At 43.9% G+C, this 288,358-nt stretch overlaps 3 protein-coding genes and 1 long non-coding RNA gene across 6 annotated transcripts; 2 read left to right on the top strand and 2 right to left on the bottom strand.

Annotated features, from left to right (window-relative positions):
* Nucleotides 1-82,861: 82,861 nt before the first annotated feature.
* On the bottom strand, nucleotides 82,862-109,460 carry LOC147100038 (uncharacterized). Its single transcript, XR_015073818.1, has 3 exons — nucleotides 109,375-109,460; nucleotides 88,987-89,054; nucleotides 82,862-84,458 (listed from the first exon to the last, which is right to left on the bottom strand). It is a non-coding gene; the product is annotated as an uncharacterized LOC147100038 (long non-coding RNA).
* A 176-nt stretch (nucleotides 109,461-109,636) lies between these two features.
* On the top strand, nucleotides 109,637-171,267 carry lysmd2 (LysM, putative peptidoglycan-binding, domain containing 2). Its single transcript, XM_085968642.1, has 3 exons — nucleotides 109,637-109,840; nucleotides 143,140-143,483; nucleotides 165,981-171,267. Exons 1-3 carry the CDS (start codon nucleotides 109,637-109,639, stop codon nucleotides 166,042-166,044), a joined length of 612 nt encoding a protein of 203 aa, XP_085824768.1. The 3' UTR covers nucleotides 166,045-171,267.
* A 6,233-nt stretch (nucleotides 171,268-177,500) lies between these two features.
* scg3 (secretogranin III) lies at nucleotides 177,501-208,890 on the bottom strand. The gene is made up of 12 exons (XM_085968641.1): nucleotides 208,523-208,890; nucleotides 207,481-207,533; nucleotides 207,097-207,136; nucleotides 206,759-206,977; nucleotides 206,419-206,561; nucleotides 202,949-203,110; nucleotides 199,465-199,648; nucleotides 198,101-198,217; nucleotides 187,695-187,778; nucleotides 187,463-187,576; nucleotides 179,640-179,726; nucleotides 177,501-178,859 (listed from the first exon to the last, which is right to left on the bottom strand). Exons 1-12 carry the CDS (start codon nucleotides 208,617-208,619, stop codon nucleotides 178,741-178,743), a joined length of 1,419 nt encoding a protein of 472 aa, XP_085824767.1. The 5' UTR covers nucleotides 208,620-208,890; the 3' UTR covers nucleotides 177,501-178,740.
* A 5,629-nt stretch (nucleotides 208,891-214,519) lies between these two features.
* Nucleotides 214,520-276,920, top strand: ap4e1 (adaptor related protein complex 4 subunit epsilon 1). Of its 3 annotated transcripts, XM_085968640.1 has the most exons (21): nucleotides 214,520-214,727; nucleotides 221,231-221,302; nucleotides 223,350-223,473; nucleotides 224,696-224,769; nucleotides 231,868-231,989; nucleotides 233,997-234,156; nucleotides 235,235-235,401; nucleotides 238,676-238,749; nucleotides 241,066-241,188; nucleotides 241,281-241,390; nucleotides 241,732-241,871; nucleotides 243,587-243,699; nucleotides 244,146-244,264; nucleotides 246,258-246,560; nucleotides 247,914-248,028; nucleotides 255,791-255,926; nucleotides 258,462-258,699; nucleotides 264,141-264,734; nucleotides 265,845-266,035; nucleotides 272,412-272,572; nucleotides 275,486-276,920. In XM_085968640.1, exons 1-21 carry the CDS (start codon nucleotides 214,611-214,613, stop codon nucleotides 275,644-275,646), a joined length of 3,414 nt encoding a protein of 1,137 aa, XP_085824766.1. In that variant the 5' UTR covers nucleotides 214,520-214,610; the 3' UTR covers nucleotides 275,647-276,920. The 3 variants fall into 3 exon arrangements, with proteins under 3 accessions (XP_085824766.1, XP_085824764.1, XP_085824765.1); XM_085968638.1 differs by lacking the exon at nucleotides 243,587-243,699 and having other exon boundaries at nucleotides 241,732-241,909; XM_085968639.1 differs by lacking the exons at nucleotides 214,520-214,727; nucleotides 223,350-223,473; nucleotides 243,587-243,699 and having other exon boundaries at nucleotides 241,732-241,909.
* The last annotated feature ends 11,438 nt before the right edge of the window (nucleotides 276,921-288,358 follow it).

Genomic DNA, 288,358 nt, shown 5'->3' with positions numbered 1-288,358 from the left:
CGTTGGGAGGGCGCCATGGGCGCATCGCCGATATCGCGTCTCTTCGGTGCTCAAACCGAAAGTCTACCCTGGCATCGTTTGGTGTCTGCTGAAGATCAGTCTTTTGTACCCCGCACCCTCGGCGATCTCTCAAACATGAATGGATGCGTCGGGGGTCACACATCACATGCGATGATCTTCCAACCCAAATTCCTCAATTTGCACCCCTGACGCACAACCAGCTCCTCACTGGAGATGCTCAACTTTAGCATTTACCCCATTGTTTCTTTGCCTCTGATGTGGCTTTCCCCATTTGTTTTTGGTTACTTTTCCTCACTCTTCCGCACACTCTCTGAATCTATTTTATGAAGAAACAAACTGCTGATAAGGCACCAAGGCTAGTTGATAAATTATATGGATAGTTTTATAGATCTGAGAATTGAAACATGATCAGATAGAGACATAGAATCTTGCAGTACAGAAGGAGGCCATTCGGCCCATCGTGCCGAATGGCCTCCTTCCTACGTGATTAGGAATGATCTTCCTTGGAAAGGAGCAGTCGCCTGCAAGAAAGTTATGGAATTCTGAAGGTGATGGTGAGTCTTCAGTAGCATTGTGGTTAGCGTTCTGTGCAGTGCAGAGTGCTGGAACAATCTGAAAAGTTCAGCAGAAATTTTAAAAGTTCGACAGCAAATGTATGAGCAGATTAAAGGACACCCTCAAAGCCTCCTTTGGGGAAAAAGTGCAACATCCCCACTGACACCTGGGAATCCCTGGCCCAAGACTGCACAAAGTGGAGGAGAAGCATCCGGGAAGGCGCCGAACGCCTAGAGTCTCTTCACCGGGAGCAAGCGGAAGCCAAGCGCAAACAGCAGAAGCAGCGCAGGTCAACCCAAGAACCCCACCCACCGTCTGCCCCACCTGTGACAGAGACTGCAGGTCCCGCATTGGACTCATCCGTCACCTAAGAACTCCTTTTTAGTGTGGAAGGAAGTCATCCTCTGTTCCGAGGGACTGCCCAAGAAGAAAAGAGCAGAGCCAATGGTAATGACAAGTGACTGAGAAGTAGGTTAAGATAACCAAGTAAACTGCTTTGTGTGATGGAGATGATGAGACGCTGTTGACGGTAATTGGTCATGAATTCAAAAGCATAGGATTTAACTTAAACAAGTGTTGGTCTGACAGCCCCAGGGAAGAAAGCACTTTGATAGACTGAGTTATGTGGCACAGCTAAAACATTGACGTATGCAATCATGATCTCCATGCAAATGCGATGCCAAGAAAAGCCCAGGATAGAAATTATGTCACTCCATTGCTTTTTTTAAATAAATGAGGCCCAGGAAAAATGTAATTGTTTTCTCTCACTCCCTTGGGTCTCGCCATGCCACATCATTACACCCCTCACCCCACACAGAATATGGACAAACAACCACTTTCAGGCCTCTTCCATCAAGGCTTTGAATAACCATTAAAAGTTGTATCATTGCAGCTTGGGAGATGCAGCCTCTGTCTTTTCCTCCTTGTGTTGACGTACCCTCCACTTGGCACACTCGCCCTCGCCTTCTGTTTCCACCCCCACCAGCTAAGATTAAGATCAAATACTGGTAATGGGCACCAAAGTATTCTGGCAATGCAGTATATTTTTTTTTTCAGTTATTTGTAGAGAAAATAATTGAAACCAGAAGGAATCCATATATCCTTGAGATGCCATGAAGCAAAGATGCTCTGTAATATCTCCTACCCGTTCTCTACTGACTACATTGAGACCTGTCGACCAATCATGATAGATTTGACTTGGATACAGACCAGACTGCAGCGAAGGATGATGTGAATTTACTTTAGTATTCACAATCACACAGAAACCCCACAGTGCAGATAGAGGCCATTTCGGCCCATCGAGCCTGCACCGACACATATCCCACCCGATCCCCGTAACCCCTACATCAACACATATCCCACCCTATCCCCGTAACACTAAGGGTCAATTTTTATCATAGCCAATCAACCTAACCCCGCACATCTTTGGACTGAGAGCCAATCCCATGCCATAACTCTCTTATTGACAGATCGCCATTTAAATTATGGTAAACTTTACATCACAATTGCTAAAATAATCAATTACAAACTGATTAGGGTTTCAGATGCAACCTCCAAATCAAAAATGGTACATTTTAAAGGAACTATGTTGTGACTAATTTTAAAGTTGAAGTGTAATCAATAGGTTTTATTTGCAGTATTTTAAAGACCGCATTCTAAAGACTATATGGAATTAGTGAAACAATCTGAAGAGCTCACTCAAATGTTCATCCACTTCTTTGTTTGTAATTTGCTGTTCAGCTGGGGGTAGGAGGCAGTGCGGAAGTGTTAGTCTTGTGTGCATTGCCCAAATTTATGGTTTACAAACTGGGGTCCCCAGGGAGTCTGGGAGGGGATTTCAGTGATATACATTCCAACTGCCGAACTTGACAACTGTACACAGCAAAAGTTTCTTTAAAACGACTACTTTTACTTTGGCCATCCCACTTGGAAGCCCTCCCTAAAATAATCCTAATCGGCTTGAAGTTTTGATTATTTTAGTTATTGTGCTGTAATTTTCCCTGACAGATCTCCACGAAGATCTTTTTATTGCAATCAGTTAATGGGGTTATGACATGCAAACAGGCTGCAGTTATTCTTTGACCTTCCTCCCCATCAACATAAACAAACAGGCTTTCCATCATCCATTGCTGGAGTTTGGTCTGTGTCCAAAATCATCAGATTTCTATCCGTTTTATCAGATTTCTGGATTTGCTGACTTACTGGCATTATTTGTGTTGATGTAGTGCTAATGAAAAATTTTCTTTTGATTGCAATGATCACACTGTTTTCCTTGGGTACTGAAAGTTAGGATGGGGGTCTCCAGGAATGTGTTAGTGTGTCTGTGGGTTGGGGGGGGGGGGGGGGTGGAGAGAAAGAGCAGATAACCTGGCCAATTTTTCTCTTCCCTAACCCGGTGATGCTGCAGCTCAGTCTAGTACGTAGGCACTTCCCTGACTGAGATCAGTTAGCTCAGCAAAGATGATAGTTGATTTTTGCAATCTGTTTTGCCCCATATTCTTCCCTACTTAAATTTCAGTTACTCTTGGCCCCCACGATTGTTTTCAACCTGCGTTTAACTCCCTTCTATCATCATTCCATGATCTAAATACATTCAATTTATATTACTGGATCACTGAAGGCAGAAAAGACCTTACCTGTTTAGGTGTCCATCCTTACTGTACCACAGCACCACCTTCAGGATCATGTTACCTACACCCACCTGACACTGCAATATTTCATCCTGACAGTTTCCCTCCTAGACATCTGTATTAAAAGAAGACTTGCATTTATATAGCGCCTTTCAAAACCTGAGGACATCCCAAAGTCCTTGACAGCCAAAGAAGTATGTTTGAAGTGTAGTCACTGTTGTAATGTAGACAATGATGTAATGTATTGAAGCTATAGGTGTCATATCGCAAGTAAAATGTGATTTGTTTTTCCACTGTCCAATTATGGAAAAATTTGCAGTATTTGAAATTCTGAATGTACACTGAATAATTTTACTAGTAGAGGAAAGTCATGTCATTGGTTTCGCTATTGTCCCATCCTTCAAGGATATTTGCTGAATTGGCTTTGCAGAGGTAAGCACTGCAGATGAGAGTGCTGGAGTGCGACTACTAATGTGTGCTGGCTGCATTGTGTGTGTTGAATTCTATTAGCTTCTAGGCTGTGTAAAGAAAGAACTTGCAATTATCTATTAGGACATCCCAAAGTGCTTTGCAGCCAATTAAGTACTTTTACAGTGTGGTCACTGTTGTAATGTGGGAACCGTGGCAGCCAATTTGCACACAGCAGGATCCCACAAACAGCAATGAGATAATGACCAGATAACCTGTTTTACTGATGGTTGAGGAATAAATGTTGGCCAAGACAGAGAGAGAACTCCCTCTGCTCTTCAAAATAGTGCCATGGGATCTTTAACGGCCACCCGAGAGGCAGAGGGGGCCTCGATTTAACATCTCATCTGAAAGACAACACTGCTGAGACTGCAGCACTCTCAGTACTGCACTGAAATGTCTGCCTAGATTTTTGTGCTCAAGTCTCTGGAGTGAGACCTGATCCCACGACCTTCTGACTCAGGCGGGAGTGCTGCCACTGAGCCAGGACTGACACTCCGCACCGAATGAATTAACCTGTCTTTTGGTGTTTGTAGTTTTTAGAATTTGTTCTCGGAATGAGGGCGATGCTGGCTAGGTCTTGTATGCTGATGTTTAAACCTTTATCCAGATAACGTTAGTGGGTTTATAAATTGAGATTGGGGGGGAGTGAACAATACAACCAAAGATGAAAGCATCCCTCCTCCTCAAATTCTCCTTAAACCTCTGACCTCTCTCCCCTCCTGTAAGATGCTCCTTAAAACCTCTGACCAAGCTTTTAGTCACCTGTCCTAATATCTCCTTTCACGTTGCCTATTTGTCTGATTATGCTCCTGTGCAGCGCCTTGGGACGTTATACTACGGTATAGGTGCTATATAAATGCAAGTTGATGTTTAAACCCATCTCTCTGACCCAGTTTTTGGTCACCCATCTAATACTTCCTTTGGCTCGGCATCCATTTTTTGATTGTCTCTAAAGCACTTTGGATGTTTTTCTGCATTAAATGTGCTATAGAAATGCAATTTGTTGATGATCTTTGTGGGTTAGTACTACACTGGGAAGTATCCATACCCATTAGGCCATGGGACTAAGGACATATCACAAACCCCAAGAAGCCTTTGCTCGAGCTGTGCTATAAAAGGGGTTTCAGTATTGGACTGTTTTTATACAGAGTAGATGTGTCTGATTGTCTAACAGATTGGGTGTGGGGGTGGAGAGAAATTATATGTATTTATTGCCTCTGTTGCCAGAAGTAATATGACTCTTCATAAAACCATTTTTGAATTGATTGCCACAAGCAGCAGTGAAAATTCCATATTCTATCTGGATATCATCTCTGGAGAGGAGCTTCATTTGCTTTTGGAGCTGATCTTACCCCATGTGGAGCCTCCTTGCACAGGAATTCTCTAACTTCCCAACATTTACTGCAGAACTGCTACCCTCATTAGTTACTCTGCAGTGGGCTTTTGCAGAATAGCTGAATTTGTTCAAATAGCAAAACTATTGCCAACTCTCAAAGTACTTTTGCTTGTTCAGGTAATTAGCTGTAATACAGTAGATTTACGTACATTTTCACAGTGCCATCTTACGCTGGGAAAATAAAAACTTCAGATTCCATGCACTTTGTGAGCAGAGAGAATATAAGCTTATCCCCATGCACGCACATTTTGTTTGAATTCTTTAGACAACATAATACCATTTGTGGATTTTGGATCTCCCATGACACTGCTTGCAGTTTTCCGTGTAAAACACAGTGTATTGTTCTGCTGCTGCTAAAGTGTCTCTTGTGGGCTACAAATTCTAATTGATAAGCAAACACTGGGTTAGTTCATTCAAAGGTTAATTGGGCTTCAGACTGGAGAAAGAACCCTGGCTTTATGTGTGGAAAGGTCATTGAGGAGCTTGTAGACATTGTGGCTCCAGCATGTTCTGTTCCGCCAGAGTTTTCTTCAAATGAAATAAAAACAGAAAATGCTGGAAATACTCAGGTCAGGCAGCGTCTGTGGAGAGAGAAACAGAGTTAACGTTTCAGGTCGATGACCCTTCGTCAGTCATTTCTTCAAATGACTGCCTTTAATTCGTTATACTTTTTTTAAAGTGTGACGAAATTTGCATTAGGCAATGTTTGACTTAGAATGCATGCTTGAGACCCAAACTGTGACAGACATGAAGTATTGCATACCTAAAACTTTTTATATTCTAGATACAGCATGTTCAATACCACCTACATGAGAATTGTAATTTATTTGAAGAGGTGAATATGGCGCTTTACATTTTTGAACCTCCAGAGGGCAACCTAGTACAGAATATGGTAATATTCGATGCTGCAGATGAATCCTTCATACTGTAGAACACGTGGCACAAAATCCTAGTCTTGATAGTTTACATTTTATTCCCACTTAAGTTTAAAAACTGCAAAATATCCAAAAATTCAGCTGAGGAGGACTGGAACACTTGGACTAATTCTCTTGCCTAAGCTCCCCATGAGAATGACTCCCTGCTGGGTGCAATATGTTCCCAGCAGGGAGTCATGCTCACGGGGAGCTTAGGCAAGAGAATCGGGGCTATAATGTCATAGCCCTATCTTTGCCCTGTGCTCCCTGGAATGTGGTTTCCATGTATACATCCTGGAACTTCCTTGCTGTGACATTTCCATGGTCCTTGCAGCTGATAAACCATCATGTTCTACAGACTAACAACAGAAAATGCTAGAAAAACTCAGCAGGCCAGGCAACATCCGTGGAGAGAAAATAGTCGACATTTCGGGTCTAACCCTTTTTCAAAACTGGAAAGGAAATGAAATAGATCGAAAGGCAGGGCTGGGAGAGAACAAAAGAAGTGAAGAGACATTAAGAGGTATTCAAAACGAGACGAGATGGTGATAGGACAAGTGGAGACAAAAGACGGCTCCAGATTAGGTGTGAAATGCTCTGGCAGAATGGGAGACAGTTGCCATGTGGGAGAGGAAAAAAAAGAGGGGGGGTGGGGGAAAGGGCCAAAACAAAGATGTGGATAAAATATAAGCAAAAATGTAATGGCCGAGGTTATGATTTGAAATTGTTGAACTCGGTATTGAGTCCGGAAGGCTGTAAAGTGCCTAATCGGAAGATGAGGTGCTGTTCCTCGAGTTTACGTTGACCCTCCGTGGAACATTGCAAGAGCCCGAGTACAGTGAGGTCTGAGTGGGAATGGGGCGGTGAATTAAAGTGACAGGCGACCGGACTGAACAGAGGTGTTCGCAAAGCGGTCACCCAATCTGCGTTCTACAGACTATTCGGTTATTTGTACAGTTTTTACTTCTCAGATTACATAGGATATACAGCACAGAAACAGGCCATTCGGCCCAACCAGTCCATGCCGGCATTTATGCTCCACTCGAGCCTCCTCCCGTCTTTCCTCATCTAAATTTATCAGCATAACCCTCCATTCCCTTCTCCCTCATATACTTGTCTAGCCTCCGCTTAAATGCATCTACACTCTTCGCTTCAACCACTCCCTGTGGTAGTGAGTTCCACATTCTCACCATTGTTTAGGTAAAGAAGTTTCTTCTAAATTCCCTATTTGATTTCTTGGTGACTATCTTATATTGATGGCCTCTAGTTTTGCTCTTCCCCACAAGTGGAAATATCCTCTCTCTATCCACTCTATCAAAACCTTTCATAATTTTAAAGACCCAGCCTGTTCATCCTTTCCTGATATGTATACCCTCGCATTTCTGGTATCATCCTTGTAAATCTTCTCTGCACCCTCTCCAGTGCCTCTATCCTTTTAATAATATGGCGACCAGGACTGTACGCAGTACTCTGTGTGGTCTAACCAAGGTTTGATACAGGTTTAGCATAACTTCCCTACTTTTCAATTCTATCCTCTAGAAATAAACCCTAGTGCTTGGTTTGCTTTTTTATGGCCTTGCTAACCTGTCACAACTTTGTGGTTTGTGTATTTGTATTCTGAAATCCCTTTATTCCTCTACCCCACCTAGACTCTCACCCTCCAAGTAATAAGTAACCTCCCTATTATTCCTACCAAAATGTAATACCTCATGTTTATCTGTATTGAACTTCATTTGCCAATTATATGCCCATTCTGCAAGTTTATTAATGTCCTTCTGTAATTTGTTGCAGTCCCCTTCAGTGTTGACTGTCCCCCCCCCCCCCCCAAAATTTGGTGTCGTCTGCAAATTTAGAAATAGTTTTTGATTCCAAAATCTAAATCATTAATATAAATTGTGAACAGCAGTGGTCCCAGCACTAATCCTTGTGGAACACCACTACCCGCCTTCTGCCACTGTGACTAGCTACGGTACCTTTTACCCCTACTCTCTGCTTTGTCTTGAAGCCAGCTAGCTATCCAGCCTGCTACTTGTCCCCTGACTCCGCATTCTCTGACCTTGTTCATCAGTCTATTATGGGGTTCCTTATAGAAGGCCTTTTGAAATTCTAGATAATGATGATGCTTAATTCTTCTTTTTGCCTGTGACTTTGAAAGCACCAAGCACAGTGCTTGGATCATTAAAATAATGTAAGCTGGTAAGGTATTTTTATTGGCGCTACATATCCTCTCCACCTTGTTGAGTTCCAATGTGGAGCACATGAGCAAAATGCATAGAACAAATTTTCCATGAAACCTGACACCCAAATCCATTGCAAAGTTAACACATGAAATAAAGTTCCACATTTTTGTTGGGAGTTTAATGTCAAGTGATAATTAAAAGAATGGAAGATAACTGCAAGGACTTAAATAAGGATTTAACACCAAAACCCATAAATTAGAGGACAAATATTCTTGTGAAAAATAATTCAGCTAATTGAGACATAGGATGTAATTCAATGTGGCATCTTATAGCCGGGGGGGGGGTTGGAGGTGGGTGGGGGGTTGGGGGCAATGGTAGTCGGAGGGATCTTTTATCCCTGCCAGGATTATGGAATGGTCTCTGTCTCTCGCTCTCTCTTAGGCAGTCCCTCGGAACCGAGGATGACTTGCTTCCACACTAAAAATGAGTTCTCAGGTGACTGATGAGACCAATGCGGGACCTACAGTCTCTGTAGCAGTACGCCATTCCGGTCTGTCGCTGTTGGGGTTGTCCGAGGGTCCTGACGTTCCAGGTCCCGAACTTCATTTTAAGGAGTGGAAGATGCCTGTGCGTGAATTCTTTTAACGTGGGGTGGCTGTTGCCCATCAGCTACCACATGGGCTTGACAGAGCAAGGTCTTGGTCCAATGGCAAGGGGATCCAAGACGATTGGAGACCAGGCTCTGCTACAACAGCTGAGCATACACTCCCAGGGCAGGTCCCTTCCAATCTGCTAACTATACAATGCTCCGTCTAGTCTGGGGTAGCTCAGCAGTCAAATAAGAGACTGCAAAAGAACATCTCTCATTTCTGTTTCTGCCATTTGGAGTGGTCTACAAAACCTGCAACACTAGAGAGACGAGAATACTACCCTGGGTCCGTGCTAACTGTGTTGTGCTTACATGTTCCATTTCTAAGTAAAACACAAAACAAGCAGATGCAAAGCCAGCAGATTAATTTTCATGCACGGCTGCCAAAATGTCATTAGAAAACTGGATATCATTATAGTGAACAGGAATAGAGGATGACTCAGGGCAGTGGGTGGTGTTGCCATGACAACCATGGCACTAATAGCATTATTTTATAGTTTCATATACTTCAGTAATCATTTCTTAATTTCAAAATAGGTTTAAATTGTTTGCCCCCTCTAAAACAACGAATCTCTGCTTTAAGAATGCAGCTATTTAAGACCCAAAGTAAAAACCTCTATCTCGCTGCGTGAGCAACAAAACCATAACAGCATTTCTATTTTATACAGGTCACTGGATGCTGAAGCCAATTGTAGTGTAGATGAGATCTGCTGACCAAACTTGAATTTTCTGTACTGTATAGCTACTGAATAAATTTGTTGAGGCATCAGGGGCACTTCTGTTTTGTACTGTGCATAGTAAATATTCAAAAAATGGAGCTTGTTTGCTAGGCATTAATTTAAGGTTTCCATTAGCACCTCTCATAACTGTGTGGTGCATAGAGATAAAGTTCGCCCTTAATGCTTTACCTTTGTTGGCTAATGTTAGATAAATGTCAACCCAATGATTCACTACCTGCATAATATTTGGATGAATGTGATTAATTAGGCCCGACGTCTTCAGTGGATTCGGAAGAGCCAAAAAGGGAGCTGCTTAAATACATGGTAAAGTAAAGTATTTCAACAGAGCTGCCCAATGGGGCATAATGCAAGCACTTTGAACAAAATGAGGTAAAAATTCCACAGGGATTCTCCCCATGTCCCAGCCGTTTAAGCCATTTCTCTGGGATTTCTGCTGATCTACGGCCACCATTAGTGATGAGATCAGGAGTGGCCAGTGGAAATTGTACTCGGTCCCTTTTTTCTGGGGCCTTGGTTAAAATCTAGCCTTAAGTTGACGGCATAAATTAGTCACCTTAACATAAGTGATGCTGTCGTTTAAGTCCGTGAATTTTGTGTCATAATTAACGCAAGTGACTATTGACATCATATAGTAATTTCTGGAACTTGTTGCATGAAAATTCATTCACAGCAAATGTTCAAACCATAAACATGCTCAATCCGCATCATGCAGCAATGGCTTAATCAGTATTCGCAATGACGCCAACTGAAACAAAAGCACAACACATTACAGCGCACAATTAAACCTATTTCTTTCCTATTTGCTTGCCTAATTAATTTTACCTAATTGATTTTAAGTTATGGATCCGATCAACCCACAGGAGGTGGTTTGTATCTCATTTGTGGTAGTGGGAATAACTTGATTATGATTGTCATCCATGAACTCTCAAGCTAGCCACGTGTGGAATATAAAGCGATAGCAAAATACTGCGGATGCTGGAAATCTGAAATAACAGAAAACGCTGGAAAAACTCAGCAGGCCAGGCAACATCCGTAGAGAGAAACGGGGTCAACGTTTCGGGTCGAAACCAGCTCTGTTTCTCTCTACGGATGTTGCCTGGCCTGCTGAGTTTTTCCAGCGTTTTCTGTTGTGGAATTTAAAGCATAGCTCAGAAGTCTTTATCACATGCCATTTTCTCTTTCTGATGTCTGGCTGTAAGGGTCCACGGTGAAATGAGTTTGGTCAGTCTCCACTTCGTTGTCCAATGGGTTTGAGTCCACCACGCAAAACAGTTCATTATTCAACACACTTCTCTTCCATTTCTCAGTCATGAGGCCTCTGGTTGTTATCCCATTGACTCCAAGTTGATATTCTGTACACATCATCTGCAATATTTATAATGTTTCCACTGTGATTTATTCCAACATAAGCAAAAGAGGACCAGCTTTCGTAGCTAGTCATCATTCACATAGGAAATATTTCCCTAACATTTGTAATGGTTAGGAATTACTCTGTTACATGTACCTCATAAGCAAAGGCATGGTGAGTATTTGCCCCTATGATTAATGTAAACATGGATGCATTTCTAGCTATAAATGCCTTATTTTTAATCTTACATTATGATAATTGGATACTGAAGGAAAATGCAACACTAACAAAATAAGGGTATCATACAGTTGGACCTTAGTCTTACGGGTAATGTTGCTTGCCTGTAATTTGTACAATTTAGCAAAGGTTGTTATTACAAGCCCATGATACCATGTCAGGTATGTAACGAAATTAGCAGTCCCACTGTGACCACATTGATGATTCACATAAATAATGGAACTGGCACACTGGTGAGTGTGGAATGCTGTTCTGCGGTCTCATTGTTGGGACTGTTAAATGAGCTTAACCCTGCAATAATAGTACTATACCTAACTAGGAGCGCTTCACACTAAGGGGGAAAAATTCAGTTGCTTTGCGCCTCCCGTTAGTGCCCCTGAGGCGCAAAACAACTAGCGCTCGGGCGCGGTGCCACTAATGCCTCCTGCGAAATTCAGCAAGAGGCCGGTAGTGCCCCACAGTGCTGCGCCTCCGGGGATGACGGTGCAGCGCCCCGGCCGCAAACTTGGCTCGTGCCCCCTGACCTACCGCCAGACGCTATGTCTGATGGTCAGGGATGTGTTTTTTGCGGCCGGGGCGGCGATAATTAGAGGGCAGGGGCCAGGTGGCCATTTTTTTTGGGCCGCCTGCCAGCACCTGCTCCCTCTGGCCTCCTCAGGCGGGGTGCCGGCTGCAATCGGTCAGCCCGGCACTCCCCTTGAGCGCTGGGCTCTTTTGCCAGCACCCCGCTCCCCGGTGCTCCAGCAGGGCCCCGGTGTGCGCTGCGCTAGGCCCCTCCCCTTTAATCAAGGGACGGAGGCCTGCAGTACCGCGGCACTATGTGCCGGTGGGCGTGGCGCTGCTGCTGCAAGTAGCGCCGTGTAATTCAATGGGAGCGCCCCAAGAGGGAGTGGGAGAGCTTCCAGTCGTGCCCCGCCTCCTGCTTGGGGCGCTACCATTGAATTTCGGGCATGGGGGTGCTAACTTTTTCGGGGCACTAAAAGTAGAGCCCTGGCGAAGTTATCGCCCTAAAGGGGGCACAAGCCAATTTTCCACCCTAAGACTTCATAGTTCCATTTTGAATTGCCTCAACTCTGACTAAAACTCACCAAAATATTTAATAAAGTTTTCTTAGTTGAAAGAAATCTGCATTCAATCTTTTGAGTTGGAATAGGAATACTATATTTTTTTACAAGGACTTCAGTATAAATGAATCTTTATGCCATTATAATAAATAATACTCATTTATATAGCACATTTTCAGGTTAAAACATTTCAAAAGTGCAGTGCCACTAGTTAGGTTCTGACAGAGTACGTGCATTATTTAATGGTAGGTTATGGAAAGTAAACAATTTAGTGGTTAGGCTGCTGTTTATTCAGCCACATCAACTATACATGTATATAGAGTGCCAGTTTCAAACTGAATGAATGGGAGTAAATCAATATTCTTAAATTAATTTCCCTAAATAAGAGAAGCGAATGGCATCAGAGGGCCGGTAGATGATTAATGTTTAAAGTGCTTGGCAGTGTGACCAACTGGTGCTAATCAACCATGACTGATTAACAAATAAGGATTTGATAGCCAGAATGTTCTATCTCTACGATCACTCTAAGTGGATTCTGCTGTACCCCGCATCTTGATGCCTTTCATTTAAGGACTGTGCTCTGGCTTGTCTTGCTCCTGTTACTCGGATAAAGCTCTTTTTTTACGTTGGAGAATTGCAGGTACCATCAGCTGCACTCCTAAGTATAAGTAGGCAGATCTGTAGGGCAACAATGGCATTGTAGACACACGTACGTGGGCCTATAAATTTTCCATTCGATCAAGGCTCCTCCTGCAGCATGCTTAACGTGGCAAGACAGTTCTGGTCATTTGCACTTGATCTGCAATCGGGTCTCTCTCTCGCATCAGTATCCAGCCAATATACAGACTAAAATGTTAAATGGAGGCGGGGTACACGTCCTGAAACAGAAGCATCTTTTTTTTTAAGTAAATTAAACATGCCTGTATATATAGTAAACTGAGAACAAGTTACAGGGGAGCTTGAGCATAGAGACTTGCAGATACTAAATCTATTAAAGAATCCTTCAGAAACATTATGAAATTTAATCTAGTTCCATGTGCAGTCTGTGGCGGCAAAGACATTAATTCCCTTAAAGGCTTAGTTTGATATCTGACGAGACAGTGGTGAAAATATAACTGACAATTCAGTGATGAAATTGCATCATTTCACATTATCACCTGTCAGCGAAGTACAATGAAATACAACGGTAATAGATAAAGAAGATGATCATTTGTTGCAGCAACACTACAGGTCCCAAAGCAGTCTTGCAGTTAGTTATGTTTCTAATATGTACCTTCTTCCATCCCTCCTCTCCAAGGTCTTTCCTCCCGCTGGGACGTGATTGCATCTGCTTTGTCAAAGTGGTCATTCTGCCTGTGTGAGCCGAGATATAGTTAGTGTTAGTGGCCTATTCATCGATGAGGCTATCGCCTCCAGTCTTGGTGATTCTAATACTCTCTCGGCTGGCCTCCCATTCTCCGACCTCTAACCTTCAGCTCATCCAAAAACGCTGCTGCCTGTATCCTGTCCCGTTCATCCACCATCCCTGTCCTTGGTTACCTGCATTGACTCCCAATCCCCAAACCCCTCCAATCTAAAATTCCCTCCCTATGTTTAAATCCCTTCATTGCACAGTATTTTGGGGGAGAGTGTTCTAGGTTTCCACTACCCTTTGTGTTAAAAGCTTCCTGATTTCACTCCTGAATTACCTATTTCTAATTGTAAGATAGATCAGACCAGAGGAAATAATTCCTCTGATTTACCCTATCAAATTCCTTTATCATTTTAAACACCTTGATTCGATCACCCAACAACCTTCTAAACTCAAGTGAATACAAACCAAGGTTAGGCAACCTGGCATCATTTAACCCTTTAAGCCCCAGTATCATTCTAGTGATGTTGAGCTGCACCTGCTTCAAGGCCACTGTACCCCTCCTGAGGCGCAGTGTCCACACCGAACGCAGTACTCCAGTTGGGGTCTGACCAATGTTCTGTACAACTGAAGCATCACTTCCTCACTTGCATTCCAATTCCTTTGACATAAAAACCAATGTTCCATTCGCTCTATTTCTTCACTTTTTTTTAACCTTTGTACTAGCTTTTTGTGATTTGGCTACCTGGACATCCAAAATCATTTTGCTCCTCCACAGTTCCTAGTCTACTCTCATTAAGAAAATATTCCAATTTAGTCTTTATTGGATCCAAAATGGATGACCTCACACTTGCCCACATTGAACTCCATCCGGCCCCTCGATCCTACTCCGCCATTCAGTAAGATCTTCTGCTGGCAGTGTCAAGTCAGATAGGAGTGAGGTAGCCTTTTAGGTTAGGGTCTCAAATCATTTGGCTTCATTCTCTTGTATATCAGATCAGGACCTAACACTTTGTGCATTGATAAAGGTTAGTTTGGCTCAGTTGATTGCACTCTCAACTCTAAATCAGAAGGTTGTGGGGTCAACGCCAGTTCCAGGACTTGAGCATATAATCTAGGCAACTGAAGTATAAGAAACAAAAAATGGCTGAGACCATTTAGATGTATCCGAGTGTTACCAAGAATTTGTTTATATCAGGCCTGTGGACTATGGATTTGACTGTCCATGTGTAGGAAGTCGGCTTAGCTTTATCTATTATTTATTTCCCTTTTCCATTTTTCTCCCTTCCACATTTCAGGTCACTGACTGATGTTGAATTATAGTTCCATTTTGATATTTTACCCAAGGGGCCAATCTTTATATGTGATCCCAGACAGTGCGCATCAGGAGGCCATTTAACTAAACCGATGAGGTCATGCTACTCGAGCCAGATCCTGCTTTCACCCAATGTTCACACCTTTACACTTTCCAGCAGGGTACACTTTATAGCAACCAAGATTCGAAAGCCTGGCTGGTTATTTGTGCTATCCCAGCCCAGTGCACTGGGCCTGCTGACCACTGCTCTGCCTAATGTAATGCTGATGGGCGACTGAACCTGGGACCTCCCTCATTTGTGTGTCTCAGTTCAACACGAGGCAGTGCCATTACCAACAGAACAAACATGGAGATTGCTGTCATTTCTTTAACCTGCTTTTACTGTAGTCGATATACTCCTGTATAATCCAGAAATAAGCTCAAATATTTCAAGAACAAAATAAACATTCAATGTCTGTGGAGAAATAGTAAAATCATTTGGTAAATTTCATCTCATCTACCAGTCCCAAAGAAAGACTTGCATTTATATAGCGCCTTTCACAACCACCGGATGTCTCAAAGCGCTTTACAGCCAATGAAGTACTTTTGAAGTGTAGTCACTGTTGTAATGTGGGAAACACGGCAGCCAATTTGTGCACAGCAAGCTCCCACAAACAGCAATGTGATAATGACCAGATAATCTGTTTTTGTTGTGTTGATTGAGGGATAAATATTGACCAGGACACTGGGGATAACTCCCCTGCTCTTCAGAATAGTGCCATGGGATCTATTACGTCCACCTGAGAGAGCAGACAAGGCCTCGGTTTAACATCTCATGTGAAAGACGGCACCTCCAACAGTGCAGCACTCCCTCAGCACTGCAGTGTCAGCCTATCTTTATGTGCTCAAGTCTCTGGAGTGGGACTTGAACCCACAACCTTCTGACTCCGAGGCGAGTGCGCTACCCACTGAGCCACAACTGACACTGTAAAACCAAATGAGAGTGTCAATCTCATTACCAAGTTAATCTTGAGAACATACAAGTTTAATGGCACTTTCAAATGGCATTTTCTCCCTCTATCCACTTTCAATTTGAGAGTCTGGTTATTTTTGCCTTGTGGGTGACAATGATAGGTGGACATTAGTTACAGATCTGTAGCCAGCAATGGGGTGACAGCAGGAGGAAGGTTCAAATCATCAAAGGTTCTTCAGAAGAGATTAGTGTTGTCAGGTGCTTGGTGTGAAGTTGCAGTTTGACAGATGGAAGGCTGAGTGACGAAGGGAAATGTTTTTGCTAAGTGCTCTTTTGTTGAATTTCAAATCAAAAAAGGTGCCTCCAGTATTGTTACTTATTCCATTTTACAGCAAAGGCTCCTGGGCAGCTTGTCTTGTTTGGAATGCAAAGTCCATCATTTTCCAGTCTGCTTCACAGCTGCTTTTTCTCCCCTGTACTCAAAAGTCATTAAATGCCATTTTATTAAATGTCATCGGAAACATTTGACACTTCTAACATACAGGTGCTTCTTTGTTCATCAATAAGTGTGCTCAGGTACATGGTGTCCAGGAGATTGGCTGAAAGATGACGGCTGGAAAGATTGTGTTTAAAAAGGAAGACTGGTTGAACTGGATCTGTTGTACGCAGGAAGATGTTACCTGATCATTATTATATCAATTAGACATCCACAAACTGGATGTCTCGACAATGTGGATATGACATCATCAGTATAGCATGCCATGTACGTGTCATTTTTGCCCAAAACAGGGGAGCTTAACTGTACTTAAAAAATTGTAATTAATAAGATTTTGCATTTACATCAGAAGTTTAGTGTTGGTGAAAAGCAATTGCAGCTCTGTACCAATGCTAAACTGGCGGTGTAAACCACAGACGGCAGTCTCTCACCATTTTGATGCAACACCACTTGTGGGTAAATTTTGCCTTCACTGCTTGGGAGGTAAACTGAGGGAGCGAATCGCCTGCCAGTTATAGAGCTTGCCCGATTTTCATTTCCACGATGGAAATAGGGGTTCTATAATAGGCGGGCGATCGGCTCCACCAGTTTACTGCCAAATCAATGGTGAAAATGACCCCTCCTTGCAGTTTATATCCAATGTAGTGTCAAAACCTCGCAGCAAAGTGCTCGAGGAGTCCATGGAACGCCCCCCCGGACACTGTGTAAACCTACCTGACCCTAATTTAAACAATTAGAGCAGTGATTCTCTCCTCCGCCCCTCTAACCGTTTAACCTTCTCACAGTTTGGCGTGAGCCCTGCGTACACTCGCATATGCAGAGCTCTCCCCTACACAGGATAGATAAAGGTCCAAAATAACGACAGAAAACGCTGGAAAAACTCAGCAGGCCAGGCAACATCCGGGGAGAGAGAAACAGAGTTAACGTTTCAGGTCAAAGACCCTTCGTCAGAACTGGGGAAAAAAAACAGAAAAGGGGATCGATTTTAAAGCAAGTAGATAAAGGTCCAGTCAGTCAGGAGCCAAGCAGTGGGGACTGATCTGCCTCGCTAGAACCCAAACATCTTTTGGTTTATACATTGCAATCACTCTGTTACCTTTCCTGTGGATTTGAAGATTAATTTTTAATTAAGTAAATTATATTTTTGCAACTGTTTTATAATAACCAGTGATGTATCGGCCTAGAGAACAATCCCAGTAGTCTCTGAAGTTCAGGCGCTGCATACCCTAAGAAATGGGATTTTCTATTTTACTACCTGCTACAAATTAAAATAAAGATTTAACGAAAGAATGAATCAACTTGGAAATTGAATGATGGTATTTGAGATGGAGGAGGCTTGGAGCTTATTAATATTCCAAACCATAAAATCATATATATTGAAACTGCTTTTGGAAAAATTCAAGGCAGATTTTATGATTGTCATAATGCCAAGTACTTTGGTTCACTGGGCATTCTGCTTTGCAAGCTTTTTTTTTTGACGATAATCCAGTTTTTTTTTAAAGGTATTTAGCTGTGGATTGGAGAGGAGGTAAAGGGGATTGAATTTGAAGTTAGCATCATAATACAGATTCCAGATATCTCCCCAGCTGCCACCTTAAATTAAGCCTAACTGCTGCACTATTTAAGCTTGAGTTCAGTTTCCTCCTGCAGGTCCTGATCCAGCACTAAAATTGTTTTCATTTAGTCCTGCACCATCGCCCACCTCTCCCCTCCGCTATTGGACCTTAGTCCCTGCTTATAACACCTCATGGATAGATTTCACGAAAGCTCTGTGTGATGAAATATATTCCATTCATCACTGCCTGTTTTCTGTGTCTTTTCCCTTCCCCCAGTCCTCATGTATTATGTATTGGAATGTGCTGGAACTGGTTGTGTGCAGGGCTCCGCCCATACCTGGCTCCTTGGTAATCTAAGTTCAGTCAGGCAGCAGCCTCCTGAAGGAAGACATCTCTCTATTTTACGTGTTATGTTCTGAGTTAATAAAAGCCTTACTTTTGTTCTGCTAACTTCGAGTCTCGGAATAATTGAGGCACATCAATTTTATTAACTCAATTTTCAACACTATGGATCAACTCCTGAAACCCGAACGTTTGGATTTGGATCAACATGCTCCGGACGCATCAGCACGCTTCGGACACTGGCTTGACTGTATGGAATTCTTCCTGGACAATTCCGCAGCCGTCAAAGACGCTACGGACACTGCGAAGATGAGACTCGGAATGCTACGGAATTGGGTAAGCCACCGGGTTTACCCCCTCATCCAAGACGCCGATACGTACCTGGCCGCCTGCAACACCTTAAAGGCGCATTACCAGCAGCCTACGAATGAGGTGTATGCTAGGCATCTACTCGCTACTCGCGCACAGCGACCTGGGGAATCGGTGGAGGAGTTCCTAAGCATCCTGAAAAAGCTTGGCAAGGACTGTAAGTGCCGAGATGTAAAAGCCGCAGTGTACACCGACGAGCTTGTTCGCGATGCCTTTATCACAGGCCTCAGCTCCACTCACATCCGGCAAAGACTGCTGGAAAAAACGGAGTTGGTCCTGAAACAGGCTGCGGACACCGCGCGGTCCCTGGAGATGGCCCAGAGAAACTCGGGCGCCTACTCTTCAGCCCGCGCCGCCCACGCCGCCACGTGTGCGCCGAGGGCGCCGCCATCTTGGAAGGCATCTTCCCCGCCCGGCAGCCCGACACCGTCGGGGCCCCGCTCTCCCCCCAGAAGCCCTACGACAGCCGCGACGCGTCAAGGACCCAACTGCTACTGCTGCGGGCAGCCAAAGCACACCAGAAACCTGTGCCCGGCGAAAGGCACCACCTGCTTTAAGTGCGGTAAGAAGGGGCACTTCGGGAAGGTGTGCAGAGGGAACCCCGCCGGAAAACCAACCGCCGGAAAACCCGCCACCGCCGCGTGTGCGCCATGGGAGCGGCCATCTTGGACGCCATCTTGCCCGACCTCGTGGGGTCCGCCATCTTATGAGCAGACAGCGTGGACGCCATCTTGTCTCGATCAGGGCCCTACAGTGGCATCGGTCACAGTGGACCAGACCAGGCCGCATCCGCTATCCAAATCAATGGTGGACATCGAGGTAAACGGGTGCCGGGTTAAATGCTTAATTGACAGTGGAAGCACGGAGAGTTTTATCCACCCTGAACTGGCACAACAACTCTCCCTAAAGGTGGTCCCTGCTCAGGGTACCATCTCTATGGCCGATAAAACCCAGACATCGACCATTCTGGGTTACTGCACGGTACAATTGTGCGTTAACGGAACTGTGTATGATAATTTTAAAGTATTAATCATGAAGAACCTATGTGCGAGCGTGATCTTGGGTTTGGATTTCCAGTGCAACCACCAAAGCATCACGCTCAAGTACGGTGGGTCCCAGCCGCCCCTCACAGTGTGCGGTCTGGCTACCCTGAAGGTAAAGCCGCCTTCGCTATTCGCGAACCTTACCCCTAACTGCCGGCCAATAGCGACCAAAAGCAGGAGGTACAGCTGGGAGGACAGGCGGTTTATCGCGACCGAGGTAGACAGGCTCCTGAAAGAGCGCATTATTGAACACAGCAACAGCCCGTGGCGCGCCCAAGTGGTAGTGGTAAGGGGTAGCGAGAAGAAACGGATGGTGATCGACTATAGTCAAACGATCAACAGGTACACCCTACTAGACGCCTACCCGCTACCCCGCATATCAGAAATGGTGAACCAAATCGCCCAATACCGGGTGTTCTCCACCATCGACCTCAAGTCAGCATACCACCAGCTCCCTATCAGACCAGAGGACCGCCCGTACACCGCCTTCGAGGCGAACAGACGCCTCTACCAATTCCTCAGAGTCCCCTTTGGGGTGACAAACGGGGTCTCGGTCTTTCAGAGGGAGATGGATCGCATGGTCGATGACCACCACTTGCAGGCAACCTTCCCCTACCTCGACAACGTCACCATCTGCGGTCACAACCAGCAGGATCACGACTCGAACCTCGAGAGGTTCCTGAAAACCGCACAAAAGCTCAACCTCACCTATAACGAGGACAAGTGCGTTTTCAACACCACGCGCCTCTGCATACTGGGCAGCGTGGTGGAGAATGGGGAAATCGGACCAGACCCCGACCGATTGCGCCCCCTACGGGAGCTGCCCCTGCCCAACACTCCCAAAGCCCTGAAAAGGTGCCTGGGGTTATTTTCTTACTATTCCCAATGGGTCCCCAACTACTCCGACAAAGCCCGCCCCCTCTTGAAAGCATCCTCTTTTCCGCTCTCTGCTGAGGCCCACGCCGCCTTCAAAAGCATTAAGCAGGATATTGAGCGGGCCACGCTACAGGCAGTGGATGAGAACACTCCATTTCAAGTGGAAAGTGATGCGTCCGACTTCGCCTTGGCGGCCACCCTCAACCAGGCGGGGCGGCCCGTAGCTTTCTTCTCGAGGACCCTCCAAGGCCCCGAGATCAGACACTCCTCCGTGGAAAAGGAGGCCCAAGCCATCGTGGAGGCAGTGCGCCACTGGCGCCACTACCTAGCCGGCAAACGCTTCACCCTACTTACCGACCAGCGGTCGGTAGCGTTTATGTTCAACAATAAACAGAGGGGGAAGATTAAAAATGATAAGATTCTTAGGTGGTGGATCGAGCTCTCCACCTTCGAGTACGACATCATTTACCGGCCAGGGGCCCTTAACGAATCCCCTGACACCCTCTCACGAGGGATGTGTGCCAGCGCCACCGAGGATCGGCTACAGACCCTCCACAACGACCTCTGCCACCCAGGGGTCACGCGGCTGTTCCACTTCATAAAGTCCCGTAACTTACCCTACTCGATTGAGGAAGTTCGGTTTCTGACCAGGAACTGCCGCACTTGCGCTGAGTGCAAGCCTCGGTTCTACCGCCCAGATAGAGCCCACTTAATCAAAGCTACACGGCCCTTCGAGCGGCTCAGCTTAGATTTCAAGGGCCCCCTCCCGTCCGTCGACCGCAATGTTTACTTCCTGAACATTGTGGACGAATACTCCCGTTTCCCATTCGCCTTCCCCTGCCCAGACATGACCAGCGCCATGGTCATTAAATGCCTCAACAGCCTGTTCTGCCTGTTCGGTATGCCGAGCTATATCCACACGGATAGGGGGGCGTCCTTCATGAGTGAAGAGCTACGCCAGTACATGCTGTCCAAGGGGATCGCCACGAGCCGTACCACCAGCTACAACCCCCGGGGTAACGGCCAGGTGGAGCGAGAGAATGGGACAGTGTGGAAAGCAGTCACTCTAGCTCTAAGGACCAAGGGCCTCCCTATCTCCCGCTGGCAGGAAGTCCTCTCGGATGTGCTCCATTCGATACGGTCGCTATTGTGTACGGCCACTAATGCCACGCCTCATGAACGAATGTTTGTCTTTCCTCGGAAATCCACCTCAGGCGTATCCATGCCGTCATGGCTCTCCACCCCAGGTCCGGTACTCGTGCGAAGGCATGTGAGGGGCCACAAGACGGACCCTCTCGTGGAGCCAGTACACCTACTCCACGCCAACCCCCAATACGCATATGTCCGGCACGCCGACGGAAGGGAGGACACCGTGTCCATAAAAGACGTCGCCCCAGCCGGCATCGACAACAACCACGGCAATAGCAGCGACGACGATCACAGCAACCCTTACCCACCCAATATTCTTTCATCACCCCCGGAAGAACATCGACCAACGGCACCCCCACCAACTACCCCTTCAACAACCCCGGCGGCACCCCCGGCAGAGACCCAGGAGGCTACCGGGGACACCCAGCCGACACCCGCGGCACCACAACAGCCACGTCGGTCGCAGAGGACTATCAAACCCCCGAACAGACTAAATCTATAGAAGGGGTGAATGTGATGAAATATATTCCATTCATCACTGCCTGTTTTCTGTGTCTTTTCCCTTCCCCCAGTCCTCATGTATTATGTATTGGAATGTGCTGGAACTGGTTGTGTGCAGGGCTCCGCCCATACCTGGCTCCTTGGTAATCTAAGTTCAGTCAGGCAGCAGCCTCCTGAAGGAAGACATCTCTCTATTTTACGTGTTATGTTCTGAGTTAATAAAAGCCTTACTTTTGTTCTGCTAACTTCGAGTCTCGGAATAATTGAGGCACATCACTCTGCTTGCCGGCCTTCCTGCTTCCACCATCCATCAACTAGAAGTCATCTCGAATGCCACTGTCTCTGTTCCCGCCCCCATACCCTTCACTGCTGTTTTCACCAAGCCTTCCACCTTTTGAGGCCACCACAAATCCTTTAAACCCCACAGCCATAAAAAAAAGCAGGCAATGCATCTGCTGAATGGTTGAATACAATCTATTACAATACAAGGACTTGGCAGGATGTCAGAATGCTGTAATGATGGCAAGAAGAGTGCCAAGGACATGATCATTCAAGTACTCGGCTTGCGAAGCTGCATTAGAAAATCATGATTCGTAATTCCATTCTTCAAATCTACACAGATGATTTAGCTACATTACAAACAATAGTTGAATCCTTGAATGAAGACCTGTTGTCTTGTCTGAAGAGTAAGAGGAGTCATAAGTCTTGGAAAAAGATGGTAATGAAATCTGTCAGCTTGCAGATTCAATGTCTGAGCAAGTATGTAGAGGGTATCACCAACCCTTGATTTTCCACAGAGATACCTCAAATGATGTCATCTAAAGAGTCACCCACATCCCATGAAGTGGCACATAGCTACACAGGTCAGGAGTTCCCTTAACTACTTGTACCTTGAGTCACCAAGAAATAAGTGCCCTAATATAAATGTAAGTTCTTTAAGAACCCAGGGCACTGCAAACATTAGTTATTGTGTAATCTGCCTGACAACAGCTGTACAATGACATCACAATATGCAAATATTTGGGCACAGTTATGTGAGCAGACCAGCTCCTTAGCAAATTTGTCAGCTGCATTGGTGCAAAGCTCCAGATGTTATCACTCAGACCTCCTTGCGGTCTCTTGATAACCAACATGACAGGATTGAGGAGACAGCCTCGTGCCATTGTGGCTGAGGTCACTGTGGCCACTTCACTTTGAGGCTGGTTCTGTGATAGTTCCTGATGATGTAGAAGTTTTACAGCCTTCCTCTTCGGCCAGCTGCTTGTTGTCAAGTTCAGCTGGACTGCTGCATACAGATGGAGAAAGCAAAAGCAGTTTATTGTGACAATCAGTTCAGCCAGGCTGCATAGAATACTGGGAGCATTCGTGACAATGTGCGTAATTAGTCCTGTTTCAGCAGGATGCAAAATGCATCCAGTAAACACTTCTGTTTCAGGAACTGTAACACGATAGGAACTATACATTAACAAAAGCATTGAAGAAGCTTCACTGAGAAGGAAATGGTGAAGGACTGACAGTTCTATGTGGGAGAAAAACTTTTCAAAACCTACATCTGATCAGTACAGGAAACTAGGATGGCTGACAGTGAATTATAACAATAGTTCAACGAGGCTCCAATAATGTTCCAAACAGTGAGAGCCAAGTCCAACTGGGTTAAGCTTAACTCATTGGGCTATTCATCAGCTGAATACAATAGTTGGATTGCTGCTTCCAATCCTTTATAATATAAGCAATTCATTCTTTTTTAAATGGTGGATGTTTTCTCCTATTGCAGATTAGGGTCAAGTAATGTAAGATATCACAGTATATTGCACTATATCAGGTTATTTTAGATATTGAGTCACCTAAAAAATGATCATCCTACTTATTTATGCAACACTCCAAATAATCAGTAAAACAAATGTACACATACAAGGGCCACCTTTCAGGACACCAACAATCAATCTACTCTAACGCTCTCACTAATTCTCGCTACCTCCTCAGCCAGATTCACCACTAGCCATGTGAGGGAAAAAAATTTCCTTTTAAAATCCAGTGTCTTGGGCTTCTTTGTAGGGGAGACCCGCCCACAAGAGCTGTCAATTTATATTTGCATAGGCCATGCCCCTGAATTTTTTTAACTCTTCAGAGCCCAACGCCACTGAAAATAGCTGTTTATCGCAATGGTAAGTTCTTTCTTTATAGTTTTTAAAAAACTTTTGTAAACTTTTAAAGACTTTTACATGGATTTGAAGAATTTTAAATCGTTTTAAAGAGATTTAAAGCAAGTTAGAGTTTTAAAAGCCTTGAAAAAATGTTCATTAATTTTAATTAAACAGCAAAGTGAAATGGAAGGAGCAAGCACAGTTGTGGTGATGAAGAGAGCTCAGAATTTCACTGACGATGACATCAGCACACTCCTCAATGAGGTTAAGTCCAGGGCGCCGCACGAATGACAGCTTGGACAGAAGTTGCGGTGGCTGTTGGCGCTAACTCCACCATTCCACGGACAGTGGAACAATGCTGTAAAAAATTTAATGAGTTGATGCGATCTGCCAAGGTTTGTACAGTTATTGGAAATGTCAACTGTAATATTTGTTTAAATTTAACTGAACTATTTTAAAACATGTTTAGTTGCATGGCTGTTGTGAAGTGACTTCATTATCCAGGCATCTGAGCTAGTCATAAAATTTTATGGCTTTGGAGCAACTCAGGGTCATCTGTGCTGTCACACTGTGCTTGTAAACATTTTTTCCGTACTCCACAGATTTGAGTTGTGAAATTTCAATTAGTGAACAATATCCTGTCTCCAAATCAGCATGTGGTCCTGTTGCAAAAGCAGGTGGGTGGCTGTGTGGTCTCCGCAGGAAAAACTGAAGTTTCATTTTCATTTCTGTTTTCAGTAAAATGGTACATAACACCAGAAAGCGTGCCCTGACAGGCAGTAGTGTTGCCACTCTGAGGGAGTTATCGGAGCAAGAGGAAAGGGTCACGCACTTGCTTGGAATCAGTGGTGGCAGTTCAGTGTCTGGTGCCCAATCAGACATTGGGGTAAGGAAAGGTGAGTTGGTCTGTCCAGCTGTATGATAAATGGCAGTTAGAAAAATTACCTGTAAACATCTGACATTATTCTCTGACTATATAAGCTGTGTTTTTATGCATCTCTCCACTTCACCTGACGAAGGAGCAGCGCTCCGAAAGCTTGTGATTTCAAATAAAGCTGTTGGACTATAACCTGGTGTTGTGTGATTTCTTACATTTGTTTAAAACTGTAAGGTGTGCATTGAATATCAGCTTCTGTGATGTGGCAGATCATGCTTCACCTTTGTAAATGTTTACTGTTTAGAACATAAGAACATAAGAAATAGGAGCAGGAGTAGGCCAATCGGCCCTCGAGCCTGCTCCGCCATTCAATAAGATCATGGCTGATCTGATCCTAACCGCCAATCTACTATCACAGAACCATCTCCTGAATCTAACAGAATTAGACACATGAAATAGGAGCAGGATCAGGCTACACGGCCCCTGGGCCCGCTCCGCTACCCACAAGGCCATGACCGATCCGAACCTAGACTCATGTCCAAATTCCTGCCCGCTCCCCGTAACCCTTAATTCCCTTTACTTCTAGGAAACTGTCTATTTCTGTTTCCTTCCCACAGGTGGACAACTGTCTTCTCACACATGGGAGGAACAGTGCGTTGAATCTGCGGCTGTAGAGGGCATTGGGGAAAGGGTTACAGATGCAGTGGGAGCAGTAAGTGAGGTGGAGGAGGAGGAATTTGCGCTGTGTCAGCTAGTGGAAGGGGAGGGTATGGACCCTGGGTGGCTGCACACCACCTCTCCAATTCAATTCAATTCAAATTGCTTTATTGGCATGGCAAGATACATCTTATGTTGCCAAAGCACCGAAAAAACATTTATGGTTGAACACATAAACACAGATCTGTCCATACAGTGTATAAACAGATATATCCCTGTGTGTATAAATATACACTCATATAATATGTATATAATCTTTTCTTAGGTTTAATGGTTGTCCCTCTGCTTATGGCAAGCTGTAACATAGTTTGCCGCTAAAGTTACGCAATTTCTCTGTTCCCCTAATAGGTATGGGAGTTTTTGGTCGTCATTCAAATTTTTGAATTCAGGGCATATTTTTATGAATTTTGGGTAGAAATTCCCCCTTATGCCCTGATAGTTTCCACAAGCTGTGAGGAAGTGCATCTCTGTCTCCACCACTCCCTGACTGCAGTGATAGCATATCCTGTCCTCTCTTGGCAGACAGGTCTGTCTGTGTCTGCCTTTTTCGATGGCCAGGCTATGCTCACGAAGTCTGTACATAGTCAAGGTTTTTCTCAATTTGCTATCTTTTACCATGGTCAGGTATTCAGCTATGATGTCACTGTCCTGGGGCTGGTTATTATTAGTAGTGTTAGTAGTTACTTCACTGAGTCCCAGGACTAGTTGACTGAGGGGACTCTTCTTTATGATCCTCTCTTGGCATTTCAGGGCTTCGTAATGATAGCAGTGGGGGTTGCTCATTTTTATGTGTTTCCAAAATTTGGTGGCTCTTTTTTGGATATTAATTAGTAGTGGATATTGGCCTAGTTCTGCCCTGCATGCATTGTTTGTGGTTTTCCTCTGAGTCCGGAGGATACTTTTACAGAATTCTGCATGTAGGATCTCAATTGGGTGTTTGTCCCATTTTGCAAATTCTTGTTGTGTTAGCGGACCCCACACCTCACTACCATAGAGTGCAATTGGTTCAATTACTGATTTAAAAATTTTGAGCCAAATGCCAATTGGGATTTCTATTTGGATTGACTTTTTAATGGCATAGAAAGCCCTTCTTGCTTTCTCTTTCAGTTCATTCACAGCCAGATGAAAATTTCCCGTAGAACTGATTTTTAAGCCTAAGTATGTGTAGTTTGTAGTTTGTTCAATTTTAGTTGTTCCTAGTGTGAAATTTATTCTGGGTCCCTGATGTCTGGATCTTTGCTGGAACACAAGAACTTTGGTTTTTTGGGGGTTTATTGTCAGGGCCCAGGTCTGACAGAACGACTCTAGCAGATCCAGGTTCTGCTGTAGACCCTCCTCAGTTGGTGAGAGCAGAACCAGGTCATCTACATAGAGGAGAAATTTAACCTTGGAATCATATAGGGCGAGGCCGGGTGCTGTGGGTTGTTCAAGTAGTTTTGCCAATTCATTTATGTAAATATTAAAGAGTGTCGGTGAGATGGGCGAGCCCTGCGCCACACCACGCCCCTGTGAGAAGTATTTTGTTTGTTTGTCTCCAATTTTAACTGCACATTTATTGTTTGTATACATTGATTTAATTACATCATATGTTTTTCCCCCTACACCACTTTCAAGAAGTTTCAAGAATAGACCGTCGTGCCAAATGGAATCGAAAGCCTTCTGGAAATCTATAAAGCAGGCAAAAATTTGGCTTTTGTTTTGGTGAACATGTTTGTCAATTAGGGTGTGTATGGTGAAGATATGATCCGATGTTCTATAATTCAGTAAGAATCCAATTTGGCTTTTACTCAAGACATTGTGCTCCTCAAGGAAGCCCCTCTGGCTCTGTGCTAGACACAGTTGACTGTCGTTCCACAGCCAGACACCAACCTGATACTGCACAGCAGGTGGGAGAAGCAGCAAGACGTTTAATGCAACAAAATGCCATAGAAACTCAGGTACAACAGGTTGATGGGTTGAGGCAAGATATGTTTACTCTTCATGGGAAGAAACTTGACTCTCTTGCCTCTATCAGGCAGGGGATTGATGTTGTTGGTAAAGAACTCACCCTTGTTACTATGGCGCTTAATCAGATGAATGAGTCTCTTGTTCAACTATTGCAGTTGCAAAAAGCAGGTCATGTTACTATGGCGCTTAACCAGATAAACAAGTCTCTCGTTCGACTATTGCAGTTGCAAAAAGCAGGTTCTGCTGCCATTAAGTTGACACCCGCAGAACCGCCCTTGCCTGCTCCCAGCGCAGACACAGTGCAGGCCCACGAGACAGCAGCTCTGCCAATTATGATGGAAGCAAATGTTGCCTTTCAGCAGCAGCAGCAGCAACCCAGTCACGAGCCAACTGCTGAAGGGAAGGGCAAGAGATGGTACACAGGGGCCTTTCACTGGGCAGCAGAGGGCTCCGGTCACGGGAAAAGGGAAAGTGCAGGAGACAGTAGGGTGTCACCTTTTGCACAATTAACCTCCTTCGACCCTCAGACACAGATGCAAGTGGGCATATCTGTCATTTCTTTAATGTTTAGTATTATTTAAACGTTGGCATATTATTTGTTGAAATTTATATTTGTGACTCATAGTGTATTTAACCATTTAATTTCAATGTATAGCCTGTAGTCACTTTAAAATGTTTTTCAACTTTTTTTTATTAACAACCAATTCAACATTACAACTGTTTAAAAAGTAGAAAATAGCTAGTTTGCATCGTGAATTTCTTTATTGCACTAAGAAACTGGAAAAGTCACTTTAAACCGTTTTACAATTTTTATCAAAAAATTTATCTTTGCAAGTGTTTACAAAGTAGAAAATAGCTAGGTAACAATTAAAAGTTAAAGACTAAGAACATCAACAGTCGCAATAAAAGTTCACTGTTTCACTTTAAATTGTGTTCTTTTCTTTGCCTTGCTGGGGTAGGGGGAGGTACAAGGCGACACTATCATCACCTCGTGAAGGTGTTGGCTACTAGCAGTTCCCGAGCAGCCTTACTTTCGGCAGCACTTGGCTCCTCCGTGTCAGGCCTGGCCTCAGGCACATTGGCATCGTCCACGTCCTCCATTTCAGCAGGGAGCTCCTCTGCAGGGTTAAGGGTCAGTCCTTCCTGCAGGGCAAAGTTATGCAAAGCACAACAGGCCACCACAATCCTTGACACTTTCAGAGGAGAGTACTGCAAAGTCCCCCTGACCTGTCCAGACACCGGAAGCGTGATTTCAGAACCCTGATTGTCCTCTCCACTGTCTTGTTTTGCACACTTTGTACAAAACTAATATATTGCAGGGCAACGGAGTATTACAGTTTAACTCTTTTATTAAAGCAATAGGTCTGTGAACTTACTCATACAGCACAGTGGGGATCAGCTAGGAGTTAGGACCCCTAGCCTGGGTCTTCTAAACAATAGTAGTCCTTACAGATGCCTGCAGGCCAATGACAACTCAGCATGTGATCACATGTGAATATAATAGGTATTCCTTACAGATGCCTGCAGGTCAATGATAATTCAATATGCAAATGTTACATCCACCACTTGCCGTGTGGACACGTGTGCCTGGTTGTATCTCTCCTGAGCCTCATTATTGGTCCTGCAGTATGGTGTCATAGCCACGGTTTTGAAGGGTAGCCCTTGTTGCACAATATCCATGCGGATCCTGGAGGCAATGTGCTGAGGGTGTCATATAAGTACAAGTGACGGAGGACGAAGGAATCTGCATTCATGTTTAGGATCCTGAGTTGCGCATCACAGATGATCATAACATTTAATGAATGATGCCCCTTCCTGTTGATGTATGTCACAGGTGCATCCAGTGGTGCCTTCAATGCAACATCGATTCCATTGATGGCTCCAATCACTTTGGGGAAGCCAGCAATCCTATAAAATGCAAGGGTCCTCTCCCCTTGCTGCCGAGGGGACAAGTCGAAGTCTATGAACTCAGAAGCCCTGCAGAATAAGGCATCTGGGGCCTGGTGAATGCAGCCCTCACAGCGCTCTGGGTGATGTTTGAAATGCCTGACTGAAATGACCCGCATGCAAAGAAGTTCAATGCTGTGGTTACCTTCATGGACACTGACAAAGGCAGTGCGGGTCTTCGAGCGTGTTTGAAGGTCGTCCTTTAACATGTCACACAGTCGGCCGATTGCCTCTTTACTGAAGCGCAACCTCCTCACACAGAACTCCTCCGACAGCATCTTGACAGCCAGCCGCTCCCTGTACACTCTCTGGGGTGGGTAGTAGTTCCTCCTGATCAGGCGACGGTGATGGTTCCTCGGCCTTCTTTGTTGTTCCCTGGCGGTTTGCGATTCCATGTGCCAGAATCACACCGTGGATCTGGGCAACATCGCCAAGAGGCATGTTTCTCCCTCGCAGGCTTCCTCTTTAAACAGATGAAGTACATGTAGGGAAAAAGTGGAAAGAGTTGCAAAAGTCATTTTAATAAAGTGAGTGGGTAGGAATTCAGGTCGGGCTGTGGTGGGAAACGTGCGGTATCGGATCGGGCACACGTCATACCCGCCTGATGAATATCACCGCCCCAGATGAATTTCTAAGAACTTTAACATTTTCACAAAAGTCATACATAAAATTTTTAAAGAGCATAAAAAAGTTAACATTTAAATAATTCATATATTCTGGCAATTATTTAAAACATTAGTAAATGTGAAATAAATCATTTTTAAACAGTCATTTTCAAATTTAAAAAATGAAATCTAATTCAATAGAATGCTTACTGATGTAAGAAAACTACTAGGCACTTGGTCTAAGCGTTAAACAAAGCTTTAATCAACTGTTTTACAACATGGAGGTCTAGTTGTGTCCTTCACTTCCTGTTAAGAATGTCCTGCGCAAGCTGGGCCCGTGACCGAGTATTTATACTCTCCCTGGACAGCGCCACCCGCAGGCCGCTCAGTTGATTCATGTCACTTACCTTGCCCATATGCTTCCACGCACTCTGCGCCCCTGGGATCCATCGACCATTACCCTGCCCTCTAGTACACAGCATCAGAGAGCAAGTTTGCAAAGGAGGGTCCCCATCAGGTAAGTGCGCATTCTATTGGGATGCCGTAGGCGCCACCCACCGCAAAATCCAGGCCAATGTCACGTTTCAAATAACATGTTTACAAAGCACTCAAACTTCACATTCTGTTGTTTGATCACGGTCTCTGGTGTCATCTGTATCCAAAGAATGTTGCACCATTGCAACAGGTTCCTGTGCCTGTACCGTTCTATGTTTAAAGAGGAATCATCACCTTCCTTAGTTGGGAATCCTGGTATCATATGATGAGCGTCGCTGAATCATTGTTGATTTATAAAGGAATGCTGCTTAAGACTTTGCTGCTCTTGTACCAAATTTATGTAAAGGAACAATCTGTGATTTTGTTGCAAATATACTGCTGGCTCTCAGCTCATACCATCAGATTGACCAATGGAGAATAGGGTACAGTTATTTATGGATAACAATCCATAACCTTTTTGTGTGATTGTACGTGTGCCAGTGAGGCTGATAAATTGCCTACATTTTGATAAGTACATTTATTACTGTTCTCTTAGGAATCCCACTATTCATCATACAATACACACCAGCTGTTCTGAATAATAATTGCAATGTGAATGTTAATGCTGTCTGTGTCTTGCAGATAGTTTACATTAGTGCCTGGTTTTCAATTGCTGAATGAAAGGTAAAGGGATTGAAGAGCTGCTTATGAAAGAAATGGCCGAGGATGGGAATGATAGTCCAAATCTGATTAATGCAAATGGTGCACACGCCTGTCATGAAGTGTCATGTTCACTTTTTTATATCGTGCAACTATTTTTGTTTAAAGATTTATTAAACAAAACTTTGATTTGTCAGATACTGTTTAAAATGACAGTTACTCCTTTAAATTTTGGGACTGAATCATAGGAACATGATCCCCAGTTCCTTCTCTTCATAATGTTTTTTTCCCTCTTGCGTGTCAGCTGTGGCTCAGTGGGTAGCACACTCGCCTCTGAGTCAGAAGGTTATGGGTTCAAGTCCCACTCCAGGAACTTGAGCACAAAAATCTAGGCTGACACTCCAGTGCAGTGCTGAGGGAGTGCTGCACTGTCGGTGATGCCATCTTTTGGGTGAAACATTAAACCGAGGCCCCATCTGCCCTCTCAGGTGGACGTAAAAGACCCCATGGCACTATTTCGAAGAAGAGCAGGGGAGTTATCCCCGGTGTCCTGGCCAATATTTATCCCTTAACCAACATAACAAAAGCAAATTATCTGGTCATTATCACATTGCTGTTTGTGGGAGCTTGCTGTGTGCAAATTGGCTGCTGCGTTTCCCATATTACAACAGTGACTCCACTTCAAAAGTATTCCATTGGCTGTAAAGTGCTTTGAAACGTCCGGTGGTCGTGAAAGGTGCTATATAAATGCAAGTCTTTTTTTCCTATCTTATTTGGCAGTTTTCTCCCCTTCCAATCTCTCCTGGAGGTGTTTTGACCCCTTTACAAGCACTGGTGACCTGGAGGCTGTAAAGACAGTTCCCCACAAAAGAACAATTACCACAAAGACTCATGAAGACCTAACTGGCAGCAGAAAGAAAAATGAGATAGAAATGGCCTTTAAACAAATTTGTTGAATGGTGCCTTTAAAATGAACTTCTGTATACAGCTGGCAGCCCTAGATGTCCATTGTACATAGGCATGAGTTGCACTGAGCGTCCCGCATGTACAAGCATCACATGTTTCTATGTTTCTAAAACAGCATGCAGGATAAAATGATGTCACCCCCACTAATTTTAATAATATGAAATAGGTGGAAACTTCCTGCTTATGATGCACACATTTGGAGATCTGGAGACATGAATCTCTGCTAGATTTTCCCCGCCGATCGACCCCGGGTGCACCCAGTTAATGGAGACATCATTTGGTCCTGTAGTGTCGATTGTCACTGTAGCTTTGCTTGGAATTTTTTTTTTTAAATGATTAAATCTGACTGAACATGCAAGACTGACCTGAGATGCAGACTCTTGTCCAGCAGGTGTTATTCATGGGCCCCATCTGTTGCCACAGAGTTTGGGTTAATACGAATAGTGGTGCTGGTGTTGTGGAACCGGGGGCGGGCGGGGGGAGGCTGTGCTGGTGAGATGCATATGTTGTGGAACTGCCTGATGTAGTCCAGTTGCAGAGAAAGCACAAGGCAGGAACGTCCTCAAATTGGGCGATTGTCCCACTTGACAGAGAGCCAGAAGCATTGACGAGTAAATAGATATAAAGATAGCAGAACCTAATGGGAAAGGTTCGGAGGACGAACAAGTGAACAAGCGGGCTACAGGTTGCCCTTATACCTGTAATAAAGCTATAATTTAGATACTGTGTGATTTTCAAACCCTGTGAATATCATTTTAATATTATTTAAGTGTGTATTCCAAGTGAAAGTACATGCTGTATTAGAATGCCCATCTGCTCCTGTGTACTTGTACAATATGCGTATTAAATAAAGTGTTAGTAAGATGCAAATTCGACACAGAATGCTTTTGTGAAGGCAGTTTCTCTTCCTTGAGTGCCCTTGTGTTAATACTGACTTAATGCAGGAGGGCTATAATACAAAACCTGGCCCATTTAGCTGCATGAATGCCAGATGTTCCTTCGTAGAAATGAGCTAGTTCCTATTGAATTATCTTAACTCGGTACCATTGCCTCTGCTGTAGTAAAATTGTCAGGAATTATGGACGTCAAATTTTTATACATAAATTAATCTGTGCAAGCACAGTATTCCCTTGTAGCTTCCTTTTCAAAAATGAACTCCAATCATATCACTTCTCTTCATCCAAATCTAACACAATCAGGTACAAATCTGCAATGAAGAATGCCTCGAATTCAAGGGAATTGAATAGAGGATTTAGATAGAAGGGTAAAATCATCTGCTCAAACTTGTTATCTCCATTCATTCACCTGATGTGTGGTACTGGGAAGTTCTTTATTGTTCTACTATCACAATTTAAGCCAGAATATACGTAAAATGAACAGCTTAGATCTTGTATAAAGGCAAAACACTGCGGGTGCTGGAAATCTGAAATATAGACAGAAAATCCTGGAAATACTCAGCAGGTCTGTGGAGAGAGAAACAGAGTTAACGTTTCAGGTCTGTGACCTTTCACCAGAATGGTCATTGACCTGCAACGTTAATCTGTTTCCCTCTCCACTCTGCCTGACCGGCTGAGTATTTCCAGCATTTTCTCTTTACATTTCAGCTTGCATCTTATGCTGAGCATGAACAAATACAAAATAAATATTATAGCTACAAATGTGCCATGCAAAACCTAGGGCTGGATTTTCTCAGCTCCGAGGAGGCGGGTATGCAGGCGGGACTGCCGGGAAAATTGCAGAATTTGGGGGCGGGTGGCTAATCCTTGGAGGCGGGAAGGGATTAAAGCCAATTAACTGCCTGTTAACAGGTAGTTAACAGGCAGAAAATAGGATTATCCCCATTTTTCGTGCTGAAGTGCGGGCTTCCTGACCTGGGGGAACCCCGCTGGGGTGCAGGAGGTGAGTAGGAGGTCTGCGGGGGTCAGAAGGGTCTGAAATTGCGATGCAGAGGTGAGTGATGGGTGCAAGTGTGGAGTGGTAAGTATGTGAGGTGAGTGTAAAGTGTTAGAAAATGTTAACCTACCTTTGTTTCTACCTACAGCCTTCAGCTGCTGTGGAGCCGGAGTCCCCGACATTTCCATTGTAGAGATCACAGACTGGCTGTTGCATCCTCTGATCCATCAGCCAGCTGATTTCTGCAAAGTAGAAAGGTTTGATGAGTCCTGAACACAAGGACTCATCAAACTACACAGAATGTCAGTGTTTGACAGCTTCACAGAGCTGTCAAACGATGACATTTCTTCTTTCAAAGGTTCTTGACAGATGACACGTGATACGTTGATGTGCTCTGTCACTGACTTCCCCCTAATTGTCCTGCTGAGCCCACTAGGCGGGCTTAACAAGGTCAATCAGGGGAAATTCCCGCTGGTTGGCCAGAAGCTGATGGAGGCGGGATTGAAACCCTGCAAGCAACAGGCCCGCCTCCAAAAGCTTCCCATTCAAAAAATCCAGCCCCTAATCTCCAAATTCACCCAAGTCTTCAAATTGATTTTTCCTTATTATAGCTGCACTCAAAGCATATGCGTGGGCCAATTTCCCAAGACTGTGACACTGAGAAACTGCCGAGGAATAATATTCTGTCCTATTAGCGTCTCAACACTTTAATACACTCGCATAAAATTACTTTGTTATTTTAGCAGAGGCAATAGAAGGAACAAGTGCTCTTTTCTGGCACTAGGAACTTAAAGGTACTTCAGTAAACCGTCTGGGCTTCCTTCTAAGCATATCTTAAAGTTGGTTTCACAATGCTTGTAGTTCTACTATGTCAAGTGTGAAGCTCAAACTACTTTGCTATTTTAATAGGTTAACATCTCTGTTAAGATCTAGGAGTCAGGCACAAATACACAGACCACTGCTTGTCTCACCAGTGAAACCTGAGCAGTATAACACAGTGCAGTTGGTTTGCACTGCTCGAAAAACAGATACTGATGTCAAAATGGTGCCTGCAATATATTAAAGCAAAATACTGCGGATGCTGGAGATCTGAAATAAAAACAGAAAGTGCTGGAAATACACAGCAGGTCAGTCTAACTTTGCTTCTCTCTCCACAGATGTTGCCTGACCATCATTTTCTGTTTCTATATCCACAATAGTTAGCTATCAATTCGGTTGGACCTCTGTAACTGACGTGCACTGTTTAAAATCATGTCATATTTCATAGGATTACATCGGATATACGGCACAGAAACAGGCCATTCGGCCCAACCAGTCCATGCCGGCGTTTATGCTCCACTCGAGCCTCCTCCTGTCTTTCCTCATCTAACTCTATCAGTGTAACCCTCTATTCCCTTCTCCCTCATATGCCTGTCTAGCCTCCCCTTAAATGCATCTATACTATTCGCTTCAGCCACTCCCTGTGGTAGCGAGTTCCACATTTCCTTCTTCAGAAGTAACTTAAAGAGCAGCTGCTCATAGTCAAACTAGACCATGGCATTTTCCTTCATATCCTTTCATTCTCTCATTGACCACAAGCTAATTACCTCTCCCATTCTGCATCCCATTGGCTGTTAACATTCCTGAAGCATTATGTGCTCTTGATAACCGACTGTTACCTTTTCTCACATGAGTGACTACTAGCCCTCAGTATTCAATGGTATTCACTTTAGATTCAGACACAAACAATGAATCTTCATAACATTGTACATCTCCTTTAATGATTTACTACCAAGTCTTGGCCATGACATTAAACTTCTCAGGAACTCTAAGGTTGTTCCAGCTATATTAATATTAAACCAAATAAATGCCAACAGAATGTTGTCAGCAATTCTGTGTATAGTGAATGTGGTCCATTTATTTAATACTTCCCACTCCAGAATTGATCACCTACCCAATATGACACTTCAGTGCAGTACCGAGGGAGTGCTGCATATTGTGGAAGTGCTTTTGAATGAGATGATAAACTGAGGCCCTGTCAGCCTGTCCATGTGGACATTAAAGATCCCATGACACTATCTCTAGATAGCAGGGAGTTCTCCCGCTGTCTTGGCTACAATCCTCTCTCAACCCACTCCACCAAAAGTACATTAACTGAGCATTCATCTCAGTACTGTTCATGGGATCTTGCTGTACACAATTTGGCTGTCACATTTGTCTTCTATAACAAAAGTCACTACACTTTAAATGTACTTCAACGGTTCTGAAGCTCTTTGAGATGTTTGGGGGATGTGATCAGGTTCCATATAAATTAAGTTGCTCTTTCTTTCTGAACTTTTTGAACTCGCTACCACAGGGAGTGGTTGAGGCAGATAGTATAGATGCATTTAAGGGGAGGCAAGATAAACATATGAGGGACAAGGGACTAGAGGGTTATGCTGAGAGAGTTAGATAAGGAAAGACGGGAGGAGGCTCGAGTTGAGCATAAACACCGGCATGGACTGTTTGGGCCGAATGGCCTGTTTCTGTGCTCTATATTCTGTGTAATTCTATGTAAGTTCCACTGTAGTATTCACATCCCACACCCCAGCCCTCTGTGGCTGTATAGAAGTTTTTATAATGTTACGTCCCAGTTGGCCAAATGCAGAGTAATATAGTGATGTGTACACGTGAGCCAGAAAATAACTTTGTGTAACAGTGCAAAGATGAAATGGAGATTTGTTTAATCCTGGAAGGATTTTGTTTGAACTCAGTAAACAGATTAAATGTTTTCTTAGTGGGTTTTTACATTTGCCATTATCAAACTATTTAATTTGCTTACTTCCTATCTAAACAATGGCTATTCAGAAGCTTTCGACCTTTTGGAGTAATTCAATTTTGCTTTGTAAAGGTCAACAAAGTAAACCATGTGCTTTTATTGGATCAACTTTCAAGCTAAATTCGCCCTTTCCAATGATCACATGAACTCATATGTTAGTCCAATAATGATCTAACCTGTCTTTCTGTGATGGTGACAAAAATTGAAAATATTACCCAATATGGTTTACAATAAGATAAACCACAATATTATATAAAATATAAAATGGCAGTCAGGTTTTCTCTGTCGAGGGAACATAAAAGACCAATTGTCATCCACATTGTGCTGAATGTCAAATGACAGATATGTGCTTTACTGCTGCAGGTGGCTGATGCCATCTTTGTATTGTTACATAGTCACTCATTCAGGTGTCACTTCATTGTATTTTTTAAAAGTTTCATATCCTGCTAAAACTTGCTGTGCCTGGAGATTTGTAAACATTTGGGGATTCCAAAACTGGTATTACATTTTGATTTTGATCTATTGTCTGTCACAGTTCCTCATTAGCATTGTATTGTGTTTTCTGAGGAAAATAGGAACAGGAGTAGGCCATTTAGCCCCTCGAGCCTGTTCTGCCATTCAATGAGATCATGGCTGATCTGTGACCTAACTCCATATACTGTACCCGCCTTTGCCCCAGGCCCCTTAATACCTTTGGTTATTTGTAAACTTATATGTAATATTGTATCTTCGCCAATTGTGTCCTGGAATTAACATTGACACATTTTGTCTGTTCGACCCATCTTGTTATTGGGTGTACGAATGTTGCTATAGTCACTGCTTGTCTGGAAGCTAATCTTCATAAGAAGAGATATGTGGTGTATAGGATGGAAGATTTTACAGCTGGAACGGGATCAGCTGAGAACGTCACTTCAGAGGAAATGCAGACAGAAGGCTCGGCAGTTCATTGGACGAGTTATGATTAAAACGGACAAGAAGACAGTTCTCCAAGTTTAGCAGACACGTGCCTGTGGTGCGGGTACAGTAACCCCTGTGGTCTCTATAAACAATAGTTAGGAATCATACTTTGCCGTATTTGCCTAATTCTGATCTTCATTTGGTTTGAATTTTAAATAAACATGAATTAATTTTCAGCACCTCAGTGTTGAGTTTTATAGTCTTCATCATAATTGAGAATCAAACTTCAAGCTGTTTCGAGTTATTAGAAATCCAGGCACCAAACTCTCCTGTCCTGCGATTCGCCACCGGAAGTGTGATGGGATGGGACCTCCGCTTGTCTATGGCCCCAATGCCTGAATCTGGAGGTTCAACTCAGTTCAATATCACTGGGCAGGGCAAATATGAAAGTCCTGCCAGCAATTGGTTAGTTACGTCTAGGAGGCCTGTAGAAGTTAGCAGGAGGTGAGGCGGCAGATGACTTTGCTAAGGCCCAGCATTTAACGTTTCATACTAACCAAAAGTATTCAGGGATATGGGGCAAAGGCGTGTATATGGAGTTAGGTTGCAGATCAGCCATGATCTCATTGAATGGTGGAACAGGCTCGAGGGGCTAAATGGCCTGCTCCTGTTCCTATGTTCCTATTATCCATAGTCCTTTGCAAAAGTGATTCCAGTTGGTTCCAGGAGCAGTCTTATTTAAACAATGTGGGAGGGATCTGTTACGCTCTCAGGGGGTGAGTTTCGGCGAGGAATTGTCCAAAGTGCAGGTCGGTAAATTGTTAGGAAATGACAAGTGTTGGCATGCTGGGAATCTCATGGATCGCCCCAGAAAAATCCCAACAGCGTCTGTGCATTGAAATGGCTGAGTTAAGCTTACAGTTTTGCTGCGTAAACAAGTTATTAGACATTCTAACAAAACTACACTGAGAGTGTAAAACCCATTCAGCCTGGTTCTTCGGTTGCAGCATTGCAAAAAAAATCACTGTCTTATTTTTAGGTTTGCCATTTAGGTAAGAACTAGAAGTTACACCAGCATAAAGTCACTTCCCTTTATCTGATTATATGGCATTGTAGTTTAATAGGTTTTGATGTATAATCTAGTCTTTGGTCTTCATATAACTACAGTCACATTCACACCTGGCTGCATCGCCGTGTTGTTTTTCCATAGAGATGTTTGCATTTTTTCGATAGTGAAGTTGATCTCTTTAAAACCTGGCATTTCACAATATGACTATAGCAAAGTGATGATTGCGTTGCACATTTTGAATTATATTTTCATTTACCTGCAGTCCCCAATGCCCTAGGAAAGATCAGCTGTCGGTGTTGATATATTGCAGCCCTCACACCAACTGAGACAGTCTCTGACCTGATTTACCAACTGAAATCATATTCAGGATTTTGAAATGGGTTCAAGCTGCCTCTTCTTCTTCTTCTGATAAGTTTGCTCCAGGGCATTAGTTGCCACGGAAACCTAATTATGCTATTAAGCATGAGGCAGGAAGGTTCTTTCTATTCTACTTTGGAGACCACATATATAAGGCTGGTGATTAGTGTCAAAAACATTCTTCATTAATCAAACAAAACAAAAGGCATCTAAAGGCCCAAGACATGAGCTCCCATTTTAACCCTGCCCGCCCCATTGGAATGGGACAGGCGGCTGGTTAAAATAGCGGTAGGGTACTTACCACAATGTTCCTGTCATACTCCCGTTCGACACCATTTTAAGCGTCCACTTTTTGGAGGTGGCTGAGACCTCCTAAATATAATAAAATCAGAGTCCAATCATGCAATTAGGACTCTGACGCCATTTTAACTCAAATTCACTGCAGTCCCGCCCAGTGCCGGACCTGCCAGTAATTCTGGGCGACAAATAGATCTTGTGGAGGCCAAGAAAATTAAGTAATTTTTCATTTTTTTTTTTGTTTCCTTATGGGCCAAGGAAATCTCGGGCCTCCCCCTGCCCTGGGCTTCACTCCCCATCCCCCGACCGCGATGCTCTCCGAACTCCCCATCTAAGCACTTATCCGACTGCAGGGGAACATTCCTTCGGGTCCACGCCCGAAGCCTCCTGCTGCTCGCAATCGTTCTCCCGTCTGCTGGCCAGCTTGCCCTTCCCGCTGGGTTCGGGTGGGAGAGTCAGGGGACCCACACAGATGAGGCCCGAGAGTTTTAAATCTTGCAGGCCTCGTGTTGCAGAGGGCTTGATTGATTTAGCATTCATTTCGTGTAGGTATTGTCTTCGTGTTTATAAACCACGGCATAAAATGAAAGCACGTTTGTATCTTTAACACAAATAGTTTCAAAAGATTTCTGAGAGACTCCTTTGATGATTAAGTGGGTCCGAGTTTAACTCCACCTGCGTGGCGGAAACGGGGTGGGGGAGGCAGTTAAGATGAGGGCAGTCACTTACACCCTCTGATCCTGCTGCCTTCCCGCCGTGTCCCGATGTTAACTTGCTCTTATGAGCAGGCGAGCGGGACATCAGCATGAAGGAAGCGGGATCCTCTTTAAATATGCAGCTTGGGGCCCGATGATAACATTGGGACCCAATCTGCAATTTTAGTTGGAGGCTCGAGCTGGGGAGCAATGACAAATTCCCCATCAGGCCAAACCTGCTGGGAGGTGGATCGTGCATCAGTAGAGCAGTAAGTAATTAAATTTAATTTTAGGGTTCCTTGTGGGTAGGAGTTACCACCTTCGAGCCTCACAGTGAAGCCTTGGGCCTCCCTTGTGCGGTTTCTTAATTTGCGGAGGAACGGTTGAATGGTTTGAGATGGTTTATAGAGGCTATTTTATTGTCAACGAGTAAAAGATCAATACATGTAAATATTTAAGCGGTAGTTAACAGAATAGGGCAAGAATTGAAATAACAAAAGCAAAATGCCGCAGATACTGGAAATCTGAAATAAAAACAGAAAATGCTGGAAATGCTCAGCAGGTCAGGCAGCATCTGTGGAGAGAGAAACAGAGTTAATGTTTCAGGTCGATGACTCTTCGTCAGAACTGGAAAAAGCTGGAGATGGAACAGGTTTTAAGCAAGTGCAGAGACAGGGAAAGGAGGGAGGAGGAAAGAACAAAAGGGAAGGTCTGTGATTGGATGGAAGGCAGGAGAGATTAAGGGGAAAAATTCGGTTGGTTAGCGCCTCCCGTTAGCGCCTCCGGGGGGGCGGTAACGACTTACTGCCCGTGCATGCCGATATTAGCGCCTCCCGCAAAATTCAACTGACGGTTTGCAATGGTGCTAAACACTACCGCCACAATCTCCTGCGCCCGGAGATCGTGACGTCATCCAAGCGCACATCACCCCGGTAGCGCCCCGGACTGGAAATTGATTCTCGCCCCCTGCTTCAGCGCCTGCCGCTAGGAACGACAGGTAGAGGGGAACGGTTTGCAGTCGGCTGGGAGCTGGGGGAGCGCTATTTAAAGGCGTGCACTTTGTGGTGTATGTAACCTGTTCCACCTTAAGAGAACTTAAGCCTGTTCCACCTTAAGAGATGTACTACTTTCTCTGGCTGCTGTATACGTAATACCGGTGGTGACCACCGGTATATAAGTACTGTGTAGTGATATTGTATTTAGTATAGTCCTGACCTCCAACTAGTAAAGACCTGTTGAACTTTATTCTTGTAGTCTGTGTCAGTAATTAATCTTAATACAACTGGAACACACAGACTTAACAGTGGCGACGAGTCCGATTCTTACCCTGCGGCAGTTTATATCCACGGCGGCTTCGTCCACAGAACGGGCGTCGAAGAGAGGCATCCACCCTCATCACCCTGCTGGAAGACACGTCGCGCGGCAGGCATCGAGAACCCGGAGTGCAGAAGACATCCTGAACTCGAAGCCTCCATCAGCGGCAGTCAGCTATCTTCTTTCTACCTCGGTAGTGGGTAAGCCGGTCAGCGACGCGAGCAGAAAGTCGGCCGCGTTGGCTGTACAGACGGGGGGAGGAAGACGGAGGAATAAGGGCGGTGAGATCGATCGCGACCGGAGATAAGGACCGGGCCGCATTCGGGCCGAAAGGCGCAGCGCGGGGACATCGATCACGGCTGGTGCTAAGGGCTGGGCCGCTTTCGGGCCAAAAAGGCGCAGCGTCTGGGGCGACTGAAGGCGCGAGAGCCGCGGTGAAGGCGAACACAGCCGGTGCTAATAACCGGGCTGCAAGAAGGGCTGCGAGGCGCGACATCGGGGAAGCGCGAATGCCTGAGGGAGCCACGGTGAAGCGGAGACAGCGTCGGGGGAGTTACTAACCGCTGGGAAAGGGGAGCAGCAGCGGCACGCCAAACGCCATTGCAGCCAGTGGGTGAAGACCGCCAAGCGCGGGAAAACCGCCATTTTGTAGGCGGAGGACGAAGACAAGAGCGGGAAGCCGCCATCTTGGGATAAAATAAATTGCAACGATGCCTAAACATGGGAACATTGATACCTTTGATGGCGACATCGAAGATTGGGCCATGTATGTAGAACGCATACAAAATTATTGTAAAGCAAATAAAATCCCAGATGCAGAGAAAGCACTAACGTTATTGAACTTAATGGGTGCGAAGACATACGGGCAATTGAAACATCTTTTATCACCAGATGAACCGGCGGATAAGACGTTCGAGGAGATTGTTACTGTCCTGAAAAATCATCTAAACCCCACGCCGCTGATGCTAGCGGAACGATTTAAATTTTACAGCAGAAGGCAGCTGAAGGATGAAAGCAATGCTGAATATTTAATGGAATTGCGTAAGCTAGCAAAGTACTGTCAGTTTGGAACGGGACTAACAGACGCGCTAAGAGATAAATTTGTGTGTGGATTATTAAAAGAAGATACACAAAAGCGACTGCTCGAGGAGAATGAGCTGACGCTTGAGAAAGCGGTCACTATGGCGGCAGCACACGAAGCCGCAGCGAGAGGCACGGCAGTAATGCAGCTACGGTCACCGGAACACAGTACAAATAAATTGGGTTTGAGTACTGTAAAATGTTATCGTTGTGGAAAGACAACACACAATCAGAACCAGTGTTGGTTTAAAAACCAAGAATGCAGAACGTGTGGCAGGCTTGGCCACATAGCTAAAGTATGCCGGTCAGGAAAGAAGACCAGCAACAAAAAGTCACCGCAAGGAAAATACATAAAGGTGCACAAGGTGACAAAGACCAGTTCGAACGAACAGAAGTCAGATTCAGACGCTAGCAGTAATGAACTGGGTAGCTTAAGAGTACACAACGTTGGTAAGGATGCAGATCTCCAGACAATTTGGGTCACTCTTCAGATAGCAGGAGTCCAAGTAAAGATGGAATTGGACACTGGATCGGCATTGACGGTCATGAATGAGAAAGATTACAAAAGGTTATTCCAACATATTCCCCTACGGGATACGGAGATTATATTGAAAACATACACGGGGCAAAGAGTGTACCCCATCGGAAAGATAGAGGTAAAAGTGGTCCACAAGGGCGAAGAAAGCCAAGTAATAGACTTATATGTGCTACCTGAAGGAGGTCCACCACTACTGGGACGGGAGTGGATTAGGAAAATGAATATGGACTGGCACTCCTTAAAAGCACTAACGGTAGATTCCGGGGAAACAGATGTCAAACCTAAACGATTGTCCAAAATATTGGATGATGCTAAAGAGGTGTTCCAGCAAGGACTGGGAACACTGAAAGGAATTACGGCAAACATCAAGATTGATGAACATGCACAACCAAAATTTTTCAAAGCCAGACCGGTACCCTATGCAATACGACCTGCTGTAGAAGCAGAACTGGAAGCGCTAGAACGTTCAGGTGTACTGTCTAAGGTAGATTGGAGTGAGTGGGCTACGCCCATTGTTCCCGTTATGAAACGTCCTTCGAGCAACAAGCCAGGAGAACCAGGGAAGGTTCGCATCTGTGGAGATTTCAAGATCACCGTTAATCCGGTGCTTCACACGGTGCAGTATCCGCTTCCGCGGATTGAGGATATTTTTGCTTCGTTGTCTGGCGGGAAACACTTCACCAAGATAGACCTGGCGCAGGCGTACTTGCAGATGGAGGTTGATGAAGAGTCACGCCAATACCTCACGATCAACACGCATAGAGGTTTGTACCGGTATAATAGGCTGGTTTTTGGAGTGGCATCGGCTCCGGCAATTTGGCAGAGGGCCATGGAGCAGGTATTACAGGGAATTCCAGGCACACAATGTTACCTGGACGATATTCTGATTACAGGTGATGGTGATGAAGAACACCTCGCAAACTTGGAACTGGTGCTCAACAGACTGAAAGAGTATGGACTTAGAGTTAATCGGCAGAAATGTGAGTTCTTTCAGAAGCGGATCTCGTACTGTGGTCATATCATTGACCGGGAGGGGCTTCATAAGTCTCCTGACAAGATAGAGGCAGTTGTAAAGGCTCCCGCTCCGGATAATGTCTTTCAGTTGAGGTCGTTTCTGGGATTGATTAACTATTACCATAAGTTTCTACCGAATCTATCCACGGTACTGCACCCGCTGAACACTCTTTTACAGAAGGGGGTACCATGGGAATGGAGCGAAAACTGTAAGAAGGCATTTCGCAAAAGCAAAGAATTAATCACCTCAGAGGAAGTGTTGGCTCACTTCAACCCGACACTGCCTATTCGGTTGGCTTGTGATGCTTCTCCATATGGTATTGGGGCAGTACTCTCACACAAGTTGCCAAATGGCACGGAAAGGCCAGTCGCGTTTGCATCCAGATCATTGACCTCCGCTGAGCGCAACTATGCGCAGATCGATAGGGAGGCTCTCAGCCTTGTATGGGGAGTGAAGAAGTTTAATCATTACCTGCAGGGCCAAAAATTCACACTTCTGACAGACCATCAGCCGTTGGTATCCATTTTTAACCCTAAGAAGGGTGTTTCGGTGATGACAGCACAGCGACTCCAGAGATGGTCCCTTTTCCTAGGGGCACATCAATATCAAATAGAATTCAAAGGTACAAAGCAGCATGGCAATGCTGATGGGCTGTCGCGCCTGCCACTACCTGAAGCAGAAGAGACGACGAAAGTTGACCCTGTTGAGTTATTTCATTCGACCATCATCGCGTGTTTACCAGTCACCAATGCAAGTATTGAAAGAGAAACCAGGAACGACCCGACACTGTCCCGAGTTTACGAGGTGACAGTGAAGGGATGGCCAACACATGGTGATCCTCTGTTACCGGCATTCTCGGCAAGGCGAGACCAGCTGTCCGTCTGCCATGGTACTTTGATGTACGGGACAAGAGTGATTATTCCTCCCAAGTTACGGGAAAGAGTTCTAAAGGAACTGCATGAAGGTCATCTGGGGGGAGTTAAGATGAAAAGTCTTGCTAGGGCTTATGTATGGTGGCCGGGCATTGACCAACAGATAGAGGAGTTGACAAAAAGCTGCGCTGGGTGCCAAAAAGTGCAAAATACACCTCCGATCGCACCGCTACACCCATGGGAATGGCCTTCAGCCCCATGGCAACGCGTACATATTGACTTTGCTGGTCCATTCATGGACTCCATGTTCCTAATTGCGGTGGACGCACATTCCAAATGGCCAGAAGTGATCAAGATGAATACCACTACTTCAGAAAAGACAATTGCGGTGTTAAGAACAATATTCGCAAGGAACGGATTGCCAGAACAGATATGTTCGGACAACGGACCACAGTTCGTGTCAGAAGAATTCCAAAAATTCTTAAAGAAGAATGGGGTGAAACATTATACCTCTGCCCCATATCATCCGGCGACAAACGGGTTGGCCGAGAGATTTGTCCAAACATTCAAAACGGCAATAAAGGCCATGAACGATGATCAGATTCCGTTACAACACAAGGTGGACAATTTCCTAATGGCATATCGAAACGCCGCTCATGCAGTGACTAACCAAAGTCCTGCCATGATGTTTTATAACAGGAGGTTGCGGTCCAGGTTGGACTTGTTAAAACCAAATGTGCGGAGAGAAGTGGAAAACAAACAGTTCCGGCATATTAATAACAAGTCCACTCGAAGTTTCGACGTAGGACAACCAGTGTTGGCAAGGGGCTATGGAAACGAAAAATGGCAGTCCGGAACAATTCGGGCCAGACAAGGACCTCTGATGTACACAGTAGATATTGGTAACAATGTGATAAGGCGTCATGCGGATCAACTGGTAGAATCAAGAGCAAGGGCCGAACCCATGGTTGCAACAGAGACAACTGTGGAAGACGTTAATGAACCTGAAGCATCTACCTCGGCAGGGACTGTACCTGATGATGACGTCCAATACATAGGAAACCAACAAGAAGAGTCACCTCAGCAACAAGAATCAGAGACCACTGAAAGGCGTTATCCAAACCGAATCAGAAGGCCTCCTGAGAGACTGAACCTTTGAACTGTTTATACCTGAAGTTATATATGTATATATGTTATGATGTTATGTTAAATGGGGATATGACTGTTAAGCTAAAAAGGGAGGATTGTGGTGTATGTAACCTGTTCCACCTTAAGAGAACTTAAGCCTGTTCCACCTTAAGAGATGTACTACTTTCTCTGGCTGCTGTATACGTAATACCGGTGGTGACCACCGGTATATAAGTACTGTGTAATGCTATTGTATTTAGTATAGTCCTGACCTCCAACTAGTAAAGACCTGTTGAACTTTATTCTTGTAGTCTGTGTCAGTAATTAATCTTAATACAACTGGAACACACAGACTTAACACACTTCCTGTTTGTTCCTGTCGGCAAACAATGCTGCCTTCACACGTTGACAGAAGCAGAGAGGCGTTTGGAGAGATTTGACGGTTTCCTACTCGAAGGCGTTTGGCTCGTCAGCAAAACTTACCAGATTGCATTTCACTTACCTTTGGTACTGCAACATTTACAAGAGTTAATGGAGGCTGTACGGGCACGGGGCCGCGGAGGTGGAGGAGGATGAAGAGGAGGAGGAGCAGCACCAACGTAGGAGGAAGCCGCTCAATGTTGCTTCTGCAAGGGCCATTCGTGAACACCTCATTACTCAGCGCTTCCGATGAATGAGAGAGCAGATGGCATTTGGGATCAACAACCACATCATTACAGCCAGCTCGCAGCCCCTATGACCGGCCAAAGTTCCAATGAGAAACATGACCAAATTTGAAACGTTGAATCAAACACAACAATTTATGGACAAACAGAACTGGTTCTTAGCACATGGAAATACTTCTTACCAAACTGAACAATATATTTACAAACACATCCAACTTTGGTACACACACTCCCCCCATTTACTCTAAAAATGTTATTTACTGGGCCCTCCTCAATGATCTCCCTCCCCTTTGCACTTCTCCCCCCCTCCCAACCCTACTGCTCCTCTGTAATGTGGCCCCAGTGGCTGCAGCAAGGCTGGTGCAAGGCTGCTGAGTCTGGGAGCCAGAGACTGCAGATGGCCTTGCAGGACGCCCTCGACCAGCTCTGGGCCTGGAGGGCCCGGCTGCAGACTGCACCAACTCTGCTTGGGCGGCAGCAGACTGCACCAACTCTGCTTGGGCGGCAGCAGTCTCGGATGGCTGGGTTACAGGCTGCGGCAAGTGCAATGGCAGAGTGGCAATGGTAGGAGCAGGAATGCTGTCACCCTAAGAGAAGACAGCACCTTCCTGCTCGACCGACACACTGCCACTCCCCCAGGGCAGAACCTCAGCATCCGGAGCAATCTGCTCGAGCAGAGATTGCTGGCCTGCTGCGGCACCGTCAGATCCCCGGTGGACACTGATCAACCTAGCTACGATGGCAGCAGTCAGTGCTTGCGTGGCATCAATCTGAGCCTGCAGCAGAGCAGTCTAAGACTGGATGGCACCAACCAATGACTCGATTCCAGCACTAAGCCGTTGCGTTGCCTCGGCCTGTGCTGCAATAGATGCTGCCACCTCACCCATTACACGCGGCATGGGGTCTGTGTCCCCACGGTCTCTGCAATTCAACCATCCTCTGCAACGAGGTAAAGATAGGTTCGAGGGTTTGCGCACAGATGACAGCTGTGCTGGCGGCGGACTCCTCCACGCTCCTAGCCAGTGCATCCACGCTGTCGGGCACCCTTGCCATTGCACCCATGAGCTCAGTATGCATGCTCATCGCCTGTGTGTTCATCGCTGTGATATCGAGGTCCTCATTCAAGTCCTGTGCAGCAGAACTCGTGCGCGCACTCACCCTCTGGGGAGATGGCCCCGAGCTTCCTTTCCCCATGGCATTGCTGCAGCCCGCTGGGTCCCGGAGCTTCACCCACATCAGAGCCAATTCCTCTGCTCCCCTCCAGTGAACGCGTGGCCCCAGTATCTGATGTGTCGCCCTCGGGAGACACAGATGGTGAGGCTCTGGCTTGGTGTTCCTCCTCCTCTCCCGCGTCGCTGCCACTGGGAGGCTGAGGGACAGGCTGGTCAGATGGTGGCTCACTATCTGAAAGGAGGAAGGTACAAAAGTGGCTTTAACGTGAGGGGAGGGGGGCAGGAAGGGAGCAAGGAACATAACATAAGAACATAAGAAATAGGAGCAGGAGTAGGCCATTTGGCCCCTCAAGCCTACCCCGCCATTCAATAAGATCATGGCTGATCTGATCTTGGCCTCAACTCCATTTCCCTGCTCGCTCCCCATAACCCTTTATTCCCTTATTGTTCAAAAATCTGTCTAACTCCACCTTAAATATATTCAATGACCCAGCCTCCATAGCTCTCTGGGGTAGAGAACTCCACAGATTCACGAAACTCTGAGAGAAGAAATTCCTCATCTCTGCTTTAAATGGGCGACCCCTTATTTTGAAACTATGCACCCTAGTTCTAGATTCCCCCATGAGGGGAAACATCCTCCCTGCATCTACCTTGTCAATCCCCCTCATTACCTTATATGTTTCAATAAGATCACCTCTCATTCTTCTAAACTCAAATGAGTATAGGCCCAACCCGCTCAACCTTTCTTCATAAGACAACCCCTTCATCTCAGGAATCAACCTAGTGAACCTTTTCTGAACTGCCTCCAATGCAAATATATCCCTCCTTAAATAAGGAGACCAAAACTACACACAGTACTCCAGGTGTGGTCTCACCAATACCCTGTACAGTTGTAGCAAGACTTCCCTACTTTTATACTCCATCCCCCATGCAATAAAGGCCAACTTTCCATTTGCCTTCCTAATTACTTGCTGTACCTGCATGCTAACTTTTTGTGTTTCATGTACAAAGACCCCCAGATCCATCTGTACTGCAACATTTTGTAATATCTCTCCATTTAAATAGTAATTTGCTTTTTTAGTTTTCCTACCAAAGTGGATAACCTCACATTTTCCCACATTACACTCCATCTGGCAAATTTTTGCCCACTTACTTAACCTGTCTATATCCCTTTGCAGATTCTTTGTGTCCTCTTCACAACTTGCTTTCCAACCTATCTTAGTATCATCTGCAAATTTGGCTACATTACACTCGGTCCCTTCATCCAAGTTATTAATATAGATTGTAAATAGTTGAGGCCCCAGCACTGATCCCTGTGGCACCCCACTAGTTACAGTTTGCCAACCGGAAAATGACCCATTTATCCCGACTCTCTGTTTTCTGTTAGTTAGCCAATCCTCTATCAATGCTAATATATTACCCCCAACCCCGTGAGCTCTTATCTTGTGCAGTAACCTTTTATGTGGCACCTTATCGAATGCCTTCTGGAAATCCAAATACACTGCATCTACTGGTTCCCCTTTATCCACTCTACTCGTAACATCCTCAAAGAACTCCTGCAAATTTGTCAAACATGATTTCCCTTTCATAAAACCATGCTGACTCTGCTTGACTGTATTATGATTTTCTAAATGCCCTGCTACTACTTCCTTAATAATGGACTCCAGCATTTTCCCAATGACAGATGTTAGGCTAACTGGCCTATAGTTTCCTGCTTTCTGTCTGCCTCCTTTTTTAAATAGGGGTGTTACATTTGCGGTTTTCCAATCTGCTGGGACCACTCCAGAATCCAGGGAATTTTGGTAGATTACAACCAATGCATCCACTATCTCTGCAGCCACATCTTTTAAGACCCTTGGATGCAGGCCATCAGGTCCAGGGGACTTGTCCACCTTTAGTCCCATTATTTTACTGAGTACTTTTTCTCTAGTGATAGTGATTGTTTTAAGTTCGCCCCTCCCTATAGCCCCTTGATTATCTATTATTGGGATGCTTGTAGTGTCTTCCACTGTGAAGACGTGCCTACCATAGTTGAATAGCCATTAATGTCTGCAAGGTGCGAGATGTGGATGTGACTTTTAGTAGATGGGCATAGTTGGTGGGTGAGTGTTGGGAATTTGGCAGTTTATACCATCTGTGCACAGAGTGAGGTTGAGATGGTGGGATGTAGAGGTAGTTTATACATCTACTCACCCTGACCACCCGAGTGAGGTCGTTGAACTTCTTGCGACACTGCGTTTGAGTCCTGTGGACCAGGCTCCTGGATGAGACGTACTGGGCCACCTCCCTCCACATCCTTGTGAACTCCCGGGGCAATGGCCTCCTGCCAGTGTCTGGGAACAGCACTGCCCATCGGCGTTCCACAGCCACAACCAGAGCCTCCAATGCCTGGTCGCTGAACCGGTGAGCTCTCTCCCTGGGCCTCTGAGCAGCCATGAGATTCCTGGTTGAAGAATTGCCCCTCCTCGCAGACTCAGGTCAAAAGCAGCAGTGATCAGGGTGAGGCTGTGCAACATGATGGACCCTCCCCTTTAAGAACTGGAAGGCGCCAGGGGCGCTGGAGATGAATTTCGCGGTTGCCGGCACTAATTTGCGCCGGGTGCTAAGGTTTGCGGTCGGCTGATGTTAGCGCCCCAAAATGGTTGATACCGAATTTTTCCCCCTAAAAGACAAAAGGGATGATGGTGCAAGGCAAAAGGAGATGCTAATGAGACAAGTTAAGAAACAAAATATGACTCCAGATGAGGTGTGAATGGCACTGGCAGAGTGATCGACAGCTGCCATGTGAGAGAAGAAAAATATAATAATCATAATCAACTTTATTGTCATTGTTAGTGCACAAGTGCAGTACAACGAAATGTAGGCTTGCGGCTCCCGAGAGTGTACATTTAGATTAAGACATTTAAACATTCAACATACATTTGGCTTGTAATACATTAACATAAACATAACCATAATAAAGTGCATTGGCAGATGTGCAGGCTTTAGAGTTTATTTGTGGAGTTCAGTAGGATGACAGCCCTGGGAAAGAAGCTGTTCCTAAATCTGGTCGTACGGGTGCGAATGCATCTGTAGCGTCTCCCAGATGGCAGGAGGGCGAACAGACTGTGGCTGGGGTGGGTAGGGTCTTTGATGATGGTCCGTGACCTCCATAAACAGCGTTTCTGGTATATCAAATCAAATCAAATCAAATCAACTTTATTGTCATTGTTAGTGCACAAGTGCAGTACAACGAAATGTAGGCTTGCGGCTCCCGAGAGTGTACAATTTGGATTAGGACACTTAAACATTTCAACATACATTTGTACATATATATTAGCATAAATATGACCATAATAAAGTGCATCGGCAGATGTGCAGGCTTTAGTGTTTATTTGTGGAGTTCAGTAGGATGACAGCCCTGGGAAAGAAGCTGTTCCTAAATCTGGTCGTACGGGTGCGAATGCATCTGTAGCGTCTTCCATATGTGCTCTATGGTCGGTAGCCGGGTGCCGGTAATGCGTTGGGCAGTTTTGACTACCCGCTGCAGGGCTTTCCAGTCATAGTAGCTACAGCTGCCATACCATACTGTGATACAGTTCGTCAGGATGCTCTCTATTGTGCAGCGGTAAAAGTTAGAGAGGATCAGGGGTGACAGGTTACATCCCTTCAGCCTCCTTAGGAAATATAGGCGCTGCTGGGCCTTCTTCACCAGAGAGGAGGTATTGAGGGACCAGGAGAGGTCTTCCGTGATGTGGACTCCAAGGAACTTAAAGCTGTCCACCCTTTCCACCATAGGGGTTGAGGTTACGTTCTGAAATTGTTGAACCCGCGTTGAGGCTATAAAGTGACTAATTGAAAGATGAGGTGCTGTTCCTCGCGCTTACTTTGAGCTTCGTTGGAACAGTGGACGGAGAGATCAGAGTGGGAGTGGAGTGGAGAAGTAAAGTGACAGGTGACCGGAAGCTCGGGGTCACGCTTACGGACTGAAGGGAGGTGTTCTGCAAAGCAGTCACCCAATCTGGAGAGAGCTGTAGACTGCATTCTTGTCCCCCTGGAGAGTCAAGTACATCCATCAATACCTCTATCCCATTTCCTGAACCATCACAATTGTAGTTAGCACCTCTGTCCAACAAATAATGGCCATGCTGTTTGTTTGACTACTGCTCAACTTAAACTGTAGTTTTGTGCCTGGCACTTCAAAGGAACATGAAATCACTTTCAAATCGACTTAGATGGTTAATGTAATTTTGCAGCTAGTCTACATGTTAGATTCGGTATCGCCATTATTCTGGTCAATCTGATATTAACACCTCACATGGGATGTTGCCGCCCTGTCTGTTTGTTCCTGCTTCCCCATTGTCCCTACTAATCTCCAATATTAGCATATCTTAATCGGGACAATGACCCCATGGCGTGATCAGCTTCTGAGCTGTGTCAGCTGTCTGTGGTTTTAAACAATATCACTTTAGATGATTTGCAATGCAGGAAGAATTATTGCCGAGCAAATGATGTTCATTTTGCTTCTATTGTCCAATATTCTTATACTTGCCCTGGGCTCCCACCTCCCCCCCCGCCCCCCACCCCCTATTCCTCCGATCATGCCCAGAGCCCCTCACTGCTTACCTGGGTTCCTGGCTGAGACCACCCGCCACCAAATTCCCGCTCCTGCCTGCCGGTCAGGTAATGAATCTGGGCGTATTCGGGCAGTTCAGCGAAAATATTTATGGTAATGAGGCCCGGTTGTTAAGATTGGCCAGGCCTCCACAGGAGCGTTATCAAACAAAACCAGACACTGAGCCACATAAGGAGATATTAGGGCAGGTGATCAAAAGCTTGGTCAAAGAGGTAGGTTTTAAGGAGCGTCTTAAAGGAGGAGAGAGAGGTAGAGAGGTAGAAAAGTTTAGGGAGGGAATTCCAGAGCTTAGGGCCCAGGCAGCTGAAGGTACGGCCGCCAAAAGCTTACCTAGATCTCAAGGGCAAGCATGGAACTCTCAACGGTATAGTGAGTTCCAGTTGGAGTCTGTTACCTCATGTTTGATTTAAAAAAAATCAAAGAACAGTTATGGGATGTGTGGTGTCCCTACCATCATTTTGTTGGTGGTATCACTCATATAAAGGGAGAGATGATGTGCACTTTCGATAGTCTCTCAGTTATTCCTTTGTTACCATGTTTTAAGCTTTAAACTGCTGGTTAAATGCAGGTTCAGAAGACAAAGGCATGCGGCTACAAAAGCAACACGGCTGTTTCTGTTATTTGTATTTAAATATCAATATGGACCTGAAAGCACTGGAGGGTGTATTGATCCAAATCGGTTTCAATAGCTTGTGACTTCATACTTGTTTTACTACCGGGGTAAAAGTCGCAGTGTCTGGGGACAATTCCTCAGTTTGGTTGTGACTTCAACAAAAGCCATTAAAGTGTGTAAGAAAAATCAAGGATGAGAAAATGCCATAGAGGGAGTGCAGCGAAGGTTCACCAGACTGATTCCTGGGATGGCAGGACTGTCATATGAGGAGAGATTGGGTCAACCAGGCCTGTATTCACTAGAGTTTAGAAGAATGAGAGGGGATCTCATTGAAACGTATAAAATTTTGACAGGGCTAGACAGACTGGATGCAGGATGTTTCCCCTAGCTGGGGGGTCTAGAACGAGGGGTCACAGTCTGAGGATAGGGGGTAGGACATTTAGGACTGAGATGAGGAGAAATTTCTTCACTCAGAGGGTGGTGAACCTGTGGAATTCTCTACCACAGAAGGCTGTGGAGGCCAAGTCACTGAATATATTTAAGAAGGAGATAGATATATTTCTAGACACAAAAGGCATCAAGGGGTATGGGGAGAGAGCGGGAATATAGTATTGAGATAGAGGATCAGCCATGATCATATTGAATGGCGGAGCAGGCTTGAAGGGCCGGTTTATCTCCAACCATCTCTTCTCCCTTCATTATCCTTGAGATCTAAGAATAGAAATCTCTGACAAGCACATTTATGACTTCTACTCCAATCCATAAAGGAATTGGCAAGGGCTCATTTCACGGCTGTTTATTCTCCCCTCAGCACCTTTAGAATTGGGCTGGCACTGCATTCCTTTGCTTATTGATTGAATCAAAAACAGGCTAGAACAAAATGATGAGGTCACGTATCCCTGCAAAATTCAACATAATGGTATAAGAAATGGTTTTGGATGTCATTGCACACTCCAGTGTTGCTGAAGTGTTTCTTTAATTAAACAATTGGATAACAAACCCCTGCTTTTCTCTCTCATTTCTTCCCTCCCCCCCCTTCCTTTGCTGAGGGTGTTGACTCCCTCACTGGGATACGGTTCCACAGGTGGAGGTTGCCCTTTGGTACTTGGCCCAAATAGCCATTATCCATGTGCGAGTGTTGGCAGTGAGGGCTGGCGGGTGTTCAACTGTGGGGGGCATCACAGCTAAGTCTGGCCCTCCCCTCGCTGGTGTCTGCACACGCACAATCTGTAAGGGCCATGGCATTACACTAACTAAAACAGACCAGCAGCTTCCATTAAGCTAACACAGCCCTGAAAAAACTGACAACTGGAGATCAGCCCTGATTATAAGTCTAGGACTTATGAAAGCAAGTCGTACATGAACATGTAACTTAAACTGTGGGTATAGCCAACATTCTTTCACTCAGAGTGGAGGAAAAATAAACATAAGAGTTTGAAGGGGAAATACAATTGTTGAAGGCACAAAACGTATTTTCCAGGGAAGAGTCTTTCCCAGAAAAGTTTGATACAGGAAACTTTCGATTAACCGGCCCCTAAATAACTGGAAATGTCGGTAAACCGGCAAAATTCAGGAGTAGGTTCAGGTAACTTTTATTACTTTTTTTTACTCCATTTGTTGCTGTGCAAGGGTGTGGCTGCAGCTGTTGCTAAGCTACAGAGACGCTTGCAACTTGTGCCGATTGTTCTGAAGACAGGGTTTGTTGCTTTATACGGAGCTCTCAGCTTCGTATCTTTTACTATAGCGTTCGGTTATCCGGAATTTTTGATGAACCGGCACCACGTCGGTCCCGTCCATGCCGGATACCAGAAAGTTTCCTGTATCTGATACTTTATTTATTGTATTTCCACTATTTTGGAATCTATGATGAACATGGACAATATTATTTTTTCATCGAAGTCAAGGGAAATAAAAACCGAGAGAGATAAAATGGACAGCCGAATCGCCATCACCCATTTTACACTATCGCACAAACCAAGCTCTATCCCATAGACCTTGGCCTATCAGCCACTCCATCAGCACTAGCTTGTCCTTATTTGTACCAATACAATTGTCGAAGGACATATTTTACAATGACTTTGCAGTTATGCATTTTTGCAAATTCCAGCCCCGAGGGATGGATTCTAGGATCCATCACAAATATACTGATCTGTAACATGACCAGTAAGATGGTGTTGTTGGCAATGTTGGCTGCTGAGACACATATTGCGGTAGGTTTGATATGTGAAACGACTCCCACTCAGGTGTAGTCCGAGAACTCACGTTTCGATGGCATGAAGGGGAAAAGCCCCACAAGTCAGTGTGTGAGGAAATTACAGTCAACTCGTAATAATTTAAAGTCAGTTTTCAAGCAAAAAAAAAATCAATTATCAGACAATTTGAATAAAGCAACTTTGAATTAAGACTGCAAAAAAGGTTCTAACTGATATAGGAAGACTTTGAAAAATGCTGGGACTGTTTTGAATAGAAATGTCCGTAGAACAATTATATAGAACAGTGATGAGGAACTTTAAATGGGGTAGTGGTCGGGGGTGGAACACACTGTGGCAAGGAGTTTGGTCAGTTTTGTTCTTGCTGATTGTTCCCTGTTTGGTAACCTTACTGGCATTTATTATTGATGCAATATCCGATAAGGAGTTCTTCCAGCAAAGAAAAACTCAAAATGTTTTTTACTATTTCTTCACTCCTACTATTTTCAAAATTGGTGTCATGCATTGTGTTTTTTTTTAATTTGTTCTGGGATGTGGGCGTCACTGGCAAGGCCAGCATTTATTGCCCATCCCTAATTGCCCTTGAGAAGGTGATGGCAAGCCGACTTCTTGAACCGCTGCAGTCAGTGTATTGAAGGTACTCCCACGGGGAGTTAGGGAGGGAGTTCCAGGATTTTGACCCAGCGACGATGAAGGAACAGCGGAATATTTCCAAGTCAGGATGGTATGTAACTTGGCAGGGAACTTGCAGGTGGTGATGTTCCCATGCGTCTGCTGCCCTTACCATTCTAGGTGGAAGAGGTCGCGGGTTTGGGAGGTGCTGTCGAAGAAGCCTTGGCGAGTTGCTGCAGTGCATCTTGTAGATGGTACACACTGTAGCTACAGTGCGCCAGCGGTGGAGGGAGTAAATGTTTAAGGTGGTGGATGAGGTGACAATCAAGCGGGCTGCTTTGTCCTGGATGGTGTCAAGCTTCTTGAGTGCTGTTGGAACTGCACTCATCCAGGCAAGTGGGGAGTATTCCATCACACTCCTGACTTGTGCCTTGTAGATGGTGGAAAGGCTTTGGGGAGTCAGGAGGTGAGACATTCGCCGCAGAATACCTAGCCTCTGGCCTGCTCTTGTTGCCACAGTATTTATGTGGCTGGTCCAGTTAAGTTTCTGGTCAATGGTAACCCCCAGGATGTCGATGGTGGGGGATTCGGCAATGGTAATGCAGTTGAATGTCAAGGGGAGGTGGTTAGACACTCGCTTGTTGGAGATAGTCATTGCCTGGCACTTGTATGGCGCAAATGTTACCTGCCACTTATCAGCCCAAGTCTGAACGTCGTCCAGGTCTTGCTGCATGCAGGCTTGGACTGCTTTATTTTCTGAGGATTTTCGAAGGGAACTGAACTCTGTGCAATCTTCAACAAACATTCTCACTTCTGACCTAATGATGGAGGGAAGGTCATAGAAACATAGAAGCTAGGAGCAGGAGTAGGCCATTTGGCCCCTCGAGCCTGCTCCGCCATTCAATGCGATCGTGGCTGATCATCCAAATTCAGTACCCGGTCCCTGCTTTCTCCCCATACCCCTTGATCCCTTTAGCCTTAAGAAATATATCCAACTCCTTCTTGAATATATTTAATGTATTGGCCTCTACTGCCTTCTGTGGTAGAGAATTCCACAGGTTCACCACTCTCTGGGTGAAGAAATTCCTCCTCATTTCTGTCCTAAATGGCCTACCCCTTATCCTTAGACTGGGACCCCTGGTTCTGGACTCCCCGACCATCAGGAACATCCTTCCTGCATCTAGTCTGTCCAGTCCTGTCAGAATTTTATAAGTTTCAATGAGATCCCCTCTCATTCTTCTAAACTCCAGCGAGTACAAGCCCAATCGACCCAATCTCTCCTCATACGTCATTCCTGCCATCCCAGGTATCAGCCTGGTGAATCTTCGCTGAACTCCTTCCATGGCAAGAACATCCTTCCTCAGATAAGGCATTGATGAAGCAGCTGAAGATTCTTGGGCCTAGGACACTGCCCTGAGGAACTCCTGCAGCGATATCCTGGGGCTGAGATGATTGACCTCCAACAACCACAACTATCTTCCTTTGTGCTAGGTATGACTCCAGCCAATGGAGAGTTTTCCCCCTGATTCCAAGTGACTACAATTTTTTCTAGGGCTTCTTGATGCCACACTCGGTCAAATGCTGCATTGATGTCAAGGGCAGTCACTCTCACCTCACCTCTGGAATTCAGCTCTTTTGTCCATGTTTGGACCAAGGCTGTAATGAGGTCTGGAGCAGAGTGGTCCTGGCGGAACCCAAACTGAGCATCGGAGTGGAGGTTATTGGTGAGTAAGTGCCACTTGATAGCACTGTCGATGATACCTTCCATCACTCTGCTGATGATTGAGAGTAGACTGATTGGGCAGTAATTGGCTGGATAGGATTTGTCCTGCTTTTTGTGGACAGGACATACCTGGCGAGTTTTCCACATTGTCGGGTAGATGCCAGTTTTGAAGCTGTACTAGAACAGCTTGGCTAGAGGCACGACTCGTTCTGGAGCACAAGTCTTCAGCACAACAGCCAGGGTGTTGTCAGGGCCCACAGCCTTTGCTGTGTCCAGTGCGCTCAGCCATTTCTTGATATCACGTGGAGGGAATTGAATTGGCTGAAGATTGGCTTCTGTGGTGGTGGGGACCTCGGGAGTAGGCCGATATGGATCATCCACTCGGCACTTCTGGCTGAAGATGGTTGCAATGCTTCAGCCTTGTCTTTTGCACTCACGTGCTGGGCTCCAACATCATTGAGGATGGGGAGATTCATGGAGCCTCTTCGTCCCGTTAGTTGTTTAATTATTCACCACCATTCACGACTGGATGTAGCAGGACTGCAGAGCTTTGATCTGATCCATTGATTATGGGATCGCTTAGCTCTGTCCCCTTGTTGGTAATGGTAGAGTGAGGTATATGCCGGGCCATGAGGTTATAGATTGTGGGGGAATACAATTCTGCTGCTGATGGCCCACAGCACTTCATGGATGCCCAGTTTTGAGCTGCTAGATCTGTTCTGAATCTATCCCATTTAGCACGGTGGTAGTGCCACACAACACAATGGAGGGTGTCCTCAGTGTAAAGACGGGACTTTGTCTCTACAAGGACTGTGCGGTGGTCACTACCAATGCTGTCATGGACAGATGCATCTGCGACAGGTAGATTGGTGAGGACGTGGTCAAGTAGGTTTTTCCCTCATGTTGGTTCTCTCACCACCTGCCTTGGTTCCAGTCTGGCAACTATGTCCTCCAGTACTCAGCCAGCTCGGTCATTAGTGGTGCTGCCGAGCCACTCTTCGTGATGGACATCGAAGTCCCCCACCCAGAGTACATTCTGTGCTCTTGCTACCCTCAGCGCTTTATCCAAGTGGTGTTTCAACATGGAGAAGTACCGATTCATCAGCTGAGGGAGGTAATCAGCATGGGTTTCCTTGCCCATGCTTGATCTGAAGCCATGAGACTTCATGGGGTCCAGAAGCAATGTTGAGGACTCCCAGGGCCACTCCCTCCCGACTGTATACCACTGTGCCCCCACCTCTGGTGTGTCTGTCCTGCTGTTGGGACAGGACATACCCAGGGATGGTGATGGAGGAGCCTGGCTGAAAGGTATGTTTCTGTGAGTATGACTATGTCAGGCTGTTGCTTGACTAGTCTGTGGGACAGCTCTCCCAATTTTGGCACAAGTCCCCAGATGTTAGTAAGGAGGACTTTGTAGGGTCGATTGGGCTGTGTGTGTGCCATTGTCATGTCTGAAGCTGGTACCTAGGCTGATGCCAAGGGTCTGTCCGGTTTTATTCTTATTTCTCATCATGGTTTGTTACAACTGAGTGGCTTGCTAGGCTATTTCAGAGGGCACTTAAGAGTCAACCACATTGCTGTGGGTCTCGAGTCACATATAGGCCAGACCAGGTAAGGACGGCAGATTTCCTTCCCTAAAGGACATTAATGAACCAGATGGATTTTTACGACAATCCGATAGTTTCATGGTACTAGCTTTTTATTTCCAGATTTATATTTTTAATGAACTGAATTTAAGCTGCCGTGGTGGGACTTGAACTCATGTCACCAGATTATTAGTCAAGGCCTCTGGATTACTAGTACGATAGCAAAATACTGCAGATGCTGGAAATCCGAGACACCCGAGTCCACTCCTCTATCACCCCCAACAGCCCTTCCCCTTCCCCTGGCACCTTCCCGTGCAAGCGCAGGAGATGCAACACCTGCCCCTATACCTCCCCCCTTCCCACTGTCCAGGGCCCCAAAGACCCCTTCCAGGTGAAACAACAATTTACTTGTACTTCTTGCAATCTAGTATACTGTATTCGCTGCTCACGATGCGGTCTCCTCTACATTGGGGAGACCAAACGCAGATTGGGTGACCGCTTTATGGAACACCTCCGTTCAGTCCGTAAGGGTGACCCCGAGCTTCCGGTCACCTGTCATTTTAATTCACCGCTCCATTCCCACTCGGACCTCACCATCCTTGGCCTCTTGCATTGTTCCACGGAAGCTCAACGTAAACTCGAGGAACAGCACCTCATCTTCCGATTAGGCACTTTGCAGCCTTCCGGACTCAATATCGAGTTCAACAATTTCAGATCATAACCTTGGCCCCTATTACTTTTTTACTTTTATTTTTTTCCACCCCTTTGTTTTGGGTCCTCCTTCCCCCCCCCCCTTTCCTTTTTTTTCTCTCTCCCACCTGGCAGCTGTCTCTTATCCTGCCAGTACACTTGACACCTAATCTTAGCTGTCTTTTGTCTCCACTGGCCTACTGCCATCTCGTCTGGTTTTGAAAACCTTTTAATGTCTCTTTTACTTCTTTTGTTCGATCACAGCCCTGCCTTCGATCTATTTTATTTCCTTTCCAGTTTTGAAAAAGGGTTTCGACCCGAAACGTCAACTCAAATTTCTCTCCACGGATGTTGCCTGACCTGCTGAGTTTTTCCAGCATTTTCTGTTGTTACCTCTGGATTACTAGTCCAGTAACATAGCCACTATGCTACCATTCCTTCTGTGCCTTGACCATTTACCTAGCTTTCACAAAAAGACAAGAACTACTTGTGAAAAGGAGTTACTAATTACACTGGAAACCCACACCCTCTCCCTCCCTTATTTTGCAATTTATTTTTTAAAGCTTTCACTCTTTAGCCTGGTTCTTGGTGATGTCACTGAAACTCTGGTCTCAGGACTGACATTTGAGCGTGAACCAGACAAAACATCCAAGATGGAGGTCCGGGACGAAGGAAGAGTGTCTCTCCCCTCCCCCGCACCCCTCCCCCCCCCCCCCCCCCCCCCCCAGCCAAGGCTTTCATGAGATATTACTCTTTGGTCTGTTTATGCTCTGCAATGTCTCTGATCAAAGTAGAGCGGGGGGGGGGGGGGGCGGGGGAGAAAGTGCTCCATCTCTTCAGAGAATGGAACAATTCTGGCAGATTAAAAATTGATTTACCAAGATAAATTAAACATTTCATTAAGGGGTTTAGTAGCATCTTAACACTTGTGCTTTCCTTTTTCTGACGAGGAGAATTCATTAGCATGTAGAAAATGGAGGCAAAGTACAGTTAAATGGATGTGCTAATGAAATGTTAGGCAACAATTTATAATCCATTTAAGTTAGATGTTGTCTGACAGGTTCAGGCCTGGTAATAGAACAGCACAATTGCTTTGAGCTGACTTCCAACACTCTGAACAGTTTAACTGCTGGATGTATTGTGCCTGTCACATACTGTATGTTTCTGTGAAAATCATTTAATTGACTTAGTATTTGCCTTTGACATTCAGGAATACATCTAGTTTTGCTTGCATTTAAGGAGAAGCTAGATAAGCATATGAGGGAGAAGTGATTAAAGGATTATGCTGATAGAGATAGATGTGGAAGGATGGGAGGAGGCTCACGTGGAGGATAAATGCCGGCATGGACTGGTTGGGCCGAATGGTCTGTTTCAACAACAACAACAATTTGTATTTATATAGCGCCTTTAATGTAGTAAAATGTCCCAAGGTGTGTAGGTTTTAAGGAGCGTCTTAAAGGAGGAAAGAGGGGTAGCGAGGCGGAGAGCTTTAGGCAAGGAATTTCAGAACTTAAGGCCTAGTCAACAGAAGGCACGGCCACCAATGGTTGAGTGATTATAATCAGGGATGCGCAAGAGGGCAGAATTAGAGGAGCTCAGATATCTCAGGGGGTTGTGGGGCTGGAGGAGATTACAGCGATAGGGAGGGGCGAGGCCATGGAGGGATTTGAAAAAAGGATGAGAATTTTGAAATTGAGGCGTTGCTTAACCGGGAGACAATGTAGGTCAGCGAGCACAGGGGGTGATGGGCGAACGGGACTTGGTGCGAGTTAGGACACGGGCAGCTGAGTTTTGGATGGCCTTAGGTTTACATAGGGTAGAACGTGGGAGGCCAGCCAGGAGTGCATTGGAATAGTGAAGTCTAGAGGTAACAAAGGCATGGATGAGGGTTTCAGCAGCAGATGAGCTGAGGCAAGGGCGGAGACGGGCGATGTTATGGAGGTGGAAATAGGGGTCTTAGTTATGCTGCGGACATGTGGTCGGAAGCTCATTTCAGGGTCAAATACGACATCAAGGGCTGGATTTGACCTTAGATCCGGAGGTCGAGGCGGGACTGCTGGTTTTCGGGTTTCAGTCCTGCCCCCAGCGACGTCTGACAAACAGACGCTATTTTCCCTTGATTAGCCTTGTTAAGCCCGCCATGCAGGCTTGCCGGCCAATTAAGAGAAAGCCAGTGTCAGATGACGTCAGTGCATGACGCTTCATCTGCCGGTTTTGTTAAAGTGGCAGGCACCATAATTTTCTGACAGATGAGTTGTCAGTGGTTGATATCATTGAGGTGCTGTTAAACACTGACAATCACTGTCCAAAGGTGAGCCCTTGCACTCAGGCTCTCCAATGACTCTCTCCTTAGGATGGAACAGATGGCAGCTGCATGTGAGATTGCAGAAGCCATCTGTCACTTCTCCCGATGAGATGAGGCTGCACAAACACATCACAGCTTGTCACCTGCGGAAGCATCAAATCACAGTAAAAAAAAATTCCCCAACATTCTCTCACCTGTCATACTTACCAGTGTCCCATTGTAGCCTTCACATTACCTCTGCAGCTGTCATTTCTACAGTTACAGTACAACAGACCCACAGCTCACCTCACTTACCCTGGTGGGGTTTCCCGACGTCGGGAAACCCGCAGTAGTCAGCGCAAAATGGGAAAAAGCCTCTTAACTGCCTGTTAATTGGCAATTAATTGGCTCGAATCCCCTTCCCGTCACTAGGGGACAGGTCCCTGCGTGAATCCGGGACCCGCCTCCTGGGAAGATCATTTGGAGGCGGGTTGGGAGCGGGTTCGGGACCCACTCCCCAAGTTTGTGAACAGTGTGGTTCAGCCTCAGACAGATGTTAGGGAGAGGAGGGATGGAGTCAGTGGCTTGGGAACGGAGTTTGAGGCGGGGAATGAAAACAATGGCTTCGGTCTTCCCAATATTTAATTGGGGAAAATTTCTGCTCATCCAGAACTGGATGCCGGACAAGCAGTCTGACAATTTAGAGACCGTGGAGGGGTCGAGAAAAATGGTGTTGAGGTAAAGCTGGGTGTCATCAGCATACATGTGGAAACTGATGCTGTGCTTTCAGATGATGTCGCCAAGGGGCAATGTTGATGAGAAATAGGAGGGGGCCAAGGATAGGTCCTTGGGGGACCCCAGAGGTAATGATGCGGGAGCGGGAAGAGAATCATTGCAGGTGATTCTCTGGCTATGATTAGATAGATAAGAATGGAACCAGGTGAGTGCAGTCCCACCCAGCTGGTCAACGGTGGAGAGGCATTGGAGAAGGATGGAGTGGTCAACTGTGTGTCAAAGACTGCAGACAAGTCAAGAAGGACGAGGAGGGATAATTTACCTTTGTCACGGTCACAAAGTATGTCATCTGTGACTTTGATGAGAGCTGTTTCGGCACTGTGGCAGGGACAGAAACCAGATTGGAGGGATTCAAACATGGAGTTGCGGGAAAGATGGGCATGGTTTCTGTGCTGTATATTCTATGTAATTCTATGCATTTTCCCCACAGTGCATACCAGATGCTGTCACCTTAGGAATGTATATATCCATCCTGTTGTGTATATGTATTTGTAGACAGGGCTCCCAATATAAAGGGAAGAACTGAGTCCAAGTCTGAGTTGAATGCTAGGGCTGGGGGGAGGGCCTGGGTTGAAACAAATGGAATATCTCTGTTGCCTTCCCTCCCACGAAAAAATCAAGCACACACAAAATGTCCTCTCCATTGAGAGAAAATGGGGAAAAATAGGAAAGAAAATAAATGAATATGGAGTTAAGGATGAACCAAGGTATGAAAACGACGGTGAAAAAAGACCATCCGGTCCATCCCATCCAGACAGGGGGCAACTGCGAATATTATAGACCCATCCCATAACCATCTGATCTCCTGGGAAAGGCAAAAAAAGAGAAGAAAAACCTGAAGCCAATTCAGGGAAAATGTTAGGAAATTCCTTTCTGACTCTAGTTGGCCATCTCTTCACTGGCATTTTAAAACAGCAAAAGTGAAATGTTTGTCTGTTATCCCAGTGTTATGGGTCTTCACCAGTGTCTCACTTCCAGCCATGTTCACACTGGGTAGAACATTGTCCTACCTTTTGGTATCAACAGTGAATGGCAGTACCATTCAGAGAGAAATCGAGGCCTCAATATTTAATGCCACATTAATTATACACAGCAAATAATAGTTGCATTTCTGTCGCATCTTACCACAGCCACACAATGATTGACTTTTGAAATGCAGTGCGACTGTTATGTGGGCGACACATTCCTTACCATTTTCAAACTGCAATGAAGGAGAAGTACACCTGTGCTTGTGGCAGTCCAACATCTCCATTCATGTAAATATTTTATATTATTTGCCAAACAATATTAACTGACAATGATAAAGACAATGTGCAACATTCAACAGCTCCATTGACATGTTTGCTAATATCTGTTGTTTCAATAATGAGATTCAGTATTTGAGGATTTTCAACCTTTTTTCTCTCATCTTTATATGTCAAAGCATTTTTTTTGCAAAATAATTTGAAATCATCAGATTCTCGGCAAATAATGTGACATGACGGATGGCAAATGTGTCAATTAGCTAGAAATATTTATTTTTAAAATGATTCCCCCTATGGAGTATTATGAAATTACAGCATGTTAAGTCAGCACCTTTGCAGATTTAATGACTAAAATATTGTATTACAGTATTAAAAATGTATCAATGCCTTTTTCATCAAATACATAATTAGTCAAAAGTAGAACTTAATTTATTTTCAATCTGCTCAAATAATTTCACATTAAGCAAAGCACTTAGCAGACAAATTTCCTCTGTCTTAGAGGCAGCAAAGGTACATGAGCAGCAGCAAATATGCTGTAAGTTGATGCTTGTTCTTCATGGAGTGCTCGCAATACACAGACCTTAATGCAATCAAGTATTCCCTGACTGTTCAAGGGTGAAAGCTGAATGAAAGGTTGGCTCTTTGGAGAATGGATGATCCACTCCAAAGAGGGTCATTTTAACTTTGGGCGATGGTGTAAAATGAGCGATATCAAATTAGCCGTCCATTATACACCATGTCCGAATTTCCTTTCCATTCAAGTCAATGGAAATTTACACTACTGCCAACAATTAAAATTAGCCCTCAAGTGTGGCTGATGCCACCTGCGAAGAATGCCTATACCTCTTGAGTAAGGACTGCAATGATATGCATCAGTAAGGCAAAAATGTTGGCCCCGAATTTTCAATCGGTATGACAGTGTACTCTGAATACGCCATCAAACCGCCTTTGAAATTGACCGTAGGTTTGGGATTTCCGCATGTGCTAAATCCCGAACTTGCGATCTGTCAAGTTTCAACTCCGCATCAGCCTCACTGCACGTTTCACCTACCCATTGAAATCAACATGCTGGCGAAAAGTTGGCCGCCTACTGTGCATTAATTACGCTAGAAATTTTTACAGCTGGTGCAAACAGGCGCAGGAGCCTGTTTGCACAGTGTAAGGGGAGGGGGAGATGAGCTCTTGTATAGGTGTTAATTATTTTGAAATTAAATTAACAATGCCTTCTCAGTTTACATCATCTCTTTTGTCAAAACCCATTAGAATAAGTATTAAGATGCAATGCTGACTTGAATGACCTTACCATCGGCAAGTTCGCTTATCATTCCTTTTGTCTTTTATCGATTTTTTTAAACGGACACGTCCATTATACTAATGCTGTACGCTATTTGAAATATTCATCAGGATATAAAATTATGAATCGAACATGGTATAAATCTGTCGCTGTTCACATAACTTTATTTTAACAATCCTTTAATAGTTTCCAGTATCATTTTGCTTTTGTTTTGTGTATGTTAAATATTTAAAAACCAATAACATCCTCTTTATAGTAGGTCTTTACAAGTGAATGCTATGCAAAAAACTGGGAACATCTACAACCACCAACAATAGCAATCTTCTCTGTTTCCTGATTGGGTAAGAGTCAGGAAGTGAAAAGAGCACCGCCCAAGTACGCTTACGCACAACGGTGGCGCCCCTGGGATCCGTGGGCCACTACGCTGCGCATAACTCCGCGGTGAAACAACGCAAGTTCTCGAAGGGGGCTTCGCACCAAGTAAGTGTGGATTTCCTACAGATGTCAGCAGTGTACTACTTAGCTACGCCGCTGACCGCAAATTCAGGGCCAACCAGAGCAGACCATCTAGGCTCTTAAAGCAATGATTCCAATGTTTGGACTGCACCAAGCATGTCCTATAGTGAGTCAGCACAATAGTTGTAGCATATTACATGCTGCACAGTATTGCAATTGGAAGAGGCATATGGATACTTGTAAAAAAAGGAACAGCAACAAGCCATCTCCCAGGTTTTGAGTCTTTAAGTTAAATTGGCTGAAAATATCTTAATATGAAATAACGTCACAAATGTGCCTAATTTTCAAATCTCGAGCATTCTGTACTTTCCTCAGAATTTTATGGTTTCTTAGAAGTTGATGTAATCTGAAAATGTAGATATTCTATTTACATACTCTCACCAAGATCAAAGAAATATTATAAGCAACAGAGGTCCAGGATACATGATGTATTTCAATAGTCATAATTGAGTTACTATCAGTTTAATATCTACTCTTTGTTATAATCTAATAATTTAATTATCCTGCTTATATCTTTTTTCTCTTTTTTTACTTTAGCCATGAGCCTGTTTCAGAAAGTTAAGATGCATAACATCAATCAGACTAGCATCACTCAGCACTTCCAGCATATGCTTAAGGAATTCTAATACGTTTGTTAGTTGCGTTTTGCCAGTCATAAATCCATGCTTCCCCACATGAAAGGTTGGAAAGTAAAATGTTTTGGAATGCATGAGGTTAGCTCAGGGCCAATTTGATTTTTTGGTCATTTCAAACAGAGAAGCCTGTGATTGTTGTACTGTACTTCTCCTTGATGCAATGATGACCGCCCTCCCCCTTCCCTCACTGAAAGCCTGTTGTAATGTATTATCACATGGTTTATCACATGGCTTAGTGTGAGCATGCTCAGTTTGCTCTGGCCTAGTAAAGCAAGCACATGGACTAACAACTCATTGTGTCTCTATCCTTCATTTGTTCTACCCACATATATTACATTTTTGGCGACGAGGATGGGATCCCAAAGCCATTTTTAGGGATCATGGAAGGACGCAGTGTTCAACCTTCGAGTGGAAAAGTTTAAGGTGAATTTGTGACACCTAAACTGAACCTTTGCGATGTTTTACTGTTAATGCTGATGCAGGATCGTCTGTGCTTTGCCTTCATGTGTATGTACACACAGCAACAGTGGCGTTGATTCTCATAGGTACATGGGTAACGTGCTGAGTCACTGTTCAACGGGATCGGGACAATCATGGCCGCACCTACGGGATTCATCGGAAGCCTCGGCCTGTATGACCGAGCTCGCGAACCATTCAGTTCTTACATTGAGTGGATGGAGATGTTTTTAGGGCCAATAACGTTATTGAGACCGAAGGTACTGATGAGAATGTTCAAGCTCAAAATAAAGTAATTCGAGAATGTAAAAAAGCAATTTTTCCAACGGAGATCGGATCAGATGTCTACAGAACTTTGACAAACCTACTCGCGCCAGGGAAAGCGAAGGATGCGCCGTTTGAAGACATTGTCGAGAAACTCGAAGACTATTTCGACCCAAAGCCGTTAGAAATAGCAGAGAGCTAGAAGTTTGGTACCAGAAATCAAAAACAAAGTGAAACCATCAGTGAGGACATTGTAGCTCTTAAGAACCTGTCTTTGCATTGTAGCTTCAGCACACTTTTGGATCGTGCGTTGTGAGATAAGTTTGTGTGTGGACTGGTGGATGAGCGCACACAATCCAAGTTACTGAACACTCCAAACCTAATGTTTGACATAGCATGCACAATTGCCCTATCTATGGAGATGATGTCTAAGAATGCTAGGGAGCTCCGTCCAACTCAAGTGACTAGTGCAGCTGAGGTCTACAGTCACAAAGCCACCGCCAAACCTAAAGCTACGAGACCGAGTCAAAAGCATGTCGTTGAGAGCAGTTCAGTGAATTGTTATCGCTGCAATGGAAATCACTCACCACAGTTCTGCCATTACAGAAATGCGAAGTGTTTTCACTGCCAGAAGAAAGGCCATATTTCAACAGCTTGCAGAGCTTAGATCTGAAGCAGGAAGTAAGAACCATGTTAGTGGCAATGCAAAGCAGCAACAACAAAAGGGAGGAATTCACAGTATTGAAATGAACACATCTGATGTTGAAGAATTAGGCATCTACAGTATCTATGCCATTAGTGGCAACACCAGCAGTTGTGAGAAAGACTTCCGTACAAAACTTTTGATCAACGAGCAATATATTGATATGTATATCGACATGGCGGCAGACTGTTCTATCATGAGTAAGGACACATATGAGAGTAAGTTTAATCAAATACTACTTACAAAGAGTACGGTAGAGTTAAAAACTTACTCCTGAGAAATCTTAGAGACATGTGAACAAATGGAATGTACAGTTCAGCACAATGGCCAGTCAGTAAAGCTGCCTATTATTGTAGCGAGCTACAACAACAGGCCAACCCTCATGGGCAGAGACTGGCTGAGAAAGTTAAAACTAGACTGGAAAAATATCTTCAGTGTAGATGCTTCAAAGAAGCGACTCAACACAATGCTGAACAAGTACAAAAGCATATTCACAGACAGTTATGAGGGCATCACTGGGTAAGACGCGCATACCCACATCAAGTCCAACGTGAAGCCTGTCTATTGTAAGGCAAGGCCGGTCCCCTATGCACTTAAAAGTCAAGTGAGGGAAGAGCTAGCGAAGCTAAGAAAACTCGGAGTGCTAGTAAAAACTGACAAAAGTGAATGGGCTACCCCGATTGTGGTAGTGCCCAAAGCAGACAAAACTGTACACTTGTGTGGTGACTACAAAGTTACTATCAACCAAGCAGTTGACAATGAGCAGTACCCATTACCTACATCGCAAGATTTGTATGCAGCACGCTCTGGGTCAAAGGTTTTCTCCAAACTTGATCTGTCACATGCTTACGCTCAGCTGAATGTTGACAAAGAGAGTCAACAGTATCTCACTATCAACACACACAAGGGACTGTACTCCTACACCAAGCTGCCGTATGGTGTAAAGTCCTCCCCCAAAATCTTCCAGGCTACGATGGATAAGATTTTGCAAGGAGTTCCAAAATGCTTATGCAATCAAGACAAGGTTGTGTCTGACTAACTTGATTGAATTCTTTGCGGAGGTAAGAAGGAGGGTCGATGAGGGCAGTGCGTTTGATGTAGTCTACATGGATTTTAGCAAGGCTTTTGACAAGGTCCCACATGGCAGGCTGTTCAAAAAAGTAAAAGCCCATGGGATCCAAGGGAGAGTGGCAAATTGGCTCAGTGGCAGGAAGCAAAGGGTAATGGTTGAAGGGAGGTTTTGCGACTTCAAGGCTGTTTCCAGTGGGGTTCCACAGGGCTCAGTACTCGGTCCCTTACTTTTTAATGGTATTAATGATTTGGACTTAAATGTAGGGGGCATGAGAAAGAAATTTGCAGATGATACAAAAATTGGCCGTGTGGTTGGCAGCGAGGAGGAAAGCTTTAGATTGCAGGAAGATATCGATGAACTGGGCAGTTGGGCAGAAAAGTGGCAAATGGAATTCAATCCGGAAAAGTGTGAGGTAATGCATTTGAGGAGGGGCAACAAGGCAAGGGAATACACAATTAATGGGAGGCTACTGAGAGGTGTGGAGGAACAGAGGGACCTTGGAGTGTATGTCCACAGATCCTTAAAGGTAGCAGGACAGGTCGATAAAGCAGTTAAAAAGGCGTACGGAATGCTTTCCTTTATTAGCTGAGGCATAGAATATAAGAGCAGGAAAGTTATGTTAGAATTGTATACAACACTGGTTAGGCCACAGCTTGAGTACTGCGTGCAGTTCTGGTCATCACATTACAGGAAGGATGTGATTGCACTGGAGAGGGTGCAGAGGAGATTTACGAGGATGTTGCCAGGACTGGAAAACTTTAGCTATGAGGAAAGATTGGATAGGCTGGGGTTGTTTTCCTTGGAACAGAGGAGGCTGAGGGGAGATTTAATTGAAATGTATAAAATTATGAGGGGCTTAGATAGAGTGGATAGGAAGAACCTATTTCCCTTAGCAGAAGGGTCAAGAACCAGGGGGCATAGATTTAAAGTAGTTGGTAGAAGGATTAGAGGGGAAATGAGGAAAAATGTTTTCACCCAGAGGGTGGTGGGAGTCTGGAACTCACTACCCGAAAGGGTGGTAGAGGCAGAAACCCTCATCACATTTAAAAAGTACTTGGATGTGCACTTGAAGAGCTGTAACCTGCAGGGCTACGGACCGAGTGCTGGAAAGTGGGATTAGGCTGGGTAGCTCTTTTCCGACCGGCACAGACGTGATGGGCCGAATGGCCTCCTTCTGTGTCGTAATTTTCTATGATTCTATGCTGATTGCAACAAGCAACAAGGAAGAAAATCTAGAAGTGTTAGATTTAATGCTTCAATGGTTGAATTCCCATAATGTCAAATTGAAAAGGAGCAAATGTGCTTTTGTGCAGCCCGAGGTTGTGTACATTGGTCTGAAAGTTGATGTAAATGGCTTGCAACCAGTGAAGGAAAAGGTTGATGCTGTCATCAATGTTCCAAAGCCACAGAATGTATCTGAGTTAAGATCTTTCCTTGGAATGGTCCAGTACTACACACGTTTCTTACCTGAGTTAGTGACCATGTTAGCTCTATTGCACAAGCTCCTCAAGAAGGATGTCCAGTAGAAGTGGACGAACGCGCAACAGGAAGCTTACGATGCTTGTAAGAGAAGTCTCTCTAGTGATGCTCTACTTGTGCACTACGACACAGAGCATGAGCTTAAGTTAGCGTGCGATGCTTCCAGCTACGGTGTGGGAGCTGTCATAAACCACGGAATGGATGACGGCCAAGAGAAACCAATCGCGTTTGCATCGCGAACCGTCATAAAGAGCGAAAGAAACTACACGCAAATTGAAAGGGAAGCATTCGCCATAGTGTTTGGAATCAAGATATTTCAACAGTTCCTGATCGGCAGAAAGTTTACCCTGATAACCGATCGCAAACCACTCCTAGCAATATTGGGGCCCAAATCTGCCATCCCAGCAATGGCCGCATCAAGAATGCAACGTTGGGCAGTGTTGTTGTCACAATATGACTACACGATTGAATATCGCACTTCAAAGCAAAACGCAATCGCAGATGCCTTGTCCAGGTTGCCACATGAGGACTCGTGTTGGGAGTGAAGGTGAGATTTTCACGCTAGGTGCAGTTGACAAAGACTTTCCCGTGAATGCAACTGAGATTGCAAATGAGACTCAAAAGGACTCAGTACTGAAAAGAGTGCATGAAAACACCTTGAATGGATGGACTGATCAGTGTCTGGACACAGAACTGAAACCATTCCATGACCATCGTATTGAATTGTCTTGTGAGCAAGGTTGGATCAAGTGGGGAAACTGTAGGGGTACCTACTTCTTTGAGTTCCGAACCAAAACAAAACAGCCCGAAAATTGGTTCAACACCGAAACCTTTTGTAAGGAGATCAGGAAGGCTCCACAAACCTGTTATTAAACTGGATTTGTAGTTCATTTAAAAGAAAAAAAGCCAGGAGCTTTTGTTATGTGGTACATGTAATGCTGGGAAAGGTGGGACCATAGTTTTGCTGTATTTGAGAGGGGAATATGTACTTTTCTTTAAGGAGAAAGCAGTGCAATGTATTATCACACAGTTTATCACATGGCTTAGTCTGAGCATGCTCAGCTTGCTCTGGCCGAGTAAAGCAAGCACATGGACTAACAACTCATCCTGTCTCTTTCCTTAATTTGTTCTACCCACATATATTATACCTGTCATGTGGAGAATCATGGTCACAATGCATATCCTATGATGCCATGACTCAGCAGACTGGAGCACCTAATCTACTGTCTCAGTGTGATAAAATTCTCTACAAATGTTTAATGCAGGATTCCTGTGCCACCAACATAGCCATTATAAACATTAGAAAACATGTACCTTTCCAGCAAAATATAATCCTCCATGGATCTCATTGAAACGTATACAATTCTGACAGGGCTAGACAGACTGGATGCAGGGAGGATGTTTCCCCTGGCTGAGGGGTCTAGAACGAGGGGTCACAGTCTCAGGATACAGGGTAGGACATTTAGGACTGAGATGAGGAGAAATTTCTTCACTCAGAGGGTGGTGAACCTGTGCAATTCTCGACCACAGAAGGCTGTGGAGGCCAAGTCACTGAATATATTTAAGAAGGAGGTACCTGTAGATAGATTTCTAGACAAAAAAGGCATCAAGGGTTATGGGGAGAGAGCGGGAATATGGTATTGAGATAGAGGATCAGCCATGATCATATTGAATGGCAGAGCAGGCTCAAAGGGCCGAATGGCCTACTCCTGCTCCTATTTTTCTATAAAACCAGGTTACACCCTGACCCAAAGCCTGCTGGATTAATGAAATCAGTGAATAGTTCACAAGGTTCCTTCAGTATTGCTTCCTGCTGCTGCATTATTGGATTAGGTTTCTAAGAATACCAAGATCATACTATTTGTTGGAGGGGCATTTTCATACGGTGAAGTCTGCTGCCATCAAATTGTCAAAGCAACTGGAAAAGGTTGATATATCATACAAGACCTCTACTGTAAATGTCAGCGTCCAAGGCAGATATAGGTTCTGCCATGGTGTAAACCAGCCTGTGGATGGGATGGTGGCATTGAATTGGAATTTTCAGAGCAGGCTGTACCTGGAACTAAGCTGCCCAGGAAACCTTAAAGTCGGTCAACAACACTTCAACACATACTTAATCGAATAAATCAACAGAGATGTACAATGGCATTAGATTTGCCTCTACCATTGTATGTTTAATTAGAATGAGTTCAAATTATCTGCCATTTTGTGTTTAAATCTTTGTCCCTTGTAACAGAAAAGCTGTTAAAAATAACTTTGAATTACACTCAGAAATTACGTTTACCGTAGAATGCAAGATATTTTTACCCCATATTCTATCACTTGACCCAAGTTATGTTCATAGGATGCCTTAATTTGGTATTGTTGGCAATTACATTTTTAATATTGTAATTATTGTTAACCTGGCAATTAGAAGTAAAGTTTTAATTGAATACAAGATAAGGACTAAGTGAAATGTAGCTGAAATCCTGCTGAACTGCAGTCTGACCCCTTCTCCCAGGCAGCATGCTGTACAAGGCAGGTATGACAGGCTCATTATCGCTGTGTTGTCATATGAGATCCAGAGACAGGTTCGGGGAGGCAGGATGGACTGGGTTGAAGTTGCAGCTAGTGAAGCAATTTACAAAAATTGTTTAAAAAAATTCTTGGGAAGGATGAGAGAACATATTTCTTTTTAACAACATAAAAATTTCCAGGAACAGGAAAAAACCAGTTGGTTCAACAGGCCTATTGGTGTTTCGTAGATTAATTCCACCTACCCACTTCCTCACTATTCCTTTCATTCTCTAGAAATGCATGCCCCTTGAATACTATCTGCTCGAATGTCCTTTAACTGGTCGTTTATTCTACAAGTCTCTTACCTTTGGGCGAAAAACAATTCATTGGTCCCGATTTTAAATCTTTCCCCCTCAGCATCCCCCCCCCCTCTCCCCCGGCTGACAGAAGCCGAGTTGGAAGGCAATTAAAATAAGGGCAGTGACTTACCCGCTGTAATCCCGCTGCCAGATCACGATAATAACAGGACACCTGCTCAAAAGATCAGGTTATTACTAAGTACTGGAGTAAGGAAGTCTTACTCCAATTATGTAGGGCCTTGGTGAGACCACACCTGGAGTACTGTGTACAATTTTGGTCTCCTTACCTAAGGAAGGATATACTTGCCATAGAGGGGGTGCAACGAAGGTTCACGAGATTGATTCCTGGGATGGCGGGACTGATGTATGAGAAGAGATTGAGTAAACTAAGCCTGTATTCTCTTGAATTCAGAAGAATGAGAGGGGATCTCATTGAAGCATACAAAATTATTACAGGGCTTGATAGAGTGGATGCTGGGAGAATGTTTCCCTTGGCTGGGGAGTCTAGAACCAGGGGCCACAGCCTCAGGATAAAGGGTAGGCCATTCAGGGCTGAGATGAGAAGAAATTTCTTTACACTGAGGGTGGTGAATCTTTGGAATTCTCTACCCCAGAGGGCTGTGGAGGCTCAATCATTGGGTATATTCAAAACAGAAGTCGATAGATTTCTGACTAGTAAGGGCATCAAGGGATATGGTGATAGGGCCGGTGAATGGAGTTGAGGCAGAAGATCAGCCATGATCTCATTGAATGGTGGAGCAGGCTCGAAGGACCGAATGGCCTGCTCCTGCTCCTATTTCTTATGTTCTTATGTTATGTAGGAAGGCAGCGGTGTCCTGATGTCACCAGGACCTGACTGTAATTTTACTCCAAGGCCTGAGCAGTGGCGGCCTCCAAACCTGGCAGGAGGCGGATTGTGGGCCAGAAGAGGCCAAACCAGGTAAGTTAAAACATTTCATGTTAGGTTAACTTGAGAGCCAGGAGGAGCAGGAGTGTTGCTGCATCCCCACAAGGATATCTTGGAACTCCCTTGCCTGGGCTGCCCCCTCCCTCTCCCAATCATCCTCCGTGCCCTCCCCGACCACTTACATGACTGCTGGGGACCATTCCCGGGGGTTCTCACTCCTCTGCGACGGCTTCTTGCCGCCTGAATTCCCGCTCCTGCCCACCCAGGTAGTGGATCTTGTTAGATCCGTGGTTCAGTGGATAAATAATTACACGGATGCTGTACATAAACAAATAACAGGTCTTTACTGGAGGAGGGTAATTTCTAGGCTGGGGTACAGAGACATGCGCACAGCTTATATACCGGTGTGGTTACTGCCGGTACTACAGTATACAGGAGCTGTAAAAAGTAGTTCTGACTTAAAGCACATACACTACAATTCCTCCCTTTTTAGATTAATAATACCCCCTTAATATTCAAATAACAATTACATTTTTACATGTACATTCAATAACAAAAGTCCATTTATAGATTCAGTCTTTGGGGCGGCTTCCTGACCCTTTCGGGATAGCGCCTTTCCGGAGGTTCTTGTTCTTGGTGCAGAGGCGATTCTGACCCCTTTTCATCGGGTAGTTCATCGGGTTCCACTGCTACTGGGTCTGAAGTAGATGCTACCGGTATGTCGGGTTCATCCCCAGGTACTCGAGACATGGGGTTGACGCCTTCCTGTGACGCTAAGATCTGATCGACGTGGCGTCTCACAATGTTCTCCCCGACATCCACTGTGTACATTAATGGCCCCTGCCTTGTACATATCATTCCGGGTTGCCACTTCTCTGTTCGATAGTCACGGGCCAAGACTGGTTGCACTACATTGAAGCTCCTTGTCGGCTTCTCGTTGATGTGCTGGAATTGTTTGTCCTCAACATTTCTTCGCACATTTGGTCTGAGCAAGTCCAGACGAGATCTCAACCTTCGATTAAAGAACATCATGGCCGGGGTCTGGTTGGTAACTGCATGTGTCGCGTTTCAGTAGGCTAATAAGAAATTGTCCATCTTATGCTGTAGTGGAATTTCCTCATCGCACATGGCCTTTATCGCCTTCTTAAAGGTTTGTACGAACCTCTCAGCCAATCCATTGGTGGCTGGATGAGACGGGGCAGATGTGTAATGCCTTACCCCATTCCTTTTCGTGAATTTTTGGAACTCGTCAGACACAAACTGTGGTCCATTATCAGAGCAGATCTGCTCTGGCAAACCGTTTCTGGCAAATATGGTCCGTAGGACTGCAATTGTTTTCTCTGTAGTGGTTGAAGACATCTTTATCACCTCAGGCCACTTTGAATGAGCATCCACTGCTATTAAGAACATTGAGTCCATGAATGGACCAGCGAAATCAATGTGCACCCGTTGCCATGGAGAGGAGGGCCACTCCCATGGGTGTAGAGGGGCATGTGGTGGTGCATTTTGGACCTTCTGGCATCCTAAGCAGCTCTTAGTTAGGTCTTTGATTTGTTGATCGATTCCCGGCCACCACACATAAGCCCTAGCAAGGCTTTTCATTTTCACTCCCCCCAGATGACCTTCATGTAGCTCATTTAGCACTCTCTCCCTTAACTTGGGTGGAATCACCACTCTGGATCCACACATCACTGTCCCCTGGCATACTGACAGCTGTTCTCTTCTGGATGAGAATGCTGGCAACAGTGAGTCGCTATGTGTTGGCCATCCCCTCACCGTCAATTCATATACCCGTGACAGCGTCGGATCATTGTGGGTCTCCTTCTCTATATCCGCGTTTGTTACTGGCAATCGTTCAATTATCGACGAATAAAATATCTCGATAGGGTCCACTGCTGGTACTTCCTCCACCATAGATAGTGGCAGGCGCCATAGCCCATCAGCGTTCCCATGCTGTTTCGTGCCTTTATATTCTATTTCATATTGATTCGCCCCTAGAAACAGGGACCATCTTTGTAACCGCTGTGCAGTCATTACTGGCACGCCCTTCTTAGGATTAAAGATGGAGACAAGTGGTTGGTGGTCAGTCAGCAAGGTGAACTTCTGCCCATGCAGATAATGGTTGAATTTTTTTACTCCCCATACTAGGCTGCGGGCCTCCCTGTCAATCTGGGCGTAGTTGCGCTCGGCTGAGGTTAGTGACCGAGATGCAAAGGCTACTGGCCTCTCCAACCCATCTGGGAATTTTTGCGACAGCACCGCTCCAATGCCGTAGGGTGATGCACCACATGCCAAACGAATTGGTAGTGCTGGGTTGAAATGGGCCAACACCTCTTTTGATGTGATCAATTCTTTACACTTCTGGAAAGCTCGTCTACGTTCGTCATCCCACTTCCATGGTACCCCTGTTTGCAGTAGGGTGTTCAGCGGGTGTAATACCGTAGACAAATTTGGTAAGAACTTGTGGTAATAGTTTACCAGCCCGAGGAACGACCTCAGTTGTGACACATTTTCCGGTGCTGGAGCCTTGACTATTGCCTCAATCTTGTCAGGGGGCTTATGTAACCCCTCTTCATCGATGACGTGGCCGCAATACGAGATCTGTTTCTGGAAAAACTCGCACTTGTGGCGATTAGCTCGTAGCCCATATTCCTTTAATCTGGCGAGCACCTTCTCCAAGTTAGCGAGGTGATCACCGTCATTTTTGCCCGTGACCAAGATGTCGTCCAAATAACACTGGGTCCCTGGAATCCCTTGCAGGACCTGATCCATTGCCCTTTGCCAGATAGCCGGAGCCGAGGCTACTCCAAACACCAGCCGGTTGTATTGATAGAGACCTTTATGGGTGTTGATCGTAAGGTAATGTTTCGAAGATTCTTCTACCTCCATTTGCAAGTATGCCTGGGCTAGATCAATTTTGGTGAAGCGTTTACCACCAGATAGCGAGGCGAAAATATCCTCAATTCGTGGAAGCGGATATTGCACCGTGTGAAGGACTGGGTTCACTGTCACCTTAAAATCCCCACAGATGCGGACCTTCTTTGGTTCCCCAGGCGTATTACTCAACGACCTCTTCATTACAGGAACGATGGGTGTAGCCCACTCGCTCCAGTCCACTTTGGACAGTACTCCTGAATGTTCCAACCCTTCCAGCTCTGCTTCAACCGCTGGTCTGATCGCATAAGGCACTGGTCTGGCCTTCAGAAACTTTGGGCTTGCATTATCCTCTATTTTAATTGTTGCTGTTATTCCTTTTAGTGTTCCTAGTCCCTCCTGGAACACTTCTTTTGCGTCAGTTAGCATTTTTGACAGTCGTCCAGGTGTGACGTCATCATCCTTTTTGGCCTCCACCTTCAGTGCCTGTATGGAATGCCAATCTAAATGTATCTTCTGGATCCATTCACGTCCTAGCAGTGGTGGTCCTTCATTTGGCAATACATATATATCCATTTTAGGTATTTCCTGACCTTTATATGTCACTTTCACCCTTATTTTTCCTTTTGGGTAGACTTTTTGCCCCGTATACGTCTTCAAGACAATCTCTGTAGCTTTCAAGGGTATGTGTGAAAATAGCCGCTTGTAGTCTCTTTGATTTATGACTGTTAGAGCTGACCCTGTGTCCAATTCCATTTCCACTTGGACTCCGTCTATCTTGAGTGCAACCCAGATAGTCTGGTGATCCTCCATTTCGGTTACATTATGTAGTTTCAGACAACCCAGCTCCTTGCTTCCGGAGTCTGTGTCACTTTTCTGTTCATCTGAACCACTGTCCATCACCTGGTGTACCTTTTTGTACTTCTCCTGTGGAGATTTCTTACTGTTGGTTTTCTTCCCAGACCTGCAGACTCTTGCTATGTGTCCTGCTTTCCCACACTGTCTGCACACTTGGTCCTTGAACCAACAATCTTTCTGGTCATGTGTTGTTCTGCCGCAGCGATAGCACTTCCCTGTTCCATAGGTCATTTCGTTGGTGCCGTATTCTTGCGGTCTCCGTTGTATCTCTGCAGCGCCCCTTGCGGCTGCTTCATGTGATACTGCCATATTGAAAGCTTTGTCCAGCGTAAGGTCCTTTTCTGATAGAAGCCGTTTCTGGGATCCTTCACTTTGTAGCCCACACACAAACTTGTCCCTTAACGTGTCTGCTAGTCCTGCTCCAAACTGGCAGTATTTCGATAGCTTGCGCAGTTCCGTTAGGTACTCAGCATTGCTTTCGTCTTTGTGTTGGTTCATTTTATGGAACTTAAATTGTTCTGCTATCAGCAGCGGTGTGGGGTTTAAGTGGTCCTGTAGGATTTCTACTATGCTTTCAAAATTCTTGTTTACCGGCTTCTCTGGGGTTATTAGATTTCGCAGTAACCCATAAGTTTTTGCACCCATGGAATTTAACAGAACCAGTGCTTTATTAGCATCTGGCACTTCATTCGCCCTGCAGTACACCTCAATACGTTCCACATATGTCGCCCAATCTTCGACTTCATTGTCGAACATAGAGATACTGCCACTCTTCGGCATCCTTGGTTGTGCGTTAACTATCCCCAATGGCGCCTCCCGCGCTTCCCCTTCTTCTCCGCTGGCACAAAATGGCGTCTCCTGCGCTTTCCTTCCTTCCCGCGCTCGCCCGTCTTCTCCGCTGCGGCTTCGCAAAATGGCGTCTCCCGTGCTCTTCCTTCTTCTCCGCGGCTCAATGGCGTCTCCCCTTGCTTCGCCCCGCGGACCCTGATCAGCCCGTGATCCCTGGCTGTGCTCTGCGGGTTCTTCTCTTGATATTTGTCGACGCCGCTCAGTCTAGAACCCGACTGTTTCTTACCCTCTCTCTCTCCGGTTTGCAGTATTTTTCCTCGACGCCGCTCGGTGATCAACCCCCGGCTGCGCCCTGCTCTCTTCACCCTCTTTCTTACCCCGTCGACGCTGCCCGGCTCTCTCTCTCTGCCGTCGGTCGGCTCCAGCCGCCGCTGCTCGGGAAGGGTCTGCTCTGGACCTGTCGTCGGTCTCTTACTGCTCATTGTGGCTGGGGAACCAAGCCCGGCTCTCCACAGCCTCCCCAGCGAAGTTGGATCTCTGCCTGACTGCTGGGCGGTTGCTCGCGGTCGACGCCCGTGTTCCTGGACTCGACTATTTTTTTTTTATGTTGCAGCTAGATTCGCATCAACACTCGCCGCCACTGTTAGATCCATGGTTCAGTGGATAAATAATTACACGGATGCTGTACATAAACAAATAACAGGTCTTTACTGGAGGAGGGTAATTTCTAGACTGGGGTACAGAGGCATGCGCACAGCTTATATACCGGTGTGGTTACTGCCGGTACTACAGTATACAGGAGCTGTAAAAAGTAGTTCTGACTTAAAGCACATACACTACAGATCTGACAGGGTTCGGGCGGAAGGGGGCGAAACTTATGGAAATGGGGTGCTGCTGTTAAAATCGGCCGGGCCTCGATGTCTCCGATGATTCTGGGTGTGCTGCTCGCTTCGGGGCTTGCGCGCACTGTTCCAGCAAATCAGGAAAATTGGGAAAGATGCATAATGGGCAGCTGATCCGATATCGCTCAAGGTCAAAATGACCCCAAATGCTATTTAATGACAATGCACTCATCAAGATAATCCTTTGCCAATTCTTCAGGATATTAACATAGACTTCCAATTTTATTTCTTTAGCGAAGAGCTAACTTCGTGCGAAACAGGTTTTCTAGGAAAATATACTAAATTAAATAAAATGCCAGATGCTTTGTTCTTGTATGTAAATTCACAGCCTGAAATTCAGAGTAACAGTCACATGTACAGTGTCTATCTCTGAGGATCAGTTCTCTGATGCAGAATTATCTGGATAGCAAACATCAAAGTAAACTGAAGCAATTTACTGAAGTAACTGCTGTTGTGCTGCTAACCTTCATTGGCAATGTCTGGCAATGTCTCCAATTTCAAATTCTCATCCTTGTGTTCAAAACCCTCCATGGATTCGTGCCCCCTCCCCCCCCCCCCATCTCTAACCTTCTCCAGCCCTACAACTTTCCGGGAGTTCTTGCATCTTTGGTCTCAGTGTGAGCTGGCATTTGCAGTGTGGTACGCTCAGTGAGATGAGGTTTACTAGCCTACTGGAGGGCGTGCGGGGGTGGGGTTCAGGCACGCTAAGTGGGCCAAAGTGGCCAAAAAATAATTTCTCTTGTGGGATGGCGAGCGCCCCCTCCCACCAGACAGCAGCAGTCACCAGATGTTTTGCCACATGTGGGCTGGTGGACATCCGAAATGTGCCCCTAGTGGTGCAGTTGCTCACCATCCTCATGCCAATTAGGTGTTCTTGCTCTGACCCTGCACACACTGGCGGGCACGATTCTGGCGCAACTGTGGGATCGTGTTTCTGAGCAATTTCGGAGCCATTAGGATTTCTGCATCATGTTCTCAGATAATTTGGTAGTGTTATGTTCTGTTTCAGCAGTCATTTAAATCTCTCACAATCACTGGAAGCACTTTCAAACACCTCGGGGGAAAAATTTGGTTGGTTGTGCCACCCATTAGCGCCTAAAGAGGTCGAGAAGTGGGGCGCTAACCAACTAGCGCCCGGGCGCAGCGAACCCTGCGCCTCTTCCCATATTGAGCGGACATTTAGCGCTGGCGCTAAACTGTAGCGCCCGCTCACCGGCGCACGCAGATCATGACGTCATTTCAGTGTGCAATGCCCTTGGGGCGCCCCGGACCGGAAATTCAGTGGCGCCCCCCTCCGTTCCGCTAACAAGGACAGGTTACTTGGAACGTTTCCCAGTCGCTGTCGGGCTGGGGGGGCGCTATTTAAAGGGGATTGTTCTGGATTATTAGTGGTAGCCATTTTTGGGCCACAACTTCTTAGAGAGAGAGAGAGTTGCTCAGCTGCACACGGAGAGCCATTTCTGCAGTGAGCCAGCACTGGCTGAGGAACTTTAGCCTTCTGAACATCACTTTGCAGTTGGTGAGCTTCTCAAACGGCATAACTTTCAGTGCGCACTTACTATGGGGGCTGCATTGGATGGGAACGTTGTGCTTCTCAATCATATTGACAGGGCACAGAGACGCAGGGATAGAGTGGCAGGCATGGCCAGACGGAGGAGGGCCTACAGACGTCGCCACACGAGACCTTACGCTGCCAGGGTTTTCCGCCAACAGTTTTCGTATATCAACATGTCGGAGGAGCAGTGTTTCCGAAGGCTGCGCTTCAGTAAGGAGGTGGTCACTGAGCTCTGCCACCTGTTTCAGCCAGATCTGCAGCCTCAACTAAGGTGCAGGACATCTCTGTCGGTGACTGTGAGGATCACTGTGGCTCTAAACTTCTATGCCAGCGGCTCCTTTCAGGCCGCTACTGGGGACATTGCCAACATCTCACAGTTTGCGGTGCATTGCTGCATCCATCAAGTGACTAATGCCCTCTTTAAAAGGAGACGGCAATGACCTTCCCAATGACCCCGGACAAGCAGCGAGAGCGCGCAGAGGGCTTCGCAAGGATAGCCAGCTTCCCCATGGTGCAGGGCGCCATTGACTGCACACATGTGGCTTTGCAGGCGCCTCTAGAGAACCGAAAGGGGTTCCATTCTTTGAATGCGCAGCTGGTCTGTGACCACCGACAGCTGATACTGGCTGTGAATGCCCACTTTCCAGGCAGCAGCCACGACGCTTTCATCCTGCGCCAGACTTCTGTGGCAGACCTTTTCGAGGCCCCGGCTCACCCAGGAGGCTGGCTTCTCGGGGACAAGGGCTATCCTCTGTGCCCCTGGCTGATGACCCCGCTCCGTTCGCCCAGCACCCCTGCTGAAGAACGTTACAATGAGAGCCATCAAGCGACCAGGAACATCATTGAGCACACAATCGGCGTGCTGAAGCAACGGTTCCGCTGTCTGGACCATTCCGGAGGAGCCCTTCAGTACTCACCTGAGCGAGTCTCCCACTTCGTGGTTGTGTGTTGCATGCTGCATAACCTGGCAATCCTCAGGACCCAGCCAATGCCACCAGACATTGAAGCACCAGCAGAAGATGTCGAAGTCTCGACTTCCGAGTAAGACTCTTTAAACACAAAGTATCATCAAAGGAAGACTTTATTAGTTCTTGTATACAAGGGAAGCGGACATGTAGACAATGGCTACGCTGACCACTTCTAAGATCATAGGCAAAAGGTAACATATTTATAGTTAAAGCAAGCCTTCAGAATCACATGATCGAAGTCTGAGATCATAATTAGTAACAAGAAAAATATAGTGTTAGTCAAACTGTAATCAAGGATAAAAAGGACTGGAACAAAAAGGAATGCCTACAGATAGGGTTATCTAATCTATAAGTTCTGTTCTTCTCTGACTCCCCATCCTGGTTTATACATGGCTCAAGGACTCTCTTCATCTAGCTATGAGAAAGAGATAGGGAGGCTAGCAGTATGTACCTTTGAAGGTCTTTGTTCTAATTAACAGTTGAGGTCATTTTGTTAATTGGAGAGTTCTGCTTTTTCAGCAGAACTAGCAATTACTAATCTATGGAAGCCATTTTGTGTTTTCTATTCTGTACATTGGGAAGCCATTTTGTAATATAAAAGTACACTTCCTCATTCCCCCCTTTTGTCCTTACTAGGACAATCCAATCCTAAGGATTTTACTTTATTCACTGTGCTCTATTCAATTGCTGGGGCTCTTGATATATATCTGCTTGGTACTCCTGCAGCTTATGTTAGCCTGCAGGTTTTATTCTCTTTTCTGCAGCTTATGTTAGCCTGCAGATTACAGTCTATGTCCTGCAGCTTATGTTAGCCTGCAGGTTGGGCGTGACTAAACACCTTCTAAGGAGATAGGGAACAAACAGCTTATAGAGGAGGACTAAAAATATGGTGGTGACCTGCACAGTTTATGCCTGACCTGTGGGGTCTTCATGAGCTCAAGTGCTCCTGGAGTCCTCTTTTTTTTCCCTAGCCTGTTGTTCCCAATCTAGCCCCTAAATGTTTATCCTATTCAATCATTTCATTTCTTCCCCTAGGGGACCATTCTTCTCTTCTTCATTTACTTCCCTCTGCATCATCATACTTCCTCCTGGTATAGCTGCCTCACCTAGCCTATTGCAACAGCATTTAATCACTGTGAAAAATAGAAAAATACATACAATCACTGCTATCACTACTACTAATCCATGCAATAACGTTTGTCCTATTGATCCCAGCCATCCCCCCACTACCCAGTCAAACCATCCTTGGTTCTTTGGGTTTTCATACTGACTCACTGCATCTCTAATATGTTTAACGATGTTGGTTATATGTACAAAAAAGTATTCACGTGTAATTCTCGTTTCTTTCGGGATCTTTCCCCATCTCCCTGGTATATTAGACTCAGTAGTCCGATTAGTATACAAAATATAAGTAACATCTTCATTGTTTAAGTCTTTCAAGATTCAATTGTCTCTATTCGGTGCCTTCTTGCAGTGGGATGCGTGAATCCAGGAAGATCTTTCCTTGACTTTTATGGCTGTGTTTGTTGTTAAGAGCACTTGATACGGTCCTTCAAAGCGTGGCTGCAGACCGTTCTTTCTTTTGAAAACTTTTACGTAGACGTCATCTCCAGGTTCCAAGTTATGGCACTTTCCTTCTGTTGGTTCCGTTTGAGCTTCCTTTACCTGTTGGTGGAAGCTAGAAATACATCTAGTTAATGCAATGCAATAGTTTAGCATACTTTCGTCCATTTTATGAATGTCCATTTGTTTAACCGTAAATGGTGCTGAGAATGGCAGTCTTTGGGGTCTCCCCATGACGATCTCGTGTGGCGACAGTCCAGTTGTCCTGTTAGTTGCTGCTCGCATTATCATCAATGCTAAGGGTAATAGTTCGACCCATTTAAGTCCAGTTTCATTGCAAAGTTTAGAAAGTTTATTCTTCAGCACTCCATTATGTCTTTCTACCAGTCCTGAAGATTGCGGATGATGACTGCAGTGAAAATGCTGATTAATCTGCAAAGCTTTACATAGTTCCTTTACAATTATTCCAATGAAGTGCGATCCCCTATCGCTTGAAAGCTGCATAGGTATTCCAAACCTTGGTATGATTTCTTTTAACAAACACTTTGCTACTGTTACAGCATCGTTCTTTTTACATGGAAAGGCTTCGACCCATCTTGAAAACATATCTATAATTACCAATACATACTTAAATCCTAGACATGGAGGTAAATCAATAAAATCCATTTGTAAATTTACAAAAGGGCCTGATGGATTCGGGTGGGAGGCAGACTGTACTTTCTCTGCTTTACCTGGATTCATTTCCTGGCATGTGGTGCACCTTTCACTGATTTGTTTTGCAATTGCCGAAATACCTGGTGCATACCATGTTTGATTAATATAGTCTGCCATCCCCCCTTTGCCCGCATGCGTGAACACATGAACGCATCGGGCAATCCATGGGAGTAAAGATTTAGGAGCCACCATGCAGCCGTCATGGTGAACCCATACCCCTTCAGGCGTTTTAAAGCAAGAATCCCTTGCCCAACTTAACACTTCGTCCGAGTTAGCCTGTGACTGAAAGGCTAAAACATCAGTGGGTCATTGTCTGATTTCTGTTGACGCAGAACAAAGGTTGAAACTTGTGGCCCTGTATCAGACAAAGCTGCTGACTTAGCAGCTCTGTCTGCTCGTTCGTTACCCACTGATATCTGATCCTGACTACCTGTATGAGCCTGACATTTAATAACTGAAATCTTGGTGGGACACATGAGGGCCTTTAAAAGATTATTGATTTGTTCAGCATTCTTAATGGTTGAACCTGAGGAAGTGAGAAATCCCCTTAATTTCCAGATCTGTCCGTAATCGTGGGCAACCCCAAAAGCATACCTGGAGTCGGTATAAATATTAACGGTTTGATCAGTAGCCAGTATGCAAGCTCTTGTAAGAGCGAAGTGTTCTGCTTGTTGCGCTGAAAAGGACTGAGGTAGTGAGAGCGCCTCCACAATCGAATGATCATCTGATATGGCATATCCAGCCCTAGGTGATCCCTTGTCATCCCTAAGGGCTGACCCGTCTACGTAGTACGCTAAGTCACTATTGGAAATAGGAGTTTCTGATAAATCTGTTCGGGGCTTGGTCACCAATTGGGTGATCATTTCGCAGCAAAAACGGAGGACCATTGGCCCTAGATCTCTTGGGTGACGGCCGTTTGCGACAGCGAGAGTGCAGTGTGGTTTAGAGTCCTTGACTTGAAACAGATCCCATGCTTCTGGAGTTAACGTTACGGCAGCTGCTATTCCTTCGGGTCCAATAAAGATTGTCCGAATTTTAAACAGGAAGTTCCGGCCCAAAAACAGTCTTTTATAGTTTTGTTCTTTCCCGTGTCGTCATAAAAGGCAGTGCAATGCAGGTTCATGTGCCAGCTGTCTAATTTCAAATCCTTCTGGTACTCTGAGGCTGTGCTTGAGACACATTGCACTGCTCCTACAATCATCATTAATGTGTGGCTTAATTCTTGGTTTTTGTTTGTCCACTGGTAGACGATGGGAGGGGAGCAATTTTGTAAAGGGCACATAGTACATCTATCGGTAGGGATGTGCACCTGCAGTCCTTTTTCTGAACAAATTATTGTTGCCTGCATTTTGCACAGCAAATCTCTCCCTAAAAGGTTCATGGGGGCTTCATCTGATAGAAGAAAGGCATGCTGGCCAGAGAAATTGTCTGCTTGTATTTCTGATGGTTGTGACCACGTCATAGTCTGTGAGACGTCGGAAAGTCCTACACATGTGACATTCTTTTCAGTACACGGAGTTCCCCTAGCGTATTGCTTTGTTAATAGTGAGGTTGTGGCTCCTGTGTCAACGAGAAAAGGGACTCTCTGTCCCTGCATTTTTATGGATAAATATGGCTCATCGCTAGAATTTAGTGAGACTAAAGGTAACTGAAGAATATGGGTAACGTTCGGGGCTGTTTCTCCGCGTCATGCTGAATAATTTTGCCCTGGGTATCCGAATTGTCCTTCCGTATTTTGACCTCTCCACGGATTCCCTGTAGTAAAACCTGCCTGCGGACGAGTGTGAACCTGGGCTTGGGTATTTACATTGTTTGGGGCACTTCCCCATCCTTGATTCTGCTGCTTGGGGAACGGGCAGTCGGACTTCCAGTGTCCGATCTGACCACAGTTAAAACACGGAGAGTTTGCGCCTCTTCCGTTCCACTGGCCTCTGCCAGTCCCTCCTCTACTATTTCCTCTAAATCTGCCTCTGTTATACCCTCTGCCTCGTCCTCTGTAGTGGCCCTGATAATAAATGGTAGTCTGGGCAGTCGGAGCTGCGGGAGCTGTCTGCTCCATTAAGAGGGAAACCTTACTCTTTTGGTCTCTATGTCTCTCCTGAACTCCTTTCAGAATTTGTGTTAATTCAGGAGTTGTTTTATGTCTCCAATCCAGGCAGACTAAAGTCAATGGTTCTTTAAGTTCTGTTCTGAGACCATTTACAAGGGCATTAATTAAAGGGATCTGGTAATTTTCCTTGGTCATTCCAGAATGTTGCCCCATAATTGCTTCTATTCTTTCTATATAATCCTCAACGTCTTTGTCCTTTTTCTGAGTGGTCTCAATTTTTTTTGTCCAATTAGTTCTTTTTGGGAATTTAGCATGCATTGTTGTATATAAGTTGGTCCAGAATGCATCGTTTGGTAGTATTTCAGGATTCCATTGCTGATGTATTCTATGGTCGTTAATATGGTTGAAACTACCTGGACCATCTGTTAAAAGGTGGTATTTGGAATCTTTTAACCAAGCTCTGAGTAGCTGGTCGACGTCCACAATAGTGGGCTGATGGCAAATAACGATGCTTTTGAGCTCATTAATTGCTTTTTCTAAGTCCTCTGAGGGGTCCGGCAACTCATGGACTATTGTCCGTAGTTCGGAAGCTGTCCATGGGCGATGAACGACAACCAGATCTCCGTTTTGGTTGTGGACGTTGGGGAAACGTCTGAGTGGATACATAGTATTTTCTTGGGCCGGTTTTGACTGGGATCTGGTACAAGGGCCTGGACCGTTTTTATTGGTGGGGTGTTCTGGGTCGGGATTATTCCCTGCGGCCCCGTTAGCTTGGTCTGGCTCCTGATTCTCAATGGGGGGGGCTACGTATGCAGGAGGCGGTCTTCTGTATCATCCTGCATCATCGTCATCACTTGAGTGAGACGTGGATAAAGGTGGGTGAATAGAGCGAGGAGCGGTAGGCTTCAGGGATGCTAATTGTATTGAAGCCATTTGGGTCAGTATTTCATCTTGTTTAGTCTTTTTACTTACTAAGTCCTTTCTCTTATTTCTGGTATCAGATGTACTGGCTTGTATACTGCGGTCCTTACGCTTTTCTGCTTCCTTTTTCCAGTCTGAAAAGGCAGACCAATTTACTGACTTTTTACCTTTTCTATGTGGGTCTCTGTCTGTAAGACAGTTCTCTAGACACGTGATTCTGTCTAGATTAAATGTTCCATCTATGAGGAACGGGTGTTTGTCTTTCTTGGTCCATTTAGACCATTTAGATAAATCATTTGTGGACATTTGACCATAGTTGTTAAAGATGTAAAAAGCGGGAGTCCCTTTTTCTGGGATCTTACTCTGTGAAGCTCCCATCTTAGTAAAGTTTTAGTTCTTAATTTATACTAGGCACTCTTCTACTAGATTGCAAGTTTCACCCTTTACCCCCTTACGACTATTACTGACTGTCCAAAGGACCATAAGTGATGAACAATAACAATAACAACACTCAAAGAAATGACAAGTAATGCAGCCGCCCAAACAGGCAAACAGACCAAATACTCAGACATTTATCTTATACTCTAAACTAAACAAATAGTCAATTCTCAGTTGCGTTGTACGCCACTACAAGCTGAGTCCTTAACATTTAACTTATACTTTATGTGAAAGTCTTCTGTCTTAATGTTGTCAACAACAAACAAAACGGAAAACAATGGTTGCGATAATTCTTAACCTCTATGTTCATATAAAATCCTTATGCTTTAATGCGAGGGGCTTGAACCCTCGTAGAAGGTATCTCAACGGAGAATAGTCCTGAGCCTGGTAATACAGGTCTTTAAAACACAGTGACAATCCTCAAACGATACTTTCTGCCGCGGGACTTTAACCCCGGCTCAAGGGACCCACCCTTGATACTGCAGTTTTAATTTTAGCGCTCTCTTTCGCAACCTGGTACCTTTATTAGTCCGGGACGTGTCTCCCTTGCCCGATAGTTTTGAGACCTGAGTCGTCAGTATCCTCCTCCTTTTAACGTTAAAAATAAAAGAAGCAAAAGTTACAGGATTCACTCAAATCTAAAACACGAGTCTTAACTTGATCGCAGTACTCCCGTCGGAAGAAACAGACTACACCAATTCAGTATCTAATGAGAAATCCTTATTATGTGATAAAACATCACTGTGGCCATTCAGGATCTGTCACTAGAAATTCATGATGTCTTTGTCCGTGACTTACCGAAAGGCAGCAAGTGATCTCGGTGGAACCTCCAAGTAAGACTGTCGAAGTCTCGACTTCCGAGTAAGACTCTTTAAACACAAAGTATCATCAAAGGAAGACTTTATTAGTTCTTGTATACAAGGGAAGCGGACATGTAGACAATGGCTACGCTGACCACTTCTAAGATCATAGGCAAAAGGTAACATATTTATAGTTAAAGCAAGCCTTCAGAATCACATGATCGAAGTCTGAGATCATAATTAGTAACAAGAAAAATATAGTGTTAGTCAAACTGTAATCAAGGATAAAAAGGACTGGAACAAAAAGGAATGCCTACAGATAGGGTTATCTAATCTATAAGTTCTGTTCTTCTCTGACTCCCCATCCTGGTTTATACATGACTCAAGGACTCTCTTCACCTAGCTATGAGAAAGAGATAGGGAGGCTAGCAGTATGTACCTTTGAAGGTCTTTGTTCTAATTAACAGTTGAGGTCATTTTGTTAATTGGAGAGTTCTGCTTTTTCAGCAGAACTAGCAATTACTAATCTATGGAGGCCATTTTGTGTTTTCTATTCTGTACCTTGGGAAGCCATTTTGTAATATAAAAGTACACTTCCTCAAAGAGGAGGAGGAGCAGCACCAAGACGGGAGGGAGGCACAAACTGCAAGGGCTGTCCGTCAGAGGCTTATAGCAAGTCACTTCTAGTCCCTCTCGGAATGCTTGCTGCCATTCCAAGAACATGAATGGAACCGTTCTGCTACCCCTAAGCCGGTCAAGGGCAAAATTTGTGTAAAGAACAGACATGACCATTGTGAATAAAGAAAGTTGTTTATTTAACAAAATGTGTTTCCTTCCTGCATGACAAAGCAATGGCAACAAAAAGCAAAACAAACAGACTGCCACATAAGTGACTCTCACACCCGGGAGACTGTCCAAAACATAAGTGGCTCTCACACCCGGGAGACTGTCCAAAACATAACTAACATTCAGACCAGCATCCTCGGCCTTGAATGAAACAAATAACAGGAATCAGCAGCACCTTCAACTTTTTCCCCCTTGTGGTGATTATTCTTTATGTTTAGTAAGAAGTATTGTGATTGGTTGTTTGTTTCCTGCCTTGGGATATATGCTGTAATCTCATTGGTAGTTGATGTCATGTGATTTGTGGTGGCCATCTTAAATTCAGTTCTTTCCAGCCTTTAGTTGGGACTGGGTGTTGAAAGATGTGCTACAGGATTTTTAAGTTAATAAAGCCTAGATTAGAAAGGCAAATCTATTCTTCATTTCAATTTATTAACTTTATGTCAGAATGGAGCGATATCTTCAACCGGAGCGATATCTTCAACCAGAACGATTCAATGCTGACCCTAATTCTGCAGGAGTGGATGATAAATGGAAACACTGGTATTGTACATTTAAAAACTTTTTGGGCGTGTTGGATCAAGAGTCTCTAAATAAGCTGAATATGCTGATCAACTACATTGCTCCGGATGTGTATAAGTATATTTTGGACTGTAAAACTTACGAAGTGGCTATTTCTACATTGGAAAAGATTTTTTTTAAACCAAAGAATGAGGTATTTGCACGTCACCGTCTATCTGCCCGTAGGCAGCAGGTGGGAGAATCTTTGGATACTTATTTACAAGCACTTCGGTGCCTTAGTGTTAACTGTAATTATAAGGCCGTGACGGCTGAAGAATATAAGGAAGAATCGGTACGGGATGCTTTTATTAATGGATTACTGTCTAGATCAATTCGTCAGCGGTTGTTAGAAAATTAGACTTTGGATCTTAAGAGTGCTTTTGAGCAAGCTTCTACATTGGATGTGGCTCAGAGAAGTTCGGATTCTTATGCTCTTTTTAATCGGCCTGTGACTGTGGTTTCGGCAGTTCCGGATGAAAAGGAATTATGTGGACTTAATAGGAGTGGTTTACTAGATTCTGAAACAGTTTCTACTTCAGCGGCTGTTGCCTCTAGGATTCAGAAGTGTTATTTTTGTGGAAACGTCCGGCACCCTCGTCTGAAGTGTCCTGCTCGGGAGGCTGTGTGTAGTAAATGCGGCAAGAGAGGTCATTACGCACGTGTGTGTAAATCATCAGGTTCAATTACCTCCTCTGTGACTATTCAGCCTTTAGATAGGGCGTTTATTGCATCAATTTCTGCTGCATTTGCTCATGGCCTAAACAAAGCTATAGTTACGGCCCAAGTTAATGGGTTGGAAGTGAAGGCCCTTATAAAACTCTCGGTACTGCCCGTATCTATAAGTCTTCAGTTTGCAAAGGAGAAGCATTTGAAAATTTCGCCTGTTTCCTATCAGGTGTGTATGGCTCAGACGACTCTCACTTCACAAGTAGCTGGTTGTTGCCTTGTGAAATTGATTCTTCTAGGTAATACGTATACTGATATACGCCTATCTGTTTTGCCTAATCTCTGTGCGGATATTTTGATTGGTCATGATGTGCTTCAGTTACACGAGTCTCTCAGTCTTTCATTTGGAGGGACTAAGCCACCTTTATCTATTTGTGGATTAACCTCTTTATCCATTTCTCCATTATCACTTTTTTCCAATTTGATGCCGGATTGTAAGCCAATTGCTACCAAGTCAAGAAGGTATAGCAGTCAGGATAGAGAATTTATTAATTCTGAAGTTCAACGTCTCTTATTGGAAGGAATCATTGAACCTAGTTGTTCGCCTTGGCGGGCACAGGTAGTTGTCACGACTAACGAGAGACATAAGAAACGAATGGTGATAGACTATTCCCAAACTATTAATAGGTATACTCAATTAGATGCGTACCCTTTGCCTAAGATTGATGAGCTTATCAATAAAGTATCTCAGTATAAGGTTTTTAGCACTATTGACCTAAAGAGTGCTTATCATCAGATTCCTATTGTTAAGAAGGATCAACCATATACGGCTTTTGAGGCTGGTGGAAAGCTGTATCAGTTTTGCCGAATACCATTTGGTGTTACTAATGGTGTTGCTTGTTTTCAACGGGCAATGGATGCTTTTATAAGTGATAACTCTCTCTCTGACACTTTTTCATACTTAGATGACATCACGGTGTGTGGCAAATCAAGGGTGGAGCATGATTCTAATTTAGAAAGATTCCTTCAAGCTGCGGAAAAAGTTGGTTTAACTTTCAATAAAGAGAAGTGTACCTTTTCGACCACTGAGGTAAATCTACTGGGGTACATTATCTCGGGAAACAAGATTAAACCAGACCCAGAACGTCTGCGACCATTGATTGATTTACCTTGTCCTACTAATTCTAAGGCTTTGCAACGAGTTGTTGGACTGTTTTCTTACTATTCTAATTGGATTGCAAATTTTTCACAGAAGATCCGGCCTCTTATTCGGGTTACGACATATCCTCCATCATGGGAGGCCAGGACGTGTTTTGATAATTTAAAAAAGGATATCCTTGGAGCAGTTGTGCATTCTATTGATGAGCAGGTTCCTTTTGTGATTGAGACGGACGCTTCTGATTTTGCAATTGGGGCTACTCTGAACCAAAATGGAAGACCTGTGGCCTTTTTCTCACGTACCTTGAACAATAGTGAAAAAAGGCATTCTTCAATAGAGAAAGAGGCGTATGCAATAGTAGAAGCACTGCGTAAATGGAGACATTATTTATCGGGGCGACATTTTACGTTGGTAACTAGTCAAAAGTCTGTGTCCTTTATGTTTGATGTCAAACATTTTGGAAAGATTAAGAATGATAAAATAAGGAGGTGGAGGATTGAGTTGGCATGTTACCATTTTGATATAGTTTATCGTCCGGGGAAGGATAATGTTGCTGCTGATGCGCTGTCGAGGGCTTATTGTTCTGTGATTCACGGAGATACGCTTATTAATCTTCACAATGCCTTATGCCATCCTGGGGTTATGAGGATGATACACTTCGTACGCAGTAAGAATTTGCCCTTTTCAGTTGAAGACGTCAAGCGGATGACTTCATCATGTTCTATCTGTGCTCGGTGTAAACCGAATTTCTTTAAGCCTCAACGAGCTCATCTTATAAAGGCTACTTCTCCTTTTGAACGTTTGAGCGTCGATTTTAAGGGGCCTCTTCCTTCAACTACTCAAAACCGATATATATTTACTGTTGTGGATGAGTTTTCAAGGTTCCCTTTTGCTTTTCCTTGCGCAGATGTATCAGCTGCTACAGTTATCAAATGTCTGACTCAACTTTTTGTCATCTTTGGGATGCCTGCGTATATCCATTCGGATCAGGGAAGTTCTTTTATGTCTTCCCAGTTGAAGGAATACCTTCAGAGTCGGGGAATTTCTACTAGCAGAACTACCCCGTATAATCCCCAGGGTAATGGACAGTGCGAACGATACAATGGGGTGATCTGGAAGGCAGTTATGTTGGCTTTGACATCCCGGAACCTTAAGAATACACAGTGGGAAATGGTACTGCCTGATGCCCTGCATTCCATTAGATCATTGCTTTCAACGGCTACTAATGTGACCCCCCATGAAAGGCTCTTTAACTATCCGCGGAGATCTACTACAGGATATTCGGTACCTTCATGGCTTACTATGCAGGGACCTGTGCTGCTTCGACGCCATGTTAGATTGTCAAAATATGATCCTTTAGTGAAGGAGGTGGAGCTGTTGGAGGCAAATTCCCAATATGCTCATATTCGATTCCAAGATGGGAAAGAAAGTACCGTTTCAATTAAAGACTTGGCTCCTTGTGGTGGCCAGCCCTCTTCTGAGAATATTAACAATAGTCATGATTCAGATAATGTGGATGCTGTTACAGATACTACGAATATTTCCAATTCGACTGCAGATAATTATACTTCTATTAGTCAGCCCTCGATGGATGTTCATGACCGTCCCAGTTTACCTCCTGATGGGATTTCTAATCCGGAAACCGTTGAAAATCGGGATTATGGATAGCCTTCCTGCAGAAGATACTTCTGTGTCTCCTGGTGTGGGAGGGCAAGGAATTTCACCAAGGTTAAGAAGGTCGACACGAACAAGATATCCGGTCGACCGATTGAAAATGGACTTTTAAATTGATAGTAATGTTTTAAAATTGTTGAAATATTATATTATATTGTTTTAGTTGAGAGATACTTAATACTTATGTGCAATGTTACTATTTGTTGTTGCTCACTTAGTATTGTGTCATGTTGAATAGTTTTATTTTGTCTGTGCATAGTTTTAGTTGTAAATAATTAATTATAAATTGTAAAGGTTATTTAGGTTGGAGTATATTTTAAAAGGAGGGGTGAATGTGGTGATTATTCTTTATGTTTAGTAAGAAGTATTGTGATTGGTTGTTTGTTTCCTGCCTTGGGATATATGCTGTAATCTCATTGGTAGTTGATGTCATGTGATTTGTGGTGGCCATCTTAAATTCAGTTCTTTCCAGCCTTTAGTTGGGACTGGGTGTTGAAAGATGTGCTACAGGATTTTTAAGTTAATAAAGCCTAGATTAGAAAGGCAAATCTATTCTTCATTTCACCCCTCGATGGTGATCTGCTTCCCTTTCGGCATTGGCCCCTTCCCGCCCTGCAGTTCCTCCGTAATGGGACCCCAGTGGCTGCAGCAAGGCTGGGGGAGGCCTGCTGACTGTCCGAAACCGCAGATGCCCCTGAGGGACAGCCTGGACGAGCTCTGGGCCTGGAGGGCCCGGCTGCTGACTGCTCCAACTCTGCATGGGCGGCAGCAGTCTGTCCTACAGGTGGTGGCAGCTGCAATGGAGAAGTGCCAGTGGTGGCATCAGGAATGCTGTCATCCTAAGAGCAGACAGCAGCTCCCTAGTCGGCCGACACACTGGCACTCTGACGGGGCAGCACCGTAGCATGCGCAGCAATCGGCTGGTGCACAGATTGCTGGCCTGCTGTGGTGCGGCGAGGGCCCCGGGGAATCCTGCCCGATCCAGTGAGGGTGGCAGCAGTCAGTGCTCACGTGGCCTCAATCTGCATCTGCATGAGACCAGCGAGTGACTGCGTGTCAGCACTCAGCACTTGCTTGCAGGTGCCATTGCTTCGCTGAAGCCCTGGACAATCCTTGCCAGTGCTGTGCCGAAGTCCTGCACACTCCTTGCCTGTGCTGTGCCGAAGTCTTGCACACTCCTTGCCAGTGTCTCAATGGATTCGGGCATCCTTCCCACTGCAGCCATGAGCTCAGTGTGCCTCAGCCCAGCCTGGGCGCTCATTTCAGCGAGGGCACGCACCTCTTCTGCGGTCTGTGCAGCAGCACTCACGGCCCAACTCGCCCTCTGGGGAGACGGCCCCCAAGCTTCCCTACCCCCCTCGCGTTGCTGCAGGCCGCTGGGTCCTGGAGCTGGATCCTCCTCAGACCATTCTCCCCCGCTCCCCTCCAGGGAAGGAGTCTCCTCAGTCTGGAGATGGGCTGGCTCGCCTGAGGGTTGAACGGATGGTCCAGCTGCCTCCTCCTCATCGCCTCCGGAGTCAGTCGCAGTGGCAGCTTGAGGGCCTGCCTCCCGAGCTGGTGATGCAGCATCTGAAAGCAGGGAGGTTCAAGAGTGGCTTTAGCGAAAGGACAGGGTGGCAGCAAGGGATGCATGAGTGCTGCAATGCTCTGAATTGGGTCGAGAGTGAAAAAGCATGCTGGTGTGGGGAACAAGTGGAAGGAGAGAGGTCAAAAAGGTGATGACCTTACCATCGCTGTCCACAATGGGGTCGGCATCTCCAGAGGCGATGGGGCCACTCATCCGGCTTGCGATGATCCGGTGGACTCGCTCCTCCAGGTCTTTAATGGTCTGCAGGTGGTGCCGGCCTCCTCCGGTCCGAAGCTGTTGCCTGCGGTTACTCGCCTGCTTGGACTGCAAGAGAAAGGACGGGGTGTGATGAAACATGTAGCCCTGATCTGGCATCACATGCCTCCCATGGTTGAATAGCCCTTATATTATGCTGCCCTGATCTGGCATCACATGCCTCCCATGGTCGAATAGCCCTTACATTACGCACTGAGCTGAATGTGCGTGTGTGTTTCCAGAAAGGGCCATGGGTCCTGGATGACAGCTGGCCATTGGGGCTTTGCACACCCTCTGGCCATAAAGTGAGGTGCAGATGGAGGGATGAAGATGATTCTGAAAAAGGCACTCACCCTGACGACCCGAGTGAGGTCGTTGAACTTCTTCCTGCATTGCACAGGAGTCCTTGGAACCATGCTGGTGGAGGTGACTCTTTGGGAAACCTCCCTCCAAGCTCTGCGGTATTCGGTGTGTTGAGGCCTCCTGCCATTCTCCGGGTACAGCACAGATCGCCGGCGCTCCACTGCGCCAACCAGAGCATCCAATGCCCCCTCGCTGAAGCGCTGCGCTCTCTCCCTGGCCCTCTCCATGTGGTTGAAGTTTTGCCCGCCACAGGTAGGTTGCCGTCGAGTTTGAGGCCTACAAGGCGCAGAGTGTGGCTGCAGATGATAATCGATCCGCCCCTTTAAGAGCTGGCCAGCGCCAGCGTGTCTGGATGAAATCGATAATTGACAGCACCTGCGCTGCGCCCGCGGAGAAATTACGTCGCGCCGCCGGGTTAGCGCCTTAAGACTATCGTGCAGCGCCTGATTTAGCGCCGCAATCACCTTCAGGGGCGCAGCTACCCAATATCGCTCAAGGTGGCGATAAATTGCGCCTGGCGCTAAACGTTGCGCACCGCCAATACTAGCGCCCCAAACGGGGCGAATCCGAATTTCTCCCCCCTCATCTTAAACAAACTTAAACCACTAGCTGAATCGTGGCTGTTGAGGGCTTTACAGTTCAGAACTGAAAAGTGATCAGAACATCTTAAAGTCAGACATAAAGTTCTATTATGTCAAAACCATCCATTAGTCTAGAATCATCTTGGAAAAGAAAGACTTGCATTTACTGTATATAGTGCCTTTCATGACCACTGGATGTCCCAAAGCGCTTTACAGCCAATGGAGTGCTTTTTGAAGTGTAGTCACTGTTGTAATGTAGGAAACGCAGCAGCCGATGATTTACGCACAGCAAGCTCCCACAAATGTGGCAATGACCAGATAATTTGTTTTAGGGATGTTGATTGATGGATAAATATTGGCCAGGACATCGGGGATAACTCCCCTGCTCTTCTTCAAAATAGTGCCGTAGGATATTTTACGTCCACCTGAGAGGGTAGACGGAGCCTCGGTTTAACTTCTCATCTGAAAGACGGAAGAAAATAAAGATAACCCACAGCTTCTTTTCTCCACTACCAATCATTTCCTTAATCCCCATTCCCCTGCCCCCTCCACTCACCCTCAACCCTAACAACAAGTGCGAGGAGCTCATGTCACCAAGATAGAGATCAGCCGTTCAGCTACCTTTACTTCTTCCCTTCCCCCCTTTCCTACCAAACCAAACCTCCCCTCAGCATCCACCCCGCTATGCCCTAGCCCTGAACTCCCATGTCTTCTAGTTTCTCTCGCATCTTCCTCCATGCCTTCTCCGAGTTCATCTCGTCCATCAGACCACCCTCTGCTCCCTCAATGCCCTTTCTTCGGAGACTGTCCCCCTCCCTTTCAAAACTACTGTCATCACTGCCCTCCTTAAAAACCCACCCTTAACCTCTCTGTCCTTGAAAACTGTCCAACTCCAACCTCTCTTTCCTTTCCAAAGTCCTTGAACATATTGTTGCTGCTCAAATCTGTGCCCATCTCTCCTGCAACGCCACGTTTGAATCTCTCCAATGAGGTTTACAGCCCTGCAGCAGCACCAAAACCACCTTAATCAAAGTCACAAACAACATACTCTGTGACTATGACTGTGACCAAGGTGTATTATTCTCCTCAACCTCTCTACTGCCATTGACACAGTCGACTACTCCATCCTCCACCAATGGCCTTCCTCCGCTGTCCAGCTCAGTGGGGCTGAATTTATTTGGTTTCACTCATATCTATCCAATCATAGACTGAGCAATGTTTTCTCTTCCAGACTTTGCACTGTTAGCTCTGGAGTCCCCCAAGGATTTATCCTTGACCTCCACCTCATATAGATGCTGCCCCTTGGTAACCTCATCTGCAGACATGGGATCAGCATCCACATGTGCATTGACAATACCCAGCTCTACACTGCCACCACCTTTTTCAACCCGTCCACTGCCTCTGTGCTGTCAGACTATTTGTCTGACATCCAGTCTTGGATGAACTGCACATCCCTCCAGCTAAACATTGGAAAGAAAAGAAAGACTTGCATTTAGTCATAGAGTCATGACGGCACAGAAGGAGGCCATTCGGCCCATCGAGTCCGTGCCGGCTCTCTGTAGTGTTATGACCACCGGACATCCCAAAGCGCTTTACAGCCAATGAAGTACTTTTTTTTTTGAAGTGTAGACACTGTTGTAATGTAGGAAATGCGGCAGTCAATTTGCACACAGCAAGCCAGGACACCAGGGATAACTCCCCTGCTCTTCTTCAGAATAGTGCCATAGGATCTTTTACGTCTACCTGAGAGGGCAGACGGGGCCTCAGTTTAACGTCTCATCCGAAAGACGGCACCTCCGACAGTGCAGCACTCCCTCAGTAATGCATGGAGTGTCAGCCTAGATTTTTGTGCTCAAGTCCCTGGAGTGAGACTTGAACCCACAACCTTCTGACTCAGAGCCACGGGTGAAATACTGAAGGCATTATCTTTGGCCCCTGCCACAAATCGTTCTCACAAACACAAACCACAGCCCCTTATCAATGACTCCAACCGCTCTCCAGCCACTATCTTAGGCTGAACTAGACTGCATCGAAGTGTTCCAAAGCAATCAATATCATCAAGCCATGTGCATGCAAACATATGAGAAAGTGCCAAACATTTCCTGCAAGGACAGAGCCCCTTTAAGTGATAATATATTACTGCAACTTCAAAATTAACATTAATGCTCTTGAAATAAATAGAAAATTATGCAAAGAACGTATTATGATTGTATGCATTCATGCATGATGTAATAATTTCACAAGGAGTCTGCAATCATATATGCGTGGCTTCTTAAAAATTGTCCAATTAGCATATTCATTACAAAACCATTTGAATTAAGATTTGAATGTCTTTTTTGGGGTGGAGGGGAGAAGAAGACACAACAAAACATTATTAGTCTAAATGTTGTCCTTAAATAGTATTTTGTTTAGGTCAAGCAGATGCTATATAACGGAGGTGACTTTGCAATGTTAATTGGATGACAACACAGGAGCAATTTGTTTCCGTTTTGAAAAATTTACCTTATCGGCTAAAATAGTTTTAAAAGGGAAGGTAATTTCTCTTTGACATCGTGGTGGCAGAAAGGGACCAGCCAGCTAAGTAGCTGAATATCACAAACATTTTCCAGACCTTTGACTACCTGTAAGTAAAAGCGGAGAGGCTTAGCTCGCATTTGAAAACTTATGCATGGCGTGCATAACAGAAGTGGGCTGCTATTAAACATGCATTAAACAGGAATATTTCTGCAGCTTCTCTATATATTAAAGACATTTGCTGTATAATCCACCTCCTACAGCATACAGTTATGTATTGGCCATCTCCTACCAAGCAGCGTGCATGTTTCTTCACAGAGGAGGGTACCCTAGGAGGTCAAAGGCGGCAAACCATTGCTGCATTTCATCCAAAAGAACCTGCAAATTTCCATCAGTTGATGGAGCTGACTTGCTCCTTTCTGCAACCATTTCTACTCTGTGGCTAGCAAAAGTTAACCAGTCCTTTTGAACAGCAGCGGCAGCCTTTAAGAGCTGCTTCCGGGTGCTACTTCCCACCCCTGATGTCAGCAAGCTCCCAGCACCAGGCCCAAGTCAGGCCAGGAGCTCACCTAGGCCAGATGTTGGGAAATACTTTCCATTGCTACAATCCTTTTTTTTCCCCTTCTTTCTACCCCACTGTACTTTAAATTCATTTCTTCTTCCATAATAGGTTCCCTCATTAAACACAAATATTTTCCTCCATTCATCAATATTAGTAAAAAAAATGCTGAGTATAAAGCAGCCTTCAGCGTGACTTTTTTTTGCTAACAATAGTAAATGGAGGAAAATATACTTCAATATTCCCTGTTCCCAATCTTCTGCCAAAGCTGCTTTTTTTGAATTTGTTGCTAGGAGATTCAGAAGATAAGTATTGTTTGACTCTGTTATCAATTTCTTTCCCTTTCTCCCCTGTGGAAAAGTCATTACCACCACTCAGCAAATCTGATAAATCATCGGAAAAGCCCATGCCCCATCACACCACAGGCAAGTGCATTAGTGCTTCTATGCATGATGTCACCCGTCCACCTATAAGTCACCATTCTTAGTCAACTTCACTATCATTTGCATGTTCAAGGTCTTTTTCAGTTCATTATTTTCCTTTGTCTTTGAGGTAGTGCCCCCTTCTTTGTTCCATGATTTAGATGCAATTGCGTTGATTGCTGCTGCAATAAAATTCAATAAATGACACTTGTTCAGTTTGGGCTTTTTAACCAAGTCTCATTTTTTTTAGTCAACTGGTTGTCTGACTCACGTGGAAAAACTGGAAACCCATCACCGTGTTTAAGAGTCTCCAAATCAAGCTACTGAGAAATCCACACCCACCTGTAAGGTTTTTGTTTGCCTGATATGGAGTGCGCGCTCTCAGTAAGGATACACCTCACTTATCCAAATTCAGAAAGCTAAGGCAAAGGTTGGCAGGGCCAAGGATTGGGTACCCCTCCTCCCAGTGCATGCAGGGATACCACTGGCGTTTAACTAACTGAAACCATGGAGCTTACCAGAGCAACTTCCCGCTGCTTGTTCAGTTAGAACCACCGCCCTACTTGTTGGGACCTTGGCTTGTGGGGTCACTTTGAGCCAGGTAGGATGAATCCCAGCCTGCACTGACAGATCTAACCCTCCAGGTTCCACTAGTGAGCTAGTTGGCTGGTCAGTGATTAACAATGAAGTATTGTGGACAGCACCTCATCTTCCAATTAGGCACTTTACAGCCTTCCGGACTCAATATCGAGTTCAACAATTTCAGATCATAACCTCGGCCCCTATTATATTTTTATATATTTTTTATCCACACCTTTGGTTTGTGCCTTTTCCTTTTTTTCTCTCCCACATGGCAGCTGTCTCTCATTCTGCCAGCGCATTTCACACTTCATCTCGAGCCATCTTTTGTCTCTTTACCTGTCCTATTACCATCCCGTCTCGTCTTGAATATCTCTTAATGTCTCTTCACCTCCCTTTTGTTCTTTCATCCCCCATTTCCCAGCCCCCAAACTGGCCTTTTAATCTGTTTCATTTCCTGCTTTTTTCTCAGTTCTGAAGAAGGGTTTCGACCTGAAACGTTAACTCTGTTCCTCTCTCCATGGATGTTGCCTGGCCTGCTGAGTTTTTCCAGTGTTTTCTGTTGTTATTTCGGATTTCCAGCATCCGCAGTATTTTGCTATCGTATTGTGGGCCAGCTTGGTTCAGGTATCAGATTACAGTGTCTGCCACAGAGGGTTGATTTGGCTCCAACCTTCCATCACCAGATGTATCATCTGATGAGCCACCTCTAACCCAAAGAGATCCTGCTTACCTCCCCTTCAAGGAGGATGGTCACTTGGTAGTCATCAGACAACCGGCAAGAATTACTTTTGAGTCCTTGCTAAATTGGGGCTATATATATGTACTAGCTGGGGAGCCCCGCGTTGCGAGGGCAATTTTGGGGTGCTTGGTCTCCCTGCCCCTGTGTGTCCCCCCTCTCCCTGTCATGTCCTCTCCCTGTCCTATCCCTCCCTCCCCTCCCCTCTCTCCCTCCCCTCCTCTCCCTCCCGTCCCCTCCTCTCCCTCCCTCCCCTCCCCTGTCTCCCTCCCTCCCTCCCCTGTCTCCCTCCCTCCCCTCCCGTCTCCCTCCCTCCCCTCCCCTGTCTCTCTCCCTCCCCTCCCCCACCCCCACACCTACCCTCCCCCACCCCCTCCCCTCCCCCACTCCCCTCTGTCCCTCTCTCCGGCCCCTCCCCCTGCCTAGCGCCTGAGGTCCGGTTCTGAGGCCGGGACGGACCGGAGTTGAGGTCCCCCGCGTATGGCGCGGCTGATGGACGACCGCTGCGGGCGGGCGGTGCATGCGCGGTCGGCGCATGCGCGGTCGGTGCGGGCGGCGCGAGGCGGCCCGCGGGGAGCAGGCAAGGGTGGCTTGGCGGCCGTTAGCGAGCGGGAAACTTCGGGCGGCCTGCCCGCGCTCCGTCCGCGACACCGTGAAACCTGAGAGGGGGAAGTAGAGAGAGACAGAGAGGGAAGAGGAGAAGGAGAGGGAAGAGGAGAGAGGGAAGAGGAGAAGGAGAGAGAGGGAAGAGGAGAAGGAGAGAGAGAGAGGGAAGAAAGAGAGAGAGAGAGAGAAATGTTTTGAGCTTCAGGCCCCGAGACCCCCTGCGCGAGGGTGAGGAGGAGGGGGGGGGGTTGCTAAACACAATATAAAACTCAAATAAATTGTTAATTAATTCCCTAACACATAATTCAAATATTTACCTTACTTCCCTAACACACTGAAAGTGTGGGGAAAAAATTGTGAAAAATCAAGATGGCAGCCACTCACCTCGGTTCAGAAGGATAAGGCCCGCCCACACACGCACCGATTGGTCGACCGGTCAGGCCACCGAAGCGTAGGATTGGTCAATCGTCGAGTCACTCGACACTCAACTGCAGGAAGGAACCCGCCGTCCGATTGGTCGGCCTCGACGTCACACGGTCGCTAATGAGATGCTAATGAGCGGAAGGCTGAACGTTTTTCGGATACCGCGGGCGGGATTTTTGTGCGGCCGAAACGTAAATACGCCTATGACCGGTCCGGAATCGCAAGCTTTCTTTTGAGGCGATGCGCGCGTCGGTACGCTCTGTAACTTTCAAACGTATAGAGAACGGACAGACAGACAGACATCGGGACAGACAGAAGAGCTCTTTTATATATATAGATAGATATATACAAGCCCAACAAGAGAAACATTCTAATTCTGTCACAACACCTGTTACAACTTTCTCTTGTTAAATCTCATTGATGTTCAGCAGATTAACACATAATTCCAGTCTAGAGCTGCTCTATAAGTATGCTGTTAAAGTGCGTGACCTATGTTCTGTTCCTGTCTTCCGCCATCACCAGCAGGTTTCATTTTCATCAGTAAATCCAGATTTTCTGCCTCCTGTTCCGCTTACAAGCCGTACTCTTTTCAGATCACCATTCCTTGCTACTTGACCCATACTTTTAACTTTCCAATCCATTTTTGTTGCCTGCTGTTTCTCACCCTTCTTTGTTATTTTCTTTTTCTTATTCATCCATGAATCTTACCAACTGTTGCTTCAATTGTCTTTTTGTCTTTATTGTTACAGCACTGTTTACTTATTGCATAATGTTTGTATTTTTTTTGGCTTGACCAACTTTCTCCTTGGAATAGGAACATTAAACAAAGGTGACCTTATCACTGTCCATTGACAACATCTGTCATTGCTTTGGCAAGTTCATGCTACACATTCTTCATCCATTTATCTTAGTACATATAATGGATTTCTACAGAATAATACATATTCTTTTGCTCATACTATCCAATATCCTTGTTAAACTGTGATCTTAAAATTTAGCTAAGATCCTAGCAATATATTCAGTTGGAATTATAACTAAGATCAGATATATAGTTTATATGCGGAAACACTAAGAGAACAAGTTGTTGAATATTTGTCAGCATACCAATGGACTCTTAGACGTTGTCACTAGTGCTCTTCCTTTGACCAAGTAGAGTGGGAATTCCTCATGGAACAGAGAAATGTTTACTTTGTGCAAATTGTATATTCTAATAGCAGCGGAAGGGTGTTAACCGAACAGCACTGGATTGTCCTAATTTAACAATCATGAAAGCAGTAAATAAAGATGGGCTTCTCATTGTTACTGTTTTCTGTGGCAACCAAATCAATGGCAGCTTTCAGTAATGTATTTTTAATAATGTAATTTGATGTATTAACCTGAGCTGTTCCCAGAGTGAGACAAGCTGATGGATCGGAAACATCTGACTTTAGGAAGATCAAAGCATATTTTCAGTAATTGTACCAATACCAATATACCTGGAATTCCAAAGCTGCACAGAACATATTTGGGGTTGGGTAGGAGGTGGGGATTTCAAACTTCCCATTTCTCTATATAAATATGATGCCTTGTTCTACCCCATTCATTCCTAATACTTGTAGCTGGTAACACAGCCAAATGTACAAATACTCTGATAGGCCTTGTAAGAACACTGTATTTAGGTATCCTAAAATATATACCAAGGAACCAGATGAATCTGTAACCCCCATCTCATTTTAACTGCTCATTAAGAAATCGTCTGGGGTTCACTGACCAGCTGTGGTGTCGAAGTGAATGATACCAAAATTGGCTCGCCGAACTGCCTTATGTCACCCAGTTTGGATTCATTTTGAGTTCATCTTACTACCCTACATTAGCTACTGAGTGAATAAATTATTTGAATAACACATGTTAACAAGATAAATAACAAGCTGTAAAGGCAACTCAGTGTATCATTCTACCTCAGCTTTTCTGAATCACTGACTATTTAACTACAGTTGAGATCAGTGCTGGAGACCACTGCATATGGGTGAATTCCTTTAGGAGTAAACTCCTTCGATAGTTGACAAGTTAACATCAATAGCTAGCCAGTCTATTGAATAGAATTGTGCTGGTGGTTAGCAATGTTTCCAGAGCTTCTACGATCTTGTCATAGTCAAGTTAATCTTCTTTCCCTGGGGCGGCGGCGTTAGCTTCTGGAACATCGAGGTGATGAGCTCCTTTGGTGACTGGGCTATCTGTTCTACTTGGGTCCTCTTTTTCAGCTGAATCCACCGTACACACGAGTGACGGTATCTGCTAACTGGCTTAACTCTCATATTCCTTAATTTCAGATAACTTGTAGGAACATAGGCCTTTTGCAGGTTTGGCCGAAGTCGCCATCAGCAGAAGTAGGCCTCCATCCTCTGTAAATCACTGGTCAGGGTCTGCTCGGTGATGGACAGATTCATGTTTTGCGTGGCCAAGGCAATGTCATCAGCGTATACAAACTTGTTGGACTCTGTTTTGGGCAGCGGATGGAGGCCTACTTCCGTCGATGGCGACTTTGGCCAAACCCACAAAAGACCGTCACCTTGGCATTCCACCTCAACACCCATCAAGCAAACCAAGCTTTGAAAGTCTCCTTTTGCGGTGCATAGGTAAACCATGCCAAAAAACCCTCCTATTTAGAAATCGCGCTTGATTGCTCCCTGTCATATAGGCAGCATCTCCAGAACCTTGGGAAGAAACTAAAGAGTAGGGTCAACTTGATCCAGAAACTCGCCGGATCCACATGGGGAGCAGAGGCTCAAACCCTCTGTACGTCAGCAGTCGCCCTGGTGTACTCTACAGCGGAGTACTGCTCTCCGGCATGGCTATCAAGTCCGCATGTCAAATCCGTTGATGTCCAGCTGAATTATACTAGGAGAATTATCACCAGTACGCTTTTATCGACACCAACACCTTGGCTGCCCATGCTTGCAAACATCGCACCCCCACACCTACGCCATGAATACGCAGTCTCCAGAGAATACAACTGCTACACCAGCAAAGACTTGCCGATCCAGGCTGACTTGAACAACCTACCACCAACCCGTCTCAAATCTAGAAGGCCATTTTGGACCGTCGCCAAAGCCCTTCAGCAATCTCCCCTCAGCCTTGATGACTGATGGCGAAATGCTTGGAAGAACTGAGACATACAGAATGGATTCCTTATAGAGGACCCCACAGTACAACCTGAAGGATCAAACCTTCCTCGCAAACAGTGGACAACCATCAACCGCCTCAGAACCAGTCATGGTAGATGCTGCCACCTTCTCCATAGATGGAAGATTAAAGCATCCCCATCATGCGACTGTGGAGCTCCTAATCAGACCCTGGAGCACATCATTGAGCATTGCCCTCAGAGGAAATTCGCAGGCAGCCTATAAGATATCCACGCAATTACATCAGAAGCTTTGGCCTGGATATCTGACTTAGATATTGACATTTGATTTGCTACTACCATACGAAAGAAGAAGATAGGAACATAGGAACAGGAGGAGGCCATTTAGCCCCTCGAGCCTGTTCTGCTATTCAATGAGATCATGGCTCACTTCTGCCTTCTGCCTGTATGCTAGTATAACCATACAATTTGACTTGATGTGCTCTTACTCTCTGTCCTGAATATACTTTGTACTTGTAAAGGTACCTTCCACATCTGCTAGGTAAAGATTACTACAGAAGAAGAGAAGACAAACAGAATCTCCTTTAACTAACGAAGAGATACTACATCTAATCAAAACTAGGAGAATTTAAGAGAATCTAACAAAGACAAAGAGAATCTGACGAGGGGTGTGCCAAGCACCCCTTGATACATTGTAAGTTCAAAGAAAATCCCCTTTCCATACAATCGATCAATCTGGGTGACACGTGTCTGAAGGGTTCACCTCTTTTGATGTCAATCACTTCTAACAGTTATGTACAAGTTCTGGAAGATGTCAAAGTTAATGAGGCACAGATACCTAGGCATGCCAAGTTCTACTTGATACTAACAACAGAAAATGCTGGAAAAACTCAGCAGGCCAGGCAACTTCCGTGGAGAGAAATTAGAGTTGACGTTCCGGGTCAAAAACCCTTTATCAAGACTAAAGAGGCACAGGGAATGAAATAGATTAAGAGGCCAGGCTGGGAGAGAACAAAAGAGAAGAGACATTAAGAGGTATTCAAAACGAGACGAGATGGTGATAGGACTAGTGGAGACAAAAGACAGCTCTAGATTAGGTGTGAAGTGCGCTGGCTGAATGGGAGACAGTATTTCTTTAGCATAGAGTTCTACACATGATCAGATAGGACATGACATGTTTATGTCCCACTAATGAGCTATTCTTGAGCTCAGTGCTCACTGTTTTATTGCTGGTATGGAATGCCCTGCTTAAATAAACATCTCAGGGTTTTAACGAGTTTCAATTTCCCAGCTATTTCCTAGCAATCAGTTTAACTAGTGACTTCATATTGTGTGGCTAACTCCATTTTGAGAACACAATTCAAACAATTTACAGGGCATTTTTCTACAACCTCATACCTACATATGCTGTGGTCATTCTGTGTATTAACATCTATGTATTTGTAAATGAAGAAAAAAAAATAAACATCATATATTAAAGGCAATGTTACAAGTACAAATATCACCTCCTTAAATTAAATATATATACTTTCTAAAATCTCGTATTGGGTAAAGACTTCTTCTCCACAAACCTTACTTTTTTGTCAACATTTACCATTGTACATGACCATTTACAACTTTTCCCAATCATTGTTGCTAGGTCAAATGTCACTAGGTAGTTGTAGGCTCGGGCCATTAGGTGGTTCTGTGGGGCCAGTTCCTGAAGTCTCTCTCCTAACTCCATCGCCTTCTTGTACATTAAAAAAACCATTATCTTCAACAAACTCTGGGCAATACCTCAGGCAATTTACTAGTATATGAATGTTTTTACGACCCACTCCTTATTAATCAGACACAAGAGCCGAGGTTTTCTACTTCTGCACTTGCCAGGCCTTTGATTTTGCACATATTGGCGTGAGTGGACAAGAAAATTGGGAGTCTGTGGAGCGCAGAAGAAGCAAACCCTGGCCCACAGTTCTTAAAGACATATATAGGGGTAATGTTAATCTAACTCGTCCAGCAGGAAGCAGGTGGCTTCAGGTAGGGTGCCATTTACACGCGCTGCCCATTTTACTCTACGGAGGGTAAAATCGGGCAAGGGTGTAAAGCGGGCGACCGACCCGTACCCGCCTTTTCCCCACCGGTCGGTTTAGGTTAAAATTGCCCTTAAAGCGTTTAACACATACGTACCCTGCCCTCCTGTGATGCCCTTGCCTGTTCAAAGGCCCTGATTTTAACTCATTCTTGAGTTAAAATTACAGTCGGGTCTTAACGATGTTATTGGGCCGCAACGTGCAAACGTAAAAAAAAAGAAAGACTTGCATTTATATAGCGCCTTTCATAACCACTGGACGTCTCAAAGCGCTTTTGGAGTGCTTTTGGAGTACTTTTGGAGTGTAGACACTGTTGTAATGTGGGAAACGTGGCATCCAATATGCGCACAGCAAGCTCCCACAAACAGCAATGTGATAATGACCAGATAATCTGTTTTTGTAATGGTGATTGAGGGATAAATATTGGCCAGGACACTGGGGATAACTCCCCTGCTCTTCTTCGAAATGGTGGCCATGGGGTCCTTTACGTCCACCTGAGAGAGCTGACAGGGCCTCGGTTTAATGTCTCATCTGAAAGACGGCACCTCCGACAGTGCAGCACTCCCTCGGCACTACACTGGAGTGTCAGCCTAGACTTTTGTGCTCAAGTCTCTGGAGTGGGACTTGAACCCACAACCTTCTGACTCAGAGGCGAGGGTGCTGCCCACTGAGCCACAGCTGACATTTTAAAGAAGGACCCCGTTGGCTCCGGGAACGCGTGTCCTTGCCGTCTGTTCAGGAGAGCAGGTTAAAATTGTAGATCATGGCGGTTTTCGGACAGGTTAAGAGCCAGCGCGATTTTAACAAAAACTTGTATTTATATAGCGTCTTTAACGTAGTAAAACGTCCCAAGGTGCTTCACAGGAGTGTTATAAGACAAAAAAAAATGTTGACACTGAGCCACAGGAGAAATTAGGGCAGATGACCAAAGGGTTGGTCAAAGAGGTAGGTTTTAAGTAGCGCCTTAAAGAAGGAAAGAGAGGTTTAGGGAGGGAATGCCAGAGCTTAGCGCCTTGGCAGCTGAAGGCACGGCCAGCAATGGTGGAGCGATTAAAATCGGGGATGCTGAAGAGGGCAGAGTTAGAGGAGCGCCGATATCTCGGAGGGTCATAGGGCTGGAGGAGGCTATAGAGCTAGGGAGAGGTGCGAGGGCCACGGAGGGATTTGAAAACAAGGATGAGAATTAAAATGAGATTTTTGAAAATTGAGACGTTGCTTGACCGGCAGCCAGTGCAGGTCAACGCGCGCAGAGGGGGCGATTAACTGGCCCAACCCGCCGGGTTTTCGCTGGGCCAGTAAGGGTTAAAATCGCCTCCTTAAATACACAGGAATCACATTGAATGTACAGCACAGAAACAGGCCATTCGGCCCAACAGGTCCATGCTGGCCCCCCGTTGATCTCACCTCACACTATGAACAAATCCTATTGCTTTTTTCCTCCCGGTAAATCAGTGATGAGTTTGTGCGGGAGCTCTGGGCTTTGGTGCTGAGGGGAGGGGGTGGCTTGGCTTGGCTTGGCTGCGGCCGCCGGGAGGCTCCTCCTGTCATTCGGCGGCTGGTGCTGAGGGAGCCGCAGCCCAAGCTCGCCTGCTCCTGGCCCGGCCGCTTCTCCCCTGCCTCGACCCCCGGACTGGGCCTTTCCCTGCCGGACTCCCTCCCCCGCGGGATGATGGCCGAGGCGCCGCCGGCCGGTGCGGGAGGTGACGAGTCCGAGTCGGAGGCCGAGCTGTCGCAGAGCTTGGCCCGCACCAAGACGCGCTCGTACGGCAGCACGGCCAGCGTGTCGGCCCCGCTGGCCGAGAAATACATCCAGCACCGGGTCAGCCCCAGCGACAGCCTGCGAGGCCTCGCCCTGCGCTACGGAGTCTCGGTAAGTCCGGTGGCCGCGTGTGGGAGGCGGGGGAGCGTGGGCCCTGGGCCAGGGGTCGACTGAGGGCCTGGGCGGCCTCCCCAACCCCACCCTGACCCATCCCCTGACCCAGACCCTAACCTCACCCCATCCCCACCCCAGGCACCCTCACCCCAGGGTAACCCACCCCACCCTGACCCTAGGGTAACCCACCCCACCCTGACCCCAGGGTAACCCACCCAACCCTGATCCTAACCCTAGGGTATCCCCACCCTGACCCAGACCCCAGGGTAACCCACCCCACCCTGACCCAGACCCTAACCCCAGGGTAACCCACCCCACCCTGACCCAGACCCTAACCCCAGGGTAACCCACCCCACCCTGACCCAGACCCTAACCCCAGGGTAACCCACCCCACCCTGACCCAGACCCCCAACCCCACCCTGACCCAGACCCCCAAACCCACCCTGACCCCCCCCCCCCAAACCCACCCTGACCCCCCCCCAAACCCACCCTGACCCCCCCCCCCCAAACCCACCCTGACCCAACCTGACCCCACCCCCCCCAACCCAACCTGACCCCCCCCCAACCCAACCTGACCCCCCCCCCAACCCAACCCAACCTGACCCCCCCCCCAACCCAACCTGACCCCCCCCCCACCCAACCTGACCCCCCCCCCAACCCAACCCCCCCCAACCCAACCGACCCCCCCCAACCCAACCTGACCCCCCCCCCAACCCGACCCCCCCCCGACCCAACCTGACCCCCCCACCTGACCCCCCCACCTGACCCCCCCCCCAACCCAACCTGACCCCCCCCCCAACCCAACCTGACCCCCCCCCCAACCCAACCTGACCCCCCCCCCAACCCAACCTGACCCCCCCCACCCCAACCTGACCCTGACCCAACCCCAACCCCAACCTGACCCAACCCAACCTGACCCCCCCCCCAACCCAACCTGACCCCCCCCCAACCCAACCTGACCCCCCCCCAACCCAACCTGACCCCCCCCAACCCAATCTGACCCCCCCAACCCAACCTGACCCCCCCCAACCCAACCCAACCTGACCCCCCCCCAAACCCAACCTGACACCCACCCTGACCCCCCCCACCCTGCCCCTCCCAACCCCCCCCAAACCCCCAACCCCCCCTCCCACCCCCCCCACCCTGCCCCCTCCCACCCAACCCCCCCACCCTGCCCCCTCCCACCCAACCCCCCCACCCTGCCCCCTCCCACCCAACCCCCCCACCCAGCCCCCTCCCACCCAACCCCCCCCAACCCCCCTTGACCCCCCCCCAACCCCCCTTGACCCCCCCCCAACCCTGACCCTAACCCCAGGGTAACCCACCCCACCATAACTCTGACCCCACGACATCCCCACTCTGACCCTGACACCAGGGTATCCCCACCCCCACCCTTCCCATAACTCCCACCCTGACCCCAGGACATCCCCACCCTGACTCCCGGGGACACTCCCACCATCATCCCCATCCCCACCCTGACCTTGACCCAGGGCATCCCTGATCATCATCCCCACCGACGCCCCTGGAGCATCACCACTCTCATCCAGGGCATCCTTCCTCACCCTTACTCCTTGGGGCATCCTTCACCCTGACCCCACAATATCCCCGCCCTGACCTAGGGCATCCCTGACCATCTTCCCCACCCTGATGCTCCCAGGGCATCCTTCCCGACCCTCGAACTCCTGGGGCATCCCCACTCTGACCCGGAGGCATTCTTCACCACCCTGACCACCTCGGGGTACTCCCACCCGACCCCCTGGGGCATCCCCACTCTTACTCCGAGGCATCCTTTCCCACCCTGACCCCCTCCGGGACATTTTCCCCTGACCCTGATCCCCCTCCGAGGCTTTTTTCCCTGACCCCCCTCCAGGGCATTTTTCCCTGAGCCTGACCCCCCGGGGCATCCCCACCCTGACCCCGAGTCCCTGGGGCACCCCCACCCAGAGCTCCTGGGGTATCCCCAGCCTGACCCTACGCCAGCGGGTGCAACCCCGCCCCCCGTGCATGCCCTCCAGCTTCTGGCAGTTCCTTGTCAATTGTCCTTGTCAATGTTGTTCCACCAGTGCACTATTGGAGGAGTTAAGTGAGTAAGGCATGATGAGATAACCTTTTCAATCATGTTTTCAAATGTGTTGCGGAATCAAACTTGGTGTCTAGCTATTGATTTTGGTTCCATTGAAGTTTTTCTCTTTAATGCCCTTTGTCTGAAGATGTTGTTGATGTGCTGGCGGACAGTTCTAAAGGCATCGAAAGCCTCACCAAGATATAATAACTAGACAATGACTATTGGCACGATATTTGAGATGAGGAGGGGGTGGGGGTGGCATCGCAGTTAAGACTAGCCTTGTTCTCACTGGACGTCCACATATGCACATTTTCTGGCAGAGATCACTGATTCGGAGGGTGGTCCTAGCTAACTTCTCATCTTCCTCCCCTCTCCCAAGCAAAAGTTTACTGAGGCCAGTTGTAGCACCTGTACCCTAACCTGAGATAAACTAACACAGGATAGATTAGAAATTGGACCTGAACCAAGGAACAATGACAGTACCTGTAGTACATTTGAATTATTATATGGTTACCGTAGATCTAGGCTGAGATGACATTCTGGGGCCAGCTGCCTTGAGGATTAGAATATTTTTCTGTGCGGAGTTCTTCATTGAGTGGAGGTTCTTAACACGAGAGCCAATGCGACTTAAAATGAACAAAAATGGCATATCGCGAGAGATAAAATTAATTACTGCTGCCGTTTCTCCTGACAAATTGGTTATTGGCATTAAAACCCCTTAGGTTCAAGGTTAATTGTTGAGCGAAAGAGGCTGAGTTGAACTCTGAGCCCAGTCTATTAGCTAAAACAAAATGGTTCTTCGCAGGAAGAACTGTAAAGTGTTGAGGCAGCTAAGTCATCTTTTGCTTTCATGAAATGAAAAAGTTTGTTCTGTGTTGCCCATTCCAGTGTGTGTGGTTTTTTTTTGGGGTTGGGGGGACTGGGATACAAAAAGTCAGATTGCTTTCACTGATGGATAATTCACTCAAGTTCTCCCCGGTGTCCTGGCCAATATTTATCCCTCAACCAACATCACTAAAACAGATGATCTGGTGGTTTTCGCATTACTGTTTGAGGGAGCTTGCTGTGCGCAAGTTGGCTGCTGCGTTTCCCACATTACAACAGTGACTACACTTCAAAAAGTACTTAATTGGCACGTCCTGAGGTGGTGAAAGGCGCTATATAAATGCAAGTCTTTCTTTCTTTCCATGACAGCACTGGCTGTGGCGGGAGCACAGTTGCACGGGCGCTGTCTGCCTTCTGGTATCGTGTGCAAGTAACATGTATGAGCCTAGGTAGTGAGTGTCGATCGGCTTTTCAACTGAGCCCAATCCGGTTCTTACCTGAGGTCTACACATGTGCCGGTGTTCATGCTCCTCACGAGCAAATTCCCATTGTTACCAAATAAACCATGACTTTTGTTGGCTGCATTTAACATGGATCATTTTAATGCCTATTTTATGTTGCTAATGAGTAGCCCTCGGCCCATAAACCCTGACTTAAAGAGTTCAAGTGGTATATAACCATCATCATTGACTAAATTACTACCTTAAATCAACTCTTGTCATAAATAATTTGAAAGCTTTAAACGGAGTTTTATTTTGTGTTTGGACTTTTGTTTGTGCTAGGTTTTGTGTGTGGGCTCCCTTCACTGGATTCATGATAACATTTCACACAAGAGGATTAATAATTAGTGTCTTGTTGCTGCAGTTCTATTTCGAGATAGTCTGCAGCTGATTATCAGGGGCCAGAGTGTATTATGGATAATGGGGAGCAACTGATCTCTGGGTTCAGTTAACTATTATAACTGTCGCCTGGACCCAGAGATGTAATTACCGTTGAGTATTAATAGTTAAAAAATATTTATATCTAAAAAGGTCTAGTTTGAGGGAATGGGGTTTGGTAGCGTTTTGCCTTTTCTTGGTTGGTGTCCTGCCTGACATCAACCAATGAGTTCTGTGCATTTGCTGCATGGAATTTCTTCTCTGAGGGTCCCTACCCCAGAGAGCTGTGGAGGCGGAGTCATTGAATATATGCAAGGAGGAGATTGACAGACATTTGAACTGCAAGGGAGCTGAGGGGTATGGGGAGAGAGCGGGAAAGTGGAGTTGAGGCCAAGATTGGATCAGCCATGATCTTATTGAATGGCGGAGCAGGCTCGAGGGGCCGATTGGCCTTCTCCCGCTCCTAATTCTTATGTTGGCATGTAGACAGAGCCTCCTTGAGGTAATGTAATCGCAGCAGATTTAAGTGATAATGCATGGATTACCTGAAAGCAACTTAGCCAATATAATCATTAAGTAACTACAATCTACTTCTCTTAATTCAAAGTCGCTAAGCACTAAATTCCTTCTTTCCAATGTCATTGGATAATTCGATATTGTTTTAGCACAAGAAATGACTTTGAATTATCAGGAGCGGACTGTATAACAATAACACCATTGGAAATAACTCGGTAGGTCAGGCAGCATCTGGGGAGAAAGATTCCTTGCTCCTCGATTTTAAATTAGCAAATGTTGTGTTTCTCTCTCCACAGCTGCTGACTGACCTGCTGAGTATTTCCAGCATTTTCTGTTTTTAGTTCAGATTTCCAGCATTCGCAGTACATTGCTTTTGTAATAATACCATTGGGACCTGCCAGTAAGCCAACTTGTCGTGGACGGCATATTACAAAGAGGATGTTGTTGTTGTTTTAAATGCATTCCTAATTTTAAAAGGCCCAATTATATCAGGGAATGCTCACGTTGGGGTTTATACTTAAGCATTGTGCGGCTGAAAATACTGCTAACTTATAGAATTGCAAAATACTGCGGATGCTGGAAATCTGAAATAACAACAGAAAATGCTGGAAACACTCAGCAGGCCAGGCAGCATCCGTGAAGAGAGAAACAGAGTTAACGTTTCAGGTCTGGGACCCTTCATCAGAACTGGAAAAAGCTGGCGATGTAACCGATATTAAGCCGGGGGGGTGGTGGGGTGGTAGAAAGCACATCCTGTACTTTTGTAAGAGGCAGGAAAGATAAAATGTTGCAAATGGGAATTACAAAAATCATACTGCATGAAAAATGGGGGCAGGGATAATTATCTGAAATTGTTGAACTCAATGTTGAGTCCGGCAGACTGCAAAGTGCCCAATCGAAAGAGGAGGTGCTGTTCCTCGAGCTTACGTTGAGCTTCATTGGAACAATGCAATAGCCCGAGGACAGAGAGATCAGAGTGGGAGTGAAGCGGTGAATTAAAGTTAGCTGGCTCAATTAAATGTGTAGTTTAAATCATATTTTTGGTGGGGCATGCTTCCCTTCCTGCGATTCCTTACTTCTCGATTAAATTATCAAATGTTTTTAGTTATTTACCCAATAAAAGCCACTCTGCGACTGGTGTGATACCAGGACTCTCAGCCCCAGCAATGTGTTAAAGTAGCGCAGCGCACCAGACCTATCATTACCAGAGTCTGCTGGGCGCTGTTCCACACTGACTGAAGGTGCGCTCAGTAAAAGGTAGATCTTCTAAGGAATGAGATTGCTGCTCTTTCTCAGTCCTCGTGTTCTATAAAATGAGATGGACTCAAGTCTGCGTATGACACCAAATTTATACAACTCGTGGAGCTGACGAGCGCAATCAGTAAGTTAATTGGTCAGCCAATAAAAGCTGAGTCTTTGAGTTAATGGCTGCACTGCTCAAACGCCTGTCCGGCCTGTATAAACAGGCCAGTGTGTGGCCTGTATAAACAGGCCAGTGTGTGGCCTGCTGTTGAAGGGTGACCCAACCATCCCGAGTGTTCTAGCCCCTGTAATTTTGCAGTTAAATCATCACAATCAGGAGTTTGTCACTCCTGTAATAAAAACAGAAAATGCTGCAAACACTCAGTAGGTCAGGCAGCATCTGTGGAGGGAGAAACTGAGTTCTTTGGGAATTTGCCACTCGTGTGTTGTGCCATTTGGTTTGTTCATTATATAAAATTCTCTTTCCTTTGAATAATTGGGAATAGCTGTACTCATTCTCGAGTTTTTTAAACTTTTTTTTGTAACACGGGGGTCATCAATATACGATTGTCACTAATAAATCCAATAGGGAACACGGGAGCAACTTCTTTACTCGGAGAGTGGTGAGAATGTGGAACTCGCTACCACAGGGAGTGGTTGAGGCGAATAGCACAGATGCATTTAAGGGGAAGCTTGATAAGTACATGAGGGAGAAAGGAATAGAAGGTTATGTTGATGGGGTTAGATGAAGAGGGGTGGGAGGAGGTTCGTGTGGAGCATAAACACTGGCATGGACCTGTTGGGCCGCATGGCCTGTTTCTGTAAATATTATGTTGTGGCGGTACCACCGGTTGTCCCTTACATTGAGATACATAATTCCCTTTAACTTACCTTACTGTATGTATAACTTACCTGTTTGGGCCGTTGCCCCTTTAAGACGCGCCCTAGCGCGCTGATGTCACGTCACATACCACGTGACGTACGTGCGGCGGCGGCCGGCTGACTTGGCGACGGCCGCCGGCACAGCCCGGCCAGCCGACGGGAGCGACACGATCTTCCACTCCCGCGGCAAGCACCGGCTCAGCCTGGCCTCCAGCTCCCGCGCTCGTGACTTTGGCCTCAATGGCCAGCGACGCAACGACGCGCATCACGTGACGCCCTAAGCACGGGAAACGTGAACAACGTGATGATGTCACAACACAAACGCGATGACGTCATCACGCTCTCCACAGGACTGTGAACTCAGTCCTCGTGGCGTCCCCGCTGGGGAAAGACCTACACCACGGTGCTCCTACAGTCAGCCATCTTACCTGCTACCTTGCCTGTTGTATTTAACCTGTTCCTGTAAATAAACAACTTATTTATAGTTCCTCAAAGTCAAACTCAATTATTTAGTGGCGATGCACACGAATCGCTACAGTATAATACATAGAAAAAACTATTTGATGCTTTATACGAATGTGAAAAAAGACGTGAAAAACCAGCTGGTCCATCGTGCCTGTCCTATATTGCCATAGTGTAACTTCTGCACCCCAGCCACCTCCCCTCCCGCCACCTATCAACCATGCAATCCCCTGTGAAAGGCATTAAAAAAAAAACTTGGAAAAATCCGAGATCAACTGAGAAATTCCTCTACGACCTCTGAAGGAATCAGTCAGAGGGGAGAGGAGGAGAATTTGTTTTTACACAGCGTGTTGCTGTGATCTGGAATGCGCTGCCTGAAAGGGTGGAGGAAGCAGTTTCAGTAGTAACTTTCAAAGGGGAATTGGAGATATACTTGGAAAGGAAACATTTGCAGGGCCGTGGGGAAGAGTGGGACTAATTGGATAGGTCTATCAAAGAGCCGGCACAGGCATGATGGGCTGATGATTCTATGATCTAGTTCTAAACGACCGCAGTGGCTGAGTGACTCATCCCACAGTCACCCAGCTATGTTCTCTATACAGTTATGTTGGCCAATCTCAGGAACTCCTTCAGCTCTGTTTTGAATGCTCAGATTATGAGAACACTGTGAGCTGACATTTTGTTTTGGGTGAAAAAACTATCATGCTGTTTTGTACAAACCATCGAATATTTCAGCATCACCGTGTAGTAAACTGCAGTTACAATTGACCAATTTTACAAACTTTAGTAGTTTCCCCTCCCATAATATTTTTGCCTTTCTATCTTGGGGCGCGATCTTGCCAGCCCTGGGGAGGCAGGACTGCCGGGAAAATGGCAGAATCTGGGGGTGGGTGCCCATCCCGCCCCCAACCCGCCTCTGTGCCATCTTCCCAGGAGGCGGGTAGCCGACCCGTGCCGAGTCCCGTCTCCTGGAGGCGGTAAGGAGATTACAGCCACTTAACTGCCTGTTAACAGATAGTTAACAGGCAGTTAAGAGGATTATCCCCATTTTTCCAGTTGAGGCACGGGCTCCCCAATGTCGGGAAACCCCGCCAGGGTCACCGAGGTGAGCAGAGGGTCTGCGGGGTGCAAAAGTGCGCTGTGGAGGGAAGTGATGGGTGCAAGTGTGGAGAGGTGAGTATGTGAGATGAGTGAAAAGTAATAGAAAATGTTTACTTACCTTTGTTTCTTCCTGCAGGCTTCAACAGTTGGGGATGCGGAGACTCCGGCATCTCAATGGCAGAGATGACAGATGGCGGCTACATTCTCCAATGCAACAACCATCTAATTTCTGCTCACAAGAGGTTTGATGAGTCTTGAATACAAGGACTCATCAAACAACATAGAATGTCAGTGTTTGACAGCTTCTGTCGTACGCTGACGTTCTCTATAACCGGCTTCCCCTTAATTGGCCTGCTAAGCCCGCTGGGCAGGCTTAACAAGGTCAATCAAGGGAAAATAGCGTGGGCTGGCCAGAAGTCGATGGAGGCGGGACTAAAACCCGACAAGCAGCAGTCCCGCCTCCAACACGGCCCCATTGCCAAAATCGCCCCCTTAGTGTTCCTGCCGTTCCCCTCCTCTCTCTTTTTAACCCATCCCTCCATAGTTATTTAAAATGGTGCTCTTATTCTGCAGCTTGGTACCGGCTTAGGGTAATGTTGAGATGGCAGTGCTGAGTTATACTGCTGGTTGAGCATTAACTTTTTAGGCAAGCAAGCTATTCACAGATGTTAAAAGACTGGTTAAAGTTTAACATTTGCAAAGAGCTGATGCGGAAGGTTGGAAAAGTTTTTTTTTAACCCTTTGCCTTGCATGAGCGACAGTTATGCTTTGATGTGACCTATTTCACTCGCAAGTTACATTATACAGTTTGCTTCAATGCAAAGCTAAAACCAGCTTGGGCACAAGCTTATGTAGTGTAACTGATCTAAAGGCGATATTGTCGCTAATTATGTTTACACAAATATCTAAAATGTCTGCCATCTACAGTGAAGCCTGCTACATATTCTCTTGCAGCAGATCAATAGAATCTAGCTGTGCTAAAGAACAGGACAGATGGCAGTGCAATGACATCATGGCATCTTGTGTTACTGGAGTCGTGTGTCTCCAGTTCGGTGGTTTTCACTGCTGTGGTGCTGAAATTGTACTGATATAACGCCAGTGACATGGATAACCATGCTGGATTTGCATGGTAAATATTCTGACTATCTTCCAAATGGAGATGTAGTCTCACTAACAAAAGTAGTTACAAGGGTTTTATAAACTGACATATTCAGTTATGCTCCTTTTTTTGCAGTTAGAATATATTGGCGCTTTTATCTTTTTTTAATTCATTGATGGGATGTGGGCATCGCTGGCTAGGCCTGCATTTAGTGCCCATCCCTAATTGTCCTTGCGAAGATGGTGGTGAGCCGCCGCCTTGAACTGCTGCAGTCCATATGGTGTAGGTACACCCACAATGCTGTTAGGAAGGGAGTTCCAGGATTTTGGCCCAGCGACAGTGAAGGAACGGCGATACAGGTCCAAGTCAGGATGGTGTGTGGCTTGGAGGGGAACTTGTAGGTGGTGATGTTCCCATGCGTCTGCTGCCCTTGTCCTTCTAAGTGGTAGAGGTCGCGGGTTTGGAAGGTGCTGTTGAAGGAGCTTTGGCGAGTTGCTGCAGTGCATCTTGCAGCCACAGTGCGCCGGTGGTGGAGGGAGTGAATGTTGAAGGTGGTGGATGGAGTGCCAATCAAGCAGGCTGCTTTATCCTGAATGGTGTCGAGCTTCTTGAGTGTTGTTGGAGCTGCACTCATCCAGGCAAGTGGAGAGTATTCCATCACACTCCTGATTTGTGCCTTGTAGATGGTGGAAAGGCTTTGGGGAGTCAGGAGATGAGACATTCGCCGCAGAATTCCCAGCCTCTGGCCTGCTCGTGTAGCCACAGTATTTATATGGCTGGTCCAGTTCAGTTTCTGATCAATGGTAACCCCCAGGATGTTGATAGTGGGGGATTCAGCGATGGTAATGCCATCGAATGTCATGGGGAGATGGTTAGAGCCTCGCTTGTTGGAGATGGTCATTCCCTGGCACTTGTGTGGTGCGAATGTTACTTGCCACTTGTCAGCCCAAGTCTGAATGTTGTCCAGGTCTTGCTGCATATGGACACGGACTGCGTCAGTATCTGACAAGTCTCGAATGGTGCTGAACAGTGTGCAATCATCAGTGAACATCCCCACTTCTGACCCTATGATGGAGGGAAGGTCATTGATGAAACAGCTGAAGATGGTTGGGCCTAGGACACTGCCCTGAGGAACTCCTGCAGTGATGCCATGTGATTGAGATGAATGACCTCCAACAACCACAGCCAACTTCCTTTGTGCTAGGTATGATTCCAACCAATGGAGCGTTTTCCCCTTGATTCTCATTGACTTCAGTTTTGCTAGGGCTCCTTGATGCCACACTTTGTGATTTTCCTTTAAGTTGCAATGATATTTTTGACTTAAAATGAATTAGAGAGCACTTTGTACTGTTAAATTGGGTACTTAAGAGTGAAATATTTAATATTCATTTTAATTGGCATCTGTTTTTAGAAATGAGGTAGTGTATTGTTTTTGAAACTGACTTGACACAAGTTGTTGTTTGAAAGTTATTTTAAAACTGTTGATTTTGTAAACTTTGGAATACGTTCTCATAGAAACATAGAAGATAGGAGTAGGCCATTCGGCCCCTCGAGCCTGCTCCGCCATTCAATGAGATCATGGCTGATCATCCAAATTCAGTACCCTGTCCCTGCCTTCTCTCCATATCCCTTGATCCCTTTAGCCTTAAGAAATATATCCAACTCCTTCTTGAATATATTTAATGAATTGGCCTCTACTGCCGCCTTTGGCAGAGAATTCCACAGGTCACCACTCTCTGGGTGAAGAAATTCCTCCTCATCTCAGTCCTAAATGGCTTACCCCTTATCCTTAGACTGTGACCCCTGGTTCTGGACTCCCCGACCATCGGGAACATCCTTCCAGCATCTAGTCTGTCCAGTCCTGTTAGAATTTTATAAGTTTCGATGAGATCCCCTCTCATTCTTCTAAACTCCAGCGAGTACAAGCCCAATTGACCCAATCTCTCCTCATACGTCATTCCTGCCATCCCAGGTATCAGTCTGGTGAATCTTCGCTGCACTCCTTCCATGGCAAGAACATCCTTCCTCAGATAAGGCGACCAAAACTGCACACAATACTCAAGGTGTGGTCTCACCAAGGCCCTGTACAACTGAAGCAAGACATCCTTGTTCCTGTACTCAAACCCTCTCGCTACGAAGGCCAACATACCATTTGCCTTCTTAACCGCCTGCTGCACCTGCATGCTTACTTTCAGTGACTGGTGCACAAGGACACCCAGGTCTCGTTGTACTTCCCCTTCTACCAATCTATCGCCATTCAGATAATCTACCTTCCTGTTTTTGACACAAAAGTGGATAACCTCGCACTTATCCACGTTCTATTGCATCTGCCATGTTTCTGCCCAATCACCCAACCTGTCCAAATCATACTGGAGTTTCTCGGCATCCTCCTCACAGCACACACGCCCACCCAGCTTTGTGTCGTCTGCAAACTTGGAGATATTACATCTAGTTCCTTCGTCCAGATCATTAATATATATTGTGAATAGCTGGGGTCTAAGGACCGATCCCTGCGGTACCCCACTAGTCACTGCCTGCCACTCGGAAAAAGAGCCGTTTATTCCAACTCTTTGCTTCCTGTCTGCCAGCCAGTTCTCTATCCAAGTCAATACCTTGCCCCCAATCCCATGTGCCTTAATTTTACACGCTAATCTCTTATGCGGGACCTTATCGAAAGCCTTTTGAAAGTCCAAATACACCACATCCACTGGTTCTCCCTTATCTATTTTACCAGTTACATCTTCAAAAAATTCTCAAATTTATCGATGTGGTCGCACAGCTCCCTCACATTGCAGCCACTTCACTGATCCCTTCGAGTTCTTGGGAAGGTGGCAGTCCAGAGACTTTGCTTTCAGATTGATGCAGTCTGACTGTTGTAGACAGTGCTGACACCATTATCTTTTCTGTGGTGCTCCTCCTCAGCAATGAAGGCTAACTGTACTACAGTGGTACACTTTGAAACAAAATGAAGTTCCCCGTAAACCATTGAGAATAATCGACAAATAGCTAACTCTAAAAGTGAGTTGATGAGCTCTGTTTTTTCATCAGTGCTGTCATTTGTACTTGGGCATCATTGCAGAGGTTTTACCATCTTTGTTTAATGGCAGTTTCACCCTTGAAATGGCATCAATCATGGCTGTAGCATTCAGTTTCCTTTCTATTTCACAAGTGGATGTGCCCTGGTGTTGTTGATCTAGTCAATCAACTTTAATTCAAAGTTTTTTTTATACAAAAGCGTAATCAGTCAAAAATGGATACCGAGCCAAAACAGGAGATATTAGAGGCGAGCAAAGGCTTGGTCAACGAGGCGGGTCTTAAAGGAGGAGAGGTGAGGAGATTTAGGAAGAGAATTTCAGAGCGTCGAGCCTAAGACAGCTGAAGGCACAACCACCATTGGTGGAATCGGGGGGTCAGGGGGGTGTGGGGGTTGCGCCAGAGTTCTGTGGGGAAGGGTTGTAGGGCTGATGAAGGTTACAGTGATGGGGAGGGTGAGGCCATGAAGAGCTTTAAGCGTAAGGATGAGAATTTTTAATTTGATGCATTGGAGTACTGGTGGGAGTACCATTCGCGATATCTTGAAATCAAAGCTCATTGCACTCATTTCACTCCAACTCTTCTTATCCTATACCTCAAAACTGGAACACCTTGCATCTCCGTGTCTACCTTCTATAATCTATAAGCTTTACAATCGCAAACTTGCCATCATCATGGGAACCATCACCTACAAGTTCCCCTCCAAGTCACACATCATCCTGACTTGGACATGTATCGCCGTTCATCCATCAGTACTTCACCTAGGTTTCATAATTTGGAAAAGATATAAAGAAATAAAGGCTCTGGAAGATGAAGAGACCACCATTTTGCCTTTACTTGAACTTTTTACAGGAAACTCTTGTTTAAACGGCACCTAAATATCCGGAATTCTCTATTAACCGGCAAAATTCTCACTCCGAAAACAACACCTCAATAACCGGAAATGTTGCCGAGCCCGAGTCTCCCGCGGTGGCCACGTTAGTCAGTGGGGGTAGTTCTCCAAACTGCCACTACTCGGCTTCTTGGCGCTGTCGGAAGTTCGAACACCTCAATAACAGGAGTCTGACTCTCCCGCGCTGCCGGGAGTACCCAATTACTGTATACTGCACATTCCTTGATCTTTAAATTTTTGTTTGTTAAAAATAGCCTCGGTAGATAACCCTCTCCGTCAATCGGAATTTTTAATCAACCGGCACCATCCCGGTGCCGGATACCAAAGAGTTTCCTGTACAATGCTTGAGACCTCAACTGGACCCGGGCTCCTGATACACAGTTTTTTTTTCATGGCTGACTACAAGCAAAATGTAACATTTCTGGGACTCATTTAAAACTGTCTGCCAGGAAGACCCATTTGTAGCGTACAATTGAGCACGTGACTGTACCTGCCCAGGAAATGCAAGATGTTTGTTTTATTACACAGCCGATTGTGTGCTCAAAAAAGGTCACGCAGTTGAAGCAATTGTGAAAGTAGAACATTTCAGTGTTTGCTTGTATGTGTTGAATGGCATTCAACCAACTGTTCTATAGCATTTCAAATGTTGTGATTCAGCAAAAGAAATATCTAAGCTCTTATTACTGATCCAGTTACAGAAATAGATATTTCAGTATCCCTTAAAGAACCTAGAAACTAAGCATTTCTGAACTAGAAGTTATGACATTCAGGGTCTAAGAGTTAGACATCTGTTTAGCTAACTTCGCCCTTTTCCTTAATGGTTCTATGGGTCGGTGCATTATGTGATGAAGCACCGAGTCGTCTAGACTAGGAAGAACTCCGGTTTTGATCCCTGCTGGGCACAGATTTGGGCAATCTCAGCCTGGACATCTTTGGGAGTGCTTCAGTTGGGTTTCAGGGTTCTGGAGCTGCAGAGAAAAGAATCGAGCACCACATGTTCACATTCCCGTCATTGTCCATGTATCCCTTGCTAGGAAAATCAGTGTGCGCACGTCAAATGGAGAAAGGGCTCAATTCAGCCTGATTACATAGAAGATAGGAGCAGGAGTCGGCCATTTGGCCCCTCGAGCCTGTTCCGCCATTTAATGAGATCATGGCTGATCAATTGAATAGATCGTGGCTGATTGCTCGATTGAATAGGCCTATCACGTTCTTGCATGAATAATGACCGTAGTTTGTAGCTGCAGCAACTGGTTACAATTAAACCTAATGTTGTGTAGAGGTTCCATAAGAACCTTTAGGATCAAAGGCCAAGAAGCTTGCTCTTTCTGATTGATCTCAACCCCACTTACTCGCACCCTTTCCAGAAACGTATCTAGTTGCCTCTTGAATCTTTCTTCAATGGCCTTTCTTGGTAACCTATTCAACAAGTCCATTACCCTGGTTTTTTAAAGCTCTGCTTGATTTCCCTTTTTTACTTGTGATGCCCTTGGTGTTGAGCAATTCGTCTGGATCATCTTTGCGAATTCTCTTCATAATCTTGAAAACCTCAGTTGAGTCACCCTGGAGTCGCTCATTTTCCAAAAAGAGGGCAAGGCTGACTTGCGTAACCTTTCCTCATCTGTCCCTGAGAGCTGGAAGCATTTTTGTGGCTTACCTCTGTGCCATCTCGAGGGCAATAATGTCCTTCCTATGATTAGGTAACAAGAACTGCACAGAGTGCTACAGATGGAGGGTTGGACCAACGCTTTATATAGCAACAATATAACCTTTCTTGATTTGTACTGTAGCTGGCTGCCCATGCAACCCAATACAGGAAACTTTGTGCTATCCGGCACCGACGGGACCGAGCTGTTGCCGTTCCCTCAAAACTGCCAGACACACCAACGCTAATGTTGAAACATACGGAGATTTTGAGCTCCGTATCTGGCAACAAACCCTGTTGTTTAACAGCTTCTAAACAGTCGGCCGTACCTTGCAAGTGTCTCTGTAGCTTAGCAACAGCTTCAGCGAGACCTTGCAGCGCTTGACTGTTGAGAAAAAAGCAATGAAAAGAAAAAAAACCTAACGAAACGGCTCCTGATTTTTGCCGGTGGTTTGAGCATTCCGGACAGTTAACCTCCGGATAATCCAAAGTTTCCTGTACTTGACTTGCCTTTTTTATGTTTCCCGCAAGCAGAGACATAACTGCGCAATGAGCTAATGCAGAAATAAAAGGATACCTATTCAGATTTCACCAGTAATCTTGTATTTCTTTTTAACGTATTTTTGTTGTCAATAGAACCACTGCCTTTCCCTGTCTCTCTAGTACTTGTAAGGATCTGCTGCATTTCCTTTATCTTCAGTTAGCAAAATGCTCTAAAATCGAATGGAAGGTACTTGTACTTGCTGAGATTTTGTTGAGTTGGTCCACTTCATTCTTAGGGGTATTTAAAGGATTGCTATTGTGCCATTTACAATCACTACCCCTATATTATAGCTTTGGAAATACAGCATTGACTTAATTATAAAGGTATCAAGTATCAAATTATTTTCTTAAATGTTAAGAGCAGGTCCCTGTTGCCACCATTTCATTTGATGACCACTGTAGTCATGACACCTGTAATGGGGAAACAAGTGTGAAGCTTTCCTGCTGGTGTTCAGGGGCCAAACAATTTTTTTTTCGTTCATGGGATGTGGGCATCGCTGGCAAGGCCAGCATTTATTGCCCATCCCTAGTTGCCCTTGAGAAGGTGTTGGTGAACCGCTGCAGTCTGTGTGGTGAAGGTCCTCCCACAGTGCTGTTAGGGAGGGAGTTCCAGGATTTTGACCCAGCGACGATGAAGGATCGGCGATATACTTCTAAGTCAGGATTGTGTGTGCCTTGGAGGGGAACAATGTGGTAGAGACAGCTGTTTGTCAACGCCACTTTAGCCCCTTGAAAGGAGGTTTTAAATCCCTATCCCCATAATGGCCGTTGTTACCATGCCATTAAATTTTAAAAAATAATTATGGGGTAATTATTTATAATTGTGTTTATTAAAGGTACAAAGACTAACTATAAGGGGCATATTTATGTGGGAAAGTGGTTGTTTCCCATGACGCCTTTTTCCTTGAAGAAATGGTAGACCTGGGGGCAGATTTTCCTGTGCTTGCACTGAGTGCTATTGGATCACCTGGGTGAAGTGAATCAAGTTGGGAAGAGCATAAGGCTGTAAGCAAACTTGTCTGATTTTCCATCTGTTTAAATTAATAAACGGAAAATTGAAACCTCCTTTTCCTCTCCAAAGTTCTTGAACGTATTGTCACACCTGAAATCCGTGCCTATCTTTACTGCAACTCCATGCTTGAATATCTCCAATGAGGTTTCTGGCTCTGCCACAGCATTGAAACAACCCTAATTAAAGTCACAAATGGCGTCCTCTGTGACTGGAACACTATCCTTCCTTGACCTCTTTGCAGCCTTTAACACATAGAATCAAAGAATGGATACAGCACAGTAGGAGGCCATTAGGCCCGTCGAGCCCGTGCCGGCTCTCTGCAAGAGCACTTCAGCTAGTTCCACTTCCCTGCCCTTTTCCCGTAGCCCTGCAAAAGATTTTCCTTCAGGTTTTGAAAGCCGTGATTGAATCTGTCTCCACCACCCTTTCAGGCAGTGCATTCCAGAGCCTAACCACTCGCTGCGTAAAAAAGTTTTTCCTCATGTCGCCTTTGGATCTTCTGACAATCTGTGTCCTCTGGTTCTTGACCCTTCCTGCAATGGGAACAGTTTCTCTCTATCTACTCTGTTTAGACCCCTCATGATTTTGAACCCCTATCAAATCTCCTCTCAATCTTCTCTGCTCTAAGGAGAACAGCCCTAGCTTCTCCAATCTATCCACGTAACTGTAATTCCTCATCCCTCGAACCATTCTTGTAAATCTTTTCTGCACCCTCGCTAAAGCTTTCACATCCCTCCTAAAGTGCGGTGCCCAGAATTGGACATAATACTCCAGTTGTGGCTGAACCAGTATTTTTTGAAGGTTCATCATAACTTCCTTGCTTTTGTACTCTATGCCTCTATTTATGAAGCCCAGGATCCTGTGTGCTTTTTTAACCGCTTTCTCAACCTGCCCTGCCACCTTCAACGATTTCTGCACATATATCCCCAGGTCTCTCTGTTCCTGCACTCCGTTTAGAATTGTACCCTCTCCTCATTCTTTCTACCAAAACGTACACTTCCACTTTTCTGTGTTAAATTTCATCTGCCACGTGTCCACCCATTCCACCAGCCTGTCTATGTCCTCTTGAAGTCTATCCCTATCTTCCTCACTATTCACTATACAGGAAACTCTTTATTATCCGGCACCAACGGGACCGGCGTGGTGCCGGTTTATCAAAAAGTCCGGATTACAGAGAGGTATAGTTTAAAAGGTACGAGAACTCCGTACACAGCAACAAATCCAGGCTTCCCTGTTGCTTAGCAACATGTGCAGGAACTCCGGCCACAGACCAAGCGTCCCTGTTGCTTAGCAACAACTGCACGAACCCCAGTTACACAGCCACAGATCCAGGAACTGCCACTAATATGAAGTGAAACTTACCTGAACCTACTCCTGAATTTTGCCGGTTAACAGAGATTTCTGGTTATTTAGGTGCCGGTAAATCGAGAGTTTCCTGTACTTCCAAGTTTTGAGTCACCTGCAAATTTTGAAATAGTGCCCTGTACACCCAAGTCCAAGTCATTAATATATATCAAGAAAAACAGTGGTCCTCGTACCGACCCCTGGGGAACACCACTTTTTACCTTCCTCCAGTCCGAAAAACAACTGTTCACCACTACTGTCTGTTTCCTGTCACTTAGCCAATTTTGTATCCATGCTGCCACTGTCCCTTTTATTCCATGGGCTTCAACTTTGTTGACAAGTCTATTATGTGGCACTTTATCAAACGCCTTTTGGAAGTCCATATACACCACACATCAACCGCATTGCCCTCATCAACCCTCTGTTACCTCATCAATAAATTAAATCAAGTTAGTTAAACACGATTTGCCTTTAACAAATCCGTGCTGGCTTTCCTTAATTAATCCACACTTGTCTAAGTGACTGTTAATTTTATCTCGGATTATCGTTTCTAAAAGCTTCTCCACTACCGAGGTTAAACTGACTGGCCTTAGTTGCTGGGTTTATCCTCACATCTTTTTTTGAACAAGGGTGTAACGTTTACAATTCTCCAGTCCTCTGGCACCACCCCACCGTATCCAAGGAGGATAGGAAGATTATGGCCAGTACCTCCGCAATTTCCACCTTTACTTCCCTCAGCAGCCTAGGATGCATCCAATCCGTTCCTGGTGACGTATCTACTTTAAGTACAGCCAGCCTTTCTAGTACCTCCTTTATCAATTTTTAGCCCATCCAGTATCTCAACTACCTCCTCTTTCACTGACTTTGGCAGCATCTTCTCCCTTGGTAAAGACAGATGCAAAGTACTCATTTAGTACCTCAGCCATGCCCTCTGCCTCCATGTGTAGGTCTTTTTGATCCCTAATCAGTCCCACCCCTCCTCTTGCTACCCATTTAATGGCCCAGAAATTTGGGTAGGGGGCTTCCCGCGGGTGCAAGCCCCCGATCTGCACTTACCTAGCGTGCCGGCCGTTGAGCTGTGGGCTCCCATGGAATTCCAATCCGGGGCCTGGTCCAGCTGCCGGTGCGCAGTGCTTGCATATCCCAGGGGCGCAGTTAGTTCGATGCATCCCCTGGGATCACGTGGGCCATGGGCAGCCAATCGGAGCAGGGAATGCTCCATTCATAAGTCTGACAGGAAGTGCTGTCAAGACTTATAAATACTACGGCCCCAAAATAGCACTAAACCTTCAAATAATTTTTTTTTAAATCACTTTTTAAATAAACTATAAATTACATTAAATAACTGTTTTAAACAATAATTTAAATTTTTGAAAAAAATAATTTTATATTCTAACGGGGCTAAAAATAAACTTACCTTGCTTTAAAGTATTTAAAAATAATAAGCCTGTGGAAAAAATGTTTTAATTTTAATTAATTCACCACTTACCTTGTAAAAAGCAGGCCTGACGCCTGCTTTTTATATTTCTAAATTCTGCAGGCATACCCTCCCGGGAAAGCCTGTATAAAAAAACAAAACAAAAAAAAACCCGAAGTTTGATGCGCACACGCAGCCTCCCCCGCGCACGCGTTCGACCTCTGAACCTCTTTGTTCAGAGGAACGGAAGTGCCGGTTTCCCGCGCATGCGCAGTGCATGCAGGAAACCGGCACTTCCATCGGGCCTACGGGTGAGTACCCTGTGCGTACTCGCCCGTGGAGACCCGAATTTCTGGGCCAATATTTTGAAGACTTTTGGATTATATTTTATGTTAGCTGCCAGTCTATTCTCATACTCTATCTTTGCCCCTCTTATTTCCTTTTTCACTTCTCCTCTGAACTTTCTATATTCAGCCTGGTTCTCACTTGTATTCTCAACCTGACCTCTGTGATAAGCCCCTTACGGTCGACTACACCATTCTCCTCTTGTCCAGCTCAGTGGGACTGCCCTCGCTTGTTTCCATTCTTGCCTATTGAATCCTAGTCAAAGCGTCTCAAGCAATGGCTTCTCTAGGGTGCATGTGCTCCTCCCTGCTTGATTTGCCTATATTTTCTGCACCCAGGCAATCCAACAGCCCCGTGCTCAGGAACAGGAAAATCGGCCCCATTTTCTTTTCATTTCGTTTTGACTTTCTGTTGGTTATTATTGAGAAGTGGGCTTTGTATAAAATATAGACCCAAGCTATAATTTAGTTTTGCATCACTTGTGTGTTTGTTGAGCTTGTGGAAGTTGAGTCCTATGCTCCAATTATTGGTTAAGTAACATTGAGGTACATCATGTAGTGAAGTTAGGATACAGACCATGAATGATGATCTAGTTTCTTGTTCAAATCTCTTGGAAATATTATAGCATTACCGTCGCAAAACAATTTATTAGATTATGATTCTGGTCGAATGATTACAACTGATATGTTCTGTTGTGTGACTGTTATTCAAAATTCACAGGATTATTTTTGCCAGCAGTGCATTGCTTCCTCACTAATAGGATGTACAAGAACTCATAATGTGCAGTAATTGTTTACATAGGATTACATAGGCTATACGGTACAGAAACAGGCCATTCGGCCCAACCAGTTCATGCTGGCATTTATGCTCCACTCGAGCCTCCTCCCGTCTTTCCTCATCTAACTCTATCAGCAGAACCCTCTATTCCCTTCTCCCTCATATGCTTGTCTAGCCTCCCCTTAAATGCATCTATACTTTTCGCCTCAACCACTCCCTGTGGTAGCGAGTTCCACATTCTCACCGCTCTCTGGGTAAAGAGGTTTCTTCTGAATTCCCTATTGGATTTCTTGGTGACCATCTTATATTGATGGCCTCTAGTTTTGCTCTTCCCCACAAGTGGAAATATTCTCTCTCTATCCACTCTATCAAAACCTTTCATAATTTTAAAGACCTCTATTAGGTCACCCCTCAGCCTTTTTTCCAAGAGAATAGAGACCCAGCCTGTTCATCCTTTCCTGATATGTATACCCTCGTATTTCTGGCATCATCTTTGTAAATCTTCTCTGCCCCCTCTCCAGTACCTCTACATCCTTTTTATAATATGGCGACCAGAATTGCATGCAGTTCTCTAAGTGTGGTCTAACCAAGGTCCGATACAGGTTTAGCATAACTTCCCTACTTTTCAATTCTATCCCTCTAGAAATAAACCCTAGTGCTTGGTTTGCTTTTTTTAAGGCCTTGCTAACCTGTGTTGCAACTTCTAGTGATTTGTGTATTTGTACTTGTTGCTACTTCATGCCATATTGTGGCCTCTTTTCTTCTCTGCTGTTTGTATCCTGCCCCTTTCCAAGTCCTGCTCACCCATCACTCCATTGCTTGTTGACCTACATTGGCTCCCGGTCCCCCATGCCGCAAATTTAAAATTCTCACGCTCGTATTTACATCCCTTCATGGCCTCCCTAACTCTGTAACCTTCTGCAACCCACCAAAATCTCTGCTTCTCCAACTCTGGGCTGTTGTGCATCCCTCACTCCCTTTGCCCCACCATTGGTGGCCATGCCTTCAGCCACCTCGGCCCTACACTCTGGAGTTCCCTCCTTCAACGTCCTCTTTAGAACCCACCTCCTTTGGCTTGGCATCCATTTCTCTGATTACGCCTCTGTAAAACGATTTGCACGTTCAAGTTGCTATATAAATGTAAGTTGTTTTTCTGAACTGTACCTGCTGTGAATCAGTGTACCAGGAAACTCATTTAAACGGCACCTAAATATCCGGAATTCTCTATTAACCGGCAAAATTCATACTCCGAAAACACCTCAATAACCGGAAATGTTGCCGAGCCCGAGTCTCCCGCGGTGGCCGAGTTAGTCAGTGGGGGTAGTTCTCCAAACTGCCACTACTCGGCTTCTTGGCGCTGTCGGAAGTCCGAACACCTCAATAACAGGAGTCTGACTCTTTGTTAAAAATAGCCTCAGTAGACAACCCTCTCCGTCATCCGGAATTTTTAATCAACCGGCACCATCCTGGTCCCGTCGGTGCCGGATACCAGAGAGTTTCCTGTATTTAGGAAAATAAGGGTAAAAAGGGAATGGGGGAAGGAAGAAAAATAATTCCAAGAGGAGAGGATAGTTTAGTGTTAATATAATTGGGAGTATATTGTTCAATCTGCTGACTTCTAAATGGTTAAATTTGGAGCAGGCCAGTAATCCCACGGCCTTCCCACCCTGTGGGTCCCCCCCCCCCCACCACTGCCGTTCACTAGCCTAGAGGTTCTTTGCTTTAACAAAACACATCATTAACTTAATTGCAGTGGCTCAGAGTTTGACCGAGACACGAGAAAAACAGAGCTGCGCGTGCACTAAAGGCGTATTTTTGTCATTGATTGCCCTTTGTGAACACAAAATACTGGGATTTTTTTTTTGCCATACATTATTAATGACTCCCTTTTCTCAGGCATTTCCTCTCTCCCATTCCAAACCAATGCTATCACTTCCTTCTCAAAAAACACAGCCCTGACTCGTAAGTCCTTTCCAAATACCACCTCATCTCTTCAGGTCTCTCCCACATCTAACCAATCACTTACCTCCCTTTCCTCGCTGAGGTACATGTTGCTGTGCCCCAGCTTCAAGCCTATCGTTCCCAGAACTGCCTGTTAGAATCTCTCTGAGCAAGCTTCCATCCTACGGCATGTTATCTCTTGATCGCCTAAACCTCTGCGCAGCGTTTGATTGCTCATACCATACGTCTCCATCGCCTGTCCTCTGTCCAGATCTGTGGGATTGCCCTTCCACGCCTACCTGTCCTAATGCAGCCAGTGCACCTCCACTGGCTGCTTCTCTTCTCACCTCTGCACAGTCACCTTCGGAGGAACATGTGTAGGACGGCATATTTTGCACCTTGGAAAACAAGACGGGAAAGTTCAAAGGAGCGTTGGCTATAGCAATGCCAATAAAATGACTATCAGATGACGTGTTTTCTTGTGACCTGTCCAAGTGTGAGGGAGGTATTGGGAGAGGCTCCCAAAATGCAGTGTTCAAGTCTTGGGTAAAGTTGGCCTTTCTACAGAGGTATCAGTTGTTGGGGTGGGGGGGGGGGAAACCAAGTGTTTAGCACAAAAGAGAAGTTGAGTCTCTTGGAGGCAGCTTTAGCAATCGAAGAGATGTGGGTCTTCCATTTGAGGTCGGAGGAGATAATGTGGTCAAGAATATCTGCTAGGGGAACAAGGATTGACGATGGAGCCATTAAAAGTAAGTGATTGGTTAGATGTGGGAGAGACCTGAAGAAATTTGTGTCTTAAAGAATTGAAAGAAACAAAATTCACAAATGTGTCATTGAAGTGAATATAGGAGATGAATCAATGATTCAAATTTTGCACTGCAAAAGGATTGGCTCTGAGGGCCTGGAGTAATCAGTAAAAGAGGGATAGGGTTGGATAATTAGCGGAGGAGTTCATTAATGTGGGAGATGATAAATCTGAGCATGAGCCATCAACATTGAGAACAGTCTGGGAGGAAACTAGAATGCCATGAACATAGCTCTAGTTGGAGTCCATATGACAGTACATTGTTTAGAAGTGCAAGGTGCCAGCTACTTAGTTACTTGCACTTATCTTTAATGTAACAAAACATCGAAAGCCGCTTTACATAGGATCGAGCGGCCACTGAGGAGGTGTAGAAGTGTTAGGAGAGCTGACTGAACACACGGTTGCAAAGGAGGCTTTTAAACATGGAAAGAGAGGTAGCTAGGCAATGAGATTTAGGCGGGGAATCAATAGCGTAGGACTGAGATGGTTGCAGGCTCTGCTGGGGCCATGGATGCACAGCAGGCTAGACAGAGCATCATAGGCCAGGGGCTAGGATGTAGCTCTGGATGAGGTTGCAGAAATAGGGAGGGAAGAGTTCTACGAGGGATTTGTAAGCGAGAACAAGGGTGAGGTCAGGAATAATGGGTGGCAGGTCTTATTGCGGGACAAGTTGTGGCCTAAGGTGTGTAGGATAAATTGCAGTTTGTGTTGGGTAGAGTTCATGATGCTGTAATTGAAGCAGTCAAGTCCTGAGGTAATAAAAGCATGGATAATCATTTCAGCTATGGTGAGGGTGAAGTAAGAGAGATTGTGGTCCCATCGTAGTTAAACCTCGTGGCATGAGGATAGTGTGGGACCTGGGACCCAATTTCTGGCTAAGAAAAGTGTTGCAGTGTAAGAGTTGGGACTGGAGGTGAGAAAAAGGTCTAGGAGATTAATTGAATGATCAAACTGATCATGGATAGGCATAGGATGATTGATGAGTTCATTCAAGGTCATTCAGGATAGCAGAGGACTTGGCATTGGTACAGACCTGATCTGCAGAAGTGGAAAGCAGAACCATTGCTGGTAGTGAATATTTAATTCCGCAAGAATGGTGATTTCACCACAAGTCAATCCATTTGATTTTGCTTGGTAAACAGTTGAAACACTCTGGAAATTATTTAAGGTTAGAATGATAAATTTAATGAGGGCTGGATGAGTCACAGGAGATGTGGATTCGAGCAATCAGAAGTACTAATTTCTGTGGGCAAAATTGCTCCATTTATAATGGACTGTAATTCCAAAAGCTGGAAGAGTAAAATGGCAGCTGACAGCTGCCTGCCTAATACTTATTGGTTTTAATGACTTCTTTGCCTGGATCGACCTCCTTTGCACAATGGCATTTGATGCAAGAATAATCTTGATTAGTTAAGACGCATCTCATGGGAGCATTGCTATTGACTGCTCCCACTCAAGGTGATCTTGGTGCAGCCGTTCTCGGCACAGCTCACAGACTTGGAGCGATGCAGATTCCAGCGTGCAGTCTGCTGTGCTATAAGGTCTTCCAGGAATTTAAATTGATTCCTCCCAAATTCTGGCTCTGACTCTCTCCTAGAAATGTTCACCACAGCATCGATTTCTGTAACCTTATGGTTCCGATTAAGATTTTAAGACCTTCCACAATTGCGACTGTCCCGTTAAGGTCGGCAATTTTAAATTTTAAATTCTGAGAAACTCAAGATTAATGAAGAAAACCGTCACGCATAATGATTGGACAGCTGGCACTGTTCCATTTTGATTATTGCACCTTTGCTGAATACTTTGCAGATCAATATAATTATGCCTGGAGATTGTTTCTGAATTTAGAATTTTACCAGTATAACCCTTTTTTCGATTTGTGATGATTTAGAAAGCTCTCGTGCAATGCTTCTGAAAACGATTGCAGTCTGAACAGTATTTTCATTTTATATCATTGGAATATAGTGAATATATATATATATATGCGACATTTTCTGAGTTCCCTCCGCCCCCCCCCCCCCCACCACCCTGTCATCAACAATACCTGAAGTCATTTTGAATTCCACCACAATTTCTATAAGCAATTTAGTTGTCAAGTTTATTAACTCTGTTTCCATTTTTGCCCAGTATTATGGTTTTTTGCCAAACTAATCAAAACAGTTGGGGGCGATGGCCTTATTGAATGCTGTTTCCCTTTAAGTACAGATAATGTTGCAAATTAAACAATCGAAGGTATACTCTAGTGTCAAACCCGCTTAATCAGAACACCCCGATGGCAAGTACAATATTGTTATCTTCTGCAACTGCATATAATTGGTTTTATGAAAAATTAATCAGCCGCAGTGCCGAAAGGTTGGGGACTTTCTTTAATTATTTTAAAGAGGCGCTCGCTGCATGCCTGGGATGTGGGAGAAGAGAGCGCGCTGTAGACCGGTGGGAGTCATTTTTGGCATGATATACCTACACAGCAAGGTACATTTTGTGATGTGATGATTCAGAAAAACATTACATTTGAATTGTTGCATCAAAGTATTTGCCAAGCTGTTCAGTAAAGCAGTGCCCCTTGCAAAAGAGCTCAGTTTAGATTTACAAATGCTAATCTGATCATAAATCATTGTAGGATCATTGTGATCTACATAAATGATTTGGATGAGAATGTAAAAGGTATGATCAGCAAGTTCGCAGATGACATGAAAATTGGTGGGGTGGTCAATTGCGAGGAGGAAAGCCTCAGGCTACAGGACGATATAAACGGGTTGGTCAGATGGGCGGAAAAGTGGCAAATGGAATTTAACCCTGAAAAGTGCGAGGTGATGCATTTTGGACGGACAAATAAGGCAAGGGAATACACAATGAGTGGTAGGACCCTAGGAAGTACAGAGGGTCAGAGGGACCTTGGTGTACATGTACATAGATCCCTGAAGGCAGCGGAACAGGTAGATAAGGTGGTTAAAAAGGCATATGGGATACTTGCCTTCATTAGCCGAGGCATAGAATATAAGAGCAGGGAGGTTATGATGGAGCTGTACAAAACGCTGGTGAGGCCACAGCTGGAGTACTGTGTGCAGTTCTGGTCGTCTCACTATAGGAAGGATGTGATTGCTTTGGAGAGGGTGCAGAGAAGATTCACCAGGATGTTACCTGGGATGGAGCGCCTCAGCTATGAAGAAAGACTAAACAAGCTGGGGTTGTTTTCCTTGGAGCAAAGAAGGCTGAGGGGGGACCTGATTGAGGTGTACAAAATGATGAGGGGCATAGATAGGGTAGACAAAGAGGAACTTTTCCCCTGAGTAGGGGGGTCAATAACAAGGGGGCATAGATTCAGGGTAAGGGGCAGGAGATTTAGAGGGGATTTGAGGAGGAACTTTTTCACCCAGAGGGTGGTTGGAATGTGGAACTCAATGCCCAAAAGGGTGGTAGAGGCAGGATCCCTCACAACATTCAAGGAGCATTTGGATGAGCACTTGGAATGCCAATGCATACAAGGCTATGGACCAAATGCTGGAAAATGGGATTAGACTGGACAGGGATGGATGGGCGGCGCAGACACGATGGGCCGAAGGGCCTCTTTCTGTGCTGTAAAACTCTATGACTCTATGACATGTAAAAGAATCCCAATGTCATCTGTTCTGTGGACTGTAAATTATATTTGTTTAAACCTATGTATACTTCCTCAAGTATTGCACTCCCATTGAGAGTGTGTGTTTATAATAGTTTTATGACATTAAATAGCACTCAAGATTGATGCTGTATCAGCAGAAAGGCACACAAGGCACGTGAAGAAAATTTGCATTTGTAAATTGATGTGGCCGCAGAGAGGGAGATGACATTCCTACTGGCTAGATCAAATCTCACTTTGAATGCACAAGAAACCACTTCATTTCCTCTTTTTAAAATCTGGGATACAGTCTCACCAGAACTGGCAGCCATTCCAGTCGCTGTCATTCTACACGTGAGAGTCTGGGCAGTGAGATCTAGATTTTCCGATTTGTTACGTCGACAGTAACCCATTCAATTTAATTAGGTTACCGTTCCAATTAGAAAATCTAGGCCCGATTCTCTGTAGGATGTTCAACTGGGGTGGGAATGCTGAAGGGTGACTCTAGGCTAGAGAAGGGTGGGGGTGGGGGTCTTTAAGATTATGAAAGGGTTTTGATAGGGTAGACACAGAGAAAATGTTTCCACGTGGAGGAGTCCAAAACTAGAGTCAGAACTATAAGATAGTCACGAATAAATCCAATAAGGGAATTCAGGAGAAACTTCTTTACCCAGTGAGTGATTAGAATGTGGACATGCTACCACGGTGAGTGTTTGAGGCGTATAGCAGAGATGTATATAAGGAGAAGCTAGATAAGCACGAGGGAGAAAGGAATAGATGGATATGCTGTTAGGGTTAGAGGTGGAAGGAGGCTGGTGTGGAGCATAAACGCCGGCATAGATCAGTTGGGCCTAATGGCTTGTTTCTGTGCTGTAGGCTCTATGTAACAAAGCAATCGGGAGCAGAATCGCTGGTTAATTTTTTTTTATACCCCCCTTCTCTTTCCCTGTGCAGCCTGGGGACATCGGCCAATTGCAATGTGCTCCACCACTGCTTTGGCTGGCGTGAAGAGCAGGAACTGAAACTGGGACCTTCCTACTCTGTGGTTTAGTACTGATTTACCATTGAGCCACTGGTGAAGCCATCTATATATATTTTCGTAAAATCTTTGTCCTGTGCAGTATCTTTGCAAGGTAACAGAAAATATTAGGTTCCTGAGGTGCGAGAGTCAGTACATAACGCTCCGTTCACATTTTCCTACAATGTTGCATATCTAATGCATCAACTGATATATTTCTTAAGGCTAAAGGGATCAAGGGATATGGGGAGAAAGCAGGGACAGGGTACTGAATTTGGATGATCAGCCATGATCTCAGAAAATGGCGGAGCAGGCTCGAGGGGCCGTATGGCCTACTCCTATCTTCTATGTTTCTATCATCAGTTTTTCCCCATTTCAAAAAAGTCATTAATTGTCTCTCTATTCCCCGCATGAATTTCTTCTGCTCCAGTCCTGGAGACTCGTGCTTGGGGTATGGTGCCCCAGGCAGAAGCCACCGTCCAGTAGCTTGTCCAAATGACCATTCCATGATCATGACCATCGTGTGTGAGCCTGGAAAGTGAATGCCAGCAGTCTGCTCAACCATGGGAGCATCATAGCTGAGCCTGCCCCTACGCCTGCATGCGGGTTATCCAGCAGGAGTCGCTGGATAGCTGTCGAGGAGAGGGGCGTTAAGACCGTTGTGTTAGGATCGGCGCACTAAGCACAGACCGGGGAATTGAACCTGGACCCAGTAGATCTGGATGGCTTCTTGACACCATTTGCACTGCATTTGTCAACTGAGCCATTGAAGCAGCTCAGCCTTAGTTTCTCGAAGGAAACTAAATGTCAAAAATGTGTGGACTGTTGTACAAAGTAAAATATGTTAGATAAAAAGCTTAAGAGAAGCTCAAGCTCTACAAAAGAAAATAACTTGCATTTATATAGCACCTTTTATGACCTCAGGATGACCCACCCAAAGCACTTTACAGCCAATGAAGCACTTTTGAAGTGTAATCACTGCGATAATGTAGTAAACGCAGCAGCCAATTTGCGCACAGTAAGCTCCCACAAAAAAGCAATGTGAAAATGACCAGATAATCTGTCTAGACTACAGTCTAGAAAGAAGGTGGTTAAGGATGGACCTCATTTTAAGATACATAAAATATCACATTTTATATAGATACGGTTAATTTAAAAGTAAATGTGAAGTAGATGTTGAGAAGAACTTCTTTACTCGGAGTGATAAATAACCTGCTAGGCAGGGCAGTGGCGGTAAAAACATTAATGTTATTTAAAGTACAATTGACTGTTCGGGTGAGAAGGTTAGGGATGAGCTTTAATGGACTGAATGACCATTTCATGTCCAGGACTTTTCTTACTTTCGAATGAATGGTGAATTTATGTGGGGCCTCAGTTTGAGGACTGTATATGCGCTCATTCTTGTACCATTCCAAAGATAATAGTGTCTTAAGACTAACTTGGCACTACATGTAACATTGTAATGTATTATGTCCATTGATTACTCCATATATCTTCACTGCAGTGGAATGATGTCTTTTTACATACTGTGTTACCGATGAAGGCTTGGCGTTCTGGAGGCTTTTTTAAAGTCGGTGCTCTTTTTAGGAAAGGACGGAAGTAGCTGGGGAATCAAAATTGAAATCTGAAGTGGATACTCCGCAAATGTACGTGAATTGTGGGAGCGTCCAGGCACAGAGTTCTGACTGAGATGACTGTCCTCTTTCAGAGATGGGATGAGGAGCCTGGCAGCTTTTTAAAAAAGGCATCTCAAAGCAGATTATATAGAATTACTTTGGAACAGAGGAGGCTGAGGGGAGATCTAATTGAGGTGTATAAAATTATGAGGGGCCTAGATAGAGTGGATAAGAAGCACCTATTTCTCTTAGCAGAGAGGTTGATAACCAGGGGGCTTCGATTTAAAGTAATTAGTAGATGGATTAGAGAGGAGCTGAGGAGAAATCTTTTCACCCAGAGGGTGGTGCGGGTCTGGAACTCCCTGCCTGAAAGGGTGGTAGAGGCAGAAACCCTCATCACATTTAAAAAGTACTTGGATATACACTTGAAGTGCCGTAACCTGCAGGGCTACGGACCAAGAGCTGGAAAGTGGGATTAAGCTGGATAGCTCTTTTTCTGCCGGCACAGACACGGTGGGGCGAATGGTCTCCTTCTGTGCCGTAAATTTCTGTAATTCTATGAATTATGTAGAATGTACAGCACAGAATCAGGCATTTATGCTCCACACTAGCCTCCTCCCACTCTATTTACTTCATCTAACCCCATCAACATATCCTTCTATTCCTTTCTCCCTCCTGTGTTTATCTAGCTTCCCCTTTAAATGCATCTCTACTATTCACCTCAACTACTCCATGAACACAAAATGAAACTCTTGCTTCCCTCATTTCTCCTGAATTGTTTTAACCGAGATGCTCAGATTTTATGTTTTCGACATTCTTAGAAATTCTTGTTTACTTTCACGGTTGTAATACAGAACATCCAATTCAATAGAAGCTGCAGGTTGTGATTAATGAACATATTGCGAATAATGGATGCCCTGGAGTGACTACATAGAGGATATTGCATGAGTGAGGATGGATTGCCAGGCAGCAGCTTTGTTAAGTGTTTACTTGTTAGATTGCTGCTGTCTTATTTGATATCACTCATCTATTTTTTTTTTAAATGTGTGTTGTCTCTCAGTTACAAAATATTAGCAAGATTTTGTTGGGTAGATCATGGTTTTTGGGGAAATAAACACAGCTATGAGGAAATTAGATTAGTCTAAAGTGAATTGGGGCTTTTGAGAATATCAGCCTGTAACATAGGCCTATACAGGATACAGAGATGGTTTGAATCTGAATTACATAAGAGAAAAAGAAAGACTTGCATTTATATAGCGCTTTTCAAGACCACCGGATGTCCCAAAGTGCTTCACAGCCAAAGAAGTACTTTTTGAAGTATAGTCACTGTTGTAATCATAGAGTCATAACGATACAGAAGGAGGTCATTTGGCCCATCGAGTCCATGCCGGCTCTCTGTAGAGCAATCCAATCAGTCCCATTCCTCCGCTCTATCCCCGTAGCCCTGCAAGTTTATTTCCCTCAAGTGCCTATCCAGTCTCCCCTTGAAAACATTGAGTGTCTCCGCTTCACCACTTCTGTTGGCAGCGAGTTCCAGGTCCTCACCACTCGCTGTAATGCAAGAACAAGGCCAAAAACTCCAAAGGCCTGTCAAGCCAGCTCCTTTAGAGTCCATGTATGATTGTTCTATCATGGACTTGTTCCTCTTCCCTCTCAGCTACCATCTGTTGACCCCCTAATAAAGAGCCCCCCCCCCCATGGAAAATTAAAAAAAATCAAGCAGTGCTGTATAATCCTCAATCCCCTTCTCAAAGCAATCGATTCAGTTCCTTTTAATGCTGTCATCTGACCTCAGATCGACTACCTTCTTCCACAGAAGAATATAAGGCAGTAATCTCATTGCGGCGTTTGGATGATCTAGTCCCTTAGAATAGCGATTGAGTACAGTATTTCAAAACTGTCTCTTGCACCCAGAGATGCAATTGCAGCCCAATTGTTCTCACATATTTGCTGTTTTTTTAATATAAAATAGAACAGGAGTAGGCCATTCAGCCCCTCGAGCCATTCAATTAGATCATGGCTGATTTGTACCTCAACTCTGTAGATTTGTGATGCAGTTTTGCCTAATCATTGGTCATTTTTAAAATTGCTCTTGCTGTAGGATCATGACCAATGTACTTAGTGTAGCTGATGTGTAATGACCCTCGTATCCAAGAATTAACAATTATTAATTTGCTGTAGGTAAATTGAAAGAAGACTTGCATTTCTATAGCGCCTTTCATGACCACTGGACGTCCCAAAGCGCTTTACAGCCAATGAAGTACTTTGTTGAAGTGTAGTCACTGTTGTAATGTAGGAAACGCGGCAGCCAAATTGTGCACAGCAAGCTCCCACAAACAGCAATGTAATAATGACCAGATAATCTGTTTTAGTGATGTTGATTGAGGGATAAATTTTTTTTTAATTTGAGGGATAAATATTGGCCAGGATACCGGGGATAACTCCCCCTGCTCCTCTTCGAAATAGTGCCATGGGATCTTTTACGTCCACCTGAGAGAGCAGACGGGGCCTCGGTTTAATGCCTCATCCGAAAGAAGGCACCTCTGACAGTGCAGCACTCCCTCAGCACTGCACTGGAGTGTCCGCCTAGGAGTGGGACTTGAACCCGCAACCTTCTGACTCGGAGACGAGGGTGCTACCAACTGTGCCACGGCTGACGCACATGATAATCTACATTTGAAATAATAGTAAAGGCTTACTGTTATTTTCATAGCAGTTCTTGCTTTAATAATTAAACTTTAAAAAACTATCTGGGTATCGCTGTGGGCTGTGGATGCATGCAGGAGAATTGGTTCTTAAATTTGCCACTGCTATCTGCTGCTGCTGAGCACTGAAGAGAGATGAAGGGCTCGAGCTGGCAAGCAGTCAGGATCCATTTACATTACTGTCTTCAGCATACTGATATGAATGCTGCAACAGTTTATAGCAAGCTATTCATAGTACCAAATTGGTTTTACCGTGACTGTGACATGGACTTGAATCTGCAGCAAACCTGGTGATATAGAACCCCTACCCCACCCATCCTCTCCACTCGTGTACTCACAACCACATCCTCGCCATCTATGAGCAGTCACTCCCCTGACTGACTGTGGGTTTTGTACTGTAAGTGAATGCATGAGGTCCTGCTGGAAGAAGATTTGGGGGAGTTTGCATCTGATGGTGGTGCAAAGGGATTACCAATGCAGGAATAAACATCTTGGGACTAATGGGGTATCCAGAACTCTCAAATGGCTGCAATTCTGTAGCACCTGCAAATGTTTCTGTAACGCAACCTGCTTTTTAGGTACAGTAATGTCTGAGAATGGAAAAAATAGGCTTCCACCCAAGCTCACAACTAGTGCGGAGCTGTGGGTTAACTGGTATGTTCTGTCAAATAAAATAGAATACATTACGGTAGAGCTAATGAGCTGAAAAACATGGTTGTGGTGACACATTATAGTACACACAGTTACAGCCCCTCAAAATTAGGGACCAGCATAATTCTATGGTGCTGTAACTGAGATTGTACTATAATGTCCACACTTCCTGTCTGTGTTTAGAAAGTCTGAGATCTGTGGTGCCACAAACGTAGCCTGTTTCACAGAGTGACTCGACCACACTCCCTCTACGTACCAGTGTAAATGTGGAGCGAGGGCTGATTTTTGTGTGGTCATCAAGGTAAAGGATGTTGGTGCTGGAGGATTGAAGACTTTGCATTTTAGGTGTGCAGTATTCCATGGGAGGTCAGGTATAGCACAGCCAGATACTGAGCAAGGTTCCCTCCACTCTGCTCCAACAATATGCCTCAGACCCAGTAATGTGACCTATGATCACCCTCACAAGAGCACCCTCTACTGCAGCAGTGTGGCATTTTTCCCATTTCCCACACCAACGATCCTTGGGACTGTCGACCATTCCCTACTAGGAACTGGATTGACACTGTTCAAACTCAACTCGCCAAGAAACGTGTTAGCCAAATGGCCAAGAAGGTTGCATCCCATCAGTCTGGATTTGAGTCTAGGTCCCAGAGGTGAAAAGCCAGTGTCTAACACACCGCATCGCCTAGTTTCCCTTGGAGGGTCTTTGTACTAATTTAGTGCACATGGAATACCTGCTAGATTCACTCCACAGTGTAATTTAGGCCAAAATTTACACTCTCAACTCAGGCCAAAATTTACTCTGTGAACTCCGCAGGACAGGTGCAATATTGTAAAACAAACCTGTTGTCAAGATGTTAACATTTGTCATGATTCTGTTCTAGATGGAGCAAATAAAAAGAACAAATAAACTCTTCACAAGCGATTGCATATTCCTGAGGAAAACCCTCATTATTCCAGTCATATCTGAGAAGGGTTTACTGTTTAATGGACTGAATTCATTGGACTCTCCTGAGAATGAATCCAGGGAGACGTACACGCTCAGTGATGAAAGGCCGCTGAATATAGAAGAAGAAAGCTCTTCATCATCTTCGAGTCCAGAAGACCCTGACAACAGGCCCACTCAGCCTGAGGAACTGTCCGCAAAAGACTTCTTGCAGAGACTGGACTTGCAGATTAAATTGTCAACACAAGCAGCCGCTAAGACAATACAGGAGGACGATAAGGGGTAATTATATTCTAAATAATAGTCCAGTATATGTGAGTAACTACACCTGCAGATGGTATATTTAGTGTTATTCAGTGTATACGTCTTAGAAATAAGCAGCAAAATATTTGGTGAATGTGCATTTTGTAGGTGCTAAATTAGAGAAAATTCTTCAAAATCTTTGGCGGGTGTGTATTGTGCTACTAGGATAATCCTGTGACTGATTGTTACAAGTAATGGGTTGAATACTGGACCAAGTTTTTATAGAGTGGATGTTGTTGAAATGAGTTTTTCTTTCAGTTAATTTTTAACTTTTTTAATCTATCAAAGCCATTTAATGCTGTATGTTGCAAGTGAATCTGTCCTAGATCTATCTGGAAAGGATGAACAGACTGGGTACTTTTCTCTTGGAAAGAGAAGGCTGAAGGGTGACCTAATAGAGGTCTTTAAAATCATGGAAGGTTTTGATAGAGCGGACAGAGAGAGTGTTTCCACTTGTGGGGAAGAGCATAACTAGAGGCCATTAGTATAAGATAGTCACCAAAAAATCAAACAGGGAATTCAGAAGAAACTTCTTTACCCAAAGAGTGGTGAGAATGTGGAACTCGCTACCACAGGGAGTGGTTGAAGCGAATAGTATAGATGCATTTAAGGGGCGGTTAGATAAGCATATGAGGGAGAAGGGATTAGAAGGTTATGCTGATAGTTAGATGAGGAAAGACGGGAGGAGGATCGAGTGGAACATAAATACTGGCATAGACTGGTTGGGCCGAATGGCCTGTTTCTGTGCTGTATATCCTATGTAATCCTCAATATGAGTAAAGTTTAGTACTTTCAAATCTTTGGTTAAATAAGGTAGTTGTTTAGATTGCAGTCCAGTACAAAATAAGTCAATAGTGACAATTTGAAGATAGAGTGAACTTTTCACCTGTAGGGTACACCAATAGAGTTAATTAACCAATTTAATCTTCCCTCGCTATGCGGGAGAGTTTTACGCACCTTGGATCTGATCCACCAACTCTCGCACATGCACGCTTACAGTCTATTGATGGGTAAAAGCTGACCTTTCCCCAATATCTATTATTATGCAGCTTGTACCTTGGTTATACAGCTCTTGTTATTCCTTTATTATTCATTATTGAGTTACTAGGAGCCCAGCAGTGTTTAATTTGTTGTATGGCACTAACTTTCTCATGAAAAGATGCAGTTTAATAGACCTCATGTGAACCCTGATTTTTTTCTTAAGCTTTTATTTGTAATTCTTTCTCGCTTGCCCTTCGTGTTAGGATGTTAATATTTCAATAATATTATTGAATATAATATTAATTGCATTTAAGTAACTTGTTTAGAAGCATAATTAATCTTTGGCGCGATATTATTATGTTGTGGAGATGAGGGTATTAGTGCTGGAGAATTGAGTATTTTGGACTTGCGTCAGGTACAGATGGAAAGTAAAGCTCCTTTTGCTGTGCCTTACGATGTGTCCCTGCCTTTATCTCGGAGGCGTAACTGCCCACTACAGCATTGTGCGTTTTTCCATCTCTCACCAACCATCCATGTGGCCTGACTGAGAATCCCAGTGTATTAAATTACAGTTAATTCCGTAGGGCCATGCCCTCTTAAGAACTGGGGCGACTGTAGATTTGTATATATGGATCAACTAACATAGGCTGAATAACCTCCCACATTTGTACTTAGCTCTTGACCTGGGTTCAAACTAGTTAATTTTATGTAGGATTCTTACAGCTAACAGCAAGAAGAGACTTTGATCCATCAGCCTGACAGCTCTCCGAGTTGGAAGGGCAGCGTGCTAACCTGATGTGCCAGCCAGATCTGGAACAGCAATTCACATTGTACCGTTTCCCCATTTTGCACATTGTGTACTCAGAAGTATCAGGTGAGAAAAAAACTAAACTGCCAGGAGCTCCCTTCGACTGCACGTTAATGCTGCATCACCTCCCATTTATTCACCTTTCTGTAGACAACACTACTTTGTAGGTTTTACAGAGTTCTAATTTTTTCTGGTACAGAAAATACTTGCGGAGGATCAATCATTCAAGCTGAAGTAAGAACTTCCCATTGCCTGGGCGGAAGTGTTCATTGCCTCAGTTTCCTTTCTGCTGTGCAGGGCTGAGGCCATAACAATTCTGTTTGAGAGAAGATTGTAAACATGCATGTGTGATAGTTGGTGGATTGGGGGCCTAAGCTGCTCAAAACCTTTCAAAGTCAGTTAGTTAACCCTTTGGCCCACATGACAAATGCAAATAAAATGTTCTGCTTGGTGTTCTTGTTTAAAGCGAGCCTTGAAATTATCGGTGCCTAATGTTGACTCAATAGGATGTCAGCTGTGGGCTCACTGGGTAGCACCCTCGCCTCGGAGTCAGGAGGTTGTGGGTTCAAGTCCCACTCCAGAGACTTGAGCACAAAAATCTAGGCTGACACTCCTCCAGTGCTGTGCTGTCGGAGGTGCCATCTTTCGGATGAGACGTTAAACCGAGGCCCCGCCTGCTCTCTCGGGTGGATGTAAAAGATCCCGCGGCACTATTTCGAAGAAGAGCTGGGGAGTTATCCCCGGTGTCCTGGCCAATATTTATCCCTCAATCAACATCACTAAAACAGATTATCTGGTCATTATCACATTGCTGTTTGTGGGAGCTTGCTGTGCACAAATTGGCTGCTGCATTTCCCACATTACAAAAGTACTTCATTGGCTGTAAAGTGCTTTGGGACATTTGGTGGTCGTGAAAGGCGCTATATAAATGTAAGTCTTTTTTTAAAGGTCCCTTTGTCAAATTCCATGTGGATGAAATTCTTTTTTAATGAATTAGGCCAATGTTTGCAAATAAACAAATCAAATCACACGCAAAATGCAAACGCGCACGTTCCCACTGTTTCATTTGGTCATTAATTATGGAGGCGATGGGCATTCTCTCTTTTTCCATTTAATAGAGGCATTTCAGGCCTCAAGTTCCTAGTTTCTGGGCGAAATGTGTATCATACCTTCATACTGAAAATATAGTGATTGCTGTGAATTAATTTTAGTTATGGCATGTCTACCGGTGGGTGAAGAAGGCATGGACCAAAGAGTCCAGGGACAGTCAGCCACAGCTTTCCGCAGGGTGATTCACATGCATTTTCAGTTTGTCAGCTGTCAGTCCTTTGTAGATTCACAATGACCAACCTACTAGCTCTAATCGAAGAGTGAGGTGCTCGAAAGCAAGGGATTTGGTTCTGAATTTCGGTCTCGACTCGGTTTGAAATTGGCTACTCCCAATAGTTCAGCCTCGCGCGTTCTTGAGCTGAAGGAAGAATCAGTAGCTGGATCTCACCTGGCCTTTGGCACCTGCCTCATGCTCGCTGTTAGGAAGTGGGACCAATAGCATATGGCCATGGAGAAGTGGCACTGAGCTGTGGTTCAGACCAGCTGTTGACTATGGAGATAGGAAAGCAACAAAAATAGAAACATTAAGGGGCGCATTATTAAAGGCGCTGGAGACAAACTTTTTTTTAATTACATGCCAGATACTGCATCGCAATAATGATATAACAAGTGGGTATTTTGTTTAGGTCTCCTTTATTTCCTTTGTACTACTTGGTTCATTTGATAGTCTCTTGTCTTGGCACAGATTAATTTCATAGCCTACCCTGTTTTCTAGCTTTCATCAATTTTCACCTTGCATATTACATGCTGGGCTTCATTACCACTTCTCTAATCCTTGCTATGCAATGCGCTTGGTATTGACTTTGAAGTCCTACTTCATATTTGCAAAATAATGCTGTGGTGTCATTAATGTCCATGTGCAGCATCTGTAAGGTGGGAACATGTTGCTTTGAAATGGAGCCAAGAAACCGATGCACTTTTCATTCGTTTCAAACCCTGTTGAGCTGAAATGTTGAACTTGCCACTGAATGAGTCATTTTTATTTTTCCTGAATCATCTGCTGCTTTGGTTACACGAGGCCATGCAGCACTCCTTTTTTTAGATCCCTATCTAAAAGCACAGATTTTAACCGTGAGTATTTCTCCTTTATGGCATATTTAGTTTGTAAAACCCAAAATTGGGTTCGTTGGTGGACTCACCTGGTGTTCAGAACCAGCAAAGGGATATTTTGTTCCGTTGCTGTGAAAGTAAATTTTGCAGCAGGATTTCCTCTTGTTGCGGTCTCGGTTGTGAATGTGAGAATTATCAACATCGAGAGGAGCTTTTATTTTGGGGTCAGCGCAAAAGCATTTCTGTAACATGTAAGTAAAATATCCTGTTACTCCATCACTTGCTGCAGTTATGAAGTCTGCAGTTATGTTGCAAAGGAAGGGGAGCGGAAACATTATTAATGAGAGGACTGTAGTGTCCACATTGGCCTTCTGATGAGCTTCATACTCCATTTACTTTACCACTTTGCTGTAAATGGCGCTCCCACGGCAATAAAAAGTCGCCACTTTCTACAGCACCGAGAGCTGCATCAGGCACTCCAGAATCGCTTCCTGTGGCAATATAAATGCAGTGTTCGATGGTACAGCTGCCTCAGTCACTACAACACTCAGTGCTCTGCTTCCCAGTGCAAATGGCACAAAGCAATCCGACTTTACAAAGGAAAGCTTCTAAATGCTTGACTCCAGTGGATTGGGCGTTCCCTATAGTTTCAATACCTTTTTTTTAAAACAAAAACAACTTGCATTTATATAGCGCCTTTAGCGTAGAATAACATCCGAAGGCGCTTCAGAAGCTTAATCAAAAAAAGGATGCCAAACCAAAGAACGAAGTATTTGGAGAGGTGACCAAAGAGGGGGGTTTCAAGGAGGGTCTTAAATGAGGAAGGGAGGTAAAGTGGTTTAGGGATGGAATTCCAGGGGGTGGAGTTTAGGTGACTGAAGGTATGGCTGCCAGTTTCAGGGCGAAGGGAGAGGGTGACATAGAAACATAGAAGATAGGAGCAGGAGTAGGCCATTCGGCCCCTTGAGCCTGCTCCGCCATTCAATGCAATCATGGCTGATCATCCAAATTCAGTACCCTGTCCCTGCCTTCTCCCCATATCCCTTGATCCCCTTAGCCTTAAGAAATATATCTAACTCCTTCTTGAATATATTTAATGAATTGGCCTCAACTGTCTTCTGTGGTAGAGAATTCCACAGGTTCACCACTCTCTGGGTGAAGGAATTCCTCCTCATCTCAGTCCTAAATGGCTTACCCCTTATCCTTAGACTGTGACCCCTGATTCTGGACTCCCCCGCCATCGGGAACACCCTTCCTGCATCTAGTCTGTCTAGTCCTGTTAGAATTTTATAAGTTTCAATGAGCCCTCTCATTCTTCTAAACTCTAGCGAATATAAGCCTAATCGACCCAATCTCTCTCCATCCGTCATTCCTGCCATTCCAGGTATCAGTCTGGTGAATCTTCGCTGCACTCTCTCCATGGCAAGAACATCCTTCCTCAGATAAGGCGACCAAAACTGCACACAATACTCAAGGTGTGGTCTCACCAAGGCCCTGTACAACTGCAGCAAGACATCCTTGCTCCTGTACTCGAATCCTGCTGCACCTGCATGCTTACCTTCAGCGACTGGTGCACAAGGACACCCAGGTCTTGTTGCACTTCCCCTTTTCCCAATCTATTGCCGTTCAGATAATCTGCCTTCCTGTTTTTGCCACCAAAGTGGATAACCTCGCATTTATCCACATTATACTGCATCTGCCCAATCGCCCAACCTGTCCAAATCGTACTGGAGTTTCTCTGCATCCTCTTCACAGCACACACGCCCACCCAGCTTTGCGTCGTCTGCAAACTTGACGCACCAAAGGCCGGAGTCACTGGAGCAGTGAATTTTTTGGGGGGTGGGGTGCGGGGTAGGGCTGTAGGAGATTAGAGATACATGAGGGGGTTTAAGCACAAGAATGAGAATTTTTGATTTGATGCGTTGGGAGGCCAGGAGCCAATGTAGGTCAATGGTCTGAGCTAGGATACAGGCAACAGAGTTTTGGAAGAGGTCAAGTTTATAGAAGCTAGATGATGGGAGGCTAGCCAGTCGAGCATTTGAATAATCAAGTATGGAAGTGTCGAGGGCATGGATGAGGGTTTCAGCAGCAAATGGGCTGAGGTAGGGTTGGAGGCGGGAGATGTTATGGAGGTGGAAGCAGCTGGTCTTTGGATGGAAGGGATATGGGATCAGAAGCTCAGCCTGGGATCGTATAGGATGCTGGGGTTTGGAACAGTTTGTTTCAAACTGAGACAGTGGTGGGGAGGGATATGGAATTTATAGCAAAGGGTATTTTAGGTTGGGGGAAGCTGAACACGATTGTTTTGGCCTTTCCATTGTTTAACTGGAGGAAACTGTGGCTCAGCCATGACTAGATATCGGGCAATTGCAGGCCTATGGGCAAAGAGCAGGGGAGTGGGACTAATTGGATAGCTCTTTCAAAGAGTCAGCACAGACAGGATAGGCCGAATGACAACCTTTTGTGCTGTATGATTCAGTGAGTACAGAGGCAGTGGAAGGGTTGAGAGTGATGGTAGAGCAGTAGAGCTGGGTATCATCAGCATACTTGTAGAAGCTGACCCCATGTCTACTGGTGATGCTGCCAAGGGTCAGCACTTTGCTGAGGTGGGGGTTGACGGGGAGGCAACTTTAGGTCTTTGGGAAAACTCTTGAGAGTAACATTGCAGTAGTGGGAAGAGAAGCCATTTCTGGAAAAGTTCTGGCTGCAATCAGATAGGCAAGGGTGGAACCATGTGAGGGCAGTCTCAACTCTGCTAGCCAGCTGAGGAGAGGCATTGGAAAAGGTTCTTGTAGTCAATAGTGTCAAAGGCTGCAGAGAGATTGAGGAGGTATGAGGAGATCATGGCCACAGTCACCAAGTACGTCATTTGTAATTTTGATTAAGGTTGTTTGGTTGCTGTGCAGGGGTGGAAAGCTGATTGGAGAGATTCGAACATGGAGATGCAGAAAAGATGGGAGTATTTTCGAACTCTGGCCAGATGTATAGGAGTGATCTTCTCATTCCTTTACATTCCTATGGTAGCCTGGCCAGTGACATGCTTTTTTAAAATAAAATCTGAATTGCGCGATTACAGAAAAAAAGGAATGTTTTGTTTCCTTTTAAACTCGTCTCGAACTCTGAAATGTTTGGTCTTGTCTAAGGGTTTTTAAAAAATAAATTTATTGCGTAGATTTTCTTCTGACAAGCTGGTTTGAGTTCTTCCCGCTGCACTCATCACTCAGACAGTCAACTGAAACCTTACTGGACACTTGTTTAAATTAGGTGTCTCCACTTTTGCGGGGGGGGGGTGGGTGGAGGGAAATGTAACCCTGGTCACATTGATTTTTTTTTAAATGTCCGATACACGGAAGAAAATTCGTTTTCAGAAACATGCCTGATTCTCAAATACAAAGACTTCATTTGGACTTGAATCAAATCAGTTTAATGTTGCTGAATGGCTGCTGAGACTGGATGTTTACTTTTGCAAGCACACAAGGGTAAATTTTACATGGCACCGTTCCCACTGAGGTCAGTAAACCATAATTTGTGGCACTCCCAATTAATTTAATAATTTGGCAAGCTGATTGTCTGATCTGCTCTCGCTTTGAGTGCAGCTCCCTACTGGGAGGAGAGCCTTTCAAGATTTACTTTGTTTTCAATTTCAATGTTATTTGTCACATAACCAAATACAACAAGTGAAATCCAGTCAGTGAAATGCTTTTTTCTTAACGAGCCGAGCGCACCAAGCAGCAAAGGACACTTAGCTGCCTGGTACGCACGGAGCCCGCAAGGACTCTTTGTGGTCTCTGGAACATGTGAACTGCTAGATGAAAAAAGATCACGGTCCATCTCGTTCACCTTCTGCCATCCTGGTAATTGCATGAGAAGTTCCTTTGTCACACCCTCAAAGAAAGCCAGTAAAATAAAGTGGCAAGATTTCCCCTTCATGAACCCATATTGGTTATCTTTTTTTAAAATTCATTGATGGGATGTGGACGTCGCTAGCTAGGCCTGCATTTAGTGCCCATCCCTAATTGCCCTTGAGAAGATGGTGGTGAACCGCCTTCTTGAACCGCTGCAGTCCATATGGTGTAGGTACACCCACAATGCTGTTAGGAAGGGAGTTCCAGGATTTTGGCCCAGCGACAGTGAAGGAACGGCGATACAGGTCCAAGTCAGGATGGTGTGTGGCTTGGAGGGGAACTTGTAGGTGGTGATGTTCCCATGCGTCTGCTGCCCTTGTCCTTCTAAGTGGTAGAGGTCGCGGGTTTGGAAGGTGCTGTTGAAGGAGCTTTGGCGAGTTGCTGCAGTGCATCTTGTAGATGGTACACACTGCAACCACAGTGCGCCGGTGGTGGAGGGAGTGAATGTTGAAGGTGGTGGATGGAGTGCCAATCAAGCGGGCTGCTGTATCCTGAATGGTGTCGAGCTTCTTGAGTGTTGTTGGAGCTGCACTCATCCAGGCAAGTGGAGAGTATTCCATCACACTCCTGACTTGTGCCTTGTAGATGGTGGAAAGGCTTTGGGGAGTCAGGAGGTGAGACACTCGCCGCAGAATTCCCAGCCTCTGGCCTGCTCTTGTAGCCACAGTATTTATATGGCTGGTCCAGTTCAGTTTGTAACCCCCAGGATGTTGATAGTGGGGGATTCAGCGATGGTTAGAGTCTCGCTTGTTTTACGATTTTATTTCGATTCAGATGCTCCATGATTTTGTTTTTGATAACTTTACCCACTATCAACGTTCTCCGATCTGTAGATTCCTGGGTCGCTCATGCTACTTGGTTCTTACTAATGGGAGAAACATCTGCTTTTCTCCAGTCCCCAGTATTCAGTGATTTCTGGAAGATTTGTGCCAGAGTTCTTACAGTTTCTTCAAGGATCCTCGGATGCATCTTGTGCAGCCCTTGAGATTTGATTACCTCAAGTAAGCGGTTTGGCAACAGTGCTGGTAGGAATGTGAATAGTGTCACAACTTGCCACTGCAACATCCTGCAGTTCCCTTTCCAGATCAGCCAAGTTCCCTGTCTCCTTTTTGGTAAAAATAGAGGCAGAAAAAACATATATTTAGTTTTTTTGATGCCTATGTAGCATCACTTTTTGGAAGAGTTGACATTCTTCACCTGAAGCAGGAATTTTGCAGTTAGGGCTGTGGATGAGTTGACTACTAAAATGGAATTGGTCAGGACTCAATAATATGGGTTCCATGGCTGGCGTTTCACTCAATTTGGAAACTAGGGAGAAATTCCACTTGATGATTTTATATTTGATTCAAGAGGTTGAATATATATTGATATAGAACGGGGCTTGATGGACTGCATGACCTTTTCTCATTTCATACTTTATTACAAAATTATTTTTCGTATTTCAAGATGGCAGTGTGGAACTATCAACATTATTTACAATTAATATTTATATCTAATTTGTTTTTATTCACTTACCTAATGTGTAGTATAAACTCGTGCATCAAAGAGCATGGGGTATGAGTCACTGCTTATTCTGCTCGTTGCAGTGTTTCATAACTCTATTGCTTTTGAGATACCTGGTTAGCCAACTTGAGGATATAAATCGTTTCAAATATAAGCTTTGCCACTCTCCTATGTACTGTCTATGATTAAGGTTTCTATGGGTCTGGTCCATGTTGTCCCTATCTTGGGAGTAATTAATGATGTGTGGACCAACATCCCACTTTTGAATGGAAAAACTGAATCAAAAATTAATTTCAGTGTAGGCTTTGTAAATAACAGAAATTAAAATCCAAGATGCCTGGAATACACAGTAGGTTCATTAGCATCTGAAAAGAGAAAATCTTGACCCTTTGTCAGAATGGTTCTCCGTTTCCCCTGTGTTCTTCATTCCTGGCAAAGAATGAACATGCTGCTAAATTAAATCAGAGCTGTGGATAGGAAAGGATTAGAAGCTAAACTAGTTATTAAAGTTCCCTAAAAGACTTGCATGTTATCGCTTATGACTTAATTTTTTTCCCCCTGGAAATTGAAATGCTTAAGGGAAAAAGCGACTTATTGCTGTTTCCAAAGTGACACTTCTTTATGGGAAATGCCACATGCTTTATGGAAACTGCTTTTCATCATTAACGTGATCGATAAACTTAGTGCATCTCATCGACTGACGGCCTAAAAATTTGTTCTTGAGTTTATTCAGCTTATTTGGAGGAAGATCATCTTTGTGCTCAAATCCTTCCATCTTCTCGCTTTTCCCTGTCTGTGTAACTTCCTCCCGCCTTACAACCCTCTGAGAGCGCTGTGTTCCTCCAACTCTGGCCTCTTGTGCATTCCCCATTCCTTCATCCCGCCATTGGCGCAGTGCCTTCAGCCGTCTAGGCCCAAAGCTCTAGAATTCCTTCTCCATCCCTCTTTCCTCCTTTTAAGATGCTTCCCAAAACCTATCTCTTTGACCAAGCTTTTGGTCACCTGTCCTAGTGTGGTATCAATTTATGTCTGATTACGCTCCTGTGACGTGCCTTGGGATGTTTCACCACGTTAAAGGCACTGTATACAGAGGACAGACGGGGGCCTCGGTTTAACATCTCATCTGAACGATGGTACCTCCAACAGTGCAGCGCACCCTCAGCACTGCACTGAAGTGTTGGCCTAGATTCTGTGCTTCTCTTAAGCGCTGGTGTTTTATTAATACTAGCACAGTCTGTTTTCTTTAAATGGTTTTCATCTTTCCACTTCTCTGGCAGTCTTGTACACATTCTGATTTTGTGCAACAAGGGGTGGTTTTTGTGGCTCAGTTTTGAAACACGGAAAGCTGCAGGGCTTTTTCTTTTGCTTCCTTTTAAATTGAGTTTGATGGTATCAAGATTGTATCCCATTGGCTCTTCACCATTCTTTCAAAGTCAATTAAGGATATGCCGATAACATTGGCAGTGCCTGGACTGTGCTGATCTCAGCCTGAGGTGAAACCAGTATCCTTTTAAAGACGAGCATAGGGCCAACTTCATCACAGGACTTAATTCCTGAGGTATTTGAAGATAAGATGAATAACGATATGTCAGACCTGTGGCTTTAGCCTCTTATTCTGACCTGGCCTCCATATTCTGATAGAGTAGTAATATGTATTGAGGCATGTTAAGGTGGAAGTTTATATATTGCATTACCATTACTTTTTTTTTACTTAATATACACGTTGGCTGAATCTTAGTTACAGTAATGCAGTGATGATGCTGACTTCTGTGGTTCAAGCCAGACTGATGTTGGAGTTCTCTGTGTACTGTCTAGTACAGATGGCTAAAAAAGCTTATTCTATTTGCAGACCCATTGCTGGTTAAATGGGCCAGTTCGCTATTACTCCAGCCTCGTGTCTCTCAAAATCTGGTGATGTGAATATCACAAAATGGATGCTGTCTTCATCGACAAAACTGTAGGATCCAGTCAAATATCGTACTGGAGTCCTATCTCCGTATAGGATCAGTTGATATTTGATAATATCTGTTGCATCCACAATGTGAAGATTTATCTACACCCAAAACGTTAACCTAACTTTCCAATTTTCAGATGCCAATTGATCTGCTGTGTATTTACCAGAACCATCTGTTTTTATTTCATTTCAGCATTTGTATTTTTTTTCTTTTTTATAAATACTTTCTTTTAGTTTATTTTCCCCCCATTATCCTTACTTTATGTAGCCACGACAACCAGGTGAGCGTTCCCAATCCCTCCTCTTCTTTTATTGCAACCATAAGGTGAAATGGTTGAAATATTACAGTCTGCCTGACGGCCTTACTGAAGTGGATGAAAATATCTCACAAGCCAAGGCAGCATTAGGGGATAAGTGCCGGGCATGAATGAAATGAAAGGAGACCCAAAACAAATTCTGTGAACAAGTGGAGGAACGGTGCACACCAAGTCCTTGTTTGAGGGTTGGTCAAATGGACCTGCAGCTACATAAGGTGGGTGTGGGGAGGGTTGCTCAATTTGTCACTTCAAGGCATTGTTGGGTGGAACAATGGCAGGTACTATTTAGTATAAAAGTGTGAGCTAGTGTACTTTGGATGCAAGATTGGCAGAAGGGATTGCAGTCTAAATAGGGAAGCACTTGGAAGTATAGATGAACAGACTGATTTAGGAATCCATAAATCATTAAGTAAGTCATTAAAAGCTACCTCACAGGTGTAAAAAGCAATCAAAAAGTCTAATTGGATGCTGGGCTTCACATGAGACATAGAATATTAATGCAAAGAAGTACGACTACAGTTAGAGAGAGGGCTGCTCAGCCCTTATTTGAAGTATTGTGTACAGTTTTGGGCATTGCACCATAGGAAGGATGTACTGGCCTTGGAGAGGTTCTAGCAAATGGTATACCAGGTTGATGCCATGGGGAAATTGGCTGTGATGAAAGACTAGGTAAACTTGGGTTGTATACCCCAGAGATGAGCAGGTTAACGGTTGATCTCATGGAAGCGTTTAAATAAATGAAGGGAATTGGCAAGGTAGGAGAATCTAGAACAAGAGGATGTAATCTTAAAATTAGGATTGTGACTCCAGGAAAGATTTCTTCACACAATGGGTTGTAAGGATGTGGATTGCTCTGTCCCAGGAGGACAGAGATACAGATCAATTGAAGTGCTTAAAAGGGAGATAAGAACATAAGAATAGGAGCAGGAGTAGGCCATTTGGCCCTTCGAGCCTGTGCCGCCATTCAATGAGATCATGGCTGATCTTCTACCTCAACTCCACTTTCCTGCACTATCCCCACATCCCTTGATTCCCTTAACATCCAAAAATCTATCGATCTCTGCCTTGAATATACTCAACAACTGAGCCTCCTCAGCCCCCTGGGGTAGAGAATTCCAAAGATTCACCACCCTCAGTGAAGAAATGTCTCCTCATCTCAGTCCTAAATGGCCGACCCCTTATTCTGAGACTGTGACCCCTGGTTCTAGATTCCCCAGCCAGGGGAAACATCCTCCCTGCATCTACCCTGTCAAGCCCTGTAAGAATTTTGTATGTTTCAATCAGATCACCTCTCATTCTTCTAAACTCCAGAGAATATAGGCCTAGTCTACTCAATCTCTCCTCATAGGACAATCCCCCCATCCCAGGAATCAGTCTGGTGAACCTTCGTTGCACTCCCTCTATGGCAAGTATATCCTTCCTTAGTAAGGAGACCAAAACTGTACACAATACTCCAGGTGTGGTCTCACCAGAGTCCTATATAATTGCAGTAAGACGTCTTTACTCTTATACTCAAATCCTCTTGTAATAAAGGCCAACATACCATTTGCTTTCCTAATTGCTTGCTGTACCTGCATGTTAACTTTCAGTGATTCATGTACAAGGACACCCGGGTCCATCTGAACACCAACGTTTCCCAATCTCTCTCCATTTAAAAAAAATACTCTGCTTTTCTATTTTTCCTACCAGGTGGATAACTTCACATTTCTCCACATTATATCCCATTTGTCATGTTCTTGCCTACTCACTTAACCTGTCTGTATCCCCTTGAAGCCTCTTTGCATCCTTCTCACAACTTTCATTCCCACCCAGCTTTGTATCATCAGCAAACTTGGATATATTACATTTGGTCCCATCCAAATCATTGATGTAGAGACTTACTTGGGAAATAAGGATGGTAAAGGATAGGGCAGGGCAGAAAATTGGGAGTAAAGATATGGAGCTGCCATAGCAAAGCCAGCTCCATGGAGGAATGGCTGTTGTTGTTCCCATATTCCTATGTACAGGGGCTGTTGTTGCAAATGTTTTTAAAAGGAGCAATTTAAGAGGATCGCACAGCATTAAAGTGTATTCACTCACGTTTCCTGAAGTATATTGGTGCCAATAAGCTGAATAAGTTGAGTGACAACATTGGGAATTTGAAACCTTGCTATTTTGACATGATTATCTGCTGTATTGTGTAGTTGAGAAACTTTCCATGGTAGCTGTTGTCAAGGCCTCAGTGTAAAATAGGTGTAGCAGTATTATAATTGGATTATACAGGACAGCTTCATGATTAGAATGCAAAGGGTATCTAAGCGCTTGGCATTCCATTGATGCAAAATATGAAAACAAATCCAAAAATCTGCAGATGTTGGAAATCTGAAACAAAGGCTGAAAATGCCCAGGTCAGCCGAGCCAGCATCTGTGGCGAGAACAAACAAGTTAACCTTTCAGGTGTAGAGCCTTTGTCAGAAACACCAATTCCTCTGTCCTCTCCACAGAGTGATTCCATTGTTTTCTGTTTTGGTGTGTGACAACTTGTATATTGTTTAAAAGGAGTTTTTATACTTTTTTTTTGTTCGTTAAGCTCATATTCATCCTCCGAGATGAGCGTGAATGGAAGCAATGATCTAAATCAAATGAACAGAAACAGATTCCAGAAGTCTTTCAAATAGTGGTCTTGTCAGGAATGTGGAAAGGAGTTTGGTGGGATTAGGTGATGCTCTCTTCACTAAGAGGAGTTTCTGCTGGTTGATGGGAGAGTGGCGGGATATGTTAGGGTCTAATGCGATGAGCAAATTTGGCAGAGGTGTGATTTCTGGATAATTTTGACTGGTGTATGCAAATAGTCATTTAAAACCACTTGTGTCCTCGGAGCCCACCTGAATCCACCCTGATGAAGCCTTCCGTGGCCCCCTGGAGTCCTTTATTGCCCTCTAACTGAAAAAGATTTTACTATTTCTACTGCAGTGATCCATAACCTTCTCCATTGACCTTTTGCTGTTCTGATAGCAGCTTTGTTGCCTTTAATTATTTTCTATTAATCTGTTTTAAAAAAAAAAAAAAAAAAAAAAAAAATTCTGCTTACTTCTGATGAGTCCGTGTACATGACCAGTTCGCCACCTTGGCTTTGTTCTGCCATGTGCCCTTCTTTTGACTCCAGTGACGTACGTGGTGCTGATTTGGTTCCTTGAGAAAATCTGGCATTTCTTACGTATCAGCTCTTTTCTTATCTGTCTGTTCTTTACTGTTGCATTGCTGTTGTTTGGCCGTTTTCCTGCTTCCTATGCGACCTTTAGTATTGTTTTGCATTCCCCTCGAGCACTTGCCGTCCTCCCCTCTTCAATTCTTTACATAGGAACAGGAGTAGGCCATTCAGAACCCTCAAGCCTGTTCCGCCATTCAGTTAGATCATGGCAGATCAGTACATTTATTCTTGTTCTTTTCCCCTATCCCTTTTCTCTGCTAATCTGTTTTTTTTTCTGTCCTTCCTCTGCTATGTTTTCTCCATGTCGACAATTAACTGTTTTCTCTGTCTCAACCCATTGTCCCACCATCTGTGTTAATGCTCTACTTCTGCTCCTTTTCATGTATCCTCAACCGTGAATCTTCAATTTGCTTCCCTCAATTTGTTCTAATTAACCTGTCTGAAAAGAAATATTTCAGGCGTGCCTCTTGGAATTCATTAGGAGAACCCAAGAACTTCAAGCAGGATGCTATCAGTTCCCTGTACAGCTGAACACACCCCACCCTAAGGATTCCATGTGGTGTCTTCAAAGCAGTTGCAGGAAGATTTAGTATGTTTGCCGTCAAAGTGCTGGGGTCCACGTATCTTTTTTTTATTCATTCACGGGATGTGGGCGTCACTGGAAAGGCTACCATTTATTGACCGTCCCTAATTGCCCTTGAGGTGACATCCTTTGTGACTGTGGTAAAGGTAAACTATCCCTCCTCGTCCTTCTTGTCTGCAGCCTTTGACACCGTTGACCACTCCATCCTTCTCCAACGTCTCGCCATCGTCGTCCAGCTGGGTGGGACGGCACTCGCCTCGTTCCATTCTTATCTATCTAATCGTAGCCAGAGAATCACCTGCAACGGCTTCTCTTCCTGCTCCGGCATCGTTACCTCTCGTGGATCTATCCTTCACCCCCTCCTATTTCTCATCTACATGCTGCCCCTTGGCGACATCATCCGAAAACACAGCATCAGTTTCCACATGTGTGCTGACGACACCCAGCTCTACCTCACCACCACTTCTCTCGACCCCCTCCACGGTCTCTAAATTGTCAGACTGCTTGTCCGACATACAGTCCTGGATGAGCAGAAATTTTCGCCAATTAAATATTGGGAAGACCAAAGCCATTGTTTTTGGTCCCCACCACAAACTCGGTTCCCTAGCCACTGACTCCATCCCGCTCCCTAACATTTGTCTGAGGCTGAACCACACTGTTCGCAACCTTGGTGTCATATTTGACCCTGAAATGAGTTTCCGACCACACATCCACAGCATAACTAAGACCGCCTACTTCCACCTCTGTAACATCGCCTGTCTCCGCCCTTGCCGCAGCTCATCCGCTGCTGAAACCCTCATCCATGCCTTTGTTACCTCTAGACTGACTATTCCAACGCACTCCTGGCTGGCCTCCCGCATTCCACCCTACGTAAACTTGCGGTGATCCAAAACTCGGCTGCCCGTGTCCTAACTCGCACCAAGTCCCGTTCACCCATCACCCCTGTGCTCGCTGACCTACATTGGCTCCCGGTTAAGCAACGCCTCGATTTCAAAATTGTTTGCAAATCCCTCCATGGCCTCGCCCCTCTCTATCTCTGTAATCTCCTTCAGCCCCACACCCCCCCTGAGATATCTGCGCTCCTCTAATTCTGCCCTCTTGAGCATCCCTGATTTTAATCGCTCAACCATTGGTGGCCGTGCCTTCTGTTGCCTAGGCCCTAACCTCTGGAATTCCCTGCCTAAACCTCTGCATCGCTACCTCTCTTTCCTCTTCTAAGACGCTCCTTAAAACCTACCTCTTTGACCAAGCTTTTGGTCACCTGCCCTAATTGGCTCGGTGTCAAAACTTTTTTTTTTCTTATGATACTCCTGTGAAGCGGCTTGGGACGTTTTACTACGTTAAAGGCGCTATATAAATGCAAGTTGTTGTTGTGAGCCGTCAGAGGGCAGTTAAGAGTCAACCACATTGCTGTGGGTCTGGAATCACATATCGGCCAGACCAGGTAAGGACAGCAGATTTCCTTAAGGCACATTAGTGAACCAGACGGGTTTTTACGACAATCCAGTCACCATTACTGATACTAGCTTTTTATTCCAGTCTGCCGTGGTGAGACTTGAACTCCTGTCCAGGCCTCTGGATTACTCGTCCAGTAACGACCACTACGCTACCATGCCCTGCTCTCAGTGACCAATGGCAGGTGGCACCAGGCTGACGGGTAGCGACATCTGAAATGAAGCCGCAGTTTAATCTCTGCCTCGGGAGATCTGATGAAAGATCCCATTTGAAGTGTTCACCTTCCGTTCTCTTTCAGTGGCTGACTGACCTGTGTAGTCCACGCATTTTCTGTTTTGATATCCGATTTCCAGCATTCGTGCTTTTTTGTTTGCTTTTTTTTTTAATCTACGGCAGAAGCCCTTCTTACATTATTTTTAGAAACAAAATCAAAAACTCTGTGACCGAGTAGTTAAATCCCCTGCCCTGAGATCTGTGAAGCAGCTTACATTATGCTACAAATGCGTCAATTGCTGAGGATTTCTGTTTGCAGAGATGGTGTGTTTTTTTTTAAGTGATGTGAATGTGGGAGAAAATCCAAGTAAAATATTACCTCAAGCCAAGAGCTAATGGAGCTGTTCGTGGTATTCTGTTTTACTGGTTTTCGGTGCGGCAGTTTGATTGCACTGATCCAATCTCCTCATTACAATCTATTCAGTCATGAGTTGTAGACTTGCATATTTGCATTTTATTTGAAGTTCGCAGACGCTGGATTAATTCCATCTAATGATCATCAAGTTGTCTGTTAAGGAAGAAATTGCTTCTAAATTGCTCACTTATTTTGGAGAGCTGTTGCCTCAAATGGTTTTTCTACACCGATCCCCAGCCCTGCTGCTGTTTAAAACCATTCTGTTTATATTACAGTGTAGCTACACTGCAGCTGAAACAGTGAGACAACATGGCTGCCATTAGACTGACTGGGGGGGGGAAATTCGGTTGCTTTGCGACTCCCGTTAGCGGGGCGCTAACGAGGCGCAAAGCAACTAGTGCCGGGGCACGGCGCCACCAACGCCTCTCGCAAAATTCAGCGGGAGGTTAGCGGCGGCGGTAGTCGTTGGCGTGGCGCCGCCGGCGATTCTGTCATCGCCGTGCGCAGCGCCCCGCTCGCACCACAGCCGCGATCTTCGGTAGCACCCCCTGACTTACCACCGGACGCTATGTCCAACGGGGTGGGGGGGGGGTGCCTACCTGCGGCTGAGGCGGCGCTAATTAAAGGCAAGGCCCCCCCCCCCGGCGGAGTGCCGGCTGTGCTCCGTGAGCCTGGCACTTCTCTTGAGTGCCGGGCTCTTTTGCCGGCACTCGGATCCCTGGTGGCCCATCTGGGCCCCGGGTCGCGCTGCACAAAACCCCTCCCCTTTAAGAAGGGGAGGAAGGCCTGCAGTACTGAGGCGTGACGTGTGGTGCTGTGTCATGTCACGCCGCGGTATTTCCTCGCAGCGCCCCAAGAGGAAGGCGGGGCGCTTCCAGTAGCGCCCCACCTCCCTCTCGGGGCGCTACCTGGGAAAATCGGCCGCGGGGGCGCTAAAAGCAGTGCCCCGGCGAAGTTGGCGCCCCAAAGGGGGCACGACTCCATTTTTCCCCCATATCTCAGTAAAAGTGCAGTAAACTCTTTTAAAGAACTTAAAGCTGGGAAATAGAGGTGGAGGTCAGCGGGTGGGAGGGGTGTTGGTGGTCGGGGGGGGCGGGGGCTGGGGTCGGCGGGTGGGGGGAGACGGGGATCGGAGGGGCGATGGGGGTCGGCGGGTGGGGGGTATGTGGTCGGCGGGTGAGGGGGCGATGGGGTCGGCGGGTGAGGGGCTGGATGGGGGGAGATGGGGTTCGGAGAGGGGATGGGGTCGGCGGGTGAGAGGGGGGATGGGGTCGGCGGGTGAGAGGGGGGGTGGGGTCGGCGGTTGAGAGGGAGGATGGGGTCGGCGGGTGAGGGGGGATGGGGTCGGCGGTTGAGAGGGGGGATGGGGTCGGCGGGTGAGAGGGGGGATGGGGTCGGTGGGTGAGAGGGGGGATGGGGTCGGCGGGTGAGAGGGGGGATGGGGTCGGCGGTTGAGAGGGGGGATGGGGTCGGCGGGTGAGAGGGGGGATGGGGTCGGCGGGTGAGAGGGGGGATGGGGTCGGCGGGTGAGAGGGGGGATGGGGTCGGCGGGTGAGAGGGGGGATGGGGTCGGCGGGTGAGAGGGGGGATGGGGTCGGCGGGTGAGAGGGGGATGGGGTCGGCGGGTGGGGGTGTTGGGGATCAGAGGGCACTAATTCATGTTGAGTCCAGAAAGAGGCTAGACTTTGCTCTCATTCTGAGTGTGTGTCAATGAAAACTTATGGCTGAATTTTCTGGGGTGGTAGCGGGTGAGATTGGTGGCGGGTCAGGTAGGAAAGTTGTTATTTTTGACAGTGGTTCAGGAACCCGCTGTCAACTCGCTCCCACGCGCCTTTCTCCCAGAGCCGACCTGACTGACAGCGGCGATGGACCCAATTGAGATGATTATCAGGTTGTTTACAGGCACTTAAGAGCCTTTTTCACTTACTTTTTAAATTTCCCTGCATGGCCATGGGATTCACACAGCTCGGGAAGCACGTCTGTCAACCTGAGGCGGGAGTTCCATGGCCATTGTTCCAGCGGATTACTTGACAGCATGAAAAACAAACCAAAATAAAAACATGTTGATTACATCAGCTAACAGATTGATGGAGATTCTGTTATACTTGAAAAGCTACTGGTAAATGTTAATTCTGAAATTCCTGAAGGGATGTAAGCGCTGAAGGCTCCCCTACTACCCTGGATGGTGAGGGAAATACATTTTTCATTGGCCATTCTCGGCTGTTGCCTTCCAACTCAACGGTAATTGCAGTGAATTGATCTGCACTATAAAAAATGACACATACCATTTAAATACATTTTTGTGTTGTTTCTGGTCAGGTTTTTCTCACAGTATACTGTGATTGTCCAGTTACACATTAAATCAAGTCATCAACCGTAAACATTTCATTCTCATCGCTCATTCCACTGGTTCAATTTGCTTTCAGTCCCTGAATACGACTAATTTAATTTTTCAGTCTGAGACTTTGGGGGTGAATTTCTGCAGAGGTTCCCTCACTTGTCCATTGTTAACTTCAACAGAAGAGCTGCAGAAATCCCAGAAACACATTGTAAGCACCACTTACACTGTTTGTCAGGGTTTCCGCAGCTCTTCCACTGAACTTCCATAAGATTGTAAATCCACCCCTTTACAATTACATTTAAAATCTGCTTAATTTTATGTATTACCTATACACACACACCTTTTATTTGTACCAGTTACTGATGCAAAAGTCTATAGATTTGTGACTAAAGCACCAATAACTCCCCAATTAATGTACTATTTAAATTATGTTTGTGATTGTATTTGTAGATGGCGTCATATTACATAATGATATTTAAATATTTCTTTATCACTCATATATAACTTATTATTGTAGAGTAAAGATTCAACATCCACTTTGTTAGACTACACTTCAAATGTAATGTGGCCGTGGTCCCTTTAAGGATCCCGGCTGAAAACGCGTCATGAATGACATCACCAGACCCGCTCCATCTCATTGGGCCGGGCAACGCGCTGGGCGGGCTTACTAGGCCCCATTAAGGTAAGTTCATTCTGTACAGCGGGATGGAGCCAGCAGCGGGGTCGCGACCCGACATGGCCACCGCCCACACCCAACCCGACAAGGTAAAGAAAATTCCGGCCTTAATTTTTGTAGCTGAAAAGTTACTAATTTGTTCACAAGGCCAAGAGGCAGCAGCAACAACAGTGCCTCTATGACAATGTTGTAACATGTTATAATGTAAGGGAATTTTTCACACACACATTTAAATACTCTTAAAATAATATAATAAAAGTTATATATGAGTGACAAAGAAATATTTAAATAATGTCATTAAGTAATATGACGCCATCTAACTTAAAATTCACCTGTAGAGAATCAACTAATATTTAATTCAGTGTAATAATGCACAAGGAGCCTGAAATTCACTTACAAATGTTTGTGATGGTCTAACACTTCATCAAAGGTAAGTTGTGTTGGTTGATCGATATTGACTATTTCCAGCCTACGGTATTTAAATACCATGACTGGCACAATGTATATTAGTGAGTTCCGACAGACCATAGTGAACTGATGCAGAAAATCTCACTTAACTATGGCCTGTAAGAACTCACGAGTACAATGTGCTAGTCCATAGGGAGGTTTACTCAGTTTGATCTGAGTAATGGTGTCCTACAATGTCCTAAGTGGTTTGTAGGTTTGGTGGTTACTCATTCCTTATTCTCTTTGCTCTATCATTAGTGACTAGCTGCGCTTTGTTCTGTGCGGCCTGTTTCTTTTAATGCGCGGCCCCTTTAAATTTCTGCGCATGTGCGGTATTTACAGTGTAAAAGCCGGTGAGCGACCTGCGCGGGACCTTTCCGGTTACTGCACAGCCATGTGCGCACCTTAACGGGAACATTGCTAACTACTCTTCTACCCATCTTGCCAACCCCCCCCCACCCCCACGAATCCCTCCCAAAATTCCTACTCGTCTGAGCCTCTCTGCTTTCAAAAGTCTGCTAAAGACATTTCCTTTCAACTGCATTTTTCTCTCTGCCGCTTAAATCGGTTTCAATTACTCTTCTCCTTCCCACGCTGTGTTCGTATTCTCTGCAGTGTTAAAACCGTTACATAAATGCAAATCATTATCGGCAGCAGATTAAAATTCTAAAGCGTAGTGTCTTTTCAGTTTTGAATAGTTCATGATTACTGTAATATTTTCTTGGCGTTACAACTGTAGGATTTCCCATTTTGTTTGTGTCAATTTATCAATTGCCTGTGGAAATTTCAACCCCCCTCTCCCCAGCCTCTGCTCAGTGTCTCTCATGACGCGACTGAGATTGGCAACTCAAGGGAATGGGCAGAGTTTTTTCTCTGCATATTCTCCTCACTATGCTGGCAAAAAAATAGAAACCCGCAGAATATAAATCCCTGATCTGCCGCTATCTGTCACCTAGTATGGCGTTTTAATTCTGAAGCGTCCAAAGAGTTTCTACCAAGTGTCATCTTGGCTCGGGTTTCAGTTTAGCTCAGTTGGTAGCGCTCTCTCGCCTTTGAGTCCGAAGGTTGTAGCTCCAAGCTCACACGGCAGACTTGAGTGCGTAAGCTCAGCTGAGCGAGTGCTGCATTGTCGGAGGTGCCTGTTTAGAGGAAAGCGTCCGGCACAGTTGATGTAAAGGATTACATGGCACTATTTGAAGAGCAGGGAGTTCTCCCGTTCCCTAACCAACGGCAAACCAAGAACAAATGATCTGGTCATTCATTTCATGTACTGTTGGACGTGTGTACAAACTGGCTGCTGCATTCACCTACGTTGCCGTGACTGTAATTCATTGATTAGAAATGGGAAGTCCTGAGGATGTGACAAGGCACTATATTAATACAAGTTCTTACTTTACTCTCTTTTTCGAGCTTTGCTTCTAAATGTTGTGATCTAATCAGATGTTTGAATAGAAATAGAAAAATAAAAGGATTGTTTTTAAAAATTACAAAACTGCAGGGTAATAATCAAGTTCTTTACTTTCCACAGAGCTGGTGATGCAGGAGGCAAAGATAATCCCTATGCAGCATCCTCCTACCAGAGTCTCCATTAAATACAGAGAGGAATCCAGACCTACAGGATGGCTTAAGATAACAGTGTTTTTCCAAATAAGTTATAGGAGACGGAGAATATGGATTCTGAGGCACAGACTGTGACATTTGTTTGTGTCTGAGGTTTATTTTTGTTTAAATCTATGCTATTGCATTGTATACTCTGGCGTGCCAGGGTGCTGGAGTACGATAAAAGGAAAAGGCAGCATTTTAACTTGAACATCTTCGGTGTGAAGTGTGAGCTGCTGTTACTTTTGTCTTTCCTTGTGCTTTCTCTACCCCCCCCCCCCCCCCCGTTTTATATTACAACAGCAAAGTTACTGTTGGTTTGCAGTGTGTGCTTATTTGATGCCGTCCTAGTCCACAGGAAATACTCTTGATGCTGGATTGAAGTTAGGTGTGAAGCAATGTAAACTACCTGATTTCAAATCCATTTTACATCTTGCATGCGTTGGCTGCTGTGCTTTCCTACTGTCTGGCACATGAGTGGGTCTGGGGCAGAGGTGAGTGTAATTGCTCGGAGACTGAGCTCAGTTGGAATTAATTAAATTCTCACTAAATATGACCTTCGCTTATGATTTTGTGGAAAATGAGACTGAATGGGGAGAGATCTCACCTTTAGCTAATTGCCTGGAAATCCTGTTTGCATACTGATGAGGCTGGGTAGTTTTATACATATTGACTGGGTTGAAGAGGCCATTTGTTCAAAATCTTCGAGTTAAAACCAAAGTTAATACAGAGTAGCTTCAGTTCTAGTGTTAATTTAGGATGAAGATAGTGGGATAATCACAGGACTTTATTCCTTTACGAAGCGGAAGGACATCACTTGCATGAAGCAGAACCCAATGTGCAGGCACGAAAGCCACACTAAGCCAAATTTAAGCATTTGCTTGCAAGGTGATCAATTGCAAAGTGTCTAAATATGGCAAATACTGTTTCAATAATGCAGCTAGCTTATTGCTCTGCTAGGGTGCTGTGCGGGCAAAATCATACAACCATGGACCAAATTGCCTTTAGTTACAGGGGGATTGTGGTCATCTTGAACGTGGAGTTGGATGGTGGAGTAAATGCAATTTGAGCTAAACCTAAATTGTTGAGCTTCTAGAAGCTAATCGATAGATAGTCTGAACACTGCAGTTCCGAGAGTGATGTGTTTTCACATTGTCAGTTTGTGCCACCATTTCAGTATTTCGGTGAGTAATACAACTGTTGCTCTAATTCTGTACAGCGATTGCCATTTTCAGTCACTCCATTAAGTCTGAGTGTGGACTAACTTCGACTCAGCGTCTCCCCAGAAGATGAGGCTTGTCACCATCTTCCCATACACAAGCACAGCGTGCTGTGTCCCAGGCTTCCTTCTGTCTCCACACTCGTGCATTTATTTTTTTGGCTGAAAATTGCTTTGCTGATCTGATTATTGAACTATTCTCCATTAGGAGAGGAGAGGGCAGTTTTGTTTTTCCTTCCTGTATTAGTGGCTGAGCTCTAAGACTAAATCACCAAAACTAGGGCCAGAGCTTGGCACTAGGGAATGTAGTTTGTCACTGCAGAAGAAAATTGTATGGGGCATTGGTCCTACATTTTAGCTTACCAGCTCTTTCAAACACCTGTGCACTGAGTGCAGGTACATTACTTTTTAAATAAAGCCAATTGGATTTTGCAGCCACTAAACTGGAACTGATGAGGCTGGCTAGTTTTATACATTCTGACTGGGTTGAATAGTGCAAGCCCACACTGTCTCAGACACTGTAACATCTGTTCAGAATCTGATTGTACCAAACCGGTTGAGTACCTGGAGGAGGTTGTGGCAATATGCCTAACATTAGAAGTTTTCTAATGAAAATTAGCTGGATATTGTGATGGATTACTCGCCGATACAATTCCATAATGTATCTAGTTACACCTTACAAGCGGTTTTAAGGCCACAATGCCCCTTTTAAGAGCTCATCCACGTAAGCTTTTATTACCTCCTTGTTTTATGATTGATCTAATTTCCAGTTGCCTTATTTACCTCCTACATGCAACTGGTTAGTGCTTGGTTTACAAGGTAATCGGCACATGACCATCAAGTCAACATGTGCCAAGAAAATGGGGAAGCGAGCAGGCCTTGGCATATTTCAAACTTGGCAGCAGCTGCACATAGGGGGCACAATGGGAGGTAGTTTTAGGATAGGCAATCTGCAGGGAGCGCTAGTGGTTGTCATCAAACTGTGAGCAATTGCGTAGATTTGCTAAGGTCCCTTCATACCCAATTTGTTTGCTCTGATTGATTGATTAGTCTCTGAGTGGGGGAGCTGTTTGCTGTGCTCTTCTCCGCGGGAGATTTGTAGTTACTATTGAATGCAGAGTGGGAAACATTACTCAGGATCTGTCTTGAATGCATTTAGTCAGCTGAGCCTTGCCATGGTAATTTCAGTTCTGAGTATTTGTCTTGTATAACTTCATACATAAATATAACAATGTTTTGATGACAGTTCAGATGTTAAAATGGAGAGATTGCACACATTCTATGAGGGGTATCCACAGTAGCTCAGTTTGTTTTGTGTTTTAAACACTTCACTGAACCATATCTAGCCAATTTCTGTGTTCTGTAAAAGGGAGGCAATTTACTTTTTTCAGGTAATTTTAAGCATAGGTTATAGATACGGGGGCAGTGTCAAATACCTGCTATCAACAGAAAATAGTAATAAAAAAGGAAACTCTCAAATGCTGGAAATCAAAACAGAAATTATTGGAAATGCACAACTGGATCTGAGGGAGCGAGGCTAACATTTCAGGTGGGGGCCATTCATCAGCAGCAACAACAACAACTTGTATTATATAGCGCCGTTAACGTAGTAAAAAGTCCCAAGGCGCTGCACAGGAGTATTAAAAGACACAAAATTTGACACCGAGCCACATAAGGAGAAATGAGGGTAGGTGACCTGAAGCTTGGTCAAAGAGGTAGGTTTTAAAGGAGGAAAGAGAGGTGGAGAGGTTTAGGCAGGGAATTCCAGAGCTTAGTGCCTAGGCAACAGAAGGCACAGCCACCAAAGGTTGAGCAATTATAATCAGGGATGCTCGAGAGCAGAATTGGAGGAGCGCAGATATCGTGGGGGGGGTGGTTGTGGGGCTGAAGGAGGTTACAGAGATCGGGAAGGGCAAGGCCATGGAGGGATTTGAAAACAAGGATGAGAATTTTGAAATTTAGGCGCTGCTTAACCGGGAGCCAATGTAGGTCAGCGAGCACAGGGGCGATGGGCGAACGGGGCTTGGTGCGAGTTAGGACATGTTTTGAACGACCTCAAGTTTACGTAGGGTAGAATGTGGGAGGCCAGCCAGGAGTGCATTGGAATAGTCAAGTCTAGAGGTAACAAAGGCATGGATGAGCTGAGGCAGGGGCGGAGATGGGCAATGTTACGGAGGTGGCAGTAGGCGGTCTTCGTTCTGCTGCAACTATGTGGTCGGAAGTTCATTTCTGAGTCAAATATGACACCAAGGTTGCGAGCAGTGCGATTCAGCCTCAGACAGATGTTAGGGAGAGGGATGGAGTCAGTGGCTAGGGAACAGAGTTAGTGGCGGGGACCGAAAACAATGGCTTCGGTCTTCCCAATATTTAATTGGCGAAAATTTCTGCTCATCCAGAACTGGATGGTCGGACAAGCAGTCTGACAATTTAGAGACTGTGGAGGAGCAGAAAGTATGTTGCGCACCTACTGAATACAAAATAATTTTGCTGATGAGACTTTGAATTGAGTTATTATATTTCCAAGTGGTATTGCATTGCACATCAATTCTATTATTGGCTGTATTTTTCCTTGATTTTCAGATACTTAAACATGTAACTATTGGCTTATTGCTTTTTTTTCTGCCAGGTGCATTTGCTATTTGGTACAAAATTGGTATGAATCCGATTTTCCTTTTGCAAATAAAATCTTTTTTAAAGATGCTGTGAATAAAAAAATATATATATTTCAGCAGGAGAATTAAGGGGCTGCATTTGAAATTATTGTAGTTACCCAACTGCTGGGCAACATCAGTCTTGCTGTATTAAAAATGTCATATTTTAATCTATAATTTTATCTAAGAATGATTTATGGCCACAGATCTCGCCTTTCCATTATTTTTAACGGTATAATGCCACAATACTGTAAAATTACTGATGGCTATTTTAAACTCGGGCTCGAGAGCTCATCGTTAATGTAATACAAATCGGAATTCATTAAATTAAAGAATGCAAGCTAGTTTGAACACAATATCTGACATTATCAGGTTTCTTAAGCTTATTAACAAGAAATTTCTCACACAGATGAAAAACCTACCTCAACTGGGGAGCTCTGAGTTGACGTGGATTCTTAAATTTTATTTTCCTCAATTCTCCTCTTCTCTCCCCCCGACACTTTTCTCTCCTCCTTCCCCCCCCCCCTCCCCCAACAAAAAATAAATGGATAGATCTTCAGCTTGCTGCCCAGGTAGGAACTGACATTGCACATTTACAATCCATCATAGAAACTGCTTGATTTTCATTCCCATTCATTGCAATGGACCTGCAGCTCCAGTGTTAATGCCCAGGCAGCAGGTTGTAAATCTACCCCACTGTCTCTATTTGGGGTATGAGTTTAATGGGTGTCCTGGGTTGGATCACTTCTGATAGTAAACACAGTACTGTATGTTGCACATGCTTAACTGCAGTCCTCCGCTTATTTCGTTTTGTTTTTGATTCATACAGAGGGGACTGAATGTAGGCCGAGTGAATTGCTAAAATATGTTTTGAGCATCTGAAAATCTGACATTGTTGCAAAACAGGGGTTAAGCACTGTAATGGTTATCACGTTTGTTTATGCTCTCTTTTTGGGGGGTGGATGGATAAGAGAGAAATCCATTTATGCCTTTGATTTGTGTGAAAACGTTGTGCTTTTAAAACTAGATTAATTAGTATTTCTTTTTCTTGCCTTCTCTTACTATTCATAAATTGTGTGAAGGTTGTTTTGCTCCAGGAACTATATTGGGCAAACGTGATTCGGAAGAATACAGTTACAGATGATGATTCTGAACATGTGGAGAAATGTGACTTCTGAAGAGTCAAGTGGAATAACTGATGCAGTGAACTTTAAATGCATGAACTGTTTGTGTTGCTATGTTGTGGCCTTAGATTTTTTATTTAAATGTACTGGCAATGAGGACTTGTTCTCTGGTTAATATTTCATTTGACAATCTGCAATAAATGGATTTTGTTACAACTTCAATCTGAAGTGATGTGCTGCTTATATTTTACAGTGTGAAGAATTTAATATTTATTGTAATTTTGCCTCTTTGAACACGTGCCATTTTGCCCAAGTTGAGCTTCATACATACAAAGGTTTTTGAGAGTTAGGGAAAGGTACATTATATGTAAGTGGTGTACGAAGTGCTGTTTGCAAAAATAAAAATACCCAGCCCAGTATCAGTTGGTGACAAAGTGTTGAACTTTTGTTATCTTTTGAGGAAATTACATTGGCCATTACTAAAATCATGTGAATAATTCTGTGTGCCCCTAGGGTGAAAGACATATGAATGCATATTAAAAAAAATTCAGACTGTCTTTTTAATTTGTTAGAATATTGAATGGCTGGAATTGATTTCTAAACTCCCTTTTTAAAAATACAGTTCAACTAACATGAAAACTCTGGATTAGAAGTAATTGTTTACAAGAGAAACCACTTGGATAAGGGTCACCGGATCGCCTGTCTGAAGGTGATCTTACCATCTTTCTAAAACTACGTTTTCAGCTGAAGTGTCCCATTCAATACCGCTTTCAAAAATCAAACCTCTTTTAGGTTGGGTGTGGGGAATTTCACTTGAGGATCTGACTTGGGAAAATTATGAAGCCAGCAACGTGCCGACCTAATTCAGCTGTGAGCGATGATTATGAACCCGAGCACTGGTCTAACTTTCACCATGCTCATTCCCCACATCATGCTGGGATCAGTAAGAACCCCCAACCTTCAAACAGCTCTACCAATGTCATCAGCATTTGTGCTTTGAACAAAAGTGCCAGGGAGGGAAAGAAAAAGGTAAACACAAAGATTTCAAGGGTAAGGATAATTTAAAAAAAAAAAGTAATATTGATGGTGGCGCATTGGAGGACTCCAGAGGTAATGGTGCGGAATCAGGAAGTGAAGCCATTGCAGGTGATTCTATGGCTACGACGCGACAGTTAAGAATGGGATCGGGCGAGGGCAGTCCCACCCAACTGCACGACAGAGGACAGGCATTGGAGGATGGTGTTGTCAACCATGTCAAAGGCTGCAGACAAGTCGAGAAGTAAAAAGTAACATCCAACACGGTTTCCGCTTTCTAATCCGTGTCCATCTTTCCCGCAACTCCATGTTTGAATCCCTCCAATCAGTCCCGGCCGACTGGAAAACTGCTAATGTAACGCCCTTATTTAAAAAGGGCAGTAGACAGAAGGCTGGAAACTATAGACCGGTTAGCCTAACATCTGTGGTAGGTAAAATATTGGAGTCCATTATTAAGGAGACAGTAACAGGACATTTGGATAATCATAATTTAATAGGACAAAGTCAGCATGGTTTTATGAAGGGGAAGTCATGTTTGACAAATTTGCTGGAGTTCTTTGAGGAAGTAACATATAGGGTGGATAAAGGGGAACCAGTGGACGTAGTGTATTTAGACTTCCAAAAGGCATTTGACAAGGTGCCACAAAAGATTATTGCTTAAGATAAAAAATCACGGGATTGGGGGTAATATTCTGGCATGGATAGAGGATTGGCTATCTAACAGAAAGCAGAGAGTTGGGATAAATGGTTCATTCTCAGACTGGCAATCAGTAACTAGTGGTGTTCCGCAGGGGTCAGTGCTGGGTCCCCAACTCTTTACAATCTATATTAACGATTTGGAGGAGGGGACCGAGTGTAACATATCAAAGTTTGCAGATGATACTAAGATGGGAGGGAAAGTAGTGAGTGAGGAGGACATAAAAAACCTACAAGGGGACATAGACAGGCTAAGTAAGTGGGCAGAGATTTGGCAGATGGAATACAATACTGGAAAGTGTGAGGTTATGCACTTTGGCAGGAAAAATCGTGGAGCAAGTTATTATCTTAATGGCAAGAAACTGGAAAGTACTGAAGTACAAAGGGATCTGGGGGTCCTGGTGCACGAAACTCAAAAGGTTAGTATGCAGGTGCAGCAAGTGATTAAGAAGGCCAATGGAATGTTGGCTTTCATTGCTAGGGGGATAGAATATAAAAATAGGGAGGTACTGCTTCAGTTGTACAAGGTATTGGTGAGACCGCACCTGGAATACTGCATACAGTTTTGGTGTCCATACTTAAGAAAAGACATACTTGCTCTCGAGTCAGTACAAAGAAGGTTCACTCAGTTAATCGAGGGGATGGACATATAAGGAGAGGTTGAGCAGATTGGGACTCTACTCATTGGAGTTCAGAAGAATGAGAAGCGATCTTATTGAAACATATAAGATTGTGAAGGGGTTGGATCGGGTGGATGCGGGGAGGATGTTCCCGATGATGGGTGAAACTAGAACTAGGGGGCATAGTCTTAGAATAAGGGGCTGCTCTTTCAAAACTGAGATGAGGAGGAACTACTTCACTCAGAGGGTGGTAGGTCCATGGAACATGCTGCCCCAAAAAGCTGTAGAAGCTACATCATTACATAAATTTAAAACAGAAATAGACAGTTTCCTAGAAGTAAAGGGAATTAAGGGTTACGGGGAGCGGGCAGGAATTTGGACATGAGTCTAGGTTCGGATCGGTCATGGCCCTGTGGGTAGCGGAGCGGGCCCAGGGGCCGTGTAGCCCGATCCTGCTCCTATTTCGTGTGTCTAATTCTGTTAGATTCAGGAGATGGTTCTGTGATAGTAGATTGGTGGTTAGGATCAGATCAGCCATGATCTTATTGAATGGCGGAGCAGGCTCGAGGGGCCGATTGGCCTACTCCTGCTCCTATTTCTTATGTTCTTATGTTTAAGCCCCTGCCACTGTACTGAAACGACCCTTGTCCGAGTCACAGATGACATCCTATGTGGCTTTGACCGTGGTAAACTATTCTTCTCGTCCCGTCTGCAGCCTTTGACACGGTTGACCACTCCATCCATCTCCAACGCTTCTCCATTGTCCAGCTGGGTGGACTGCCCTTGCCCGGTTCCATTCTTATCTATCAAGTCGTAACCATAGTATCACCTGCAGTGGCTTCTCTTCCCACTTCTGCACTGTTACCTTTGGAGCCCCCCCCCAAGGATCTATCCTCGGCCCCCTCCTATTTCTCATCTACATGCTGCCCCTCGGCGGCATCATCCGAAAACACGTCAGGTACCACATGTACACTGATAATACCCAGCTCCACCTCACCACCACTTCTCAACTCCTTGTCCAACATCCAGTCCTGGATGAGCAGAAATTTCCTCCAACTAAATATTGGGAAGACTGAAGCCATTGTATTCAGTCCACACCACAAGCTCCATTCCCTAGCCACTGACTCCATCCCTCTTCCTGCCAACTATACGGCGGAACCAGACCTTTCGCAACCTTGGTGTCGTATTTGATCCCGAGATGAGCTTCCGACCACATATCAGATCCATCACCAAGATCGCCTACTTCCACCTCTAACATCGCCGAACTGCCCCTGCCTGAGCTCATCTGCTGCTGAAACCCTGATCCCTGCCTATGTTACCTCTAGACTTGACTATTCCACCGCACTCCTGGCCGGCGTCCCATCTTCCACCCTACATAAACTTGAGCTCATCCAAAACTCTGCTGCCTGTGTCCTAACTCGCACAAAGCCCCGTTCACCCATCACCCCTGTGCTCGCTGACCTACATTGTTTCCTGGTCTGGCAATGCCTCAATTTTAAAATTCTCACCCTTGTTTTCAAATCCCTCCATGACCTTGCCCCTCCCTATGTCTGTAACCTCCTCTAGCCCTACAACCCTCTGAAGAGATCTCTCTGCTCCTCCAATTTTGGCCTCTTGCACATCCCTGATTTTAATCGGGCCACCATTGGCAGCCGTGCCTTCAGTACCTTGGCCCTAAGCTCTGGAATTCCCTACCCAAACCTCTCCACCTCTCTTTCCCTCTTTAAGACACTCCTTAAAACCTACCTCTTTGACCAAACTTTTGATCATCTGTCCTAATATGCTCCCTCTAATGTTCCTGATTTAAATATAAACAAAAGTTTTCTTTTAAAATTAAAAGTAACTTTTGTGACTTTAAATACTACAGCTTTTGTAATAAAACTACTGGTTCTTCCATTTAACTTCAGTATCTCAACTACTGCTCCCTGCAACTAGTATCTGAAGGACATGATAGATTTTTAAAATTACCAATCTGTCTTTTTTTATATAACTTTTTATGCTTAAAAATGTCTATTGATTATGTGAATGCAATTTTTTTTCAATTTTTTTCTTTAAAAACAAATAAACATGATTTGCGTGGAGTTGGGATTACTTTCAGCATACTCTCGGGTTCTATTTAAAATCTGAAATCTTACGTTGTTTTTAGTGAATGTTGTGCTCTGAGAGATAATCATGATGGGGAATGGAACACTTTTCATTTTGAGTATCCATTGTATGAGGCACACCCTGGTAACTCGCACCAAGTCCCGTTCACCCATCACCTCTGCGCTCGCTGACCTACATTGGCTCCCGGTTAAGCAACGCCTTGATTTCAAAATTCTCATCCTTGTTTTCAAATCCTTCCATAGCTTCGCCCCTCCCTATCTCTGTAATCTCCTCCAGCCCTACAACCCTCCGAAGAGATCTCTGTGCTCCTCCAATTCTGGCCTCTTGAGCATCCCCGATTTTAATTGCTCCACCATTGGTGGCCGTGCCTTCAGCTCTTTAAAACCCACCTCTTTGATCAAGCTTTTGGTCACCTGTCCTAATTTCTCCTTGTGTGGCTCGGTGTCAAATTTTGTTTTATAACACTCCTGTGTAGCGCCTTGGGACATTTTACTACGTTAAAGGCACTATATAAAAAAAACAAGTTGTTGTTCGGTATAATAGATGCAAAGAAAATTTCCCTCTTTGCAGTAATAATATGCTTTGGAGTCAACTTCACAAGAGCATCTCTAATACACCCCTTAGGTACATTATCCATTTCCCACCAAGTCATCCTGCAGACTCCTCCGAGTACAATTGCCAATTTGGACCTATTTGAAGATAACTTTGTGTGCTGTGAACTTGTGCCAAACTTGAGACATGTCAGACTAATTTCATTTAAAGCCCTTACAGCCTGCGAAAACAGGAGCCTGGAGCTGGATAAACATGTCTCCATCCAGGATGCTCCAAAAAAAAATTGCTACAGTTAATTTGATTTGTACTGTTGCATTATTATGTAATTGTAATAGAAACATAGAAGATAGGAGCAGGAGTAGGCCATTCGGCCCCTCGAGCCTGCTCCGCCATTCAATGCGATCATGGCTGATCATCCAAATTCAGTACCCGGTCCCTGCTTTCTCCCCATACCCCTTGATCCCTTTAGCCTTAAGAAATATATCCAACTCCTTCTTAAATATATTTAATGAATTGGCCTCTACTGCCTTCTGTGATAGAGAATTCCATAGGTTCACCACTCTCTGGGTGAAGAAATTCCTCCTCATTTCTGTCCTAAATGGCTTACCCCTTATTCTTAGACTGTGACCCCTGGTTCTGGACTCCCCGACCATCGGGAACATCCTTCCAGCATCTAGTCTGTCTAGTCCTGTCAGAATTTTATAAGATTCGATGAGATCCCCTCTCATTCTTCTAAACTCCAGCGAGTACAAGCCCAATCGACCCAATCTCTCCTCGTATATCATTCCTGCCATCCCAGGTACCAGCCTGGTGAATCTTCGCTGAACTCCTTCGTAATACATATTTGTTGACCATTATGAAAAGAAATTAGACCATTAGTGATTTGGAAGTCTCTTTTCCCCCCCCCCCCCTTGTTTTTTAAAATTATTTATTTGTTCATGAAATGTGGGCATCATTGGCAAGGCCAGCATTTATTGCCCATCCCTACTTGCCCTTGAGAAGGTGGTGGTGAGCCACCTTCTTGAACCGCTGCAGTCCTTGTGAAGGTACTCCCCACAGTGCTGACTTTGTCTTAGCAGTTTGGTACAACGGAGTGGCTTGCTGGGCCATTTCAGAGGGCAGTTAAGCGTCAACCACATTGCTGTCGGTCTGGAGTCACATTTAGGTCGGACCAGGTAAGGACACTAGATTTCCTTCCCTAAAGGACATTAGTGACAATCTGGTAGTTTTATGGTCACCATTACTGATGCTAGCTTTTTAATTCCAAATTTTTATTTAATTAACTGAATTTTTAAATTCCTAGCTGCCAGTAGATGGGATTTGAATGCACGTCTCTGGATTACTAATCCAGTAACATAAGCACTATGCTACCTGTGTGTGAACTGGGGAACCCATCTCAAATGCACAGTGAGGATCACTCTTGTTCCAGGATAACTTAACTGTAAGTTTGTAAAGAAAACTCAAACAGTTTAATTGATTTTTTACACGAGTTTGAAAATTTAACAAATATTTACACTTGAACAAAATACGTTTTGCGCTTTACTGACGACACGTGAATGGGAGCCATTTACATGCACAAAGGACACAAAATTTCGCACACAAGCCATTCAGATATCAACTCCACTATTGCTCATTCAGATAAGTGATACATTACTGGACTTTGTCTGTCCCCCTCCCCCCATTCTCTACACAGATTATTTTAGAGGAGCAGATATTATGATTTAACGATGGAGACACAAGTACATAAGAATTAGTTTGCAAACTCACAGTTCAAGCAGTGGAGAGTGATGTTTCCACTCGTGTGACTCTAGTACTCTGTTACAGTAACCATTTTTTTGGCAGAAAAAGTCAGCATAGTTTTCTGAACTAACATACACTAACCAAACTATCCGGTACAATCCATTTACTGGCATGGAACGGAAACAGAAATAAAACATCAGGAGTCTATTACAACTAAAGACACTTCTAGCAACTCTTCGTATCTTTTATAAATCTACTGCAATTCGCTAAAAATGCCTAATTAAAAGAGACTTCTTCAAGGTATGATTTAAAATTCACCAGATGAATTGTCGTTGCAAGTGATTGTTTTCAGGAACACATCGAGTCCACAAATAAATTTAGAACTGGGAAGGAAAACCAGAATGCACAAATCTAATTTTCTGTAAATCTACCAGGACTTGCATTTATGTGACCAAACTTTGACATGCATCAGAGGTTGTGGATTTTCCTTTAAAGATTATTAGTAGATTGAACACTTGATTTGTTGTCATAAACTTTTTTGGGGGCCTCTATTCACGACTACAGTCCTACGTTTTGAAGATGGATGATAAGATTTGAAAGCTTTACTGCTTGCAATGGCCATGTCGCCCATCCAGCAGTTTCTATTCCGAAATAGGGGGAAGTTAAATTGGCTTCATTGCTCCTGGGAACCTGTGCTTCCAGCTATCTCAGAACATTCCTGCCTGTCAGCACTGGGAATGTGCAATCATTCCTTTTTGCCTCCTATTTCTATTAGCTCTCTGTCCCCCTATTCTAGTTTACAGCCTGCTTGACACTGGAGAATAGCCAAGAAAAAAAATCTATTACACACAGCCTAATATGAACTAGAAGTAAGTAAAGTTGCAGTGCCGGCCATTGTTGAAGGATCTTGACAACCAGGACACTTCCCTCTTACAATTGGAGAGTTTCACAGGCTATTGTAAATACGTTTAATGACATCCCCTTCTCCCTTCTCCAGGATTCCTTTCTGCACGTAGGTGTCAACTTGTTGATCAATGATGTCGCGCAGCTTCTGAAGGTCATACTCTGCAACAAATTATAGAACACCTATTTCAGCACTGAACTCACACAATGATCTAGATAATGGATAGACAGTATTTGGAAAGTGACGAATTAATACACACCCTCACTAAGTAATAGTATTTAGACCCAGAAGGAAAAATTGACTGCATCCTCAACAGTTGGTTCCAAATATTACTAATTGGTAATTAAGTGTGACTTACTTGAAATGTAATTATCAAATGTTGTAACTGATTGTTTCTTTTGCTGAGAAGACTCTTGTGGTCAAACTAACAGAAGTTGGCCACCCACGACAACACTTGTATAGAACACAATAAGAGAATGTCATGCAGATTATGATTGAAAGTGTCTTAGAGGGAGAAGAGCTTTTTGAGTTTTTCTGGTTATAAGACTTAATTTTTCCACGATGTATGATATATAGTTTAACTGAAAGAATGAAACTCACTACACGCAAAGAAGAGTATGATGCTCTGATCATTCAGAATTTGATTATTTTGTTTCTAATAAGGATGCAAATGAATTTATTTTTGCATGCACAGTACATCACATCTGGTACAAAAGGAGTTGTGATCCTATTTTTCCATAGATTGAAATAAACACAGTAGAATGGAGTCCTTTCCATCAATGAGTCCTAAAAAATAATCTAATTTACAAAGCTGGCTTTAAACCACAATATCTCTTTACTGTTTATGCATAGATCAAATAAACATTGAGTATATTGCAATTTTTTTAATGGGAAGCTAGTCATTTTCCTTTACTGCTGATCCCTAATACTGCTGAGCGTACCTTCCCCATTTCCCTGCTTATTGTGTTTCTTCAGCCATTCAATATTCTTTCTGATTGCTGACAGGTAAGACTCTGTTTTGTCAAAATCTGTTGACCGAAGGGGAAAAAAAGAGCCATTAGCTGTTGGGTAATTAGGACGGTGTGTCATTACTAGTGTTTAAAGGGTCACCGTCTTACGTAAGAGGTTTGTGTGTTTGTGAAACGTTATGACGCAATTCATGTAAAACAATATTATTGCCAACACTGCACCTCATGCAAGTAATGTAAATGACACAGTGCTGCTTCAGCAGTGTTTTCACCCCACTGACCAATAAATGGTGTTTCTAGCTAAACATTACAGTGCTCAGTGATGACAAAATATATTACAGGGCTCTAACTAATAGCAAGATGGAACTGGTTGCAACAAGTTTCATTTCAAGCCAGTGTTTCACTAACATCCAAAAGTATTACCTTTCTTCAACACTCCAAAATAAGGCACCTGCTTTCAAATATATTACCATGGCACTTTACAGATACAGAGGAAAAATCACTGCAAATACTATAGTTTTAATAGTCTCGCTTGCAGTATGGATACAGGATAACCTTACTTTATAATAGACTAGGCAACAGAAAAAAAGGGAACAGCAGTTTATCTCAGGTTTGGCATCATCCCACAGTGAAGTGGGTCGAGAATGGAGGCATAGACACACGGAGCCATAGGCGAATGGAATGAAGTGGTCTTTTTGTCACTAGGGACTGAGTTGCGACTGACCCAAGTTCATTTCATGTAGGACCCTTCTGGTCAGTAGAGAGCAGATTCTTATCCCATCAATATGTACTAGGTTCAAACCCAGGTCCACATTGTGCTAATGAACAGTAAGCTGTGAGGAGAACACAAAGAATCTGCAAAGGGATATACTGTAGATAGACTAAGTGAGTGGGCAGTAAGGTGGCAGATGGAGTTTAATGTTAGGGAAATGTGAGGTTATTCACTTTGGTAGGAAGAATAGAAAAACAATATTTTTTAATTGGTGAGAAACATTCAAATGTTGGTGTTCAGAGAGATCTAGGTGTCCTCGTGCAAGAAACACAGAAAGCTAGCATGCAGGTACAGCAAGCAATAAGGAAGGCAAATGGCATGTTGGCCTTTATTGCAAGGGGGTTGGAGTATAAGAGTAAGGAAGTCTTGCTACAATTGTACAGGGCCTTGGTGAGACCACACCTGGAGTACTGTGCACAGTTTTGGTCTCCTTATCTAAGGAAGGATATACTTGCCTTGGAGGCGGTGCAACGAAGGTTCACTAGATTGATTCCTGGGATGAGAGGGCTGTCCTATGATGAGAGATTGTGTAGAATGGGCCTATACTCTCTGGAGTTTAGAAGAATGAGAGGTGATCTCATTGAAACATACAAGATTCTGAAGGGGATTGACAGGGTAGATGCTGAGAGGTTGTTTCCCCTGGCTGGAGTGTCTAGAACTAGGGGGCATAGTCTCAGGATATGGGGTAGGCCATTTAAGACTAAGATGAGGAGGAATTTCTTCACTCAGAGGGTTGTGAATCTTTGGAATACTCTGCCCCAGAGGGCTGTGAATGCTGAGTCTTTTTGAGTATATTCAAGGCTGAAATAGATAGATTTTTGGACTCTAGGGGAATCAAGGGATATGGAGATCGGGCGGGAAAGTGGAGTTGAGGTCGATGATCAGCCATGATTTTATTGAATGGCAGAGCAGGCTCGAGGGGCTGTATGGCCTACTCCTGCTCTTATTTCTTATGTTCTTAATGAAAGTGTCTCCTATATGTGTTTGATTTATAAAACATTTGTGCAAATCAAAGGGGCTACCTATATCACAGTGCCTTATACACTCGACCTGTTCTGTTGAAGGATATGCAGTCTTCTAATGTAGCTTCGGTTCTACAAATATGCTACCCCCTTCTCGCCCACACCCCAACACCCTTGTTGTTGTTTGTTTAGTGCTTCACTTAGTGTCTTCAGATATGAAAAATCTTATGATTGTAAGAACTGAAATGTATAAAATAAGAAAGTCTTGCATTTATATAGCGCCTTTCACGATCACCGGATATCCCAAAGCGCTTTACAGGCAATTAAGTACTTTTTGAAGTGTAGTCACTGTAATGTAGGAAATGTGGCAGCCAATTTGCACATAGCAAGCTCCCACTAACAGCAATGTGATAATGTAGGGCACATTATTAAATATCATCTAACGTCATTAAAGATTGACAAACCAATGCAAGATGTAACAGTTGGTCCCATTATTAAAAAGTAATCTTTAGGCTTTTACTATCGATCCCTTTTACATAGGTTAGTGCTATGAGCATGCCATAGTAGTCTTTTGCGATACAACTTTACTGAGTATTTAAATGACATTAAACTTTAATTATCCTGTGGAGGTGGCAGCCTTCTTTGTCAAACAAAATACTTTAGCTTGAATATAATTTTGGTGGGAGGTTTATTCAAGTAGTACAAAAGTTCCTTTACAGGCTTTATCCGTTGAATCAGTGGTAGCGCTCTCACCTCTGTGCCAGAAGGTTGTGTGTTCAAGGACCACTCTAGAACTTGAGTGCATAACCTAGACTTGGCACTTCACTGCAGTACTGAGTATGTGAGGGAGTGCTGTATCGTTGAAGATGATTGACATGAATCAGTCATTCATGAAAGAAAGACTTAGGAAATAATACCGAGCGGCCTGCGGGTGGCGCTGTCCAGGCAGAGTATAAATACTCGGGCATGGGCCCAGCTTGCGCAGGACATTCTTAACAGGGATTAGTGAAGGACACAACTAGACCTCCATGTTGTAAAACAGTTGATTAAAGCTTTGTTTAACGCTTAGACCAAGTGCCTAGTAGTTTTCTTATGTCAGTGATGTTTTTAGATGAGTCATTAAGCTGAGGCTCGTCTGCCTCTTCAGGTGGTTGTAATAGGGCCCCAAGGCACTATTTGAAGCAGAGCAGGGGAGTTCTCCTAGTGTACTGCCCATCATTTATTTTTCAATCTATACCACCAATACAAATTAACTGATTATCTATCTTGTTTGCTGTTTGTGGGATCTTGCTATGTGCAAACTGGCTGTTACTTTTGCCTACATAACACTGACTACACTGTGAAAACAAATCATTGCTTGTGCAGCACTTTGGGATGTTCTTTGGATGATATAAATGCAAGTTCGTTCTTTAACTTAATTTGTATTGACAGTCTAGGTAGAATAGAATTGTGGGGATAAAAAACTAATTTAGCAGAACCTATATTTTTCTTTCAGCTGCCGATTGACCGGCTAGAATATTTCCCACATTTTCTGTTTTGATTTTAGAATAGATTACTATTCAGTAAAATTAAGTATGGAATGTAAGATAGCAATGTTCTAACGGATTTCTGGTACACAATAGGACAAGTAACAAAAATAAAAACAGAAAATGCTGGAAATACTCAGCAGGTCAGGCAGCAACAGTGGAGAGAGAAACAGAGTTAACATTTCGGGTCGATGACCCTTCATCAGACCTGGAACGTTAACTCTGTTTCTCTCTCCATGGATGCTGCCTGACCTGCTGAGTATTTCCAGCATTTTCTGTTTTTATTTCAGATTTCCAGTATCCGCAGTATTTTGCTTCTGTATTAGGACAATTAACAAAGTACTTTTAGCATTGTGATTCCAGCTTTTTAAAAAAAAAATCTAGTCTGTTTACATTTAGTGTTGCTGGAATAGAATTTACAATTTTCTGTTCCACCATTTTCCATTGACAACATGCTTCCATTGATCATATGCTGGGAATGTCCATTTTGTCCTCAAACAATTTCTTAAATGGCTGCAGTGACCTTCTAGTTACTGTAGTGGAACAGATTTTATTCAACAAGCAGATGGTAAGCACCTCAGGAGGTTATATGGAGTGCAGCTAATAGGACGGTGGCTTAGATCCACCATAAGCAGAATTCCAAGTCAGACTTGAAACAAACATTTTGTTTTCTAGCTCATGTACAGCGACGATTACAGAAGCAACAGCATCAAATAAATATGCAGAGAAGCTTTGCTTCATATAAATAGCAGTGACTGTTTAGGCCTTTATTATTATTTGAAATGCAACCTTGTTTCCAGAAGTGATCGCTATTATTAGAGAACGTGCTAAATGAGCATCTTCACTCACTGTGTGATTAGAAAGGTGCTTGGCAAACACAGGCATAAATTACTATCCCTGAATAATGAATTACTACAAATGTAATATTTTCAAATATTCCTTGTTTTCTGCAAAGCCATATTTTTCAAGTGAGCCATTAGGATATCAGCTCTGTAATAGTAGAGATAAAATGACACAGAAAAACTGAAATTAAACAATTGCTGGAAATGCACAACAGGGCTTTCAGCATTTACAAGAAGAGGCTGGTTTATCCTGTGTCGCGATTCAGATGCTGACTGGTCGGTGTATTTTCAGCATTTCTTGTTTTTATTTCAGCCCTCTGAGGTCCAGATACAAAAAGACAAACAGAAGGTGAAAGGAATCGATCCATCCTTTTTTTATGATTCATAATTGAAAGCTCACTGTTAGTCTCATTTTCAGCAACTTCCTAACAACTGAACTGCAGTTCAGTTAGCCAGTAGTTATGACGCTTTATTTTAATTGTGCCACCCACACCTTCCGATTTCACTCCATGCATTTCAGTTACACCAGTCCACACAACTTCAAAAAGGATGGCAATGCATTGCAGAGCTGCTGATAGGTTTATGTGCAAACTTGTGTGAACTATTATGAAATCTGGATCTTTTGGCTCATACATGAACACCAGACTAAGGAAACAACTTCATTTTTGGAGATTGCTCCAATTCACACCATTATACAACCAAATATCATACTTGATATTCCTTCAAGGCATCAATGAAAAGCTGCTTCCTTTGACAGACGATTTACAATCTGCTATCCATCATGACCTATCTCATCCATTTAATCTCTAATCCCTAAAGTAATCAACCAAAGCTCCAGGATACACAACGATCCCCAAATATTTAGCACGCTAGCTTTGACAGTTCAAGAGAAACTTAATTAAATATGGGGATAGAATCAAAATGGATCTAGATATCCCTGGGACCAGATTTCAAATTCCAGCATCACAAATCATAGTGTAGTGAAGAGAGATATCGCAAACTTTTTCTACTGTCTGATCTGGAACCTGGATTCACATCTGCCCATGACAAATTGACAACTGTTTGTGCACTTGAATTATCATAGAACATAAGAATTAGGAGCGGGAGTAGGCCATTCGGCCCCTCGAGCCTGCTCCGCCATTCAATAAGATCATGGCTGATCTTCGACCTCAACTCCACTTTCCTGCCCGATCCCTATATCCCTTGATTCCCTTAAGAGTCCAAAAATCTATCAATCTCAGCCTTGAATATACTCAACGACTGAGGATCCACAGCCCTCTGGGGTAGAGAATTCCAAAGATTCACAACCCTCTGAGTGAAGAAATTTCTTCTCATCTTGATCCTAAATGGCTGACCCCTTATCCTGAGACTATGCCCCCTAGTTCTAGACTCTCCAGCCAGGGGAAACAGCCTCTCAGCATCTACCCTGTCAAGCCCTCTCAGAATCTTATATGTTTTAAGGACATCGCCTCTCATTTTTCTAAACTCCAGAGAGTATTGGCCCAATCTACTGAATCTCTCCTCATAGGACAGCCCTCTCATCCCAGGAATCAATATCGTGAACCTTTGTAGCACCACCTCTAAGGCAAGTATATCCTTCCTTAGTTATGGAGACCAAAACTGTACACAGTACCTCAGGTGTGGCCTCACCAAAGCCCTATATAATTGCAGCAAGACTTCCTTACTCTTGTACGCCAACCCCCTTGCAATAAAGGCCAACATACCATTTGCTTTCCTAACTGCTTGATGTAGCTCAGTGGGTAGCACACTCATGCGCTGAGTCAGAAGGTTGTGGGTTCAAGTCCCACTCCAGGGACCTGAGCACTTAAATCTAAGCTGACACTCCAGTGGAGTGCTGCACTGTCAGAGGTGCCGTCTTTCAAATAAGACATTAAACCAAAGCCCCGTCTGCTCTCTCTGGTGGACGTAAATAGATCTCATGGCACTATTTCGAAGAAGAGCAGGGGAGGTATCCTGGCCAATATTTATCCCTCAATCAACATAAAGAAACAGATTATCTGTTCATTATCACATTGCTGTCTGGAGGAGCTTGGTGTGCGCAAATTGGCTGCCGCGTTTTCTACATTACAAAAGTGACGCCACTCCAAAAATACTTCATTGGCTGTAAAGCACTTTGAGATGTCCAGTGGTCGTGAAAGGCGCTATACAAATGCAAGTCTTTCTTTCTTACCCACTGTTAACTTTCTGTGTTTCGTGTACAAGGACACCCAAATCCCTCTGAACATCAACATTTAATGGTTTCTCACCATTTAAAAAATATTCTGTTTTTCTATAGAATGATACAACACTGAAGGAGTACATTACACTACATTTTGCAAGCATGAGACAATCTGTTCTCTTTTACTGGCTTTTCAGACTCTGACATACAGGGCTAGCTGAAAATCATTCCTAATAGAGCAGGTAGTGAATGATGCTTTAATTCATCTGTCGCTTCTAGAGATGCCAAGGAACAGACGGTGGCAGATCTGAGCTATATTTCAAATACGTGTTAGCAACTTCCTGCAAGCAAGATTTGGAATTTAATACTCTTGAAATCTTTTGGACAGAAGTAATTCTCAATGAGAGGAAGCAGTTTACCATTTACAATTCAATTTTGCTTACCTCTCCGATATCAGGACAGCATTTGATTATTTACTGTCATGTGCACTAGACTTTCAATCAGCAAAGGTAATCATTACCTAGGGTATTGGCCAGGAATAAAAAGAAAACATGCCTTTGCTGTACTTTCCTTTGCAACTGCTAATGCTTTCACCCTCAGGTTTATTTTCCATCTAGGTGAATACCTACTTAGATTTAGAATTGGCCAAATCCTCTGATTATCCAAAAGCACCAGTTGTCGTGGCTGAGCACCATTTGGTCTGCATCCTAGAAGCTTTTTCATTAATCATTAAAAAGAATATCAAGAATGAGGTTTGGTTATATAATAGTGTCAATGGGAGTATTCTCCAGCAGGAAATTGCTTCCTTAAGGGTACTGAATTTGGATGATCAGCCACGATCTCATTGAATGGCGGAACAGGCTCGAGGGGCCGAATGGCCTACTCCTGCTCCTATCTTCTATGTTTCTATGTTAGTCTGGTATCCATGTATGAGTTAAAAAGATCCACACTGCATTTGAATTTATAGTTTGCAGATCGAATGTAGTGATACCGAGCACAATGCCCAGACAAGCAGCAAATTATTGGCATTGACTTACAGCTCTGGTTAAATGAAGGATGCGGTGCAGCTGGTAGATCAGGAGGTTAAAGGCAACCAGAAGAGAAGGGAATCCTATCTCCATCTAGTTCTCACTCCCATGTTATATGCTGTCCAGCAGCCCAGGTGGGAACCACTTAAAGTCATTTAATGTACAATTCTGTCAGCCCTGGGACTTCCACATGCTACCTTTTGGTGAGGAGTTGAGCATTCAGCCCATTTCCCCACCCAAGTTGTCGTCTTCATAATGCACTATATTTGTTATATAGTGAATACTATTTCGGTGCAGCACATCAACGATTTAACGAGATTCCAAAATGTATTCCGCTTTCCTGTCACTGCGCACTTGTAAACTCCTGTGAAACCGTTCCCCGTTGCGGACATTAATAGGCATTAGGACAGCCTATCATTCGCATTTATTCAGTCATTGTGAAGAGAATGACAGCTCTGGTTAAAGGGAATAATTGTGAACTGCCTACCTTTAGAATTCTCATTTTTATCTACTTCCTCTTTTGTGGAGTCGTCAGAACCTGCAGTCTCTTTCTCCAGTTTTCCCAAATTGTGCTTTGTGCTGTCTATGTCATCACTCTTACCTGCAGAAAGCAATTAAACCTCATTTTAATATAAGACATAAACATTAGTACAGAAAGTAATCCTCGGAGGGAATATAATTGTTTCAATTATTTTATTAAAATTAGATTTCAACTTTACCTGCTGCTTCCTTATTCATGGAATATGCCTTGACTTTTCCAAGCTTGTTCTTTGTCTGCACGGCTATCATTGCATCCAAATTCTCTGCAGGGAAACAGAGTTCATTTTGACACAAATACAGGATGATCCACACTCCTTTCAAAACAATCTATAAATATACAGTCATAAGCAAACTGGTTACATGTGGGGGATGAGTGATTTGATTTGAATTCTGGTCAAAAAACAAGCTTTTTCAAATCTTTTTCCTTTCTCTTCCCCCTCCCCACCCCCCCCCAAAAAAATCCCTTCTTGTAACCCTAGTATAACATGTAAAAAAAAATCTGTACCGCATGTAAACTCCTCAACCAACTTGGTAGTTATTGTGCAGTTGTCAACTCTTCATCCACATCTCATTAAGATTCATCTGATGTTGGCTTCACCTTGATGTCTTGCCCAAGCCTTCAGGAATAAATGGCTTAGCCTAACACTAACAGCGCTCAGGTTTTTTCCCGATTGATGCACCAAGCTGATCCAGATGGGCATTCCAGGCTCCTCATTAATAATCACAGGTCCAAGATGCAGACTTATCTCTGTTGACGCTCTAGCCCCAGATGCACTAACTACTTAACAGACAAGATTCTCCAGATAACAGATTACATTGATGTCCCTTTCTCCAACAGATGTTCAAGTCCCCAGAGAAAGACTGTTCCTGCATTGCAGGTCTCAAATAGTGGTGTCCATTTCACCATTCTTTCTCTTTCCCCCCTCAAGATCCTGGCTCTAATAAAAAATGGCATAAGCTCATGTATATATCTGTATGATGGTTTACAGTATTCTGGTGTCTTAGTCTATGTTAAAAGAATTCCTATCTAATTTACGATATGTAACACAGACATACAATGTATTTCAAATGTAAATGCAACTAATTATTACAAACTAGTCACAGCTGTAGACTAACAGATAGCGATGGATAGCGAGACAGCTACTCAACTTCTTTTTCACACCTCACTTTTTATCGTGGAGTTAATGACAGGAGAAAATTAGTTTCATTTAGAAACTGCCGCGTAAATGACATTGCTACAAATTGAAATTAAAGCCGCTGTTTCAAAGCAGGCCATTCAAGCACCTAACAACAGCTGAATCACATTAGTTGCTCAGCATCAACTGAATCCTAAGTAGATGTACGGTCTGGACATAAATGGAGTGCCAGTATCTAAGCAACTAAGGCTTTTATCTTCCAATTCCTGTAGAATCATACCATGCTGTCACTTTAGTTCCTATAGCGACAAGCATCCCATGTAGAAAGCATTTCCATGAGCGTTTAATATTTGCAGTCCCACTTGATGATCTTGCTGAATATATCAAACATCCCTGAGTACATGTTTTTGGAATGCTTTGATTGTCATGACCCATATTATTCTCGTTCCCCAACGACAAGGTAGGTCTCTAAAGATTACTGAGTGTTGCTTTCAGTCTTTATGAATTTCCTTTGTTTTGCCAGAATTTGCTTAGCTGTATATTCATTTCAGCGGCGACTGTGGCACTTTTTGATTTATACAGGAGCCTTCCTTGAATTTTTTTAAAACTCTAAATCGTTTTGGAAAATGAATGGTACTATCAAAACCTCAACATCAGTTTGGTATTTAAAATATGATTTATTAAATCTGTATTACCAGCGTGACGTATTAGAATGTAACTCTAATCTATTTATTATTAAGAGTTATGATTTTTAGCAAAAGAATATAACCAGAACATAAAATAGAATTGTTATTTGCAACAATTATGTGTCTTGCAACAAGCAAATTCAACTATTTTCCATTTTAATGGCTTATTGCATCATGCTCTCGAGTGTATTAAATACGTGTGAAGATGCATAAGGAGGGGTGAGGAGATAAAGACCGTCACCCTTTCACCTCTGGCATCTGTGTTCAAATCCACCTCGGACTCGTGGGATAAAAGTCTCATCTCTTCTGGCTTTAAGGGTTCTGCATGAAAACATTATTTAGCTCAGAGTGCTTAATGTTTGGAATAAATTACAAAGCAAACGTTAGGGTTATTTAAAACACAACTAGATTCCATGATGAGAGAGAGTGAGCTTTGATGGGGTGAATGGCCTCATCTTTGGAATGGCTTCATCCCTGATTTTCTTATATTTTTCTATAGTTTGTCAAGTTTCTAGTGGGTGTGGGACCACAGTACAAAACTAGCCCAAATATGCACTAATTGGCATTAAATAGAAAGAACTTGCATTTATATAGCACCTTTCACTGCTACTGGCCACCCCAAAGCGCTTTACAGCCAATGATGTACTTTTTGAGGTGTAGTCACTGTTGTAATGCAGGAAATGCAGCAGCCAATTTGCACACAGCAAGCTCCCGCAGACAGATAATCTGTTTTAGTGATGTTGATTGAGGGATAAATATTGGCGAGGACACCAGGGATAACTCCCCTGCTCTTCTTCGAAATAGTGCCATGGGATCTTTTACATCCAGCTGAGAGGGCAGACGGGGCCTCGGTTTAACATCTCATCTGAAAGACAGCACCTCCGACAGTGCAGCCCTCCTTCAGTACTGTCACCCTAGCTTTATTTGCTCAAGTCCCTGGAGTGGGACTTGAACCCACAACCTTCAGACTCAGCAGTGAGGGTGCTGCCCACTGAGCCACAGCTGACACTGTAATTGGCAATTTCAGTCAGAAGGGCAAAAGGATGGCTGGCATAGTGAATGGAAAAATGCTGTGCTTGTGGGTGTCTAGGATTGGGCCTGAGGCACATTGTTTGGGACGTGTAAGTCGAGTTTATTTATGCGTATAACTGTCCTTTATCTGGTTTGGAAGTGCTTGCTCTGATAGTTAGTGCATGAAATGGAAAGTGTTCCATTCTCCAACAATCACATCCATCACTTTGATGGGCAAAAAAATTCACCCGAAAAACTTTAAAAAGAAACACAAGCCCCATCACAGAGTTCACATGATATGCATGTACAGGATGAGCATTTATATAATGCCTTATCGTATTACTCAGAACTGTCTGAAACCACTTCATCTATATAGAATTATATAGAAATTACCGTACAGAAACTGTCCCTTCATCCCAAACAGCCTGTGTTAGTGTTTATCCTTCACACAAGCATGTGTCTGCTCTGTTCCAATATCACTTTGTTCTCCGAGCCTACAACCACCTAGCTAAGCTATTCTTAAATGTTAACATAGGGGGGAATTTTATCGTTGGGGGCGGGACTGCTGCTTGTCGGATATCAGTCCCGCCCCCAATGACGTCTGGCCAACCCACGCTATTTTCCCTTGATTGACCTTGTTAAGCCCGCCCTGTCTCCCGTGGTGGCCGAGTTAGTCAGTGGGGGTAGTTCTCCAAACTGCTACTACTCGGCTTCTTGGCGCTGTCGGAAGTCTCTGTAGGTGAGTACCCAATTATACGGCACATTTCTTGATTTTTTTTATTTTTGTTTGTTAAAAATAGCCTCAGTAGATATGCCTCTCCGTTATCTGGAATTTTTAATCAACCGGCACCATTCCGGACCCGTCAGTGCCGGATACGAAAGAGTTTCCTGTACACCACATCCATTGCCTTTTTCCCATCCACCTCCTTGAAGGATCAGTCAATGACTTTGAAGTACATTGAATGTTGTTATGTAAACAAACATGGTAGCCAATTTGCGCACAGCAAGATCCCACAAACATTAATGAGATGAATAAAATGACAGTTAATCTATTTTTGGTAGCGTTGGTTGAGGAAGGACTTGCTGCTCTTCAAGCAGTGCCATAGAATATTTAATATCCAATAGAATGGACATATGGGACTTCAGTTTAAAGCATTATCTGAAGGATGGCATCTCCAGCAAAGCCGCCTTGCCTCAGTACTGCATTGGTGTGTCAGCTTCGATTATGAGCTCAAACTCCTGGCTTTAACCTCAAATCCACAATCTTACAGCTCAGTAATGGCAGTCCTACCAACTGAGCCAAGCTGACACTTGGGAAGCTCAGGCTGTATGTATGGGGATGCCTATGTTGATTGCAATCTCCTTATTTAAATATAGACTAAAATAACAATGACGAAAACGGAAACAGACGCTGGACTAATATTTAAGATTTTTATAATGTTTGCATTTTTGCTTTCATTGTTCTCCTTGGAGCAGAGAAGGCTAAGAGGAGATTTAATAGCGGTGTTTAAAATCATGAAGGATTTAGATAGAGTAAATATGTAATGATAGAGTAAGTATGTAATGATATTTTCAAAAGACTTTGAGTTAGATTGAAAAACATTTTAAGGAATTGATTTCTTATGCTAAGCCTGCATTTTTGAGCAGCCTAAATGCCAATTGAGGAACTCAATCCACCAATCTTTCAATAAAAAGAAAGACTTGCATTTATATAGCGCCTTTCACAACCACTGGACGTCTCAAAGTGCTTTACAGTCAATTAAATACTTTTAAAGTGGAGCCACTGTTGTAATGTGGGAAACGCGGCAGCCAGTCCCACAAACATGACAATGACCAGATAATTTTTTTAAATGTTGGTTGAGAGATAAATATTGGCCATGACACTGGGGATAGCTCCTCTGCTCTTCTTCGAAATAGTGCCGTGGGATCTTTTACATCCACCTGAGAGGGCAGATGGGGCCCTCGGTTTAACATCTCATCCGAAAGACGGCACCTCTGAGAGTGCAGCACTCCACTGGCGTGACAGTCTAGATTTATGAGCTCACGTCCACTGGAGTGGGACTTGAAACCACAACCTTCTGACTCCAAGGTGAGTGTGCTACCCACTGAGCCACAGCTGACAATGTCTGAAGTGAATATTTTTCAAACATTATTTTTCTTCCCTCTGAAAAGCGTGATTATATAATATGGTAGTAGAACAGTGGTGGAAACAGATTCAATAGTAGCCTTCAAATGGGAATTTGATAAATACTTGAAAGTGAAAAAATTGCAGGGATATGGGGAAAGAGCGGGGGAGTGGGACTAACTGGATTGCTCTTCGAAAGAGCCGGCGCAGACTCGATGGGCCGAATGGCCTCCTTCTGTGCTGCACTATTCTATGATTCTAGAAATCAGTCTAGAAATGATGTACGTTACTGTAAATGAAAATACGGTACTATATAGATGAAAACACACTATTTTGTAATGCTCGATAAAGGCAGCTCTTTTAAAATGCTTCACTTTAAAGGTTCAACTGCCAAGCTTTTGCATCAATAAAATTAATATTTAATGTGGACTTGATATGTTTTCCAGTAAAATGTGCATGCTCTATATTTATCAATGGCATTATAATGTTCCTGTGTGACCTTGTGGTTGTGAAGGTGAATTTCAAAGTGATATGCTGGTAACTTATTGAAGTTAATGGTGAACAAATCACAGCTTCGGTATGTTTTCCATGCCTGATATAATAATCCCCTTTACGATGCACTAAGCTCCTAATTTTCCCTTTGATGGTCAACTATGACCCTTTTACTTCCCAAGAAAAAAAACTGGAGCCATGCAAAAAGTGTGAAGTGTACCATCACACGATTCCTGTCTCTCCCCACCACCTGTGTGTGCCATACACTTTAATATTGCAGTTGATTTCTAGCTGTGCTGTGTCTTATCACCGTAATCACACTGACCAGAGGTATGTAATGATATTTTCAAATGTCTTTGAATTGGATTGAAAAACATTTTAAGGGATTGATTTTTTATCTTAAGCCTGCATTTTTGAGCCGGTGACTGACAGGAGGTAAAACTGTAGACAGCCTAAATGGCAATTAAGGAACTCAATCTGCCAATCTTTCAATGTCTGATGTGAATTTTATTCAAACATTATTTTTCTTCCCTCTGAAAAGCGTGATTATATAATCTGGTAGTAGAACAGTTAGAAAATAGTTACAACTGAAGGCACATAGATAGTAGAGCTGAGGGAAGATGCAGAAATCAATAGCTTTTGCTATAAGCTATTCTCAAAGTAACTTTGGTCATATTGGCCCAGAAATTCGGGTCTCCTCGGGTGAGTACGCACGGGGTACTCACCCGTAGGCCGAATGGAAGTGTCGGTTTTCTGCATGCACTGCGCATGCGCGGGAATCCGGCACTTCCATTCCTCTGAACGAAGGGGTTCAGAGGTCGAACGCGCGCGCAGGAGAGGCTGCGCGTGCGCTTTGAACTTAGGTTTTTTTTGCAGGTTTTCCCGGGATCGCAAGCCTGCAGGATTTAGAAATGTAAAAAGCAGGCATAAGGCCTGCTTTTTACAAGGTAAGTGGTCAATTAATTAAAATTAAAACATTTTTTCCACAGCTTTATTATTTTTAAATACTTTAAAGCAAGGTAAGTTTATTTTTAGCCCCGTTAGAATATAAATTTTTTTTCAAAAATTTAAATTATTGTTTAAAATAGTTATTTAATGTAATTTATAGTTTATTTAAAAAGTGTGATTTAAAAAAAAAATTATTTGATGGTTTACTGCTATTTTGGGGCTGTAGTATTCCTAAGTTTTGACAGGTCTTCCTGTCAATCTTATGAATGGGCTTTTCCCTCCTCCGATTGGCTGGCCATGGCTCACGTGATCCCAGGGGACGCATCGCACTAACTACGCCCCGGGACACGCAAGCACAGCACGCCGGCAGCTGGGCCAGGCCCCGGAGCGGAATTCCACGGGGCCCTACAGCTTAACTGCCGGCGCGCAAGCTAAGTGCAGGTCGGGGGCTTACACCCGCGGGAAGCCCCCGACCCGAATTTCTGGGCCATTATGTACTAGATCCTAAATAGAGCGTTAGAGTGATGGGGCAGGTGCTTGTACCTCATAAGATACAAGATATAAATTGATTTCTAAGGCATCAAATACCCTTGGGTTATTTTGCATCATCATAATATAGGCTACCACTCAGCATAAGATCAGAAGAAAGTCAGTAACATGGAACGGTCATTCGGCCCATCCAACTTGCTCCATCCAGAGTCTGTGCACAATTACTCTATCATGGATTACCTCCAAACACCACAGCCTGTTGATTTTCTATTTTAAAAGCATGAAGGGGGAAAAATTTGGTTGCTTTGCGCCTCCCGTTAGCGCCCTAAGAGGGTACTAATGGGGCGCAAAGCAACTAGCGCCCGGGCGCGGCGATGTTTGCGCTGCTCGCGAAATTGACCAGACATTTTGCAGCGGTGCTAAACACTACCGCCGCGATCTCCTGCGCCCACAGATCGTGACGTCAGTCGAGCGTGCAACGTCCCAGTAGCGCCCCGGACCGGATATTGAGTGGCACCCCCTGCCTTACCGCCTGCCGCTAGCAACGACAGTTGAGGGGAATGTTTTGCAGTCGGGAAGGGACTGGGGGAGCGCTATTTAAAGGCGACCGCTTCCTGCCTTTTTTTGTCGGTGACAATTTTGCACCACGCATTCTGAGAGAGAGAGAGAGAGAGAGGCTTCTGGAGAGATTCGATGCTGTGTGAAGGAGTTTTGGGTACTGAGCAGCACTTTGCAGGATCTTTTTGATTTGACCTTCCTTGCATCGCTTTAGAAGAGACATGGGGGCAGCACTCTGAGCTCTTTCCCTGGGCCTCTCCATTGTTCTTTCCAGCAGATTTGATGTACAGGTCTCTCCAGGTCGAGATTCAAGGCTGCAATGAGCAGGATGTGGATGGAGAGCAAGATCGACCCACCCCTTTAAGAACTGGCCGGCGCCAGTGTGTCTGTGTTCCATTGCTGACTGACATCACATGAGCTTCGCCAGCGCTCTGAGGTAGTGCCTCGCTCCTCGGCATTAGCACCTTAAGAGAGATGTGTAGCGCCTGATTTAGCGCTCCAATCACCTCCAGGGGCGATAGAAGTCAAGTTTGCAGTCGGAGGCGATAATTAGCGCCAGGCGCTAAATTTTGTGCCCGGACGATAATTGCGCCCCAAATGTGGCGATACTGAATTTCTCCCCCTAAGTTCCTTCCCCTACATCTCAGTGGAAAATAACAAGCAGTGCTACAGGTATTAACATCCCCATGACCTTCAATTCTTCTTCTCAACATATGCAGATACAGTTCTCTTTTAAAGGTGTCAATTGATCACAAATGAACATTCTTCGCTGAAAGCCTGTTTCACATAACTGGGCTTGAAATCAAATCATTGCAAAACCTTACAAAAGCAAACTTAGTCACACTAGAGTGACTAATACTTGATATTGAAAACTAAACTTCATTATAATGGAAAACTGAAAATTTACTAAGCGTGGTATAGTTCTTCAAACTAATAGTTGGGGTATTGTACTTGTGTCAATACTTTCCCAAGATTATAGAAGCCGCTGTTAATTCTGAAATTATATCACATTGAAAATTTTGGTCCAATCTGGGGGTTTTTAGCTGAACTTTTCCACTGGTGCACTCGTTTATATCACACACCTCTGGAACTCTGTTCATGAACACTTTGGTGAAGCATCCATCATTGTCCTGTATATTTCTAAAGCCTTTGATATCACCTGACACGCACTACTAAACCAAAATTAATGTTCATTTCTAACTAATTTCCTTTCAAATTGCTCAATCAATCTGTGCTCTATTTGCTGGCTCATTCTCTGACCACCTTTCATTCCCTGGGTTCTGTCCTCACTCCCTTTTTCATATCAATGGCCTCGGCAGCTAATCATCCAACTCCATCCTCTTTTTTTTTACGAATGATTTCTCTCTCTATTCATCACAATCCTTCAGAAACACACCTTCAGCCTACACGCCCTCTGGTCATGAATCACTATAATTTGATCTTTTCTTTGTCCTTTGATGGGGTATGAAAAAGTATATTTCTTCCGATTTTTAGGAATTGTTTTATTTGTGTCTCTTACAAATCTACCCAACAGCTATCGACTTTTACCTTTGATGTCTCCACCTTTAGTCTTTTGTATATCAAACATTCTTGGCTTTACTGTCTCCTCTGACCTCAACTCTCAGTTCTCCTCCTTCACCAGAGGTACATCCAAGAAGCTTTCATGCCAACTGTTTCTGTTTCTTGCAACAACTTGTAACTCTCTCTGAAGCTCAAGCCTGCTCAAGACTTGAATACCGGTCTTGTATCTGGAGCTGCTCTCCTGACCCTTCTCTCACACCCGCAGACAGGATACAGGAAAAATGTTATCATCTGATAGGCAATCCCTCTCTCGCCTTTAGCCCCCAATCTCTTTCTCTTCATCACAACCCTTTTATCTCTCTCTCTCTATCAGTTCGGCTATGGTTAAGTGCCCCTGAGAACTTAGCCTTCATTCTGTAGCTGCAATACTACAGACTCACAGGTTCTTCCTCCTCACTGCGTTGAAATGAAAACTTACTTTGTTTGCTACACGAACTCATTCTTTACCAGGACTTCAAAACGCTTTATAATAAAAACAGAAAAAGCTGGAAATACTCATCAGATATTTCCAGCATTTTCTGTTTTTATTTCAGATTTCCAGCATCTGCAGTGTTTTACTTCAAAACTGTTTCCTTGTCTCCCTTAGTATTTCCTTCCTTCTACAATCTCCAGGCTTTTAAAATCTAAATTTGGTGTTATCTATATCCTACTTTCTGATTTGCTTTGTCTTCTCTTTTACAGTTTCATTTAAGATCTCCCTTTGTACTGTTTGCTATATAAACGTAAAAGTGTCACGTATAAGAATAAAATACTGATTATAACTGTTATTTACAAGATTGTAGGATGAGATAAACTCAGCACAGATGAGGGAGGCCATTCTGGCTATCTTAACTCATTTATCCAGAATTTTAAAAAACTTCCACACCTCTTCATCATGTTATCTAATTGCATCTTGAGTGAATCTAAGGTTTTGTCCTCCACTATCCTACTCTTGTCAATCATTGCAAGTGTTGATCACTCTTTGCATGCAGATGTCCTTCCTAACCTCTGCCCTAAATTGTCCTTTTGGCATATATAATATAATTTAGAAATATAATTGAACTCTCTGCTTGCATTATTTTAAGATATATTTCTAGAATACTGATATAACAAAGAGTATATCCATGTATGATTGAGGTTAGCACTTTAATACCACTCCACCCCAATGGAGTTGTAGCACTGTTTATCAAAACACCAGGTAGATGGAAATTCCACAGTTCAAATTTAGGAACATAAATTATGAAGTGAGAAAGGACCATTCAGCCCATTGAGTCCACTCCTTTGAACAGACTGTACACGATTAACATAGTCGTGAACTCTCACAAGTCTATTTAGTCTCCTAGGAGAGGTACAAAATCTTTAAGAGGAAACTCTCTAAAAATTCTACCTGACCTTCAAAAGTAATTGAACAAGAACCCAACAGACCTAATGTTGCATCTACATTCTTTATCCATGACTGGTTGCATAGTCTGCAGAAATCATATTCCTGTCGCACTTACAGGTAATGTTCCATTTCATATTTGATCATTAGAGCCATGTAGAAGTAATGTAATCTATTTATTATTTAAATGTATTCTCACCCAAGTATGAAACACCTTCTTCGGGTGTTATTGTTCCATATTTTACCATCATCTTCACAAAATCAATTAGTGTCTTCATTATGGTTATTAGCGTTTCTTTTTCCTTTGCATCTTGCTCTGTGTTAATGAAAGATAATTAGATGTACTCTGTAAAACTTGTATACAACATACAGGTTTAAACTGTTTTCAGCAAATCCAGAAGAATAATGATGTAGGTTTAAAATCTCAATATTTTGAGCAGCAAAGAGGTCTGGTTGAAGTGACTGAATTATTTTTCATGCTTGTTCGCCATATTATTTTCCAGGGATTAAATAACTGAGGGCTAGTGCCTATAAATAATTTGTGGTGCCAAACTAGTCCAGCCACTTTCATGCGATCATACTGATGGCTGTCAGGGCTTCATTGCTGCAAAGGGATAGATTCTTAAATTCCTGCATTAAATGCATAACGTCTACTATTCGCCTCATCCAGGCTGACTGGCACTGCCACTTGCATTAACCTAGCTCTAGCGAGTGGCTGCGCAACAATCTGACATTAATATCATACTGCATTAATAATGAAATAAATCACTTGATTTCTGAGGTTAAACGAATGGGCCGGATTTTGTGGTCAGTAGTGAATGAACAGCGCCAGCCATTTGTTCCACTTGCACTTGCCCATAGATTTTCCATGGGCTGTTGCACTGGAAGTTCCTGTCAGCCAACAATTGAAAAAATGCAGCGCCTTCTACAGGGGATCTGGGACCTGTGTGAACAGGGCAAGCAACTGTGTATCTACTTAACCAATTAGATTGAAGAATTGTTAATGAGCAGCACAGAGTCTGAACCAGGAAGTGTCATTTAGAATATTTAATTAAATGTCAATTCAGGTATAGAAAACAAACTAAAGAGGGAAAGAAAGATTGAATTAAGAGAGAGAGATAAAAAAACAGAAAGAAAAAGTTTAAAAAACTTATTTACATATTTTGATTTTTTTAAATCTCCAACAATAATTAAAATCTGAAGGAATGAGACTCTACACTTGTAAAAGTTAATTTTCAGTGCCAGAGAGGTTGTTTGGCAGTAATTAAGACTTAGCACGCCATTAAAAATTTACTTACACTGGAATGGACAAGCCCTAACTTATTCTGGCAAGTTTAGTGTGTATGTATCAGAAAGGTACAACAACTTAATGCCATTCCATGTATCTCAATGGTGAGCCTCTCGGCGAGATAGTGTACCATTCTTGCGCAGCTTCCTGATTTACGCATTTAACTTCACGTGCATTCACTGGAAGTTGCTGTCCGGGTTACACTTTAATAAAGGTGAGCGCTGCTGGCCTCACTGTTATTTCTACTGCAAAATCCATCCTAATAGCTCAACTACCTGTGTTCAAACTCTTCAGCAGGTTGTAGAAGTTCGGAAAATACTGAAGATCATCCAGATCATCGGCGGTTGGTGCACTGCTTCTTTGATTCATGTTATTGGTTGAGACCCAGATGTTGTCCAGTGTACCCTCGCTCTCCTCCTTCACAAGGTCATCTTCATTCTTCTTAGGTTTTTTTATTTTCTGTGAAATGGTGAGGAAGTAAAAAAAAGTCATGTATATTCTTATAAATATCCGTTCATTAGAGCTGGGACCTTCAGGAGCTAAATCAGGAAGCACTTTTTCACACAAAGGGTGGTAGAAATTTGGAACTCACTCCCCCAAAAGGCTGTGGATGCTGGGACAATTGGAGCTTTCAAGACCGAGATAGATAGATTTTCTATGGATCTCTGATGGTCAACGGGGAGGTTCTGTGTTGTGCAGGAAATTTATATTCACTGCAAAAGTAGAGAGGCTCACCACTAACCAACATGCTCTAGCCAAGTACCTGCCTAAGAGGCAGTCGTTTGAGAATGGGGGCACATTACACCCAAAAAATAATATTGAGGAAGCAGCTGCTCCCTCTAAGTTCTACACCTATGACAGCATTTCAGAGTGGTGTTTATGGAGATCTCAAGGCAGTTGATTACGCAGAGTATGATGGAGTGGTACTACAGTATATGGATTCATGTCAGCATTTCAACATTTGCTAACCTAACCAGGCCATCATGGAGAAGCAGTGATGCACCTTGCTGTTTGGAGGAGATGAATACTGGAGGGACGAATCAAGTCATTTGTACTTGGGGTAGCTTTTGGCAGTTAGTTTAAAAAGGGAATTGGCAAAATCCTGGGAACTATAACCTTACTCATTCCTTCTCAGTCACAAAATGGAGTCTGGCTTGGGAAGCACAATAAAAAGTAGAGCACCTCTAAGTATATTTTCAGGTTTTTTTTAAAGCATTACAGTATAACTTCTGTACCTAGTTTCCCTACATAATAGTCACTGCACTCCAAAAAGTAATTGAATGTCTGCAGTGCTTTGAGTGGAGTCAGCAACATGATAAGGTGCATATAATTGCAGGTCTTATAATAATTTTTAACAAAACAAGGTCATCGCATATGTATTTATTTTAGTTGGAAGTATTTTGTCCTACATTGAGGACCGTTCCCATGTAGGAGGACAGCAAGTGGACCTGTTCTGAAATCCCTCCCACCTGAAATCAGCTGGTTAGAGGTGCAGTAAGAGAATGAGTCGAGCGTGAATATTCCCTCCATCTCTATGGGGAAGCACTTGGCCTCTGCTCACTAGCTCTCTGCAGTGAATCGGCTCAGAGAGGGAAATCTGTTGATGGTCATCATCTGAATCCTTGTCTCATTGCCCCAAGATGCAATAAGTTGGTGCTTCAGCATGTCTCTTTGCCACAACGCAGCTTAACTGGATTTAAGACACACAAATTAAGAAAACAACTTTCATGATCTCAGGGTGACCAGGAGGGCATCACAGTCAATTATTATTAATAAGAAGTATTTTTTCTGTTGAAGGGAAACATGACAGACAATTTTCACACACCAAGGTCCCACAAACAGCCGTGAGATAAATGACCAGATTATCTGTTTTAGCGATGTCGGTTAAGGGATAAAAGAAAGACTTGCATTTATATAGCGCCTTTCACGACCACCGGATGTCTCAAAGCGCTTTACAGCCAATGAAGTACTTTTTGAAGTGTAGTCACTGTTGTAATGTGGGAAACACAGCAGCCAATTTGCACACAGCAAGCGCCCACAAGCAGCAATGTGATAATGACCAGATAATCTGTTCTTGTTATGTTGGTTGAGGGATAAATATTGGTCAGGACTCCAGGGATAACTCCCCTGCTCTTCTTAGAAATAGTGCCATGGGATCTTTTACATCCACCTGAGAAAGCAGACATGGCTTCAGTTTAATGTCTCATCCAAACGACGGCACCTCTGACAGTGCAGCACCTCCTCAGCACTGCACTGGAGTGTCAGCCTATCTTTATGTGCTCAAGTCCCTGGAGTGGGACTTGAACCCACAACTTTCGTGACTCAGAGGCGAGTGTGCTTCCCACTGAGCCACAGCTGACACCTGTCTCATACCAGGACAACTCCCCTACTCTTCTTCAAATAGTATCATGGGATCTTTTACATTCACCTGAGAGGGCAGACGGGGCCTCGGTTTAATGTTTCATCTGAAAGCCGGCACCTCCAAAAGTGCAGTGCTGAAGTGCCAGCCTAGATCACGTGCTCGAGTCACTGGAGTGCGACTTTAATACACAACTCTCTGACTCAGAGGTGAGACTGTTACCCACTGAGCCACAGCTGACACCTAATATTTTATGTAAAACTAATCAAGCAGGAAAAGCGTCTACATAAACAGAATTTTGCTGCTGGCCTTTTGAAATTTTAAAGTATTGCTTGTGTAAATAATGCAAACTGTAAGAATGATGTAATTAGCACTGTGCAGTTGCCAAGGACTCATGAATGAGAAACCCTTTGTGGTTTATTGTCCAATTCAAGAGGGGAGATGTTGTCACTGTTCTGACCAATAATATATTTCTACATTTGTAGCCAGGTTTTCGTCTGGAAATGGTAATTTTAATAAGTATTTATGCCTTTTTTTCTAAAAAAAAATCAGCGACCAGTGCTTCGTGATTTCACCTTCCCATTGTAATTCCAGACCATTGGACATGTGATATTCACGCCCACTGATATTTCTGCATAAGTGACAGTATTATTTTTCACAATTAATGATTAGGTGCTTACATTTATTTACTTATCATCTCTTTAGGCCCCTGCTACTTCTTGATAGCTTATTTTAATTTTTTCAGTCTGTTTTCTCCCCCTTTCCCTCTCAAAATGTTAACTCCTTACTAGAGTATGGTTCCATGGATGCTAAGCACCTTCTCTAGTAGCTCATCGAAGTGGCCATTATTCATGTGTGTGTGTGTGACATGATAATGAGTGTCAACGCACTATTCAATTGTGGAGAGCATCACAGCTGAGCCTGCTGTTGTCCTCGCTTGACAGGCTCATTCGCACATATCTGGAAAATGTCACTGTATAGCAATCAGTAGTGGAAATCCTGGGCAGTGTTCCCTTCCCTGACCCATGGGTGTCGAGGTCAATTATAGCACCTTTACCTCTGGGACCTCAGCCTGGGACTCTCACAATCAGTATGGCTTAACACTTAGTGATAAAGCTCATCGGACAATTGGAGAAGCATGTTTCATTCTTTTAACGGGTAATTTATGATGACCGTGGTATTGACTGGTCAATGCCACTCCAAAGATAGCAGCTTTTAGTCCTATCTGACCAAATACTTCTAGAACATGTTCAGTTTGGGCAGGTAATACAAATAGTTGTCTTGATGGGAAGTACACTCCTCTATCACTAAAGCAATCAAGCTTTCCGCACAGATACCCATTCGTATTGGAGCTATACTGACTAGGAAAGTAAATTTGTAATTTGCTTTAATGAACTTGCCATTTTCTCCTCTTCTCTTTCATTCACATCATCATCTGTCTTCATACTAGGGTAATCGATATTTTCAACCTCCACTTCATTCTTACTGGCTTCATTGGCAATAAGTTGTTGCAGAGCGACTGCTACTTCATCCTCCAGATTGTAGGCCTGAGTTTCCGTTATCTATAACATGAATATATTGACATTATAATAGGTACAAATAGTAAATATATCATGGCCCAGAAATTCGGGTCTCCACAGGTGAGTACGCACGGGGTACTCACCCGTAGGCCGAATGGAAGTGCCGGTTTTCTGCATGCACTGCGCATGCGCGGGAAACCGGCACTTCCGATCCTCTGAACGAAGGGGTTCAGAGGTCGAACGTGCGCGCAGGAGAGGCTGCGCGTGCGCTTTGAACTTAGGTTTTTTTTGCAGGTTTTCCCGGGATCGTAAGCCTGCAGGATTTAGAAATGTAAAAAGCAGGCGTAAGGCCTGCTTTTTACAAGGTAAGTGGTCAATTAATTAAAATTAAAACATTTTTTCCATAGGTTTATTATTTTTAAATACTTTAAAGCAAGGTAAGTTTATTTTAGCCCCGTTAGAATATAAAATTATTTTTTCAAAAATTTAAATTATTGTTTAAAATAGTTATTTAATGTAATTTATAGTTTATTTAAAAAGTGTGATTAAAAAAAAAATTATTTGAAGGTTTACTGCTATTTTGGGTCCGTAGTATTCATAAGTTTTGACAGGTCTTCCTGTCAATCTTATGAATGGTCTTTTCCCTCCTCCGATTGGCTGCCCATGGCTCACGTGATCCCAGGGGACGCATCGCACTAACTGCGCCCCTGGGACACGCAAGCACAGCACGCCGGCAGCTGGGCCAGGCCCCGGAGCGGAATTCCACGGGGCCCTAGAGCTCAACTGCCGGCGCGCAAGGTAAGTGCAGGTTGGGGGCTTACACCCGCGGGAAGCCCCCGACCCGAATTTCTGGGCCAATGTTTCATTTTCTATTTTTTCCCCAATTGTCCCCCTTCCAAAAAGTACTGGTTCCTGCTGTACAATTCCACAGCCACTGAGAGCCCTCTTGTATCACACTCAAATGATCATTCTTCATGTGTAAGACTAGTGAGATTTGAACAGCTATTTGGCCATGGAGGGCATGACATATGAGCCTGATTCTATTCTCACCCAACATTCACATTTTCTTGGATAGTGATCAGGCACCTTGACTAATTTTGCTGCTCCTAATTCAGCAGATAGAAGGAACTGAATCTTGGGCCTTCCTAGTTGATATAATTCAGTCCTACACAGGGTGCTATATTTATCTACTGAAACACTAGGGCAAGTGAGGAAGTGAGTTAGAGAGTTGTAGTTAAATTGAGAGATTCATATGAAGTTAGGTCAATGTGGCCTCAGTTGCTAAAAGAGTCCTTGAAATCTGCATCTAAAAATCCTGTAGTTCAAACTATTATTAAATGTTTCTCGGGGACATAAATAGTCATGTTTGTAAGGTTTCCTGTACTTAATGGAACTCTGTGTAAAATCAGACAGAGTCAAGAAAAGGACAAACCCTACTTATCCACAGCCTTTAAGAGTGGGAGAAAGCAACAAGTAAAGGGAGCGTTTAAACAGGAAGAAATTCAGCAAAAAAAAACCAAAAAAACCTGCAGCAAACATTTATCTACTGAGACGCTCCAAAGACACTCCAGTAGAGGGGAGAGAGGAAGAAAAATAACTGAAAGAGCTCACCAAAGCATCTGAGCAACAAAGCGAAGAGCAAGAGAGAGAGAAAGCAAAAGCACGTCTTCATTTTTCTTTCTCTTTGCTTTGGGACTTTCATGTATTTTTTTTAACTTTGCTTGTGGACGTCGCATTTATTGCCCATCCCTAATTGCCCCCGAGAAGGTGGTGGTGAGCCGCCTTCTTGAACCGCTGCAGTCCGTGCGCTGAAGGTACTCCCACAGTGCTGTTAGGGAGGGAGTTCCAGGTTTTTGACCCAGCGACGATGAAGGATCAGCGATGTAATTCCAAGTCAGGATGGTGGGTGTATATCCGTGTGTGTGGGCACTGTTTATTTCCACACTTTTCATAGAAACTTACAGCACAGAAGGAGGCCATTCGGCCCATCGTGCCTGTGCTGGCTCTTTGAAGGAGCAGTCGTTATCAGTCCCTCACCCCCGCTTCATGTCCGCAACCCTGTAAGTTGCTCATCCTCAAGTACCTGTCTGACTCCCTTTTAAAATTATTTATTGAATCAGCTTCCAGCACCTTTTCAGGTGGAGCTTTCTGGATCCCAACAACTCAGTGAAAAAAATTCTCCTCATCTCCCCTCTAGATCTTTTTCCAATGATTTTGAATCTATGACCCCTAATTATTGATCCTTGGTCTTACATACTTATACAGGGAAAAAAAGCCAGACAAAAACATTAACTTGAAAATGATAAAGGAAATTTGTTTCTATAGAAATACAGATGTTATGCTGTAGTGAAGAGCAGCTGCTGCAGGAGAATATTCCCTGCATGTTCTTTAGGTTGACCTTCATGACCCGCCCCCTGAAACTATCTCTGCCTTGCTCTGCCGGGAGTATCGAGTTGCTAAAAATGTACGATAGCAAAATACTGCAGATGCTGGAAATCCAAAATAACAACAGAAAGTGATGGAAAAACTCAGCAGGCCAGGCAACATCCGTGGAGAGAAATTAGAGTTGACGTTTCGGGTCGAAACCCTTTTTCAAAACTGGAAAGGAAATAAAATAGATTGAAGGCAGGGCTGGGACAGAACAAAAGAAGTAAAAGAGACATTAAGAGGTATTCAAAACCAGACGAGATGGTAATAGGACAGTGGAGACAAAAGACGGCTGAGATGAGGTGTGAAGTGTACTGGCAGGATGAGAAACAGCTGCCATGTGGGAGAGAGGAAAAAAAAGGAAAGGGGGGGGGGAAGGGAAGACCCAAAACAAAGGGGTGGAAAAAAATATAAGTAAAAATGTAATAGGGGCCGAGGTTATGATCTGAAATTGTTGAACTCGATATTGAGTCCGTTATTGAGTTTTCCCAGCATTTTCTGTTGCTAAAAATGCAGGCCGTCTTCATAATGGCCGTGGATGGTGATTTTCTAACCTGTAATACTTGAAATTCCACTGTTAATATACAATAACAAAAAAGGGCGTGTTTTAAGGTTTTAAATGTGTGGCCACGATTCTAGTATTCAATGTATATTTCATGTCTTCTCAAATTATATCAAATATGATTCTCTTGCAATTTTTCTTTGATATCCCCAGGGCACATATGGCACTCCAATTAACGATCAGGGAGTTAGCAATGATCCGGAAGAATGGCTTTGAATCATGCATTCGAGTTGATGCAGTATTATTCTGCTGCCCAGTTCCATGTTGACTTCTGCCTGTATGATGGGTAGATATGAAATGTGTTTTCTTGTTTGATTACAGAAAATCTGTTTATACATTAAAAAAAGAATTAAACACCTACCAATCCCAGGTTTAGGAGCTTGGAAACGATTCTGTCAAACACCCCTCTATCGTTTTCTTCATAGATCCTGTTGGCGATCTTTTGGACAATGTCTTCAGCTGTTAAAGGAGTCCCGTCCAGTTGGTGAAGACCATCGGGGTCATCTGCAAGGGCAGACGTCATTAGATCATAAGAATGTTTTAAGACTTGGAGTCTAGTTTAGAACTTAACCAACAATAATGATAAACCCAAAACAAGCAAGCGCAGTGCACAGCTAGACCAACCGAATCCATAGAAAAACCAAGTATATCATACATGACAAATAAAAAGAAGACAATCATTTCAACTGAAAGGACAAGACCTTCATCTTTGTAATCCATTGCATTTTTGGTGGAATCGTCGTAGTCCTCGGCTAGTCTTCTGCGTTTGGTTGAATCTGCATTGCCGGAGGGAGGCGAGGAACCACCTAGAGAGTTTCTGGTGGTAGAATCTCGCTTCTGGCTTCTCTCCTTTTCGGCCAAGGATTTCAGCAGCATGAAGTCATCCGCAGCCGAGTCATTCTGGAGCAGGACCTTGTTCTCTGGAAGGATATCAAATCAATATGATGGGCAGAGGTGGAAAGTAACCGAGGGTAAGTCTGTGGGACTGTCTTGTGACGCTTCAGTAATCTACCCAAAACAAAAGAATGATCATATTTACCTGTAGATGTTGACTGACTGACCCGTCCGGCTTCAGCAATCTGGAGGGAGGAGGAAAAGTAACATTTAAAAAGTGAATTTGAATATTGGGCTGCTTGGTAGTTGCTACAAATCAACTTTAAGAGATTCAATAACAGAAGACCCAACTTATGTAGGATATGCATCAATACCAGATGCATTTTACCAATAAATCTCCCAAAAGGATACATTTGAACAAGACTAAAAATTGCAAGATTGTCATTTTAAATCAAATTTTAAAAGGGAACAGTGTCACCAATGATCAGGTTGTGAAAACATTAAATGAAGTAATAAAGACTTATTTAGTGAAAATATGAAATCAAGTTTAATTTCTGAAGCAATGCGTCGTTATTCTGGAATCATTTACCTGTTCTTCTACCGGTCTTTCCGCTGATAGTTCCCGGTTGTATATAGCTTTGTCTGGAACAAATGGAGGAAGTGTGATTTGAACTGTGAATGAGAAATACCAAATGCAGATTTCTATACATAGAATATTCAACACGCCTTCTAGATATTGCGTTAGCAAAGGCACAGCTTCCCCCCCCCCCCATCAAATGTCGGCTATAAATTGGAACAACTGAAACTTCGGTACTTGCAAACCTGATTCAAGCTAATTCCCACCAGTTGTTTGACAAATGGAAATTGTTACCAAGTTCCAGTGTTACTCCTTCCATGGCCAATAATGGCGTTACTAGCAAGTGTGCCGGTGAACTTTACTGCATGTTATCGGATTGTACGGTAGCGGCATTATTGATGAAGGTACAAATTGTCAACGGTGGGACTGGTTAACTATTTCTAACTATTTTGAGATCAGAATTTCAGAGGCCCTTTACAATGATAAATACCCTAGTGGTCTCCATCCGCCGTGATAAGGGTGAAGTTACAGCACAATACTGATTGCGAATTATAACCCTCCAGATCCTCAACTTGTTCGACGGATGGGACTGAAATATTTCTAACCTAATCGGATTAACCGTGTCGGCAGATTAACATCTCAACAGCACCGTAAATAGAACAGGCTCGACAGCCCAGCAGAACAGTGGAAAAGCCCCATTGTGCTTGGCAACGATCTGGAGCCTTTGGGTTGAAATATTTACAAACTAGTAACAGACTCGGATAAATTCACGTGATTTCCGTGCAATTGCTCAACACTGACTAGATTTATCGAGAGAAATCTGATAAATCGGAAACAATAGCAACATCCTCGCAGAACAGCCGTACTGCAACAGTACCAGTATTGCCTTGTTAACAGGACTCGGAGACAGGAACGACCAGCCCGGAAATAAGCTTTCAAAGCAATGCACCAAATGCCTTCAACTGTGGTCGTTTTAACAGATGAAATGTTAAATCTGCACATATGGTTCCTGTTGTTTGATCAAGAATGTTTTTTTTTCTGAAATGGGACCTACCTCTCGGTCCTGCAGGTGTAGGGAATGCATGGATCTGATAGAACACCAATGCAAACGCCTGGTAAAAGAGTACAAATGCTGCATGTCTGGAAGTCATCGCTGGCGAGATTGGGCGAGCAGAACCCGGGTTGTCGACGTCCTTTGGCCGGCGCTTCAAGCCCTTTGGTGTTGGGAGCAGTTTGCCGAATGATGATGAACGCGGCGTCGGTTTCAGCACCCTGGAGAGCGCAGTTTGGCCAAGCGCTGGAGAATGGGCTTGCGATGGGGCGCTGTTCTGCCGGGCGACCAGCCTGGAGAGTGGAGCCCGTCTCTTTGACAGCTCTCAGGAGGTGGACACCATGCAAATCCACCCTTGTGCGTCAGCCCGCTTCCAAACCTGCGTCACTCAACAGAGAGAGAGAGAAAAAAAAGCCCAACTACTCCAAAGAAAGCGATCGGATTTTTCCATTTTAATTGAACAGGCGGCAGCCAGAGATTTCCTGCGTCTCTCATTGTTTTTCCATGATATAAAAGCACTGAATCCTGAACAATTCCGCGACAAAAGGTGCCACGCGTAAATAAATCAAGTTAGAAAACCTTTTATTGACAGCGCCCTTCCGTTCGCTCGATCTATACATTTATCAACAGAACGATGATTAATGTCTATAGTCCCAACATTGCCGAGGAAAGTCTTACCATTCAGGCGCTATCCGTAAATGAAAGGGCGAGGCATAAATTAATCAAAGGAAGAGGTGATCGGATTTTCCAGCCAGAGCTCATTGTGATGTTCCACTTCACAGATCCTTTTGATATATAAGATCACCAACTCCTATTGTAAACACATTATAGAAATGATTACTTCAGCTAAAAACAAACCCAGAGTATCATTTAAAAAAAATTAGTAGTAAGTGATGTTTAGAGTAAAACAAGATCAAAATACTGCTGGAAATCTGAAATTAAAACAGAAAATGCTGGAAATACTCAGCGGGTCAGGCAGCATCGGTGGAGAGAGAAACCGAGTTAACGTTTCAGATCGATGAGCTTTCGTTAGAACTGGAAGATGTTAGAGATGAACAGCTTTTAAGCAAATACAGAGTTAGGGAAAAGGGTGGGCAAAGAAAGAAAGACTTGCATTTCTATAGCGCCTTTCATGACCACTGGACTTCTCAAAGCGCTTTACAGCCAATTAAGTACTTTTGAAGTGTTGTAATGCGGGAAACACGGCAGCCAATTTGCGCACAGCAAGCTCCCACAAACAGCAATGTGATAATGACCAGATAATCTGTTTTTGTTATGTGGGTTGAGGGATAGATATTGGCCAGGACACCGGGGATAACTCCCCTGCTCTTCTTCGAAATAGTGCCATGGGATCTTTTACGTCCACCTGAGAGAGCAGACGGGGCTCGGTTTAACGTCTCATCCAAAAGAGGCTAATAATGGGAGATAATGCTGGTAAATCTCCTCTACACCCTTTCAAGGGCCTTCACATCCTTCCTAAAGTGTGGTGACCAGAACGGGACGCAATACTTCAGTTGTGGCCTAACCAGCGCTTTATAAAGATTCAGCATAATTTCTCTACTTTTGTACTCAATACCTCTATTTATGAAACCCAAGATCCCATATGCTTTGCTAACCACTCTCTCAATATGTCCTGCCACCTTCAGGGACCTTATGCACATTAACTCCCAGGTCCCTCTGTCCCTGCACACTCTTTAAAACTGTGCCAACCCCGTTCCTTCTGCCAAAATGCATCACCTCACACGTCTCTGTATTAAATTCCATCTGCTACTTGTCTGCCCATTCTGCTAGCCTTTCTATGTCCTGTTGCAGTCGATTGGTATCATCCTCACTGTTTGATACCAATCAACTGCAACAGGACATAGAAAGAAATAGTGCCATGGAATCTTTTATGTCCACCTGAGAGGGCAGACGGGGTCTCGGTTTAACGTCTCATCTGAAAGACGGCACCTCCGACACTGCAGCACTCCCTTAGTACTGAACTGAAGTGTTAGCCTAGATTTTAGTGCTCAAGTCCCTGGACATGGAAAGAACAAAAGGGAAGGTCTGTGATAGGGTGGAGGGCAGGAGTGATTAGGAGGGATGATGGTGCAAGGCTAAAGAGGCTGATAATGGGAGATAATGCTGTTTATATCAGGCAGTGTTTGGTGGTTAGGGATCTTTATTGGCTAGTTTTGTTTTGACTTAAGTAGATACAGAAGGTGTTTAACAAATTGGCAGAAATGCCTTTCTCAAATTTGAGGAAAGGCTGGAATGGAATGCTATTTTACCAAAGAAAAACCTATTTTTAAATAAGTATTCTGAATAAAAATGCATTCAAGAATGGATTCATCATAAAGCAAATTATTTTATCAAGGAAAAGCTTGTGAGGACTCCACTACTGGTACATAATTGGTAAAGTGAATGGCAACTGGTATTTAATATTGTGAAAAGCAAAATATACACATTCTGAAAGTTAAAATGTGATCACACAACTAAATGTCTGTTATTGGAAAGAAAAGAGAATTAAGTGTGTCAATTGATTATTCAAAGTGTAATCACATTATATGGCTGCAGTTTCCAAGACAATATAATATTGTGGGGTTTACATGGATCTATTCAATATAAACCAAAGCAGAACCTATTGATAACTCTATATAACATTGGTGAGACTACACGTGGAATGCTCTATCCAGTTTGTTTTCCATTGTAGCTATGAATGACAGAGCCATTGGTTATGGTCCAAACAAAGGCATCAGGATGATGCTAGGTTTTAAGTCAATGAGCTATGAAAAGAGGCTCTGAGAAGTACATCTGCTTTAGTTGGAAAATAGACAATTAAATGGATGGGAGAGGAAATGATCTGAGTTTTCAAATTCAACTTGTGAAGGGAATATACTGAACTGGGTGAATGAAATTAGGGGAGACAATTATAAGCTGACAAGTCTAAATATTATTAAAGAAGAAAACACTCCACACTTGAACCTATTAATATAAGAAGTAAACTACTAGTACCGTGAATGCTGTGATTAACTTCAGCATCTTTCTGTTAAGGAGAGAAAAATCAGTTTGAATTCCCAATTCTGATCACTGTCCAATGAACCATACAAGAAGTGTATATATGTGGCCAGGATCAAGCTCAACTGTGATGTTTCTCCGAAGACTGCCACTACTTAATGTCCAGGATCACATATGAAGATGTACCACTCAAACAAAATACAAGAAGGTTCCTCAGCATGAGTCACAGCCTTCAATGGAGTAGGTAAGGGCAAGAATCACAGAATCACAGAAACCCCACAGTGCAGATAGAGGCCATTTCGGCCCATCGAGCCTGCACCGACACATATCCCACCCGATCCCCGTAACCCCTACACTAACACATATCTCACCTTATCCCCGTAACCCCACGTATTTAATCCCCCTAACACTAAGGGTCAATTTATCATAGCCAATCAACCTAACCCGCACATCTAGAACAAACTGCATTAAAGTAGGCTTTGTTGAAATATTCAAAAAAGGAAATGGGCTGATCCTTAGCTCAATAGGGAGCAGTGTTGTATGATTGTGGTGCAGAAACTGGAGAAGAAATGGTCTGAGGGCATCTAAACATGACCTAAACATCAAGCTGAGCTAAATGGCTAAGAACACTAACAAGTGGAAAGAATAAAATAAAAGTGAAGTCAACAATTGGAAAAATGGAAAAATATTGACAAAAGTAACAATAAAAAAATACGTGTTTTTGTGAGTTGATTGTTGGGATGTCATTGGTGTATGTATCATTAAGGACTACCTGATTAGCATGGACTGATTAATAGCACCATGGGAACTGTACAATCCATACAACGCTACAATCTCTGCAATCATACAACTCCACATTCTTACAGATACAAATTTGTAATAGTAAAACAAACCTTAAAGCATTTCACAACCATTTATTAAATTACTTTACAATGCACTGATTATTCTTGTGTAGGCAAAAATCTGCCAATTTGCACAGTTGAGGACTCACAAACAGCAATGACATGAATGACCAGTTAATCTATCTTGGTGGTATTGGTTGAGGGAGGACTGTTGTCCAGGACACCAGAAGAACACCCTGGACTACTGAAAGAGACAGTGGGATCTCGGTTTAGCTTCTTATCTAGAGGATGGGATAGGCAGGTTAATCATTATTAGTATGTGTCCTAATCAATTATTCCATTACCCTTTTCTATGAAGATGGTTTTTAATAAGGTGCTTATTTACTGTGGAGTTCATCCTCTACCATACTTTCTCTTTATAATTCCCCCATTTGCCTTAAACACAAAGTTGACAGGCACAGAAAGTTCCTATCTTTTCCTTCCTTGTTGACTTACCAAAATTCAGTTAGGTTCCACAGTTTTATCTTTCTAATGCTTCTGTCCATTATTTGACTGACATGATCTGTCACATCACCCAACCATCATTCCACTGATACATCTTCTCTGTGCCTGTTTTTTCCCCCTCCCCTCCACCGATTTCTGGTTTCATTAATATGCCTGTTCTCTTATATTTCAGTTTGGAAGAAGGGTACCAGTTTGAAACATTGACTGTTCTTTGTACAAATGCTGTGTGTTTCCAGCTTTTCTACTTTTGTTGCAGATTTCCATCATTGTGCTTTTCCTTTGATGGGAACTAGGTGTAATATCTCCAAGTTTGCAGATGACACAAAGCTGGGTGGGTGTGTGTGCTGTGAGGAGGATGCTGAGAAACTCCAGCATGATTTGGACAGGTTGGATGATTGGGCAGATGCATGGCAGATGCAGTATAAATGTGAGGTTATCCACTTTGGTGGCAAAAACAGGAAGACAGATTATTATCTGAACGGCAATAGATTGGGAAAAGGGGAAGTGCAACAAGACCTGGGTGTCCTTGTGCACCAGTCGCTGAAGGTAAGCATGCAGGTGCAGCAGGCGGTTAAGAAGACAAATGGTATGTTGGCCTTCACAGCGAGAGGATTCAAGTACAGGAACAAGGATGTCTTGCTGCAGTTGTACAGGGCCTTGGTGAGACCACACCTTGAGTATTGTGTGCAGTTTTGGTCACCTTAACTGAGGAAGGATGTTCTTGCCATGGAGGGAGTGCAGCGAAGATTCACCAGATTGATACCTGGGATGGCAGGAATGACGTATGAAGAGAGATTGGGTCGATTGGGCTTATATTCACTAGAGTTTAGAAGAATGAGAGGGGATCTCATTGAAACTTATAAAATTCTAACAGGACTAGACAGACTAAATGCAGGAAGGATGTTCCTGATGGCGGGGGAGTCCAGAACCAGGGGGTCACAGTCTAAGGATAAGGGGTAAGCCATTTAGGACAGAGATGAGGAGGAATTTCTTCACCCAGAGAGTGGTGAACCTGTGGAATTCTCTACCACAGAAGGCAGTTGAGGCAAACTTATTAAATATATTCAAAAAGGAGTTAGATATATTTCTTAAGGCTAAAGGGATATGGGGAGAAAGCAGGGACAGGGTACTGAATTTGGATGATCAATCATGATCTCATTAAACGGCGGAACAGGCTCGAGGGGCCGAATGGCCTAGTCCTGCTCCTATCTTCTATGTTTTAATGTATTCATTATGGTCCTGCAAACTGCAATGTGATAATGACCAGATAATCTGTTTTTTAGTGATGTTGACTGAAGGATAAATGTTGGCTAGGACACCAGGGATAACTCCCCCTACTCTTCTTCGAAATAGTGCCATGGGATCTTTTACGTGCACCTGAGAGCAGGTTTAACATCTCTTCCGAAAGACGGCTCCTCAGACAGTGCAGCACTCTCTCAACACTGCACTGCGAGTGTCAGCCGAGATTTTTGTGCTGAAGTCCCTGGAGTGGGATTTGAACCTACAACCTTCTGACTCCAGAGGCGAGTGCGCTGCCCACTGAGCCACAACTGACGCAGCGTCAGGAATGGGGCAGCGCGCCCCCTGGCGGCCAGCGGCGGGCACGCTCCTCACTGTCGATGCTCAGGATTGATAAAGTTTCGGGTTCAAACAGGATGTGACGCAGCCGTGAGTAAGATGGCGTGAGGCGGCTGCTCGTTTGCTCGGAGATTCCCCGCTCCCGGAGCCGCTGACGGCCGGTCGGCGACATGAGCGACGTCATGGAGAAGACGCTGTCGGCGCTGCCGAGTCTCCTGTCCCTCGACCCCGCCGCCTCCAGACTCGGAGCCTTAATCCGGGGCGTCACTGCACTGGCCTCAAAGCAGGTGGGTCTCGGGAGCCGGGCCCGGGGCACAGGATGCAGGGTACAGCTCCCAACCCCGGGCACAGGGTACAGCTCCCAACCCCCGGGCACAGCGCCCAACCCCCGGGCACAGGGTACAGCTCCCAACCCCCGGGCACAGGGTACAGCTCCCAACCCCGGGCACAGGGTACAGCTCCCAACCCCGGGCACAGGGTACAGCTCCCAACCCCGGGCACAGGGTACAGCTCCCAACCCCCGGCACAGGGTACAGCTCCCAACCCTGGGCACAGGGTACAGCTCCCAACCCCCGGCACAGGGTACAGCTCAGAACCCCCCAAACCCGGGGCACAGGGTACAGCTCCCAACCCCCGGGCACAGGGTACAGATCCCAACCCCGGGCACAGGGTACAGTTCCCAACCCCGGGCACAGGGTACAGTTCCCAACCCCGGGCACAGGGTACAGCTCCCAACCCCCGGCACAGGGTACAGCTCAGAACCCCCCAAACCCAGGGCACAGGGTACAGCTCCCAACCCCCCGGCACAGGGTACAGTTCCCAACCCCCGGCACAGGGTACAGTTCCCAACCCCCGGCACAGGGTACAGCTCCCAACCCCCGGCACAGGGTACAGCTCCCAACCCCCGGCACAGGGTACAGCTCCCAACCCCGGGCACAGGGTACAGCTCCCAACCCCGGGCACAGGGTACAGCTCCCAACCCCCGGCACAGGGTACAGCTCGGAACCCCCCAAACCCGGGGCACAGGGTACAGCTCCCAACCCCCGGGCACAGGGTACAGCTCCCAACCCCCGGCACAGGGTACAGCTCAGAACCCCCCAAACCCGGGGCACAGGGTACAGCTCCCAACCCCCGGGCACAGGGTACAGCTCCCAACCCCCGGCACAGGGTACAGCTCCCAACCCCCGGCACAGGGTACAGCTCCCAACCCCGGGCACAGGGTACAGCTCCCAACCCCGGGCACAGGGTACAGCTCCCAACCCCGGGCACAGGGTACAGCTCCCAACCCCGGGCACAGGGTACAGCTCCCAACCCCGGGCACAGGGCACAGCTCCCAACCCCCGGCACAGGGTACAGCTCCCAACCCCGGGCACAGGGTACAGCTCCCAACCCCCGGGCACAGGGTACAGCTCCCAACCCCCGGGCACAGGGTACAGCTCCCAACCCCCGGGCACAGGGTACAGCTCCCAACCCCCGGGCACAGGGTACAGCTCCCAACCCCGGGCACAGGGTACAGCTCCCAACCCCGGGCACAGGGTACAGCTCCCAACCCCCGGCACAGGGTACAGCTCCCAACCCCGGGCACAGGGTACAGCTCCCAACCCCCGGCACAGGGTACAGCTCCCAACCCTGGGCACAGGGTACAGCTCCCAACCCCCGGCACAGGGTACAGCTCAGAACCCCCCAAACCCGGGGCACAGGGTACAGCTCCCAACCCCCGGGCACAGGGTACAGATCCCAACCCCTGGCACAGGGTACAGCTCCCAACCCCCGGGCACAGGGTACAGCTCCCAACCCCCGGGCACAGGGTACAGCTCCCAACCCCGGGCACAGGGTACAGCTCCCAACCCCGGGCACAGGGTACAGCTCCCAACCCCCGGCACAGGGTACAGCTCCCAACCCCGGGCACAGGGTACAGCTCCCAACCCCCGGCACAGGGTACAGCTCCCAACCCTGGGCACAGGGTACAGCTCCCAACCCCCGGCACAGGGTACAGCTCAGAACCCCCCAAACCCGGGGCACAGGGTACAGCTCCCAACCCCCGGGCACAGGGTACAGATCCCAACCCCTGGCACAGGGTACAGCTCCCAACCCCGGGCACAGGGTACAGCTCCCAACCCCCGGCACAGGGTACAGCTCCCAACCCCCGGCACAGGGTACAGCTCCCAACCCCCGGCACAGGGTACAGCTCCCAACCCCCGGCACAGGGTACAGCTCCCAACCCCCGGCACAGGGTACAGCTCCCAACCCCCGGCACAGGGTACAGCTCCCAACCCCCGGGCACAGGGTACAGCTCCCAACCCCGGGCACAGGGTACAGCTCCCAACCCCCGGCACAGGGTACAGCTCAGAACCCCCCAAACCCGGGGCACAGGGTACAGCTCCCAACCCCCGGGCACAGGGTACAGCTCCCAACCCCTGGCACAGGGTACAGTTCCCAACCCCGGGCACAGGGTACAGCTCCCAACCCCCGGCACAGGGTACAGCTCAGAACCCCCCAAACCCGGGGCACAGGGTACAGCTCCCAACCCCCGGGCACAGGGTACAGCTCCCAACCCCGGGCACAGGGTACAGCTCCCAACCCCGGGCACAGGGTACAGCTCCCAACCCCGGGCACAGGGCACAGCTCCCAACCCCCGGCACAGGGTACAGCTCCCAACCCCGGGCACAGGGCGCTCTCTCAGTACTGCACTGGAGTGTCAGCCTAGACTTTGTGCTCGGGTCCCTGGAGTGGGACCTGAACCCACAACCTTCAGACTCGGGTGTTGGTGCTACCACTGAACCATGGCTGGCACCATTGAGGGATGAGTGCTGGCCAAGACACTGGGAGAACTCGCTGCTCTTCAAATATTCTATGGTTTTTTTTAACATCCACCTTAAACCTTGATGAGAGTTTTAACTCTCAATCTTTGAGCCAAAAGGAAAGAATGTTAACAGCTGAGCAAAACTGACACTTTAGGGAAAGATTAGGCATTACTTAAATTGTAGATCCACCTAAATCTGAGAGTGAAGTATCTCACAGTAGGGGATATTTTTAAACCACAGTCAGAGCTGACAACATGGGGAATAGATTGGAAGTGACATTTACGATCAGCAAAAGTGTTACATGAGAAGTTTGTATTGCAGCCAGCACTGATGTTACATTAAGTTGTACGGTGACAGTTTTTACTAAAACTAAGACTGAACTTATGGTACGCTCTTTCAGAACTTAAAGCAGTGTGAGATGGCCTCCTGCAGAGCGTGTCAAAGCTCAGTGCTTTTGTGCACTTTGTCTTCTGAGTTATACTGCCACTCTTGTATCGAGTTACACCCAAAACCACTTTACATTGGTGCAAAAGTGGCAGCCTGATATACACAAAATAAATCAAAGGTGCTAAGTATACTGATTGTGCTACTGTACTGCCTGTTTATACATTTAAAGTGTCTTGATAGTATCATCTGTAAAACCTGTTTTCTCTTCATAAATTAAATTAGTGGTGCTAATAGGCTAGTGAATAAAAATTACTGGTACTCTTCACTTATATTATCACTTATACTAACCCAGTTCTAAATTGTCACTGAATATATTGCAAATGATCACAATATTCTCTTTCAAAATACATAGACAATTTTTTATAGAGGGATATTACCAGAAAAGTTCTTACAAAAGATTGTACATAATCCTCAGCTATTTTGAAGTCTAATGCAAAGAAAAGCTGACCCAATCCAAAAATAAATGGTTTTACATAATAATTACCAGGAGTGATTACAAGTCTGCAGTTTAATCTAGAGGTTGAGAAGATTTTCTAACCCATGAAAGTGAGGGGGTCTCCAATGGCTTATTTTATAAATGGTGCTACCCATTACAGAAGTCATCCATACAGACCAGAGAGATCCAGCTTTCCCTGTTTGCACTATTAAGTCATCTCAGCCAGCGTGCTGGTGGGGTTTCTACAGTTCTCATTATCCCTGTGCCGATCAGTTTCCCACTCCCAGATCCAGTAATTCCTGAAGGAATAAAGATCAGAGGAACATTGGGCGAGGACAGAATTAGTTCAGGCTGGCATGTCTTCCCACAGTTGAATAGCCTATTGACGCTCACTATTTAGACTCAAACACGAGGAATGGCCACTTGGCGAGGTAGCAGAAGTTAGCTGGTGCAAGTTGAATCATGGCTAAGCAGGAGTTAGTACTCCATGGCGGAGGGGAGAGAATTTCAACAGAGCGGATCTTGAGCAAGTTCAGTTAGTCTTGAAATCGTTCCCCACTGCCCGTCGTCGTTTTGGGCTAATTTTCTTTTGCTGACAATGGACAGCAGTGCCCTTCATGCCCATGATGTCTGTTGTGCCGGATTATCATCACAGATTTATCAAGAAATAACCTGCAGTCTATTGCTGGGAAATTCTATTTTCACATTATACAGTGTCACCGTACTCTTGCATGTATTTCAACTGAGGGTAGTTACGCAGTATCTCCTATTGCTCAAGTTTTAGGTATGCCATGCAAAATAACAGATGGCTGAGAACTTGTACTCGAGTTTAAGATAATGTCACGACTATTTATGTCCAGATTTCAATATAAATCAACTGTTCCAAACAAATAATGTTTGTTTAAAAAGTATTTAGAAAACATTGGTTTGTCATAGTGTAACAAACCAAAAAAGCAGTTGCAGTCGCGCAGTAATCTGAAAGGTCCCACGCAGGCCACTCACCGTCTTTTACATTGTAAATACCGCACATGCGCAGAGATTTAAAGGGACCACGCATTAAAAGAAACAGGCTGCGCGGAACAAAGCGCAGCTCACAGGGAACATTGGTTGGGGCATTCTTAAGAATATTTGTATTTTGATCAAAAACAGAAGATGCTTGAAATATGCAACAGGCCAGTCAATATCTAAATGGGGAAGAGGGGAATGTTTTGAGTATAATACTTTGCCAGAACTGAAGGTTTTTGTTTGCTTGATACAGAATGCAGCATTCTTCTCGGTAAACCCAGAGAAGTGAGGTGCAGAGAGAGCGACATAAACATTTATAATTATTACATGTTATTGAACATTTGTATATTATGTTTCTCTTGATGCATAGTTTCCCTGTCTCTCCAATACGTCGCTGAGACTAATTTCTCCTGTGTACTGCTGGGGGTGACGTTTACACAATCTTTTCACCTTCGTATAAACAATGATAAGTGATAGTTTGAGCTTTTTGATTCCATGTATGTAGAATCTGCTTGTGTAGAGTTGCACACAAAGTAATTAAGTAGAAAATAAACAAGTAATAAAAAATCAGGTCAGGTGAACATGCAATTGCTTTGATTAGAATTTTAATGTACTTAAGCCAGCAACTACATAATATCTCTTTCCCTCCCCATCGCCTTTGATAGATAGATTTTTTGCAAGATAAGGGAGTGAAGGGTTATGGGGAGCGGGCAGGGAAGTGGCTTTGAGCCCAAGATCAGCCATGATCTTATTGAATGGCGGAGAAGGGTTTCAACCCGAAACGTCAACTCAAATTTCTCTCCACGGATGTTGCCTGACCTGCTGAGTTTTTCCAGCATTCTCTGTTGTTATTTTGGATTTCCAGCATCTGCAGTATTTTGCTATCTTACAAGGAGGCCGTTTGGCCCAACGTGCCTGTGCCTGCTCTCTGAAAGAGCTACCAATTAGTCCCACACCCCTGCTCTTTCCCCATAGCCCTGCACATTTTTCCTTTTGAAGTATATATCCAATTCCCTTTTGAAAGTTACTGTTTAACCTGCTTCCAGCACCCTTTCAGGCAATGTATTCCAGATCATAATTCACTGAGTAAAAGAATTTCTCACAATAAAATTCAAACATTCAGAGCAAGTTGTATATGCTGCTCAGACTCGGTGATCGCACGATAAATATTGATGAGAAAGGCCTTTCGGCCCATCGTAACTCATTCATTTGGAAAGACCCTACTGTTTCTCCCGCACCCCAATCACAATAGCCAATTGTTCTCGGGGTTTTCACCTCTACTGCTCTGTCCAGAAGTCCCTTCCAAGTTATGGTCATTCTTTGTGCGAAGAAGAGATTCCTGACGTTAGTCCAACATTTGTCTTTCACTAGTTGAACCTGCGTCTCTTTGTCCTAATATCGGTATAATTCAAAGTACAGGAAAAGTTCTGATATCCGGCACCGACGGGACCGGCGTGTTGCCGATATATCAAAACTGCTGGACATGCAAAGTTAACGTTGAAGCATACGGAGATGAAAGTCTCCATATTTGACAACAAACACTGTTGCTCAGCAACAGCTTGTAAACACTCGGCCCGTACCTTGGAAGTGTCTCTGAAGCTGTTGCTAAGCTACAAAGACGCTTTCCAGAGCCTGCCTGTTAAAAGAATGCTAAGAGAAGAAAAAAAACCTAACCAAAACGGCTGCTGATTTCTGCCGTTAGAGCGAGGTTTCCGGCCATACAACCTCTGGATAAACCAAAATTTCCTGTAGTTTTCTAGATGTATCTTTTTCTGTCTTGTATGTCACTGCACATGAAGCTGTTTGAATAATTTGCACAATCTTTTTCCCATTCCTCTAAATTTTCTGTGTAAAATTTCAAGAAAGAAAATACTGAGAGAGGTTTTGAAATCCTTTTTTTTTAAACAAATTGTGAAATAATAGTGTCGTACCTGCTGGAGTAATACTGCATTCTGTGGCTATATCTGCCTTAATGGTCAGATTATGAATTGGGCAAACTTGCTTGTGTCTGTTCGAGTGCTCTCATTTTGTAAGTTAGAAATCATTCAAACCTAAGTTTAAAGTCATCGTACTTTGATGTTTGGTGTTTTGTTTTTAGGATGAGGAGAAATTGATAAAGAAGGAATTGGCTGCATTAAAAGACCAGGTCTCTGCTCCGACCACATCGCTGGTAAGAATTCAGATTTTCCTCATAGATGAATTTCTCCTTTCAATTAATGTTTTATGATATGATTGTGTCTCGGGGCTAGGTACAGCATCTTTTGTGTGTGTTTTCATTTTATGGCCATAGAAAGAAAGGTGGAGAGGAACAGATTCCACGGTTACTGGGTTAAGTATATTAAAAGTTCACATTTTTTAGTGGCGCGTTCTATTTATAGATTTAATTTTAGTTCAGAAATCTTAAGCAGAGAGCCACGGCCAATAAATGCAGGACCCCACCAAGGGTGAAGAGTTGGAAGATTTCAAAAGCTACAGTTAAAAATTGAACCAGTGTATTCATATACAAATAAGGGTTATATCTGAAATGTTAACCTGCCTTTTCTCTTTACAGATGCTGACATACCTGCCGTATATTTTCAGCATTTTCTGTTTTTATATCACATTTGTATATTGAGCTTGAACAAATACATAATGCAAGTGATATAGTATGCTTCTCTAATAAAACCATTTGGATAGGTTCCTATTTTTCACGTCTGAGACACTTGCTATTGTAACTGGCTTTCCTCTTGAAGACCAGGTTATGAGGGTTCCATGTTAGAAAAAAACAGTCCAGCAATGTTCCGCGTGAGCTGCACTTTGTTCCGCCCGGCCTGTTTCTTTTACTGCGCGGTCCCTTTAAATTTCTGCGCATGCGCGGTATTTACAATGTAAAAGCTGGGTGAGCAGCCTGCGCGGGACCTTTGAGATTACTGCGTGGCCTGCACCTTCGGGGGAAGCATTGCAGTCCACCTCCCATGGCATTGCATATAGGGAGACGAGATCAATCTTCAGATGAAGAGGGGTTAGAGGGCAGGGGATAATTGTACCAGTGCACTCAAATGTAATTCAATCCCCATTTTAAAGTCATATATTCTGTCATTTTTAATTTATTTCCATTATAAATTCCTGTGTCCACATTTACAATGGAAATGACCTAAGTAAACTTGTCACAATGTAATTTAGCCCTCGTGCTAGTGGTGTCACTGAAGTGCACATTGAAATGAACTCGATTAGAATTATATTGACGAGAAGACAACTGGCATCTGAATGGAACAGACATCTGACAATTAACTGAAAGCAGTACTGTTATCTAGTGGGTGGATGGATCATTTTGTTTTTAGAGATTGCTTGGTTTATGTTACACTGTGGGAGTTTACCATATGCTCTCATGTAGGGAGTACATTAAGTAGTATGTCTATATTTAACCATATTTTTGCAGCTCTACTTCAGGGCTAGGGAGCGAATTAAACAGCCAATATTTCCACTGCTATCCAGTGCCCCTACTGGCAATGAACCAGTGTGGACATCAGTTGAAGACCGGATCAAGCTTGGTGCGATGCTCCTGCAGTTGAATAGCTTATCAGCACTTGCTGTCAAGGCTCAGATAATGCATTGTTCCTCTTGCATTGCTCCACGGAAGCTCAACGTAAACTCGAGGAACAGCACCTCATCTTCTGATTAGGCACTTTGCAGCCTTCCGGACTCAATATCGAGTTCAACAATTTCAGATCATAACCTCGGCCCCTATTACATTTTTACTTATATTTTTTATCCACCCCTTTGTTTTGGTTTTTCCCTTCTCTTCCCCCCCCCCCCTTTTTTTTTCCCTCTCCCACATGGCAGCCGTCTCTCATTCTGCCAGGACATTTCACACTTAATCTAGAGCTGTCTTTTGTCTCCACTAGTCCTATCACCATCTCGTCTCATTTTGAATACCTCTTAATGTCTCTTCACTTCTTTTGTTCTCTCCCAGCCCTGCCTTCGATCTATTTCATTTCCTTTCCAGTTTTGAAAAAGGGTTAGACCTGAAACGTCGACTCTAATTTCTCTCCACGGATGTTGCCTGGCCTGCCGAGTTTTTCCAGCATTTTCTGTTGTTATTTCACATAATGATTACTTTGGTGAGGGACCAGGTAGTAATTACTGTCAGCGGAACCAACCCTCAGCAAGGAGTCATATTCGGGAGGAGGAAAAGAAAACTTAAAAAAAAAACATTCTTTGCTCTATTCCTGTTGCAGAAGCAGATGCGAGAATGTTTGGTGCGACTAATCTACTGTGAAATGCTGGGGTACGAGGCCTCCTTTGGCTACATACATGCTATCAAACTCGCTCAGCAGGGTAGCCTGATGGAAAAAAGAGTTGGTATGTTCTGTATTTCTTTTTGAAGAGCATTGATTAAGCACACAACTTTTTAAATGTAAATAACCTGTTTAGCTCTCCTGGTGGGTCACTGCCCAGGTAGTACTGGACTTTACAGACCAGGAGAATTGCAGCTCCCAATATCCGATCTACGGCCTGTCGATCTCGGTCGTGGGAAGGATTCTACAGTTAGCTACAGTATTTTCTGGATACAGAGAGGGAAATGAAACAAAGTTCCCGCCGCTTGAGATTTAATGACCTCAGATTCACACAAAGGGGGAATGTTCAAAGTAAACTAGACGCAACAGCAGTGAACTGCAATATAAAAAACCACCCAAAGCAAGTGTTTTGCCACAGGCACATGTCAATGAAATGAAACGGCGCAGATTAACCCGTTTTTGAGTACTGAATGTCTTTTGGACTTGCATGTTTGTTAACTGCCACAAATGATGTCCAGTGAGGACAGATTGTGTTCCGTTGTAATGCCTCTCCACGATGCGATAGTATGCCAACACTTGTGTCTGGGTCACGCAATAAGAATAGCTACTTGGGCATAAGTACTGCAAGTGACGTGGCAACATACCCCAGCATAATTCACTACCTTTTGGAGGGAGGGAAAATAAGTTCATCGGCCTACTGCTTTGATTTTTATTAAGGGTTAGAAAATACAAAATTCTAACTTCATTATCAAGAATTTAAATAATGTTGAAAATTAATTAAAATTACAGAAGATAAATCGTTTTCAAATTAATCTTGATCAATTTATACTGTATGGAAGCTCATCGGTAGCTGCACTCAATTGCTTTGGGCTCCTGATAGGAATTGCAGCATTTATATAGAGTGGGTTTTTGGTACACAGTTACCTCCAGACTTCCTGGGCTTTCCTGGGTTTCCTCCATCTATACGTACTTGATATTATAGGACTTAATAGATTGCAGGTATTAAAATAATTGCATTGTTAGGAGACTGTTGTTTCAGTGCACAATGCACATTATGTTGATTAATGGAAACCTTTGTCTAGAGAGTAGTTTTGCAATCTTTAGCTAGATTGACTGGGTGGAGAAAAATGGATCCTGGAATGCCTGCTGTGACACTTGGAGTAGGACTGAAGGGTTCACCGAAATATCTGCACAGTTATCCTGAAATTTTGCAATGGGGATATGGGAGAGAATTGCACTGTAACTACTTGAGTATATTCCTGTTTACTTTTTTGTTTCTACGCTAGGCTACTTGGCTGTCTCTCTCTTTCTAAATGAAAGCCATGAACTGCTGCTTCTGCTTGTGAACACTGTATTAAAGGTAAGAAGTGATAATATATTGAATTTATAATCAATCCCAACTATCTCGCAGAAAATGCTAACATGTATCAATCCTAGTTAATCGGTAAACTGTGCCTCCTCTTCATTTAGCCTTCCAGGATAATACTCTTATAAACATCGTCAACAAAGATTTAAATACTAATAGAGCTTGTTTTAATGTTTCAGTATTCTTGGTGTGTGGTGGTAATGCAGAAACATTTACTTTTCATTTTGTAAATTATTTAACTATGCCCTATAATGCCTCTTTAAAAAAACAAAAAACTTCATCTTTTTGCTTAAGTTTCCATATCCCTTTCTCTTTATATCTGACCAGGCCTGGTTTATGGTGACTGAATAAGTCATTTTGTGTTTTTATTGTATGGAGTCCTGTGATTTTTACTGGTGTTTTGGGGATGGCACTCCTTAACGTTATTCATTTTTCCTTAAGCCCCAAACCAGTAGCATCAGATATTGGTTATAATTATTCAATGCCAGTTCCAAGGTTACTTGAATCGTGACTCACTTTTCATTTTTACGAGTGAGTCAGTACAACTAGTTCTGGCACAAAATTCTTCAAAGGTTAAAAACTCCAAAACTCAAAACAAGATACATCTATGCTTGGAACTCAACAGAAGTGAAGATGAGATATGTTAACTACACTTCCCATGACCCCTTCCACCTAGAAGGACAAGGGCAGCAGGCGCATGGGAACACCATCACCATCAAGTTCCCCTCCAAGTCACACGCCATCCTGACTTGGAAATATATCGCCATTCCTTCATTGTCGCTGGGTCAAAATCCTGGAACTCCCTACCAGCACTATGGGAGTACCTTCACTTCACGGACTGCAGCGGTTCAAGAAGGCGGCTCACCACCACCTTCTCAAGGGCAGTTAGGAATGGGCAATAAATGCTGGCCTTGCCAGCGACGCCAACATCCCATGAACAAATAAACAAAAAATGACCATGTACTTGATAGTGGCAAAAATAAATCAAATTAAAGTGCAAAAGTAAACAGGAACAGGCCACTTAGTTCTCTTCTATTTGTTGTTCCAAGAAATGTTTCCTCAGTTAGTTGAATCTTGCTTGTTGCAGTGAACTTGAACAGATGGGCTGTACAGTGCTGTAATCATAGCTTTGTTTTCTCAATCTGGATGCCAGAGGAAATCATTTAATAGATTATTGTAATGTTTTGGAGCAGGGATAAGTTGCAGCTTTATACCAGTGCATATCTAAATTCTTTGATGATCAGCCGAAGATGCCAAAGTACCATGCTTTTCAGTTGCAGAACATGTTCTAAACCTGGAATCTGTGCTCAGTTTTTAAACACGATCAAAATCTATTGAATTATTTTTCCAACACTTAACTTGAGAAAATAAATTCATTGCATATAAAAATAAAAGTCTGTGATTACAGCGTTGTGCAACCATCTGCTCATGTTCACTGCTATCTGTTTATTTTTCACACAAGTTCCTACTTTTGCTAAATGGGATTTAACACTTATTAAAAAATAAAAATGTGATGTCACAGCACAGGAGGCTTTTTTTGCCTGTACTTTCTTTAAAGAGTTGGACTGTGTGTGTGAAAATCACCTGGCTTGTCTGTCTGTCTGTCAAGTTGCCTGGTGCTTTCAGTACAGGTGCACTATCCATTATCCGAAACCCTTGGGACCAGATGTTTTTCGGAATTCGGAATTTTTCGGATTTCAGAATGGTATTACGGGAACACCCTAGCGGGGGCCTGGGCAGCACCCCGTAAGCAAACACACGTCGATAATGAGAGATGCTTCCTTTTTTGCTCACTGTTACCCATAGGGGTATCTGCAGCTCTTTTTGACATTTTCACAAATCACAAAAAATATCAAAGAGAGCAGCAGACGCACGTGTGACAGCGCTGAGACACAACCGATGCCTCACACCTGCGTGGGTCAAGCATCGGCCGCGTCGGGTCATGTTTGGCGCCACTCGGGTCATGTCGTGCGCACGAGTTACGCTCCACGAAAAAACTTGAGGTTTTCGAATTTCGGAATTGTGGATAAGGGATAGTCTACCTGTATTTGGTAATGGGAGTGTGCAGTGATGTGTTGTAACGGTTATCAGACCTACAAATCTGGCAACAGATTTGGGGAGATCCCAGAGAAGATTGTTACTGTGAATCTGCAAGTAAAATTGTGCGTCAGGTGTATCTGAAGTCGGTCAGCTTTCATGAAACAATTGTACTTTAAAGAAATGATGCATCTTTGTTTTTGTTCTTGCAGCTTAAGTAATCTGATCATTAGTTTTTAAAAAAAGTATTAAAACATTTGTTTTCATTCCATAACATACTGGTTCTCTATTTGTAATGCTAAAGATATCAGCATCACGCAGGTGTTGGGAGAAGATCTCCCCTGTGAGCAATGTGTTCTAAAATTATAAACATATTTACTGTTTTGCTATATATAGTGCACAGAGGAAATCTATCCTCCTTTTATTAATAGACTTGGAATTAAATTAAAAAAACAAACGAATGAGCTTCTAAAAGTATCATCACGACAGTTGTTACTTGCTGTTCCCATTGACTGTTCAACTTTACTAAGAATTTTACCTGACAATTAGGAATTTTATTTATTTTAAACAAAATTGAATTTTTGTGTATTTGTGATCAGCCGAAAACACTCTCCTGATGTAGCAACAGAAAATCAATCTTGTTGGTGCTCGCGGGAAGCGTATTAGTGCACTGCCATGCTGTGCTTTGGAGCGAGAGGCTGTGTGTTCACCTGTGTGATTCCTCGTGTTAAGTTATTACTTCCAGCCAGATCATCAGCGGAGGCACTGAATGGAGTTGAAGGACTTCCCAAGACTATCCAAGGAAAGACATTTTTGAAGAAAGTGAGCGTGCATTGCCTCTTGCCCACATGCATTGCTGCCTTGGCCCTCTTAGCAATCGATTAGAGCGGCAGAGATCTAAGAGTGGCTCCCTTCCTCATTCCCCTGACTGGGGAGTTTTGCAAAGGGAAGAGATATATAAAATGGAAAAAAAAAAAATCTTAATTCTCAGTTCTGTTACAAATTTCCATTTCACATTGGATAGCAGGTCCAAACTAATTTCAATTGCAAGCATTAATGATTGCAAAATTGGGGGTAATTTTAACTGTGCGATAATATAAAAGGGCGCTATCCATTCAGCCGCTTGGAATACACCTCTCCCGATTTTCATTTGTATTGACATCAATGGAAATAAAAATCTAGAGAGATATATAATGGGTGGCTGAAACGCTATCGCCCATTTTACACTATCATCCAAAGTTTAAAATTAGTGATTTCACATGGCAGTTACAATGAACTGTCCAAGAGGTTAATACCTCACAAATCTGCTCTGTGGCCACACAAAAAGACTGATTGTAGAGGACAGCAAATCGAGAAGCACAGCATTGTGCGACAGGGTGTTAGATTTGTAATACACTGTTATTTGAAGTACTCTGCAAGCAGTGCATTTGGGGGAAATAAGCAGTTGGCCAACCAGTGGCTGTTAATGAGTTAAATTGATTGGGAAACTTAAATGTGGTTTATTAATATATAGTTTGAACAATTGAAATGTTGAATAATTAGTAATGCCTGGCACCATTATAAATGGTTAAATTTTATATGTTTTACAGAAGAAATATTCAGAATAAATTAATATATTCAGCATATATTATTTATATATTCAGAATAAATTATTTATCAGAGTTGGAGTATGTGAATTTATCAAGTTGATGTATGTGTACAGGCAAGGTAATTTGAAATTCTTTTAAACCTTTTGTATTCATGCGTTAAACACTAGTTCATTATACTGTATGTCCAGAATATTAATGTAGGAATAATGTGCTTTGTACGTCAACGCAATGATGATCATTTGCTTTCCTGCAGTACTGATTGGCACTTGGAATGCTGCTGCTTTCGTTCACTTCCATGTTGCCTGCACAGTATTACGTGAGTGGTGAAACACCATCTTGATGCATATGCTAGTCCATCTCCTGTCAAGATCAAGTTTAAAACCTGTCTGTTCATGCAAGTTTTAAGTCACCACACCCCTCCCAATATCGCTTCCTTTGGATTGGTGTCAATTACTGTCTCATTTCACTTCTGTGAAGTGCCGTGAGATGTTTTTCCCTATGTTACAAAAAGGCAAGTTGTAATCTTCAGGTGAAGCGGATTTGCAGGGTGGGAGATAATTGGACTAGGGCACGCAGCCATCATTCGGTCCCTATTTTAAAATCATACCGTCTTAGATTTTATAGTATTATTAAATAGCAAAATTTACAGTAGTTTGGGAAGCCGAGTTGGTTGGAGTGTAGGAGCTTCTCTGCAGTACAGGCTAAGAACCTAGGACTTGCAAATGGGGATGCTACAGTCTTGCCACTGACGGGAGTGTGTAATTATAGTGTGACAAGATAAGTTTGCATAGGCATTTTCCAGTATGAATCTGGCATAGAAATTTCTAATGGAAAAAGTTGACAAAGTGTGACACAAATATGACAACAGGAAGTAAGGTTTTGTACTTGAAATGCAATTAGACGTAAAATTTTTAATATTTTGATGGTGATTTTTTAAATGCTATTTTGTACATTTATCTTCTGTAAATGTGAAAAATGAAGCTATACTGACGTTACAAGATAAATAATATCTATAGTGACTCATCTTTCAATCGTGTCACATTTAGCTGGGAGTCGATCAATGGTCCTCCTAAGTTGCGTGGGCGCACAGCTACGCATCGATCAGGAGGTCCCACGCAGGCCTCTCACCCGCTGTTACCGTGCGGCTATGCAGCAAATTTAAAGGGACTGCGCACGGGGAAAAAAAATTACAGGGAACATTGGAGTCGATGTGTTACTGCATTTGAACTATATTCCTGTTAATTAAAAAAAACTTATAATTTGCATTTAGATATAAAATATAATTTGCCTTTCATGAGATCTTGGTAGCTGCTATAGTGGCAGAGTAAGTTTCAAAAGTTTAACTATGTTATACTCACCAGAAGTTCCCAGCTTCAATTCTTGGTCTGTGCTGCTTTAGCTATCTCGTCCAGGGCAGCAGTTACAGGGTCTAATCCCAATTGTGATCCAGTTGCTCTTCCTGGAAGTGCCTGTATGTGACTGTTGAGTGACGGTAGGGTGTAACTCGGCTATGATCTTTCCATAGTTGAATAGCTTGCTGATATTCATTCACACATGAAGAATGGCCACTTGAGCGTTGTACTGGGCCTTTGTATCTGTGGAACTGTATCTCATCACGTCCACTCCTTCAGAAAAAGTGTAAATTGGAAAATGTATTGATTTGAAATTTTACACCCAAATAGTCTACACCTTATTTTCTTGTGAAACTGAACCAATTAATCAAGAACCAATTCTTTCTGAATTGAGCTGATTGATCTAAAACAAGTTTCATTTCCTGCAGTGATTATATCATTTTGTTTTATTTTGATTTGCTTTACTTAAAGGGAAATATTGGTTTTGCTCAGTGTAGCTGGCAGGGCTGAAATAAAATTGATCTCTATAGCCTGAATTCTACTGAATACACTAACTCTTACCATATTCCTTAAACAAAATTCATACGGTTAATACATGTGTAGTGTAGGGTTGTGAATCTTTGGAATTCTCTACCCCAGAGGGCTGTGGATGCTCAGTCGTTGAGTATATTCAAGACTAAGATCAATAGTTTTGTGGATACTAAGGGAACCAAGGGATATAGTGTGCAAAATTAAAGCACATGGGATTGGGGGTAATATACTGGCATGGATTGAAAATTGGTTAACAGACAGGAAACAGAGAGTAGGAATAAATAGGCCTTTTTCAGGGTGGCAGGCGGTGACCAGTGGGGTACTGCAGGGATCAGTGCTTGGGCCCCAGCTATTCACAATATATATCAATCATTTGGATGAGGGAACCAAATGTAATATTTCCAAGTTTGCTGACGACACAAAACTAGGTGGGATTGTGAGTTGTGAGGAGGATGCAAAGCGGCTTCAAGGCGATTTAGACAAGTTGAGTGAGTGGGCAAATACATGGCAGATGCAGTATAACGTGGATAAATGTGAAGTTATCCACTTCGGTAGGAAAAACAGAAATGCAGAGTATTATTTAAATGGTGATAGATTGGGAAATGTTGATGTACAAAGGGACCTGGGTGTCCTTGTACACGAGTCACTGAAAGCAAATATGCAGGTGCAGCAAGCAGTTAGGAAGGCAAATGGTATGTTGGCCTTCAATACAAGAGGATTTCAGGACAGGAGCAAGGATGTCTTACTACAGTTATACAAGACCTTGGTGAGACCACACCTGGAGTACCGTGTGCAGTTTTGGTCTCCTTACCTGATATACTTGCCATAGAGGGAGTGCAGCGAAGGTTCACCAGACTGATTCCTGGGATGGCCGGACTGTCGTATGAGGAGCGACTGGGTCGACTAGGCCTGTATTCACTAGAGTTTAGAAGAATGAGGGGGTCTCATTGAAACGTATAAAATTCTGACAGGGTTAGACAGACTGGATGCAGGGAGGGTGTTTCCCCTGATTGTGGGGTCCAGAACGAGGGGTCACACTGAGGATACGGGGTAGGACATTTAGGACTGAGATGAGGAGAAATTTCTTCACTCAGAGGGTGGTGAACCTGTGGAATTCTTTACCACGGAAGGCTGTGGAGGCCAAATCACTGAATATATTTAAGAAGGAGATGGATAGATTTCTAAAAGGCATCAAGGGGTATGGGGAGAGAGCGGGAATATGATATTGAGATAGAGGATCAGCCATGATCATATTGAATGGCGGAGCAGACTCGAAGGGCCGAATCGCCTACTCCTATTTCTTGTGTAACAGATGTCACTTTAAGGGTAACGAAAATGAAACATCTCTTTTTCTAGGCACTCTGGATAAACCACTTCTGCGTTAGAAGTAACATATTGCTGAATAACTTCTTTTCTGTACAGTGTTGTGGTGTTGAATAATAAAACACTCCTGATGTAAATGTGTAAGTTAATAATGCAACTTGTCTGTCTGTGTAGATGAGAAGATCCAGCCCTTTCATATAAAACTCAGACTTGTAATAGTATAGACATTAATTCTGAAAACTCCCTTGTTCTAATTGCAGGATCTGCAGAGCACTAACCTTCTCGAGGTGTGCATGGCTCTGACTGTTGCCAGCCAGCTTTTCCCACCAGATATGATCCCTGCAGTTCTTCCTTTGGTTGAAGAGAAGCTTCAGCACTCTAAGTAAGGGAATATAAAGGAAGATTATTCTAAAATGGCAACGTTCAGTATGTAATTTTTAAGGCAAGACGAGCACTTGTTTCATAACCTGAATCCAGCCAGGGTTGTATTGCAAGTCGGGTGTTTCGCTGGATTCACTAAAATTTCACTGGGAGGGGAGAAGATTCCCACTGCTTGCTATTTATAATGAAATGATAAATATGTTCTTGACCACGCTTACCATTTTGCTATAAATAGGTAATGGAAGAAATCTTCCTTGCACCCACCGTGTGCCCCCCCCCCCACCAACTGCCAGGTTTGCAGAGAAGTTAAAATGACCCTAACTTGGCAGTATGAGGGCAATGGGATCTGCGCACACACAAACAGGCAAAGAAAAATCCCAATCACTGGCTGCAAACTGCACTGTTCTCTCACTGGATAATGTGGAGCAACCTGCAGCACCTGGACCTGCAAATACTATCCAAGGGATATCATTGCAACTCTACAGCAGGGCTTTCTCTATTGTCTGAGCACATTGATGTAATTTAAGCAAAAGAATAATTACCTGCCTAAAGGGACCTGGCTTAAAATTGGAACATACTGTAAATGAACTAGCTTGGAAGAAATAGAATATCTGAAAATAGCACGTTAAAATATTTTCATTTCATAATCACCTATACCCGAGTGTGAGATATTTTAAGAATCCAATTAATGTTCCCTAGTGGTGTGTGTGTGTGTGCATCACATGGAATCCGTTTAGTATTCTTAAGCTGCTTCTATACTGTGTTTAGAGGGGTGTTAATGCCGTTGGTTCTCGACATGCATCTTGTGCTACCGGTGACCCTGCCACCGGTAAAACCCCGATTTTTTTTTTTTTTACTGTGTCCTCTAGTTAGCCAGATTTGCAAATCTAGCAATCTGGGATTGGCACTAGTGCGCTGAAACCACTGGTATAAAGGCAGCTTTAGAGCTTCGTGAAGTCTTGGATGTGAAGTCTTGGATGTGATACACTTGCAGCTTTCACTTTCCCCTCCTCCCTGAAAAACCCTGAAAGTTGAGAATTGTTTATTTTTACAATTCTCAGGCACTTCGAAGGGGATTAGTGTCTTAATTGACTTGATCTGGATCCAACATATCTGTCTTATTTTGCATTTGATGCTAATTAAAGTAATCTGACTTTTTAAAAAAATTAGGATTTACTCAGAGAGAAAGAGAGAGAGAGCATTGTCATTGTTTTGAAGTGAGTAAACTCATCTTGTCTTTTTTGACCAAATAGCAGCAATGTTTTCTCTCCTAACTTTCTGTTGAATTTATTGTGGACAGTTTCTTGATAACAATGCTTCCAAGTGTGATGCTACATATTTCTGTCTATATAAAAGTTGAGAAGGTCCATTACACTTCAGATGTCAAATTTCAAGAGGTGAAAAATGTTAACTCGGGCAGCCATTCCAAGCATTTCCTTCAGATCCAGAGCCAGGAATGTATATTTACAAACTTCTGTCCCATTTACAAACTTCTGTCACCAAGCAATAATTAAATTCTGACCTCAATCTGAGTTTATTGATGACAATTAGACTATGGCCGAAAAGGAACAGGACACCTTAGACACAGCTCCTCCTTAACAGCAGAATAATGCATAGCCTTGTATGTACTCCTGTCACTGTAAAGCACCATATTGCATAAGTTACCATGAACAACCGGGAAATTTGCTAGTCCATATAAATGCAAGGGTTTTTTCTTCATGTTTCAGAACTGCAGAAAACTGTTACAAAAATTCTTGACTGCACAAGTAGATTCGACAGGACATTCTGTTTGAGAGTGAACATGTAAACCATTAAAGGAAAGCGGGGAGGGGTTGAAAGTTTCAATAAGTTTAATTTTTTTTTTGATAGTAAATACAAGATGCTGGTTATATGAATAATGCCCTGACTCCTGTCAATGTACTTTACTGTGAATGTTAAAATTGAATAATTGTGAATGCAAACCTGTGTATAACTGTGTTCTAAAAACAAAAATATTACTTCTTTATAGGGAAATAATAAGAAGAAAAGCAGTACTTGCCCTGTACAAATTTTATCTTATTGCTCCAAACCAAGTTCAACACATTCATGACAAGTTTAAGAAAGCTCTATGTGACAGGGACCCAGGAGTCATGGCTGCCTCCCTTCACATCTACTTACTACTGATTAAGGTACCATGCTATAACAAATAGTAAGAAAATAAGCTATTTTTGTTAATTTTCTTCCCTTCCTATCTAAGCGCAATATTTTCTAATGCTAACAATTCACGCTGGAACTTTGAATGTAGAATGATGAATTTAAATTTCTTGAATGAATCAAAAACATCAAAAAAAATTCTAGCAAATTGTTTAGTAATGCTGTCAAGGTGCTGACTCTGGGCTATGGCAACACAATCATGAACAGTGTTTATGTGTACCTAGACAGCAAGTGTTGACGGACCATTTGACTTGAGTGTCAGCTGTAGCACCCTCGCCTCATGAGTCAGAAGGTTGTGGGTTCAAATCCTACTCCAGAGACTTGAGCACAAAAACCTAAGCTGACACTCCAGTGCAGTGCTGAGGGAGTGCTGCACTGTCGGAGGTGCTGTCGTTCGGATGAGACGTTAAACCAAGGCTGCCCTCTTGGGTGGATGTAAAAGATCCTATGGCACTATTTCGAAGAAGAGCAGGGGAGTTATCCCTGGTGTCCTGGCCAATATTTATTCCTCAATCAACATCACTAAAACAGATTATCTGGTCATTATCACATTGCTGTTTGTGGGAGCTTGCTGTGTGCCAATTGGCTGCTGCGTTTCCTACATTACAACAGTGATTACACTTCAAAAAGTACTCCATTGGCTGTAAAGCACTTTGGGATATCCGGTGGTCGTGAAAGGCGCTATAGAAATGCAAGTCTGTCTGTCTTCTTTCCGTAGTGGGTTTCACAGCTGAGCCTGATTCATCGCCACCTGATGTAAATGTAGCTGCATTTTCTAGTAGGAGTCATTGGATAGCACTCAGGAATGGGATCCCTCACCTCAAAGCTCAAGTGCCCTGAGGCCAATTATAAGAACCCAGTTATAGTCGCGAATTCAGCTCATAAGTAGAAATAAACCTAGGGCCTTAGTTTTGTATGGCTTAGAGCTACACCAGGCTATGCCCTCTATACCAGCAGGGAAGGAGTGCCGAACAAGTGAACTTTGTGAAACAGTCGTGTTTGTTTTTGAGCTTTAGAGGAATGAAACTTAATAGCTTAACTCCTGTGTTCTAGGGAAATCCAGATGGCTATAAAGATTTAACTGGGAGCTTTGTAACGATTCTCAAGCAAGTGGTTGGCGGGAAACTTGCAGTGGATTTCAACTACCACAGTGTGCCAGCACCTTGGCTACAGATCCAGCTGCTGAGAATTTTGAGACTACTGGGAAAGGATGATCAGATGTAAGTTGTTCTTCACTTAGTTTTCCTTCTAAAGTTTAATATTGCCGTACTTGGAAATGTAACTATTACTAGGAAATCTCCCATTGACATTGCTCAGTGTTCACAGGAGGAAATGGTATGCATGTTACAGGCTGAAGGAGGTTACAGCACCACCTCTGGCGCAAGTAAGAATAACAAGCAGCATCATTACAGAATTAACCAATGATTTCAATCGACTGGGGCGTTACAGCTGCCAATGCAAGGATTTTAATTAATTACAAGTTAGCCTCTGATGTTGCATACGGGAAGTCAAAATGAAGTGTGGTCTTCAGGTGAAATCGGGTAGAGGCCAAGGGATATTTGGGTAATGTGCGCAGATGTAATTTGGTCCCCATTTTTAAAGTCATACGTTCTGTCCTCCTTCCATTTATAAACTCCTATATCCATATTTATGATGGTAACTGCCTGTGTAAACTTGTCACGCTGTAATTACACCCTCTCTCTCCCTCAGCCGTGGTGCTGCAGTAACTCCACTGAGGGGCGGCGTGACAAGTAGACACTGACAGCTTCCATTATAAATGTGGACACGGGAGCTCCTAAAGGAAAAGTTGACAGGAAGTGCGTCCAGGTGAGATTTTTAAGATGTAGAAAGGGATAATTCAAAATGTAGAAATTTTTGTTCACTATTTACACTAATACTTTCCCTTTTTTTAACGTGCATGACGTGTAGTTTTCACAATTTAATTTTTATTGCGGGTTAACTTTGAGGTGTCCGCCTTGGCTTGTGGAAATGATATGCCATGCATTTTAAGCTGTACCGAGGGACTGGTACACTATATTACAACAGTGACTACACTCCAAAATGCACTGAATTGGCTGTGAAACGATTTGAAAGGTCCTGAGGTCATGAAAGGCGCTATTTACAGGAAACTTTGTGCTATCCGGCAATCTGGAGCCACCGGCAAAAATCAGCAGCCGTTTTTTATTCTTTTTTTTTTGCTTTGTTTGAACAGTCAAGCTGTGCAAGGTCTGTAGCTATAGCAACAGCTTCAACTACAGAGCTTTAGGGCCACACCCGAGTGTTTAGAAGCTGTTGCTAAGCAACGGTGTTTGTTGTCGAATACGGAGATAAGAATCTCCGTATCTCTCAACATTAACTCTGGAGAGTACGGAAGTTTTGAGGCAACGGCAGCAGCTCGATCCCGTGGGTGCCGGATAGCACAAAGTTTCCTGTAAATGCCAATTCTTTCTTTAGTAAGGTGTTTTAATTGCTGCCATCATGTGGGGGTACTTGAAAGCTATTTTTGAATCCTTCAATTTAAAGTTTCCTTGAAGTGTCTGCTGGTCAGGATGGCTATATAGATGTATCTATTTTGTTACAGCAGACTATACAGCTGCTCAGTTACAATGAGTTTAAAGTTAAATTCAGAATACATGCGTTAGTGATGTTGATTGACATAATTTGCTGCATCTTCCAGGTCTTTTTAAAGTTTAACAATTTGTAATTCTTTCATGTACTTGCATGTAAAACTAGGAGCAAGCATTTAATCAATGCAAAACCTTTCTGCCTGTGTGCAGATTCAAGTAGGATTTTTAACTAGCTGGTTGGGGTTTATCTACGGGCATATTTTTGTTTAAAAAAATTACAGTAGCCTTTACAAAGCCCCATATTTATGAAAAATATTTCTTACAAAATATTGGCTAGATGTAGTTTAGAAATAATACAGTTCACTTTCAATTGACGCATTGGTTCAGCTCCTGAGAAATATCAACTGTATGGCAAGAAAATTTAAAATTTGTGTTCAGCCGATGGTTCAGTTGCCATATGCACCAGGTAAGCATTTTTTTATGGTTCCCGATATCCCACCCACACTTACTTTCTAGGCTCCAGTGTGAGGTACTGGAATGGCCTGCACTTGTGGAACTGTACCCCAGCAAAAGGCAGCAACCTCAGGAGGGAAGATAATTAAAGGGGGAAATTGCCTGCAAAGAAGCATACCTTGAATGGATTACAGCAATTCTTTCTACAGGAAACTTTCTGGTATCCGGCACTGACGGGACCGAGCTGGTGCCGTACCATCAAAACTGCCGTAGAAACCAGCGCTAATGTTAAAACATACGGAGCTTTTGAGCTCCGTGTGAATCAACAAACCCTGTTGCTTAGCAACAGCTTCAAAACAGTCGGCCGCAGCTTAAAAGTGTCTCTAGCTAAGCAACAGCTTCAGCTAGACCTTGCAGAGCTTGACTGGAAAAAAAAAAAAAAGCAACGAGAAGTAAAAAAACTTATAGGAAACGGCTCCTGAATTTTGCTGGTAGATAGAGCTTTCCGGACATTTAACCTTCGGTTAAACGAAAGTTTCCTGTATTAGTAATTCGATTCTTAGCTGTCAGCCTTGGCTCAGTGGTAGCACTCACACCTCTGAGTCATATGGTCATGCATTCAAGCCCCACTCCAGGGACTTGAGCACACAATCTGGAGTGACACTTCAGTGCAGTACTGAGGGAGTGCTGCACTGTCAGAGGTTCCATCTTTTGGATGAGATGTTAAACTGAGGGCCCCGTCTGTTCTCTCCGGTAGATGGAAAAGATCCCGTGGCACTATTTGAAGAAGAGTAAAGGAGTTTTCCTGGTGTATTGACCAACATTTATCCCTCAACTAACATCACTAAAGCAGTTTATATGGCCATTTACCTCATTGCTGTTTCTGGGACCTTGGGTACAGGAAACTTTGTGCTATCTGGCACCGACGGGACCGAGCTGTTGCCGTCCCATCAAAACTGCCGGACAAACCAGCGCTAATGTTGAAACATACGGAGATTTTGAGCTCCGTATCTGGCAACAAACCCTGTTGCTTAGCAACAGCTTCTAAACAGTCGGCCGTACCTTGCAAGCGTCTCTGTAGCTTAGCAACAGCTTCAGCGAGACCTTGCAGAGCCTGACTGGTGGAAAAAAAAGCAACAAAAAGAAAAAAAACCTAACGAAACGGCTCCTGATTTTTGCCGGTGGCTCGAGCATTCCGGACAGTTAACCGCCGGATAAACCAAAGTTTCCTGTACCAAGTTTGCCTACATTAAAGCAGTGACTAAATTTCCAAAGTACTGCTGTGAAGTGCTTTGGGACATCCTGAGCTTGTGAAAGGTGCTACGTAAATGCAAGTTTTTTTCTTTGTTTCTGTTTTTCTTTTTTCTCTTTCAAGTATTTAACATTTCTAAATACAGTAATAGTTAAGTTCACCATAATACTTCATTAATCTAAACCTGTAATCCCTCTGCAATATGATATTCTTTTTGTACAGAACAAGTGAGCTAATGTATGATGTTTTGGATGAGTCTTTGCGAAGAGCTGAGATCAACCACAATATAACTTACGGTAAGTAACTATCTACAGCTGGCTTTACTTGTGTAAGTCTAAACCAAGGAGCCGATTCCATGAAGATCGGCTTTCAAACTGGGAAATAGTGAATAGTTTACTAACAGCCACTTGGGATGGTTTAAGTTCGGTTTCCAGGGAACATAATTCCTGCGCACACAATTCTTCGAGTGGAACAACATCTTGTAATCACAAGTTGCAGCTTATCCCAAATTCACTGACCTCAAATCTCCTGAACTGCTCTATTACTTGTGATAATTGTCCCTTCTTCCCCTGAAGGCGAAGCGGTCTGGTGCTGCAGGGCATGCCATCTCCTGGCCCGATTTGTTTGAATGCGAACCGTGGTGGTGATTTTAAATGAAAACCCTTTTGTAGGCAGTTCAGTGTTTTCTCTCGGGAGTTATTTTTGATCATCAAAGATGTAATTATTTGAATTTTCTGTGTATTGTAAGTGCGATGTCACGACTGGAAAATGGGATGCAGAAGCAGCGTCCGTTCTCTGCTGAAATATTGGCAAATAAACCCTCTGCTGTTTTACAGTTTTTTAAAAATGTGTAAAGTAGCTCAGTCAGTAATCTTAACCTGAATTGTGATCATAGAGTCATAGAGTTATACAGCACAGAAAGAGGCCCTTCGGCCCATCGTGTCTGCACCGGCCATCAAGCCCTGTCTATTCTAATCCCATTTTCCAGCACTTGGTCCGTAGCCTTGTCTGCTATGGCGTTTCAAGTGCTCATCAAAATGCTTCTTGAATGTTGTGAGGGTTCCTGCTTCTACCACCCTTTCAGGCAGTGAGTTCCAGATTCCAACCACCCTCTGGGTGAAAAAGTTTTTCCTCACATCCCCTCTAAACCTCCTGCCCCTTACCTTGAAACTATGCCCCCTGGTTATTGACCCCTCTACTAAAGGGAAAAGTTCCTTTCTATCTATCCTATCTATGTCCCTCATAATTTTGTACACCTCAATCAGGTCCCCGCTCAGCCTTCTCTGCTCTAAGGAGATCAACCCCAGCCTGTCCAGTCAATAATGGATGCAGGCTGTTTCAGTATTCAAAGCAAGATTGGATTACTGTGTTAAATTGCTTACGGGTTATCATTTACAATCTATACCAACATTGGCAGCTGTAGTTTGAGTCTACGGTAATGGTTGGGGCAGAGTAACTTGTGTTGTACCTGACCTGCGAGAGCTTGACACTGTTGCTATGCAACAGGTGTGAAAATTATTCTGTTTGAGCACATAAACTTCCATTTTTCCCCAAGTGTTGTATTATGAATTTTATGACTTGGAATGTGAAGTCATATTGAATGGTGACAGAAAATGAAGCATATCTGGTTTTTATTCCACAGTAGGTCATTGGAAAATTCACAGCCTGTTGGATATACCACACTTTGATGTTATTTTAAATGCTTAATTCAAAATGTATCTTTCAATATTTCTTGAAGGAGCACTTCAGATGTCCACATGATGTAAATTATTCCATGTAATTAAACAAGATGCATTATATGAACTCCAGTAAATAGTGCTCCACCATTAGTCCCAATAGTTTCTACAAGCCTGATGATCTTTCTTCTCCTGTAGTGTAATTGTAAGAATTTTCCGTGTGGTAAATGAATTACCCAACTTGCTAACATTTTAACCTTATTTAAATTGTTGTGTCTGATTCATTTATAAATTATTTTTTCTGAACTTGAGCTGGCTCATTTGAGACTTCTCACATTTGTGTCTCTTTTGATTCCTCGTAACCAGACTACAGAGCAAAATTGCTAATACAGGAAACTTTCGTTTAACTGGAGGTTAAAAGTCCGGAAAGCTCTATCTACCAGCAAAATTCAAGAGCTGTTTTCTATAAGTTTTTTTTACTTGTTGCTTTTTTTTTCCCAGTCAGGCTCTGCAAGGTCTGTAGCTAAGCAACAGTTTCAGCTAGAGACGCTTGCAGCTGCAGCCGACTGTTTTGAAGCTGTTGCTAAGCAACAGGGTTTGTTGATTCACACGGAGCTGAAAAGCTCTGTATGTTTTAACATTGCCGCTGGTTTATACGGCAGTTTTGATCTAATGGCACCAGCTCGGTCCCGTCAGTGCCGGATACCAGAAAGTTTCCTGTATATCTGTGCTCGACTCAAACAATAGACGATGCTTTGAAACACCGACGCTCAGTTTCTTTGCATTTTCCTTTTATTTAAAAAGGTATTGCCAATATTTTTCCTATCTGTTCATTACTACAATACAGAACAACAGTTCTGTAGACTTGCATCAACAGTAAATGTTTCGGTGACTTCCTTTATTGTATCAAGTTCAATTTGGTATTGTGTTTTTCAGCAATTTTGTTTGAGTGTATTCAAACAGTATATACTATTCACCCAAAGTCAGATTTGTTGGAGAAGGCAGCAAGGTGTAATGGAAAGTTTATATTATCACCCAAAAACAACCTGAAATATTTGGGTAAGGATATTATATGAAATGACTGGTTATATTTTTATTTTACATTATGCTGTATATGTTGAAAAGTGAGCCACCTTATTTTAATGTTCCAGGATTAAAAGCCCTCACGTATGTAATCCAGCAAGATTTGAATCTAGTTCTTCAGCACCAAATGACAATAATTGAGTGCCTGGATCACCCTGACCCGATTATAAAGCGAGAGGTAAGAGTTGATTTGACCTAGGTTGTTTGCATATTAAGGCTAATTAAATGGTGGAGTTGTTAATGTTCAAAACATTGATTTGAAGACACATTGAGCACATTATTCACCAGTATGTAATTTAAAATGATCTTTTGAGATTTTTTTCCCCAAATTCAATTAAGTGAGAGTCACAATAGGCTGCAAACAAAGGTTGAAGATTGATTCTGGGGAGTGGAAAGCGCGTGTGAACCTTGGACAGTTAATCCTTCCCAATCTGATTGTACAGCTTACTTAAATGATTCCTGATTTCAGTCATCCTGCTGTGCTGTTTTAATGTCATCCGAGTTGTGCTCTTTCCACAGACACTAGAACTGCTCTACCGAATTACTAATGCGCAGAATGTAGCTGTTATCGTCCAAAAAATGCTGGACTACCTGAGGCAAAGCAAAGATGAATACATCACCATCAGTTTAGTTGGCAAAGTAGCAGAACTTGCTGAAAAATATCCTTTCAACACAGCATATCAGTTAAGACTTGTAGGTGTGTGAATTAATGGGCAAAGCTTTTTTGCTTCATAATTAGAATGAAAAAGTTGCTGAGATTGAATATATGCATATTGAGTAATAAAACATGCTGGCACTGATTGACAATGGTGTTTGTAATTCTGATTTTGTTGGAGATGTTAAATGGGAACTGTGAATTATTCTTCAGTGGTAAATTGAAGTAGAAAACAGTGTACTAGTGGCTTTTATTTCACAAAAGCTAAATCCTATGATTCAGGTCATGAGCACTGGACAGTTACTTGGGTATTTTGAGCGAGTTAAAGATGGGCAATGAATGCAGTGATTTCCATGACTGCTATTTGTTCGGTTATTTTTCAGGGTGGGGTGCAGGAGGATGTTTTCCACTCCCCCTCCCATATATTGGTAAAGTGACATTTCACCTTGTTACATATGTAACTATATATCACATCAGCTTACATTTCTGTATCACTCATTACATACAAGGTGACATCCTGGGCACTTTATGGTAGATAGTGATTGGGCACTGAATGGAGGGAAAATAACGACACTAGAGAAAATATTTATAAAGATTGGATTCTATTTTTTTTTTTTTTTTTTAAATATGAGTCCTATTTTAATTTTTCCAGTGTGATTTGACTGGATTGTAGTATCTTTAAGAATATTTTTGCATCCCCTGATGGTCGTAATATACAGTGCAGCAAAGAGTTAAAATTCACACGTCCCTTAACAGTTTGCATTTCCTCCAGGAGTCTGGAACATTATAAATCTCACTGTTTTTATAAAAAAAAAAAAAAAATGTTCCATAGAATAAATTAGGTGTCCGCCATGGCTGTTAGTAGCACTCTCGCCTCTGAGTCAGAAGGTTGTGGGTTCAAGTCCCACTCCGGAGACTTGAGCACAAAAATCTAGGCTGACATCCAGTGCAGTGCTGAGGCAGTGCTGTACTGTCGAAGGTGCTGTCTTTCGGATGAGACGTTAAACCAAGGCCCCCGCCTGCTCTCTCAAGTGGACGTAAAAGACCCCATGGCGCTATATCGAAGAAGAGCAGGGGCGTTTTCCCTGCTGTCCTGACCAATATTTATCCCTCAATCAATGTAAAAAAACAGATGATCTGGTCATTATCACGTTGCTGTTTGTGGGAGCTTGCTGTGCATAAATTGCCTGCTGTGTTTCTTACCTTACAACAATGACTATACTTCAATATTACTTCATTGGCTGTAGAAGAGCTTTGGGAACATACTGAAAGGCTCTATAGAAATGCAAGTCCTTTCTTTTTAAATGGAAGTATTAGATTTAAATACATTTTACTTAAGTTGCCTCCTCTCCTCTTCCAGGCTTCAATGAAGTTAAAGTGCATTGTAGCAGATACATTAATTAAAGCATCCAAGCATCTAGGTTAATTATATCCATGCATGGCCTGGCATAAAAATGCAGAGCTACACTTGTATCATTAGTAAATCTTAGCAAAAATACAGTTGTGAGAATAAAGTGGAGAAAACTAAAATTGGTAAAAGGAAGTAAATATGGTGATGCTATTTTCAGATTCACATTTTCAGAAATGTAATTTTCAATACAATTTTATATTGAAATATACCTTCCACATTTGCCAACCCCTTGTGCCCCCCCCCCAAAAAAAAATAGGTTGTAGTAGTTTCTATTTTTGTTTGGTTTCTGTCCTTGACAACGCACAAACATATGCTCCCAATAATGAGTGGTTTATCCAAACCATGAATGCAGTGTTCTCAGTTGGCGGAGATATGGTACCACCAGATATCCCGAACAACTTCCTGAGGCTGCTGGCTGAAGGTAAGCGAACAGCAAGATGCCATATAAATCCAATAGTTATAGATACGTCTTGGAAAGCTTTAACCAGTAGGGTCGTGATTTCGATTTAATGCTTCTTTAAATGTCACGCCTTTTACATGACAGTGGGAAAAGCCTTTAAATTCTTGTCAACTGCCGTTCTTCATTTTTGACGCACACACCAAGGCAGTCCTTTTATCACACTAATAAAGTCACTTTAAAAAATAATCCTTTTTTAATGAGTGCATTCTGCTATCTTGATTTATAAATGTAACAGGATTGCTCCAGTTGATTGGAGGCGACGTTTGTAATATACATCGTTCAACCATATAATTTAGACTCGGACTGGATTTTTTCCAAAGGTGACTCTTGAAGCTATATTTTGTAGATAACATTTACAGCTCAGTTCTAATATTTAAAATGCGATTTTCTTTTTTTTAAACCTCTAGGATTTGATGATGAAGTGGAAGACAAACAGCTGAGGCTTTATGCAGTGAACTCCTACCTTGCCCTTTTGGAAAAGGATAATCTGCAATATCCTCAGAGATTCCTGCAGGTTATGAGCTGGGTAAGATTACAAATATAAAGGATGAAGTAGGCTTAGCAGCTCGGTGGGGTAGGGATGTCTCAGCCACGCATTGTGCTACTAATCTCATTCTGAAATATTTATCAGCGAGGTTGAATTGATTAGAAGTGGGTACCAATGAGTGCAAATGACAGTGATACAATTACAGGTTTTGCATGGACTGATGGCAGACCAGCCATTTATGACACACGGTTTCAATCTTTCTACAAAAGGCAAAATACTGCGGATGCTGGAAATCTGAAATATAAACACAAAATGCTGGAAATACTCGGCAATTTAGGTAGCATCTGTGGAGAGAGAAACAGTTAACGTTTCAGGTCTGTGACCTTTCATCCGAACTGTAAAATGTTCCTTTTTAAAAATTCATTCACGGGATGTGGGTGTTGTCGGCAAGGCCAGCATTTATTGCCCATCCCTAATTGCCCTCGAGAAGCTGCCACCTTGAATAAGTGGCTCGCTCGACCATTTCGGAGGGCAGTTACGAGTCAACCACATTGCTGTGGGTCTGGAGTCACATATAGGCCAGATCGGGTAAGGACGGCAGATTTCCTTCCCTAAAGGACATTAGTGACAATCCGGTAGTTTCATGGTCACCATTACTGATACTAGCTACAGATGTAACAGGTTTTAAGCGAGCAATTGTTCCATCTTTCTATTTGCTCATATACACTGGTTGTAGATGAAGTTCAGGGTTTACTGCAGCATTGGGCTGAATTTGATTTTTGTCTGATTTTTTTTCTCCCACCTATCTCCATGAAGGTGCCATGCTACATGGACTTCTTCAGTCATGAGGTGACAACAAAATGGTCTTCTGACTAAGTGGCACCAGAATTGCTTTGTGCCTGGTTGTATTTGTAGTGGAGTGAGCCAGCTGTATCACTTTTTTCACACCACTAGTAATAGAGCTTCCCAACAGAATGACGTGTTGCACCTTGTGATCTGACTGAAACCTGACAGTTCCAGCCCAATAGTGACTGGCAAATTTAAGTGACTGGTGTGGCCCTGAGACCCGCACCCATTGTTTAGGAGGCAGATATTCTGCTGTCTCTGCTTGCTGGCAAAAGCATTAATGAACTGGACATGCAAGTTTGTATTATTTATTCACTGGCTAGTGGTGCAGAGGGATTTGGTTCATTCTGTGTTTGCTTAAATCTTTTGTAAAATCATGTAAGCATTTCAGCAACCAGCCCAAAACACAATACTGTTCAGGCTAGAATTTTTATGTCTATTTGTTTGTACTTTTTTTCACCAGTTGTCCCCTCCTGAAAGAGTTGACTTTTTGCTGGGGTGCAGTTCCAAGGGCGTTAGATGTCTAGCCATTGTTCACATGTGGACCGTAACATTATTTGACCACACCAGGGATCACAGCAAACTTGATGTTACCCACTGTCCACATGCTCACACTTCCAGCTGGGATTGTTGGGTAACACTCAGGAGCAGGAAAGCTGGCTGTTTTATTTTGCCTCTGTCTATCCCAGGGGATGTTGATGCCAATTGTAGCTCCCATACCACTGCTCTGTCTGAGATTGACTAACTCAACACAGATGAGAGGTCAGACTTGGGACCTTTCTGGATTTTACAGTTCAACTACTGACTGGATAAGCTTCCTGAGTCATTGCGGGAGCTTGTACTTTATTTTCAATGCTCTTTTTGAAGAGCAGTCACAAAAAAGTGCATGTCCTGCCTATCACACATCTTGCCACATGCAAGGGACATTCTTATGGCAATTGCATAAAGATGTCAGAAATTGTACCAAGACATACTGGCTTAGGTTTTATGATCGTAACCCTGATGCAACCTGTTCATTTTAAATGGGTTACTGTATTTTGATCAGAAAATCTGTGGCAGAACATTTGCAAGTCTAAAAATAAAAGCACCTTGAATGAAAACCATTTGCTTTTTAGACATAGTGGAAATTCAGTTCGCACTGATGGCATTAAATAATTGGAACATTTTCTTCTGACACATGTATCAGGTGCTGGGAGAGTACTCCTACCTCAAAACAGAAGCCAAACCAGAAGATGTCATACAGAAACTGCATTGCTTACTTGGGAAATGCTCTGCAAACTTGGAAACTAAAGCCTGGATCTTGAGTGCAATTACCAAACTCTTTCGTCTGACGCTAAGTGTCCAAATACTGCCTGAAATCATGCAAAATTACAGCAATTCAATGGATTCTTGTTTGAGACAATGCTCTTTTGAGTTGAAGCAGCTTGTTGAGAACAGAGAGATAATGAACACAGTTTTACCTCTGAATGCAAGTTGTGATGACATAGTGGTAAGTCCCTAGTGGTAATTATTTTTATACAAGACTGAAATGGTACGGTTAGTTAGGTCTAGAAACTGCTGAACACGGACTAATCCATGAAAGCACAGAATAAATCCTTGTTTTATTAAAAAGCTGCTTCCTGGTTGGCTCAATTCCGAAGTGCAGTTCTTGGCGTGGAACAGAACTAAACAGATCCCAGGCCCCTACGTTAGCTGAACTCAATTGAGCTTTAAGTAGAATAAAAAGATATAGCACCTTTCCTGTCCCAAGGATGTCCCAAAGCGTTCCGCAGCCATTTAAGTACTCAGTAATCTCCTTCAGACCCACAACCCCCCCCCGAGATATCTGCGCTCCTCTAATTCTGGCCTCTTGAGCATCCCTGATTATAATCGCTCAACCATTGGTGGTCGTGCCTTCTGTTGCCTGGGCCCTAAGCTCTGAAATTCCCTGCCTAAACCTCGCTGCCTCTCTTTTCTCCTTTAAGATGCTCCTTAAAACCTACCTCTTTGACCTGCCCTAATTTCTCCTTATGTGGCTCGGTGTCAAATTTTTTCTTTTAATTCTCCTGTGAAGCGCCGTGGGACGTTTTACTACGTTAAAGGTGCTATATAAATACAAGTTGTCGTTGTTGTTTTGAAGCACAGCAATGTGGCAACCAGTTTTCCTACTACAACGAGATGAATGATGTGATCTGTTTTGGTGATATTGATTGAGAGATGATGACATCAGGAGAACTTCCTGAACCTCTGGAAAAAGCCCACCTGACCAGGCAAATCTGCCTTGGGTTTAATGTCCCATCTGAAAGACAGCACCTCTTGCAGTGCAGCGCTCCTCGATTATGTGCTCACGTCCCGGAGCGATGCTTGAACCCACAATCTTTTCACTTGAGAGGCGAGTGCTACCACTCGGCTAAACTGACACTCTGCTTACCTCCAGCCTCTGGGCTAGGGCATGGGGGGAATCACTTGGGGGTTCTTGCCCCCTAGTGATTATCTGGCCATTTCTGCTGGAAATTGAACATGGTGGATATCAGATGAGGACACCTGTGACCAATGTTCCCTTTAAGCTGCGTGGCCGGCTCACCGACTTTTAAATACGAAAAACCAGGCATGCGCGGTATTTTGAATGAGCCGCGCAGCCCCTTAAAGGGGCCGCGCACCCAAAAAAAATTAAAGGGAACATTGCCTGTGACAGCATGATTGAATAACCTGCTGACATAGGCTTTGTGAGAAGGGGAAATTTGAATGTGACATTTTGTTGAGCTTGGATTGTAAAGTTTAAACTAACTTTCAATTTTATGTGCAGCTAACTTCCAGCCAGAAAAATGTGACTTTTTATGAGCAAGCTTGTTTGCTTACTTAGGTTGACGCTTCATTGTCTTTTCTTGATGGTTTTGTCGCTGATGCTTTGGGTTGCGGAGCGGCACCTTATAAACCACATCATCAAAGACAGGAAGAGAAGTTGTCACAAGAAAAAGGTAAAAAAATGTTTTCCAAATATTTAGCATCACTTTTATCTTTTTAGGCAGTCCCTCGGAACCGAAGATGACTTGCTTCCACATTAAAAATGAGTTCTCAGGTGACTGATGAGTCCAATGCGGGACCTACAGTCTCTGTCACAGGTGGGGCAGACGGTGGTTGAAGGGGCGGGTCGGTGGGGTGCTTGGGTTGACATGCGCTCCTTCCACTGCTTGCGCTTGGCTTCCGCTTGCTCCCGGCGAAGAGACTCGAGGTGTTCGACGCCTTCCCGGATGCTTCTCCACTTTGTGCGGTCTTGGGCCAGGGATTCCCAGGTGTCGGGGATATTGCATTTTTTCAAGGAGACTTTGAGGGTGTCCTTGAAGCATTTCCTCTGCCCACCTGGGGCTCTCTTGCCGTGTCGGAGCTCCAAGTAGAGCGCTTGTTTTGGGAGTCTCGTATCGGGCATGCGGACGATGTGGCCCGTCCATTGGAGCTGATCGAGCGTGGTCAGAGCTTGGATGCTGGGGATGTTGACTTGAGCGAGAACACTGATGTTGGTGCGCCTATCCACCACTTTTATGGTGGGCTGATAAAGCAGTGGAATTGATGCACTCATGCACTGCTCATTAGAGATATACGGGTCTGTGTTCATATTGCACGTAAGGTGTATTTCCAATCTCTGGGAGCTGCCTGATGAGGCACTGAGTCATCAGGCATTTCCCAAAGCAAGAAGGGAGGCATGAACAAAATGCTGGAATTTAAAGGACAGGTGAAAGCTAGGTTAATTATGTGGGATAGGACTCATCATCAGAAGCCTGGGAGACAAACTTAATGTCTGCTTGCAGAGGCCAGTATGAATGGAGAAGTTTGGAGAATATAATGCCTCTCTGAGTGGGGGAGTTGTTTTGGGGGTAGTGTCAGTGTGAACTCGGTCCAGATAGGATAGAATGCCTTTGTGAACTGGTTGCTCGGTCTGGATGTGGGAGAGTCACTGGCAATTTTTGAATAAGTGATTGTTGAAAATCCAAATGTCACTTGGTTTCTCCTTATTTTTAGATCAAAATTCTATTAATTGTGCAGTATAAATGTTCTTGAAATGAACTAGGATGCATAGTTCTTAATATAAAATTCTACATTTTCCAGGGAAGCATGACCCTGGATCTACCCAGAAACGTGCCCCCACTTTTGTACCTTCAACATTTGGATTTCCCCTTCATCAGACTTTCATGTAATTATGTTTTTTTCCCTCTAGTACAAGTGAAGGAATGTGTACACCTACCGCTCAAGATAGAAAACCGTGTAACTGCTCGTTTTCAGCTGATTGAATTGTCAGCTTTCTGGGGGGGTTGTCCGCTTTTTTGAAGCTGATGGTCAGCTTTCGCGACTTCTCTCCGTTGGCATGTATGCATTCGTAAGAAACGGTTATGTAGCAAAACCTTTTGAGTTCAGTGGATTACCAACGCTGTAGCTGTAACAGTTTATTGATGACCGCTATGGGTGATGAATAGATTCTTTTGATGTGCAGGTCATGCTGCAGTAATCTCACACAGTCTGAGCAGTCCTTTGGACCAGGATCTTTGCCACTTCCCCATTAGCTGCATATTTGTTGATGAAAGTGGAGGGCAACATTTTGATTGTTTTATTTTTCTGCATTGGTTATAACTCACTGCAATAAGATTTGCTGATGCAGAGATGTTGACGATGCTTAAACTGCATTGCAGCTGCTGAACTGGAGCGGTGAGGAAGCATAAAGAAATATCCAAATGTATCTGGACAAAATGAATGAGCTTAAACCCAAATCAAGCCCCTTTTTAATGAAATGATTGCATTGTCTTTTAGGTAGTGAGCATTATCAAATACGGTGGCATAGTGGTTAGCACTGTTGCCTCACAGCGCCAGGGACCCGGGTTCAAATCCGGCCTCGGGTGACTGTCTGTGTGGAGTTTGCACATTCTCCCCGTGTTTGCGTGGGTTTCCTCCGGGTGCTCCGGTTTCCTCCCACAGTCCAAAGATGTGCAGGTTAGGTTGATTGGCCATGATAAAAATTGGCCCTTGGTGTTAGGGGGGATTAAATACGTGGGGTTACGGGGATAGGGTTGGGTGGGATGGCTGTCGGTGTAGGGACCGGGTGCTAGGGTTTGGATGATCAGCCATGATCTCGTTGAATGGCGGAGCAGGCTCGAAGGGCCGAATGGCCTACTCCTGCTCCTATCTTCTATGTTTCTATGAATTACTTATGGTTAGAATCCTTACAACACCCGATCTTCACCAATCCCTGTTCGGAGGCTTTCCTGTTTTGGACCAAATTGTAATGGTTAATTGACTCTGTGGATGTATTCCCTTGTGTATCTTTGTAACTTTCAGATTATAAGCTATATTTAAACATGCTCAGCAAAAAGTGAAGTTGGTCAATAAAGCTACAGGAAACTTTTGATTTACTGGCACCTAAATAACCGGAAATCTCGGTTAGCCGGCAAAATTCAGGAGTAGGTTTTACTTCATATTGTATTTGCCTTCCTCCGTCTGTTGCTGTGCAAAGGTGTGGCTGCAGCTGTTGCTAAGCTACAGAGACGCTTGGAACGTGTGGCCATTGTTCTACACTTGTTGCTAAGCAACAGGGTTTGTTGCTTTATACGGAGCTGTCAGCTCTCCCTATCTTTTACTATAGCGTTCGGTTATCCGGAATTTTTGATGAACCAGCACCATGTCGGTCCTGTCCGTGCTGGATTTAAAAAAAAGTTTCCTGTACAATTTTTAAATTCAAGCCTGCATTGTCATCTAGACAGTGAACTGTTCTCTGAAAGCAGACCTGTCTTGCAAGTGTCCAGTGTAAGCCTGGGAAAGGAGAGGATGGAGCTGTGGTTGAAATTTCTTGCAGGTGAAATGATGTTTATAACGGTTATAAAGAGGAGTACATAAGATAATTATCATTGCTTCATTTTGATAGGGAAGAAATTGGGACAGTGAATGACCTAAATTTTATCAAAGAATAGTGACCCCGATTTTAACTGTGAGTCACTTGCCGCCGAATACCCAGCCTCTGACCTGCTCTTCTACCCGCAGTATTTATGTGGCTGGTCCAGTTACGTTTTGGTCAGTGGTGACCCCTCCAGAATGTTGTTGATGGGGTATTCAACCCCCTCTAATTCCATTGCTTTCCTGCCGTGTCCCAATCTTAACCTGCTCTTCAGCAGGAGAATGGGATACCTGCAGGACAGAAGCGGGCAGATCGGTTACGATGATGTCATCAGGATCTGATCTGCAATTTTAGTTGGAGGCCTGAAGCGAGGAAGCAGTGACTGTTTCACAGTCAGGCTGAACCTGTCGGGAGTGAGGGTCGTGGACCAGAAGAGGCACAGCAAGGCACAATGAAGTCGTTGTCTCTGGGCCTCACAGGGAAGCTTCGGAACTCCCTTGCTCCAGGCTGCCCTCGCGGCCCGAGCACCCCCACCCCTCACCCTCAACTGACTGCTGGGGATCGTCCCCTCTGGGCCCTGGCTGCAGTCTCCTGCCGCTGAATTCCTGCTCCTGCCCACAGTCCAGGTCGTGGATCTGGCCAGGCTCAGGCGGGACTCCAGGAGAATTCATGTAAGTCAGGCCTGGCAATCATGATCGGCCGGGCCTTCACACCCCTGGGTGGGTCGCCCACTTTGAGGCCCACGTGCACCGTTCACGCACTGGACCCACCCCCCATTTAAAATCGGGGCCAGAATCTCTGGAAACTCAACCAGTCTCGTTGAACTGCATGTTTGCATTCACTTTTATTGTTTTTCTTTGCTAAAGAATCAATTGTGCAAATCCTGATCAGCAATTTTTGTTGCAGTAAAGGTGCAGCCTGATGCGGGAAGATACTCTCACATTTTAGATTATCAGTTTAGTGGGACCCAATAAATAACCCAATTCTGACTCTCACATTTTCGGACACATTTCATATTCAAACAGGCAGTCTGTTCACCGTTGCTTCACTGCACCCTGAGTGGTACGAAGAACTCCCTCTACCTGTGCATTTGCAAAATCCCTTCAGGATCAAAGGCCCCAGTATTCCTACCGCACTCGATACTTGAAGCAGTGTATTTGGAAATTCTGTTGTCAGCAGCTTTTGTCCTGTGATGAGGAATTATTGATGGTGGCTTTTACTAGTTCTGTAGTCTGATTGATCAACAGTGATACCGTACATGGGTATATTGTTGACATCTAGTGAAACTTTTTATATAATGGTATTGATTTTGAAAAATTAAATCAGAGATTGCTTTGAGAGGGAGGAATTGTTGTTGGGGTTAGTTCTGACTCAAATTTGAAAAGGTGACGCATAGCCAGGCTTACAGATGGCATTTGCATTTCATTCACTTTAATATTAAGTTTCAGAAATAAAATCTTTGGTCTGTTACATAAATGTCCTTGAAAACAATTGTGACTCAGCAGAAAAGCTATTTTTTTCAGGCTCTCTATGATTTACGTTTATTAAAGAAATTGCTTATTAACTTGCTCCCTAAGCGCTGAAAAAGTCACACAATAAATACTTTTTTTTGGACTGTTGTGTAGGCAAACCTGGCAGCCATTCTGTGGCATCAGCGTATCTCCTACAAACAACAATGAACAATAGAGATCACTTGGCATTATTTGAAGAGGAGCAGTGTGTTCACCAGGTCTAATCAATACCATCACATTTTTTTTAACCTTTTAACGTCCTGGTTACCTTGCTCCTATTTGGATAGTGTCCTTTTGACACAAGTTTTAATACCATTAGTTACCAGCACTTAACCTTGCCATTAGTCATGCCAACCTAATGCTTAACTATCTAATTTGCAAGGTTGGGCACGCGTTGAATTAACAAGGTGTGTCTCTTTGCTGTTGGAAACTAGTTTAACTTTTAGTCAAGTGTTTTTTTGTGTGTCTCTTTTTCTGACAGTGTGGTTATTCATACCTATTAGTTAATGAATTGTGGACCATATTACGTGTTTTTGCTTTGAGTGGCCTGAGGTTAGCTTTACCAAGGTTAAATGTCTTGACAATTTTTATTGCTTTTTTTTTTAAAGTAAGGTATTCATTCACCCCTTCCCTTTTTGGTACCATGTCCTGTACCACACCTCGCCCTAGAAACAGAAGTAGGCTGCTCCAGGCCCCTGCTAATGCTGCTCCAAAACTCTGGAGATCTGGTTCCTGGCCACTGTCACTTTGGTTTTTGTCTCCTTCCCTGCCCTCGTTTTCAGCACCTCACTCGGTTCCATGGCTAAACTCAGGACCTCACCATTTGGAGGATCAAGGATGCAAAGCAGTGCTCTTATCACTCCAGTGGAGCTCCACCATGATATCCAGTTAGTTAAATGCAAGGTATGAGTGAGACAATGACTGGGAAAACAGAATTTTTTTTTTTATTAGTCACTTCAGAAAATAATCGATATGCAAGACACTGAGTCGTGCATTGTTGCCTGCCTGCATAAAGAAGGTATTATTGTAGGAACAGATTCACAGCATTTTCAGGTATCAGTTGTAAAGATATGAACAAGACTTATTTGTTCATTACCGAGGTCATACTCAAAACTTGTGACAAACAACAGCGTGATTTACCTTGCCTTTTAGAAAGGCTTCCGACAGATGTACATTTTTATGACCCCTGTGATGTTTCTTCAAAATGTTCCAAAGCGCTCCACGTGAATTTGCAGTCGCTATTGTTATGTAAGCAAACGTGGCAGCCATTTTGCATAGAGTAAGATCACACAAACAGCAGTGAGGTGAATGACCATTTGATCTGTTTTTTTGGTGGCGTTGGCTAAGGGAAAAATGTTGACCAAGACACCGGGAGAGTTCCCTGCTTTTTTTTAAATAATGCTATGGGATCTTTAACGTTTGCTTGAATAGGCAGGCGGGGCCTCAGTTTAACATCCCATCCAAAGGAAACAGCATATGTAGTGATAGCCCAAGACTAGTGTGGGTGTGTTTTCACTTGACTATATTGGTTTTATTTTATCTTTGTGAAGAAGAGAAATTTAAAGAAAGACTTGCATTTATATAGTGCCTTTCACGACCACCGGACGTCTCAGCGCTTTACAGCCAATGAAGTACTTTTGAAGTGGAGTTACTGTTGTAATTTGGGAAACGTGGCAGCCAATTTGCGCACAGCAAGGTCCCACAAACAGCAATGTGATAATGACCAGATAATTTTTTTTTAATGTTGGTTGAGGGATAAATATTGGCCAGGACACTGGGGATAACTCCCCTGGTCTTCTTCAAAATAGTGCCATGGGATCTTTTACGTCCACCTGAGAGAGCAGACGGGGCCTCGGTTCAATTACATTAGCATTGCTAATATTCTAGTATCTTTTTACATTTGTGCATATTCAAGTGGAGGGATGGTCATGCCGGAGAATAGAACATTCTTCCCAATGAACCTATTGACAATATCAAAGCACTCCAGTTATAGCCGGAGTCTGCTGCAGTCGGGAGCTGTTCCCTTGAATTGTTCTGACAAACATACTGTGTTGTATCAAAGTAATGGCCCAGAAATTGCTGGAAAAATAATGGCGAGTTCACTGTGCCCACCATTGTTAGTGCGTCAAAGAAACAGCAATTTGTGATGAAGAAGCGATATGACGTGAGTTCTGATTTGCCAAAAATTGCTGGATGTTAGCCTCGCGAAAACCAAAAAACTTATCATCTCGCTTTGAGCCTTCCCATTGTGTCTCATGAAATTGCTGGATTTGCGCCGTTGATATGAATTAATCTCACCGCAGCCATTTAAAGCTAGTGCTTAGAGTTGGAAGGATCCAGTTAATGACATGATTTATGGACCCGACATGCCATTCAAGCTTGGAGACCCAGAAAGTGAACCATGAATCACTCCTGCAGATAGTACAGGAAACTTTCTTTTATCCGGCACGGATGGGACTGACGTGGTGCTGGTTCATCATCAATTCCGGATAACCGAACGCTATAGTAAAAGATAGGGAGAGCTGACAGCTCCGTATAAAGCAACAAACCCTGTTGCTTAGCAACAACTGTAGAACAATGAACACAAGTTTCAAGCATCTCTGTAGCTTAGCAACAGCTGCAGCCACACCCTTGCACAGCACAGATGGAAGAAGGCAAATAAATATGAAGTAAAACCTACTCCTGAATTTTGCCAGTTAACCAAGATTTCCGGTTATTTAGGTGCCGGTAAATCGAAAGTTTCCTGTAAATTGTTCCTAGAGGTTTTTAAAATTTTAAATATTTTTTTCAAACATTTCCTTTGTTTCTTTTTCTCTGCCTCTTAATCCACTCTCCTCCTTTCGCTCTCTTTATTTCTCTAATTTGACTCTAATTCACTCTATTTCCTTCACTCTGTTTCTTTCTCTATCCTTAAATTTCACTGTCATTGGCTGAGAAGATAGACCATTGAACCTGGTGTTCATGAGGCCCCAGATGTCCTGTTGATGCTGTAGGCAGCAATACATTTTATTTACATAGAATTCATTAATTATTAAGCAAATGCAGTTTGTTGAAAGAGAGCCCTACCAAGTGGCAAAGTGGAACGGAAACACCCGTCATCAGGAGGTATTTCACAATGGAGTGAAAAGGATATTCGCCAAATGAAATCTACTAACATTTGGGTCTTTGTAACCAGGTTTAAACACTGGATTGGTGAGTGTTCAAACATTTTCTGTAGCAAGAACAAGTGTGGAAAAATAGTATTTTTTTGTTCTAAACAATTTAACTTTATCCAGGTTTGCACGTATGGCTATAGTCCTCGGTTAGAAACCTACTGCACAAATTGAAAGATTTAATGTTATTTTGCTACAGTGTTGAACTTTGAGCCATATGGACTATCTTTTGCTACAAGCCCACCGACCTCCAGTGTTGCAGGAAGGCTGTCTCCAACAGGCTTATCCTTCAGTTCAGAGATTTCTTGCAACAGTGCAGAAGCTGGATTAAAAGAGTAAGTTTAGACTATTTTGTGTTATTTTGGTAAATATCAGCAGATGTAAGCTTGGATGATTGTTTAATTTCTTGTAATATAAGAAATCCATTATATAGATGTAGCTTTTTGTCTAATTATTGTTTGTGCAGTGTGAAATAGATTTACCTCCAAATTTCTAGAATTATAACAGCCGATCGTAGTATTTGAACATGAGGTTACTGGGGTCTGTACATGAATATGTTCATATATAATGGATTGGTCATTTCTATAGCAACATTCACCTTCTTTAGTCAATCTTGATGAGACCACAATAAGATACTAGAATCATTCCTTTGATGGAATACCCATTCCTATTTTCCAATCCTACCTTTAGTCAGCTTGAAGGTGCACCGATTGTCACTTGCTGAATGAAATTTTAATCACCCACTGTTAAGTTAATTTGCTTTGATTACAAACAATGTTCCCTGTAATTATTTTTGACGTCAATGCGTGGCCCATTCAAAATACTGCGCCTGCGTAGTTTTTGCATTGAAAAGCCGGCTGCGCGGGTTCCCTAGAGCGCTGTGTGGCCGCACAGGTTAAAGGGAACATTGCTTACAAATGAAAGGCAACATTTTCTTTTTGGAAAGGACTAGCTTTTATATAGCATCTTTCACCACCTCAGGACGTCCCAAAGCGCCATACAGCCAATTAAGTACTTTTGAAGTGTAGTCACTGTTATAATGTAGGGAAACTAGGCAGCCAGTTTGCACACAGCAATCTTCCCGCAAACAGCAATAACATAATGACAGAATCTGTTTTAATGATGTTTGAGGGATAAATATTTGGCATGGACACCAGGAGAACTCCTCTGCTCTTCTTCGAATAGTGCCATTGGATCTTTTATGTCCACCTGAGAGGGGCCTTGGCTTAATGTCTCATTCGAAATATGGCACCTCTGACAGTGCAGCACTACTGCACTGAAGAGCCAGCCTAGATTCTCTGAGGTGGGCTTGAGCCCACGACCTTCTGACTCTAGAGGTGAGAGTGCTACCACTGACCCCTTTGTAAGAAAATGATGTTGCTGTTTTCAGTTTGCACCTTGCCAATAGCCGCCTGTGCTGTGTTCAGCAGTCTAGCACAGGCTTAACGTGATTTTTCTTTGTGTGCGAATTGTGTATTCAAAAACTGAGGTTTTGAGACAATGTACAGTAATGAGTTTTACTTTAATCTTTTGAAACAAATTTTATTATATTGCAATTTGATAAGTAGAACAAGATACAGTACATATATGCTTAAATTATGTATTAAAAATGTCAATCCCCAAGAAAACATGTCCTTTGATGTCAATGGCAAGACTACTATAATTTACAATATTACATACTGATAGATCATTAAAACTAAGGTACGAATTTGTTACATTTGAATGTACTGTAATAAAACCACTGCATAATGGCCATGGAAATACATAGAAACATAGAAGATAGGAGCAGGAGTAGGCCATTCAGCCCCTCGAGCCTGCTCTGCCATTCAGTGAGATCATGGCTGATCAAAAACTAACGCCCATACAGGGACTTGAACCCTGGACCCTCAGATTAAAAGTCTGATGCTCTACTGACTGAGCTATCCGGGCTAATACTAACTTAATAGTTTAATAGTTAATTCAGCAAAGGTTTTATTCCCTCGACTCTACTACGTTCCTGATCTCAGACATGCTGCTGTGGGTAACTGCTGGATGAATGAAGGCCAGACACTTGCAAACAGCAGGGGCTATAATTGTAGGAAGAATTGTCACTCGGCTACTGTCACACTTCTGCTGAATGGCTTGGAAGTGATGTAGGCCAAAGCCTGAGAGCAAGTTGTTCATCTGCCCTCTCGAGTCCAAAGAGGTGTCTTTCCAGAAGAAGACCTGAGGAAGAAATAAAAGGCTAGCATATCCTCCGATAAAAGGAAAGAAAAATAAAGGGCGTGCCTTTATAAAGCATCTTTTACGTCTTTGGAATGTCCCAAAGCACTTTGCAGCCAGTGAATTACTTTTGAAGTGCAGTCACTGCAGTAGTATAGGCAAATGTAGCAGCTAGTTTGCACAAAGTGAGGTCCCACAAACAGCAGGGAGATAAATAACCAGTTAATCTGTTTTAGTGTTGCTGGTTGAGGGATAAATGTTCGCCAAGAAAATTCCTCTGCTCTTCTTTGAATCGTGCCATGGGATCTTTTACATTCACTTGAACAAGCAGATGGGACCTTGGTTGAATGTCGAATCCAAAAGACACTCTCAGAACTGCACTGAAATGTTAGCTTAGAATTAAGTGCGTGGTTCTTGAACCTATGACCTCCCACTATCACTGAGCTAAGGCTGACAAATAACTTCCAACCAGTACTACAAACATTAGTCGTATTCCATTATGCAATTCTGTAATAACCTTTTTATTTATGCATTGAGAACTGCTAACATTCTGGTTTTATATCTTAGTGGTAGAATGTCTACAATAGTGATTTCTTACATGGTTGAATAAGGCACCTTTAGCCAGCATTTGGGCAAACAGTATTGAATTGTAAACATCCTTTATTCAGTTCAGATAGCCTGAAGCTTGACGGAGTGAAGAAAGTGTGGGGTAAGGAGGGCTACCTTCGAAAGAAGGAATCCAAAGAAGAAACCTTAGTCAAAGCAAGTCCCATTTCTGAAGATAAAATGACTGCAGAATGCTCCCCCACAGCCAAAAAAACTGTCGGTGTTTCTGCAGAAGAAGAAAAGCAGCTTTTAGCATCCTCACTATTTGTTGGGTTGGGATCCAACAATTCAGTCAGTCTGGTAAGTGAATTTTAACATGTTCGTGTACAGATTCACTTCAAGTGGAAATGCGATCCAAGTATGAATTACAACAGCCCCCTTAAAAAGCTGATCCCATCAGTATCGCTGTTAAAAAGAATTGTCTTTAGTCTCTTTGTTTCTGCTGCTTTTTTGTGATACATGGTGTAAATAATCAGCACTTAAAACTTGGAGGAGGTGAATTAATAATCTGAATTTGCGCAATCTCTGAAGGATATTGGATTAATGACACTTCTACTTCTGGCACCTAGTGCTGTTGTCGAGTATTTTCAGGTTAGATACAGTATGGGCTGGATATAAAGTCCGCAAAAATCCATGGCCGTTCTGTGTACTCCTGCTGTAACGTTGGGTGCTGAGGATTCAGTGATGGCCTTTTGGGAACAGAGCCTTTGTAAACCCCAAATGTGGCCATTGTCATGGGAAGGGGTTCCTGCATCTCCGGGCTCTTAGCATGTAGTTGGCAAAGGTACATATGGTCAGAACCAGCATCTTGCCAACCAGGGATGGAAGTGGGGCCCATTTACTGATCTAGGCCAGGATCGAGGCCTGGAGCCCCAAAGAAAAAGAATGCTTTTAAAGCAAAATAATAATTTTGTACAGCAGCCTACTCAAAGTTGGGGGTACATAAGAACATAAGAAATAGGAGCAGGAGTAGGCCAATCGGCCCCTCGAGCCTGCTCCGCCATTCAATAAGATCATGGCTGATCTGATCCTAACCGCCAATCCACTATCATAGAACCATTTCCTGAATCTAACAGAATTAGACACACGCAATAGGAGCAGGATCAGGCTACACGGCCCCTGGGCCCGCTCCGCTACCCACAGGGCCATGACCGATCCGAACCTAGTCTCATGTCCAAATTCCTGCCCGCTCCCTGTAACCCTTAATTCCCTTTACTTCTAGGAAACTGTCTATTTCTGTTTTAAATTTATGTAATGATGTAGCTTCTACAGCTTTTTGGGGCAGCATATTCCATGGACCCACCACCCTCTGAGTGAAGTAGTTCCTCCTCATCTCAGTTTTGAAAGAGCAGCCCCTTATTCTAAGACTATGCCCCCTAGTTCTAGTTTCACCCATCATTGGGAACATCCTCCCCGCATCCACCCGATCCAACCCCTTCACAATCTTATATGTTTCAATAAGATTGCCTCTCATTCTTCTGAACTCCAATGAGTTATTTCTTCTTTTGCGGTGGTGTCGGGCACCTAATACCATTTCTTCCACCCCACCCCCAAAACAGGGCCAACTATGCCAGGTGTTCTGGCATAGAGACTATGATGGGCAACCCCAGTTGTGTCCATGTTGATACAGGTACCTGCATTTGGTATGTAAATTGGGGAACCTCTCCCAGAAATTCTACAGGGGTCAGCAGGTTACTGGTGAACATATCATGGCCCTTACAAAGAGATGCACCCCATCGTGGATTTTCTAGGCTGAGGTATCTTAACCAGAACTTCAGAATAATGCTCCTAACATCACCAGTGAGAATGTTTCCATTACCCCACACCTGCCCCAATCTTCTGGCTACTCAGTAAGACTCCCAAAGACTACTGAATTTGGATAAATTCTGTGCTGTAAGACCCGTGCTCACTGGAACTGAGTTGAAACTGAGAATCATAAGGAATCATAGAATGATACAGCACAGAAGGAGGCCATTCGGCCCCTCGTGCCTGTGTCGGCTCTTTGGTAGAGCTATCCAATTAATTCCAGTCCCCTGCTCTTTCCCCGTAGCCCTGCAAATTTTTTCCCTTTAATTACTTATCCCATTCCCTTTTGAATGTTACTATTGAATTTGCTTCAACCATCCTTTCAGGCAGTGCATTCCAGATCACAACTCGCCGTGTTTTAAAAAAAAAAAAATGTTTCCTCGTGTTGCTTCTGGTTCTTTTGCCAGTCGCCTTAAATCTGTGTCTGGTTACTGACCCTTCTGCCACTGGAAAGTTTTTCCTTATTTACTCTTCTCAAAGCCATTCATGATTTAGAACACTTCTGTCAAATCTCCTCTTAACCTTCTCTGCTCTAAGGAGAACAACCCCAGCTTCTCCAGTCTCTCCACATAACTGAAGCCCCTCATCCCTGGTAGTGCAGTCCTAACTTCATATAGAACAGGAAACTTTCGATTTACCGGCACCTAAATAACCGGAAATCTCGGTTAACCGGCAAAATTCAGGAGTAGGTTCACACTTCATATTACTTACCTTCCTCGATGTGTTGCTGCGCAAGGGTGTGGCTGCAGCTGTTGCTAAGCTACAGAGACGCTTGGAACCTGTGGCCATTGTTCTGAACCTGTTGCTAAGCAACAGAGTTTGTTGCTTTATACGGAGCTCTCAGCTCTCCCTATCTTTTGCTATAGCGCTCGGTTATCCGGAATTTTTGATGAACCGGGGTCCCGTCGGTGCCGGATTAAAAAAAAGTTTCCTGTACTTTGGATGAAATAATGGTGTACAAACTCACAGCATAACTAGTGGCTACATCTACTTTTAATTCAACTCACTCAACTAGGAAAAATAGCTCCCTTTCAGTCTGTCCTCCCAAAATGTCAATTGGAAATAACTAACAATATTCTCAGCATATGAAGTATGTGAACTTTGAGGTGTGATGGTGGATCCACCATGTCTCGTTAAGCCTCAACTCAATTTTCTTCGCTAATATGTCAGCGTTTCACCCCATCTCCTATAAAAGGTTATGGTGCTAAAGTTGTACCTTCCACCTCATCTCTTGGAAGTCTAATGTAACCTGTTCAGACCACTGGCCTGATCCATCCTTCGAAGTAGCTATGCACTATCCTGGTTTCCTTGTGCAGCAAGAAGGAAAGAACATTCATTTATAAAGCACCTTTACATGTCCTCGGGATGTTCCTTTTAAGCTGCGGCCGACTGTTTTGAAGCTGTTGCTAAGCAACAGGGTTTGTTGATTCACACGGAGCTCAAAAGCTCCATATGTTTTAACATTAGCGCTGGTTTCTACGGCAGTTTTGATGGTACGGCACCAGCTCGGTCCCGTCAGTGCCGGATACCAGAAAGTTTCCTGTAATTGAGCCAAGCTACCACTATTTTAGTGAAGCTAATTTAATAGGACAGGTGTATGAATCTGACCACCTAAGTAATTATATTTTCTTTTGAGGCTACTCAACATAACTTGCTGGTTGAACCCAAGAAATCTATTCACAAAATATACAAGGCGTAAATGGTGATTTTTCTGTTTAAAAGCTCCCTGTTCCAGATGAGCTCTATGCTAAGCAACAACCCAAAACAACATTCCCAAATGAAACCTTTAAAGGCTATTTTTGAAGGTCTTGGCAAAAGGTTTAACACGTGTAATCCCTCCAATGACTGGCCAAAAGTCTTCCTGTCACAGTTCTGGTAATTGTTAGGACTAATTGGTTAAAGTTTATAGTATCCACTCAAAGATGCTGACTGCCAAGATTTCTTTTTTTCTTAAAACTGCAGTCCGTTTTAATGCACTAATAGGGGAATGTGTAAAGATTTAATTACACGGCTTTATAATCCATTTTTGGATGACTGCAAAATCAAAGTGATAAGTTTAGCTCACAGAACCCATTTGAAATGTTATTGTGTCACATTGCTTGACTGACTGCAATAACATCTTTCAGGACTATAATTAGTAACTATGCAGCCAGATAACAAATACATTTTTTCTGGAAACTGAACTACTTGCAGCTCTTTTGCAATGTTTTAAAGTGGAAAAATCTGAAATCATACTTTCAAGACGACATGTATTTATGCATACACACACATACATACATCCATAAATAAAAATGTTGTGGGGAAGAAAGAAGAGGCAATGCAAGAGCTGTGGGATCTGCATTTTGAGGGTCAAGACCGACAGGAAAAATCTGCCTAGTTTGTGGGAGATGCTGAGGAATTGAATGCAGCATCCAGCGCTGCCACGAGAGGGGGCATTTCTATTTCTGCAGCATAAACCCAGTATTATGGAGCTGGATGGGACTCCTGAGCAGTTTTACATTTGATGAGATTAGCCCCATTGAAAGTCCATACATGACTTCAAGAAGCATTTTGTAGTCTAAATATTAGATAATATTACAGCTGTTCGAATTAGTGATTAACTGTGAATGTTTCCGTTAATTGAATAGATTGGGAGGACTCGTAAAAATCAACATTTCATTGTGCAGTACACACGTCTGCTGCATATATGACAAATAAAATTGAATTGAATTGAGATCTCCAAACTAATTTATATCTCTACCCCATTTTCTCATGATACTAATTTTAGCTGTAAATAACTTTTATTTTGCTCACTCTCCATTTTACTAGGCTTATAGATACATATTACACAGTCATGTATCATTTGCCATCTGTTTCAAAAATCTACCAAATAGAAACTAAAGGGCAGTGTGAGCAATCTACCTGTAGTGTGTAAGAAACTGTGCAACAGAAGACCGTTGCTAATATTCTAGTCTGAAACCCTGATAAATTGTGTGAAACTGGCTGTTTGATGCACTTGACATTACTGACCCTCATCTTAAAAAAAAAGCAGCATTATCTTACAGCATAAGGCATCAATCAGACTTGACTATATGCATAGTATTTTTTAAGTGAGTTTTAGTGTATGCAAATTCACCTGAATTCATCAGGAATGGTAGCATAGCGGTTATGTTACTGGGCTAGTAATCTGGACTAATTATCCGGAGACATGAGTTCAAATCCCACCACGGCAGCTGGGGAATTTAAATTCAGTTAATTAAATAAATCGGGAATAAAATGGTAATGGTGACCATGAAGCTATCGAATTGTCGTAAAAACCCATCTGGTTCACTAATGTCCTTTAGGGAAGGAAATCTGCCGTCCTTACCCGGTCTGGCCGATATTCGACTCCAGTCCCACAGCAATGTGGTTGACTCTTAACTGCCCCTCTGAAATAGCCTAGCGAGACACTCAGTTGTACCAAATCGCGGCGACTAGGGCTGCAGTGGTTCAAGAAGGCGGCTCACCACCACCTTCTCGAGGGCAAGTAGGGACGGGCAATAAATGCTGGTCTTGCCAGTGACGCCCGCATCCCGTGAACAAATTAAAAAAAAAAAGTGACATAGAAGATAGGAGCAGGAGTAGGCCATTCGGCCCCTCGAGCCTGCTCCGCCATTCAATGCGATCATGGCTGATCATCCAAACTCAGTACCCTGTCCCTGCCTGCTCCCCATATCCCTTGATCCCTTTAGCCTTAAGAAATATATCTAACTCCTTCTTGAATATATTTAATGAATTGGCCTCAACTGCCTTCTGTGGTAGAGAATTCCACAGGTTCACCACTCTCTGGGTGAAGAAATTCCTCCTCATCTCTGTCCTAAATGGCTTACCCCTTATCTTTAGACTGTGACTAATGCTGATATGCAATTTCAAGACTTTGAAAAATATAACGTGTACATTTTCTGCCATCTTTCCAGATGGGAAAACCTCAGAACACTACCCAGAAATTTCGGAGAAAATCAAAGATTGTTGAGGGACAAAATAGCCATGCGAAGACGAGCGCCCAGAAGGCAACTGTTTCACCCCAGGCTCCAATTCCAAACCTCCTGGATAATGTCCTAGAAAGCTGTAACCCCTCCCAAGAAAGTAAAGCGATACTTTTAAGGAAAACAGCATCAGAGTCTGCAGAGGAGCCTGCCCAGGGATCTGACAGAACGTGCACTCTGAGTAACAACTTGACGACAATCAAAGCCGTGCCTTCAGCATCAAAGGAATCCCTTTCAGGTCTATTTGCCGATGGAAATTTTGACATCATACAGCCTGCAAATTGCAGCTCTGCCTCTGTGGCCCATGAACCGATCTCCTCCAGTCTGACTCCAAGCTTGCCAGTAGAATTCTCTGAGCTTTCTCATTCAAACCTCGAGCGCATTTGTGCCAATGAAAATATAGCTTTGTTTTCCTGCAAAGTTTGGAAAGAGGACTGTCTGCTAATAATCCTGTTTTTTACTAATCGCAGCAGTGTAGCAGTTACTAATGTAACAGTCAATTTTGCATTAACTGAGGAATTGCAGGTAAATACGATTGATATAACCTGGCAGTGGTATTATACAGTAATAAGTAATTAAAAACGGGTTATTTCACAGAATCACAGAAAACCCACAGTGCAGATAGAGGCCATTTCGGCCCATCGAGCCTGCACCGACACATATCCCACCCGATCCCCGTAACCCCTACACCAACACATATCCCACCCTATCCCCGTAACCCCACGTATTTAATCCCCCTAACACTAAGGGTCAATTTATCATAGCCAATCAACCTAACCCGCACATCTTTGGACTGTGGGAGGAAACCGGAGCACCCGGAGAAAACCCACGCAAACACGGGGAGAATGTGCAAACTCCACACAGACAGTCACCCGAGGCTGGATTTGAACCCGGGTCCCTGGCGCTGTGAGGCAACAGTGCTAACCATTTGCTGAAATAAAATGTGACTTTTTTAATATAGACAACCCCACATTGTATTTTTGGTAAGCCCTAATGTTATCATTGAAAGATAAATGTCATTAAGTTAATATTAAGTATCAAAATATTTTTTCTGAACATGAATGGGGTTTGTATTAAACATTACTTTAAAACAAAAATCCCTAATACCAGTCATGTGAAGTCTGAAATAAGAGCCACGATTATACCAAATAAGTTGTAGTTTCCGAATCGGGTCAGCCTTCTATCTGTGAAGTGCAGTGAGCTTCTGAACTTGTTCATATTTTGCTGCTTTTTTTTGGAATTTGTCCATCCCATTTTTAGTTGTTTTTCTCTTTTTGTATTGGTTTCTCTCAACTCCGTCTTGTCTCCGCCCGCCCCTCATCCCATACCCATCAGTCCTGAGCTGAGTGATCGGACACCCGATCTGCTCCTCGGCACCTGCTCAGTAGCTTGTTGCTAAAAGTGCCTTGGATTTGGGGAAAGTGTTTATCCTCCTCTCGGGCTCTCCCTGTGGACGGATGAACCAAAGTAAGGAGTTTACTGTGTTGGGGAATAGCGCTTGCAAACCCATCCTACCACTGCAACATGTTACACACCACTTTACTTCATATTTTTCTTGTTTAAATGTGATAATACTGTGTGTATAATTTTGTTAACATTCCTATCTCTGCTTTTAATGTCTTTATTATTGCACAGGCTTGTGAGCGCACAGACTTCCCTTTTCCAGTAGTGGAATCCCAAAGCACAGTCAAGTGTCTGCTCTGTCTGCAGATGGTGAAACCGTGTACCCGGGTGCCACTTACAGGGCACATTACTTATCATTTGGAGTCCAGTCAATGTACCCAAGAGGAATTTGCTCTTGCTCTATTCTTATCCGATTTCATCAGGTACGAGACTAATTGTTTTTAAAAATTGATTTTCATAACAATGAATTGTTGCCCAATGCTGCAATAAGCAGAAGCTTGACCATTGCACGTTTGAATACTGAATACCTTTTGCAATTTTAAAATATTTATGTATTCTATTAGGCTATTTAGAGTTTTTTTTGTACATTTCTAATGTTCAATATTTGTGAAGTGGAATTGAAGAAATTTGCTGGAACTTACTCTTATTACAGCATATCAGTGTGGAACTGCAGTTGTAGTTCTTGGCACCTGGACATCTGCTTGTCCTGATGCAAGTATCAGTAACTGAAGGTTCAAAACCGAAATAAGGGTCCTGAATAAATTGGGTCTTAGTATGCTAATCCCAGGTGTATAATAGCACTAGCTCATAACCCTGCAGTGATGATATACAGCACTTGGCCCCGAATATCTTGAGTTTCACGTTGTTTTAAAACTCCTGTTACCGTCCTCTGGAGAATGTGTTTTGTAAGCAGCCATCTGTGGGCCTGCATTTTGATTGATCGGCACTAAAATATTTGACCTTGTTTGAATGGGATAGTTATGAAAGGCATCTACCCAGAAACACCAAGGCGTAACGCCTCTCTGCTGACTGAGCTAACATACTATCTGAATGTTGGCATTCTCAGGTAATCAAGAAAAGACCGTAGTCTGTTACGAGTGGAAAGGCAAGAAGCAACTCCTCAAATTCATTGGCTCCAGATGCAGCCTTGCTGCCAGTCAGTAATATTATCTTTCTAATCCCGGGAAACAAAATGCAGGCTCACCTGTCATCTGTGGGGTAGTTACTCACCAGCCAAATTCTCTAATAATCATGATGGAGAAAGTGAAACACAAAAACTGTAGGGGAGACCTAGGGGGTAATACACTAGATATTTTCCTATGTACTGATACTCTCTCAAGAGGAATTGGATTGAAATTGGCCTCACTCATTTCAGTCATTTTTTCAAGCTGATCAAACTTACACTGGAAGGCAACCAAGTTCAAAAATCAGCTGAGGCTGGGACTTTGACTTCGAGTTGGCTGAGGTAGATTGGGAAATTAGATTAAAAGATATGACGGTAGATTAGCTATGGCAAACATTTAAAGAAATAATTCATAATTCTCAACGAATATACATTCCCTTGAGGAATAAAAACTCAACTGGAAAAGTGGTATAGCCATGACTTACTAGAGAAGTTAAGGACAGTACAGGAAACTTTTTTTTATCCGGCACCGATGGGACCGGCGTGGTGCCGGTTGATCAAAAAGTCCGGATTACAGAGAGGTATACTTACCAAGGTACGAGAGCCCCGTACACGGCCACAGGTGCAGGAGCCCCTGTTACACGGCCACAGAGCCAGGAGTCCCTGTTACACGGCCACAGGTGCAGGAACCCCGGTTACACGGCCACAGATCCAGGAGCCCCTGTTACACGGCCACAGGTGCAGGAGCCCCTGTTACACGGCCACAGGTGCAGGAGCCCCTGTTACACGGCCACAGGTGCAGGAGTCCCTGTTGCACGGCCACAGGTGCAGGAACCCCGGTTACACGGCCACTAATATATAGTAAAACTTACCTGAACCTACTCCCGAATTTTGCCGGTTAAGAGAGGTTTCCGGATATTGAGGTGCCGGTTAAAAGAGAGTTTCCTGTATTTGATTACTAGAAGAAGCTTACAATGTTGCCAGAAAGAGTAGTAAGCCTGAGGATTGGAAGGGTTTTAAAAATCAGCAAAGGATGACTAAGAAATTGATAGAGGGAGGAAATAGAATGGGTAAACTAGCAAGAAATATAAAAACAGATTGTAAGAGTATGTAAAAAGGAAGAGATTAGTGAAAGTATTTGTGGGTTCCTTAGAGGCAGAGACAGGAGAAATTATAATGGGGAATAAGGAAATGGCAGAGATGTTAAATATTTTGTGTCTGTCTTCACAGTAGAAGACACAAAGAACATACTGGAAAATTGTGGGGAATCCAAGGATCTAATGAGAGTGAGGAACTTAAAGTAATTAATATTAGTAAAGAAAAGGTACTGGAAAAATTAATGGGACTAAAAGCCAACAAATTCCCTGGATTTGATGACCTACACCCTAGGGTTGTAAAAGAGGTGGCTGCGGAGATGGTGGATGCATTGGTTTTGATCTTCCAGAATTCCCTAGATTTTAGAACGGTCCCCGTGGATTGGAAGGTAGCAAATGTAACCCCGCTGTTCAAGAAAGGAGGGAGAGAGATAACGGGGAACTATAGGCCAGTTAGCCTGACATCAGCAGTTGGGGAAATGCTAGAATCTATTATTAAGGACGTGGTAATAGGGCACTTGAAAAATCACCACATGATTAGGCAGAGTCAACACGGTTTTGTGAAAGGGAAATAGTGTTTGACAAATTTATTAGAGTTTTTTGAGGGTGTAACTAGCAGGGTCGATGAGGGGGAACCAGTGGATGTAGTATATTTGGATTTTCAGCAGATAAGGTGCCACACAAAAGATTAGGGCTCATGGGATTGGGGGTAATGTGGATTGAGGATTGGTAAACAGAGTAGGAATAAATGGGTCATTTTCAGGATGGCAGGGTGTAAATAGTGGAGTGTCGCAAGGATCAGTGCTTGGGCCTCAGCTATTTACAATCTATATCAGTGACTGATGAGGGGACCGAGTTTAATATATCCAAGTTTTCTGATGATACAAGGCTAGGTGGGAAAGTAAGCTGCGAGGAGGCTGCAAAGGAATATAGACCGGTTGGGCAAGAAGGTGGCAGATGGAGTATAATGTGGGGAAATGTAAAATTATCCACTTTGGTTGGAAGAATGGAAAAGCAGAATATTTTTTAAAGGTGAGAGACTAGTAAATGTTGGTATTCATGGGGATTTGGGGACCCCTGTACACACATCACAGAAAGTTAACATGCAGTTACAGCAAGCAATTAGGAAGGTAAATGGTATGTTAGACTTTATTGCAAGGGGGTTGGAGTATGAGAGTACGGAAGTCTTGCTGTAATTATATAGGGCTTTGGTGAGACCACACCTGGAGTACTGTGTACAGTTTTGGTCATAGAATCATAACAGCACGGAAGAAGGCCATTCGGCCTGTCAAGTCCGTGCCGACTCTTAGCTAGTCCCCTCCCCAGCCCTTTCCCTGTAGCCCTGCAAATATTTTTCCCTCGGATACTTATCCAACTCCCCTTTGAAAGATAAGATTGAGTCTGCCTCCACCATTGCAGTGCATTCCAGATCTTAATCACTTGCTGAGTAAAAAAGTGTTTTCTTACGTCGCCTTTAGTTCTTTTGCCAATTACCTTAAATCTGTCCTCTGGTTCTCGACCCTTCTGCCAATGGGAACAGTTTCCCTCTATCTACTCTGTCCAGACCCCTCATGATTTTGAACACCTCTATCAAATCTCCTCTCAATCTTCTCTGTTCCAAGGAGAACAACCCCAGCTTCTCCAGTCTGTCAACGTAACTGAAGTCCCTCATTCCTGGAATCATTCTCGTAAATCTTTTCTAAACCTTCTCTAAGGCCTTCACATCCTTCCTAAAGTGTGGTGCCCAGAATTGGACACAATACTTCAGTTGAGACCGAACCAGTGTTTTATACATGTTCATCATAATTTCCACACTTTTGTACTCTATGCCTCTATTTATGAAGCCCAGGATGCCGTAAGCTTTTTGAACTGCTTTCTCAACCTGCCCTGCCACCTTCAACAATTTGTGCACATATACCCCCAGGTCTCTCTGTTTGTGCACCTCCTTTAGGATTGTACCCTTTGATTTATATGTCCCCTCGTTCTTTCTACCAAAATGTATCACTTCATACTTTTCTGCGTTAAATTTCATCTACCATGTGTCCGCCCATTTCACCAGCCTGACTATGTCTTCCTGAAGTCTATCACTCTCCTCCTCACTGTTCACTATACTTCCAAGTTTTGTGTCATCTGCAAATTTTGAAATTGTTACCTGTTCACCCACGTCCAAGCCATTAATATATATCAAGACAAGAAAAGCAGCGGTCCTAGAACCGACCCCTGGGGAACACCACTGTATATCTACCTTCCAGTCTGAAAATACCTACTTCCCTTAGAGGGGGTGCAGTGAAGGTTCACTCGATGAATTTCTGGGATGAGAGGGCTGTCCTATGAGGAGAGATTGAATAGAATGGGCCGATACTCTCTGGAGTTTAGAAGAATGAGAGGTGATCTCATTGAAATGGAGAGGGTTTGACAGGGTAGATGCTGAGAGGCCGTTTTCCTTGGCTGTAGAGTCTAGAACTAGGGGGGTCATATTCTCAGGATAAGGGGCTGGCCATTTAGGACTGAGATGAGATATTTCTTCACTCAGTAGGTTGTGAATCTTGGAAATTCTCTACCCCAGAGGGCTATGGATGCTCAGTCGATGAGTATATTCAAGACTCGGATCGATAGATTTTTGGGCACTAAGGGAATCGGGATATGGGGATAGGGCGGGAAAGTGGAGTTGATCTAGAAGTTCAGCCATGATCTTATTGAATAGCAGAGCAGACTCGATGAGCCATATGACCAACCCTGCTCCTATTTCTTATGTTCTCATTACGCACTCTACTTAGAATCCCATCTGTGATCCTCAGAATTTTTACCTGAAGGATCAGGATTAATACGCACAAGTCATCTTTTTTCTCTTTAATCCTTTGGTTTCCTCAGGCTGTACAGGCAGGTGTGTGACTTGCTTCCAGACCGTGACCAGTCATTGTGACCTGGGGCTACTAAGACCTCTGTAGCAGCAGCGTGGTGGTAATGTCTGCCCCACCACTTTTATCTTTTCTTCCCCAGCTCAGTTTTCAGTAGGGTTGGTCTGACCTCTGGTGCTTCCCAGTCGTGACATGGCAGAAACACAAACCTGAGCTGTGGTTGGGGATTGCAGACACTTAGCCACATCTCGCCACTCCATGTTGTTTCACGGTGCGAAACCGCACCTAACCCTACTCACATCAGTTTCACGACTGGAAATTCTTGGTATTTATTGACTGAAAATGTAATTGTATGATCAGCAATGTAATTTTATAATGATTTAAAAACTCTTAACGAAGTACAAAGCTGCACCCTCCTTTGTTCCTTTTTATTTGATTAATTTCCGGTCATCCGCCAGAAATTTTTCAATCAGATTATGACTCTTGATTGTGTGCGAGCAACGCAGTAAACTATTCAATCACTTTCTAGGGTGGCGTAGAAACTCAATACATTGGAGCTAGTTTTCTACCCCCCCCACCCCCCCCCGCCCCAAACACCCCACCCGAAGGTGCTGACTGTCTCATGCGGGTATGGTTCCAGAGGAAATGATTGCCAACCAGGACCTTGCCTAAGTGGCGGTTATTAACGTGTGAGCCTCAACTCATCTAACTGGGATCTTCCTGGCCTTTATGACACAGAGACTTTGGGGGTGAAATTCAACCGTGGTGGGGGTGCAAAACGGGTGATAGTGGATTAGTCGCCCGTCACTAGACTGATTCCTGGGATGAGGAGAGATTGAGCAGAGTATGGCTGTATTCCCTAGAGTTTAGAAGAATGAGTGGTGATCTCATTGAAACATATTAAATTCTTAAGGGGCTTGACAGGGTAGATGCTGGGAGGATGTTTCCCCTGGCCGGAGAGTCTAGAACTCGGGGGGTCACAGTCTCAGAATAAGGGGTTGGCCATTTAGGACTGAGATGAAGAGAAATGTTTTCACTGAGGGTTGTGAATCTTTGGAATTCTCTACCCCAGAAAGCTGTGGTTGTTCAGTCGTTGAGTATATTCAAGACAGAGATCGATAGTGCAGGAAGGTGGAGTTGAGGTAGAAGATCAGCTATGATCTTATTGAAAGGCCAAATGGCCTACTCCTCCTATTTCTTATGTTCTATACACCCTGCCTGGTTTTCCTTTCCATTGACCTTTTATTATTAAGTATATAAATGGGTGTGCGAACCGATGCCACCCATTTTGCACCCCTGCTGAAGTTGAATGTCACCCCCTTTACCTTCAGTTATTGGAGAGTCCAGAAAAAAATAACAGGAGCTTTGGAGGTGATGATTACTGTACAAAGATGGGTTAATGTTGTTTTCTTTGGAACAGTTTGTTTTTCAGCGCTACCTTATACTGAGATCTGAAAAAGGGGAATTCTCTACCTTCTCAAGTGAATGCTAGGGCAGCTGTCCAAGTTAGGCCTCGCTGATTGTTTAGTTCCTGCAACCTTTTTATATTAGCAGTTGGATAAAATTCAGCTGTTGCCCAATTAATTAACAATACAATTATGCTGATACTGTTCTGATGAACCCGTGAAGTAATGGAGTTTAATTTAAATTTTATTTTAAAGCACATTATAAAAGTTGATATTCTCATTCAAAAAACTTAGCTCACGTGTCTGTCTGCTTCCAGGCCATTAAGACTGTCCACTGAAGAATTTGGGCACCTTTGGCTTTCACTATCCAACGATGTGAAACAGAATCTTAACGTTTCGTCAAATTCTTCTGAAGCTCTAACATCAGCACTGCACACACTGCAGCAGGAACTCAAGCTCCATATTGTGGATATTATAGGTAATGTCTGATTATTGTGCAGCGTCTTGAACTGAAATTATATGTAAACGGAGTCAACACTGTACGTAAATCTGACCTGAAAACTTTTCCTGTTACAATGTGGTCAGATTATTGTTTCTGGCCAATTTTCTCTCCTCTTCCTCTTAAAGCATTGACTCCTTGCGGGAGAACAGCTCTAGAGACGATGTTTTACCTCTAATACCATGCGTAAGTGGCCATGATTCATGTGTGAGCCTTGACGGCTGGCTACGTGACTGCAGGGGACATCTCGGACAAGCCTGATCCTTCCTTCCTTCCTTTCAACATCCACCTGTGCGCATTTGCAGCTAATCAGAAGAGCCGTCCACACGTAGGCAGCAAGTTTAAAATTGTACACGATACTTTCAAATGATGTCCCCCCTGGCATGTGCCATCATGCAATCCTCGGAGGCAATTCCCTTGGAAATCTTTAAATTTTATACTAGAAATTGTTCATTCGGGTTAATTTCAGAACACTTCTTTACTTTGCAGTTGATTTTTTTTTTTAAAATCTGCAAAAGTATCTGTCAGTTTGAGAGGCCGATCACTACAGTACTGTGATTCGGGCAAACAGAGGGCATTTCTGTCAATTGGCTGACTGGGCATGGATATACCATACTTTAATCAAAAAGTGAATTGGAAATCTAAATCTGAGTTTACTGTGTATCCCAAAAAGTCAACGAATTAGAAAGAAACTTAAAAGCTACAAACACTTTAACCACGTGCAAAAAGAATAAAAGTAATAATCTCAACGTTTCATTCATTTCTCCCTCGCTCTTCTCCGCCTTTCTCCCTTCCCCTTTCCTCTGCCTTCATTCCCCCCCCCCCCCCCCCCCCCCCCACCAACCCCTGCTTAAAAAAAAGACAAAAGAAAAAGTTAACATAGCAAGTTAAGAGTATTTATAACAGCTCTTTCCAAGTATTTGAATAAATCTTCCTGCTGGCATATATACATCTGCCACTGGCCAGTTCCTGTGTGCTAGACAGTGGGCTCCTGTGACCCTGTGGATAGCATCAGCAGACATGTTCTGTTGATATGTCAGGAACCTAATTCTACAGATGCAGTAAGTTAGATACTTGGCCAGTAGAGGTCAGCGGCAGGCTGTTAAGACACCACGTTCATTCAAAATCATTGCTTATAAAAGTGATGGCTGTTTCTGGCCAGAAACTGAAACAAAGCAAGTCTAAGAAAGCAGGCAGAGGAAAGAACCATTTTTAAGTCTTTTAGAAGTTTTGAGATCCTCCATTTTTGAGTACCTTTCTCATCTGTGTTTCTATAGTTACATGTAACATCGACCTTTGTAAGACATTCCCTCACTAGAGGGAAGTTTTTATATGCTGGCGGATTGTCTTGCCGTGAGCACTAACCTGTCGGCTCAAAGTGCTTTACTAAACTTCTCAACGTCTCAATCGATTACTGCTGGTACCCTCTTAACTTAACGAACTTAGTACTGGGGTTTTGCCCAACTTGGCAATCTCCTCTCATTATCCTCCAGCTTCCTTTTGTAAAGGAGCATGCTGCTAGGAGCTATCGGTGCATTGGAGGGTGTGTATTTAACATACTTTTAGATTGTTACGCATTTTTGAAAGTTTTGCCAGACTTAATCAGGAACTTTGACTCATTAAGCTGATATCAGCGAACAAATACTCAACGTGTTCCACTCTGCACTATCCCTGATGGAAACAATTTGGAGAAATTTGGGGAAGCTCATAATAGTGAATAAAAATGGCTTGATACTGGTCTTGCTGACAGTTTCTGCTTTGCTGAAAATGACCTTTCTATGGTTCCAGTGCCCTTTTATATTATAATTGAATCAATTGTGAACGGGGGAAAGTGTGGCAAAGTATATTGCTTAAAAGAAAATAACGGAATTATGGATTTAAATAACTTGCTTTCATCTGAGACTTTGTCCATGTATGATAACTAGCTTATCCATCCAAACATTACAGACAAAACCCAGTCCTTTCCTCGCCTGATGTCCTCATGCATATACTTTTTAGACGGCAATCAGGTACTGAAGTTTGGGCTGATTTTTTTTCTTCCCTGCCTAACCCAGGGGCACTGAGGCCAATTGTGGCACCCAAGTATTGTCCCAGCTGACAGCCAACCCGACTCCGGCCAGGAATGGAACCTGGGGTCTTGCTGATCTGCATGGCTCAGCACTGGACAATGAGCAACAGAGAAGCTGCCCTGATCTAGTACATTTGTAAAGTGTAGCATTTTGATCGAATTTTTAAAAAGCAATTCGAATGAATGCATCATTGGCAATTCAGATGTTAACCATAACTAAAGAGTCAACCCTACCACCACCTCAACAGTCGAGGGGTAGGAAGTAGACTGTATGAAATTGTGCAGCTTGAAACCACCTTCACTGCTTCCACTTTTTTTTATGAATGTTAGCTGGTCATCCTTCTGGGTAGCCCACTCCTGATGGTCCAATCTAACCCCGATATCAGAAATCATATGACGGAGTTTAAATTTATGCTCTTTGTTTATTTAGCTTTGGGGGGGGGGGGGGGGATGGAATGATATCCAGTTAACCACATGTAACCACATCATAGCAAGGACACAACTTCTCCTCAGCTCATGGGGTGTTGTGGACAGTTAGGTGTGAACAAGCTCCTTCTCTCTCTTTCCTGGAATGCTGTGGCACCGTCCTCTGTACTGAGCATGTTGCTGTACTCTGACTTAGACAGGAATGTGTTTGAGTTGTCTCGGCTCAGACCCTGGTGAACATGACTCCAACCGCAGAAAACAAACCTCAGTTTGCATTTGGTACTGTAATAGCTGTAAAATAGATGTTGAGGAAAGCAAACCCACCACACACCGAAAAGTATTTCCACTGTGCTGGGTTTGGAGCATTTGTCCAAATTAACTTTGACTTTTATCTGCAGGAGCAGAAGGGATTATAGCATGCCAACTGCTTCCATCAACCTCCTGTTTACTGCATTGCCGATTCCATGCTGGGGTTTTATCAGTGTGGCTGCGATCAGGTTGCTGTGTCCTTCCAGACTGTTTGCTGTACGAGTGCCAAAAGGTGATACAAAAAGTTTAACTTCAGCAAAAACTCAAGCCAAAAATAAAGTCAACCAGCTTGTGTTCACTTCACTGCGGTTTGGCACAGGTTCTCGAGTAGATTGGACTCAAGATGGTGGAAATGTTTGATGTGAGACTTCTCGTTGAGGACCAGTGAAGATCGGTTGTTCTAGAGCAATGACACGTTGAGAACAATGGTTAACCACTGCAGGTGACTTTTAGCCTCGGAGTAAGAACATTTTTCCAATGGTGGAAGCTACCAGAAGTGGCAGCTACTTATCCTATCTTTGCGTCGTCTTCGATAGATTTGTCTTCCTGGTGGCCCCTTTGAGAGATGTTCAAATGTTTCACTTTGATATAATTTCCAAAGTATTTTTTTTAGCATGGAAATTCCAATTGACACCTTGGCAAATGTCACAATGCAGCAGTGAAATTCTGCTCGTGAGCACGAGAGGAAACTGCAAATCGAGGGAAAGCATTTTGGATCCATATTTGACATTTTCGACATGTTGGGATTGCTGAGGCAAGTGCAGTTTCCTACTTGTTTGGCAAATGCCAGGAGCCTTGGAATATTGTAACGTGTGTAACATGTTTACAATTGGCAAGCAAACTTAAAATTCTCATTTAGAAGTTCCACCGAAGTGCACGCCAATTTATTCTGCCTATGATGCAACTTGACGTCAGTTATATATTGGGTATCTATTCTAATACCTGAAGTATTTTGTAGACCACACAATCTTTGTTGTCTGATTTTTTTTTTTGAGCACAGGAATAGTCAAACACGAATGTATGTTTTGTAATTGAGCATATTGGGCCTTGTTTGCTGTAAGTTCTGTAGAGAGTGAAGCGATTACTTCAAGCTGCATTGAAAGTGCAGAATGGAATATGCCTTTGTTTGGTAGAGGTACATTGTTTTATTGCTCCAGTGTTCTAGCTGTAACTCTAGAATTCACCAAGAGCTCGACTAGTTTGTTGCACTATAATTAAAAATAAAAGTGAGTTTGCTTCTTATTTCTTGCACTGCGGACAAGATAAAAGTAATAATCAGGGAAGTGTTTTCATGCTGTACCAGGTCAGCAGTGCATGTAATTTAATAGTGTTTTGAAGACTAACCCAAAGCCTTACGTTTTTACAATATAATAACCGAAGTTTATTTGTACCTGTGGTACAACCTCCCTGTTTTAATAATGGATGGCTATATATATATATATATAAATAAAATCATATTGTAAGTGTTTTATTATGGTTTTCATAAGCACCTGTAATTTAATAAATATGCCAGGCTTAATATAACTTTTTTGCACATTGCTGCTTAGTTTTATCTAATTTCTCAGCACACAGCTGTATTATGCATCTCGCTGCCCTTGATTGTGTAATCAGTTATACTGTGAATAATTTCACCTCCAGTTACTTCAGTTGAGATTCATCAACAGCACTGTGGCCACCCAAAGTTTGACAGTGGTACTATGCTTCTGAAACTGAAAATGTGGATGGGTTCTTGGTAGGTATTATTTTTATGGTGAAATTTCTGTTAATTCTTCTGCCATTCTCTCCCTCCATCTCCAAAGGCATACATGCATATTTGAACTATTGTACTTCAGCTATTGTACTCTACAAAAAAAATCCTTTTAACTTGTTCTACATTACCTCTAATTTAAAGACCGTTACTTAAACTCCAAATAAAGGCCTTAAAGAGCTTTAAGTGAAGACCAGTACCAGCAAAAAAAAGTTCAGATTATTTGTCTTGTTGAGATTTTGCTGATGCAGAATAGTTGCCAAATTTAACCACATAACAGTCGCTGCCCTCTAAATAATTCTGTGAAGAGGTTTGAGACAATTTGATGTGACCTGCCAAAGATAGACTGTTTCCATTGGTGGAAGGGTCAAGAACCAGAGGGGACAGATTTAAGGTGATTGGCAGAAGATCCAAAGGTGACATGAAGGAAAACTGTTTTACGCAGTGATGTAAGAAAAAGGAGTCTCACACATTAAGTAACTTTAAAGTAAGCTTTAAGCAACTTATAATCACACTATATACAGGAGAGGTCTTCACCATGCCTCTGGTAGAAGCCCCTTACAATACTGAACAGTTCAGCATTTATACCAGTCCAACAGGAAGTGATGTATGACAGGAAGTGATGTATGTACAAAGTTCACAGTTCATAGTTTCACAGTTCACAGGAAGTGACACATAACTTCCCGGAAGTTATCATTATTATCACACGCAGCGAGTGGTTAGGATCTGGAATGCACTGCCTGAGAGGGTGGTGGAGGCAGATTCAATTGTGGCTTTCAAAAGGGAATTGGATAAGTACCTGAAGGGGAAAAAAAATTGCAGGGCTACGGGGAAAGGGCGGGGGAGTGGGACTAGCTGAATTGCTCTTGCAGAGAGCCGGCACGGGCTGGACGGCCTACTGTGCAGGAATGATTCTATGATCCTATTCTATAAGATGCTATGGAAATTCAAGCCTTATTTATTTAGAACAATCACCGTGGGCTGTGGGCTGATGGTAGCAGCTGTTTTTGTTATAATCTGAGTGTCGGCTTCGTGAAACACAGCTGATGAAATGACTGATGCAAATGAAATCAGATTCGGCAAAATCTACTCGGTGGAGGGAGCCAGTGTCTCTGGTCTTCGGCACGTGGCGTATCAACATGGTGGAATTTATGATTGATGTGGATGGCACTGCAATTTTTCTAGCCCTGATCCATGATCAAATAACTCTCCTTTGGACAGACTAAAGGTAGGAGAAATATATTTTCACACATTTATGAAACAATTGTTGGCTGCCATCGAGCAAATGGTGAGAAAAGCATAGTCCAATCTGTTAAGTATTTCCAACTCCAAAAGTAAAGAAGTTTTACTGCAATTATATAGGGCCTTGTGAAACCACACCTGGAATACTGGTTACAAGTTGGTTCTCCTTATTGAAGGAAGGATGTACAGTACTTGATTTGGAGGGAGTGCAATGAAGGTTCACTAGGCTGATTCCTGGGATGAGGGGACTGTCCTATGAAAAGAGATTGAGTAGACTAGACCTATATTCCTTAGAGTTTAAAAGAATGAGAGGTGATCTCATTGAAACATAGTTCTAGGGAGTCTAGAATTAGGGGTCACAGTCTCAGAATAAAGGATCAGCCATTTAGGACTGAGATGAGGAGAAATTGCTTCACTCAAAGGGTTGTGAATCTTTGGAATTCTCTACCCAAGAGGGCTGTGGATGCTCAGTCGTTGAGTATATTCAAGACAGATCGGTAGATTATTAGCTATCAAGGGCTATGGGGATAGTATGAGAAGGTGGAGTTGAGGTAGAAGATCAGCCATGATCTTATTGAATGGCGGAGCAAGCTCGAAGGGCCGAATGGCCTGCTCCTAGTTATATTCTTAACATAAAGAATTCCAGGTGTGTAGCATAGGCAAGATGATCAGGAGTGGAACAGCCATGCTAAAATCCATACTGGTAAATATCGATTAGGGCAGAACTTTCAAGGTGATAATTTTGAGAGTTATCAGTTTCTATAACTTTAGAATGTACACGTTTGAGGTTAATAGGATGGTAGTTAAAAGGGGACCAGACATTATCTCCCTTAAAGATAGGCAAACAAAATTCCAAGGAGAAAGAAAGTTGCCCTAGGAATATTGTACATTGAACAGACAGGTTTGCAGACATTTGCAATTTGTCCTAATTCAGGGGCAGGGAAGCGTAGTGGTAATGTCACTGGGCTAGTAATCCAGAGGCCTGAACTTTTGACCCTGAAAGGTGAGTTCAAATCCCACCACGGCAGACTTGCATAAAAAGTAGCACCACTACTGGCCGAGCCCTGAAGGACATAACTGCCAGTCTGGGCCTGCGACAGGCGGAGAGAGAACCAACACGAGGGGAAAAACCTACTTGAACTCGTCCTCGCCAATCTACCTGTCGCAGATGCATCTGTCTATGACAGTGTTGGTAGCAGTGACCACCGCACAGTCATTGAGTCGAAGTCCCGTCTTCACACTGAGGACACCCTCCATCGTGTTGTGTGGTACTACCACCGTGTTAAATGGGATAGATTCAGAACAGATCGAGCAGCTCAAAACCGGGTGTCCATGAGGCGCTGTGGGCCATCAGCAGCAGCAGCAGCAGAATTGTATTCCACCACAATCTTGTCACCTTATGGCCCGGCAGATCCCTCACACTACCATTACCATCAAGCCAGGTGACCAAACCTGGTTCAATAAGAGTGTAGAAGAGCATGCCAGGAGCAGCACCAGGCGTACCTAAAAATGAGGTGCCAACCTGGGGAATCTGCAACACAGGACTACGTGCATGCTATAGACCGGGCTAAGCAATCCCACAATCAACGGATCAGATCAAAGCTCTGCAGTCCTGCCACATCCAGTCTTGAATAGTGGTGGACCATTAAACAGCTAATGGGGGGAGGAGGAGGCTCCATGAATATCCCCATCCTCAATGATGGTGGAGTCCAGCACGTGAGTGCAAAAGACAAGGCTGAAGCATTTGCAACCATCTTCAGCCAGAAGTGCTAAGTAGATGATTCGTATCGGCCTACTCCTGAGGTCACCACCATCACAGAAGCCAATCTTCAGCCAATTCGATTCACTCCACGTGATATCAAGAAATGGCTGAGCGCACTAGATAAATGCTATGGGCACTGACAACACCCTGGCTATCGTGCTGAAGACTTGTACTCCAGAACTAGCCGCGCCTCTAGCCAAGCTGTTCCAGTACAGCTACAACATTGGCATCTATCCGACAATGTGGAAAACTGCCCAGTTATGTCCTGTCCACAATAAGCAGGACAAGTCCAACCGGGCCAATTACTGCCCCATCAGTCTACACTCAATCATCAGCAAAGTGATGGAAGGTGTCATCGGCAGTGCTATCAAGCGGCACTTACCAATAACCTGCTCACTGATGCCCAGTTTGGGTTCCGCCAAGACCACTCTGCTCCCGACCTCATTACAGCCTTGGTCTAAACATGGACAGAGGAGATGAATTCCAGAGGTGTGGTGAGAGTGAGCCCTAGTAAAACTGAAGTCAATGGGAATCGGGGGGGGGGGAAACGCTCCATTGGCTGGAGTCATACCTAGCTCAAAGGAAGATGGTTGTGGTGGTTGAAAGTCAAATCATCACAGCCCCAGGACATCGCTGCAGGATTTCCTCAGGGCAGTGTCCTAGGCCCAACTATCTTCAGCTGCTTCATCAATGACCTTCTCTCCAACATAAGGTCAGAAATGGGGATGTTCGCTGATGACTGCACAGTGTTCAGCGTCATTCACAACTCCTCAGATAATGAAGCAATCCATGCCCGCATGCAACAAGACCTGTATAACGTTCTGAAAAGATGCAGGTAACATTCGCGCCACAGAAGTGCCAGGTAATGACTATCTCCAACAAGTGAGAGTCTAACCACCTCCACTTGACATTCAATGGCATTACTATCACCGAATCCCCCACCATCAACATCCTGGGGGTCACCAATGACCAGAAACTTAAATGGACCAGCCACATAAATACTGTGGCAACAAGAGCAGGTCAGAGGCTAGGTATTCTGCGGCGAGTGTCTCACCTCCTGACTCCCCAAAGCTTTTCCACCATCTACAAGGCACAAATAAGGAGTGTGATGGAATACTCCCCACTTGCCTGGATGAGTGCAGCTCCAACAACACTCAAGAAGCTCAACACCATCCAGGACAAAGCAGCCCGCTTGATTGCACCCCATCCACCACCTTAAACATTCACTCCATCCACCACCGGCATACCGTGGCTGCAGTGTGTACCATCTACAAGATGCACTGCAGCAACTTGCCACGGCTTCTTCGGCAGCACCTCCCAAACCCGCAACCTCTTCCACCTAGAAGGACAAGGGCAGCAGGCGCATGGGAACACCACCACCTCCAAGTTTCCCTTCAAGTCACACACCATCCTGACTTAGAAGTATATCTCCGATCCTTCATCATCGCTGAGTCAAATTCCTGGAGCTCCCTCCCTAACAGCACTGTGGGAGTGCCTTCACCACATGGACTGCAGTGATTCAAGAAGGCAGCTCATCACCACCTTCTCAAGGGCAATTAGGGATGGGCAATATATGCTGGCCTTGCCAGCGACGCCCACATCCCATTAAAAAAAAGGATCAAAAATGTTTTGAAAACAATAAGAAGGACACCATCCAGCGCAGAGGTTGATTGTAAGTAATCCAGAGAGTAAAGGATCTGGCGATTGTGACTAAGATAAGATTTATAGTGATTGACTAAAATGGAGGAAGCTTATTGGGCAAGATTAGACTGGGGCAGAAAAATGACCCCTAAGGGTTCTTAAGTCCTTTAGGAGAGAGAACAATATGAAGAGGGATGGAACGAAGCGTTTTTAGAAATTTGAGAACCCACTTTGGAACAAGAGGGGAGGTTGATGGACAGCTGACAGACAGCAGTTGGTGCTTCTTTTCAATAAAGTTACATTTAATAGTTCTGATGGACTTCAAGGTGATGTGTGGAGATAAAGTTGCTGAGGACTTTGTGCTCTGCCAGCTCAGCAGTCTCATATAATGGGCAGAAGTTATGAGAGGCAGCAGAACTGGCAGAGCATAAAAGCCCGAGCAGCAGCAGAGGATGTTTCTCTAGAATGGTCATTACTTCATGTGCTAGTTTGTGTCATGTAGTGAAGTAACTACACATATGCTGGACTTTATGGTTTTGACCCCTTGTTGGGAATGGCATGTAATTTAACTCGGTGATATAGCACAGAAGGAGACCATTCGGCCCCTTTAGCCAATGCCTGTGAGCTATCCAATTAGTGCCACTCCTCCTACGTTCCTCATAAACCTACAAATGTTTTCCTTTTCAATTATATATCCAATTCCTTGTTAAAAATTACTATTGAATCTGTTTCCAGCACCCTTTAATGGCAGTGCATTCCAGATCACCATAAACTCGCAGCGTAAAAAAAAATGCTCTTCATTCCACCTCTGGTTCTTTTGCCAATTATCTTAAATCTGTGTCCTCTGGTTACCGACTCTCCCGCTAGGGGAACTGTTTCTCCTTATTTACTCTTTTCAAAACCCCTCATAATTTTGGAAAACCTCTATAAAATCCCCCCTTAACCTTCTCTGCTGTAAGGAGAACAATCCCAGTTTCTCTAAAGTCGCCACATAACTGAAGTCCCTCATCCCTGGGATCATTCTGGTAAATATTCGCTGCACCCTCTCCAAGGCCTTGACATCCTTCCTAAAGTGTGGTGCCCAGAATTGGACACTGACACCTAACCACTGTGGTTTAGATTAACTGCCTTGCTTTTGTACTCTTTTTATAAAAAAAAAAATTATAAATAGAGGTATAAATAGCTTTTATCGATGTGTCCTGTCACCTTCAAAGATTTGTGTATATGAAACGTGACATGAATCAGTCATTCATGAAAAAGAGACTTATGAAATAATACTGAGCAGCCTGCGGGTGGCGCTGTCCAGGGAGAGTATAAATACTCGGGCACGGGCCCAGCTTGCGCAGGACATTCTTAACAGGAACTAGTGAAGGACACAACTAGACCTCCATGTTGTAAAACAGTTGATTAAAGCTTTGTTTAACGCTTAGACCAAGTGCCTAGTAGTTTTCTTACGTCAAACCCATCTGTCTTTTAGTGTTGATACACATTTATTTTGGCATTGTAAACAGTATTAAAAGATTTTCTGGCTTTATAATTCTGGTCCTACTTTAAGGGCAGCAAACCAAGTATCTGATGAATGTTGATTTTGACTTGACGTTACTTAATTTGGCAAAAATTGCAACGACAAAATAATATTGAAACCTGTTGTAGGACCCAATTTTGTGGTTAGCATGCCATTAAATGGTGAAATAAAATGAAATATTAATGTATGTATTTGAATTAATATTCGGCATGGTATGGTTCTTATTACTTTAATTTTCTCGCTCCCCCTTTAGCTGGAGGAGTAGAGGCCTGACCACTCAATCAGTGACAGAGCAATCGAGCACTTGGACAAGTATCAGCTGATCAAAGAAAGTCAGCATTGGATTTGTGATGGATAGCTCATCTTTGACTACTCTATTTGAATTTTTTGAGGAGGTCTCTAGCAAGGTGGATAGGGGAGTGTCTATGGATGTTGAAGGCATTTGACAAATGAGAGCACACCGGATTGGATGTGACCTTGTGACATGGGTCGCTAATGGGTTGGGAGGTAGGAATAGGGAACAGTGAGTAGGAATAAGGGTCTGTTCTCTCACTGGGATGTGACAAGCGGTGTTCCCCAGGGATGTGCGCTGGGGCCACAGCTTTTCACCATATTAATGACTTGGGACTTGGATGAAGGAAGAGAGTGTTGCATATCCAAGTTTACAGATGGTAAGTTTGGAGGCACAGTAAGTTGTGTGGATGGAAGCAGGAAGTTACAAAGGGTCATAGACAGACTAAGTGAGTGGACAAAACTATGGCAAATGGAATTCAATATGGGTAAGTGTGAGATCATCTACTTTAGGATCTGAGCAAGACAATTCGGATTATTTTCTGAATGGTGAGATTAGCAGCAAAGGGATTTAGGTGTCTATGTACACAAATCACAAAAAGCTAGTGCACAGTTGCAAAAAGTAATCAAAAAGGGTGGCAGGGGGGAGGGTGCACCTGCACCTGCACCTAATGGACCCATTGCACACATGGACATCAACCCAGTAATCAAAGCCTCCGGCCTCTGCTTAACCAGGGCTGTCTGAAGTGTGACCCAAACTGACTCCGAGCCAATGGTCACTCTTGTCTGGACGCAACTTCCCCACTGGTTCCCAGCCCGGTATTTAGAGACCGTATTCTCGTCTCTACTCACTGGGGCAACTTGTATGTATTTCTATGTATTATTGCAAAAAGATAGATCAGAGCACATAGTGTCTCAAGGAATTGAACTCTGGCTTGGCGAATTGATGAACAAAAATCTTTTCAAGGTTATTTGAAGTGAGATTTTATTACTAGTTTCAAGACTGAACATAACTTGCTTGTGAATGCAATTATTCATGTAGGACGTCTGTTTAGGTACATGTCCTCACAGTAACATTGTGAAGCAATATGATGTGCTCATGTGTATTCAGATAAAGAAGAAAATACCCTTGAACCCTCTCCCATAGTAGCTTGTGAATTAATATCATACAGTAACCTAAGTACAGCAATAAGGACAAATGAATATATCCAGTTGCGTTTCAATTTCAGTGCCTTTTTTAGGTGAGACCTAAAACTGAGGCCCTGTCAGATGGACGTTAAAGATCTCATGCCACATTACGAAGAAGTGCGGGGAGTTCTTCTGGTGTCCTAGCCAATATTTATCCTTCAATCAGCAACACCAAAAAACCGATGATCTGTTCATTTATCTCATTGCAGTTCGTGCGACCTTGCGTGTGCAAATTGGCTGCTGCATTTCCCTATGTTACAACAGTGACTATACTTCAGAAATACTTAATTGGCTCGTAAATGCTTTGGGACATCCTGAGATAATGAAAGGCTCTATGTAAATGCATGCTTTTGTTTTCTTTTAACAGGATTCAGCAACAAGAACAAAGGGTTGCTTGAGGTAACTAGCTACCATTTATAACCTGCAATACTCCAATAGCTAGAAAACCAATTAAATGACTTGATTGTAATATTGCAGATTAATTGGGCACCATTGAATACTTTTGCTGTCTTCTCAATCGATGGTGCCTCAGTAAGTGTTGCAATCGGGAATTTCTGGATGCCCTTTGCTAACTCTGCCGTTTAGTAGTGGCCTCATTACTTCAGGCAGAGTTCTAAAAGGAACATATTCAAGACTCTTCTGAACTAGAGTAGAATATAGTTCCAGAAGATGGTCTGTACTTGACATTGTATTTTGAGAACATGCTGCTCAAATTATCTCTCTTGAAGTAGTCGTCAACTCAGATGAACTTAAAGTGAGAAACAGCATCGTATACCCAAGTGTTCCAAATCATGTGCTGTTGTTTTGGAGATTTGTAGTTCCATCCCTTGAACTTCATACAGTATTTTATAAATAGGGTCACATCACAGTGGATACTTTTCATGTAATCTGCAGTATAACTTTGCGGCATTAGTTAGATGTACGCAAGACTGTTTTCTCAAACTCCCTTCTGACCTACAAAAACTAGAGGATGTTGTGCTGAAAAGCTGGCAATGGTCTCTTGAGTCAGATCCGACCTTCTTTGTTCAAAACAGTGCAAAGTGTTAAACAGAAGTGCAGCAATCTCTTCTAACAATAGCATGCAGGCTGCAGCTGTTGCTCGTATGTGTAAAAGGACATTCACTCCATGCAAAAAGGTTTAAAATTGAGCCTACATTTTCTGTAACCTCTCAGAATAATTCATTGCTTGTAAACACTGAAGTGTAAAACATCTGAAGAAGATGTAATTATTATTGTTGCATTCTTTATAATAATTTGAACCACTTTATGGCATACACTGTAGAAGGGAATATTACCTGTGACTGCAGATTCTTAACCTTAATGCACAAATAACATTTTGTGCCATAAATACCATAGGCCCATGATTGAATCCTGATATTGCTGCTTCTCCCTGTTCACGTGAATCCCAATATTGCTGCTTCTCCCTGTTCACCTGAATCCCGATATTGCTGCTTCTCCCTGTTCACCTGAATCCCGATATTGCTGCTTCTCCCTGTTCACCTGAATCCTGATATTGCTGCTTCTCCCTGTTCACCTGAATCCTGATATTGCTGCTTCTCCCTGTTCACCTGAATCCCTATATTGCCGCTTCTCCCTGTTCACCTGAATCCCGATATTGCTGCTTCTCCCTGTTCACCTGAATCCCGATATTGCTGCTTCTCCCTGTTCACCTGAATCCCGATATTGCTGCTTCTCCCTGTTCACCTGAATCCTGATATTGTTGCTTCTTCCTGTTGTTCTGTCTCTTCCCACCTGTCTGACCATGGAGGAAGTTACAAGCTGGTACAGTATTTGGTTTTCTGAAAGGCTTAATTTGGATTTTTCATATAAATTTGTAATTCATTTATAATTCTATTCAGGCAAGGGTTCTCTTTCAATATAAACTGTTATTTAAAAAAAAACATTTATTTATTATACAAATATCTTTTATTCTGGACACTATGTTCAGTATGCAGGGTTTGTTCAGATGCAAGCTTACTTCAGCAATAGATAATTGGGTGATGAAGAATGTTGTCTATGACAAGTACTGACATGTCTTACACAAGGATCATGCATTAAAAAAAGTCATCTTGAGTAATCAAGCACATTGGCTATAATTAGTAAGGGCAGTACTGTGATGTTTTTCATTTAAAAGTGCCCCATGAATAAAAATAATTTTTGACAATGAATACCTTTTTAGTTATTATCTGGCTTTGTAATTGTAGTCAGTAATTTCCCAGGAGTTGAATGCTGTTAAGCTGTTAAACCAGCTCCTTTTACAGCACTGGGTCTCTCGCTGTTATTGAAGTAGAAATTACTTTGCACGTTTTTAGTTAATACTTTTAGATTAAGCTCCTGTGTTTGCTATTTTAATGTAGTCATTAACTATTTTAAAATGAAGCATCAATGCCACCTTAGTTTATCCGCCAGAATGGTGCAGGAAAGGAATCCTTTGGTAGTTTTCCGTGTCTCCTGTGTATGACAGCTAAGGATGTCAAATCTCAACCTCCAGACAAAATCCAGAAAAATTGTCGAGATTTGAACTTTAGCTTTCAGCCATAAGCCCAACTCTTTAGGTGTGTAACCATCTAATAAAACACTGACAATCCCAGACAACATAACTGATTAAAATCCACTTTACATTTAATTGTGTGTATATATAATACTTTATTTAAAATGTATAGAGAACTGGACAGTACATGACTGGTAATTTCATACAAAGTCTATGAATTGCTAGAACCAGATATACTAAATGTGATTGAAATATGGCTTCAAAAGTCAGCTGCAGACTGTTTGGCCTTTTGAGACTATTTGACATCCACATTGTAGCCTATCAATACAATTAAGAACAGTCTGTACAATAGAGAAATTGAACAGCAACTAATGGGAAATAGCAGCTAAAATAGCGAGTACATAGAAAATTGAACTCTTAAGGGAATATTAATGAATATCAAAAGCATCAAATAGATCCAGTAGTCACAAAAGAAAATCAACTTTAACATTTGAGTCAGCTGCCAGTCTTTTGGTTGGTGACTTAAATACATTTCCTGAAGCTATTGATTCACAGTGAATGACAGTTAAATGTTAAAGAAAGAACTTGCATTTATATAGTGCCTTTCACATCCTCAGGACGTTCCGGAGTGCTTTGCAGCCAAAGAACTGTTTGGAAGTGTAGTCACTTGTTTTGTAGGCAAATGCAGCAGCTGATTTGTGCACAGCAAGCTCCCACTGACAACAGTGAGCTAATAACCAGTTAATCTGTTTTTGGTGGTGGTGATTGAGAGATAAATGTTGGCAAGGACACTTAGAGAACTAACTTTCTGCTTTTTTAAATAGTACAATGGGATCGCCCACCTGAACAAGCAGATGGGGCCTCAGTTTAATGTCTCATCTGTAAGACAGCACTATCAACAACACAGGAACGGGAGTAGGCCAATCAGCCCCTCGAGCCTGTTCTGCCATTCTATTCTGTACTTCAACTCCATTTAGGTCTGCCTTTGCTCCATATCCCTTGATACCCTTATCCAATCTTAGTCTTGAAAATTTCAATTAACCCAGCTTCTACAGCCTTTTAAGGCAGAGTGTTC

Source organism: Somniosus microcephalus, chromosome 27 (assembly GCF_052327205.1).
Source record: "Somniosus microcephalus isolate GS21.2 chromosome 27, FLI_Smic_1.0, whole genome shotgun sequence".
NCBI lineage: Eukaryota > Metazoa > Chordata > Chondrichthyes > Squaliformes > Somniosidae > Somniosus > Somniosus microcephalus.
Note: the sequence above shows the minus strand (reverse complement) of the source record. Positions and strands in the feature narration are given on the sequence as shown.

What these genes read in the sequence shown, in the direction of transcription:
- lysmd2 (XM_085968642.1), top strand. Translation starts at nt 109,637, where the DNA reads ATGATGGCCGAGGCGCCGCCGGCCGGTGCGGGAGGTGACGAGTCCGAG. An exon ending in CCCTGCGCTACGGAGTCTCG is followed by an intron (nt 109,841 to 143,139) that starts GTAAGTCCGGTG and finishes ATTCTGTTCTAG; the next exon opens with ATGGAGCAAATAAAAAGAAC. An exon ending in ATACAGGAGGACGATAAGGG is followed by an intron (nt 143,484 to 165,980) that starts GTAATTATATTC and finishes TACTTTCCACAG; the next exon opens with AGCTGGTGATGCAGGAGGCA.
- scg3 (XM_085968641.1), bottom strand. Translation starts at nt 208,619, where the DNA reads ATGACTTCCAGACATGCAGCATTTGTACTCTTTTACCAGGCGTTTGCA. An exon ending in AGCTCCTAAACCTGGGATTG is followed by an intron (nt 203,111 to 206,418) that starts GTAGGTGTTTAA and finishes TTCATGTTATAG; the next exon opens with ATAACGGAAACTCAGGCCTA. An exon ending in CATGAATAAGGAAGCAGCAG is followed by an intron (nt 187,577 to 187,694) that starts GTAAAGTTGAAA and finishes TGCTTTCTGCAG; the next exon opens with GTAAGAGTGATGACATAGAC.
- ap4e1 (XM_085968640.1), top strand. Translation starts at nt 214,611, where the DNA reads ATGAGCGACGTCATGGAGAAGACGCTGTCGGCGCTGCCGAGTCTCCTG. An exon ending in CAACCACAATATAACTTACG is followed by an intron (nt 238,750 to 241,065) that starts GTAAGTAACTAT and finishes TGTGTTTTTCAG; the next exon opens with CAATTTTGTTTGAGTGTATT. An exon ending in TCCTGCAGGTTATGAGCTGG is followed by an intron (nt 244,265 to 246,257) that starts GTAAGATTACAA and finishes CACATGTATCAG; the next exon opens with GTGCTGGGAGAGTACTCCTA.